The sequence below is a fragment of the Rhinopithecus roxellana genome, chromosome 3, assembly GCF_007565055.1.
Source record: "Rhinopithecus roxellana isolate Shanxi Qingling chromosome 3, ASM756505v1, whole genome shotgun sequence".
In the NCBI taxonomy this organism is placed as follows: Eukaryota; Metazoa; Chordata; class Mammalia; order Primates; family Cercopithecidae; genus Rhinopithecus; species Rhinopithecus roxellana.
Window position 1 is genome coordinate 90,971,793 of NC_044551.1, and position 257,796 is coordinate 91,229,588.

Below are 257,796 nucleotides of genomic sequence, written 5' to 3' on the forward strand. Positions count from 1 at the left end.
AAAGGATGGGGATGGGCCATGAATTGATAAATGTGAGGCTGCATGCTCCTTAGACTATTCTTTCTAATTCTGTAGATATTTGAAAGTGTTTGATACAAGTTTTAAAAGCAACAAAATATAAAACCACTTGTTGAATGAATTACTGAAATACATTGTCTGATTCATCATATTTAGCCTGATAATATAATTCCTTGAGGACAGGGACAAAGTCTATTTTCCTTTCCACTCTGAATGCTTGAGTGCCCGGATGTGAAGGACCTTAAATAAATTTCAATGAATAAAAGAATAAATGAGTGGATATACAGATTAATTATGTAATCCCACCAATCCATAGAGATATGTGGGACATTAAATCAATTCTGCTGCCATGCAATGCTAGATAGAAACAAAGGAGTAAGTTTGTGGCAAGACTAACACTTTGCAGGAAAATGTCATAGTGAAGAATTTTAGGCTTTCCTTAGTTTTGTTGTTATTTTTATGGTCACATTTTTATCCTTTGGTTCAAACACTTAGGAGGTCTGCAGTACCTGTTAAATAAAGGTGAACAGAAACAATGAGATTTTTTACCTTGGTAATCCCTGTCTTAGATCCCTCTTGAGGTAGTGATCAGTTTCCGGATATGAAATTCTAATGATAGAGGTTTTTGTATTTTTACCTTTATTTTAAACTATGTCTAAAACCAGAGTCACTGGATTATACAGCATTTGTGATGCTCTATTATCTTCTATCACTAAATACAGAATGTGCCTTTAGATGACAGCTTTGCATTCAGTGCTTGCTGGTCCCTTACCTTTATAGGAGATGACTGGGTGCTCAGCTCTCTGGCACTGAGTCGTACCCTGGGCCTCTGGGCGAGCGAGTCTCCATAGCCCCAGGCTTGAGAACAGCCATGCTATAACACAGGTTCCCTTCATGGTGGGCAAGGGGCCTCTGACTCTGGGCTCGTGTCTTCTAAACAGAAGCTCTTCTTCCCCTCATGTGTGGAAAGTGCCTAAAACACACAAAAGAGAAGAATCGGATGACCGTGAGTTCATTTTCCGGTGGATGGTCTTCTGGTAAAACTCCCTCACTAACATTAAGGTTACACTTTGTTGAGCTAGAGGAGAGCTTGGAGGGCTCAGACCAGCATATTTTGTCTACGTCATATCCCAGGCTGTATGAATGCATGCGTGAGTGTGTGTATCTCAATACAGACCTCTCATTCTCCCAATAATTGCATGACATAGCCCATTTGTTTTAAACGAGAAATGCTCAAGCTTAAGCTGTACTGTCATCACACTCACTCCGAAGGAATGTAGATTCATAGATGGGATTGGCTGGATTTCCCTTGGCCACCTGTCCTAACCCTTTGTGCAAACACAGATCTATATGTGGAAACCCTACAAATACCTGCCCATCCCTTTTTAACATTTAAAAGACTTATTCTTAAGAAGGCCATGGCCATTGTCTTTTACCAATAAACTGATGAATATTATGCTATGCAACTTTAACAAATCATCACGATTTGCTAAATTCTGTATTTTGTGATGCAGGATAACCTTTTAAAATTGTAGATAATCCGCCTGCAAAATATCTGGCTAGAGATCAAGTGTGAATCAAATAAAATCTATATTGAGCACCTACTGGGTGAAATAAAAGTACTATGCCGGGAAACTTTAAAGATTATGAACAATTTAAATGATTAACAAGCATTAAAGTAATATAAGCCTGTAAAAATAACTATGATCCAAGCTGTTAGCAAATCTTTAAAAGAACAGGAGTGCTGTGGGAGTCAAGGGAGAGTGCGATTGCTACAGAGAAGGATCTATGACGGGTCCATGGAGGGGCTCAAATCTGAGTGTAATGCTGGAGGATAAGGAGGATTTCAACAGATGGAGGTTTCTAGAATGGCATTCCATTCCCAGGGAAGAGAATGAAAAGGCACATTGGAGGGGCAAGAGGAAGAGGTATGCAACATGTTTTAGGAATGGTGTGCCATACTCGATCCAGGAAATTTAAAGGGAAGCATTAGGAAGAGCTTACAGAGTAGGTTAAGATTTGGAAGGCAAACTACACTAAGGTGTGAGGTCTTTATTTTCAGGCAACAAGCTACCATAGTATACTAATGTTAGAAGATCTTATTAATATTAATAAGGCCATTATCACAATAGTGTACCTAGGAAATTAGGCAGATGAGAGCATAGAAATGGAGAAGTCAATTTGAGCCATTACAATTGTTAAGAAGAGAAATAAATGAAGCAGTGACTTTGGTGGTGTCAATGGGAATAAAAAGGCAAACACAGTACACAACGACTGTGGGTAAAGGAAACTATGGCAAATTAAAGATGGCCACAGATCTGGCATTCCTCACACTGAGAGGTGGAGCTATGTTCTCCACCTAGAATCTGGGTTGGTTCAGTGACTGCTCTGCTCATTTCAATACAACAGAAGTCATCTTGTGCTAGTTTCCAAGCCCAGGCCCTAAAAGCCTGGCAATGTGCTACACCCTGCAGCTTAGAACACATTCTTTAAGACACTGAGACACTAGGTCAGAAGTCCAACTACACTGAGATGGCCATGCTAGAGAGAACACGTTTAGGTGCTCCAGTTTTGGGGTCACACATGAGCCCAACTCTCCAGCCATGAGTGAAGTTGAAACCCATTGAGTAATTTCAGTAGATACTATGAGAGCAAAAGAATCTCTCTGTTGAGCACTGCCCAAACTCCTGACCCCACAAATGTAAAATATAATAAAAGAGTAGTTGTTATAATCTGCTAAATTTTGGGAACACAGAGCAGAGACAGCGATGGACTTAAGAGAGATAATGTAAGTGATTTCAAGGATTGTGATGCCATTCATTTTATTTTTTATTTTATTTATTTTTTTTTTTTTTGAGATGGAGTCTCGCTCTGTCGCCCAGGCTGGAGTGCAGTGGCCGGATCTCAGCTCACTGCAAGCTCCGCCTCCTGGGTTTACGCCATTCTCCTGCCTCAGCCTCCCGAGTAGCTGGAACTACAAGCGCCCGCCACTTCGCCCGGCTAGTTTTTTATATTTTTTAGTAGAGACGGGGTTTCACCGGGTTAGCCAGGATGGTCTCGATCTCCTGACCTTGTGATCCGCCTGTCTCGGTCTCCCAAAGTGCTGGGATTACAGGCTTGAGCCACCGCGCCCGGCCCATTCATTTTAATAGGATAATCAACAGAGGGATTTTGTTTAGATGAGATTAGAATTGTATGTGTGTGTGTGTGTGTGTGTGTGTGTGTGTGTGTGTGTGTGTGTGTGTGTGTGTTTGCGCGCGCGCACACGCGCGCGCACATTAAGTTTAAGACACTTGGCCGGGCATGGTGGCTCATGCCTGTAATCCCAGCACTTTGGGAGGCTGAGGCAGGTGGATCACCTGAGGTCAGGAGATCGAGACCAGCCTGGGAAATATAATGAGATTTTGTCTATACAAAAAATAAAAATAAAAATTGGCCAGGCATAGTAGTGTGTGTCTGTAGTCTTAGCTACTTGGGTGGCTGAAGCAGGAGGATTGCATTAGCCCAGAAGCTCAAGGCTGCAGTGAGCTGAGAAGGTGACACTGGACTCCTGCCTAGGCAACAGAGCAAGACTTTGTCTCTAAATAATAATAATAGTAATTGATAAATACACACATAAAAGAGAGAGGAATTGGAAGAAAATCCAGAGAAAACTGAGGTGGAAAGCTATTAGGGTTCCAGTAAAGAAAGTGAAAGAAAGGAAAGAAGCCTTCGTTAAAAAGGAGTGCTTACCACCTGAACAAATGGTGAGATTTCAAGACAAAGAAAACATAGATTTGAGGGTGTATCAAATTTCACAGTCTGTATTTTCTGAGTCAACCAAATGGGGAGGAAGGATAAGACATGATAATTTAAATTTTGAAATTGAAGAGTAGAAAAATTATGGGTTAATTTCATAGAGGTTTGTTCAATATGAATAAACCTGACCAGAAACCTGAAGGTCCAGCTGAGTTTAGAGTCTCTCATTCCCTCAATATTTACTGAGTGACAACTGCATACCCAGCATGTAAGAATTTGCAAAGGAACCAAGCAGCATGAGGTAAGGCCTATTGTATCCATAAGTAGCAACCATGGAGCTGATATAAGGAAGCCAAGTACAGACTCACCAGGACCAAGAACTTCAGAGCAGGCAGGAGGTTGGTGTCCTTAAGAATGGAAGGAATTGTACAACATTTCCATTGACTAAAACATTCAGATTGGGCAGAGAAATAGGTAATGAGACTGCAAATCAAGACAAGGGAAGCGTATAGCTTCTGTAGGAACAAGAGATGCTGAGCATGAAGGTGGAGGATGGGCTAGGGAGGAAAACGGAGAGCCAGAGGCTCATCTATCCACCAGCTCACAATCCCTGCCCAAGCACAGAGCACTGTAATGGACAAAGAATGAGCAAATGCTCATTGACCCTGGGTTATAACACTGAAAGTATGAGTTTCACTTTTGAAAAGGAGTTACAGTGTGCAACACCGGAGTCTGCTTTAGAACTCCAGTCTAAAGGTAACCAGATGAAGTAGCCTATCTTTTCTGAGCCTCCTGACCTGAGACTTAAGATATGAAATTTTATCAAATTACATATTGTAAAATAAACACTTGTTAGAGGTGCTTTAGATGTGATTTCATTCTGTTAAAAGCAAAGAGGTTTGGGGCACCCATACCAGTTCAGATAAATTATCACAGTCACACAGTAACACATCAAAACAGATCAGCAATGATGAAGATAAAAGGAGAAGGATGATGAGGTGGCAATCAACCCTTAAAACATGCTAGCTCTGTAGTAAGCATGGTGCCAAGCACTCACACCCATGCCTGGCACCCAACAGCCACCTAGAGCCATATCACTGATAAGTCCACTCTCACAGAGCAGCAAGCCATCATGGAGATGGATTGGAGCACTGTCCTGCCATTATCTCCAAGAATGAGTGCAAATCAACTAGGGACTAACAGTACATTCTTTTCTTACACACAGTTTTTCAACGTGCACATCTAAGCCAAGATAGATTCCCCTTCTGCTACTGATGAAGGGCATCATCCAGACCTGCTTGTGACTGAAACTGTCCTTTATTTACAATATGCCGCCCACTCTGATCTTAAGACATGTGACGTTAGAAGCCCTAACATCTTTGCCTCCTGAATGAAAGGAAGAGAAAAATAACACAAGGGTCTGAAATGCTCTTTCCTTGGGATTTGGAAAGCGACAATTAGAGAAGAGGGGAAATGACACATACGGAGAACAGCAGCTAAAATGGAACACGTAGTTTGAGGGTGATGAGCTGAAATGACATGTTTGTCATGTTAGGAAAGAACATTTAATGAGAACAGGTAATTTTTTGAGGTTTATAATTTTCAGACTATAACGTATTACCTTTTTTCTTAAACTAAAGGTATTGTAAACTGTCATTATGGTGACAGGAAAGGGCATTTATAGTCTTCATGTAGAGACGTGGGCTTTTTTGAGCAGCTTACCATGGAAAGCTAACTCCTTGAAGAGTCTTTTCCTCTAAATAGACTCAGCTTTAAATAGCAGGTACCTCCTTCCTGGACTCAGCAGGTCCATCTTGTACTGAATCATGGAGCTCTTGCCTCTCAGTGGTGTAGGAGGAACACATTTATACCAGGGCTTTTAGTGCTCAAGCTCAGCACTATTGACATTTTAGTCGTATAATTCTGTGTTCTGGGCTATTCTATGCCTTTAGCAGCATCCCTGGCCTGTACCTACTAGAGCCAGTAACACCTCCCTCCTATGGCCAACTTTGTGCCAACCAAAATTGTCTCCAGACACTGCCAAATTGCCCCTGATTGAGAACCTCTACTACAGATAGGTAGGTAGGTAGGTACATAGATAGATAGATAGATAGATAGATAGATAGATAGATAGATAGATAGATACATACATACATACATACATACATACATATATACATACATACATACATATGCCTACATGCATAGATAACTTCCCTCTTTGGAAGTTAAAAGAGCTGCCATGACTTGAAAGATTATTCAAAATATGCTTATATAAAACACCAAACTAAATTTGTGTTGAGTCATTCAGGCAAAATTTCAAAATATATGAAATTCCTGTAAATTTCAACTATGTGCTACATTTGGGAAATACATTATGAAGGAATTTTCAAAGGATCAAAGTTGTTCTAACATCATCCTACCAACTCTAGAAAAATAAAAATACATGACGTGAGTTAATATGAAACAAATGATTTTGCCAATATGAAGATTTATTCTAGAAAGCCCGTTTGGGCGACAACATATAAGCATTTTTGGTGCCTCTACTTCAAAACCCCTGAAACCCCTAAACTTCCTTTTATTTTCCTGATGTAGGAGGATATCTCTATAAGCTTGATCTAAATAAGTACAACTCTGTATAAAAGTGTTTGTGCAATAAATAACATTTCTCATTCACTCCCACGCTACAACTGAAACTGAATAGGCTTTGGGGACAGAAAATAACTGCTCCTTTTAGGAAAAAAAAAATGCTGTCAGATAAAAAAGAAATCAAAGGAATAAAAGCTTCCATGAGGCGTTTTGCTTAGGGAACAGTGTCTAACCAGTTATTAATACAGATCCAACATAAGCTTAATGTACTTTTCAGAAGAGGCTGGGTTTCTTCTGAGCTATAGGCCTATCATGAAGATGGATATAGCCTAATCTGTTGTTACAGTCCAGAGAGTCCACAAACCCCTCCTGGGCCCATCCCCTACTTGATGGCATTAGAGACTTCCTTTGGCAAGAGGACAAAGTTTGAGTCAGGTGAGGGAGCTGACCCAGTGAGGTGTCCTCAGAGATGTCTCAGGAAGTCCTGCCCCATGCATGCCACAGCAGGACCATCCTTAGTACCAAAAGGCTAAAGCTAATATTAGAGGCGATTGCTGCATGTGTGTCTCTTAATTAGCAATAGTTATGGCTTGTTATAATGTAAAAAACATAACATCCAGGATTTGCAGAGTTGGAACATGTTTTTTGTTTTGTTTTGTTTTTGTTTTTGTTTTTTCTTGAGACATAGTCTAGTTTTGTTGCCCAGGCTGGAGTGCAATGGCACGATCTCAGCTCGCTGCAACCTCCACCTCCTGGGTTCAAGCAATTATCCTGCCTCAGCCTCCTGAGTAGCTGGGATTACAGGCACACACCACCACACCTGGCTAATTTTTGTGTTTTTAGTAGAGACAGGGTTTCACCATGCTGGTCAGGCTGGTCTTGAACTCCTGACCTCGTGATCCTCCCACCTCAGCCTCCCAAAGTGCTGGGATTACAGGCGTGCGCCACCGTGCCCAGCTGGAACATGCTTTTCAAATGTTTGTTTCTGCATTTGTTCTTTCCATTTCTTACCCCTGTTTTAGGGGATCAGATGAACTGCTCACACAGAAACTGGAGTCCCCTCCCAGACTGAATGCAGCAGAACTACTAAAGAATCATTCCAGCAAACCAACCAACCCCGAAGCCATGCCCTACACATCCTGTCAGAGCCAAAGATGGGGTCCAGTGCATGATTGTCAGCTGCTGCCCAGTAAATAGTCCTGCCTATTCAAGAACTCAGGATTCAGCTTCTGCCTTTCAAAAAAAAAATCATGCTTTTCCAGGAATAGCTGAGAATTAGTTTCTTCTTAATCTGTCTCCACTACTCACACTGCAAGACCTTCCGTGTGGTCCCTCTCGCCTCACCAGGGTCCTCAGAGGCAGCCTTGCACACTCAGTAGCCACATCTGCACCCTTGCTGATGCCATGAGCCCCTCATCGGCCTAGTCCTCCCACTGCTCCAGGTACAGACTGTCTTCCATGATCACACCATGGTGGCTGACACCAGCCACAGTAGCAGCTCCTCTCCAGAAACCCAGATTGGACATCAGAGTGCCTGCCACACCACTGCTTCCATGTGAAAGGTTGCCTTGGATAGACCCAGACCTTTTGTGTTTCTAAGTCTTAAGTTTTGCTTCTCTCTTTCATTGTAAACAATCTACACATAGTTCCGATGACAAGTGTATGTGCTTCAACATGCTGAATTGGCTGTCTGAATGAATCCGAGAAAACAGAGCTAGTGTCCTACGGACCATTTATAATCCACCCATCCCCTGCCACTGAGTGAGCCCATTGTGAGGTGGCTTAGGCCCTTGGTACATCTGAGACAAGAAATGACTCAAGGACTCCCAGAATTTGGAAAGTGAACGAGGAAAGAGAAATCACCTAGTCTCTCTTCCCTCTTTGTAGCTCAGAGAGATTAAATAGTGCATGTGAGATCAACGGTGCAGTGACTGGCCACATCAAGACAGGTCCTGCTACCTTCTGGCTATTTATATTCTACAGCCTGAGCTCCCTGCTCAAGCTTCTAAAACCACATACTTGTGGTCACAAGGTCACATGACCTGATCACTCCCAGACCAGGAGCATAGTCTTGTCTCTAGCGAAAATAACTAGGGACGAACCTAAGGCATGAAAACAGGCAGTGTCTCCAGGGTGTCTGTAATCCGTATTAATCCAGCCATATTGAAGGATTTCTTCTGTGGACAAGGTACAGCTTTCTAAGACAGGAGTGAGGATGAAGAGGACGGTAGCCCCAGGACTCCCAGATCACAACTCAGAGTAGTCAAACAAAGAAAAATCTCTTTTTATATTTATGAAATAAAAGTAGCAATAGAAGCACAGTTGTTGGAAACAAAGAAGGAAGAAATCCTCCTGAATGGGGGAATATAGAAACCGCAATTTTAAAGAGGTTCAAGTTAGAGTGTTCAATGAAGCAGGAATAAACAATCCAGGAGAATCACAGCCCCGGTGTGTTTAGGACTAGAAGGAATGTATTACATGAATCTATGCTCTTTTCTTGCTGCTGTATCAGATATTCTAGGTACAGTGCAGGAAATGGAATTAAATGAAGAATCAATAAAACAATAAAGTTAAGTTAATGCAACGTTCAAGTAAATAGATTCTTCTAATCTTTTTCAAAAACAATAACTGAACATTTTATTATTTGGGAAATACAGTGAAATTAAAGGTTTCCTCTTATTACATTGAGCCCATAAGGGGAATCAGGATGTTCCCACAAATATATCACATCTCTTCAATTGTTATAGTGCACTTATCAAGAAACAAGATCTTTTTTATATGATTTTAACCCATGTGTCCTGATTGCCAAGTTTCAGCTGAAAGAAGTTTGTCATAAATGAATCAGGGAAACATCTTTAGGAATGTGTTACTGAAACATGGACCACCCTTAACTCCAGAAACACCACTCACTGCCACCTTCAGGTAATCGAAGAAGTTGGCTTTGTTACTCACAGATTTTCATCACATGTGAACTCAGAGGAGATGGAATTTTATGGCTATATAAAAGGACCTCATGATATAAAATGGAAAAAAGCAAACATTAAACTATTTTATATATTTCAATAATGGTTCGGCTCCAGTGACCTTCTTTTATATCTCTCTTCAAAGGGAATTGTTATTACACATTTGTCTTCTTCCCCTTGTTTAGCTCCAGATCGCCTGGAGGAACGATAAAAATAAATGAAGTCCATTAGATAAAATTATTATTTACACAAAGGCAATATTAATTTTATCTGTCAGCAGGTTTTAAAACTAAGTGAAAGTTCATTCAATCTACTTCTGTGTCAGCTAAACCAACAAAAGCCCTTTCTAAGAAAAAAAGAAAAAAGTACTTAAATAATGGGCTTTCAAGGCAATGTAACTACCTGGGCAATTTCGAAAGAATTTACCTAGAGACGTTTCCTCAGGGCAGGAAATTCACGTGGACACACTAAAATATTCCAGTTATAAATGGCGCTCACCATATGAAGTTACTATTCATAGCTCTCATTCGCTTTTAGCCAAGATGTACAAGAATGGAGCGCCATTTTCTCTCTCGTCCACCGCACGATGTGGAGTCTATGCCCAAACAGAAAAGCAACGCTACCACAGTGGGAAGAAAAGATGATACCCTTCTACTGTCATCAGTCTGGTCGATATCACTGATCACCTCCTGCTTGTGAAATCCAGGGAGCTTATACAACTAGTCATCTCCATGGCCTTTGTGACCACTGACCTTTCCTTGAATATCTCCTGACATCCTCTCTTCCCTGGATTCTGTAACTCCCCAATCTCCCTGCATTTACTTCACATCTAGCATTCTCCTCAAGTGAAAGTACACGCCAATCTCTTCTGAAAGTTCATTGTTTTCTCCATCTACACATTCTCAGAGGCCCTTTTCTTCAGACTCATGTGATTTCACATGGTCTGTAAAAACTGGTGGCTCTCAAATCTAGACCCTCTCCCCAACCTCTGTATACAATCTAGACCCTTACATCAAAATACAGGTATTTACATAAAAAAGCCAGTGTAATTACTCTGAAGCAGACCTCGTTATCTGTCTTCAACAGCTGTCTCCCTTGTGTCTACTTCCTCTCATAACTAACTACACCATCGCTCAGACAGTCAACTCAGAGCTCAAGGGACACCCACCATTCCCTCCTCCTCCATTTTCCCAAAACTCACTCCTCATTTTGTCAGTGTCTTGACAATCCTTCCCTTACCCACTTCTGGAATCCAGGCCCTCCTCTCCATCCTGACCAACATCCTGTAGTTCTTACCTCTGCAATTTCAGCCATTTTTTGTTGTTGTTGTTGAGTTTCCTTGCTGCTAATCCCAACCCTTAAGCATCACCTCTAAGGAGCCTTCTATGAATTTTTTCCCACTTTTCTCTCATCCCTATCTGACCCCACTGTACGTTGATTCTTATTCCTATTACAGCCGTTATCATCCTGAACTACAATTACCTGTGTATCTGCCTCCTTCTAAAACAAGGCTATGAAAGCCTCAGTCTCCAGACAGTACTGGACATAGTGCAGACAAACAATCAACACCTGAAAAGTGGATTGATGGAGAAAAAGAATGCAAATCCACATGTGCCTCTCTACCTTACCTCTGTACCTCTTTACAGTATTAGCACTTCCATTAAAATGCTATCCAAGTTCCCTCTTCTTCTATGACTCTGCCATTCATTGTCACAGATGTTTTATCCCTCTTTTAAAATTCTCTTAACATCTGGTCCAAATACAAAGATTCCCATGGTTTTGAAAAATGTCCTTTCTAAATGTCATAATTTTCCAATTAATGGTCAAAGGTATGAAGGGATTACTATAGCCAGACAGACTAAAAAAAAGGGAGGGTCCCCTGGACCTGGAAACATGAAAGCAGACAGAAGATATAACCAAATGTACGAACCCTGAGGGGGTCAGATAAGTTATTCCAGCACAGATAATTCGCTGGAACCACCTGAAATGTCAAAGGACAAAAAAAGGAGGACATTACAATTCACAGCAGAAAGAAACTTACTGAATTAATAATTTTAGGCTAAGAAATACAAATACCTTAAAATATCAGATAAATTTACAGTAAATAGACTGCTAATATGCTTAGATAAACTAGACTATTTAGCAGAAAGGCCTCTGATGTGATGTTTTCAGATTTTAGTCAGGAATAACATGGTGTATATCTGATGAAACCTCTTAAATCCAATGGACTAGACATGTCAATGTTGATACATTTGAGTTAATTAAAATTTGTCACAATCTTTGGTCTCAAAAAAAAAGTCAGACCTCTAGAGCATTAATTATCATTTTCGGTGAGTATATTAAAAATAAAAATAAGAAATTCATCCTAAAATAAAAATTACCAAGACATATCCTATAAAAATCAAAGATTTCACTAAGTAGACAATAAAAAAGATACAAAAAATGCAAAGTAGGTTATGTACAGTACTCAAACATCTTTTACAGGTTTCCTAAACTAAACCTGTAAGATAAGCATTCTCATTCCTTGCTATTTTACAGACGTAGAGTCAGGACTCAAGGAGGTCCCATTGCCAAATGGAAGAAGTAAAAATTTTAACAGCTAAGTCCCTGGCCCTACAACCCAGGCTCATCTTGCCGTCCCCTCACTTCTGCAAGGATGGTCTATTGCCTAAGGATTGGGACCCATGCTAGACACACAGGTCATCCAGCTGAAGACATTAAGCTGATGATTTATTTCTACCAACTAACTTCTCGTCGAACCTGAAAACGTGTTTTCTTAGAGATGAAAATTTTACTAAGTAACTAGCTGCGGCATCGTTCACTGACTCTGCGACCAGAGACCTCACTGACCAGGATTTAATCCAGCAAATGCCACAATAGCTTTGTCCGTGTCATGTGCCCTCCTCTGTTCGCCATCTATACACCCTTGCTTGAGGCAGGGGTGGAGGGGTGGGGTGGGCCCGTGGCTCATTCAGTCCCATGACTTAAATAATATTTACCAGCTGGTGAATGTAAGTGTACATATCACCTTCAACCTGTGCCTGAAACTGCAACTTCCATCTGCCTCTTCACCTCTACCTGAGACAAAGAATTGTCTCCAAACTAACCAGGACCAAGCAAACCACTGGTGGTCCCCCTTCCCCAACCTGCTTCTTGGCTGAGTCTTCGCCATCACAGCTGGAGTCATTTTGGATTGCTCTAATTCCCCCTCACAACACTCTAAACCATAAGAAAATCCCATCACTACTTCCTCAAAAAACGTATATCGCACCCCTTCTCTCTCGTCTGCTACTGCAATCCCACCTCAAGCACCTTCCTCTCTCACCTGGACTTAGCAGAAGCTATTCTAATTTGCCTTGGTGTTTTTCACTCATGCCCCTCAAAAGTCCATTTTCTGTGTTGCATCCAGATAAATGTTTGTAAAGAGCTCATCTGGTTAAGTAATTTTTCCCTGTTCAAAAATTTCCAATAGATCTCTTTGCAACCTCCCTAAAATGCAAGATCCTGATCCCCACCAACAAACCCTCCTCCATGGCCACCTCCCTATTTCTACATGATCTCCAGCCTTCCTGTTCCCTGTGCTCCCACCACACATACGCACATGCACGCATGTGCATGGAACTGCTTTCTGGTCTTGAAACCCACCAAGCTCATCACCTTGCAGATGGCACTTGCTGGTCCTTAGATCCTAGATCTTTTTCTAGATTGTCCCAAGGTCCCTTCTCACTACTCAGGTTTTACTAAAATGTCACGTCTGCCGGAAAGCCTCCCTGGCCACGCAGGCTAAAGCACCTCCCTTCTACTCCATCATTAGATTCCATTATTATTTTATCTTCTTCATATCACTTAAAAATACTTAAAATTGCTTGACTGATATATTTGTGAGTTTGGGGATTTTTTTTTTATCCTATTATATGAAATTGATTTAAAGGATCTACAATTTTCACAGCTTCTTCTTTTAATGTGCTGTATGTACATCAAAGTATCATGTTGTACATCTTAGGTATATACAAGTAAATAAATAAACAAAAATATTCCATAGGCAAACAGATACAGGTATATTCAGTACCTTCAAACGAGGTAAATTGAGGCTGGGAAGCTTCAGTAATGGGACAGAATAAAATATATTGGCGAGCTCAATGACAGCAAAATAGTCTCCAGAGGCCTTTGTCCTCAGTCATCTCAGTGATATTGGATATGTACGCTTGCATGGGAGGAATAATAGGACTTAGATTATGACAGTCAGTTGATGTCCTTATGTGAGTCCTGTTTAACCCACTGGATACAAGTAACTGGAGGACAGAGATTTTATTTTGTTCTCTCGCTATCCTGAGGACCTAGGACACAGTATGACCCATATAAATATTACCTACTGATGGACTAGGTAGTGGAAAGGCCAGAAACCAAGATAGTCATTGTCCAAGTGATGGATAAACTCACTGTGAAGCCCAAGATACATTCTACTAAATAAAGGCAATGAATCGTCCACTTTATTTTGGCCATTGAGTAGCGATCATGGTAAGGTTCAGGAGCGCTGCTATGGAAAAGTACAAGTTAGTTCACAGTTGGCCTATTAGGCGAAACTTAGGAACACAAAGTCAATACAGAATTAACTTCCCCTAAAGCATCTAATGATTAGCATATAGTGTGATGCTATAAAACCTCACATGCTGTGAACATACGGTATCTCATCCTTCAGTTCATTAGCCTGAAATGTGGAGAGGTCATGGAGGACATTACAGTAAAGGTCTTCACGGTGGAAACCTAACCCCCAAGTGTCTTCACTTCTGTATTTGAAAATATTAAAAGCTATGTGATGGGGAATATGTTAATGAAAATACAAAAATGATCCCATCCTAAATATAAAGCCAGAAAAAGTAATGACAGATGGCACCCATTTGGTAAGCAGTTCCTAAATACTGAAGGGGTTAAATACTGTTGCTAGATGCCTGATTGTCTCCTTTCTCAGTCCAAAAGAGTGAGAACCATCTACGGTGCTCCTCAGCCTACAAAGTCCCAGCGATCCGCCCTGCCTCCAACACTAGTTTAGGAGAGGCAAGCTTGCATAGATAGGAGGAGCACAGACTCTAGATCCAGATTGCCTGGGTTCAAATCTTCGCTCCACCATTAACCTTAGGCTTCAGTTTCCATGTCCTGTAATACGGAGATAAAAAACATAGCTTAAAATTATATGAGTTAATTTGAAAGAACTTAGACCACTTACTGGCAATTAGGAAGCGCTAAAAAATTTTGACAATTATAAACAAATAAAGGCTATTAAAAAAAGAAAAATGCTTTATAAATCTTGTAGGGAAGATATGTCTAACAACCAAATTAGTGTCTTCCTAAAAAAAGACAATAAAATCAGTTCAGTGTTTAATAAGAACTGTGAGAATGTGCTGCCTTAGCCCTAGGAAAATTCAACATCTGCCCAAGAAATCTATAAAAGAATGCTCATAGCAGCATTGTTCATAATAGCAAAAAATTTGAAATAATACAGGTGTCCACTGAGAGAATGCAAATTTTCATGGTCTAATTTATCACAGTGAAAATGGATGGACAACAGCTATATGCAACATAAATATTAGAAATAAGAACATTGAGAGAAAAAAGAATAATATAGTAAATATTTATTGCCAATAAAAAAGCACAATTAAAAATTATTTTGATTTCGATAAAACTAAATGTGCAAGGAAAAGTAAAAGGAAGCTTCACAGTACTGCTACTGTGAATATGAATAAGTGTGGTATGAACAACAGAGGTATTCCCCAGGATCAAGCCCCCAGTGGAATTAGGTCACCCACAGTCCTTCTTAGGCCCCACACTTTCCCACTTCCACCCTTCTGCCTAGAACACATTCCTCCATGTCCATATTAGAACTTTATCCGTTCACTGAGGTCCAAATCCAACACTGGTTCCCCCTAGAGTGGTAACCATTTACCCTGTGAGAAGCAAGGAAGCCTCCAGGAAGCCTGCTAAGGACACACCATTGCCTCCGTGGCCCTCAGCAGGTCCTGCCATGGAGTCTGGATTCCTGTGATGTGGGATATGGTGTCCCTGCTGTACATTAAAGCCACAAGACCAGAGCCTGGCCTGCTTGTTACTAAAGCCACTCACTGCCCACCAAACTTCCTTGCACGTAGAAAGTACCTAATATTTATGGAATGAACATATCAACCAACTGAGCAATAACAAATCGTGGAAAAAAGCCCCAGGTTGATCTGGGAGGAAGTAGGGGAGCAGGCAGGTTTTGGAAGTGTGGGAATCATGTCAATGAAGTGGAAATAGAAAGATCACACTTTTGGCAGAGAAATGAAATAAAGTCTCATGATCGAATGTATCAAGAATGGGGGCAGCAAATGCATTTTTTGTTTGAAAAGACCAAAGTTATAAGTAGTAAGATCAGATAAATTATGGCACATCCATACTATTAAATATTATACAGCTTATACAGCTGTATAAATATATACAGCTTATAAAGCCAATGTAGTAAAACTGAGTGTATAAATCCAATCATGATGTGAGCAGAAAAAAATAAAGCGTAGACATTTATTTATCTATAGATTAAAACTAGAGAACAAAAATTCCAATATTTGACTAAAATAAACTAAGAAAATTGTAGTTACTCCTAAGTCATAGGGAAATTTTAAAGAATATAATTCTATATTGAACTTTCAACAATATGTGTTTATTAATTTGGTAATTTAAAATGAACAAAATATTTACATTTAAAGGAAGGAGATAAGATTAGTTTTATGGGTTAAGCAGTGAGACAGGATTTTGACACACATATTTAGATCCAATTCAGGGTTGACTTGCCAGGTGTAAGACAGCAGAAAACCATGGAGGAAACCATTGCTGTAGTGCAGAAGAGAAAGAACTGGTTCAAAGAACGGGCGGTGTAAAGATATAAACCTTGATAAAGCAGAGGTCTTCTTTCCATAAGTGTTCTCCAAACTGAACATGAAATCTTTGTTATTCTCATGTAAAGTTGGTCCCAAAAAAAGTTACGTTCAGAATGTGTGGCGTACAGGTGTAGCCTGTGAGTCAATGACAGCCATTCCTAAAACTAGAACTTGCTACCTCTTACTTGCTAGTCTCAGTTTACCTGGAAGGAAAAAAGTCACTTGTACCTAAGGAAATGAAACTGGTTTTATCAGCTCCATCAGATAAACTCTACTATCCAAAGCTCTCTGCTTATACCAAGAAGAAATGCTCAGGCACCTAGTCATTGACAAATACTTTCCATTGTGACCTGGCCATACTGTGTTTTGGTCCTCAAAGTGGCCCCCTGTAGCTAGGTAAATAGTACACACCTGTTAATTCTTTACAGGAAAAGTAGCACACATGTTTATTTTCTCTCTAAGCAATAGATTACATTTCTGGTTGAGTGAGTAGATGAAAGTGATGTGCCTTCTCTAACATCATATGTAGGAGGAAAAGTGTTCTGCTTAATCTTACTGTTCAAGAAAATCCCTGCAGTTCTCTTTGATTATGACCACAGTAACATAAGAGACAGTTCATTAACCACAGAGATGAAACTGGAGGTGATGGGGCTGTGCTTTAAGGAACACACACCTCATTCTGGAAGGTCAGATGTTTCCCAAGCACAAATCTCACAGTTTAAGGACACTTCCTTGCAGGGGTATACAGACAGATCTCTAGTTTAGTAACTAATGTCGTGTATCACAATAAATTGACAGGTTGTGGAAGGAAGCTACCCACGTGAGAAGTCTAGAAAAAAGTTAGTTTACAACTTGTAGGATCAGACAGTACTTTAATGACTGTGAGTTTTAAAACACAAACATGAGGCACTTGGTTGGTATGGCTGCTTAACAGAAAGTGCTCTTTTGATTTAATGCACACACACACACACACACACACACACACACACACACACATCCTAACAGCTTAACGTTATTTATCTACTTTGCCTAGTTGGTTTCACCTCTAGGACATTCTCCAAAGGAATTCATCAGATATTTTGTGCTGGGTATATTTTCTTATTTTCTGTATTGTTGATCCTCTGGCATTTGAAGACTTGTTCCTAGAGGGACTGGCCCTCCTAGGGCTAGCATGTTCCTAAAGACAGTACACAACACCCCAGAGTATACCTCTGCATACCTGCCAACCAGCCAAGCCAGAGCCCATACCCTCAACCATCTCCTTTATCAAACTCTCACCCAATGGGCCAATGTTTCCCCTACCTAAAGCACCCCAGAGCCAACTACCACGGCACTAGGGAACACCATATAGCCCAGCACCCAGCAAAAATACTCAAACTCTCAAATACTAAACTGAGTGTACCCACCCTCCCCTGCCCATTCCTTCCCGAGAGAACCCCAATCAAGCCTCTGCAAGCCTCAGTCTTCACTCTTCTTCTGCCTCCCAACCCTCCCTGGTCCTTCCCCACATGGTTCTGTGGAGTGTGGTGAGCCTCTTGTTGACAGAGTCTGTGAACATAAACCTTTTCTTCATGACCATCATGTCGCCTCTGCTGTCTCACCATCCTTGATTAAAACAAATCCCACAGACATTTTTAACACAGATGTCAGCAAAGATTTACACTGAAATATATTCAACCTAGTCTGATTATTATGTATTACAAGCATAGTTTGGAAGCTTCTACTGAGGAAGAGGGAAATAGTTCTATACAAATGGAACAAGAAAGACAAGAAAGAAAAAAGAAAAAAAAAAAAAACACAGGACCAAAGAAGACAAAATAAAATCAGGAAGACAAGACATTGCTTTTAAGATAAATATGCTCAAGTTAGAATATTAAGTGTATTGGCAAGAAACTCTGTGTACAGCACATAAACAAATACACACATAGTCGCACACCCACATATACACATCCACACAACTGCACACATAAATGAGTGCTCATGTGAATGCACATACAAAAACACTTTCATACTGAAATATAAACATACATTTCCATAATTTATAAAACCAGCTGCACCTATCAGTGCCAGGGTGCAAATTCCAGCTCAGTCACTTCCTGGTTGTATGTTCTCTACTTCCATCTTCAAGTGGGGATAATACTAGCGTCTTTCTCAAATGGTTTGTAAGGATTTAATAATTTAATCAACATAAAACACTTACAACAGTGCCAGGCCCACTGCAAGTACTCAATAATGGTTAGACATGACAATGGAGGTCTTTAAGGTTATAATTAACATCTGGAGAAAAACACACCCAATCATTAGAACATCCTGAAATACATGGCTTTGCACATTATTAATACTTTTGGGCAATTGTTTTTGCAAGATTAACGTAAATTAGCTTGTATGATTATTATAATAAAAAAGTCATGTATCCTTTTGCCAAGAAGATGCTGCAGACAAGAATCAAGATGAATTGGGAGCTTAAGCACCCTCTCTAATTCACACCGCCAGAGGATGGCAGTAGCTTTACTAATAAGTCCAGTCCCCATAAATTTGTTTACATGATCATGCTTGAAGGTGGCATCAAGAATATAGAAGACAGTGTCGAAGACAGCACTTAATTATTTCTAAAATTACTAGAATTCGCATACCAAGTTACAGCCAAATCACCATCCAAACAGCCTCATCCTAACTCCACAATACCATGTTGATCACGATTCCCTGGGGCTTGGCATGTGAGTGGTGCTCTCCTGAGAGGAAGAGCTAATCCATGCTATCGTCTTCAGAGAAAAATAAAATAGAGTGCAATGATACGCCCAACTTCTCTACAGGAAATCCAACATGGTCAACTATTTTTTTTTTTTTTTCACAGTAGAAAACTGGAATTTAAATTAGATTTTTTACACAACCAGTACAATGACCAAAGACTGCTGACTGAGATGAAAACAGAAAAACATGTCAAGGAAAACACTATAATATTCAGAAGCCTAGAAAAAATAGGACACCGATATGTGGCACCAAATTCCAGGTCAAATTAAGTGCATTGGTGGTGAGCATCCATAACTTCCTAAATGGAAGTCGGAGCTGAAGTGGTCAAAAACACCAGAGCTGGCATATTCATTTACCTTGAGAGTTTCCCCCACATATCATACTGAAGATAACATACAATGAGATCATAACCCTTCAAAAGCGTAGCTTATTGTGCAATATTTTTCTCCAGTGGCTAATGGTGATTCTCACAGACTGGAACAGAAAAGGTTATAGCAAGGGGCTGGTCTGCAAGCACATTGAGAAAAAACTTTCCTAACAGACAAGAGCCTCAGTAGAGTAGAAAAGACTCCGGCATGGCTGAGGATACTGAAGAACTGCAATTCAGGTAGATCAGGTACCAAGCCCTTCTGCCTTTAAGATGAAACGTCTCCTCCATTTACCAAATTTGCCCACAAAAATATTTCCATTTTCTGTGTGCAATGTCATAAAAAACTTTGAAAAAAACTATGAGAGTTTGAGAACCACAGGCCTAAGCTTAATCCAGAAAAGAAACCATGATTCAGCAAAGTGAACCTTCTAGTGCCAGGTTATCAGCAATCTAGAAAGTGGCTGTGCCAGGACTTGAATTCACATGTGTCTGAATCAGAAACCACTGTGCAAGCCTGTGCTACCAATGGTATAAAGACTGACTGTTTTGAGAATCCTGATAATCTGCAAAAATATTGCACCATCATCACCAAAGAAGATACTATGCTTTTTTAACTTTGAAAAATGTGTGCTTCATTTCAAATGTAAGATACTGTTAAGATAGTTTTCTCCAGCATATAAACAGAACCAAAGACAAGAACCACATGATTGTCTCAATAGATGCAGAAAAGGCTTTTGACAAAATTCAACAGCCCTTCATGCTAAAAACGCTCAATAAATTCGGTATTGATGGAACGTACCTCAAAATAATAAGAGCTATTTATGACAAACCCACAGCTAATATCATACTGAATGGGCAAAAACTGGAAAAATTTCCTTTGAAAACTGGCACAAGACAGGGATGCCCTCTCTCACCACTCCTATTCAACATAGTGTTGGAAGTTCTGGCTAGGGCAATCAGGCAAGAGAAAGAAATCAAGGGTATTCAGTTAGGAAAAGAAGAAGTCAAATTGTCCCTGTTTGCAGATGACATGATTGTATATTTAGAAAACCCCATCGTCTCAGCCCAAAATCTCCTTAAGCTGATAAGCAACTTCAGCAAAGTCTCAGGATACAAAATTAATGTGCAAAAATCACAAGCATTCTTATACACCAGTAACAGACAAGCAGAGAGCCAAATCAGGAATGAACTTCCATTCACAATTGCTTCAAAGAGAATAAAATACCTAGGAATCCAACTTACAAGGGATGTAAAGGACCTCTTCAAGGAGAACTACAAACCACTGCTCAGTGAAATAAAAGAGGACACAAACAAATGGAAGAACATACCATGCTCATGGATAGGAAGAATCAATATCGTGAAAATGGCCATACTCCCCAAGGTTATTTATAGATTCAATGCCATCCCCATCAAGCTACCAATGAGTTTCTTCACAGAATTGGAAAAAACTGCTTTAAAGTTCATATGGAACCAAAAAAGAGCCCGCATTGCCAAGACAATCCTAAGTCAAAAGGACAAAGCTGGAGGCATCACGCTACCTGACTTCAAACTATACTACAAGGCTACAGTCACCAAAACAGCATGGTACTGGTACCAAAACAGAGATATAGACCAATGGAACAGAACAGAGTCCTCAGAAATAATACCGCACATCTACAGCCATCTGATCTTTGACAAACCTGAGAGAAACAAGAAATGGGGAAAGGATTCCCTATTTAATAAATGGTGCTGGGAAAATTGGCTAGCCATAAGTAGAAAGCTGAAACTGGATCCTTTCCTTACCCCTTATACGAAGATTAATTCAAGATGGATTAGAGACTTAAATGTTAGACCTAATACCATCAAAACCCTAGAAGAAAATCTAGGTAGTACCATTCCGGACATAGGCATGGGCAAGGACTTCATGTCTAAAACACCAAAAGCAACGGCAGCAAAAGCCAAAATTGACAAATGGGATCTCATTAAACTAAAGAGCTTTTGCACAGCAAAAGAAACTACCATCAGAGTGAACAGGCAACCTACAGAATGGGAGAAAATTTTTGCAACCTACTCATCTGACAAAGGGCTAATATCCAGAATCTACAAAGAACTCAAACAAATATACGAGAAAAAAACAAACAACCCCATCAAAAAGTGGGGAAAGGATATGAACAGACATTTCTCAAAAGAAGACATTCATACAGCCAACAGACACATGAAAAAATGCTCATCATCACTCGCCATCAGAGAAATGCAAATCAAAACCACAATGAGATACCATCTCACACCAGTTAGAATGGCAATCATTAAGAAGTCAGGAAACAACAGGTGTTGGAGAGGATGTGGAGAAATAGGAACACTTTTACACTGTTGGTGGGATTGTAAACTAGTTCAACCATTATGGAAAACAGTATGGCAATTCCTCAAGGATCTAGAACTAGATGTACCATATGACCCAGCCATCCCACTACTGGGTATATACCCAAAGGATTATAAATTATTCTACTACAAAGACACATGTACACGTATGTTTATTGCGGCACTATTCACAATAGCAAAGACTTGGAATCAACCCAAATGTCCATCAATGACAGACTGGATTAAGAAAATGTGGCACATATACACCATGGAATACTATGCAGCCATAAAAAAGGATGAGTTTGCGTCCTTTGTAGGGACATGGATGCAGCTGGAAACCATCATTCTTAGCAAACTATCACAAGAACAGAAAACCAAACACCGCATGTTCTCACTCATAGGTGGGAACTGAACAATGAGATCACTTGGACTCGGGAAGGGGAACATCACGCACTGGGGCCTATCATGGGGAGGGGGGAGGGGGGAGGAGGGAGGGAGTGCATTGGGGAGTTATACATGATATAAATGATGAATTGATGGGTGCTGACGAGTTGATGGGTGCAGCACACCAACATGGCATAAGTATACATATGTAACAAACCTGCAGGTTATGCACATGTACCCTAGAACTTAAAGTATAATAAAAATAAATAAATAAATAAATAAAAATAAAAAAAAATGAATTTCAATAACCCAGCAATCCCACACCTATGTATATATCTAAGAGAAATAAAACATCTGTTCACATAAAAACTTGTATATGAACATTCATAGCAGCACTATTGATAATAGTCTAAAAAGTGGAAATGATCTGAATGTCCATCAACTAATAAATGGAGAACAGATGAAGAAAATGTGGTAGATCTTATAATAAAGTGTTATTCAGCCAGTAAAAGGAGTAAAGTGCTGACACATGCTATAACGTGGATGCTATAACATGCTATTAGCCTTGAAAACATGCTAAGTGAAAGAAATAAGGCATGAAAGGCTACACATTTTATGATTCCACATATATAAAATATCTAGAATAGACAAATCCATAGAGACAGAATATAGATTAGTGATTGCCAGGGGTTGGTGGGAGGAAGAATGGAGAGTTTCTGCTAATGGATACGGGTGTTCTTTTTGGGGTCATCAGAATATTCTAAAATTAGACAACAGTGGTGGTTACACAGCTCTGTGAATATACGAAAAAATATGAAAAATCTCAAGAGGGTAAATTTTATGTGATTTATATCTTATGTAAAGCTGTTATTAAAAAATAATTTCTAAGTAGCAACGAGGCTACCAGGTTCTTGCGATGATAGTTCCAGCAGGAGCTGGTGATAGAGAAAGAAGTTTAAGGTGTGGCTGATGACCAGAACGGACCTTGTGGGGAACTTCTTAGTCTGGGGTAAGGGGGGCTTCCACAGTGGTGTTTGGTGGTAGCAGTGACTATGCGAGTCCCAAAAGTAAAGGAGAGAGCTCTTTATATATGAAGCTTTCCACAGTCTAGGTTCTCATTAGCTTGACATAGATAGTCAAGGGGGATAACCTACTGGTATACATACTAAGTAAAAGAGCCATATACACCATGGAATACTATGCAGCCAGAAAAAAGGATGACTTCATGATCTTTGCAGGAACATGTATGAAGCTGTAAACCACCATTCTCAGCAAACTAACACAGAAACAGAAAACAGAAAACCAAACACTGCATGTTCTCACTCATAAGTGGGAGTTGAACGAAGAGAACACATGGACACAGGGAGGGGAACATCACACCCCAGGGCCTGTCACAGGGTGGGAGGCAAAGCAAGGGAGAGCATTAAGACAAATACCTAATGCATGCAGGGCTTAATACCTAGATGATGGATTGATAGGTGCAGCAAACCACCATGGCATATGTATACTTATGTAACAAGCCTGCACCTCTGCACATGTATCTCAGAACTTACAGTAAAATTTAAAAAATAAAAGAATTAGGCCAGGCGCAGTGGCTCATGCCTGTAATCCCAGTACTTAGGGAGGCTGAGGTGGGTGGATCACGAGGTCAGGAGATCGAGACCATCCTGGCTAACACAGTGAAACACCGTCTCTACTAAAAATACAAAAAATTAGCCAGGTGTGGTGGTGGGTGCCTGTAGTCCCAGCTAGTCGGGAGGCTGAGGCAGGAGAATGATGTGAACCTGGGAGGCAGAGCGTGCAGTGAAACAAGATCGCACCACTGCACTCCAGCCTGGGCGACAGAGCAAGACTCTGTCTCGAGAAAAATAATAAATAAAATAAAGTAAAAGAAAATAAAAGAATTAAACTCAGACAACTTAAATTAATAAAATAAAATCTTTTTATCGTTGTCAATTCAGAATAATTTGATCAATTTAGATGAATTAAACAATCTGAAGATCTAAAAAAATGTAAAATTGACATTCTTCTTCAGTAGTTTGAACACAATGCACATTTTTTACTGAAATGCACCAGCTTTCCAGATAGCTCATTGCCCTATTAATATTCATGAAGAAATCAACTCTACAATTACTTTAAATACTTTGCATTATATATAATTATAATTTATTATAACTTATATTACCTAGAATTATAAATTACTTCATGCTTTATATTACTTATTTCCATGATTTATTTAATACTTGTGTTGGTGGAGACCTGTCTCTGAGCTCAGGAATTCACTCTCCTCTCCGAAATGCATGCTTTTGTGTACTCTTAGACAACCCTGAGAGACTAGGTACATATTTCTTCACTCAAACACGTTTAATAGAAGTTTCCATTCTTTTCCCAGAATTTTTTCCACTGTTCAAGCAATTAAGGCAAATAGCTAAAGAAAACTTTTTCAGTACTGGTGATTCCCAAAGAGAAGAGCAAGCCGGAAGACCCAGTGAGCATGAAGGTGGATGAGCAGTATCCATAAAAGTCGTGCCACACTGCCTGGACCTATTTCTTCCACTGTGTATGAATCACAAGTGCTTGCATATGTTACTGCACAGTGTGTTAAGTTTCAGTGAAGACAAAGGGTCTAGTGCCATATGTCAGCCAAAGACAATGTTTCCCATGGTGTCCACCCTTAATTATTAAACATGTTCTTCTAGAATCTCAGAACTATCCCAAAGGCCCAAAGGCCATATGTTCCACCTCCTAATGTAAGGCCTCAATCACATGACACCTATGCAATCACAAGGACTCAGCATCCCCCTGTGGTCCTCCTCTCAGCTCCTAAAAGCATCACCCTCATTCCACTGTTCCCACAGCACAGGGTTATAATGTGGGATGTGCTGTCAAAACAGTATTTCAGATCACAAAATAGTTACGTTCCCCAAAATCACAGTTCTATAAATCGTTAGCAAGCATCTTTTTATAAATTAATTCCTTGACCACTAGGCAAGACTCTCGTCCTATGGGGATTTTCTGAGCAAAAATTTTGTCCTATAGGAGTTTTCCTTAAAACATTTAAAGATGAGAATCAGCCCGGGGTTGCTAGCTAAGCTCAACACAGTCCTAATGAGCAGGTGCTGCTTCTCCCAACTGTTACCATTCCTCCATACCAATGTCGCTGAGAAGGTCAGCACACTGTCTTCAGCATGCGCTAATAAACCAAACCCAAGTTTGTCCAAGTCGAATAAGTCCCCATGTATGAATTGCTATACACTTGTCTCCACTGGTCTACAACATAGAAAATTGTGTCCTTATTTGCTGTAACCATCTGTTCACTACAATTAACTCTATACATGTACACACTACATGCTGGACTCAGATGTCTAAACCATACTTCTTTGGCCCATCTATCTCTCTTAATGTCAGTCTATAAAGGAGGATCCACAGAACGTTCACGTAATTCCTACAATTAACAAGGAGATGCAAGTCATGGCCAGGGACTAGTAAGTTCTGCTATAAACACACAATCACAGAGCAAGAAAGGATTTTGGCAGCTTATCGGCTCTTTCATCACCTCTCTGGCTTTTGAAAACTGGAGTGTCTCAATCTCATCTCCAATTTCACAACAGATGCTATGGCTTTACCTATGATTCCTCCATGCAAATGTGACTATTCTATAGGCCCTTTGAATTTTTTCTGGAATCGCACAGATGTGAGTTTGAAATATGCCCCACTTTCCAGCTTTGTGACTTTGAAAGAGTTACTAATCTTTGGTAACTCTCTTTCTTCTAAGAAGAAGTACTATCTACCTGTCAAGTTTTTGAGGACCCAGTAATCTCTAGTACCATCTACCTGTCAAGGTTTTGAGGTTTTGAATGTTAGTGAGGTGAAATAATCTACTGGTACCATCTACCTGTCAAGGTTTTGAAGACCCAATAATCTCATCATGCTTTTAATGTTCCCAATACACAACCAGAACTGTATTAAGGGGCCACAAGATGTTATCTGTTGAATGCCCTTCTCACTCTGCCCCAGCCAGTGTCCTGGTTGAATCATCCCTGGCTCTGTTCTCCTTTTTGTCTCATGCATCCTCAACATGGCTTAACCCCCTCTATCAGAACCTTCTGGACTTGGTCATATGATAGCCCTTGAACATGGCCAGTAAGATGCAACACAAACTCACTCCAAATTCCCCTTCCTGCCTCATGGTCCACTTTGCACCCACAATTCAGCACCCTTGACACCAGCATTTTATGCCTCCAGGCCCCTTGCTCTTTATGCTCCAAATGCCATCTCCAAACTACAATTTACTATCTTCTCCCATTTTATGAAGGTCCACCACAAATGCATCCACAAAAGCTGTTAATGACCCTCTGTCATCACCCATTAGAATGAATTATTGCTTCCACTTCGCATTCAAACCCATTGCATGTATCCCTTATTATTTCACTTATAAAGTCATATAATCGTTTATGAACTTAACTCCCCAATACAAACCAGACCATGAGCAAAGACACTCTTTTAGTACAGTACACATTTTTATCCCAATCGAGCTTAGGTCTGAAACATTGCAGAGACACAGGCAATGTTTGTAATACAAATGAGGAAGTACAAGGAGAGAATAGGAAGCCCAGCTCCTCCACCAGGCACCCTAGTTTAAGTCTCTGTACTGCCCCTTGCTGGCTGGGTGACTTTGGGCAAGTTATTGCACCTCACTAACATTCAGTTGCTTGTTACAACACTAGGATATTGATTGTACTTTCCCCGTGGGTTGCTATGAGGATTGTAATATTGAATTCCCTCCATGCATCATTTCACGCTGCATAGCATACAATGATTAACACATACCTGCTGTCACATTATAATGAAAATTGGAACCTCTAATTTTAAACCATCTCGTACTCTGCTGAATAATGAGCCAGTCCTCTTTGCTGAATACTCCTTGACAGTCCACAGAGGCTTAAGGCTTAGAAGCAAAGAACTTATTAAAATAGAAGGAGAGAATGAGAGAAAAGGGGAACAGTAACTGTTCACAGACAGCTCTCCTCTTCTGCCACTACGGCCGGTCAGAAACATGGCAAAGGTCTGGGTATGAAACTACAGAGCGTTTACATCCAAGTTCTAAGCCTCACCCATTCTCCTACTGTGAATCAGTTTGTTTGTTTGTTTGTTTGTTTGTTTTTTTGAGACAAAGTCTCGCTCTGTTGCCCAGGCTAGAGTGCACTGGCATGATCTTGGCTTACCGCAAACTCTGCCCTCCCCCCTCCCTAGTTCAAGCCATTCTCCTGCCTCAGTCTCCCCAGTAGCTGGGATTACAGGCGCGTGCCACCATGCCAGGCTAATTTTGTATTTTCAGTAGAGATGAGGTTTCACCATGTTGACCAGGCTGGTCTCGAACTCCTGACCTCAGGTGATCCATCTACCTTGGTCTCTCAAAGTGCTGGGATTACAGGTGTGAGCCACTGTGCCTGGCCTGTGAATAGGTTTTAAAAGAATTACATATGATTCCTCTGTTCATTTTCCCATCTATGAAATCTACAGCTGTCATATTTCCCAGAACCATGGGGATACACATTTTCATTAGCTGCCTGCCATGAAGTTAGATTAAGAAGACATCAATGATTTTTTCTAATCAAAGTCATAAAGTCAAGTGGTTTCAAATAACAATCTCCACTATATATATGTTAAAGAGAAAAACAGCACCCATATTGCAGCCTGGGTGCCCATAATCTTCTAATACCAGCAATAAATCTTTCTGCCAAGGCTAAATCATTTATAAACTTGTTAACACAGCTCAAGTCTCTAATGCTATATCACTAGATTTCTTATTTAATCAAATTATTTTAAAATGTGTATTTGCAATACTGAGTGATTCACAGGTTTATCTTATGAAACACTATCCCAGTGTCCCATTGGACACAAATAATTTGAAGGCAATTTCCCCTTGTTAAGGGTAAAAACTCTGATTAGACTAACCTCTGACAGCTAGTTACTGAGATCACAGAAAGAATGCAGCCACTAGCGAATAAACAAGTACTAAGACCTTCCAGGTGGACTGTCTCAGGTGACCTCCAAAGGTTAATTCATGTAGAAAGGATACTGGCGTTACAACCAGAAACCAACAAGTTATGCCCTCCTTTTGAAAAGTATTAGATTCCAGGATGGATTATCCAGTCAACCAAAGAAAGGGTAAATATAAGGTAACCAGCTCTCCAGAGCATGTTCTCTCACCCAGTTTAATGGGAAGCTATGTGGTTTGGAAGCAACTTCTACAGTTACAGAATGTTAAACAAGATATTCATTGTTTTACCCCACCATGAAACAACAAGCCCAAACAGCTAACTCCAGGAACGTTTTCTGAGGCTGTGTGCACATCAAGAAACAAGAAACAAAATAGGGTGCTGAAAACACCCACATGTTACAGCATTTCTGTCCTTCCTGAGGATGGGAATAACATTAGAAATAACTTCCAGAAAAACAGACTCTCCAGAGATCCAAAATTCCCCAGAAATCTCACCATTTGGACTGACATATATACTCTGGAAAAATTGTTCCTATCATCCAGTAGCCATGAATTCTAACTTAGGGTTTTCTAAACTTTCCATTCAAAAGGCAGCACCTTTCTTAATTTTAAGCAATGTTTAAAGTCCAAAGCCCCAGGACAACATTTCTTCTGAGCCTGTGTCAGCTTCAGTCAGCCTCACTGAACTGAATGATGTATAATCAAAGCCAATGGGATTCTGAAGGAGAGAGAAAGTGAGAAGAATACTAGACTCAAACCTGAACAGAGCTGAGTCAATTACAGAAAAGTCCTGGCAAAGTAACTTCAGCCCCATGAGGTGCTGTTTCTCTGGGGGTAAATAAGGATACTGACAGCCCCCTGTCTCTCGGGGCATTTGCAAGGAGTGAATGAGCTAATATGTACAAAGGGTGTTCAGAATGCAGGGTGCACAGCTAATGGTCAATAACATGAATTAATCTCCATGCCCTTTTAAATGGAGGGACTTCAAATAGGCTGGATTCTCTTCCATATCACATATTACTCCTTACCATTGATATTAGCCATACAGAAGGCATATGCAGGTAAACAACGTCTGTAAGAGAGGCCACCAACCCATCCACAGTGAGCAGATGCAGACAGGTGTATCGTATAAGGTCATGAGTGGTCAGCAGAGAAAAGGACTCACAGGCCAGCAGAAACAACAAGACGATGAATATCTAGGACCTGTCTTTACCCATCAGGAATAAAAGAAACTTGGGTTTCCAATTTACCATGAATGATGATGATGGTACTACAGGTCCTCTGCCTTATGTAGTCAGAGAAGTAGACATGGAGGAAAGACTTTGTTAGAAACGAAAGAAAGTGAACATGGTTAAAATGACAACAACAAATTAGCTCTGTCTCAGAGGATTCCACATGCACAAGAGCAGTATTTGTCCAAACACAAACATTTTCCCGGTGGCAATTACTTACTGCTAAGTCCAGCAGAGGCAGTGATACTAATTTATAATGTGTGAAATAAAGAAAAGATAACACAGGCTTTTAAAAGGCTGGCCAGTGGGAATAGTCACATAAAGATCCCAGCCTAGATTTATCAAAAATTACAATAATTAGGCCTAGAAAAGTAGAAAACTAGAATTATTTTCTCAAACATAAAACAGACTGCCCTCGTGTCAGCACTCAAATCCAGTGAGAATTGAATATATTTCTGTTTTGGGAAAAAACCAACACTGATTTTATCTTTAATAAAAGGAGTTATAAATATTGAGAAAATGTTTTGATTTGTATAAGTGCATCAAATATCAAATTTAAGTCTTAAATATTTATTGGATATGTAAAGTATGGATAGCACTGGACATTTTTTTAAATTATTCAAAGAAATTTTAACAGGTATTAAGGAACTCAAAACCAAATTAGAAAAGAAGAAACATATATAGGTTAATGTATACGAACTGATAAAATATCAGGTTTAAAATCATAAAACATCTGTAAGTTTAACACAAATTTGAAACGTTTATATGAAGAGAATGTATGAAAATGATATTAAATGATATTAGCCCAATGCAAGCAGATGGATTTCAAACAGGTCTTTCAGTAAAAGTTAGACAGTTATTACCATGGAATTTGAATAATGGAAAATTAAGAGATTCTAGAATGAGGAATGTATTCTATCAAATTTCTCAGAGAATAAACACTGTTCCAGAGTTTCTTAGCTTCAGCGTGACTGTCGTTTTGGACAGGATACATGTTTGTTGTGGATCTCTCCTGTACAGTGAAGGATGCTCAGCAGTATTGCCTGCTGCTTTTCATGAGATGTCCGTAGCACAAGAAACAGTCTTGACAGTCAAAATGATGTTTCTGAATATTGACAAATGTCCCCTTACAGAGGAGGAGAGGACAGAATTGCTCTCTCTTCCATTAAGGACCACTGCTATATACAAAGATACAACCTAAAAAAAAAAGAGTATGTAAGTAGACTAAACTTTTAAAAAGAGAATATTGTGATTTTAGTTTCCATATTTTGATTTTCTTCTCCACCTACTGTGCTAATATGATCTTACAGAAAGTGCTACACATAGTAATCAAAACTGCATCCTGAATTGGTACAACACAATTTCAACAACACAATTTCAACACAAACATGGGTTTCAAAAATCAGTTATATAACGCGTACCAGATAAATAGGCTTCCGTTTCCACAGTAATAAGGACAGCACAGTTTGGTAAACGAAGTGAACATTGAAATTTAGCCCTCATTTAGCACATTTCCAAAACTTAAACAGGAATCACAAACCTCCAAGAGAAGTGTATTTTGGTCCCATAAGCTACCTGGCTGCATTCACTTTGCTTTGCTCATGACAACAGAATTACCAGCCAAGCACACACCTGTGGAAGAGGGTATATACCTTCACAGGGATCAGCAATAAAGAATAGAGGAAAAAGAACTTCCTCAGTCCCCAGCTATCCTCCCTATCTCTTACCCTCGTGCTGCTAGGTCAACTAACCCATTCCTTATCAGTTGATGCAGTAGCCTGCCAGATTCCTTTAAGCTCTGGATGGTGAGTACCTAGCACAAAAGTCACTTAAGGAAAAAGAAGAGTTTGTAGTCCTGCCTCACCACCATCACCATCATTATCATCACCATCTCTACCACCATCACCACCAGTACCACTACCATGACCACCATCATCATCGTCAACACCACCACTATGACTTTTACCATCACTGCCACCATCACTACCACCACCATCATCACCATCACCATCACTACCAACACCAACACCACAACTACCACATTACCAATACCACCACTATGACCATCACCACTACCATCACAACACACCACAATCACTACCACCATCATCACCACTATCATCACCACCACCATTGTCACCACCATCTTCAACATCATTATCACCACCACCATCACTGCAATCACCAACACCACCACCACCATTACCACCACCACCATTGCCACCATCACCATTACAGCTAGCTAGAAGTCTCACTCTCCACAGCTTGGAATACTATAACCCTGCATTGGGCTCCAGCACAATCAAACTTCTCCTTGAACATAATCCACTAAGGCACTCCAGCTCACACTTCTTAACTCCACTAGACTTTTCTACTTCTGGCACTTTTACAATCCAGAACTTTCTGAAGTCATTATCTTGATCTGGGATATCCTCTACACACAGATTCTTAGGTTACCAACTTATTAAGTCAAATTTGAAACACAATGAATATGCAGTAAATACTGAATTGCTCACAAATTACAGAAATTCCCTCCATGATATGAAACAAGCTTTCCAGTGAATGGGCATCTATTGATTTAACTCCTACATCGTGCTTAGTAGGTGCAGGCATGGTACTATTTTATATTATCAATGTATATATCCTCATAACAGCACAATACAATGGTTACTATTATTATCCTCCTTTTTCATATGAAGAAACTGAGGCAAAGGGACATTAAGAAAGGTGTTCAACTTCACAGAACTGAAATTTGAATCCAGGCAGCAGTCTTGCCATGATCGCTGAACCACTCTATTGTGTAGCCACTCTACACTGAAAACAGTTTCAAAACAAATTTCAAGTTATACATTTTTTAAAAAGTCATAGAGTCTAAGAGATAGCCAGTGATTTTTCTAACAACAGAATCCTATTTTTAAGAGCCTCAAGCCCAGCCTCCCTCTCTTCTGAGAGCACACTGAAGAAAATCTGGAGCCATTTTAAACACAGTTTAAAAATCACTGATTTTACGGCAAATATTTGTTTTTCACAGGCATGGAAACTAAAACCAGAGGAAGGTAGTAGTTTACCCAAGTAACACTGAATTAGTTGGCGGCAGAGTTGGAACTAAAACCCTTGAGTCCTGATGCCAAGTGGATGACTTTCAGTTATCCCTTGGCACCCTGGCTAGCATTAAATAGATTTTCTACAGAAAGGTGCAGTTTCATATCTACCAGGTAAGAAACATGGTTGATGACAGATGAAAATGATTCACTAGAAAAGCCAAAAGATAATCATTCACCCAAACATGCCTCTCAGTAAACCTTCAGAATCTAATATCCCACAGTGCAATTTGGGATTCAGGCTGTACCTCTCATCTAAGGAGTGCAAAGCCCTTCTCAGGCAACCCTGGGCCACTAAGTTACTGGCCAGTTAGCAACAAAGAAACCATGTAACAAAAATTGTACTCATCTGGTAGGCTGAGTTCACGGCCAAGCCAGAACCAAAACTCCACCTCCCTCTGTACATCCACCTGTGATCCGGTGCACGCCCCCGCCCCAGCCCCGGGCTTCCCCTCCCCACCCACACCTGTGAGAGGACCTTTACCTGCCCATGCGGGAAGCTCCTCAGCTGTTTCTCCTCTGTAACTGATTTACTGGCTGACCTTCAGACCCTCTTAAACCTTTGCATGACTAAGTTTCTCCCTGTGCAAAATTACACTTCTCTCTCTGAGGAGGTGTTGAGAATGATTAAATGAAACTGGCCACAGAGTGAGAGCTCCTCAGACACGAGGCATTAGATCTGGGGGGCTGTGTTGTCCGCGGGGTGCTTTCTGGGGATCATTCATGCAGATACCCAAATCAAAGCCTCCAGGTAAAGAAAACAACTTTGGAAAACTCTGTGATTTTAACAAACACATAACAACCCCCTCCCCGTTCTCTGGTTTCATATTAAGATTAAGTAAATCTTTTACTGAGGGCTTTTTCTATATCTAGGCACAATGCAACCCTAATAAAAAAATTTATGTGTCTTCTATGAAAATACCTATAAAAATAATTCGATGGGAGAAAATCTCTTTTAACTCTTGTTTTACCACGAGAATTTCTTTTTTAGAGACTGTTAATTAAAAGGTAACACAAAAGTTTCATTTCTCAGTACCTTTAATTTGTTTTTATTAAATTAAAGAAAGGGTATACATAACAGATAAGCATACACCTACACCTATAATAACTGGGAAAAAAATCATATAATCATGTAGGTCTATTAAGAAAGTTAAAAATTAAATATAACAATGCACTCCAGAAGGATACTGAGATCTTATTAAAAAATAGAGTATGTATGACTAATAAATTTTCATTCTCATTACCATGCTCCAAATAGTTATTTCCTTTCTTAATTCACCTTTTGCAAGCATTTTGTTCCATTTTCCTGGGGCTGTTTTACCGGGTGACTTCCCGGGGCATTCAACAGTCAATCTCTGTAGGATTGGGATTTTCATTTCACTTGTCTTTAATCTTGCAAAGCATTCAGGCTACTCTTTTCACAGATATAAATAAGTAAATACAACAATCTTCAGGTACAGAAAAAAGACATTCTTCAGGGACAAGGATAAAGGTGCAAGCCATCATCCTCAGCAAATACACACAGGAACAGAAAACCAAACACTGCATGTTCTCACTCATAAGTGGCAGTTGAACATTGAAAACACATGGACACAGAGAGGGGCACATTGCACACTGGGGCCTGTTAGGAGGTGGCGGGTGAGGGGAGGAATCTTAGAGGGTAGGTCAATAGTGCAGCAAACCGCCATGGCCCACGTATACCTACATAACAAACCTGCACATTCTGCATAGGTACCCCATTTTTTTTAGAAGAAATGAAGAAAAAGAACATTTTTTAAAAGAATAAAAAGCAGAAAAAAAGACATTCAAGCCACCTACATTTCCACAACAGAGCCTTCTCTATCTACTCACTATATTTATTCCTGAGTTATAGCAAATGACAACTTCCATCTGGACTTTTTTTAAATAAAGGCATTTCTCATTTCATCTTGTGATAATTTGAAAAACTATGTATACTGTGTAACCTAAATAAAATAAGATTATAGCACCCCTCCAAAAATTACTGTCAACTCCCACACATACTAAGCTAGTGGATCTACCCCAGGCAAAAGAAACAGGGTCAGATGCTGCCTAATGGAAGGGTAGAAATCAAATGGCATGTCTTTAGCCTGTTCTTTGCTATGCCACTGGTTATCTGTAGAGTCTCTAGAGTTTAATAAGTCTTCTTAATTGGACACCATTTAGCTCAACCCCGGGGTCAAGTAGACAGATAGGAAGCAAGTTTTCCATGTGTATTCTGTTCCTTATCTGCACAGTGGCTGCCCTCTGAACTCAGCCTCATCAGAGGCTATGTGTTTCAGCCCATATGCAAGCGATGTGCATGCTGCCTGAAGTGGAAGCAAAAGTGTGTTGTTAGTTGCACACCCATAGAGCACACCTGAGCCTCCCTATACAATGCCCAACTAGAATAGGCTGAGCACTTCCCTCCTGTCACTTGTAGACTGATAGTCCAGTCCCGTCATTACCGGGTCTCACCCACTGCCAGAAGGATGGCTCATCCCCAGTCCCATGAACTCAGTTGTGCTCATGAGATACCAATAAGGAAGGGATGAAAGGAGAAAAATAAAAATTAATCTTGTATCCACAAAACATAAAAACTCACATTAAGTATGCCATCATGATTATAAAATATCACCACTTATCACCTATAGGAGGGTAAACTAAGGCTAGTTAAGGGCAAATGATATTGTGACTGTCTGTACTAGGGCATTTGTTTAGAATGAGATAGAAGATCTTAGCTAAATCCATGCAAAGTGTTCCCTGAAATGAACATTCAGTCTCCTCCAGGAAGGTGATTCCCCATCTCAGTAAAACATGGGTAGAAAAATCAGTCTTCTCCTGGGTTACAGAATCCTCTTTCCTTTCTCCCTTCCCCTTCTGCTTGTCCTAATTAAGCCCTAGAAAATTAACTGTATAAAGACAAAATGTAGTCTACCACTTATTAGATTATCCTATACCTAAAAGACTATGCATGAAGATCTTCGGAATTATTTCCTTGATTGACTTACAATATTCTTCAAACTCTCAGATCAGGACTCCATATAAAATAAATTATAAACTATTTTTATTGTTATTCCTCTACTACTTCATTATTTTTTTTACATGGAACAGTCCCCCTGTTTCAGATAAGGCTGAGAAACTCTTATCTGAAACGCGTGGGGCCAGAACCGATTCAGATTTTGCAATTTTGTTTTTTTTTTTTTTGGATTTTGGGATATTGGCATATACATAATTGGCATATACATATTACGTTATCATGGGGATAGAACCCAAAGAGATTTCATCTTGAAATCTCTTTATGTTTAAATATACCTTATACACATAGCCTGAAGGTGATTTATACAATATGTTTAATAATTTTATACATGAAACAATGTTTTGACAGCATTTTGACTACAATCCATCAAACGAGGTCAGGTGTAGAATTTTCCACCTTGTGGTATCATGTTGGCACTCAAAAAGGTTTCAGATTTTGGATCACTTTAGACTTTAGTTTTTTAGATTAGAGATGCTCAACCCGCATTTTCTTGTATAAAGATACTTCATTACCACGGCAAAGCATTCCTGTACCATCCATTAACAATCTCCAGTGTTTCATCCATAAAGTTTACCATTCCATATTTCCCATCCAGTGAAATGTACGCATCACAAGTATTGGCAGGAGATAAAACAAAATCATCACTCCCAGCTATGGGTACAAAGTCAGGTGGCCAGGCATTGGGCTCCTAGCAGTCAAGATTGAAGGAGACATTGGGGACGGTGGGCAGGTCCTCAGGAAAACCGGAAATAAAATTATCCAGTGACACGACAGTGGCCAAAAACATTTCGCAAATTGTCATGCAAATGGTTTACAGAAGGAGAATGGGCATTACTTAAACACAGGCCACTACAACAGCAAACGTAACCATCTACACTAGATATATATGGCACTAATCAGAAATAAGGATGTTAGAAGGAGAAGAATCAGAAATAACACACCTGGATTCTGAGCCTTTGGAAAGATTTTGAAAGTTTAGGCAAAGAGCATCCAAGGCTTCAATGGTATGTACAGAATACTGAGCAAGATGGAACTAGGAGTCACATACATGGGCTGTTACACACTGATATATCGGGCAAAGCCTTCTGGTATATTCCAAGAAGACTACATAACAATAGGACCTTAAGATTTAAAATAGTATTAATTGAAAAGAATAAGGCCGCTGGGGACTAAAAGGGGGTAAAAGAAGACAGGTTTAGAAGAAAGGGAAAGAAAGAATGCTTGAAATCACTGCATAAATTAGTAAGTTTACATATGTGTTTACCCTGTTGAGTATCCACAGTTACAGGATAGGGAAGGCAAGTGATAGCAGATATTATGTGACAATGTTTTTGTTATACATAGACAACAAAACTCCATTTGCTCAATAAAGTCAGATTACAGAGCCATAATAATGTACATATTTCTGAAACATTCCTGTATTTTGAGTTTCCCAAAAAGCCTAGCATTTATAAAGTTTATCACTGGTCCTTTCAACAAATTTCACTGAACGTAAGGCAGGTGTGTATCAAAATAGGTATATAAAATCTCTGTAAAGTAAATAAAAACTCATCAAAGAAGTTGGAACAGAACATTTACTAACTTCTTCAATTGGGGAGGATCTGATTCATAATTGTCATCTGTCTTTCTTGACTAACAAGTGAGAGCTAAAAGGATACCCAACCCTTTTGTCACGGTGAAATAAAAATCTCTTATGTAATTATTTTAGAAAAACACATACTACATGTATAAACAGATGTTATTATAATCATCACATTTCATCTTAATAATATTTGAGGCTTTAAAGAATACCATTGAACAACATTAATTTCCTTTACAATAAATGAAGCATAAGACATGGAAAACTACTTGGCTGCATTCAAGATCTAGCAATTCAACTATAAAGAAAAATTACTTTCATCAAAGATGACAGTTTTCTCTAGCTCTTCCTACTGATGCCTATGCAATAGAGTCTCACTAAATGAGCATAAAATAAAAAGATGTCCATTTGATCTTCGGACAAAGATCAGATTTGATGACACAGATCTACATCCAGTGGTCTGATTGTGGATCCTGCATAAATAGATGGAAATAAGTTCACTTTCAAATATTTAGGCATCATTGGCAGGATTGATGCTTCTGCTTTCTACCAGTCATAACATGAAAACAGCGGCAATGACCTTTGCTAGAAATCTTCATGCAAATGCAACAAGAAACTCACCCAAAACATTAGCAGAACCTACCAGATCTATTCATTAGAAGAAAATATCAACCATAGGTATCGTTCACAACTAAGAGAAGAAAAGCGTTAGTCATTTTTCCTAGTAGCACAGCATGGGCTTTTGAGTTGGCAAAAATGGGAATAAATCCCAGCTTCATGACTCTACCCTGGGAAAGTGACATACTTCTGTGTCTCAGCTTTATCTGTTAAATGGGACTAAGAGCCCATTACCTTGTAGGGTTCACAAGATGACTGATTGAAATAACATATGTAAAATACCTAGGACAGTGCCTGCATATAGTATGTCCACTATAAATATCACTCCCTTTCATAGGTGACTGCTCTAAAAATATTATGCTATTTCATAGATGGGTCTCAATTATGTTGTGATTCATTGCCTCCCAAAGATCAATCTCCCTGACACAAAGGGAAGATCCCGTCACCATGAAACAGAATGGATACTGAAGCATACAGGCATTTGACTCAAAGTAATCAAAACGTTGCATTTTTCACTAAGTCAACTATTACCAAGTGCTTCTCGTGGATAGTTATTTTAAGATGCAGTTTTCCAGAAATACTGCTTTCTTAAAAAAAGTTTCATAACAGAAAGGAAAAAGTCTTTGGCCAATTTAGAAGAAGCTTTGTACCATTCCTGGGAACTGCTCAGCATCTGGGGTTGCTGGATTTTAAGATGGAGTTCTCCTATCTAATAAAGCTGCTATGATCATTGAACACAGACACATGTAAGATGTGTCGGGCCTTGGGGACGTAAAATGATAGCACGAGGAGGGACAGGAATCTAAATGCTCTGTCGCACACACCAGAGTACAAATAATTATCAAAGAATGCTTAGGGGAATTTAATTTAACTCTGCATGTAATGAAAGATGAAAAATCATCTTTTCCATTAACATTAATGGCATTAAAAACAGTATTTTTATAATTTTCTCAACCTATTTTTTTTTCTTTCAACTGGCGAAGTGTCAAAAGGCAATAAAGAGAAAAAAAGTACTTCCAGATGGTTGGTCTAAGCAAATTGCGTGGAATTTTCCTTTAAATAAAATGGAAAATACAGGCAATAGAAGTCCTGCTGAACACCTATCAAATCAAAATGACTACTGTCTGCAGCGCTGTAATTCACTCACTGGTTTAAGGCCTCACTCTATTTCAAAAAGTTTCCCAAATTCGTATAATGTTCTGCAGTGCTAGAGCTGGCATCAGATCTCTGATGTAGCTGAAACATGCAGACCGTGAAATCTTCCATTGTTGGACAACTTTCTTATTTGGGACATAGTTGAGAAAGCTGAGCAGCCAAAAAATAAAATAAAATCAATTGTCCTTTCAAAGGCAGCTTTAAAGCCGCACTCACTCAGCTCAATAAACTCTGTGTTTCAGAGGTAACCTCAAAAAGAAAACACTTTCAATTTGTTGTTCCGAGTGTACATTTTACACTAAACCCTGTGCTACTTGGAGAGATACTGGTCAAAATTATGGCAGTGGGTCATCAGATGAGGAATTCTCTCTCAAAACCCCTCTAGATAAACTGACTCTCCATTTCCCCAACCTTTACTCAAGAGATTGGATTTTATGTGGTCTATCCTTTCACTCTAAAACTCATTAGTACACAAATGAGGAGAAAAAGTGTTGAGAATTGGAGAGGTGGGAGGTCAGGGAAGACAGAGGGTCACTGGTGCAGTGGACTGTCCACTCTAACCCATTTCTGATCACTGGTAACCACAGAATGAACCCCAAAGCCATCGCCCATCAAAAGGCAGGTCCCACACTTCCCAGCAATTAGATCCAGGTGGAGGTGAGCCTCTCTGGGACAAAAAGGGCAGAGCCAGGCAGCCAGGTAGCCAGGGTAGACAGGGCCTGCCTCCCTCACCCCCACCTCAGAGCCTCTCACCTGCAAACGGTACAAGCAGCTGGTGTAAGGGGTCAGGAATATTGTCAAAGGCAACACGAAAATTATAGTGCATCAAGTTCAAGACCTGGACTTCACACATTTATGGCTACATAAATTCACACAAAGTCTTTATGAATTTGTCATTGCTTTTAATTTAGTAAGATACCTTCAAAGCAGGAGTTCAAAACCAGGGACAATTTTACTTCCCCTCCTCAGGAACATTTGGCAACGCCTGGAGACAATTTTGGTTACCACAATGAGGGGACACTACTGGCATCCGTCGACAGAGGCCAGTGATGCTGATAAATTTCTTATAATGTGCTACCCCCACCTCAAGCAGGGATTATCCAACACAAATTATCAATAGTGCCAAGGTTGAAAAACTCTGCTTTACACTGAAAAAAAGAAAGATGCAATTTAAGTAGCATTATGTTCTGTAAGTAGAAAAGAAGTTGGTAAGACCAGAATCTCTTACCACTGAAATGTTTCTCGGCTACTAAAATAGGGAGCCTGGTACAGTCATTGAACAGCTTTCTAATTTGCTTTTATATCCTACACAGATTTTCTCTTTATTCTGCCATGCAAAAAATAAATAAATAAATAAATAAATAAATAAGAGAGGCAATTTATAGCAAGCATTTGAATTCTCTGCTGTATTATTTTAAGATGCTGCTGCTTTTACATTTTGCCCATAAGAAGTTTTACTAGAATAAATAAAACCAGTTGGACACAATCCACAGAAAATTGTTTTCCAAAGAATTTTTTTTAACATTATAAGCTGTAACCCTTAATTAAATATGTGATTCCACTGGATTTTATATGTAGAATATATTTACCATATCTACGTGTGCACATTATCCACTTTACTAACTTTTCAAAAATTTCTCACATAAATCTGGATTTTTAAGCCTTAAATGGGATCCCAGTTTGTACACTTTTCTTCTCAACTATCCATATCTTTTGATAGTGAATAGACCAGTCCTCAGTTATTCCTTAGCACCTCCTATATTTGCAATGCAGGACCCAATGATTACTTCTATTACTACTGGTAGTTCTCAAAGTTACAAGGAAAATGAACGATCATGAAGGTTCAATTCACCTGATTCCATAATCACATTCTTGGCTCTTGAGACATTCGCCCCGTCACTTCTGTGCCTTGTCTTTATCACCACAAATCCTCAGATCGGCACATCCCTTGCCCATCAGCCACTCTGCTTAACAACTCCATTTTTACATTTATTAAATCTTTCCTGTCATAGTCAGTTTGGACTCCTATGATAAATTACCATATACCAAGTGGCTTGAACAAGAGAAATGTATTTCTCACTGTTTAGAAAGCTGGAAAGCTCACGATCACAGCGCCAGCAGATGTATGTCTAAGGGAGCTCCTTTCCTGGTTTGGAGGTGGTGTCACCTTTTGTATCCTCACATGGCAGAGAACAGAGCACAAGAGCAAGCTCTCCAGTGTCTCTTTTTTTTTTTTTTTTTTCTGTGTGAAACTCTAGACACATTTGTTTTTCTTTTCTTTTTTGTTTGAGACGGAGTCTTGCTCTGTCGCCCAGGCTGGAGTGCAGTGGCACGATCTCGGCTCACTGCAAGCTCCGCACCCTGGGTTCACGCCATTCTCCTGCCTCAGCCTCCTGAGTAGCTGGGACTACAGGCACCCACCACCACACCGGCTAATTTTTTGTATTTTTAGTAGAGATGGGGTTTCACCATGTTAGCCAGGATGGTCTCGATCTCCTGACCTCATGATCCGCCCACCTCAGCCTCCCAAAATGCTGGGATTACAGGCGTGAGCCACCACACCCGGCCCAGTGTCTCTCCTTGTAAAGGCACTGATCCCTTGAGAGCTTGTTTGGAGGTTCTAGCAGGGGAGCGCAGCTACTCGTATACCCTTGACCGAAGACCGGTCCTCCTCTAGCGAGGATGGTCGTCCACTTCGACCGAGCGCGCAGCTTCGGGAGGGACGCACATGGAATGGTGAGGGAGGAAGGGGACACCCACCTAGCCAGCCAGATCAGCCGAATCAACCCTGGCGATCAATGGGGTGACAGAAGTCGCAGCCAGATCGCCCTCACATCCATCCCCATCAAGCTACCAATGAGTTTCTTCACAGAATTGGAAAAAGCTGCTTTAAAGTTCATATGGAACCAAAAAAGAGCCCGCATTGCCAAGACAATCCTAAGTCAAAAGGACAAAGCTGGAGGCATCACGCTACCTGACTTCAAACTATACTACAAGGCTACAGTCACCAAAACAGCATGGTACTGGTACCAAAACAGAGATATAGACCAATGGAACAGAACAGAGTCCTCAGAAATCATACCACACATCTACAGCCATCTGATCTTTGACAAACCTGAGAGAAACAAGAAATGGGGAAAGGATTCCCTATTTAATAAAGGGTGTTGGGAAAATTGGCTAGCCATAAGTAGAAAGCTGAAACTGGATCCTTTCCTTACCCCTTATATGAAGATTAATTCAAGATGGATTAGAGACTTAAATGTTAGACCTAATACCATAAAAACCCTAGAAGAAAATCTAGGTAGTACCATTCAGGACATAGGCATGGGCAAGGACTTCCTGTCTAAAACACCAAAAGCAACGGCAGCAAAAGCCAAAATTGACAAATGGGATCTCATTAAACTAAAGAGCTTTTGCACAGCAAAAGAAACTACCATCAGAGTGAACAGGCAACCTACAGAATGGGAGAAAATTTTTGCAACCTACTCATCTGACAAAGGGCTAATATCCAGAATCTACAAAGAACTCAAACAAATATACAAGAAAAAAAAAACAACCCCATCAAAAAGTGGGCAAAGGATATGAACAGACATTTCTCAAAAGAAGACATTCATACAGCCAACAGACACATGAAAAAATGCTCATCATCACTGGCCATCAGAGAAATGCAAATCAAAACCACAATGAGATACCATCTCACACCAGTTAGAATGGCAATCATTAAGAAGTCAGGAAACAACAGGTGTTGGAGAGGATGTGGAGAAATAGGAACACTTTTACACTGTTGGTGGGATTGTAAACTAGTTCAACCATTATGGAAAACAGTATGGCGATTCCTCAAGGATCTAGAACTAGATGTACCATATGACCCAGCCATCCCACTACTGGGTATATACCCAAAGGATTATAAATTATTCTACTACAAAGACACATGCACACGTATGTTTATTGCGGCACTATTCACAATAGCAAAGACTTGGAATCAACCCAAATGTCCATCTGTGACAGATTGGATTAAGAAAATGTGGCACATATACACCATGGAATACTATGCAGCCATAAAAAAGGATGAGTTTGCATCCTTTGTAGGGACATGGATGCAGCTGGAAACCATCATTCTTAGCAAACTATCACAAGAAGAGAAAACCAAACACCACATGTTCTCACTCATAGGTGGGAACTGAACAATGAGATCACTTGGACTCGGGAAGGGGAACATCACACACTGGGGCCTATCATGGGGAGGAGGGAGGGATTGCATTGGGGAGTTATACATGATATAAATGATGAATTGATGGGTGCTGACGAGTTGATGGGTGCAGCACACCAACATGGCATAAGTATACATATGTAACAAATCTTCACGTTATGCACATGTACCCTAGAACTTAAAGTATAATAAAAATAAAAAATAAAAATAAATAAATAAAGGCACTGATCCCATCATGAGTGCTCCACTCTTAAAACCTAATCACGGCCGGGCGCGGTGGCTCAAGCCTGTGATCCCAGCACTTTGGGAGGCGGAGACAAGCGGATTGCGAGCTCAGGAGATCGAGACCATCCTGGCTAACACAGTGAAACCCCGTCTCTACTAAAAACTACAAAAAAAAAAAAAAACTAGCTGGGTGAGGTGGCGGCGCCTGTAGTCCCAGCTACCCGGGAGGCTGAGACAGGAGAATGGCATGAACCCGGGAGGCGGAGCTCGCAGTGAGCTGAGATCCGGCCACAGCACTCCAGCCTGGGTGACAGAGCGAGACTCCTTCTCAAAAAAAAAAAAAAAAAAAAAAAAAAAAAACCTAATCACGTCTCAAAGGTCCACCTTATAATATTATCAAACTGGGTGTTAGGATTTCAACATACTCATCTTAAGAGGACATGAACATTCAGTCCATAATACTTCCTATATGCAAAGTAGAGCAAAATAAGGGCAAATACTACATTTTCAAAGTTATTTGCCTCAGTAGCATCAGCATTTGGTTCCAGCTGTAATCCTCAGCCCCTCTCCCATGATAGTAATCAAAGGTTTGCCATTTGCTGGAAATTCCTGCCCTGCAAAAGGAGTGTTCTTCACCCTCTACATCTGACAACTGCCCTCCACAGTTCACAAATACTGATGGCGCACTAAACCATAAGCTCTGTAGGAACAGGAACTCTGACATATACGTATTTATGCCCCCAGAGAGTAATCAAATTGTACTACGTATACTCCTGGTGCTGATGAGGACCAGTAATGAGATAGATACAATGTATCCAGAGACATCTGTTGGTGCTAAGGAGGGCTCAGGCAGGTAATAGGCATCCTAGCCATTTAGGACAAAGTAAAGGACAAATAGATCTTCTCTAATTTCAGTCATTTATTTTTTTCTGCTAGCTTTCAGGTTGATGTGTTCTTTCTTTCCTATTTCCTTTAGGTACAAAGTTAGATTGTTAATTTGAAACCTTTCTAACTTCTTGATGAAAGTGTCTTGGGGCTATATGCTTTCCTCTTAACACTGCTTTGGCTGCTCCCAGAGATTTTGGTAAGTTGTGTCCTCATTTTTATTGATTTCAAAGAATTTTTTTTTAATTCTGCCTTAATTTCTGTGTTCACCTGGGAGTTATTCAGGAGTAAGTAGTTCAATATCCATGTACTTGCATAGTTTTGGAAGATCTTGGTATTAATTTCTATTTTTATTGCACTGTGGTGTGAGAGTGTCCTTGGTATGATTTCCATGTTTTTGAATTTATTGAGGCTTGCTTTGTGACCAAGCATGTGGTCAATCTTAGAAGACTGTGTGCAGAAGAGAAAAATGTACATTGTGTGGTTGTTGGGTGGAGTGTTCTGCAGATTCTATAGAAAATGTTTCGGCCAGAGTGTGTGCCTCACTTAGAAAGGAAGGGGAAAGATAGAGGAAGGGCAGTGCAAACTCATGTTCAGCGGTCATGGTCAGTGAGGCAAAACTGCATCTCTGAGCTCAGGATCAAAGAGGAAGAGGCAATGATGGTCTAGAATGCTGATTACCCAGTTGTTGCATTTCCTACGTACAGGTTTTAAACATGCACACATCTGTCAACCTCTTCTGATGGTGTGCAAACCTAAGGAGCCACAGATGGGCCCTGATAAAGTCCTGAGATAAAATAGGGGGCTTTATCCTAGGGCCTGCATACACACACAAGTACATGGCAAATTTAACATTTCATAAATGACATCCCAATGACTCCTGTTTATCATCTGGGAGCATTTCATTTTTTTCTCAAGAATCATTGTATGACAAGATATGGCAAAGCTCAAATTAAATCAACACAACTAATAACCAACAAAAACAAGTCAAGTTTCAGAAGGGCAAATTAAGAACAAGTTTTGTTTGTCTGTGGTGTCACACAGAGAAAAGTTATGTCTAGAGTAGATACTCTTTGATGTACATCCCAAAAGCTCTATTAGCACATCTGCAGCCAAACCACTGGTTTCAGGCTGTGTACTGTTGGGCCCCTCGGTGGCCATATTGGTTCCAGATGGAGTTCAAATAACATAAAGGCCTTTGTTCCAGGGCTGAACTATTTCATTTCTCCACTGGTAACTTGCACACAGTGTTCCATCATGAACGATGTGCAATGCACAGGGGTGATTCAAAAAATGCACCAGAGAGACTGCTAAAACTCATGGAAGCCCCCGCTTTTAAGTGATAGCAGCAGCATTTGCCAACAGAGTGGTGCTGGTGGGCTGTATTACATTCCATCTTTGTTTATGCAACACCCCTGGAATAAAAAGTTAGGCATTTACCATTATAATTTACCTTATAGTATTTGTCAATACCTGTAATGCACAAAAGAACTATGGTAGTTGCACTCATAGAAGAGGAAAATGAGACACAGGGTGCCTTTTTGACTTGCACAGGGTTACTCATATGCTGGAGAGAAGGGGAAATATTAAATATCTTACATCAAATACCTAAGGGCAGACTTAAGGATTTCTAATCCACTGCTGCTGACTGCTGGTATTTTAAGAAGGGAACTTTCAAAGAAGAATGAATGTTGTCAGAAACATGATTCCTAACATAAGGAAGCAATGACTGGGGGCTGGGATACAGCCTATATAGCTCTTGTAAGAGTATTTCGAGCCCTTTAGAAAATAGGAAGGCTCTCTGACAATCTTACTTGTAACCAGGCTTCTGCTATGTCCAGAACAACAGGGTTAGAATTCATGGCCTCACCAGGCACGGTGGTTCACGTTTGCAATCCCAATACTTTGGGAGGGCAGAGGCAGGTAGATCACAAGGTCAGGAGTTTGAGACCAGCCTGGCCAATATGGTGAAACCCTGTCTCTACTTAAAAAAATATAAAAAATTAGCCAGGCATGGTGGCTTGCACCTGTAGTCCCAGCTACTTGGGAGGCTGAGGCAGGGGAATCGCTTGAACCCTGGAGGTGGAGGTTGCAGTGAGTTGAGATCATGCCACTGCACTCCAGCCTGGGTGACAGAGCGAGACTTTGTCTCAAAACAAACAAACAAAAAGAATTCATGGCCACATTTCCCAAATCTTCATACTTCTGCAAACTCACTGCCTATTTCAGGGCCATTTCTTTTGAACTTATTTCTTCCCCTACCCACATAATCAATGTTAACAGTTTAGTGTACTGCCATCTGTATCTTCCTCCATATTTCTGCAATAACATACAAACACAGGTATTCAGACATGGGGGATGGAGGTCATTTTACTTTATAATTTGGGATTTTCTCATAATACCATAAAATCTCTCCAAGTTAACCAGGTATGATTTAAATTAATCTTTAATCACATCTGAGACATTCTTACAACCTAACTGACATATAATCTATGCTTGATTACTACACATTCAATATGTGAGATCAATTTTGGGGAGAGAGGAAAGGAAGCAGTAAAAATAGCTTCTATAAACATTCACTATACATGTCCTTATATAGGTATGCTGGTATTTTTATTTTTACAATATATATGCCCAAATATACTGCTGGTTTTCTTTGTATAGTACATATTCCCAGGGGTTGTAATACTGGTGAAATACTGGGTGAAAGAGTTTGTATATTTTTAATTAGGATTATCAAACTGCTTTTCCCAAAAAATGTAAGTAATTCATGTTTCCATCAGTCATGGGTGAGAGTCCCCTTCGTCCGCATCCTTACCTGCAGTGGGTGTTATCATTTTTATCCCTCTCTTTTAGAATGATATCTCATTAGAATTATCCTAATAGCAGTGGATAGAACATTGTTTCATCTACTTACTGGACACGAGGATTTGCTCTTATGTGAATTACCTATTCATATATTTTTCTACTTTCTTATGGGCTGCCTGAAGTTTTCTCATCAATTTATGAGAGCTCTTTGTATATTAGAAATATTAACCTTATGCCTATTGCAGGGATTGCAAATATTATCTCTATCTAATGCTAGACTTTTTAGGTGGTTTATGTCACCTTTTAGCACAGTTTATTTTAATGATAACCAAATTACAGTCTATCCCTTAGGTTGCCAAAAAGAAGGAATTAGCAGAAAATTCTCGTTCTGCAATTACTAAGATAAAACATCCAGTGAAAGATGAACTTGGAAAAGATCCAGTATAAATAAAACTACATGTTCAAGGATGCTTTCTTAACCTTTGGCACAGATGCCACCTTGCCCCTTCCTTGGCTTATGAGAAGCCATCATACACGAAGTCACTAACACAGTTGGTCTCACCCTTCGATGCAGATGTTACTAGGGTGTTGCTCTCTGAATAATTCTCCACCCGGGCAAAGCATTTGAATTGGGAATTTCCAGCTATAATTGTTACTCTGTGCTGCCCATAGGATGGAGCCTTTGACCCGGACATAAATACAGCCCAGAATTCTGAGCCCAAAAACTATCTCTAGCATCCAGAGAAGAAGGCATCATGAAAGGGGAAGAGTGTAGTTGTTTATATACAAACTAAGTTGAATTTGCAAGGAAGAACTGACTCCCTTTCTCTTTAAAAACAGTAGATAGTATTGAAGTTTTTCTCGTCTTTACAGAGAAAAACAAAAGGCTAACGGAAAGCAGTCAACCGAGAACTAGCTTCTTACATTTCCATTGAGGGTTTCTTTCTCCAGATCTGTCATTTCTCAGAATTTTCCAAGTAATAAAGTCATAGGCTTTTTTGTTAGATGGCTGGAAAGAGAAATGTATTTGTCATCCTGTCTGATGTTCCAGAGCATTTTTCAGTGTTGTTTTTGTTGCTGTTATCTTGTTGAATTTTTATCAGACTATTATTGGTATCACCAAGAAAGAGGATATTCAGTGATGTTTCTAATCCCAAAAATAGTGCAAAAAAATTAATCTTAAAAGTATAATGGAATCCACTTTTTTTTTTTCACTGACTCCATCTGCAAGCCAGGATCAACTGTAAAATCATTTTATGAAGAAGCAATATTGCAGGGGATTTGTTCTCTGGGTCTAACAGACTGCTTGCAAGCCAGAGTTAAAGGTCCTGAACAGTTGATGCAAATTCCACCTCTGTATTTCACTGCCCTCAGTGAGCTCAACATCATTCATTGAAGCATGTATTAGCTGATATCTTAATACCACTATGCAGCAGAGAAAGAGAACCACATAATTTTAAAATTCAGGCTGAGGGCTACTCTGGATGTAGAAGGTTGACTTCTGACCACCTGCTTCCACACTAGACTTGTTCTAAACGGCTTTCTTGAGAGGTGATTCACAAGTGCTAAAAAATCATGAATTTTTAAAATGAGATATTTTGGATTACTTACAAACTACTTTCCATAATGGCATTTTACCAATGAAATGATCCACTGGATGAAAATGACTTATTCTCAGTTATCTGTTTTATTCCTGAGCTCATCTATTTTGACAAGTTCTTGATCACTGTGCCTTACAAATTATGCACAGTCTTTTCACAAAGCCTTCGCTATGGACTCTAGGAGCTCACAACCCACCACTTCTTAACACACAGTCATATATTCTGCTTTATGGTAGAATACTTCTGCCTCAGGGAACCCTAATGGCCAGCGCCAAATCTTGTTTTCACTAACTGTGAGAAATGTGAGCCTTATTCTTTATATTAATAGGTCAAATGCATTTCTCTTTGATAGAAAATCAAACTTCTAAGCCGCTGATAAAACTCTGGTGACATCCTGAGTTTCATAGGTTTGATCTTCTTACAAAAGGCGTTAACAATGCAAGTGAGGTTAACAAAAATCCTTGCAGGGAATCACACATTGAGTGGCTCTCTGGGCAGCATCACTAACTGCTGCATTTTATTAACAGCGGGTCAAGGAGTCTCTCACCCAACACATCACAAATGTTGACAGAGATTCAATGAGTCAACAAGTATGCCTACTGCAGCTGGAACTGACACTGAAAATGTTAACTACATCGACAAAAATTCTCAGCAGGCCTCTCAAACACTAAACTTTTCCCTAGCCCAAGGTCTCTGAGGAAAAAACACAACAATTAAAATAGCAGTGTGGAGTGAGAACACAGTACAGCAAATTTTTAATGTCAGAAAGTAGCAATTTGGTAACTAAGAAAACTGGAAAAATCATTATAACCTATGCCTTACTTTGCCCAGCACCTCCCAAGACTCAACTGGAAAGAGCCTGGCTTTGAGAAGAATGAAAGCCTGAACTGTTGATTGTGAGAAAAAAAAAAAAAAAAGCAAAATAAATGCTGAAAGGAACTCACATAAAATATTTCATTGTAAGAGTCTGACCTTATTTCCTACAGCCAGAATGGGATTTTACGATGCAACAGCGGAGAATTTTGCTACTAAGATGTTGAATGAAATCCCTCAAGAGGAGAATGACCTTTGAGATTTTGTCACTTTTAAGATCACTTGTGAAGTATCAAAGCAGTACTATAGCAAGTGAAATCCTATGAGGAGCTTTGCAACAGATGCCAACGCCTTCCCCAAACATGTCTGAGGCACCTCCTAGGTCAGAGGCCCTGGATTTCAAACAGACTGCCAATGGGCCAATGACCCCCAAATACACAGCTCTATTCCCCATCATTCCTTGACAGCCCACACTTGTGTATCTGTCTACTCTCTAGACCCGATGAGAAATGAAAGCCTTCAACTCAAAGTTAACATTTCCCTAGGAGAACTGTTGTTTTACCCTCCAAAACCTACCCCTCCCCAGGGCTTCTCTGTCTCAGTAAGTGGTCCACCATCTACTCACTTACCGAGGTCCAAAACTTCCAATTCATTTTTAATTTATCTTCTCCTCTCCCCAATGCCCAATCCATCAGAGCACCACAGACTCTACCTCTAAATATGTCAAGCCCATCCACTTTTTTCCTACACTAACAACCCCGTAGTCTGTGCCACCATCACAGCTGACCCCATCATCTGTGAGAGCTTCAAGCTGGTCTTCCTGCTTTCCCTCTAGCTACCCTGGAATCCACTCTCCTGACCCAGTGGTGACCCTGATAATTTAAATGACAATTTGGAAATGTAAATAACTCATATCCCACCACTGCTTCTCCAAAGGGTTCCCAATGCTCCTAATAGGCATAGAAGTTTCATATCCCGGCTTACAAAGCCCTACATGTGCTAACTCTTACCCACCTCTGTGGTCTCAATTCACACCACTGTCCCCTTCCCCACTACACACAAACCAATCCACAGTTGTCCCCTATTCACTCTCTGTCACACGAACTCATCTGAATTATTTGCATAGCACTTAACACTGGACAATACTTTTTTTATTTATTGTGAATGCAATTATTGCTTATGGTCTAACTCTTCCATCAAAAATGTATGCTACAGGAGACCCAGGAGCCTATCTGTCTTGTTTACGTGTATATCACCAGCGCCTATAACCAAGGCTCATACACTACATGTGTTCACACACACACAAAAATACCTAGGGAGGAGGGAGAATGCAAGTTATTTCTCATGGTCACTTTGACTACAATTTTCAAGAAAAACAGTCAGTGTGTTACAGCAACAGTAGAAGCACGATTTCCAATCAGACATTAATTGAGATGCTCACTAGCCCTTGATGACCCCATGTACAGGAAGAGATGTTTCAGGGACACCATTTGTTTATACAGATGTCTGTCCTTGAGGGATTTTTGTTTGAGATCAACCACCAATCATGTGTTTTCTGCAAGGAAATGACACAGTGAGGGTGGGTTCCAACCCTCAGAAAATTTGCTAGCTCAGTGAAATAAAACCAAGATTCCATTTGGAGAAACCTATAGCTGCTTCACTTTGCACTAAATTGTAAAATGGGTGGGTTTTGTTGTTTTAGAATTCTTTTCTGTAACAGTCTACCAAGAGGGATCCCTTGGGGCCTTTAGAAAATAAAAGGGGTAAAACACATGCTGGATTAAGAAGTTATATATTATCCACTGGGCTCAGCCATGCAGGAGGCCTCAGCATGACCTTGGCAAGTTTCTTAACCTCGTCACACTTTGTTCGCTCACCTTTAAATGGTGATAATATTAGAACCTGCCTACTTGTTGAGAAGATGAAATGGCATGCATAAAGCAGTGTCTGGGACACAGGAAGTGCTCAGATAATGTAAGCATTATGAATTATCACCAAGTCATTACCAGTGCTTCGAGAAATATTTCAGATTTGGAAATGTTGAAAAATCCACATTATTAAATTTGTATTGTCATTGCTACATTACAAGGAACTGTTTAATGACTTGCTCTGAGCATGTTCAAGTCCTCCTTTGGCTGCAAACACAGATGACTACCTCAGGCCCCTGGAGGTGACCCAGGATTAGCTACACTCTATTCTTTCTATACTTGGAGAACTGGCATGTGCTTGAGAAAAGACAAGAAAAGCTACTCCAAATTAATAAAGTCTTCACAAATCATACACAAGTGATTAGAAGTGTTCATTCTGAGTATATCTGATCATTTAGTATTTGCTCAAGAAAACAATAATTACTTTGTACATGATCTGCCATAAAGACAAAAAATGAGCAAGAAAATAAGAGTCAAAGTCAGAAAACATACAAGACACTTAATATTATAATCAGAGAACTGAGCCACACTGTCATAATTCACTTTTTTATTGTTGCTAATATTATGATGTCCCAGAAGAAAACTTCCAAGACATTTATGTAGACCTTTTTAACACCTGGTTTATAAAATAACATTAAAAGAATATAGTCCAGTACATAAAACAGAAAGTTATTTTAAAAACTGAAATTGGCCAGGTGCGGTGGCTCACGCCTGTAATCCCAGCACTTTGGAAGGCTGAGGCGGGTGGATCATGAGGTCACAAGTTCAAGACCTGCCTGGCTAACCTGGTGAAAACCCAGCTCTACTAAATATATAAACATTAGCCAGGCATGGTGGCAAGCACCTGTAATCCCAGCTACTCGGGAGGGTGAGGCAGGAGAATCTCTTGAACCTGCAAGGCAGAGGTTGCAGTAAGCCGAGATCCCGCCACTGCTCTGCAGCCTGGGTAACAGAGCAAGACTCTGTCTTGGTGGAAAAAAAAAAAAAAAGAATTCAGCTCCTAGAAAATACTACGGCAGAATGATAAAGTTAACATATAACTATATATCAAGCTGAGTCAAGAAGAAAGGAATTTCAGGAAGATACACAAAAATGATAGTGACTCAGGAGAAAAGAATAGACCTGCCTATGGAAACGTATGTTGGTTCTCTGGTGACGTTTCAGCCTGAGCACTAACATAGGAAACATGCTGTCCTTCTCCTGCTTTACTAACATTCTGCCTTCTTGGTTGGTGTATCCCTGTGGCAGGCTGATGAATACATTGCACCTGCTGCTCATGTCTGGGAACACATCCAGCAACAAGGCACAGTTACAGCTTCAGGGAAGTAAGGAAGGTGAGTGACTGTCCATACTGTGTGTGTGCGTACCCACAGTCACACATGTGTACGTAGCACCAAGTTAGTGAAAAGTTCTTATTTAAAAGGTGCTACCTAGGCTAGGCTGTGGTTTTCCTCTAGTAGGTAGATCCTTGAGCAGTCTACCCCTAATTTGCCACAAATTCATAATTAAGTTACATAGCTGGGTGTTAGTATATTGTTCTAGATATAGATTTCAGAGATTTTAACCCTGCCCTAGTGCATCTAATGCAGTAGGGTGCCTCCAATGATAAGGCTATCTATATCTATTTAGCTATCGCTATATTATTTACATACATGCACTAATATAGGTAGGCATTCTATCTTCCTGTTTATTCAACTCTATCTGCATATGTGTGTGTGTGTGTGTGTGTGTGTGTGTATTCAACTATATCTATCTATCTATCCATCCATCCATCCAACTGACCCAGAATTGTGCTCACAGCAAGGCAGATACTCTTAAACATTAGTGCTGTCCCCTGGACATGTACATCCAGATAACTATATTACGGGAACTACAATTTCAGTCTTCTGAGCTTGGCTTACCCCACAACCTGACAGTCATGCTGTGCTGCGCTATTTTTATGTTTAATATGTACTCCTTGAAGACGATACTATGAAATTCCACTGTAACACTGATTGATCGTGTTCAAATGCTCACTTTAAGAAAGGTTAGATGCCAGGAAGGAAGTGATATTGAATCCTACAGTGCAGGAAAGCAGCTACATTGGTTTCGATCTTGATGCTATTTGAATACCTCATCTTTTCTGTTCTCTTCTACAACTTATAGATAACCATTAATAAGAAACGGACTTTAGAAGCCTCTCACAGTCTTTCCTGTCTTTGGTACACTGTAAGTGATGTTCAGTTACACTGGAACACAGTGAAGACTATTTGAGAAAGCAGTAAAATGAATGGCCCCAGCTGGACAATATAGGGACAGTCTATAATGGCTACAGCAAATATAATTATTTAATTATTGTAAAATTAAGCAATAAACTTCTTAAATTAAATATAGCACAATCGGAAGGCTAGAGGAGCACATTTTATCACACTCTTAAGGACCATTAGAGAAGTTATATTTTACAAAATTTCCATCTGAATCACTTCATTAAATAACACATACGTATTCAGTGCTTATTATGTGCCAGAGTGTTAAGTATTGGGAAGATGGATGCAATAATCAAGCCAAGGACTTCACAGCATGAAGAAGGACTATATGTATTTACAAAATACTACAATGAATCCAACTTTAAATTGCCATTGCAGGGATGTGCACAGGAGTGTGGAGACACAGACAGGGTGCAACTTAATTCATCTGGCCACGGAGAAGGAAGAGAAAGGTTCATGGAAAATGAGAAAAGTTAGCTGAGAACTGGTGAACAAGCAAATATCTACCCACTGAACGATGTGGGGGAAATTATGCCAAATGCATGAATCTCTGATTGGGGATAGGGAGGAAGAATCCCATTCCTCTTCTCTTAGCCAAGCTCATAGCCTTCCAGCTCTGTGTCCAAATTAGAAGTAGAATAGTACTCTTGCGATTCAGAAAGTCCCAGAAAAATCCATCCATCAATCCATCTACTCAACAAATGATTATTGACATCTTATTACATCTTAGTCCCTTACCTCACCTAGGAATGGAGCAGTGAATGAACAAAATAAGCAAAACCCTGGCAGGGTAGAGCTTACATGAGAAGGCGGGGGCAGAAGTTATATAAAATAGATAAACAAAATATGTCACGTATCAGACAGTGCTAAGTTCTTTGGAAGAAAAGTAATAAAGCAGAGAAGGAAAATAGATAATAGCAGGGAGACTGTTTCCATTTTAATCATTTGATCAGGAATATCTCCTGAGAAGGTAAGAGTTGAATAAACTTGAAGTAGGCCAAGGAGCGATGTTCAGGGATCTTCAGGTAAAGAGTGCTGCAGGCACAGAAAACAGTCAGAATGAAAACACTGGGCAAGGAAAGTGGCTACTCTGTTCCAGGGAGAGCAAGGAGGCCAGTGAAACTGAAGTTGATGCTTGGGAGAGAAAGAGAAGAGAGAAGATGAGGGCAAAGAAGGGACACGTGGTGCCTGGCGGGCCACGTGAGGAAGCTGGCTTTCCATCTGAATAAGGCAGCAGCTGCTGGAGGATTCTGAGCAGAGAGCCTATCTGGTCATTGTGTGGAGAAAAGACCATGGAGGCCCAAGAGCAGAAGCGGCGAGATGGCCGGAAGACCTGAGCACTCACAGGGACCAAGTTGCTGGGAGCTTAGCTGAGGCAGGGAGCAGTGAAGGTGTTGAGAAGTGGCAAGATTTTGGATATATGTTGAACAAAAAAACAGTAACAATAAGATTTGTTGACAACTGATTATGGGGTGACAGAGAAAGAGAATAATCAAATATTGTTCCAAGTGTTTCAGCCTGAGCAAGCGGAAGACCGGACTTCCCATTAATAAAATGAGGAACTCTACAGAAGGACATGGCTAGGGGATGTGGGGAGAAAAGAGCTCAGTTTGGACATGGTTAATTTGAAGATATAAATTAGACATCCAGTTGTGAGGTTAAATAGGCAGTTGAATATATAAATAATTTTGGAGCTTAGGGATAGGTTTTGGCTGAAGATAGACATGTGGGAGTAATTAGTGTGCAAATGGTACTAAAGCCATGAGACTGGAAGAGATTTCTCAATGGTGAAAATGGTGGGAAAAGAGACAAGGTCCAGGCACTGAACCTTATGGGACTCCAGTGCTTGGATGGCAGGGAGATGACCATTTGAGGCTAAGATGCAAAGCCCAGAGATATGAGATCAGGCCAGGGAAATGGAGCATCCTAAAGCCAAGTAGCGAAAGTATGTCAAGGAGGTGGGAGGGGTTGATGGTATAAAAGCTGCTAACTGTTAAGTATGATGATGACTGAGCCTCAACTGCTGGATTTAGCAACATGGTGATGATGGGTGATCTTGACTAGACAGTGCTGAAGGAATGACTGAGGGATCAGACTGGACTCAAAAAGAAATAAAAAGGCAGAAATGGAGGACAAGTTCAGGCAAACACTTTAAACAAAAGGTTTTTTTTTTGGTTTTTTTGATTTTTTTTTTTTCTTTTAGCAAAGAGGAGAGAAATGTGTTATAACTAAAGAAAAAATTAGAGGCCACAGGTCAAATTTTCTTAAGATGGTAGATCTTTCTATTCCTATTGGGAGAAAAAAAAGAACAACACAGAGGGAAAAATAAAAACTGATTATGTAGGAAAGAAAGGAAAGAACTGCTTAAGTACTGTAGGAGCAAAGAAATGGGAATAGTTTGGCCAAACTAGGGCTAAGAGTTTCCATCAGAATTAATCAGTGTCCATTAGCTGGGATACTGTGATCGGCCCACTTGGGTAGGTACTTCACCTTTAAAACATCACTGTAGTAAGGAGGCGGCCTGCAATGGAGAAAAGAGGAACAGTTCTCAAAAAGTATGTGGCCCCTGAGCTGTGAGAGGGATACCCCAATTTATATGTACTAAAAAAAATCTGAGCTACAGTAAACAACTTAGATCAACCTACCTAATTCCTGAGCACTGGAAATGTAAGTGCACTATTCTTAGATACTGTTATATGAAAATACAGTGGTATTTACTTCCCAGAATCTCCCAACCAACTTCCTAACCTTTCCTTTTTCTGCTTTGGTTTAACCAATAGTGGTTACTGCTCAGGCTTTAGACAAAAACAAATGAAATAAAATGACTCTGATTCCTTTGTGGCCTAGGAGGCTCAAAGAGACACAAACACACACAAAACCCCATGAAAAGCTTCGCTACATAAAGCGTGAACTGATTCAGTTTGCAGCCCTGCAGCTATAGAGGCCTCTCCAATACTCTGATCCGGAAACCACAGAGCAGGAAAATCCCCCAAGTCCCATGAAATCCAAAGATCCAAACATGGGGTCATTTTTATGCCCTTAGGAAAGTTCTGCCAAAAAAAGATCTTACACACAGTGTAATCGAGAGGGCAGTATCCTTATGTGCACATGTAGATCTTCAACTCCAAGCAATTAACCCCACACACATCTGCCTCTCTAATGGGTGTCTGAGAATAAACAGCACACATCAATCCCTTCCAGCCTCACTCAATGACGAAACTAAGGAAAGAAAACGAATTCTGAACTTCACCACACAGCTGTGATTCACAAATATTTATAGTAGCCATAAAGCTGGTGACCTTCAGGAAGATAACACGCTTGGCAGACATTCACCTAAACACAAGAGGGGAAAGGGCCCAAATCTCAAACAGCAGAGAACAGAGAGAGAGGCAAGATTTCCCAAGTTCCATAATGGGGAATTCCAATGCATTCTAATGGGGATAATGGAAGCTGACAATTCTCTTGTCAGTGAACTTTGGTAAGCGGAGTGAAATGCTTGTGACAAAACAGATCAGCCCTGCACGGGCCTTTCTGGATGGCCTCACAGAGATTTTCCATCAGGCTCACTACACAATTGGATGGGACTCAGGAGTACTGTCTACAGCCCTGTATTTCTGACATTATTAAGAACGACAGGTTAAACCTTTATCCCAAATTACAATCACTCAGCATGTTTAAGCAAGTGTGTACCTTGTATCAACAATATACATAGAGATGCACTGAAAATATCACAAAATAAAACTCCTGTCAGGAAAGTGGCACCAAAAGAAACACTGTGAGCAACTTAGCAGGCACTTTTTTTTTCATATTTAGTCTCTTTGTCTAGTTTAAACTCTTCTTTACCTATTATCACACCCAAACCTATGTCTTCTCACTTTCCTTATTTTATAGCCAAGAAATCCAACAAAATCAAGAAAAGTAGACTGAGAGCTGAGTCTTGGCCTGATCTGTCCGCAGTCAGGTGGTTATGAATCTCAGAAAGCGAGATCTAGATTCAGTCTTTTGGAACTCCTGCCCTTAACATTATTGTGTGCACATCAGCACATCACAACAAATTAATATTTTATGTCAGTGCTCGAGACTGCACAAAAGAGGTCATCCACGCGTACATATGTGATTTGACCAGCCTGAACTCGGTCTTCGATACCCGCCATGTAATATTTAATGCAAACACCTTAAGTTACGTACAAGAATGAGCCAAGAAGCAAAGCACTGTGATCATGATTTAATCATCGTTAATACAGTGGGTTAAGTTCTATAAAATTTTAAAAAAAGGAAATATAGTCGTTAAAATGTAGGCATAGGCTGTATAAAATCTTAAAATAGAAAGTTACCTTTTCCCTAACAAAGAAGAATGAATAAAAGAATGAGAAAATTTAAGTTGTCTGGTTCTAAACTAGGTTTCTATTTGTAGAAAGGAGAAGTATGTAGCTGGGATTTTCTCCCACTTGTACAAATATTGTTATTGTCTGAACATCCACAATAAATTAAAATTGCGGATTGATTTTTTTCAGTAAGGACAAAGAAAGGCAGAATAAAACTTTGAGAAGATTTTAGAAAGAAAAACTATATTTTAAATTTAAACTATATTTTAACTATTTAAAAACTATATTTAAAAACTATATTTTAAACTGGTACTGAATTAAACAGTTAAATATTTTTAATAAGATCAGAAGAAAGTAAAGAATCTTGTTAATTTTTTTACTATTATCATTTTATAGATGAAAATGTTTTGTTTAATTCCTCAGCACTGATTAAAATCATTATTAAGAAAAAAACTGACATCACTAAAATAAACTTATTTAAATTTAAAAGGACAAAGCGAACAAGCAAATGAAATAGGGGAAAAAACAGTGACAATAATGAGTTAATATTCTTAATAATTAAGTCTTAAAATCTGTAAGAAAAACACTGAGTCTCTATAGCTAAACAGTTATAAAATCTGGACAAATAATTCTCACACACGTTTGTTTGTCTCTGTCTCTCTCTCTCCCCCCCCCTTCCCCCACTCCTTCCTTCCTCCTTTCTCCCTTTCTCTTGCCTCTTCTCAGAGTAATGGCTAATTATTGCTTGAAAAAAAATTAGCAAAGTAACACAATGAGTAAAAAATAAAACATATAAAGAAAGAATATTACCAAATTGACCAAAATAATTAATAATAATACTCAAAGTTTTTGAGTAATGATACTCAAATTTGTTTTAGCAAAATAAATTCTCCAGCATATAAATCAAGTATAAACATCTACAATACTTTTACAAAGCCAAACTGGCAGATTTTTAAGACTCCCTGGGTTTTATGTAGTAAATCAACTATAGCTCTTCTGAGCTAATGAATTAACCCTTAATTAAAAGAAAGTATTACAATAACAATTGCTATTGGTTTTGAAGCATGTACTTCATGCATCAAATACAGTGACCGGCCCAAAGTGAGAAAGTAAGACTGGAACTCAGGTGTATGAAGTCTACCATCACCCTTGTCATGTGCATTTCAGCATGGTCTATGACTTTTGTGAACTGGAAGCAACGTATGTTCCACAAAAGAGAGCAGGCAATGGCATTACAGTGCCTTTACATGATAGAATATTACGTATACATTAAAATAAGGGTTTTTCCTTCAATTTGCAATAATATGAGAAAGTATGTATAAGTGAAAAAGCAGTCTGCTGAATTTTATGCCTACTATTATCTCAACTCTTTAAACTGCTTATCAAAAATATTCCATAAAAGACTCCATTAAATGCCATCTGTGACTGTCTTCGATAGAGGCATTATAGTTGAATATTCCCCTTCTTTTATATATTTTCAGTAATGAGCATTCACTGCATTAATGCCCTTTAAAATTTTGTTTAATTGTAAAAATAATAATACTCCTGAAAATCTTACTGATCACACGGATGATAAAGTGCAAACACCTGTACTCCAGAGATCATCTCTGTTTAGAGTTTGGTATATATTAATATATATTCTAGTAGACTTTATAACACACATGAACTTGTGTATAGAGATTGTGTGTGTGTGTATTTTTTTTTTATTTTTATTTTTTTTGAGACAGAGTCTCGCTCTGTTGCCCAGGCTGGGGTGCAGTGGCCGGATCTCAGCTCACTGCAAGCTCCGCCTCCCAGGTTTACGCCATTCTCCTGCCTCAGCCTCCCAAGTAACTGGGACTACAGGGGCCCGCCACCTTGCCCGGCTAGTTTTTTGTATTTTTTAGTAGAGACGGAGTTAGCCAGGATGGTCTCGATCTCCTGACCTCGTGATCTGCCCGTCTCGGCCTCCCAAAGTGCTGGGATTACAAGCTTGAGCCACTGCGCCTGGCCATGTGTGTTTATTTTTAAGAGGAATGGGATTATATTAAATATATTATTCTGCAATTTGCTTTTTCAGTTAATAAGTAATCAAAGATAGTTTTCCATTACTTTTATGATCAGAATTTTGTTTTTTATATCATTGCCATTAAGGTGAAGCACACTTTGCCATGGCACATAGAATAAGTACCTAGGGGCCGGTGGCTCCTTGACAAAGGCATGTCTCCAAAACTTCTACTACATTCTCAGGCTCTTGAGTCTGCTGCAATTATAGATTTCTAAGAATGAATGAATGAATACAATAGTTCCTTGCTTAAATTGCTTAAAGAAACACAAATTAATTGGTCTTTCAATTTTCTTTGCCCATCTTTGTAAATGGTATAGTAGAGTCAAATATGCCTTTAAGTGTCAGAAATATCCTTTTGTAATAAAAATGTAAAATTTAAAAAAATCATACCACAATTTATGTGGCAAAGGGTATTGCCATGTTATTTCATGGTTTAACTATGTCAATCCTGTTCAAACTCTGTCTTTGCTCATAATAAAAGAGGGATATTTGAGATCAGAACATTCTTATTCAACATGATTATCAGACAGACCAAGATAATTGCATGTTTACCCTAATATATATAAAAGGCAGCAATATATATATAATATACATAAAAGGCACCTTATATATAAGGGTGCAAACTAACAGTGTCACTCTTAGAAATTACGTAAAAACCAAAGTAGGAAATACCATCTAAACTTATTTCATAAATGAGTTATATATACTAGCTTAACAAAATATCAAGAAAATAATATTTATCAGGCCCTAATTTGAGCAAAGCTGTAATTTAGGTGGGACTTAGACTAATACATTTGGGGCATATAGACTATGTCAAGCAATGGAACATCAAATGCCCTTATTCCAAGGGTAAGGTTTGCAGTTACAATAGACTTCATTAAAATTTGTTGATAATTAAAACCCAAGCATCCAAGATAAATTGCATTGTGGGACTAGCACCTACTGTCCCCCGAAACACTCTCATTCACTATACTATGAGGTCTTCAGCAGTACAAGGATCATGTTAATCATAGCTCAGAAAGCTGCTTAGCCTGGAGGTCAAATCCAGCCCACCGCCTGTCTTTGTAATAAAGTTTTATTGTAACACAGCCATGCCCATTCACTTACATATCTATGACTGCTTTCATACTACAATGGCAGAGTGATGCAACAAAGACTGTATGGCCTGTAAGCACTAAAATGTTTTCTCACACTTTTTAGAAAACGTTCACCAATTCTTGATTTAGATTACTGTTTGAAAAACTGATTTCTTAATATTTGTTCTGAGCTTCTCTGTACGAGTCTGAGTATTTCCAGTAAGGAATAAAAAATAATGTCTGACTGTGCTTATTCCAGGGAGGCATTGTTAGTGCTAAGAGGCAGTTTTGTGTAAAGGTTAAGAAGATAGAATCAAATCCCAGCTCTGCCTCTGACTCACTGCAAATCTCAGACAGTTTACTTAAGCTTTCTGTGCCTCCATTTCCTCATCTTTAAAACAGTGACCATAATAATAGAATCCTGAAATGTTGTTATGAGAATTGAAAACATCTCAGCGCAGGGCCTGGCACACAGTGAGGACTTATATTAGCTAATAACTCTTCCTATCACATATCATGATGACCACTGAGCATCCAAAGCGAGCCAACACAGGCTTCATGTGGTCATTCTTCCAGCTGTCAGGTGCTGTGGTTCTCTATGGAGGAGGGAACGGGAGGTTCCAGTTAAGACACTATGTGAACCTGAATCTACGTGGGCTGGAGAAAGATGCAAAATGCAGACATCTGTTTCTTCTGCAAAATGTAAGGACGACACAGGAGAGCCTCTCATCTCAGCTGAGCACATCTACACATCTATACAGTGGGCCCGGCTCTGAGACCCATCTAGCCTCCTTCCTCATGTAAGAAAACAGGGACTGGGAACTCATAATCCGAGAGCGGGAATGGTCAGCAATGATTCAGAAAATCTCTTGATTATCTAAAATCAGCAAAGCACTTTGTGAATTGGGAAGAAATATAAGCCTGTCCACAATGAGACGGTCATTTAGTTAGGGAGAAAAATAAATAAGTCATTAAACAAAGGCAGTGTCTTTGCAGTGACTAGTATATGGAATGATACCGTCACTTTCCCTCACTTTACTTGTTCCTCCCCTATACCCTCTATCCCCCTTCACCCCTTCCTTTCTTCTAGTCTTCCCAGAAGGTGGCAACACCTAGGTCTCAAGTGCTTAAGAAAGCCTCCAGTAAAGCCAGCATTTATGAGCCAGCCTTTGGAAGATCCAAACAAGCACAGTTGGTGGTGGGAACAGATCACTGGCCCCAGGAAGGAGGAAATTGTGTGGAGGCCTGACCAGGAGGATCCCTGAGAGTATCATGAGAGGTTTAGGGCTTACCCAGCAGGTACAGGGGACCGTAGAATGTCCCAGAACAGGAAGTGAGATGACAGTGGTATGCACTGCAAATAAGTGGGGGGCAGAGCACAGAGGTAACCGCAGGAGACAAAACTGAAACCCGGTAGGCGGTCACACCGGGGCGCAGAAGACTCTAAGAAGCATCTAAGCCTTTTCATGTCTTCAGGTTCCTGAGTGATGTAGCGGTGGCATATGGCCAAAATTGTTTTACTTGAAAGATTTCTCTATCTGAAAGCTTGCTCATTCACTCTTTTTTGTTTATTTATTTATTTATTTATTTATTTTTATGTTTTTGTTTTTTTTTTTTTTTTTTTTTTTTGAGGTGGAGTCCTGCTCTGTCGCTCAGGCTGGAGTGCAGTGGTCAATCTCAGCTCACTGCAAACTCTGCCTCCTGGGTTCAAGCAATTCTTGTGTCTCAGCCTCCCAAGTAGCTGGGATTACAGGCACGTACCACCACGCCAGGCTAATTTTTGTATTTTTAGTAGAGATGGAGTTTCACCATGTTGGCCAGGCTGGAACTCCTGACCTCAGGTGATCCACCCTCCTTGGCCTCCCAAAATGCTGGGATTACAGGCGTGAGCCACCACACCCGGCCTACCTTCGTTTTTAATAACAGAAGTAAAGCTCACAAGCTGTCAAAAATATTTCAGTCTGTAATATTTTTGGTTTCTTCCCTTCTCATTTAGATGTCTCACTTACCAAGGAGAGAGAGGGTGGAGGCCGCGTTTCCTCAATCATGAATCACACTGACTCCACAGCCATGTGGGCACTCTGGCCCACGTCTCACACACCAACACTTCAAAAAAGAAAACAGAGAGATCCAGTCAACCATTTTAAAAGAGGATGTGGTCATTGTTGGTGATGAATTCTATGAAGTTCCATTAAAGCCTGAACAATCAGCACAAGCTGTTTTAGCCACGTAGGATTAGAGCAGTGACGCAGGACAGCGTGGCATCACAATCATGCTACCCCACTCCAGGATCGTGTGCACTAACGGATTCTTTGTCTTCAGAAAAGGAGAAATGAACGTTTAAATGCTGTTAACAGATGAAATAACTCTCATGAAACATCCAAAAGAACCATTATTTCAAACCCATTGAAATTATCTCAAGCAGTCTGAAAATTAAATTAAGATTCATTATATGAATTTATCCATTTCATGATGACTCATTCCATTTTTTGGAACACATGGTACCTTATACAATGCATTTCAAAAACAGGAGATAAAGGCAGTAGCACAAACTCTGCTAGAAATGTGAGTTTATATTTTTATTTCACATTAATTTATTAGGTACACAATTATGAGGCTTTATAGAAACAGAATGATACCTCATGAATAACAAGCCACTTTACCAAAACCAAGTAAACCTGTCCAATGTCCTCATTCAATTTAATATACAAAAATTCTGAAAACTCGATATTGTCGTTGGATGGAAAGATGACCACAAAACGCAAGCCTCCCTAGAAACATGTATGCCAGAAGCTAAAAATACAGGTGACTTTCCATCTATGATCCACATGAGAAATGTTTCATCACCAGTGAAGGATGCCTATGACTTCAAATACTGCATTTCAGGGCTCATGCTTTTTTCTGTTCTCCTCATTCATCTGATTTTGCTCTTCTCTTCCCAGGTGGCAGCTTCTGACTACTATAGATGTGAAACACCCTGACATTCTTCCTCCCCACCCTGATGAAGGGAAAATTGGAGAAAGAACTTCCCAGAACATTCTGGCTGTCCCTCTAGGCAGTGATTCCCACACGGTCAGCTTCAGTCATGATCCAAGGCCATCTGCCTGCAGAAAATGAACTGAACAACAGCAGCTGGAAATTTATAAAATTTTATACCTGCTGAATTGCCATTTCAGAAGCCCTAGGGTTCAGAGGCCAGGGAACAGGACAAGGTGGCACTACCTCTCCATGAGGCTCCCTTCCTCCAGGACGGGCCTTTGGTATGTTCATGGGAAGCAAGGGTGTGACCCAGGGCAATACACTGGAACATGCCTGCCTGAGACGCCCCAGCAGCCCAGGCACCCTCACATCGTGCAGCACGGCCAACCCTCCAGTCCCAGCAGAGTCTTCGAAAGTCCGTGACATCATCCTTTGGACAGGACAAGGTGCAGATGCAAATCCTTGAAGCCAAAAGAGGAGCCAGGGAAGCACACTCAGTCTCAGAAATATTCCTAAGAGCGGCCAATTGCTTTTTCACGACATCACTAATATCACCTTTGGGTGTGGCAACAAAATATGTTAGTTGAAATTTCTTTATTAAATGGCATGTTTGAATACACAAGCTTCCTCTCTCCAGTCCTAAAATCTGTTTTACAACAATTATTACTAAAACATCCTTATAGTTGTTTAGATCTGAGTTGAAATTTAAGTAATAAAGTTTGACAGATCCTCTGGTTACTGCCATGAATAGCTGGCAATTTCTGTAAGTTCCCACGTCTCAGAACTACATTAAAAACAGGGCTAATAGGTCTCCTGCCTCCCTCAGTGAGGTCACAAATGAGCTGATGTGACCCCTCAGCTGGACAGCAAAACCACACCTGCAGAATATGGGTCAGTCTCTTAAATGACAAAGACTGGGGCCAAAAAGAACATTGTAAGAATTCACAATCAGTAACACAACCAGAAAGCAAATACTGCAGGAAGAAGACATCCCTGCTGAATCCAGCACAGACAGCCCACAGCCTGGACTGCCAGACAGTCCTGGTCCAACCAACAGACTCCAAAACCCAGCTTCTTCCTTGTGGAAAAGCAATACCCACAGGACAGAGCTCTCTTGGCTTGGGGGAAAACACAGCTTCCTATAGAATATGATGTCTAAACAGGAAATTGGTCCCAGCAGCAGGATTCGGATTCAATGGTATCCACCCGAAAGGGTTGTTACTGTGCCTGTGTTTACATAAATAGTGAAAAAGATATTTTACCAGCCTGGTGCTTCTCAGCCAAGTGAACAGTATTGGGACTTTCTACTCCTGCGGGTCAGCCCTTGCCTGGGGAAGACAGGGTGCTCACCAGGACACCCACGTGTGCCTGTGAGCGTGCACTCAGGAGCTGAAACAAGTGACAAAGCAGAGACCTTGAGTTGGAGCCAAGCTAGAGGAACAGACAACGATTCTTGTAGGTCCAGAAGCAGAGACCCCCTGTCCTCTCCCAGCAAGGTCATAAATTAGCCAATGCATTAATCATAAATCACTGACATATTTTCTAGAAAACTGAGAAGAAAGTCAAAAGGCAAAGAAACTACATAGCCCCAGAGGCTCACCCCAGACTGGAAGTTGGAAAATTTTTAAGCGACACTTAACTACCCATTTAATAAGAAACTGCTTACTTTTTGTAAACATAGAAATTTCTCTATTTGACTCAATTCCCTATTACCCTTATTCTTTTCTCTTTTAGCTTAGCACTAACCTTGGTACAAACAACCTCTGAAATCCTCTGAGTCATAATTTTCAGAGTTCTGCTTATTAAAAAATGCCACCATGAACATACATGTGCAGAATTATCATGACAACACTTTTGATTTACCAACAGTAACTCTTTCCCAGAAGTTTTGCCCTGTGGCCACCTACGCTCTTCAAATTGTCTCTAAATGGAACTACATGAAGAAGATTTCATATCAATTATAACTCACTAAGTCCTCATCAGCACATGACTTTCTGTGAAAATATGCCACCTTTTCCCTGCCCAGCTTACTCAGAATGATGTAAGATGTAGACTTAAACATTATTTTGGACACGAAAGGTGAGCTGAGTGGTAGCCTTTATCCTGAAGATACATGACAGAAATGTACACGCCAGGCCAGTCTTACAAGCTGAATTTAGAAACTGTACCACAATAAGATTACACTGGAAATAAAAATAGAAAAGACCGCCTGGCATCAGAAAGTTTAGTGGAGTGATGAAAAGAAACCCTAAAAGATACAGGTTCAAGAACCCTAAGAACTGCTGGGCCAGCATTTCCCAAAGGCAAGAATTCCACCAGTGGCCATGGCGTTTAATTGACAGGCTTCTCAACATCAATCCCTCAGTTAATCACCATGCACAGCACAGCCCCATGGCCACACATGGTGGGTGCTTAGAAGACAAAGCAAGAAACTATTACACTCACAGGAGCTCTCTACATGATTTTTCTGCTATGTAGTTCAGTAAATACCATAAATTGGAGGAAAGAAAAGTTACTTACAGGCAGAAGAGTCAAGGAAAAGATTTCTGAAAATGGGAAATGTGATGTGGGCTCCGAGGGATGAGTAGGAGATAAGGAGTCTATTAAAAGAGATGCTGAAGTATGTTTTAGTGGGTGCATTGCAGGTGAAACAAACAGTAGGTGAGGGAGGAACAGCGGAAAGTCATCAGGTATAAGAGCAGAGCCATTTAGGCCAGCACCATGGTGAGTTAAAGCATGAGTTCCTGGTACCGTGGAGTTGAGTGGAAACCCCACCACGGAGTCCACCACAATAAGAGTTTGCAGGAGTGCAAACTGAATGAGATAGGTGAAAAAAAGTGATCCCACAAAGGTAAAAATCTGGACTGCAAAGCCAGGAGAATCACAGACAGAAAGCTGGCCTCATGCTCAAGTCTCTGGAGGAAGACAAGGAAGTAAACAAGAGGGTGGATTCCAGGTGGGAGGCCAAGGAGCAGGGAGGGTGGCATCAGGAGTGTGTGCAGGCGGCCAGCATCGGCTAGCAGGAGCATGTGCCACGATGACTACCTGCAAGCTCACTCACATGCAAGGGCATGGAGGGCTCAAAACAGCCACTCCAGACAGCTAAGAGATAGGAAAAGTAGATGACACACAGATCGTAGGGAATGGTAACGTGAGAAAGAGATGAGACTTCGTCCAAAGGAAGGCAGAGTCACTGAAGGTTCAGTGGAATGTCAAGATGAGCAAACTTTGGGAGGGTGAATATGGCAGCTCTGCAGAAGATGCACAATACAAGAAGGGGAGAAACTGGAGCAAAAAGCTGCCACCAGAGAACTTCAGGTATGAGGAGAATGACAGTAAAGGATGCACCTTGCCCTTGCCAAGCAAAGGACTTGCCGTTGCCAAGTTCCTGGGAAATCACCTCTAAGACCTTAGAATGTCCTGCCTGATGAGAGACTTTGTTTTAGGGGAGCTTTAGGCCATACAGATAGTCTAGGCTAACTATGTGGTTAATGGCTGAGGGCTTGGGCCTCCCTGGATTAGTCTGGCCATGTCTATGTGGTCAATTCTCAGTAAAAACTCAGGACACCAAGGCTCAGGTGAAGGAGCCTGGTTGGCAATACCCCATGCATGTTGCCATACATTCTTGTGGGGGAAGAAGCACTGTCCATGCGTCTCCACCAGAAAGAGACCATCAGAAGCTCCTGGCCAGCCTCTCCCAGACTCCAGCTATGCACCTTTTCCACAGCTGGAGTGTAAAGGGTACTGCTGTACCCTTTGACTGAGATCAACCATAATCACTAATACAACAGGTTTTATACATTCTTAGAGTTCTTCAAGCAAATCATTGATCCTGAGGATGGCCATAAGCCACATGGCAAACATGGTCAGGGGACCCCACATGACTAAGTGTGCAGCCTGGGCCCTAAACATCAACATTTAAAACCCAGGAGCAACAAATGGCATATCACATTGGAATTATTCACCAAGAAAATATATTCCACATTCCCAGAAATATATTAGCCTTCTAAAATAGATTTTAAGATATGCTAAATAAAAAGACAAAACATCACAGTCCATTTTTGCAAGGAATCAAATACATAGAAACATCAGTCTAAAAACTCAGCATGTACTTACTGAGGAATGAACGTTCTTGAATTTAGAGCAATAACCTAAATGACGAAACTCAGAATTTTCTCAGTAGGAATTAAAATACAAAATGAGTAAAGGGCATTATTTCTGGAAGTGCCTTCATCCAGTGCCACTGGTTTGATTGAAAGGAACTATGCAGAGGACTGAGCACTCAGAGGTGGGCTGTGGGATAATGAAATGCCATTCACTCTGGCTGTAAGCACTGCAACCCTTTCTGTTACAGTCCCTAGCCTGGCTGTCCAGGCTTCCATGAGGTCACCTCTGACAGCCTCTGTCACTTGTTCCTCATAGGTGGTCTCCACACAAATGTGCTTAGATAAATCAACACTGGACATTTAGGATAACAATGTCCCTTGAAAGAATGGCAATCTCTGTGGTTGGGGATCCTTGGAAACCCCAGGCACTCAAGAAAACAAAGAATGTGTGACAAGAACAGAGAACAAGCCTTTGAGGCAAAAGTGGTAGGGAGGAAAGCAGAGAGAGGGGAGGGGGAAGGAAGAGCAAGACAAAAGGAAGATGGGGAAGAAAAATACACTACAAGCAGCTACAGGGATAACAGGATGTCCTGAAATGGTGCAGCCTACTGAAAAATATGATATAATCTATCATTATAAAATGGATCTTTATTGTTTCCTTCAACTTTTGTTAAAATAAATTTTATGGAAAATTGAGGTTTACAACATGATGTAATGGTGACATACAGATAGTAAAATGGTTACCATAGTGAAGCAAATTAACATATTTATCATCTCACATAGTCACATTTTTTGAGATAAGAGCAGCTAAAATCTACTTATTTCACAAAAGTTCTAAATACCATATAATTTTATTAGCTATGGTTCTCATGCCTGCATTAGATGTCTTTGAAGGATACAAATAACAGCAATGTCAGCTTCAGGTACGAGGGAGGCAGGCCAGTTCCTGGCCATTCCCTTCCACTGGCAGAACATCTGCTGTCACCTGCCACCACATTTCTGAGCAAATATTCCAGCATTCAAGGAAACAATTTGAAAAGGAAAAGAAAAATGCACAAAAGCTTGAGGTGATGAAGAAATTGTATGATGAAGGCAGCAGCCAGCCCCAGCCACTCTTACCATGGTTCAGGGAGCAGCCGCGTACCCCTCCCCTTCTCTCCTCTACAGGCCAGCACTAGTTGGGGTCAGAGGCTGGTCTGTGGAGCAAGTTCATTGAGACTCCCAAATATAAGATTGCTGGCCACTTTACATTCAAGACAGGGTCAGGACTCAAATGAAAAATGGGGTAATTTTTAAAGATAGATCTCTGGATTTGTTCGATATCACCACTTAATTTTTTTTTAGTTTTTTTAAAAATTTTTTTTTTAATTTCCATAGGTTATTGGGAAACAGGTGGTGTTTGGTTACATGAGTAAGTTCTTTTGTGGTGATTTGTGAGATTTTGGTGCACCCATCACCCGAGCAGTATACACTGTACCCTATTTGTAGTCTTTTATCCCTCACCACCTTCCCACCCTTTCCCTCGAGTCCCCAAAGGCCATTGTGTAAATCTTACGCCTTTGCATCCTCATAACTTAGCTCCCACTTATAAATAAGAACATATGATGTTTGGTTTTCCATTCCTGCATTACTTCACTTAGAATAATATTCTCTAATCTCATCCAGGTCACTGTGAATGCCATTAATTCATTCCTTTTTATAGCTGAGTAGTATTCCACTGTATAGGTATACCACAGTTTCTTTATCCACTTGTTCATTGGTGAGCATTTGGACTGGTTCCACATTTTTGCAACTGTGAATTATGCTCCTATAAACATGCATGTGCAAGTATCTTTTTCATATGGTGACTTATTTTCCTTTGGGTAGATACCCAGTAGTTGCACCACCTAAATTTTGAACAGTATTTGACATTTTGATGTCTAAGTGCTGACAGCAGAGTTAGAAAGAGATAGGATATAGTAGGCCTGGCTCTTAAAGGTTTCTCTTTCTTAATGATGTTCCTTTGCCCCTTGGTTTGCCTGCACCGGCCTGAATACAGAATCTGTGCATGAACCCAGCCAAGCTCTGCACAAGTTCTGAATGAAGTCGTGTCTCTAGCAGGGACAGCATTGATGCAAACACTCGTGGCTTTAGAAAGTTAGAGACCTTACACAAAATGTGGGACAAATGTACAGAGAGAGAACACACACACATATTTATAATCAGATCATTATAGATATAAAATGCAACAATATTGCATTCCAATAAGCAAATAAATAGCCTTACTTTCCACATCAGCTTGTACATCCAATCAGAGACTTTTTCCTGTATCCCAGTTTAGCACACTGGGTGTTATGCTGAATGACATGCATAAGACCACAATGACATGGGAGGTCTCTGCCCTCAAAGAATTCAGCCTTTAGAATCGCTTTTTCCCAAATCACAATCTCATTAGCAACCAGCTGATATTTGATCTAGAAATAATTCCACATATTTATCAAGAACATTTAATAAAGAATCCCTTCAGCAAATATTTCTCATGCCATTAAAAAAAAAAAAAAAAAATGTCAGATGTTGAGATTCCCCTTCACTGAGTCTCTGGCTCCCACAGGGCCAAAGTAAGAACACCTGGCCACCAGTCCCAAAGGTCAAGGCCTCATGGACAGTAAGTCCCCATGTGATGACAGATGACTTCACACCTGGGTCATTTAATCATGCAAACATCTGGCTCGATGACTGGCAGGGGCAAGTGCTACTTTCCTATACAGAAGAGCAGGCACTTCTACAAGTTGTATCCAAAGAGTAAGATGGCATGAAAGAGATACACTCTTCCCACTTGGAGCCTTCATGCCCAGATCCAGCCTGAGACCCCTCTCTCCATCAGACGGTAGTCACTGTGAATGGAATGATCTAGAAATATTGAACATAACTCAGACCTAAAGAAGGATAAACAAAGTAACAGGGGATTTTGTTCCTCAAAGCATTGACTAATCCTAACAACAGTTTGGGAGGAAGAAATCCAATTGTTTTCCATTCTGTCTTCATGCAGATTATCCTTTGGTGAGTATTTAAAGCTAGTAGAAATAGCTGGCCCTCAGTATCGCCTCAGTAACGGAAATAAAGCTGGAGTAAACACTTCCTATTTCATTACTCCCACACGAGACAATGATGTGTTCTGAGCTGCAAAGAGGCATGGGGGCTGAGGAAAAGAAAGAGAGGAGCAAAAATGACTTTTTTATTAAAGCAAACAGGTTGCCAAAAACTAAGCAAGTGCTCAAAATGAGCAATTTCTGTTATGGGCTCTCTAAGGACACCAGGGCCTCAGAATAGTGAATACTTTCTTATTTCAGCCACCATGTGCCAGATTTTCAAAGGGCAGGCTCACTTTTCATGCAGGCAATTTTGAAGCGCTTGCACAACTGGTTAATTTGCATGGACAACCAGCCTCTGGGCTTCCACTCTGACAGCTAAATTGATCAATCCTTTGTAGAGGAAAATCTCAGAGCCTAGGAAAAAAGGGTATCTGAGATCCTTTGAAAAATGTGGTCTCTCAATTCCTACTTATTCAGAACTACACATCCAACAAGACTTACTCTGTAAGCAGTAGTTTGCCCACACAAAGGAGACTCAAGATTTAACTCTAGATCTAAAGTTAAGATTTAATTCTAATACTAAGATTTAACTCTTTAAAAAATTATTTAACTCCTCTTGTTACTTAAACTATCTCTGTTAAAATATTTAAAAAAAAAAAAAAAAAAAAGGGCTGGGTTCTTATATCAACCCTTGGGTCATTACATAGAAGAGCAAAATGCCTGCCACAGATTAAACCACATCTGACACCAAACCTTTCTCAGAGAAAAAGCTGAGTTGAGGCAGACAGGTCTGTTGAGAAATATGAAAACAGAGAGGAGCTCATTTATCCCATAAAAGTTGGCTAACTGAAATTCACAATGAATTACTAGTGAAATGGCAATTGGTAAAATCATTCAGAAAAATATTTTCCTAAAAACAGAATAAGCAGTAGATTTTCAGAAGTTTCCAGCTACAAACTCAGAAAAGAGAAATGAAAGGGGATGTGCTCCTTCGACTCTGTAATGGAAAGAAGATTAGTATAAACCCGTGCAAGCCAATCCAATGTGCATATTGGGCTCTCCGTGACTTCACTTATTTTAGATACTTAAGCCCTAGTGTCACTGTTTTACATGGTATATACAATGATCTGGGCCAAGCCAATTGTGTTTTGCCTTGGAAGACAAACTCTGGTGTTCTATTCTGGCTTAAACCTAGCGAATGCTCTGGAGTCGTTTTAGAATGTTTGCTTCTTCGAACACATGAAAAATAAGACTTTTAAATCCTTCTGAATCAGTCCCAGTGACCTGTTGGGTCTTTCATCATCCAACATGGGCACCAAGGCCTAAAGAAGAAAAAAGCATCTCACTTCCGCAGTACGGCATGCAGGCAAGTTGCTCAGGAATGTGAATCACTCCACCTAAACATTTGCTTCATGTTTTACAGAGGACTTAACACTATATGAATCCCTGAGTGTATTGCATAACCAAAAATCTAATTCTGTTCTATTTGTCATCCTCTCAATATAAATTAGTGATTAAAAATGAGAAATAAGCTACAACACAACAAAACAGATGGTGCCTTACCTTCCTATAAACACTGCTGTGTTTAGAGAGTTTACACATGTGGGGGAATGTCATGACTTATTTTTTTCACATTTGGCAATGAGTCATGTCATCCATTTTAGCACAAACTGTCCTGAAACTTCCTCCCAAATGAAGACATGGAACAGTTTCACTCATATGCAAAAGCACCCATGCCAGCTGCCTTTGATTAGTCATGATGCCTCTCTGCCCACTCTGCAGCCTTCATCTAGGAGAAAACCTGATCCAGTCGGACACCCAAACAGAACCAAAAGGTCAGCATGTCCTGAAGTCAACCTGCTAGGGAAGCAGATGCACTTTTGGAGGGGCCAAGATGCTTCTTCCCTTTGTTTCCCAACACATACCCTTAAAAATTCAACCCAGGAACTTGATTTAACAGTGTCCTCTTTACTTTGGACACTCTCCCCAACCTTGTTGAGCTATCCTGCAGATCTAACATATAGAGCTGGAAGAAAAACCATGAATAATCTCAGGAAAGTTCTAAGTTCACCAATTATTAAAGGAGCCAGAGTCCATCCCAACTGCCAACATTCAATGGAAGTCCACTCTGTGGAACTAAATGGGAAGGAAACAAGACCAGTCTGAAATGCAAACCATGTTTGACAAAACCGTGTTTCATTATTTCACACAGTGCTTAGGGCTATGCCTGACACATGGTAAACCCCTAGCAGGGAGTTAGCCCCGCCCTTTCTGCCTACCCCAGCAATGGAATCGGGTTTATGTTTCCCGTTCATCATCTGTCAAGACAACTCCTCCCCTCCCTCTGTGGCATGAACAGTATTAAACTGACTGCTGGTGTTACTCAGCTTTTTGGTTTTGATTTGCTAAGCCATTGAGATAGTAACACCTCTCCTTGTGGTACCTGTGAAGTTTATTTATGAAACTAAATCCAAATCTCTGTAATTCTTGTTCTTTAGATTTTATCTTACGGGCTTGACTTCATCACTGAAGCTATTCATCCTAACAGCCTTGCCTGCTGGCTCTCTGAAATCCAGGTGGCCCTGATATCCCAGTGTGATGTGGTTGGCTCTCCTCTGTGATGGTGACACTTGATGCTGGCTTTTCTGTTTCTCCCATCACCCTCCATTGTTTACTTCTCTGTCTCCTGGTCAAGGGCCGGCTTCTGTGTTAGTCAGCTGACTTTGCATTCCCAAGGCCATGCCTAAGTAAATGAGCATATTCAAGAACAACAGTTTAGTTGGTGGGAATGTAAATTAATTCAACCATTTGGAAGACAGTGTGGCGATTCCTCAAAGACCTAAAGGCAGAAATACCATTTGACCCAGCAATTTCATTACTGAGTATGTACCCAAAGGAATATAAATCATTCTGTTATAAAGATACATGTACCCGTATGTTCATTGCAGTACTACTCACAATAGCAAAGACATGGAATCAATCTAAATGCCCATCAGTGACAGCCTGGATAAAGAAAATGTGGTACATGTACATCATGGAATACTATGTAGCCGTTAATAGGGACAAGATCATGAACTCTGCAGGGCCATGGATGAGGTTGGAAGCCATTATCCTCAGCAAACTAATGCAGAAACAGAAAACCAAACACCACATGTTCTCACTTACAAGTGGTAGGTGAACGATGAGAACGCATGGATATATGGGGGGGAACAACACACATTGGGACCTGTTGGGAGTATGGGGGAGGGACAGCATCAGGAAGAATAGCTAATGAACGCTGGGCTTAATATCTAGGCGATGGGATGACCTGTGCAACAAACCACCATGACACATGTTTACCTCTTCAATAAACCTGCGCATACATGCACCCTGGAACTTAAAAGTTGAAGAAAGAAAAAAGAAAAAAAAGAACAGTTGGATGAACATTTCTCACTTTTATCTCTGAATGTGTGTAAATATTAACAGGGGCATATCCCTAAAGTTAACTCTAACATCAATCACAATCACCCAAAAATGCAGGAAAAATTAACCCGGGTGGTACCTGGAGATGACCTGAGCCTCACCCAGATCTAGAAGATACCACACACAGAGAAGGTGCCTGGGTAACATTTGGCAGATAGCAGGGTGCAAGAGTCCCTTTCTTACAAGTGATTAGAGAAAACTGCAGCTTCCTCATCCAGAGGCTCTAAGGCTACCTTGATCCCATCTTTCCTCAAAATAAAATTCTCTTTTCAATCCTCCTTAGGAGGTTTTCTAGTCTCAGAAGAACCTTCCATGCTATTCATAGGAGATTAGGTCCCCCTATTTTACCTAACAATGGCTGTCCATCCTGTTCATGCTCATAAAAGCTCAACTTTGCACAGACTCCCCTGTGCAAACATACCGATGTCTCCCCTTCCTGTCCATTAAGCTGAGTCCCCTATACCAGGATCCTTCTACAGACCCCCTTGGGGCAGCTGTCTCGACTGCCCTTGAAAACCACTCTCAGTCTCAGAGACATCTCCAGAGGAGGAGGGCTGCTCATGAACACAGTCAAGCGGGCACAACGAGGCCAACCCAGTGGCCATCAGGGACCAAGAAGGAAAATAGTTTCCCCTTAGAAATATAAACAATATCTTTGTAAATGTCATGCTTATACTGATAATCCCCTTAGTAAGCTCACTTTTCATGGATATCAGGCCAGTTGCTAAGTATAAATTGTTCCAGTGTCTGAAATTAATGATATTTGGTTCAACAGGAGTGTTCCTGTATATAGCAATTCTACAGTCATTGATTAAAACAGTCCTCACTTTTGCTATCTAGACTCCCATTCTCCTTCTATAAGCATCGGCTTCAGGCTCCTTTACCCGCCCAGTGACCTGAAAGCATCTGACCCCTCGCTGCTGCCTGTCACAGCCACACCCCTGTCCACTCACCCAGCTGTCCCCTCTGCCCAGTCAGCCACAGAGAAAAGTTTGAAGGAGCTTTCTTCTCACTGCCCATTTTTCTATTTTACAGAAGGCTTTAGAAAACACATATGTGCTCTGGCTAAAATAAAAATGAAATTATAATGTGATCTACCACATCAAAAAAAAAAAAAACTGAAAATAGTTTTAGTTAATTCAGCATCAGAAAATCAATATGTCCTTAGCAGTATTCTGTGCTTGACTTCAAAATGTGTGTTTTAATCTCGACTTTATTACATGTTGTATTTGGTTAGTTCACACTTAGAGTTCTCATCAACTGCTTTTTAGGTCTGTGGATGGGAAAGTACTCCATAAGAGAAATCAGCCTAATAATTGAATACAGAGCTTTAAAAAGAAAGACTTGTATAACTCTGAAGGGGACAAAACAATGACACAGAAATAAAGTCAGACTACAGCAGTTCAAAGACCTGTCCTTGTTTGTGATTTTTTTTTCTAATATACAGACTCAAGGGTTCAACTAAGAGGCTGTTGTCAGTTATACTTCTCATCCATATCCTCTCTCAGATCAGCAGACATCTAGCCACTCTGCTGCGTGCTAATATAAAATCTGTCTCTGTCTCCTCACACGCCCCGTCAGAGAAACCATCTAATCATGAACCAGCCTATCATTACAGCAGCCACTGTAAACGCTGGGGAAATTAAACAATAAACAAGACTCCTCATTCAAATGGGAAGCTGGCAGCATTGTTGGGGAGATGACAAGACCCATCAGTAGACTGGGAACAAACTGCCTTGCCCTGTGTGCCCTTTACTGCTTCTCTTCTTCAGGGTGTGCTAGAAGAAGGGGCATAGCTATCCATTATTCACTGGCAGTCTCATAAGTCATGCCCCTTTCCTAACTATTGTAAAAGAGCTATAGTCAGAAAAGTGGGGTGAAATGTTGGTGACAGTTGCTTATCTCAAAGACTTCTAAGGTAAACCACCAAACCATAATTTGATGCAATAATATGGTGTTTATTGCTATTCCTTGATCAACTACTCCCAATCCCTGCAAGTTAGATTTCTCCTATTTTTGTATTCTGGAGTACACAGAGTTCTTTCACCAGTATTTAAGAAGATGCAAATTGATCATAACCTCCCTGAAATGAAAACAAGGAGGGTAAGAAATGGCCCACGTTTCTTGATTCCCTCTGCTGTGAACCTGGGACCATGTCACCTTCCCCGTCCTCTTTCCTGCATGGTTGAGGATGGCAGACAGTAACTCTCCTTAGCAGACAAGGCAACCTGCCCAGCATGGAGGAAACAGCAAGTAAGGACTGCAGTTCTACCTGAGCCACCTGGCAGAAGAGGAGGAAAAAATAATGATGAAGGAAATCAGAAAAATTGAAAGGCATTAGCCCTACACTTAATCCACCTGATGTTACATAAAAAAACTGTATCAGTAGAAACAGACTCTCCCTTTCACCCACTTCCTTCACCTTTTCCACCAGATTTCTTCCATTTGTCACCCCTGCAGCTCAGAATTGGCCCTGCCGTGTCTCCTAATGCTGAGGACAGACCATTAAAGAAAGGAAGGGCAGAGAAATTACAATGACATGGCTTTGTTCCCCAAGAACATTCACTCCAGAAGCTGTCACTGCTCAAAAGACATCTTCATTCTGGCTCAAATGGCCAGAGGGAGCTCCCTTCTCCTCAATTCCAATTTGCTTTGACAGACACGTGGCTGTGAAGCAGTGGTTTGCTTCCCGGAGCTGAAGCTGCACTGGAATTCCAAAGTTGCCCTAGCCCTGTCAACAGAAGTCAGCAACTTGAAGAGGAACTGCTATCCAGTCACAGTCAGCATTCCCTGACACCTGATAATACACAGTCTCCCAGGCAAGATGCATCCCATCTCAGATGATTCCAGCCCTGCCTCTAATTGCTCCCACCCGTGCAAAAAGGGTGGTATTCTGTTTTGGAAAGAATTATTAAGGCCATGTTGAAAAGAAAGTCAAGGTTGCATTCTTTAACCCAGACCAAACAAAATTTTCTTTTAGCTTCTAGCCACACTCTCCCAAACAAAACAAAATTTTAAAAGAAAAACTGAGATGCAGTGCTAAATTATATAATGAGAGGAACCCCAGTTTCCTCACCCAGCTTGTTACCGAAGAAACTATTTATTACAAAAGCTCCAGAGTCACTGTTCTCTTCCAGGTCCATGCAGAAGCAATGAAGCCCAAGCACAATAACGCCATCAGAAGGGCAGGCAAAAAGCTCATTTTACAGCTCCCAAAGGGGTCTAATTCATCATCCAGGAAGAAGGACTGTTCTGAGAGGTGCCTCAAAGGGAAAAGCCTGTCAAATGACTCAATGCCACCAAACCCTGATCTGCCACCAGAAATGCTGCAACCACCACAGATACTTACTGTGATAGACAGAAAATCCTGTTTCATTATCCTAAGTCTAAATATGTACTTTATACCTGTGGGATTCAGAGTACAAAAGGTGTCAGATCAGTCTATATGTTATTTATTTTACATAGCAATTGAGATTCATGAAAGAAAAATATAATTGGTCTTCATTATCCACGGATTACATATTTGCAAACTCACCTATTAGCTAAAGTGTATTTGCAACCTCAGAGTAAAAACTTGAGGCACTTCCCAGTCATCCATGGACACAAGCAGTGAAAATTTGAGTTTCCTGACACAGGCATTCCCAGTCAAGGTCAGACAAGGCAATCCTACACGTTCTTGTTTCAGCTCTCATACTGAAAACAAGTGCCACATGCTCTATTTAGTGCCACATTTTTTGCACTTTTGTATTTTTGTTGGTGATTTATCTGTTTAAAATGGCCCCAAGCATAGGGCTGCAGAACTGGCTGGTATTCCTAAATGAAGGCTGTGATGTGCCCTATGAAGAAAATGCATGTGTTAGATAAGCCTTGTTTAGGCATCAACTGTAGTGCTATTGACCATGAGTTCAATGTTAATGAACCAACTGCATATATTAAATAAGTTGTCTTTAACAAAAAATGCACTTGAAACAAGATTATTTATTGATCAGTTGACAAAAATATTGTGACCAGAGGCTCGCAGGAACCTAACCCTGTATTTCCCCTAGGAGCAATGGTTCAGGTTTTGCTAATTCAGTGTTTACAGTGACTTCATAGAGTATAATTACTACATGCTGTCAATGATAAGGAGAATCGACGTAAAATATCAAAGGACATGAGCAACAGATATAATACCCAATCAGTGTTCCCCAGCCTGACACAGGATCACAACAGCCTAACCTGAAGGACTGTGTAAGTAGAGTTTTTTCAGATCACTCAGAAGAATAACCAGCTCCATAGATGGAGATCCAAGGGAAGCTACCTACTCACTCCTGAAAGCAAAGTACTAGCCCTCTTGCTTCAGGGGAGCACAGAACTCATCTTGCTAACCGCAAGCTGGGAGCCACTGGTGCCTGACTGTCTAGCACTAGCCACCCTGGGCAGAGACCTTTCTGAAGTCATCGTACAGTGAAAAATAGACTCCTCAGAAACAGAAATCTGTACCATTGACGGGCATCAGGGACAATAGGCTGGTGGCCAAGGTCACGTGTTGAATGGAGGGAGGAGGCTCTGGCCGTGACTCATGGGACTCTTTACTGCTCTCATTACATAATGTGAACCAGATCCTCATCTTCTCATCAGATAATGTTCTTTGCTCTCCAGACTTAAGGGGTGATTACAATCTGAAGAGTTGATTGTGTCTCATTCCACTTGTGATAATATATTCCTGATGACCAAGGCTAACCGAGGCTATTAACTTGAATCTTCAAATACCAACAGTCATAAGCGGTCCCCCTTTGATATATTCGCATCTGTTATGTGTTGAATTGAAAAAGGTTTTCTTGCTACAAAATGTATAAAGGAGAAAAAGTTAAACTGGTACAGAACAGCCAGTGCTGTTTTTTCCAATCCAGGAAAGCATCTTAATTCAATTGAACAAATTTTAGTACACTGAGATCTTTAACGTAAAAGCAAAACAAGACAAAAAAGCAAAGTGATCCATAAATGTCACAGCATAAAAAGGTCCAAAGCCCTCACTTTATTGCTTCCTGATAGTCTTAAGCACTTCTCCTCTAGCAATGTTTTCCTCTATATTATAATCTTAAGACCTATAACCACTACCTTTTGGAATGGAATTGGCTTCCTTTTAAACCACTTTCCTCTCTTTATGATGAAAAGGAAATTTGAGTATCTTTCTCTACCTCCATTTCTACATGGTCAGTTGTCAAAAGAAAGTGAACAAAAATAAAAGAACTAGACGACACGTGTTCTCAGATTCAGAAGATGTACTAATAAAGGGATGCACATACTATTTTGCAGATCCTAGAAGACTAATGTCTATCACGATCACAAAAAAATTCTAAGTTGGTAGTCTCATAAATGGATTCATGAAGAAAATCAGAATAATTTATGAGTTATAAATCAAACTCAAGAGTTACAAATAGGATTCAGGTACCAGAATTTTCATTCCACCAGCATCAGATGGGGCTGTACCCGACAATGTCCCTGAGGCTGAGTGAACTGCAGACTAACTGCACCTCTGCCCGAGTTCCCTGCTCAGATAGCATATTGCAGTTTATTTTATTTTACTTTATGTATTATTATTGTTATTATTATTATTATTTGAGACGGAAACTCACTCTGTCACCCAGGCTGGAGTGCAGTGGTCTGATCTCGGCTCACTGCAAGCTCCGCCTCCCAGGTTCACGCCATTCTCCTGCCTCAGCCTCCCGAGTAGCTAAGACTACAGGCACCCGCCAACACGCCTGGCTAATTTTTTTGTATTTTTAGTAGAGACAGGGTAGTAGAGACATGTTAGCCAGGATGGTCTCGATCTCCTGACCTTGTGATCTGCCAGCCTCAGCCTCCCAAGTGCTGGGATTACAGGCGTGAACCACCGCACCCAGCCGCATATTGCAGTTTATTTCTAGAGAAAGCATCAGGACTGGGAAGCAGTATGTCAACATGAACGGGTCAGAACAGAGAAGGGTTTGAAACTGTAATCAAGCAATCTTATAATAAGAAATTGTGAGAATTATTTTAAAATGACTATTCCATTTGACTTTTCAGCCAAACCATGCTCTAAAATTCCCCCAATCTCTCAGAATATTAGAAGCTAAAATAAGGATGTGTGTATAAATAAATTAACTGAGAGCTTTAAAGAGATCTGGTGACAACATGAAAGGAAGGCTTAAGACCCACTAAAATTTTGAACTGAGAAGCAGAGAAATGGTTGTTATTTGACTAAAACTTACAGAAGACCCTTCTTCTTCCGGGAAGCAGGAGTGGGTCAGCAGGGGACACAATATGGAAAGCCTCAAATCACAAAGCACTGAGAGGAAAAAGGGATCAAAAGAATTTCAGGACAATCCAGAGGAGGTGCTTAAAAAGAATCAAGTCTCTGCCAAAGACAGAAAGAGCCAGCTCTTTGTTTCAGAGAGGCCTGCAGCTACAGGACTTAGATTGGGGCATAAATTCTAATTAAAGTAAATCTTTCTAGATTCCCTGAAGAATTTCCACTCACCAGCTTCATCTTTCAGTGCGGCTTGAGCTACTTGCTACACAGCTTGACCCAGAGCTGCTCTGTCCCTGGCCATGCCAAGGAGGAAACTGTGTGTGGCAGGCACACTCTCCCTACCTGGGAGGTTTATCCTCTTCTGCAACTGGCTGCTTCTGTAAAGACAAGCGTCAGGCTCTGGGTACAGAAGAGCATCAGGATTTGACCAGGGAAGAGGAAGGAGGTTAGGAAGCAGAGAACAAAACACAACAAAACAAGATAATTAAAAACTCTAACCTTCAAGCGATTTCAAGGAGAAAACAGAGGAAAAAGGACAAGTAGAAAAAAGGCTTCTTTGAGCAGGCAGAGCAAAATTAAGGACACCTGTGATTTTAGGCGCTAACAAAAAACAGATGTCGTGGCCTCAGACTCCCGTCCCTTCAACCCAGTCCTCATGCAGCCTAACTGGACCCCAAACCACAAAGGGGCTGGAGGAGAAAAGGGAGGTCTAAGTCAGCCCAGCTGCAATAACAAAGGCAGAAGTCTGGAACCACAAAAGCTTTTAAAAATAAACATTGTGATTCAAGGCAAGGAGAGGGGAAACAGCACTGGGGGAAACTTCAAGAAGCACTGGCTCTCAGCAGACATCATTTTAAAAGCCATTTGGAAATTGCCATTCAATGAGGTGTTTAAATGACAACAGACAGGCTGTCTTACCTAAGTAGAATAGGATCAAACAGAGAGATCAGAACTACGCTGCCCTGCTCAGACTATTCTACAAAGCAACTAAACTTGCCTTTCATCTCTCCAGGAATACTTTCTCCATCAAAAACTCAAAGCCTCTAAGACACTGCAAGCATATGGAGTTTTCATACTGTTATACCCCCTACACATTCTAGATCGAGCCTAGCAAATTAGCCCAAATATGTATCTATTTCAGAGCTTTTTAGGAAAATAACTGATCTCCCTGTTTGTACTAACCACCCGCTGCTTCTAAATTCAATGTCTGAATGTGCAAACGATGGCCCAGAACTTCCTAAGATAAAGAGGAAACATGTGGTAAACCTACAACACGCGAACTCTCCTTGAAGAGGACTTCTCAAAAGCTCCTCAGAGGAGTAGAAATCACACCATGATCTAAGTTCACACCCTGTCACCAGTTTCTACCTGTGCAGAGTATATATGTATTTCTGGTTTTTTTTGTTTTTTTTTTTACAAAACTCCTCTCAGATTCTTCTTCTGTAAAAGAGAGGTAACAGCAACCAGGTTGCAAGTAAATGTTGAGGTTTCAACAAAATGCATCCCAAGTTCCTCACTCAAAATTGCTCTTAACTCTTCAATATTATTATCATCATAACACATAATTATTTCTGACATCAAAGGCCTGACAGTTAAGAGTGTTGGAATGGTCTACTCTACAAGCCTGCATCCATGACTTTACCCATCTATGCCTCCTTGCTTAATATAAAACTGAGGTATGTTAGATTAATTTCTTTAAGGCCCATTTGAGGACTAACAAGTCTAGTTGTCTGGGAATTTGATTTCTTCTTCTGTATTTTGCAACTATAAGGATTCATCCTATTGCTATTAGGAACATTTTTTTCCTCCAAACAACTTTTCAAAAAAAGAAAAATTAAATACATTAATTTGATGCCTTTGGGGGCAATATGTTTTGAAAGGGTCACAGGACAAGATTTTGATATGAGGTACAAAAGGAAAGAAAATTAATTCTTGAAAAACCAGCATCTCTCCTTTTATTTGAGGATGAGACAAAGCCATTATGTATCACAATGTGTAAAGGCACAAAGAGCTAATGACAAAGGGCCTTTTTTGTTCCCTAGTCATAGCAGTTTTGTTCTAAATCACCAAGTCTGCTACCTTCTAAAAATTGATCTGATGAATCTTTCACTCTTTCTCAAGCTTTCGAAATAATGTAGAATCCATGAACCCTAAACTAAGATGAACATTTGCCAATGACACTCCTTCATCATACTTTAAGCTGCTCCTCCTCATAAGCACATAAGCAATAAGGCAGTTAAGGTGATGCAGACGGCAGGCACTCGCCCATATGCCACCCAGCACACCAAGGTGGCTTTTGGTCAGATTGCCCAGCAAGCCACACAAGATGTTGGCAAACTGCTCTGGGGCTGTGGGAGAGATCCAAACACAGAAGCTCCAAGGGCGAGGGAGGGAAGACTCTGCAGAAAACCAGGGCTCCATGTTCAAAGCTGAGTTTGCTGTAAAATGGGAGCACAGGATCCCTGAATTCCATGAATAGCAGTGCTAGCTCCTTGGAACATGTATGAGCATCAGTTTGGCAGGAACCCAATGACAAACAACAGATACAAGAAGCTGAGAGGCTCCTAGGCAGGGAGTCCCAACGATGTGCACATTTTACAATCAGATTTGTACCATGGACATCCTTTAATGCCCCCAGGGACAACTTTCAGCTTCAGTTAGAATAAGGTAAGTTGTGTTGTAGGAAAACTGATTCAAGTAGTCTTAGAAGACTCAGCCAATAATTTGATCTATTTTTACAAGAAAATATGAACCAGAAAGATTTTTATCAATGCCAGTGGCAATAAATAGTGTACATAATATGCTATACATAGTATATAAGGTTAATAGCTAATATCAAATCTTAACTTTTTTTAAAAAGTCCCATAATTCCACTATTTTCTTTAAAAATTAGAACTATTTCCTGGAAAGCCTTTGATGGATCATGAATTAAACAGCTTTTAAGGCAGCTACCCTGACACCTGCTTCCTCCTGTTCACACTCCTGCATGATCCCTTGAAGGTAGGTGGGACCTGTGACTTGCTTCTACCAATAGAACACAGCAAAGATAATATAGATGCATGATTGTGTGATTATAATATATAAAATTGCAGCACCCATCTTGCCAGCATCCCTTTCTCCCTGGCTAGCTTTTGGATTCAAACAGCAAGGCTGGAGAAATCCATACAACAAGGAAGTGCAGGCAGCCTCTAGAGCTGAAAAAGCCTCCAGCAAGAAAATGAGGCCCTCAGCCCTACAACCACAAGGAAACAAATTCTGCCTACAGCCCGAATGAACCCTGAAGCAGATCCTTCCCCAGTTGAGCATTCAGATGAGATCCCAGCCCCAGTCTACTGTCCTTGATTGCAGCCTTGCAGAAAACTCAACAAAGCTGGATCTAGACTTCCAATCCATAGAAATGGTGACATAATATAATGTATGTTCTTTTAAGTCACTAAGTTTGTTGTAATATTTTTATGAGTTGATATTAGTAGATAACTGATAAAGATCATTAAGTCTCAAGTTGTTAAATACAGAGAAAGATAAATAATTTTATTTAAAATAAATCTATATGATTGTTTATTCAATGGAACTGGTCTATAATAAAATATAAATGTATATTTTAAATGCCTGATTTTATTAAGGTTCTTTTTAATTACAGCACAAAATCAGGCATTGCAGATAACTGATTCCTTTTCCATTTACAATTCTGCTGCGATTCTAAAGAAAGCAAGGTCTTAATCAAATAAGTGAAATAAAATAACATAACATCAAAATATCAGCATTTGATCATTAGTCACCATGGAGAGTTCAGCTTTTAAATTGACCTATGATGATCAGACAGTGCCACATCATCTACTGTCAAGATCTGTTTTCAAATTTTTGGTAGTTCATATAAAACACCTCTGAGTATACTCAGTAGGAGATTTTTATTCTGATTTTATCAATAATATAAATGAAGAATCTGATTGTTGACCAGGCAACAGTAAAGTACTGTATTACTAAATTGTGTAATGATAGGAGTTCATGGGTTAGAAAAACTGTCAGTGAATTTACAGAAATACATTTAATATTGTCATAAATACAGACTTTAAAAATACATAGAACAAAACAATTTTAACAAAACAGAATATATTCAAGCAAAGATGCAAGTCTATTTCAACAGATTAAGTATATCCCCAAAACATGAAACAGCCTATGCAGATACTAAAGTATTTTTAAAAGCATATTTATGAGTTATAATTGGTATAAGTATATTATTTCAATCTGTCTACTATTAAAGATTTAAAAACTAGTAATAAAATATAATATGCTAGATGTTCAAGTAGCAAAATCCTACTCACTCAAAGCAAAATGAATTTTGATTACTTCTTTACTTTTTGGAAAAACAGAGAAAAATGATTTTCAGTCTTGAAATGTTTATCAACTTGAAACTGAAAGAAACATTCCAGATTTCCACTTTTGAACTCCCAAATATTAAGGAATTGTTGTCTCCTAAAATTAATTCTCCCTTTAATGATAGTGTATGACACAATCAAATGAAATTTGTTATATTAAAGCCATGTATTCCCTTACTAAGAAGCAGCTATGAGAACCTTTGTCATTATGTTTTGAAATTTGTCAGCTTATTACCTTAAGACTTAAATATTGTTAAGCCAATATCTATTTTGTTATTTTTATGAAGAATAAGCTGACAATTTTTCCCTCAATTTGCTCTTAGATTTCCCTAAAACTTGCTTAGCAAGTACTCTATCACTTCTCTTGGTCTTAACTCCGAAGATGGATGAGAAAACTTGAGTAAAGACAGGCTCACTGTAATTTACATCATTCATGGAAATGCATCTTTCCTTGGTCATTGGCTTTTCTCAAACATACACTTAGCATAGAGATGACCTAGCACAGAAATGATGGTTAAAAGCTCAGGTGTGAAGATCAGCTAGGAAACTATTTTGGCAAAGTAGGAACATGGAAAAGCTGAATACCAGGTATTATTTCAGATTTGGTTTTGTTCTCCTCAGGTTGTCTTACAGAGAATGCTCACTGAATCTTCCAGGGTATCTTAAAGGCACGGAAGATTATAACTTAGGAAAAAGCAAATATCATGACCAAGAGCTGACACCAAATGGAAATGCTTACAGCAGTAGCAGTCAGCTGCCTGAAAACTTCAGCTTGTCCCTGTTATTACTAATGGCCCAGGTAAGGCAAAGTCCTTAGTTAGAAAGTGAAAAATCAATTATTGGCTGACAAGTACTGGTTGACCTGACAATAAAATGGCATACAGAATAATATTTTTCCAAGTAAAGGCCCATCATCTTCTGTTTTTTTACAGTATGAATCAAATGTGGGGTCAGGAATACCTGTTCAGAAACACCATGGTGGTATCACTCCAGCACACCTTGCTACCTCTCCTCCCTGAAGGATGCATCTGTAAGAAGCGGTGTAATTAGAGATACTTCACTGCACAATCATATGTGGAGGAAACAGCAATAGTATAGTCCTGCAGAGACAACTAAGTAAGAGACAGGCAACGATTTTTTTATTTAAAAAGTTATGAGTATAGTCTAAATAGTTTGGTGTGCTTGCACACACATATGAACATACTCCGCAGATGCTTGGCATTTATCATTGTTACCTAGGATGGGACTTCCACTCTGTCCTATAATCTCTAAGTTAGCCTTTCTAGCCAGAAAAAATCAGGGATCAAAAAGACACTGAAACTGTGGCAACATAAAAGACAAAAACACAAATGTCTTGATCATTGGCCTACATCCATTGCTAGGATGGTGGCGCTGCTATCTACACCTTGGCTTAAAGACCTCAATCCCACGACTTTCTCATACTCAAGTTCTAGAAGTATGTCTACCCCGAACCTAAACAAAATGTTCACCAACTCTTCCCCAAAATTGCCTCTTACATGAGCACACTTTTTAAAAGAAGACATACATGCAGCCAACAAGCACACGAGAAAGATCTCAACATCACTGATCATTGAAGAAATGCAAATCAAAACCACAGTGAGATACCACCTCACACCACTCAGAATGGCTGTTATTAAAAAATCAAAAAATAACAGATGCTGGCGTGGTTACAGAGAAAATCAATGCTTAGACACTGTTGGTGGGAGTGCAAATTAGTTCAGCCATTGTGGAAAGCAGTGTGGTGATTCCCCAAATAGCTAAAAACAGAATTATCATTCAACTCAGCAATCCCATTAATGGATATACATACCCAAAGGAATAGATATCATTCTACCATAAAGACACAGGCATGTGTATGTTCATTGCAGCACTATTCACAATAGCAAAGACATGGAATCAACCTAAATACCCAGCAATTTTAGACTGGATAAAGAAAATGTGGCAGATATATAGCATGGAATATTATGCAGCCATTAAAAAAAAAAAAAAAAAAAAAAAAACAAGATCATGTCCTTTGCAGGAACATGGATGAAGATGGAGGCCATTATCCTTAGCAAACTAACACAGGAACAGAAAACCAAATACCTCATGTTCTCACTTATAAGTGGGAGCTAAATAGTGAGAACCCATGGATACAAAGAGAAGAATAACAGACACTGGGGTCTATCAGAGGGTGCAGAGGGAGAGGAGAGAGGGTATCTGACAAAATAAGGAGTACTAGGCTTGGGCCGGGCGCGGTGGCTCAAGCCTGTAATCCCAGCGCTTTGGGAGGCTGAGATGGGCGGATCACGAGGTCAGGAGATGGAGACCATCCTGGCTAAGACGGTGAAACCCCGTCTCTACTAAAAAATACAAAAAAACTAGCCGGGTGTGGTGGCGGGCGCCTGTAGTCCCAGCTGCTCGGGAGGCTGAGGCAGGAGAATGGTGTGAACCAGGGAGGCGAAGCTTGCAGAGATCCGGCCACTGCACTCCGGCCTGGGTGACAGAGCGAGACTCCGTTTCAAAAAAAAAAGGAGTACTAGGCTTAATACCTGGGCAATGAAATAATCTGTACAATGAACCCCCATGACATAAGTTTAACTATATAAAAACCCACACATGTATCCCTGACCTTAAAATAAAAGTTAAAAAAAATTTTTTTCAAGAATGCCCTGGGACATGAACAATAAAAATGCCTTTTGTGGATGCTTAAAGAAAAAAAAAGAAAAGAACAATAAGGATGCAACTTGCATCCAAGCTCTCATAAAAGACTCATCTTGTGGAAACTCTCTTAATTAATTTCGAGCAAGAAAGTCTTATTGGGGAACCAGAGAGTCTGAAGAAAAGCAGAGAAAGCATTATCAAGTGCGAAGTACGGCTTCTGACCATGAATTCTAAATAAAAGATCATGGGAACAACTAAAGGGAGAGAGGGAGGTTTTGTGATAAACTGCATTTGACAGAGTTCCTTTAGATATAGAAAAAAACAAAACCCTACATACACTTATGGTATCGCCTAAATACTAAAGACTTCTCGAGGGAAGGGCAGGAGGTCAGGACAACATCGTGAACAATTAAGTATTATTTTCCAGGCAAGTTAATTTTTTATTTTTCTAAACTTTGTCAGTGGTAATTATTCTCTAAAGAAAAGGAGCCTTTATCCTGAGCCTGAGTAAACATAGTGAAGTTGCTATAGAAATAAAAAAGCCAAAATCTAAACCATAAAAAAAACTCTGGTGCTAAAAATGGATACTCTCATTTTGCTGCAAAATTATAGGTTCAGCAGGTGCTCCGAGCCACTGAGACCTCTGCTGCCAGCGTGGGGGCTTTCCTCTGTCCCTAAGCAGCTCACTGTCTTCCAAGGAAGCAAAGTCACAGAAATGGCAAGGTGTATTAAATATTCTGGTAGTAGATGCTAGACCACCAAAGTTGTTTCAAATCAACAGCTGTAAGCATCAGACTTAGCCTGGAATGTGTTCTCATCTGGCTCTGTTGGAAAAGTACTCCACACCCCCTGAAGGTGTTTTCACTGTGTCTGTGTTGTGGCTTTGGGGGAACGCTATCTATGTTGTTGTTACTGGTTGATAAGCTACACTCTAAAGGCAAAATCCAAAGGAGTCTTTTAAAATCTGTGATGCTGTATTCAGATTTTCTAAACCTCGACACTGTTGACATCTGGGGCCAGATAATCCTCTGTCATGGGCAGGGCTGGTCTGTGCATGGTGAGATCCTGAGCAGTGTCCCTGGTTTCTACCCACAAGATACCAGCAGCAGCTCTCCCCACCCTGAAAGACAACGCCAAAAATATCATTAGACATTGCCAAATGTCCACTAGGAAACAAAGTCGCCCCTGATTAAAAGCCACTGTGTTAGATCCCTTTAATAGTGTAACTTTCAAATGAGGCCTTGAAAAGTATACGGTTAAATCTATTTGCTTCCCTATTGGGAAGATAAACAGTTACATGAAAAAAGCAGGAGCCAGAACAGTGTCTAAACTCCCATTTCTTACTAAGAGTATGCATACAGACACACGTTTCTATCGGCTTAGAAAACTTCTGGAAAGAACTGTTAAGAAGATGTTAATAGTGCTTGCCTCTGGAGTGTTTTTTTTTTTTTTTTTTTTTTTTTTTTTTGAGACGGAGTCTCGCTCTGTCGCCCGGGCTGGAGTGCAGTGGCCGGATCTCAGCTCACTGCAAGCTCTGCCTCCCGGGTTCACGCCATTCTCCTGCCTCAGCCTCCCGAGTAGCTGGGACTACAGGCGCCCGCCACCTCGCCCGGCTAATTTTTTGTGTTTTTAGTAGAGACGGGGTTTCACCATGTTAGCCAGGATGGTCTCGATCTCCTGACCTCGTGATCCGCCCATCTCGGCCTCCCAAAGTGCTGGGATTACAGGCTTGAGCCACCGCGCCCGGCCGCCTCTGGAGTGTTTTAACCGTTTACTATAAGCGTTTATTTTAACTGCTTACTATAACCTAGTGTTTTAACCGTTTACTGTACTCACATACCCCTTTTCAATCATGTTTTAAGTGATTTTAATAACATATTTTTAAGTCACATTCAATATATATTTTAGAAGGCAGTAGGTGTAGGTGTTGCTTTTCAGGCAAGTTAGAGTTAAAATGGGGGTTTTCAGGCCGGGCGCGGTGGCTCAAGCCTGTAATCCCAGCACTTTGGGAGGCCGAGACGGGCGGATCACGAGGTCAGGAGATCGAGACCATCCTGGCTAACACGGTGAAACCCCGTCTCTACTAAAAAATACAAAAAAAAACTAGCCGGGCGAGGTGGCGGACGCCTGTAGTCCCAGCTACTCGGGAGGCTGAGGCAGGAGAATGGCGGGAACCCGGGAGGCGGAGCTTGCAGTGAGCTGAGATGCGGCCACTGCACTCCAGCCTGGGCCATAGAGCAAGACTCCCTCTCAAATAAAATAAAATAAAATAAAATAAAATAAAATAAAATAAAATAAAAATGGGGGTTTTCCAAGCCATTTGAAATTCCAAAGCCCCCACTGAGGGAGCTGGGTCCCAGGCTTGGATGCCATCTGCCAGCAGCAGCCCCAGCCCCGGCATGGAAGCTTGTAAACTATCACAGCCTCCTTTGAGTGGCAAACAGAATAAAATGGAAGCAAGTGCCACAAATGCCCACAAATGATGTGGTCATCATTCTCTGGAACAAGATCCTTCGTCCTAAAGCACTCGGGTCTCTTTTGGAGCAGATGCCGGTGGCAAGTCCCACAGCGATCTGCAGCCACCATGAAGAGCGGTCTGAGTTCTCCATCCAGCACGATGGTCTGCAAGCGTGTGTGGACCTGTGGCTCGTGTTTCCTAGTAATCCCCCAAAATGCTTCCTTGAAATGCCTCTTTCAGGAGCCCCAACTACAGTCACCTGGAACGAGCTGTAAAACTGTATAACAGGAGGTCATTTCATTCTGGATTCTGGCTCCCCAACAGATACAGTAAGAAAACGTCAAAATGCTGGGCCCCAGGCCTGCTCCTGACTTGCTGAATCAGGACCTCTGGGTATGGGAACACAGTCCCATTGTTAACATGTTAACAGATGTTGCTATGAAACTTTCTGCTTATCTGTGGGTCAGTATTCAAGAGTTTCCTTAATTTTCAAGTTGAAATAAGAATCTTATGTAAAATATAGTGACTCTCCCAAGGGCTGAAATTTACAGATTTTCCCAAAAGAGACTCTATGTCTCAATCTTGAAATGGTTGGGAGAAATTTATGCACGAAAAAGGAGCATTTTAAAGACTTATCATGTGCCAAGATAAATTAATACAGTCAACCCTCCATGTCCATTGGTTCCATGTCTGTGGATTCAACAATCAGGGATGGAAAGTAATTGGGGTAAAGAAATTCCACAAGGGCCATAAGGTAAAACTTGAATCCACCATGTGCCAAATACTATGTTGAATCGAAGCAAATGAAATGATGTATAGGCATTATATTGGATATTATAAGTAATCCAGAGATAATTTAAAGTATACGGGAAGATGCTCACAGGTTACATGGTAACACTACACCATTTTCTGTCAGAGACTTGAGCATCCACAGAGTTTGGTATCCACAGGTTCTTGGAACCAATCCCCCATGGATACAGAGGAGGACTTTATTCTCCATCTATATTCCACTGGGCTGACGGTCATGTAGGTATTTCATTACTTTTTACTGTTTTGGGTCCTTGGGAAAAACAACAAGGCATGCCTAGAATGATAAGGCGACATCTGAATAGGTTCCCCAAACACAAAGAGGAGCATGCATGGCACTGAAGTGAGACAGTGAGAAGAGAACTTCAGAGAGAAGTCCATTGTTGCTAACCACAGAGGACCCAGTGGGGAATTCAGAGAGAAATTACAAGTTAAACCAATGCTAATTGTTGACCAAGAAGGCCTTAACATTTCTTTCTCTTGAGGGTAATGTCAAGCCAGCCAAGGTCTGAGAGTTGGGGGTGCAAGTATCTGAGCAGCTGTACACACAGATACCTGGGGACCAATGTGGAGATCACTGGGAAACAGGATTGGATTAGACCAGTAGGACTAAGAAAAGTCCCCAGGCAGTGAAGGAATAATGCCTCACACTATCAACGTGGTTGAAGAGGATGGAAAAGAAGGGCTATGGAAGGGCTATTGAGCAGTGAAGTTATTTATGAGATAGAATTTTGTGGCTATTAGAGAGGGGGGTTGAAAAAAACAAAAGGGTAAAACTTAGAATGATTCTGAGATTTCTAGTTTGGGAAACTAGATACGTGTATGCATAGACAAAGATAAGGAAATCCAATTACCAAAAAGTCATTAAATGAATACAATCTGCTCTTACATTACTATAAGGTTATTATTTTCCATGTTTATCATAAATATTTCAGAGCTAATTATCTGGGCTTGGTTTCACTTGTGTACTTGGCTGATTTTTCTCATTCCTCCTCTTCCCACTCAGCATTAAATAATTGGCATCCACTCCCAATGAGCATTTCTGAAATACTCTTCAAAGTCATTGCCAAGGGAGAGATTGCCTTTTTGGATTGGTGTGTCTCAGATTTATCACAAGAGTGGGCAGATGTGAGGGAAAAGGAGAATGAGCTTTGGCAGTAACAATGCAGAGAAGAGTTTCATTATTCTTAGTGAGCACCAAAAGGCAGAAAGGCATCCTCATAAATCATTGTCCAAACCAATAGCCTTCCCCACAGACAAAGTTTCGGACCTTCTCATCTTTTGTGCTAAAAGAATCAGATGCCAAGAACCGGGAGATGAGATGCATGAATTGTTCTTTTCTTTGTTTTTTGTTTTTTTTTTTTTTGAGACAGAGTCTCGCTCTGTTGTCCAGGCTGGAGTGCAGTGGTGTGATCTCGGCTCACTGCAATCTCTGCCTCCTGGGTTCAAGGGATTCTCCTGCCTCAGCCTCCTGAATAGTTGGGATTACAGGCACCCACCACTATGCCTGGCTAATTTTTGTATTTTTAGTAGGGACAGTGTTTCACCATTTTGGCCAGGCTTGTCCTGAACTCTTGACCTCGTGATCCACCCACCTAAGCCTCCCAAAGTGCTGGGATTACAGACGTGAGCCACTGCGCCCGGCTGCATGAACTGTTCTGAGGCCTGATGAGCGTTTGCTTATTCCCAGGTTAGAACTCCAGGCACCTTCTACTTCCATGGGTGAGAACTTCAGGGTATCCACTGGAGGACTCCAAAGTTCTCTTTGTCCATGCCATGTTGAGGAACCCCTCGGCTGGCCAAGTGGGTATACCTGGAAAAAGGTCTTTGTTTCCTGGCACAGACTAGAGGACTGTAAGCATGGGTGGCTTTCCAACTGGACAGAATCTGGTAAACAAGCACCAGGAGCCTCTAAGCCAGGATCAAGCTGAGGCAGGTAGCAGCAGCTCTGTGCCTGGAGGTGGGAGCCGGGGTGGGAGGAAGGTCTAGGCAGGCCTAAGCCCGCCCTGGCCCAGCGTGGGTCTGGCGTCCTGCCTGCGGGAGGCTGGTTCCTTGTGCAGAATTACTAAATGCTACAAATAAGGAAACATTGCAGATGAAAGTTTTAAAGGTTTATTAGTAATAATGCCATTCGGGGCACTAAAACTTCAAAGTCCTTTGACTAGCAGAGTCTAACTAATCTTTACAATGCCCCAGTGGGCTAGGTAAGCAAATAAATATTATTAGCCCTATTATGTGGAGCACAGAGAGCTGTAAGAGGCTTTGCTCAGGGCTACAGAAAGATCAGCGTTACTCACATCTTGGTAACTACCAAGTCCAGACTCAGAACAGCAGGCTGCCCCTTGCTCCACTGACTCATGCTGCCACGAAGACGGCAGGGAGGGTCCGGGAAAGAGACTCTCATGATTCGGAACAGAATTTGTGACAGAAGCAGGCATTGTTGGTTTTTTTTCTTATTGCAGCTTTAATAACAGTAAATGACAGTAATTTTGCCCAATTAGAAATGTCTGACTTGAGATGTTAGGCAGACGCCTTCATTACTGGAACATCTACTGTAGGATTTTGACAAATGTCATCCAGAGTGGGACCAGCTTGCCCAGGGCTCCTCCCTAATGGTGGCTCCTACATTCTAAGCCTTTCCAGGTTAACCTAAAAAGTGTAGGTTTGGGAACTAAACAGTCCTTAGTGGGGTCTTTAATCCTTCTTTTAATAAATTACAATATGTTTCTAAATAAACACATTTTGGAAAATATGAAATGGTAAAAAGAAAATGGTAGTGTGTGAACTCTTCCTAGTAGAATAAGTGATTTCTGGTAACACTTGGGGGTGTGTCCTACCGGTAAATGATTATGCATATAAATACATTTATACTATATAAAATTCAGGCTATCTATATTTATTCAAATCCTTGAATACTATTCAAAAATCTGGTTTAAATGGCTACATAGCAACCCATCAATCCATTTACTCAGCCAGTCTCCAGCTACATGATAGTCTGGGGTTTCAAATTACTGGTATCACAACACCAGATAAACATCCTTTTTCATGAATATTTCTATTAATTTCAAAATTTTAGAAGAAGAGCCCCTGAGTAAATGGATTCATACATATTTAAAGCATTTCATACCTACCATCACATTGTTCTCCACAATATTCTATTGCTTTCCACTTTCGTATGTTGTAAGAGGTTCATTTTTCTGAGCCTCCAAAATTTCTATGTTGGTGGGGCTTAAGAGTAGCAATGGGTTTTTTTTGTTTCTGTTTTTTGTTTTGTTGTGTTTTTTTGTTTTTTTTTTTGAGATGAAGTCTCTCTCTGTCACCCAGGCAAGAATGCAGTGGCACCATCTTGGCTCACTGCAACCTCCGCCTCCCAGGTTCAAGTGATTCTCCTGCCTCAGCCTCCTGAGTAGCTAGGACTATAGGCACCCACCACCACTCCTGGCTAACTTTTGCATTTTTAGTAGAGACAGAGTTTTACCATATTGGTCAGGCTGGTCTCTCCTGACCTTGTGATCTGCCCTCCTCGGCCTCCCAAAGTGCTGGGATTACAGGAGTGAGCCACCGCGCCCAGCCAACAATGGGTTTTAATTAATGGATAGTGAATTTAGCATAAGGTCATGCTTAAAGCCTAGATTTTAGTTATATGGAATGTTTATTCGGGGTAGTAAGGGAGGGCTACCAGAGAACAGAGAAAGGTAATATTTACCCACCTCCAAAATAGCCACCACCTTCTATTAAGCAATCATAAAAACAACTCATGTGCAAGATTTTTGTAAGCAAGGTGTCCCCATTTCACATTCGAGAAAAATGAGGCTCACAAAAATTCACTCACTCGCTCCAGGTCATTATTCCTAGGTTTGGAGCCAGGATGCCAGCCTTATGCCATGTGTTCCATCCCACTGGGATATAAATGGAAATCTAAAAGTGCTGGAGACCCTGAGCAGGGTAGACAAGAGAATGTTTTTGTTCATGATTTTTTTTATCTTCTTCTTCCAAATTATAAATGGCAGAAATGTTTTTGATGCTAGCTCCAAAGCAACCTTCATCATGTAATGAACCTCCAGCAGGCTTGTATTAAAAGCACTTTGTAAGAATCTTGGGTATTTGGAGTACTTTTACTTAAATCTTGAGGAACACATGTTTAACAGGGAAAGCTCTGAATCAGACAAATGTGGCTTTTATTCCTGAGTCTGCAGTTTAGGATGTGTACAACTTTGAGCAGGCCCAAAATGGCAAACCCAATCTTCATTTGTGAAATGAAAAAGAGTGAGAATTAAAAGAGACAGTACATGCAGAAGGATAATTCCAACGTCTGGACATGGTAAGTCCCCAAGAAATGGCAACTCTTAAGCTGAACATGTTAGGAGGAGTTCCACTGTTTCAGACAAGGTCATAAAGAGGTAGCATAGGTATTTGATTTACAAAGAGAGAGAAGGTAATCTCAATTCCACAGGCTGGAAACTCTATTCCCTTGATGTTAGGGCACATCCCCAGGTTACACACAGAAGTTTCAGAAGTGGCAATTTCCTTGTTCCTGTAGTGTGTGCTTCAAACAAATTATGTAGCAATACAGTACAATGACTAAGAGATTTGGTTCTGGGGAAATAAACAAAATTAGATTCCACAACCAACTCTATCCAGGAAGTACCATTGTCTCTTGAGTCCTTACCCTCAGTAAGCCGCGTGTGTAAAATAAAGATCATTGTATTCCCCAGCTCATGTGAGAAGTGAATGAGACAATATGACTTATGCAAAGATAAGGGTAACAATGTCCATCACATAAAACAAAAAACTCATACAGGAATTACAGTATCCATGAGCACTGTCCAGTCTTCCCCCAACTTCACCTCTTCGAAGTTGGTCATAGTCCCATGATTTCTCTGGCCAGTGAGATGTAAGTGGAAGGAAACCATGCCTCCTCTGGATGAAAGTCTTCCCAAGGTCAATGGACCATATGCCATGTTCTCTTCTTTCCCCAACAGTGACCAGCAACTCTCAAGATGACAGCTACCCCAGAAATCAGCCTGCCACCCAAAGAGAGACCTCTTAAAAGAGCACCTCCAGCAAGCCCAGATGCACATGAAGCACAAATGAGAAACAAACATTTGTTCTTTGAAGCTGCAGAGATTTAGGGGTCGTGTGTTACAGCAACCTGGCCCATAGAAACTGATGAAGATATTAATATGAGTAGCTTATTAGTTCATTCCGTCGAGCTGGAAAAAGAGATCCTATTGATTTTTTATCAAAACATTAATAATAATTATGATGAGGAGGGCTTTCTCAGATAGAGTAGGTAGCTGAAAAGAAAAACAATGTAATGTTGAAGACAAAACCCTCATTCAAGACCCTCTGAGAACTGACTCTGCTTTCTGCCTTGGAAAAGGTCAGGGCTCACTGAGGTCGAGTCTAATTTAGGAACCAGGAGAACCCAATTCCCATCACATCCATATATCACACACCTAAGTCCACAAGAAGGGGGATATGAGTGTCCTGAGGATGAACGAGTGACAGGGTCTCAACATGTTGGGGCTGATGTCTCAGTTCCTACAGGACCCTTCTTGGGAGTCTCCCTGAAATACTGCCTAACTGGGTATCTGACGAGGAAACAGGTGAAGGAAAGCCACCCAGAGATAGCCTAGAATTGCCTTCCAGAGGTTTCTGTATCACTGAGTGGGTCAATTAAAGAGAGAATGGTGTGGTCCCTTCCTACCAATCCATAATCCAACAGAAACACTGGAAGTTTTTCAGTACTCGCATAAGAATATGAATGCTTGATTTAAGACAAGAAATACACTGGGCACGGTGGCTCATGCCTGCAATCCCAGCACTCTGGGAGGCCGAGGCAGGCAGATCACGAGGTCAGGAGGTCGAGACCATCCTGGATAACATGGTGAAACTCCATCTCTCTAAAAAATACAAAAAAAAATTAGCCGGGCGTGGTGGCGGACGCCTGTAGTCCCATCTACTCGGGAGGCTGAGGCAGGAGAATCACTTGAACCCAGGAGGTGAAGCTTGCCGTGAGGCGAGATGACGCCACTGCACTCCAGCCTGGGTGACAGAGCGAGACTCCGTCTAAAAAAAAAAAGAAAGACTAGAAATAACTTAGGACAATTAAAACAAAGATTTTTACCAAAGTAACTGGTCTGATTAGACACTGGTTTGTTAGAAACAGCAGAGAGAGTTTTTAAACATCCAAAATATGCATCCTAGATAAGTTTTATAAGTCAATGTTTGTTAGGTTGAATAACTGTTGCTATTAACAATCTTTGCAACCAATAAGTCTGCACATACCCCTTTTAACAAGAGTCATTAAATACCTAGCTAAACGATACAGTTACAAGCAAACTCATTCGCTCAAAATTAAACGCTCTGTGGTATGCTTTTATTTCCAATTTTTCTTGAAGGAAGAATGCAGAAAAGTAGAAAAAGTAACAACCTGCTCCTCTTAGAAAAATGATTGAATGCTTTATACAGTGTAAGATCTATAATGCAAAGTATTAAGAATGTGGCTACATTTTTTTAATTTAAAAAAAAGCTATTGACTATCAACTCATTGCTTCTGTCTCTCAAACACATACAACCAATCATGTGTTCTGACAACACTGGTCCTCTGGGAAATATTTCCTCCACTTCTTCTCTAAAACTTGGCAGTGTGAGGTTTTGTTTTAGCTTTTGTTTTTCTTCTCTCTGCCTCATGACACTTTTGAGCATAGGAAAGACATCATCAACTGTCCTGAAGATTCTTTGTTTTGATTCTTGTTCTTTTATAGCACCCTCTGATAGCATTACATGACTTTGGAAATCAATTTTGTGCTGTGAGAATAAGGTTTGACATGAAAAGTTCCTGCCTTGTGTTCAAAGGACAGAGTTAGTTTTATTGAGGCTAGAACGTATTTTTCCCTGTATTGTTCTGTAGACACAGAAATAATCCTTAGCTCAGCCTGGGTCAAAAGCCAAAGAAATTGTCTAAAATGGCAGATCTTGAAGGAGGCTTGAGGGTTGGGAGGTGATGAGGAAGCAGCCAAGAAAACAGTATAATAATACCTTTGTTCACTTCCAGATATTCTCCTAATGTTTTCATAGATCTACTTTTCTTCATTGTGTAAGCTGCATATGTCCACTGTAAAAATTTTAGAAAAATATAACAAAAGGGAAAAAAGCATTCACTATCTGAGCATCTACAGACAATCATCACTATCATTTTGATGCACTTTCCAATCTTTAATCTATTCAAAATTATTAGAAGTATATATAAAAGATAAAAAATACCTATATAGAATTAGTATTTATTGAATAAGTTATGTATACTATATATTTCTATGCATATAAAGTGAAATCCTTTAAAAGCAGAATTTTAACAACTGCACACTATTCATGTTATTTATGTAGCATTATTCATTTCATCATTTCCTTACTCATGGCCATTTCTTTGCCCCGTATTTTAAGTTGTTCATTCTTTTTCCTGTATTTTGTCTATTTCCATAATAAATAAGAATGATAAAAGTCAACAGGGAAAAGAACTACCAAATCACTTTGTCAAGTAAATTATTTACAATAACAAAAGCAAACCTAAAAACTCTACTTGTAACCGTTTTACTGGTGACTAATACTTCTTTAATAAAACCTATTGGCTGCATATGGCAATCAGTGGTTAAAAATAATGATAATAAAAATAAAAATTAAAAAACCACCAACCGAACAATAAGCCCATGGAGACCAGTAAAATAGCAGGGTGCTGTGATCCTGGGTTCTGACTCTAGGAACACCCACCAGAGATCAGGCTGCCAAGACCAAGAAAGAGAGCAGGCAGGGTATGTAGATTTTACCCCAAAATTCTGGCCAAACCTAGGGCTCAATATATTCACTGGGGAGAGGAATAAGGACAGAGAGAAAGGAGGGAAGAAGGAGGGAAGGAGCTGAAGAGGAGGGGCTGGGGAGGAGTAAACAAGAAGAGAAAGAAACAGGCTCAGGGAGACAGGCTTGGGGAACGTGGTATGCCTGGCCCTGGGTGGACTGGCAGAAGGGCTTCTGCAAAAACTCAGCCCTGCACACTGGCAGAGAAGGGCACATATGCGTCAGCACGAGAATACCAGGCATGACCATCCAAGTGCTGGAGAAGTCATGTGCTCTCATGAGCTGGAGGAGGGGAGCAGATGAGCAGCGCAGGAGTCCAAATGCTGGAAGAGCAGAGCTGTGAATCAGTGATCAAAAGACAGGGTGACCACATGGAGTCAAAAGATGCTGGTGAGAAGCAAGACCATACAACAGATAGGAATGGAATGCCCACTCCACAACATATGGGGCATGCAAGATAATCATGGATGTCCACCCACAAAAAACAATGTCAAATGAGGTTTTGTTTTTTTTTTTTTTTAAATATTAGAAAGATGGTGGAGAGTATAATAAAGGAGAGGCTAATAAAAGGCAAGGATGCTGAGAGAAAGAAGGCCTCTCCAAGGTGAAGAATTCCATCTGTCAGGGCTGGGTCCTGACGATCAGATTGATCAATGAGAGAAAGGATCTTACACGCGGTCCGAGCATCCCAAAGAAGGCTGCTCCTGTACACCCAGCTGAGGCCAGGGCCAGGTGCGAATGTGATGTGTGGAGTCGGGGTGTGCCTGAAGTCAAGGCTAACCCAAAACATCTGCTGGCTTAAAGGGATTCTGGCGGAGGGCTCAGACACACATGGGGACACCAGCTGTGAGAGGCATGAATCAAAGGACAGAGGCTTCCCACCAGGAAACAGGAGTCTGGCTTGAAAAAGACCCAAGAGTAAACAGGCACATGTGAGAAGCATGCTTTAAAAAAAAAAAAAAAAAAAAAAATAGGGCATTCTGGTATTTCATCTGAAAGAGTCTACACATGTTTTAAAGATTTATCCATTCACTAAGAAATTAAAAGAGAAACACCCACCACGTGCAAGGCACAGTGGCATGCATCTATTTCTAGCTCAAAGTGAATTGAATGTGCCCATGATTGCAGAATCATTTCCATCAGCAGAGTAGAAATGGCTGCTTCCATTCTGTATGGTGGCAACTCAGTGAAACTTACTGCCACCGACATGGCCCCATGTCATCCAGCTTTACCCACCTCTCCTGCCTCACCCCCTCGCCTAAGACACTCTGGCCATACCAGCTCACACGAGCCAACCCTCAAGGGCCATTGGTTTCTGAAACAGGTGAGCCTTTTCCTGACTCTGGGACTTCACGTGTTGGAACCCACCTCCATTCTTGTACTTTTGGTTCTTTCTTATTCTTCACATCTTTATTTATTTATTTATTTAGAAACCGAGTCTCACTCTGTCACCCAGGCTGGAGTGCAGTGGCATGATCTCGGCTTACTGCAACCTCCACCTTCCAGGTTCTAGTGATTCTCCTGCCTCAGCCTCCCAAGTAGCTGGGATTATAGGCATGTACCACCTATTTTCATATTTTTAGTAGAGACTGGGTTTCGCCATGTTGGCCAGGCTGGTCTCCAACTCCTAACCTCAGGTGATCCACCTGCCTTGGCATCCCAAAGTGCTGGGATTACAGGCATGAGCCACCACGCCTGGCCTACGTCTGTTTTTAAATGTCATGTCCTCACAGAGGCCTTTGTGGCCCACCATGTAAAAATCTTCACCATGCCTTTTCTTCTATTGCCCTTATCTCAAGTTTAATTAAGTACCCAAGTCTTCGTTTTCTTACTTGTTGTCAATATATTGCCTTGGCTAGATTTTCCAAAGAAAGGAGCGTGTCCTTCTTAGTCATGGGTGTCTGCTGAGTAGCAGAGGTTCTGTGAATACATTCTCCAATTTTGAGCAGGTCAAAACAGAACAAACACAGGATAAGTTTTAATGAAAAGGCAGCCTTCATTTAAAGTAACACTGAGTTTCCATTTCATAAAACTTTTCAACTGATTTTACAAATATACAAGTAAAATTCATCTACATAATACCTAAGGCATTATCTATATTATAACCTAATTGTCCTGAGCAACAAAATAACTAAGAACCCCACAATGAAAAATAAAGTTGATTTGGCCAATTGGTATTGTTAAAAGTTTGACTGGAGGCTACTCTATAGCAGGAAAAAAAAAAAAACTCATTCATATTTGTATTATCAGTGCCAAGCAAAGCACCTGGCAATTAATAAGTGCTCCATTCATGTGATTTTGATTAAAGTTTTTGCATTTTAAACTAACATATGGCAGTTATCTTTAAAACTATAGAATGACACAGGTGGAAAGAAAATCTCCCTTCCATTCCCAAACTTCAACTCATTTTACAGAGGTAGCTAATGAGAACAAGTCAATGTATATTCTTTCAAACATATCCATGCATTAATGATCAAAAATACCTATGCAAGGAGACATTAGGCTATGTGTGCTGTTTAATACCTTTCTTCATTCACTCTTCATTCACATATAATAGATGTTTCCATGTTTGCAAAAATAGACACATCATTCTATTTAAAGGCTGTATATTGCTCTGCTTTATTTAATCAGGTCCCTTCTGTGGACATTTAGGGTTTTTTCCACAATTAAAAATAAAAAAGCAATGAACATCTACAATTATGCAACTAGGTGGACATAAATACAAGATAAATCCCCAGAAGTGGAAGTGTCGGATCAATTAATGTTGATAGAAACTTCCTGAAGCACCAAACAGCTATTACAGTTACATCAACCCTTGCACATGTTGGGGATTTACTTTTTTTTTTAATCTTTACCAAGCTAATAGGTGAAAAATAGTTGATAGTTCAAATTTCTTTCATTCTGAGTGAAGCTGAACAGCTTTTCATACTGTTAGCTGCCTTTTTGATTTCTTGATAAAACTTTAAAGAGACTGATGCCTCCAAGCCAGGTACCAGGAAGGATATGGGAATAGCAACAGCCCTCTGAAGATAGGCTGGATGGAGTCAGGATTCCCATCCACACAGAGCTCAAACCACCCTGGGCTCTGCCTCTCCAGCCCAACTGCCTAACTCATCTCTCACCTTACCCATGCTTCTGCACCCTATGCCTTACTATTGTTTCAATGCCTGTTCTTCATTTCAGGTGGCATACTTTTCCATCGTCTTTACCATAACATCTACTAAGGCAAAATAAAAACACCCATTGTCATTAGAAAACAGCAGAACTGTGCCAGATGTGGTGGCTCATACCTGTAATCCCAGCAGTTTGGGAGGCCAAGGCAAGAGGACAGATCACCTGTGGCCAGGAATTTGAGACTAGCCTAGGCAACATAGCAAGACCATGTCTTTACAAAATTAAAAAAAAAAAAAAAAAAAAAAAAAAGCCAGGAATGGTAATATGATTTGGCTCTATATCCCTGCCCAAATCTCATCTCGAAGTTTAATCCCCACATATCAAGGGAGGGAGGAACCTGGTAGGAGATGATTGGATCCTGGGAACCGTTTCCCCATGCTGTTCTCATGATATAATGATTTAAAAGTGTGATTCATGTGGTGGCAGGCGCCTGTAGTCCCAGCTACTCGGGAGGCTGAGGCAGGAGAATGGCGTGAACCTGGGAGGCGGAGCTTGCAGTGAGCCAAGATCGCACCACTACACTCCAGCCTGGGCGACAGAGCAAGACTCCGTCTCAAAAAAAAAAAAAAAAAAAAAAAGTGCAATTCATTCTCATTCTCTTTCTCGCTCGCTCGCTCACTCTCTCACCACAATATAAGACCTACCTCTTTTCCCCTTCACCTTCTGCCGTGATTGTAAGTTTCCTGAGGCCTCACCAGCCATGCAGAACTGTGAGTAAATTAAATCTCTTTTCTTTATAAATTACCAAGTGTCAGATAGTTCTTTATAGCAGTGTGAAAACAATGTAATGCAGGAAATTGGAACCAGGAGTGGGACATTGCTATAAATGTACCTAAAAATGTGGAAGCAACCTTTGAACTGGGTAATGGGCAGAGGTTGGAACAGTTTGGAGGGCTCGGAAGACAGGAAGATGGGGGAAAGTTTGGAACTTCCTAGAGACTTGTTGAATGGTTTTGACCAAAATGCTGATAGTAATGTGGATAATGAAGTCCAGGCTGAGGTGCTCTCAGATGGAGATGAGGAAGTTATTAGGAACTGAAGCAAAGGTCACTCTTGCTATGCTTTAGCAAAGAAACTAGTGGCACCATGCTCCTGTTCTAGGGACCTGGGGAACTTTGAACTTGAGACAGATTATTTAGGGTACCTGTCAGAAGAAAGTTCTAAGCACCAAAGCACTCAAGACATGGCCTGGGTGCTCCTAACAGCATATAGTTACATGTGTTCACAAAGAGATTATCTAAAATTGGAACTTATATTTAAAAGGGAAGCAGAATAAAAAAGATTGGAAAATTTGCAGCCTGACCATGCAGTAGAAAAGAAAAATTCATAGGGAGGAACTCAAACCAGCTGCAGAAATTTGCATAAGCAACAATGGGGCAAATGTCTCCAGGGCATTTCAGAGATCTTCATTGCAGGCCCTCCCATCACAGGCCTGGAGGCCCACGAGGGAAAAATGGTTTCTTGGCCTGGGTCCAGGGCCCCGTGCTCTGTGCAGCCTTGGGACATGATGCTCTGTAACACAGCCACTCCAGCTACAGAAATGACTATAAAGGGCCAAGGTACAGCTTGGGCTATTGCTTCAGAAGGAACAAGCCCCAAGATTTGGCAGCTTCCACGTGGTGTTCAGCCTTCAGGTGCACAGAAAACAAGCACTGCGCTTTGAGAACCTCTGCATGGATTTCAGAGGATGTATGGAAACACTTGGATATTGAGGCATATGTCAGTTACAGGGGCTGAGCCCTCATGGAGAACCTCTACTCAGGTAATGCAGAGGGGCAGTGTGGGGTTGGAGTCCCCACACAGAATCCCCACTGGGGCATTGCCTAGTAGAGCTGTGAGAAGAGGGCCACCATTCTCCAGACCCCAGAATGGTAGATCCAATGACAGCTTGCACTGTGCACCTGGAAAAGCTGCAAGAACTCAATGTCAGCCGGTGAATGCAGCTACAGGGGCTGTACCCTGCAGAGCCATAAGGTCAGAGCTGCCCAAGGGATTGAGAGTCCACCCCTTGCATCAGTGTGCCCTGGATGTGAGACATGGAGTCAAAGGTTACTATTTTGAAGCTGTAAAATTTAATGGCTTTTCCTGCTCAGTTTTGGACTTGCATGGGCCCTGTAGCACTTGGTTTTGGCCAATTTCTCCTTTTTGGAATGGGAGCATTTACTCAATGCCTGTACTCCCACTGTATTTTGGAAGTAACCAAATTGCTTTTGATTTTACAGGCTCATAGGTGGAAAAGACTTGCCTTGTCTCAGATGAGACTTTGGACTTATACTTTTGGGTTAATGCTGCAATGAGTTAAGACTTTGAGGAAAGTCATAATGTGTTTTGAAAAGTGAGAAAGACATGAGATTTAGGAGGGGTGAGGGGTGGGATGATATGGCTTGGTTCTGTGTCCCCACCCAAATCTCATCTTGAATTGTAATCCCCACATGTTGAAGGAGGAACCTGGCAAGAGGGATTGAATCATTGGGGTAGTTTTACCAATGGTGCTCTCATGATAGTGAGTTCTCACAAGATCTGATGGCATAAGTTTGGCACTTCTCTCTCTCTCCTGCTACCTACATGTACAACATGCCTCACTTCCCCTTCACCTTCCACCATGATTTTAAATTGCCTGAGTCCCCCACTGCCGCCAACCATTCAGAACTGTGAGCCAAGTAAACCTCTTTTCTTTATCAATTACCCAGTCTCAGATAGTTTTCTATAGCAGTGTGAAAACAGACTAATCTACCTGGTGACACATGGCTGTATTAGTCTACTCAGGAGGCTGAAGAAGGAGGATCAATTGAGCCTCAGTTTGAGGTCAATGAGCTATGATTGTGCTCTGGCATTCCAGCCTGGGCAACCTAGTGTGACCCTGTCTATGGAAAAAAACAAATCTTAATAAAGAAAATAGCAGAACCTTTCTACAATAAGGAATGGCAGGATGGCAGGCAAAGCAAAGCCATAGACGTGGGCTCTGCAGCTTATGTGTTCCACCTGGAGTGTTGGAGCATCAGGTTCCTCATCTGTAACAACACCTACCCTATAAGAATGTTGTGTGGGTAGAGAGAATGTATGTACAGTGCCCTGGACTTAATACAATCCAGAAATGGAAGTGGTTATTATTGGCAACATGATGTGGGGCGTTTGTGGCAAGGAATAAAATCTTCTTTGGGTATTAATTCTTCCTTCATACCAGGATTTCAGAACAAGGGAAATCTTTGCTCTACTTCCCCATCAAGAATCATGTATACAACCTGTTTGCTGGAGGAACACCTTGGGCTGGGAGGCACCCTGGAGATGGCCACTCCCTCACTAGGGTCACCAGAGGGTGTTGATAAGAGAAGGCTGCAGGGAGAGGAGGTGGATGATCACACACATCACCTCTAAGGTGGTGGAGGTAATGCATTAGTATAACAGGCACTCACAAAATACTTCTTGAAAGAATGAATGAACTACCCACCTAAGAAACCCTCTGATAAATGTTCTTTTTTTTCTCCTCATTTAAACCAAGAGTTCACCACCACAGCATTGCTGACATTTGGGACCAGATAATTCTCTGTTGCTGGGGGCTGCCCTGTGCATTGTAGGGTGTTTATCAGCATCCTTGGCCTCTGCACATTCGACACCAATAGCACACACATAAGGGCAAGTTGTGACAACTAAACCGTCTCTAGACATTGTCAGATGTCCCCTGAGGGCAAAATCACCTCCAGTGAAAACCAATGGTTTAGACTATAGGAAAGCAACAAAATATATTTTTGAGGCTAAAAATAACTTAACTTTTTACAGTGTCCCTGAATCCAAAGCTGTTTTGAAGGCTGAGCAAATAATATAGCTATAACTTAGCATAGCAGGTCCTTAGAACAATTTACAACTGACTGGAGAATATTAACCACCTGAGGCAAATCAGTCCTTAGCTGCTGCTATTCTGGGGGTGGGGAGGGGGACACAGCATTAATAATTCAATAAAGGAAAGGCTGCAGGCAATGAGACCCTAGAGTTATTTATTTAGCCAATTAGATTCATTTTTGGTGGCAACCCTGCTTTTGTGAGTATGAATACACCACGTCTATTCTTCAATTAACCAGGAAAACTGTACATTACAGATCTGCTCTTACTGCCTTTCAGTTGGAGGACATACAGTTCAAGTGGTCCTGGAACCTTCAGAGGAGGGAAACAGGCTTGGAACATTCATCACTTACACATGTGCCTCACACAGAGCAGATCCATGCATTGGGGATGTGTAAATTAGACGTGTCAGCATCAGTCCTCACCGTTTCTGCCCTAACTTTCCAGCCCTAATGCAGGGCAAGACACGGATGAATTATATCATGTAAAATTTAGAGCCATTGACACATAGATATGCTCAGTTTATTACTGTCAGTGATGAACAATCCTACCTTAACCACTAAGAGACCAGACAACGTAGTTTTTTTTTCTTCTTCTTCTTTGTTTTTCTTTTTTGAGACAGAGTCTCACTCTGTTGCCCAGGCTGGAGTGCAGTGGCATGATCCTGGCTCACTGCAACCTCTGCCACCCAGGTTCAAGCGATTCTCCTGCCTCAGCCTCCTGAGTAGCAGGGATTACAGGTGTATAACTATCACGCCCAGCTAATTTTTGTATGTTTAGAAGAGACGGAGTTTCACCATGTTGGCCAGGCTGGTCTTGAACTCCTGACCTCAAGTGATCTGCCCACATTGGCCTCCAAAGTGCTGGGATTATAGGCGTGAACCACCGCACCCAGCCCAAAACATGGTATTAAATATATGTCTGGTGAAGCAAATGCAAGACCTTTCCTGTTTTGACTTTGCTCACAATTTAGGCTGCAGGAACTGCTGGAGGTCCCTGAAGAGGACCTCTTTTGGTGGTTTATTTTGGTCTAGATCACAATGTGGAAGGTGTCCCTGTCACTCTCTTGTGGTCAATGGAAGGTCAACTCAAAGCCCTATAGACTACAGTAGCTAATGGGGATTATTTTTTAAAATCATCGGAAAAAAGAATATCTAAACCAACTTAGTCCTATTCACTGGGACAAACCATTAGAAATTCTAGAGATTTCTCCCAAAGCTGTTAGAGATTTTCTTTTTCCTTAGGCATTTATAACCTTTGCACTTCATTTCTAGTATATATTTTACTTCCTTTTCCCTTTCTTGCTCTCCTTTTTCTTTTTTGGTTCCACTTATTTGTTCAGAGGCCAGATTTTATAATAATTACGGGTGGCTGCAAGCTCTGAGGCTTCACAAAAAGGCAGATACTTAGACTAGGAGATCACAGAAAGGCCACTGACAAGATTCCAATATGCAGATGCCCCTGACCATTGACTTGTCGTTGATAGCTAAACAAAGGCCATGTCCCTACCGCGAGGAGCAAGATTTCTTATGCACACGCACATGTGTCTGTCGCAGGCCTTGGAGACCCAGGATCAGTCAGATCCCCGATGAGACCACAAAATGGAAATCACATCTCCAAACCACTTTTGTTTCACTGAAATCAAACTGATGTTTCCATCAACAAAACATAAAGAGTTTCAGCGCCTCGTGAAATTTCACTGACCCAAAAATTATCTTTGACAACCCAAACACAGCTTTCTTTTCTCGTTTAATGTGATCTCTGTTGTGCTCACCAAGTCCAGTAGAGTACAGAGTGGGATGCCCGTGAATGTGCTGGGAGCTGAGAGCTGAACAGGGACTGACATTTCACCCATTTAAATTACAGACTTTCCCTCCTCCAGAAGATCCAGGACATCTATAGCATGTGTCCAAATGTGGCATGGAAGAAAAATATCTTATTAACTCAGCACAATTACGGGGTCTGAGATCGGAGGAACTGGATGCCTCAAAATGTAGAGCAGCAGCTTACAGGAATGGAACTCAAAGCAAATAAATTTTGATTGAAGAAGGAAGAAAAAGGAAAAACACAAGACATTACCTAGAATGAGCATCTCTAAAGGCCAAGATTCTGGGTGAGCAGGAGGTGGGAAGACAAACAGTCCCTCTCGGGCATACAATAACAGGTGATATGGATGCCGCTCACTGGAAGGGAACTGGGGATGCCCAGTGGTGTACCAGTCAATGTTTAATGACCACCCATCTGGAGAAGCCCTGACCTGTAGTGTGTGCCAATTTCCATGGTGTAAACACTCCTACCATAGCCTACGTTAAGCTACTATCACCATGTCACTGAACACAGAGACAGGGAGACACACACGCAAATGGCTCTCACGAGATAGGAGGAACAGCTCCGGCACAAAGCACCCCTGGCAAAGGAAGTAGAACTGAAAAGAAGCCGGGCAGGGGCCCTGGTGACCCACTTCTTTTGACAGGGGATTTGTGTGGATGGGGCTTCTGTCTTGACACAGCTGGACTTTCCTGATCATTTATTCTCAGAAACTGAATGGAGATTGTTTCCTTTGTCACTCCCAATTCTGCTCTATGGAAATTCTTAGGAATTTAAAAATTCATGATGAGCACATATTAACTTAAATTCAAACATCAAAGGACTGCTCATTTTTTTCTCCTGTTGGGACTTTATTGTGGTAAATATTGCATTAAATTGCCGTGCCAATAACTGAGATTCAGGAGCACTTTAGTTATGAAGAGATTTCCTGTTCATGGCATTTATTGACAAAGATTTTTACCTTCTCACTCCCTATCTCTCTTCACTCTCCCTCTACCACTCCCTCTTTCTCATTTTCTCTCCCACCATGTTATCTCTTTGGGGCTGTCTCCAACCCTTCTCCATTTATCTTTTCACGTATCTCTATATATCTCTTTCTCAACTTCTTTACCCTTACCCCCTCTCCCTCACTCTTCCCTCAACATCTCAGTAAGGGAAAGATTTCTCATCCTATCTGCATAATATATCTGACAATTCCGGGCAGTTTGCTAATCATGCTTAAAAGAGTGACATACCAGAATGCAGAGACAACAGGAAGAGGTAAATTAATGGAAGCACTGAAAAATACCAGGCATAACAAAAGCCTGAACAAGCTCTGCATGCATAAAGAGGTACTATGCATTAGGCATATGGACTTAACTTGAGATTATGTACCATAAACAAGTACAACATGACAAAAAGAACGTACAGACGGAGTAAATTACTAACCACTTAAAGTTGGCTGAAAATCCCGCAATACAGATCCTGTGTTTTATTTCCCTTTTCTTCTCTGGTTCCCCTTACCCTGGTACCTGCCAACCAAGCCTTTGATTTAAACATTTTTATATGTCAAAAGACACAGAAGAAAAAAGTAACTTAGATCTAAACATGGAAACCTCTTACGTTACAAAATGAGTGCAATTAAAAAAAGTAAATACACAAAGTCTTGTGGGGAGGAGAAAAAAACAGCTGAGAAAAGAACAGACAAATAAGAAGCCCACTAAAGATACAGATCATGCCAGGGGGATTCCTTCTTTCTGCCTGACACAGGCTGTGTGGCCAACATATGTATCAACAGACAGGAAGTAACAGAACTCCAAACCAGACAGGCGCTGGGAGCTCATTCCATATTCACAGAATCATATTCAGGAAGGCAGGGTCCCAGGAAGTACTAAATCAAACCCTGTCACTTCACAGTAACAAGGAAAGGATAAAATGAATTTTTGATAGCCACAGATTTTTCAGAGGAAAAAGGAAGAGATTTTCAACTTGAAACCATTACATTTTAGACAAGTTTTTTAAAAGCTTGAATTTCAAGAATTACAGCAAAGCACGTGCTCCGTGTTCCTCTGCTAACTAAAACTGAAGGCTGTGTTCCCAGTTCTTACAGTCATTTGACAAATACATCAACAAGAATTAGCCACCAACATGATTTCTTTGGCCTCCCACAATCAGAATAATATAAAGAAATTCCTTCCATGATCTCTTTATTTTAACACACCGGTTGTTATTTAGTGTGTCATCAGGAGGCTGTAGGCAAATCGCTGGCTGGCTGTCACAGTCAACATCAACACCTTTGAAGTCAATGACGCTAAATGGAAACGCTAGAAGTGTCATTAATGAGCATGTTTTAATAATGCTACTGAAGAAGTCTTTTACATTTCAAGAAAAGTACCAGAAATAACTCTGTAGAGTTTACGGTAGCATGTTTGAAGTGTTGCTAATCATTACATATCGGTTTATTAATCATTACAAATTCCATCACAGTTAAATGTTACTTGGATTCTTCATATACTTAACGTTGAAGGTGTAATTAAGAAATGGCCTGATTGATACCAGGTGAGTCAGTCTCAATTGAACTAGGATTTCCTTGAAGGTAGTCCCCAGGGTGGATGGTATTGAATGGATCCACAGCACTGGGGTTCTAGGGAGGGTCTTGCATCAGCGTCCCAAAAGTTCCGGTCCTTCTCTCCTCCTCCCCACCCTCCATTACACAAGTGCCCCCAGAGTCAGCGTAGTATCTGTGCAACAGACACCGATGAGTGGGGCTGAAGATACAACAAATGAAGGTACTGGATGTGGACATGCATTTGAATTTCAGAGAAACATCAAATTTTATTTAGATTAAATATAAATTTAAGATAAACAGAAGATATATAATTTGTTAATAAACATACAGTTCAGACTTAGACTAACACGATTATTCATTGGTTATCTGAAGTTTAAATTTAACTGAGTGCCCTGTATTTTATCTGGCAACACTACCCAGGGGGAACATGTGTGGAGCCTTTTATGGTCTAGACATCTGCCTCTGGGTGGGACCATGATGGCCATCTGAGCACACGTACCTGTCCTTCTCCCACCCTCAGACCCTGGAAATTGAAGAAAAAAAAAAAAAAAAGACGTGTTTAAAAGAGAAGTTTCACAAAACTGACAGAAGACAAGGAGAAGGTGTCATGTGGGTCAGAAACCTCGAGAAATTCCTGAAAGACAGAAAAAAAACCCAGCTCATCTTAACAGAGGAAATTGCAGCCTCAGAAATGAACTAAAAATGTTGCTGGAAAATGTTGTAGTATGTCTAGGAATGCCCCAAGCTCAGAGGCAACAAATGCAATGAGCAAACAAAACAGAAGCTACAGAGATTAATTGGGGGAGCGTGTTCAGAAATGCTAAACAAGGAGTGCCTGCTGCCCCACCCTGCGTCAAGCAGCAGGAGCATGGTCTGTCTAGACAGAGCCACCAGGGTGACCTCTCGGGCTATAGAGGCAGAGAGGTGCCCCGAATGACTGGTGATAATTGGGTTCACCAGAAAATGAGAGCCTGTTACATACCAACTCCACCATCCTCAATGATCTCCATTTATATGGAAAGCAAAATTGAACCCACAGATAGGAGATCACGGACTCTCAAGATGATCAAAATTCTTAGAAAAACCAACATCAAAATAAAGAGGCATTGAAGAGCAGACACATGAAGAAACGGAGTTAAAATAGCAACTGTCAGGCTTTAAAAGTAGTATAATTAATATCCTTAAAGATTTAAGATATCATCTAATTTAAATGAAAACAAACAGGCTGCAATGGGGAAAGCATATTTTAGAAATAAAAAATAGGATTATTTGCAATTTTAAAAATATAAAACTCCATGGGGACCAACCCAAATGTCCATCAATGACAGATCAGATAAAGAAAATGTGGTACATATACACCATGGAATACTATGCAGCCATAAAAAGGAATGAGATCATGTCCTCTGCAGGGACATGGATGAAACTGAAAGCCATTATCCTCAACAAACAAACACAGGAACAGAAAACCCAACACATGTTCTCACTCTTAAGTGGGAGGTGAACAATGAGAACACATGGACACAGGGAGGGGAACAACACATGCCAGCACCTGTTGGGGGGTGGGTTGTGAGGGGGAGGGAGCATGTCAGGACAAATAGCTAATGCATACAGGGCTTAAAACCTAGATAATGGGTTGATACGTGCAGCAAACAGCCATGGCACATGTATACCTATGTAACAAACCTGCACATTCTGCACATGCATCCTGGAACCTAAAGTAAAATCAAAAATAAATAAATAAAAATAAATAAATAAATAAAACTCCACGGGTTAAATTGCAAAGGTAACACAGCTAAACATCAAATCAATTAGCTGGAAGATGGCATTGAAACAAGGAGACAGTCAGGAGAGATGTGTAAGCTCCAGAACCCGCTGAAAGAAAGTTCTAGAGGGGAAGAACAAAAATCATAGATTGGAGGAAATACTCAAAGAAAAAAAAAAAAAGAAGAAGAAACAGAAATATTAGAATGCATGGAAAAAATGGACTCCTCAGAATATAAGAAGATACACAGAATGCAAGAAGAAACCGTACACATAAAGTGATGAAATTCTGTAACAGATGATGAGAAAATCTGAAAAGCTATCTAAAGACGGGGTCAGAGGTAGAAAATTTTACCTGTGATAATCTGCTTCTCCTCACAGTTCTGACTGGCCACACTGAACGCTAAAAGACAATAGAGTCATCTTTTCAAATTTTCAAATGAAAAAATATTGTGATTTTGAAATTAGCACCCTCTACTCCACAAATTTGTGTTCAGTTGGGAGATTTCTAGATATGCAAGAATTCATAGTTTGCCAACCATAGATCATCTCTGAAAAAAACTAGTAGAAAATACATACAAACAAAACAAAACACTATCACAAGTCATGGGAAGAAAAGTAACATACACTATAAAGTAAGAAAGATACACTGGTAAGTACAAGAACCAATAAAACTTTTATTTAAGCCTAAGTAACTGTTAATTGGAAATCAAAAAATTAATAACAATCTGGAACGAAAACCCCTAGAAAATAAGAAGTTCACATTAATGATGGTCTTACGTGGCAGCAGACATGATTCTAAACTCTTTCTGTGTGTTAGCTCACTTAATCTTCACAACAACCCTAAAAGGCATTCACTACTATTATCATTTTGTAGATCTGGAAACCGAAGGCCAGGGAATTAAAACCTTGGCCAAGGTCACAGAGGTAGGAAGGGAGGGGCTTGAGCAGGACACCGACCATGGGATTTGGCTTCCAGAGACTCCAGGCAACCCATAAGCTCAGGTGTCAAGGCTGAAGGGTGGAGGTTTGGGGGAAAGAGGGAAAGCTGCGAAATGGGGAGAGGAAGGTTCTTGTTTGATTGTGAGTTAGAATTCCAAAATAATTCCATATGTGGAGGAAGAGGATACAGTTCACCCTACATGAAAGAGTTAAGTGAAAGTGTTAAGTGTAATCTCTAACACAGAAATAGAATATACAATTTCCAAAATGATAGGACATCCCTCGACTCACTCCAGTCTTTTTTTATATTGCTTACTAGAATTTTATGTCTTGTCCATAATGGGTGCCACATATTCTTTTAATTTTTAGGTATTTTGTATTGCTGCTGTCATTGTGAATGGATCACATTATGTTGTGACATATGAACCAGCAACTGTTAGTAAATAGAAAATCAACTTTTGCATATTTATTGTGTGGCTCATACCCCTACCGAACTCTTATTTCTTCTAATGCTTATAATTGATCGTATTGTGTTTTGGGGGCCAAAAATGTGGAATAATTTTATGTTTTCCATTTCAACATGCAAAATTTTTCTATCCTCTTTTATCCAGCTGTATTGCTTAGAACTTCTGTACAGCATTAAATCATACTGGGATAGCTGACCTCGTCATTTCACCACCTTTAAGGGGAGGAAGCTGGTTACCCCATAGGGTAGTTTATGTTCTGTGTCTATAGGTATTGAAGGAGCTGTTGAACATTCTACTAAACGCTTGCCTGTAAGGCTATTCAGTCCCCACTTTGGCTTCTTGAGTTTCAGGCTGAATTACTGGCTCTTTCATCCTCTCTTGGACAGATAAAATGGGTCTAGATTGGCATGTTCACCTACACGTGAACCAAGATGAAGTCTCAGAGGAACCACCCTCCTAGATCTCACCACTGGGCATTTTACATCTTGCACAATGTTTAAGAGACACTTATAAGATGACTCCAGATGTAAAATATGCTGCCTTTCACATGCAAGCTTCTTGTGAAATAACTTGGGACATTAATTTTGACCTATCATATTCTAACATCATTCTGTCCTATTATCTGCCTGAAAGCATATTATTCATTACGGCCCTCGGGTCAGGAAAATCAATGACTAATCTCAACTCTGTATCTATTGAACATTGACAGCTGCATGGGGCATATGTCTGACATAAGACTTTGTCCTCAAGTTAATCAATTCCTAAATGGATGTGGCCTATGCTCTCTCATGCAGCCCTTGTGTGTTCCCAGATGACACATATTTATTTATAACATTTAGTTGTTATATTCCAGAATAAAATGTTTCCATTTGGGGTATTTTCTGAAAACAAAAGGGCATTAGGTCTAGGACAAATCCACCATGAGGTTCAAAGATTTTGGAAAGACGACTGTTAGAAATCTATGTACGAAGTTCGTTCTGAATCGAGTATATTTTAATATGGACTATTTTCCTGTGTTCTTTTGCATTTTAAGTCAATACCATCTTCTCAAAAGCATCTTTTGACATGTTCAATGGTTGGTTGGTTTGATTGGTTTCATTTCTGCCTGTTTACTTTGTGGTTACCTCCAGAGAAAAACCACTTAACCTTTTCATGAGTATCAGGCCTCTGAATAACGTGAAATCTGGGGCAGGGCTCATGCACCATTTTCTCAAGGGCTTTCCCAATACTCAGTCAGGGAGGTTGACACATACAACCATCACATCCAAAAAGCATCCTTCAGCTTTGGCCCAACTAAAAGAAACAGAAATGAGCTAACACAGAATTGAGCTAACAATGAGTTCCTTTATTTCGAATGAAAACTGTTCAACAAAGAACCAAATGTTAGCACAAATATATATATATCTCCTGCTCTCAGAATGCTTACTAAATGGCAGGTGCGGTGGTAGGCTTGGGGTACAAGGGTTTCCTTCCATGTAATTAAAATTATGCAAAAGGGAACAAAATGTCAGCCTTTCCATAAAACACATACCTTTGGAATCACTCTTAAGAAACAGGCCCTATGCCAGGCTAGAAATGTAAGGTGGGAAGGAGGGCCAGAGCACCCACAGGAATGGTAGTAAATGTATTTTGCCACAACTAAATTGATTGCGCCAGATGTTGTGGGTTACACAGCCAATATGTCTGATCTATAATATTCACTTTATAAGAAATTTTGAGAAAACCACTCTTCAAATAGCATGATCAAAATGATTCAAATAGAATATTTTTAAGTGAAGTAGGTATTTAACACTTAAGAAACAAAAGTGTTTTTGAAAAAGGGCTTGGAGGCTAGGAGTGGCTCTAAATGGGAATAGCTGCTATAAATTATCAGTGGATAGCTTATTTCTAACATCATCCATTCCAATCACAGTGCAAATTTCTATCTAATAAGTTACTCAAGTGAGTATCTGCTTGAAGTACACTGACTTCAAGTACCACTCAAAATTTCTAATCTTTGGTTATGCGATGTCAAATTTTCTTTGCTACTAAGTGACCCTCACATGCCTGTGGCTCCAAGCTGCTGTCAATGTTTTTCTTCTTGCTATGTGAGCTTGCAGAAGACACGGAAATGAGGCAACACAATTGGCAGGCTAGCTGAAATGAATACTCCAGAAACTCATAATTAGAGAAGGAGGAAATGATTCCCATCTACTCCCCAAACATACTGAATTCCTTGGTGAGACTGTACAGGTAAGATAATAAAAAATACATAAAATGTCTGAGCAAATTTCATCAAAATAAAAGCATTTAACTAATAAGATTGTCAACTTTCTTCTGCTCATTTGACTAAAAATTTAAAAGATAGCAATGTATGCAATTTCAGAATATTAAAACAGGCCCAATATGAATTCACTAAAGGCCTTACATAGCAGAGAAGAAAAACCAAAGGCAAACATAATATATCTTATTTAAACTGACACAAGCTTTGTTTTGACATAGCCTATGGTTACACTGTAGTTTTTGGAGACTGTAAATCAGATGTTTAGGAATGAGAAAGAATAGAAGATCATTTTCTTCTTTCATATGATCCATTATTTTTCTCTGTATTTGAAAACAATTAATAATTTTCACACTAAAATTATGCTTTGGCCATCAGTATTTTATTTCACGAGATACCGGAATCATTCATGAAAGCAGATGTATTATAAAATAATAAATGTCTTCCTCTTTCAGGGCAGTATCCAGTCACTGTACTCAAGTAGGCAGGTGTGAAGGGTCACAGGCAGCTCTTAAAATAACTGGTCTGCAAAGCTCCAACACTAACGCCTAATCCCATATCTTGTCCTGAGTATGTGGCCCTCTTCCCAGGGCTGTGCCCCGTGACTCCTTGGGGGCAAACCTACTTAGAGAGGTCTAAGGAAGCCTGCCCAGGGGAAGAGTGTCCCTGACAATGACCTCACACTTAGGTGAGACTTAAATCTGGCTTCTTTTATTCAAATTATCTCGGAGTTGGTAAGTGGCAATTGGTCAAAGCTCAGGCTGTCCCCACTGTCACATGGGGGCTGGCTTTCCACTGTGTCTTCTTCTAGATATACAAAGTTATTACAGCAGGCACTCCACCTATTGTTTTCTGTCAGCCTCATGGAGTGGCTCTTATGCCACAGAGTTGTCCAAACCCATTGGCAGAAACAGATAAAATGGAAGCCAGGAGTCTCTGCCCACAGAGACAGGGACAAGTTGTTCTCCTTAGATGTCTACAGAAGGTGGCCAGCACATTGTTCGTGATGTCCTCAAGTTCAGTTTTGGACAGAAACAGTCATACTTGTATGACACACACCCATTTGCCTCAGTTTCCCTCACTAGGCCTCCCCTGAGAGCTGGAGTCTGTATTTGCAACTTAGCATCAGCCCCTGCCCCGCCCCCATCAGCCACCCAACCCACATCAGCACTTTGAAGTTATTCCGTATTTACATACGTAGATGGCATACACAACCTGAAGACTTGAATGGATGCAAATGCAGGCAAAACAATAAGGAGGTAACAGTTTATAAACGGCAATAAATATTGGCAAACTTCCTGATTAAAGTTAGGTTTAGATTTCTATCATCAACTTCAGTGTTGTCATTAATCGGATCACCTTTAAATTACCACTGCCAAAATAATGTTAAAGTAAAAAGAAAAAAAAAACACAAAAATAACAATTCTTCAATAATAATAAAATAAAAGATGTTGTATTACCACTACCATTTTACCCATCAGAAAGGAGCATGATGCCCTAATGCCTTGAAGGTAAACCTGGTAGTCCTACAATCATGAGTGGATATTCTTATTCAATATATGCATTGCAAGAGGGAACCACAGATAAAATCAACTGACTTGCCAGCAGTGGTCCTCAATTTACAGACAAACACTACTTGCCACTGTTCTCTCTCTTCCTTGGCAGATCTATGGCCAATCTTCCTGGATTACAGACAGAAGACACGCAACAGCTTTTTAAAAGTCTAACCATTCATTTGGAAAGTTCATTCCTTCACCCAAAAGCTATTTATTAAATGCCTGCTGTGTATGAGACATTCTTCTAGGAACTGAGGACACATCAGCAAACGAATCAGATAAGCACTGGAGCTCATATCGGGATGAGGTGAGAAAGACAACCAACAGCATTCAAAAATAAATGTTATCAGTTGGAAAGTGGTAGGTTCCATAAAAAACTATAATCACTTGTTGATGACTTCTTCTGTGCCAGAAAAACATAAATTACCAATGAAGTGTTATTGCACCTTTTTCCAGAAGAGAGAAGTAAAGCTCAGAAAGATTAAGAACTTTGCTGAAATTCACACAAATAGGAAAGCTAATGCAGGAATTCTATGTCATATTAGAGGGAGTTTTTCTAGTCATTTCACAGTTAGACTCTTGAGCAATCCAGAAACAGACCCCATTAGCTATCTGAATGGAGGAAACCAGGCTCTATGCACACTGCACTCTGAGCAAGAAGTGAACACTTCAGTCCTGGACACCAGACAACCCAACATCCATTTACCTCCCCAAGACCCAAGCTCCTCATTATCATCTCCCTAATGTCTGCAACATCCAATTCTATTTGCTTTCCATTTTTACAGAAATCTTTATTTAGAAGAAAATAGCATACCATGGAATATTAGTCCATGCTAAAAAGACATGAGCTAGCAAGCAATGAAAAGACATCGAGGAACCTTTAATGCATGTTACTACGTGAAAGAAGCCAATCTAAAAAGCCTACATACTATGTGATTCCAACTGTATGACATTCTACAAAGGGTCAAACCACAGAGACAGTAAAAAGATCAGTGGTTGCCAGGGGTTGAGGGGAGGGAGGGATGAAGAGGAGAGCACAGGGGATTTGTAGGGCATGAGACTGGTCTGCATGACATTCTATTGGTGGATGCATGTCATTAGACATTTGTCCAAATTCGTAGAATATACAACACCAAGAGTGAACCCTAATGTAAACTATGAACTCTGGGTGATAATGATGTGCCAGTGTAGGTTGATCGATTGCAACAAAAGGACCACTCTGGTGGGAAATGTTGATAATGGGGGAGGCTGTGAATGTAAGAGGGAGAAGGTGGGATAGGAGAACACTCTATACTTTTTGCCCAGTTTTGCTGTTAACCGAAAACTGCTCTAAAAATAAAGCCAATTAGTTCATAAATATATAAATATATATAAGCCTATTAGTTCATAAATTACATAAATATATATACACGCATATATATGTATGTAGCAGCATCTATCTATATATATATATATAACATTTCAAAGCATACTGTCATTTCATATTAATGTTTATGCAAAAGGTTGCACAATCCTAAACTCATACGTTTTTTCAAAATGGCCTCTATCTTTCCCACACTTGCCTAGTTTGATTACTGTAAGACTCCTCAAGAATGATGCCCTGGTAAAATTAATTATTAATTATTAACTTATTTATTTCTATGGGGAGAACATCAGTACAGTATTTCTATTTATAAAACAGAATTGAAAGCCATGGGGCAATGGAACTAAGAAGAGAAAAATCTAATTAGGGCCTGACAGCCTTTGATAATAGGATTAAAGTTATTTTCCTCCCAACTACTAATATGCGAAGTCAATAGCGTTGTGTTTTCTCTTCTTAGAAATGTGTGATATGCCCCTGCAAGCAACTTTTCCCATGCTATAATGTTCATAACTCACAGAAAGCAAATATGATTTCTCTGATGCACTCTCAGGAAGATGTCAGCAAAACATGAATGAAACACACCAGCAGCCTCTCAGAACTGAGCTTTATAGAAATGGAAACTTTTGAAAGAATATTTTCTAGCAGCAAGTGACAAAGTGTCTGTTGGAATTCATTTCTTAATATGCTCAGGTTCAATGCAACGGACGCAAGGTTACCATAACTTTAACAAGCAGCATCTCTTTCTAGCATGTACTAAATATTGTACCTAGTTTTAGGTAAATTTTAAAAAATATATTTATATAAGTAAACCATATTCTTATCTAGACCTGTACTTCAAAATGGTCTTCATAAAGACTGAGCATAAAAATTCCTGTTTAATCAACCCAAATTAAATCAGCAACTATCCACAGAGCTCTTCTCCCTTGCATAATTAGCCAGGTATTGTGGGCATAATAATAGATAAAATTTAAGACATAATTTAAGGTCCTGGCCTCGAGGTGCCTACCTCTGGAGGCTATAGGAGAGACAAATGGGACACATCAAAATTAATTATCTTTTAGCTCTCAAACTCAAGACAGTCATAGAAATAGAACATCAAGACAGTATAATATCCATTCAAAAATTGACTAGGTATATGGTGACACACATAGATCTCCTTTTCCTTCTGAATATAATCTCTTTGCTTTCCAGATGAACTTCCACAGATGAGGCCTTAATCAGAACAGAGTCTATTCAGGACACATATCGATAACTATCGAGGTCAGTGGCTCCCCAACCCGGCTGCTCATCAGGAGGGCGGATGCTTCCTAATTGACATTGCTCCTAGCCCCCAGGCCCTGATCTTCTCACTTAGTAGGTTATGGATGAGTCAGCTTCTGCCAAATCCCCGTCTTCAATGACGCCCTGAACCAAACTAACATTTGTACAGTACTTTAGAATTTCCACAATGTCCCTTATCCTCCTAATTTTTTAATTCTGTGCAAAATCATTGTTGCCATCTTTTAGATGAAAAGACACAGATTGTATGACGTGTTCCTGTTTTCAGTCAGCAAATAATAAATACCACGGGTTAAATTTAGATATTAGGCAAGAGATGTTTCCAAAACAAGTATTTTGTGCTTTAGACTAGTGTTGATATCAATGGCATCAAATCACGTACAAAAAATTCTGCTTTCCAAAGCACCCAGTTCAAGTATTCAAGGTTCTTCCTAAGAAATAACAAATGCACCCTTTGACATGTTTCTTTTAAAACGTTTTGTTAACTGTCCATTTATATTAAAATATTTATTCTGAAATTACAACTAGAAATTTCAGGAAAAGAATATTTGTGCCTATGTGCACAAAAGTAATCGTAGGATATTCCAAAGTGTTTAAATTCTATTTTTTGTTTCCCCTTTGAGGCTGTCACTATTTTAGGTAAAACAAAAATCTGTGTTCCTTTTAAGCCATGGGACTTTGATATCTTCAGGGATACCTGGAGTCCCTGCTGAATGAGTAATTACCCCGGCAGTGATTAAACCACCAATGCTAGGAGTCAGCAGGCAGGGAGTATCCACAATAGGAGTCTCTGATGACAATGTCGCACAAGAGCAAATTCAAGAGCTACCGTGAAGCCCACTCATGGGAAAGCAAGCAAGTAAACGAGCTGAAACTGGAGGGGAAGGCTGATTGTCACAGGAGTTCTTTTGCCTTTAGCTTTTATACACCCAAGCAAGACAGCTTGGCTCTCTGTTTGCACAAGGACCATGTCTAGAAACAGAATCTGTGCTCCATCATTAAATATATATTTATGGAATCCCTACTAGTGCCAGGCCCTGGAGCAAGCCCTCAAATGTGAAAGAACAAGACTGAACCCCACTGTGAAGGAGTTTACATCATTGAGTAACCAGCCCCTCAACAAGACTATAGTGAGACCAGCACACTCAGTAGGATGCGTCCACAGCAGGATGAAAAGAAAACTGACGGGGCCTCTGGCTCCAAGTAGTTTTTGACAGAGCAAACCCATGTCCTTTACATTTGAAAGTGGACAGTAATTGGTAAATAATAAATCAGACTATTCGTAGTTTATTCTTACTTCTTCCAGTTTAGCAATTTGTCCCTCTTGTTTACTTAAACTCTTAATTCAGTCTGCTTAATTTTTCTTCACAGTATTTGTTTTTACCTTTCCAACTGAATGCTCATTGGTTTACTTATTATCCCTCTGCTCCCCTCTCCCATCCATACACACTAGAATGGAAACTTCATGAGGATCCAGATTTTTGTCACTGTTATATCCCCAGCATGCTGGCTACATAGTGAGAACTCAATATGTATTTTATTTTATTATTATTATTTTTATTTTTTTATTTTTTTTTATTTTATTTTTTGAGACGGAGTCTCGCTCTGTCGCCCAGGCTGGAGTGCAGTGGCCGGATCTCAGCTCACTGCAAGCTCCGCCTCCCGAGTTCAAGGAGTTCTCCTACCTCAGCCTCTCAAGTGTCTGGAATTACAAGCGTGCACCACCACACCTGGCTAACTTTTGTGTTTTTAGTAGAGATGGGGTTTCACCATGTTGGCCAGGCTGGCCTTGAACTCCTGCCCACCTCAGCCTCCCAAAGTACTGGGATTATAAGCATGAGCCACCACGCCCAGTCTCAATATTTCTTAAGTAAACATTTGAATAATGTCAACTAATGAAGAATGTATAATTGCATAGCCTGATAAAATGAATTTCAGATGAAGCTTAGGTGTAATATACTAATTGAAGTTTATTTTGTAGGGAAGCACTAGAAACTTCCACCTGGACAGTCCACAGAGGCCACTGAACTGTAATGAAGTAGCTACCACTAACATCAGAATTACAGGGAATACAGCCAAAAGAAATATTACCATGTTTTTTCAGGTCAGAAAATATGTCTAATTCAACCCAGCTAGGATGCGGCAGGGTCAAAGTTTGAAATTCAGAGTTGTTGGAATTTAAGGTATCAACTCTGTCCGCTCGGTCACCAATCTGCCTGCCAAGTAGTCAAGAAAAAAATGAGCATCCTAGACTGTTCAGTTACCTAAGGAAGGCTGGGTCTCCATAGACACTGCCTTGATTTTTCAGTTTTACAAAATTTTCAGATATACATATCCATAATTTACAGATAAGTCTATGAGGATCTTTTCCAAGCCCATAAAACCACACACACAACCTGCTACCAGCTACCAGGAGTGATAAAGCTCCAAGCAGAGCATTTGAGATAATCACCGTTCATTTGTGTTTTAATATGCATAGAGAGAAAAGGCCTTGAAATAGCCTTGCATATGAATTCAATATTTGTCTTTTAAATTGGCTAATCTGGCACTGTCTTACAAATGCAATGCCTTATTAAAGAGAATATCACATGGTAGCATTTTTCTCTCCCCTGTAGTTGAGCACATTAGATACTTACAGGGACACAGTATTTCTCTCAGAAACACTTGGGAGCTAGTGAAGCCACAAAGCTAAGGAGACAATCAGCTGATGATCAATGATGAGCTCCTAACAGTAAGCAGCCTCTAGTTAGTATCACTGGTTTCTCTGGAAAAGCATCACCATTGTTTATCTTGCTGCAAAATGTATGCACAAGTATCTTTTTATTTAAAAAAAAAAAAAAAAAGCCCTGACTTTTTTTTATGACTGCTGCTTTTCTAAGATATTTTCAAATATACACTCCATCAGGTTCAGACACAATTGACTGGGGACAGAGACGGCTGTAGTGCCGATAATGGAGAAACTAGCCAGAGCTTCAGATACTTGTTTCCTAGCACATCTCAATAATTGGGTACACCTCACAATATGTGAGACTTGATGTTGAGTGGCACAGCATACTCTGGTAGCAGGCACTTGATAAAGACTGTGTTTGCAAATACTTAGCCTGCACTTCAAGATACCAAGCATATAAGCCTGTCACAGATGGTGACAGTTAATCCTCAAAAAACCCTATGCGGAAGTATTATCATTGTCCTCATTTTACAGATGAGGCAAAAGAGACACAGGGATGTTACTTACACAAGTAAGTGATGGAACAGTGGCTCAACTATGAGGCTATTGCTGTTCACCACGAGGTTGATTTGCCTTCATTAATTTCTTCCTAAAACTGCACATTTCACGTTAGTCCCTCTTTTGGTCTGTCGCTTGACTCTTCGCTACTGCTTAGAGGAAGATTCATTCTATTATTTTCTAAGTTAGTAAATTATGTGTAACTCCTTGGGGACATGACACAGGCAAAACTGTATACAGAGATGTATGCAAAGACACCATCCCAAGTTAACCCTAACAGTCTATCTGATCCTGTATGTAAGTGGTTATATTGTAAATAATTTTAAATTTTCTGTATACTGTGATGTTTTGATAGCTTAAAAAAGTTTTCTGGCTGGGAAGAGACAGCCCCTCCCTGAGCTAGTCAGTTCTTAAAGATAACCATGGGCCCAATCTGGAGCTTACCTTTGGTACGCAAATTGACTGATCCGGAGCTACACCTCCTCTGTCTGGGCCATATGGCCCAGGAGGCACTATTCCTCTGTCATAACCATCCCGGGGTCAGGCACTACATTTATGATAATATATTTGAGAGTACCATTATCATAAATAAATATAAGGAGTCTCCATACAGCAATGTCACCATGAGGGGAAAAGGACTTTCATTCACCATCCATCGAATTCTTTGGAGATAATTGCAAACTTTGTAATACTTTATTTCAGTTCAGAAATACAATTTAGAAATTTTAATACAAATTTCTGGAAGTTCTGACATTTTTAAGAGATAAATTTAAACTTGTTATCCTTCAGCTTACTCAGACTACTGTATGGATTCTACATGGAAGGTGCTTGGTCATTGAGGCGCCATCATTATGAAGACATGGGGTCCACAGGGTGCATTTCCCAGCCGAGATAGGGCAGCAGGGAATAAAACAGTGGGAACAGTAGATGAGCCTCATATTGCAAAACCGCGGCACACACCCTGGAGTCGTTTGTTTCCCATGAGCCCGTTGTCTAAGTACTACAATAACCAACTCTGACCCAATAACCTTGTCATGCCCGGGGCCATTATGACTCAAGGCTGCATAGCTGGAATCAAACTTAAACCATGAATACATATGACATATTTAGCACGATTTAGGTTGCGGTTAGGTGTGGAATTGTTAGCATGCGTTTTCGTCTGTATTTGACATATTCTGTGTATATGATTAACAGTTACAGCATTCACTCTATCAAACAGATATATTAGTTACTGCAAGCTATAAGGAACGTCATGAAAATGTACGCATGTTTCAATTATGATAATGCCGCAACTATGTGAGTAAACGCAAAGCAGTGGATGTAAATATAGGCACAGAAAGGTCCTCCTCATACCTTCCATGAGGAGGAGGCTTGTGCTTTTGTGGTGCCACCTGGTGGAACAAGGGAGATGAGAGCAGAGGGTCCTGAAATGGTTAACTGGCCCCTAGAGACACTCTTCACAATAATCCAAGTCCTATGCTCTTAAAACTTCACAAACTTTTATGAAGCACTTGAAGAATTTTTTTTAAGGAAAAACATCAAAGAAGGTAATGTCATGTCCTTATTTTCTTTCTACCTCACCTGACTCAGTTTCCCCACATTAAAAAATGTCATTAAATGCCAAATAAAGAAAAAAGCAGAGAATGGATAAGAACTAGGGGTGTATTGGCTAATGAATGCACTCCAAAACCACAGAAATTAACAATGGTACAAAGCAGCCTAGCTTCCAGTGGAACGTGAAGGATGCCTCATTGACCTAGTTACTTGCATGTTAGTCTTCTTCCTCCATTAAACTGCAAGCTGTCTGAAGACAGAGTAACATTATCAGTCAATGTTACATACAGAGTACACTCTATAAATAAACTAATGTATGAACAGGAAGTTTGACAGGCAGCATCTTTACTTACAGTCCAGAAATGGACAGTTCAGTTCTTTAGTATTTTACTTTTCTTTTATCACTCAAGACAGAGATACTACAGCAATAGCAGATAAATAATAAAACTACAATCATCTACACACAGATATTGTCGTTTCCTTCAAAGTGCCCCAGTGTGGCTGTGTATCATTAACTTTCATCCACTAACAACTAAAACCAAACGTCACATGAAGTACAGAGCACAGAAGTGCTTCCACCACACAGTAATGTAGCAAGAAGAAACTGAAATAAGAAAGCTTGGGAGAAAAAAAAAAAAAAAGGCTGAAGCTGGTGCTGCCCTGAAAAAAAAAAAAAGTTTTATTTTACAGCAATAGGTTCATAAATAGAAAACAATAAGAAAATACATGAGATCTGAAGCTCCATTAGCCAGTATCCATCTGTTACTCATATTTTAATATCTTCTATATCACCCTACAGCACAACATATGCAATTAAGAAGAAATGGCTTTGCAACTTTTTGGAGATAATTTATTGTCAATGGGCCAACCACACAGAGCCAGATGTAAATCGCTAAGTCAATTTAGCACCAGTTTATAAAGTTTTGATTAATCCTCAGCTCATTTTATGTTATTATAATGCATTACTAAATGCAGCACATGGCTTGGACTTGTTCCTTCATAAATTCACTACATATTGATCCTGACGGTGGGGCGGATATCATCCCCATGGGGCCTCTGAAGTGATACTCTTTCCAAATGACAAGAGAGCTTCTGCTCATAAGACACATGTTAAGAAATGTCTGGCAAAACAGCAAACCTTCCAACGGTTTTCATCATGTTAGCTTTTGACGTGGGCATTTGTAATGAAAGTGCATCTTGTAATACCAGCAAGACACTCATTTTCTCCTGACTGATCCAGACATCATTCCACTCCATCCTCAGGGAATCCATTGAGTTGATCCATGCTGATGTCACACAATGGCCCACATTGAGGTTTGCTGAGGATAGGGAACTGGATAAAATACAGGACACCCAGTTCAATTTGCATTTAAGATAAATGATGAATAACATCTTAATATAACTATATTACATGCAGTATATAGGGTATACTTACAATGAAAAATCTGGTAATTCTGGCAACCCCACATGCAGAGTTTCAGGTGTGGTCTGTGCCTGGCTGCGGTCCACACTGTATGTGTTTTAGGAGAGGAATATGTTCACGTTGCAATTCCAAGTACACTTGCTCCCTCCGGAGGCTCTCCCTGCCTTCCTGGAGCTTGCCAACACACCCCTTCTAAGTTGGCATTGACTCTATGAGAATCTTTCATCCATATCTTCAGAAGCTAAACTGTTAATTAAATATCAAGCTGAATTAATACCCTGGTAGAAGAATTAACCATCCCTTTATGAAAAAAAATCTAGATACTGATATAATGGTCCCTGTGTGAGGCTAGAATTTCTTACACCGATTTTCTTGACATTTATGATGATTTAATACAAACACTATGGGAAGAATCAACAATATTCTGAATAAAATGGCTTTTCTACAATTAAAATATACGTGGATAACAAAACACCTCAGTGGTTTCATGCAATTGTGTCAAAATGGTTGCTAACACAATTTAATCTCTGACCTCTATTTAAAACATAGAAAACTAAAGTCTGTGCTTACTTGCATTCTTAAAATGTAGAGGAGAACCTAAATTGCCATTGAATTACCTTTACTCTAAAGATAAATGTCAACGCATTCATATGTCTCTATATGTGTCTGTGTATTTGTGTGTGTGTGTGTATGAAATACTTTATTAAGTACACATACAAAAACATACACACACATCCTTCTGGGTATTTTCCTATGTAGAGAATACAGAAACAGTATTAAGCAGGTAAAGGAAAGCATCCAAAAGCAATGTTCCCAATGGAGGAGTTCAGAAACATGAAGTAGATGCTGATGTTACCATATCCCTTCTCCCTACTCAAGAAGAAGAAGGACCAGCTCCCTTCCCTCCTCCTCCTGGATTCCAGGCTCTGGGCTGCAGGGGCAGCCGCTGTCTTACACCCTTTAAGTACTGACCAAGAAGACAAAAACTACTCACACCAAAGATGACTGAGCAAAAGAGAAAAAAGCCTGGGTTCCAATGGTCACCCCAAGAGCACCCAAGGACTCAGGACACACAACTGTTACATGACAAAACACAGGTCTTGGTTGGCCAATGTGCCATCAATTGAGTCTTCCCATAGGTGCAGCTACTCATTTTCCTGTTACAAAATGGAAAACCCAAAACTTTCCATTCATCCACCCGTGGAAAACATAACTTGATCAGTTTCTAGATTGTTCTACTGTAATTACTAAGCATAAGACGGAATTGAGGTATCTATATTTTTTGTGGCCTAGTCAAAATATTCAAACAGAAACCAAAATGGACAAATATTTAATCATGAGCATTCTGAATCAGCTCTTACTCTTTGTCCCTAAATATCTTTTAAATAACAAATAACACTATTGAGGAAGTCACTGAAGGATCCAGGTTAAGAACTGAGGAAACACAACACATTCCTGTGTTCAGCATGGGTTATTTCTCTTTGAGCGTAGGGTTTATTGCTCTGTAGCAGTTAAGACAGATGATGGGTATAACATGCATAGTTGGAATTTAAATAAAAGCAGAAGCAGTCAACTATTTGCAACATGATGATGTTCCCCTTATATGTAAGGAATTATCCACAGATATATATGAATATCAGAGGCATTATTTGACCCAGGGTAAGAACGCCAGGCTGAGCCAACCATGTTTTAAGCACATGATTTGAAGTAGCTAAGACATTCATGACAAGACTGACAGTATCCCAGCAAAAACATATGCCAGAGATAGCAGAGAGCTGGCCTGGAGTCGCTTTCAGCTGTGGGTATCTCTAAACATCCTGCATCTTGAGCTTACAGAGTTGCATGGGCTTCCTCAAGTGTCAGCCAGCCTAGTCCTGTCCAAGGAAACACGTGCTGAGCTTGTCACTTGGTACTTGGCAGGCTCCCAGAGAAACCAGAGAGTGCAGTCATGGTGGGAGGCCTTTAGCACTGCAGTCCTCAACTTCAAGGAGAGGAGCAAGCCTTTGAAATCCATCAGAGACAAGATGCCTGAGAAAACAGGGGCCACTCTACACCTAAATACCCTTTCCCAAAGGGTTCTAACTGGGGGAAGGACAGAGTAATGGAGAAGGAAGAAGGAAAGGAAAGCAAAGAGAAGAAGAAAAGTGTCAGGGGTCAACAGATTTTGTTTCACTCTCATTTCCTGGATATTTTCCCAAAGGGATGGTAGCACATTAAACCCGGGCTCACCCAGAGCTACAAGTTTTATTTTAGCGAAGGCATTTTCTTGATCATTTTGCACTCTGTCCAAATAATGACAGCAGAGGGAATATATGAATAACTGGGATAAAGCTGTCAGTGAAAGGAAACAGAGCCTCTGGCTTCTCCGGTATTTAAAATAACATAAAATAAAGAGAGAGAGAATTCAAACTACACTGTGAAACCACTCACCCATTTGCAGGATAAGGTACGCATAGCGGGGCACTTCCTCACCCCTCAGGAGGAAGGGACTTGTCTGACTTTCTTCCTTAGGAACACAAACCATGACCTAAGGCAGAACTGTGAGGTTCAGCAGGGAAGAGGAAACCAAAAGAGCCCCCAGGGCTCCAGGCACAGGTAACATCTTGGATGCTCATAGCAGGTTGCTGGGGAGAGCCTGTCTGTATCTAGGAAGTGGTGTCCTAGAGACTATGTATTTCCATGAAAAGCTCCCAGTTAGTTAATTTCAGAGCCAAACACAGGAGCCTGGGATCACAGCAACCATGTTCACTCCATTACCATGTGCTACTGATCAGATTCATCCACGTGCTGGAGCCAACCTTGAATGGTTTGAACTTCACATGGAACCATCTCCGTGTATTTTACATAGTATACTAAAGTTGCATTTAAAATTTTAAAACTAAACACTTCAAATGTTGGACACCTTGTCATGGATGAAGATCTGCACAATAGCACTGCCCTTAAAATGCCATCACTCTTTAAGGATAGAGGAGTTCACTGCCTGCCCACACTGGGCATATTATAAAACAACTTCTTAGGATGAAACTAAGATTAATTTTAAGTCATAGATTTCTTTAAAGCCCAAAGATTTGGCATCATTTAAGTCAATAAATGTCCATAGCAATGCCTGCAACAGACAAAGTGCTCAATAAATGACATCTGGCATTCAGCATTCCCTCTAATTATAATGAAATACATTTCACGGCCAGGCGTGGTGGCTCATGCCTGTAATCCTAGCATTTTGGGAGGCTGAGGTGGGCAGATCACAAGGTCAGGGGTTCGAGACCAGACTGGCCAACATGGTGTCTGTCTCTACTAAAAATACAAAAATTAGCCAGGCATGGTGGCACATGCCTGTAATCCCAGCTACTCGGAAGGCTGAGGCAGGAAAATCTCTTAAACCCAGGAGGCGGAGGCTGCATTGAGCCGAGGTCGCGCCACTCCACTCCAGCCTGGGACAGAGCAAGACTCGGTCTCAAAAAAAAAAAAAAGAAAGAAAGAAAAGAAAAGAAAAGAAATACATTTTACTAGCCTCATATTATATATTGCAATCTGCTTGCTAATGTTATAAAACCAAGAAAAAAATGTTTATTTTTACAAATACAGTTTCCGCAAAAGCTTAAAAAACCTATTTTCATTAATGTATTTAGCAAATATTCAGCTTCTGTTGTTTTCCAGAAACTTCTGCAAGTTCTAGATATGCAGAAATAAGCAGGGCAAAGTCCCCTTTCTCACAGAGCATGGATTCACATAAGGAGACAGGAAATAAACCAATAAGTTCCGGGGTCTTGACTGCAATAGCAGGAAAGCATAAGTGCTATGAAGCGCAGAGCATGCTGAGGGGCAAGGGGAATGCTTCATAGGACTTATACAGAGTGGTCAGTAGAGCTGCCCCTGAAGAGGTGACGTCAGCACAGAACCCTTCCTGAAGAAAAGCAAGTACGTGAGGCTGGAGACAGGTGCAAGGGAGGAATCAGTGAATGAGAGCAAAGAAGGAACTGGGAGCATCCAAAGGGCTTCCATTTTCCTCTCTGTTTTCCTCACCCCTGTGTTTGGTGTAATAGATAGCATCCAATCATCAGAGCAGTCGTGGAACTCATTTTTAACTGAAATTAAAACTTGTTACTTAGTACATAATTTCTCCTGATCAAAAATTCCAGCAAAGTTCAGAACACTGAAGAATTGAAATTCTAATTTAGTTTTACTATTTGTCCTGCATTTGAGCAGAAAAGACAAATTCTAAAACAAACAAAAAAAAAATCTAGAAATATTTAGTATTCCTACAATGGTGATAAGCTGATTTCATATCAAGGGGACCAAGCATGTGAGTCCCAATTTCCTCTCCCTGCCCTGAGTCTAGCACTTATTTCTTAGTTCACAGAAGGCAAAAGGTGAAAGTATTTCACTTTCAATAGAGAGCTCATTTGGGTTTGCTTTATCCTGAGGAAATCCATTTAGTATAATTTTTTAAAAATTAAACTTCACATGCCTATGACTCACACTTTCAAACCACACCCACACTCCATCAGTTATTTTCAATAATTAACAGTGTGTGATCTCAGATACAGCCTGGATGTTTTGGAGAACAGGAAATAGTCTGCTAGATTGTAGCCTCATATTCCCCTTGGAAGGCTTCTTGATTGAATGCTACAAGTTGTCAAATCAGACTGGTTCATTTGACTCCCCCTGAAGCGCTTGCAGGAGAGTTACTCAGTCTCTCTCTTCCAGAAAGGAGAGCAGCCAGAATGCCAGAACCCAAACACAGTCATCCCAGTCCTTGAGAGCTAAGGACTCTGGTGAAGGAGAACCTTGCAGGTGGCTCCCAAAATACCTCTGCTGGCAGCTTTTCCCAAGAGGAAGGCCAAATTGCTGAAGCTAAGAGAATGATTTATTTCTAACTGCTGCTAGGAGTTATGGTGCAGGGTTGTGGATAAGCAGCATGGCTTGTCTTCGTTGTCTTTGACTTTCTGGCTTACAATTTCTGTGATCAATAGGAACAGTCTCAAAGTGAGCAATCAGAAATTTGTCCTGGTAGATTAACTGTCATGTAAGCCACAAAATACAGCCAGATGAAAAATCCAGAAACTAAAACCATACAGAATGAGTTGAGATATCAAGAGAAATAGCACTGGACTACTGGTGGTCCTCAATCTCATGTGAAACTTTCAAGTATAATTAAAGTAACACATTCGCCCAGAGTAATTTACATTATTGATAAAAGAACAGAAAGGACTAGATAATTTAGGCTTCCTTTTAGAATCATTAGAAGATTGATTGAGCAATAGACAAAGGCCAATTTAGTTCCAAAAGTTTAATTTTATTTTAGCTATAATGGGGACACTCTTTTACCTGGCTATGTACATTGCTTTAAATTCAAGCCATTGGTGAAAGTTACTAAAGTTGCTTGATTTCTTAGTTTGTTTATATCTACATTTAGCTGCTATGCAGTGTGTTAATACGTGAAGATCTAATAAGCTATTAAACAGCTCTAATGCTCAGGGTGACTCCCAAATTATTTTAAAAAATAATTAATATAATGGGTCGTATTTGAAACCTTTCACTTTGGGCTGCAAGTAACTATCCAGATAGTCTTACACAGTTCAGTGCTTTGAGAGACTGCCAACAAGAGATCCCATTTAAAGCGGAGGCCATGCTTAATGAACAATGAAATGTGGTCCCATGAGTTAGGGTTGAAAGGAAAGGTCCTAGGTCTCTTGCACGCTCAAGATGAGGTCTAAGATGGCTTATGGGGTACAAAATCTCAGTATGGCTTCCATGCACCCCTTACTAATTGTGGGCAAAAACTGCAAGTGGACACGTTAAGAAGGTGATGAAATTTATCAAAACAAATCATTCGCAAGCCAAGGCCAACAGGGAGCTTCCAGAGCAGCACCCCCAGTTATCAGGTCACAGAACACAACCCCAATTCCCATGGGTTCACTTTCATGCTGAAATCATGCCTCCCCCTCTATGTGCTATCCGAGGATCACCGTGTTTCCTACGGGGAGCTCTTTTCTGTAACCACCCAGATGCATGAGCTTGTGCTGAGATAACTTTTAAAATTAAATACTTACTGAGTATTTATTGAAAGCTGGTTTATTTTAAGTTTGCTATAACCAATAAAAAAATCAAATGGGCATCAATTCCTCATACAGCAATGTTTACTCTTGTTAGAAAGGAGATGCCGTTAGTAAGATAACATAGGTATTATTTTACTAGAAATAAAATAATTTTAATAAATGGCATGGGTGTGTTTCACTGCAATTAGGTTTAATCATGTTTTCTCACTATAATAAAGAAGCACCTGAGTCGACACAGAAGGCGTGATTCAGTTTTCACCATTGCCCTAAAGTAGTGGGTCTGTATCTCCATTATCTTCAAGTCACTTTCAGGTTAAAACCATCCCAGAGTATTTGGTGCAGATTTACATGACAACTAGTTCCTCAGAGAGAGGGGATGTGAGCAGTCTTAAAGAATATACCATCTGGTGCAGTATGACTTCCTGGTAACAGTTTATCTAAATGCCATCATTTTGTTTTTCCCGCACATGCCATAATCACCTTCTTCAGGAATAAATTGGCTGTCTTGTCAAATAGGCTTTTCCATGGTTTCTACACAATACAGCTCTAAATGCTTATTGCCCTTTACAGGATGTACTCCTGAGGTCTTTCCTCATTTCTTGGCTTCCATGTTTGATGCAATCTCCTGTAAAGTCTTTGAGATAAAGTCTCAGTCAGTGTAAGACAGAAGGAAACAGGCACCTGCAAATGCTGAATGGTGACCCAGGCAGAACTTGTGCTCTACCCTAGAAGCGCCCACCCTGTGGAAGGCTGCTCTTCTAGTACAAGGTAAAACTTCAGAAAGATGCCTTGGGGAAGCTTTTCCAGAACGTGATCATAGAATTCTAGCAACCAGGGAAAGATGAGTCACTGTGAGTAGGTTGAGTCTGAAGACACAAAGCTTTGTATTTATCACCCTGCATTCCACAAACAACCAGAACATACACTTTTCTCCACTGTTTCTCATTTTGATCACTAGAGCACCTGTTCTATGGATTGAGCAAGACACCAGGGAATATCATCTCCCTCTTCCTCATGAAGCCTCTGCCACCCCCACCTCCAGTAGTCACGAAATCCTGTACATTGAGCCTCCTAAATATCTGTTAAGTGGACCTATTCCCTCCCACTCCCTGATCACCACTCTAAATGTCACAATTGAAGTGGTCTCCTTGCATCTGATCGCTCCTTGCTACAATCCATTCTCCACACTGCAGAAGGGGTAGTTTGTAAAATTCCCATCAATGCATGCCAGTGACTGTGGAATGGACACATGCAGCATTTTCAGTCCTTCGGCTGCTGCAAACCTTCTTAAGTCACACTCCTTTCAACATGCAGCTCCCTCTGCCTGGAATAGCCTTCCCCTCTGTCCACCTAGGCCTTCTCCCTTCTGCGGGTGTCCAGAGAATGGTCCTCCTTTGTAAGGTCTTCCTTGAAGTCCCCTGCTTACCACTGCCTTGCTCTGTGCTCCAGATCCTCCTCTACTTTCCCTTCCAAAGCCCTCCTGCCACTTCACTGAAGTGACTTCGCAACTACCCATCTTCTTTGGCACGAGGGAAGTTCTGACAGGTTTCATGGCCATGTTTGTCTTCTCCATCACTGTATTCTCAGTACCTATTACAGAGTAAATGCTTAAAAACATAGGATGAAGAAAAAGTGAATCTACAACTAGGGACAAATTTACAATGAGGCAACCCCAAGGATGCTTATCAGAGCTCTGTAGATTCAACAGTGAAAATGGCAGGCAAGATAAATCAATGCCTCAAAAGGAGAAGGGACGTTACATCATCTGCAAGCACTGAGCAATTCTGGCCAAGCAGAGGGAATGGGTGGGTACAAGGTGGTGCCTTCTACGATTCACCAGGACAGTATCACTACAAGGGGAAGGCAGGTGACCATAGGAGCTGAAGAAAGGAGGAACAGGATGAGAGGAAGAACTTAGAAAGTTCACTTTTACATTTCTTCTATGGTCTGCTAAGTACCCATTGCCTGACACTTAGTAGGCATCCAACATAAAATTATTATTATTATTGTTGTTGTTGTTTTGTTGTTGTTGTTGTTGTTGTTATTATTATTATTATTATTATTTTGAGACAGAGTTTCACTCTTGTTGCCCAGGCTGGAGAGCAATGGCACGATCTCGGCTCACTGCAACCTCCGCCTCCTGGGTTCAAGTGATTCACCTGTCTCAGCCTCCCGAGTAACTGGGATTACAGGTGTATGCCACCACACCAGGCTAATTTTTGTATTTTCAGTAGAGAGCGGTTTTCATCATATTGGTCAGGCTGGTCTCGAACCCCTGACCTCAGGTGATCCACCCGCCTCGGCCTCCCAAAGTGCTGGAATTACATGTGTGAGCCACCATGCCCAGCCCCAACATAAAATTATTGAATGAGTGGATATTGGTTCTACCGCCTCAGAGCCCCTGCAATACCATGGTATTAGACTATCCATATGTACCCAAAGTTTATCATTGTAATACTCTGAACTCTGTAAGAAGTCTCAGAATTTCATCTTCAAGTGTAGTTTCTGAGTTAGACCATTGGCAAATCCTCTGCTCTCACTAGGTAGTTTTTCCCCAAACCACTCATTCATTAATTCAAGAAACATGTATTGAGAACCTATCATAGGCCACCCGCTCTTCTAGGAACTGCGGAGACTTTACTGAACAAGACAAGGTGCCTCTAATCATGCACCTTATTGGAGAAGACAGAAAACAAAAAATATATAAACTGGAAAGAATATTATTTTGAGTAATAGGAGGGAGAAAGGAACTAAATGCAGAGGAAAAAGCAACGGATTTTACATGGGGATAGAATGTCTAGGGAAGGACTCTCTGGTGAGGCAACCTCCAAGGGGCCACGATGGTGGAAAAATTAATTTCAGGGAATCTGGAAAGAACATTAAAAGAAACAGCCTTAAGATTGAAAGCCATGCCATTTTAACTCCCATGGCATCTGGCTCAACGCCCAGCCCAGAAGTCTCACCTATTCACTCATTCAATCTTCTGCTCATTTACGACCTCATTCATTCCTTCTACAAAGGGTCAGTGAGGATTCACAGCACACCAAGCACTGTGTTAGACAGTGATAATATAGCAAATGTTTATTGCTTTATTGGGAGAATGAGTGTGTATTTGAACACATTAAAATCTCCAGTATTTGACAGATTTTGACATACAAATGGCAACTTCATGTAATTCATAGATGCTATTTATTTCTAGATTGGTAAGCACAAACTATTGGGAAGTAAATAATACATTTTGGAAACTTGGTTTTTCAAGTTCTTTGTAACAACTCTTTTACATAGCATTGTAAAAGATATTTTACATTGTACTTTTAGTTGCAAAGGAGTTTCATAAATGGGTTATAGCAAACTTTTCAAGGAACTATGTAAGTTCCTTTAAGGAACTATTTGCCAGCCTTATTCCATTTACAGCTAATAGTTGAAACAAATAAAATTGCATTTTCTTAAAACATATTACATTTCTAATCCTTCTCCTGAGTTAAAGCAAATTTAGAAAATTTTCCATGTATTGCTATATATCACAATTCCCTTCATTTACCTCCCAATTAGAATTTCAACCTAAGGCTATCTTTGTAATTTCTCAGTAGAGAAATGTTTTAAAATATAATTTCAGATAATTCAAGGAACTGAGTTAAACAAGTTTGGAGCATATTTCTGGTGACAACTATTAGACATACAAATTGTCACCAACTGAACCATAGTCTATTCGGCCTGCCATGCCAATTCCAGAAGATATCTGAGAAGTCATTGTTGTTTTAGGCCATTCAAATTTTCATCTGCATCTGTGGCTGTGTTTCCTGATACGTAGTGTAACAGAAATTTTCTGAATTTTCCAGTAGTCATTAATGGCTCTTTAATTCATATACTCATCCAAACCCTTATGGAAATCATTTACAGTGAATCATTATGATATATTCTTTAACTCTTGGAGTGATGAATTTTATAGGTATATTTACAACAGTGCTACACAGTCCTTCTACAGCTTGTGAAATGCACATCACATACAAAAGATTTTTTGATGTCATAATATAATGTTCCTCTTATCTCTGTTACTCATTTTGATACAGAATTGGAATATATCCTGTTCCCAGTTTACACTCCCTTAAGTTAAAGAGATATATTCTTTTTACAACAGAGCCTAATGTTTGCATCTGGCTAATTTAGAAGGTAATTCCAATAGTGAAAACTATCTCGAATGGTAATTATTTGGGCGGTATCATTTCATGCTACTCAGAACCCAAGGAAAAGTATCTGATATCCTGGAGACAGCAGTCTTGATTAAGGAGACTGAGACCACTTAGCTCTCTCAGAAGACCTCTCCAACCTGAAATATCATAGTCTGATTTGTGCAGAACCTGTGCCCCAGGTATAATCTAAAAACAAAGTTAACATTCTACCACATGGTGACTACACTACACTAACAACTTATTGTATACTTTAAAATTGTGTTAAAAGTAGGTTTTCTCTGGGAGGCTGAGGCAGGCAGATCACAAGGTCAGGAGATCGAGACCATCCCGGCTAACAAGGTGAAACCCCGTCTCTACTAAAAATACAAAAAATTAGCCGGGCATGGTGGTGGGCGCCTGTAGTCCCAGCTACTTGCGAGGCTGAGGCAGGAGAATGGCGTGAACCCGGGAGGTGGAGCTTGCAGTGAGCCAAGATCGCGCCACTGCACTCCAGCCTGGGCGACAGAGCGAGACTCTGTCTCAAAAAAAAAAAAAAAGAGTAGGTTTTAAGTGATCTCACCACACACAAAAAAAAGAAAGGTAAGTAAATAATGTAATACATATGTTAATTAGCTGGATTTAATCATTCCACAAGATGTACATATATCAAAACAGCATGTTGAACACTATAAATATACATAATTTTTGTTGATTAAAAATAAATTAAATAATAACAAAGCTGAATTCCTGTTAACAACTAGAAAACAAACAATTTGAGGGCAAGTTATGATAAAGAATAGTATGTAACACTAGGGCAGAAAACGTTAATCTGACAAAATGTGATTTGTCTTCTTCTTTACACAGACATCTTGTTCTCTTTTGACCAGAGACAAAAGAAGAAAAGTCTTGGAAACATCCTTCACAGTTTGGGGATGAATGAAGGCAGAGAAGTATTCATCAGTCTTATGCTCCTGGCAACGAAAGTTAAAGGAAGCCAAATTGTGACTTCTAGAAAAGAGAGGAGCTGACATAGCCCCAGCTCCACCTCCCTTGTCTCAAAGCATAAGAGCAGAATTGATTATTCTCAACCTCATCCATACATAAAAAAGCGTGCTAAACATTTACTTTTGTATGACTTTAGCAACAATCAAAATAACTTCATAATTTTGCATTTCCTTTTTATTATATATAACATCATATTTTACTATGTGTTTCCATACACCTAACCCTTAGAGCCTCCTAAGCCCTCCAAATGGGAAGCAAAGTAGATATCATTGCTTTTCAAATGAAGAAGCCGGAGCTCAGTGCACAGCAGGGACTTGTCTAAAGTGATGTGGGTAGGAAGTGGTGAATCCAAAAGCTGAAGTTCTGATCTTCTAACTCATAATCCAGTGTTATTTTCCTTTCTATCTTTTTTTATTCTTTTTTTTAAGATCAGATATTCATAGTAACTGAGCAGTCTCTCAATGCACATGGAGTGGTTTTAAAAGTCAACATTGGCCGGGCGCGGTGGCTCAAGCCTGTAGTCCCAGCACTTTGGGAGGCCGAGACGGGCGGATCACGAGGTCAGGAGATCGAGACCATCCTGGCTAACACGGTGAAACCCCGTCTCTACTAAAAAATACAAAAAACTAGCCGGGCGAGGTGGCGGGCGCCTGTGGTCCCAGCTACTCGGGAGGCTGAGGCAGGAGAATGGCGGGAACCCGGCAGGCGGAGCTTGCAGTGAGCTGAGATGCGGCCACTGCACTCCAGCCCGGGCGACAGAGCGAGACTCGGTCTCAAAAAAAAAAAAAAAAAGAAAGAAAAGTCAACATTAATGTTCAATTCTGCTGCACGGTGTCGAGTATTCTGGAAAGATCTCAATAAGAGCCTGATCCCATGCCAGCAGAAGCTCTGTTATGCATCCTGCTTTTCCTTTTAAGGCATTTTAATTTAAAGGAAGCCTTAGACACCATTTCATTCTGTCCCACTGACAACCAAATCCTTTCAATGAAAGCACCAATTTGGTTTAGCTACAGATTATATTTATCTGTTTTTGAAAGTCACACAAACGTGACCTGAACAAATACACTTCCCTGCATGTTCTTCCTGAATTTCAAAGTTTTTCAGTAATTAAGCATTTTTCCTAGAATGTTGCAAACCAAACAGATTTCTGTGCCAAAGAAAGGAACGCATTAATGAAAATGAAGAATCAAAGGAAACCAAATCCAAGTTGCAAAAAATGCTCTGCCTTTTTCACTAAAATGAGATGCAAATATATATATGCTAGCTGAGGACTAGAGTAAATATAACATGCTGATGTGAATTTTCCTACTAAAATTTTTCAAGAAAATAAATATTCCATCTCAAGATACATTTTTTAAAAAGAATCACACAGTCACATGAATTAAAGGTGTGTCTTGGTAAATTCAGGGACATTAATAATTCATTCCGATAATAGCATTAAACCAGAAAACTTTACTATCTACAGAGTGAAAAAGTAATAATCTAGCAGAGAATCCTATCACTGGATTTCACCCAAAAAGGCATCAAATCCTCTAGATTCCATCAAATTTCTTTAAAAGGAAAACCACTTTTTCTTTTCAGGATGCCTTAGAAGTTTGCATTAAATCAAAAATGTGCAAGGCGTATAGACTGGTTCTTCAGAAAACTTCAGCCACTTGGAACACATGTTTGTGTTTAGGGGAAGACAGAGGGAAAAGAAAGGAAAGGTTGGGAAGAAAGAGATCATAATGTCTTCAACAAAATTTACAACCAGTGATTGTATGATATTGTGGTGGCAGCAACTCCTCACACAAAACAGATGGTACAACACAGAGCTGTGTCTTAAAATGCCAAGAAACTAAATATTCTCTGATTCCATCTACTTCTGAAGCTTTTCCTAACAATCTATGCCCCAGAGTCGACTTCAGAATATTTTTACATTTTAATTCTCCCCTTATTGAATTACTATAACTATCATAGCTTTATACAGGCTCATTATACATTTAAACATTAATTTTATGTTTTTAAACTCAATACTCTTAGGCCAAAAGCTCACTTGTGAGATAGTGGAGTGGAACATTAGTTTCCTATGTAACAAATTACCACTGTAACAAATTCCCATAAACTTGGTGCCTTAAAACAACTCATATTTATTCTCTCGCATTTCTGGAGGTAAGAAATCTAAAACGGGTTTCCTTGGGACAAAACCAAGACCTCAGCGAGGCCCTGCTCTCTCTGGAGGCTCTAAAGGGGAATCTGTTTCCTTCCTTGCCTTTTCCAGCTTCTAGAGCTGCTTGCCTCCCTGGGCTAGGGCTTCCCTTCCATCTACAAGGCCAGCAGCAAGGCATCTCCAATTCTCTCTCTGCTCCATCTTCACATCACCTTCTCCTCTCTATCTGCAGCAAATCTTCCTCTCCTCCCTCTTGTAAGGACTCTCATGATTACATTTAAGACCCACATGGATAATGCAGAATAATCTCTCACCTCAAGACCCAAAACTTAATCACACCCGCATCATTCATTTTGCCATGTCAGGTAACATTCATAACTTCCAGGGATTAGGACAGGGACATTTTGGAGGTCACTATCACACCCTCTGCAGCAGCAGAGGTTAACCTCTTAATGTCAATCATTTAGAACTACAGTCATCCTTCAGTGTACCTGAGGGACTGGTTCCAAGACCCTTTCCCATACCAAAATTCACAGATGCTCATGTACCTGATACGTAATAGTGTAACATTTCCATATAACCTATGCATATCCTCCCATGTACTTTAAATCATCTCTAGGTTACTTACAATACCTAATACAATATAAATGCTAAGTAAATAGCTGTTATACTGCATTGCTTAGGAAATAATGACAAGAAAAAAAGTCCGTACGTGTTCAGTACAGATAGAAACATCATTTTTTTCCAAAATATATTTGATCCACAGGTGGCTGAATCCATAGACGTGGAACCCACAGATATGGAGAGTCAGCTGTTACTTTAAAATCACCTTGCAAATGAAAATATGCTTGCTAAAATTCCTTCAAAACGATCATTCTAAAAAAGAGTTTTAAAGAGGACACAAACAAATGGAAGAACATACCATGCTCATGGATAGGAAGAATCAATATTGTGAAAATGGCCATACTGTCCAAGGTAATTTATAGATTCAATGCCATCACAGAATTGGAAAAAACTGCTTTAAAGTTCATATGGAACCAAAAAAGATCCCACATTGCCAAGACAATCCTAAGCCAAAAGAACAAAACTGAAGGCATCACGCTACCTGACTTCAAACTATACTACAAGGCTACAGTAACTAAAACAGCATGGTACTGGTACCAAAACAGAGATATAGACAAATGGAACAGAACAGAGCCCTCAGAAATAATACCACACATCTACAGCCATCTGATCTTTGACAAACCTGACAAAAACAAGAAATGGGGAAAGGATTCCCTATTTAATAAATGGTGCTGGGAAAATTGGCTAGCTATAAGTAGAAAGCTGAAACTGGATTCTTTCCTTACTCCTTATGCGAAAATTAACTCAAGATGGATTAGAGACTTAAATGTTAGACCTAAAACCATAAAACCCTAGAAGAAAACCTAGGTAATACCATTCAGGACATAGGCATGGGCAAGGACTTCATGTCTAAAACACCAAAAGCAATGGCAACAAAAGCCAAAGTTGACAAATGGGATCTAATTAAACTAAAGAGCTTCTGCACAGCAAAAGAAACTACCATCAGAGTCAACAGGCAACCTACAGAATGGGAGAAAATTTTTGCAATCTACTCATCTGACAAAGGGCTAATATCCAGAACCTATAAAGAACTCAATCAAATGTACAAGAAAAAAACAAACAACCCCATCAAAAAGTGGGCAAAGGATATGAACAGACGTTTCTCCAAATAAGACATTCATACAGCCAACAGACAGATGAAAAAATGCTCATCATCACTGGCCATCAGAGAAATGCAAATCAAAACCATGATGAGATACCATCTCACACCAGTTAGAATGGCAATCATTCGAAAGTCAGGAAACAACAGGTGCTGGAGAGGATGTGGAGAAATAGGAACACTTTTACACTGTTGGTGGGACTGTAAACTAGTTTAACCATTGTGGAAAACAGTGGCGATTCCTCAAGGATCTAGAACTAGAAATACCATTTGACCCAGCCATCCCATTACTGGGGATATACCCAAAGGATTATAAGTCATGCTGCTATAAAGACACATGTACACGTATGTTTATTGTGACACTATGCACAATAGCAAAGACTTGGAATCAACCCAAATATCCATCAGTGACAGACTGGATTAAGAAAATGTGGCACATATACACCATGGAATACTATGCAGCCATGAAAAAGGATGAGTTCGTGTCCTTTGTAGGGACATGGATGCAGCTGGAAACCAGCATTCTCAGCAAACTATCACAAGAACAGAAAACCAAATACCGTATGTTCTCACTCATAGGTGGGAATTGAACAATGAGATCACTTGGACACAGGAAGGGGAACATCACACACCGGGTCCTATTGTGGGGAGGGGGGAGGGGTAGCATTAGGAGATATACCTAATGTAAATGACGAGTTAGTGGGTGCAGCACACCAACATGGCACATGTATACATATGTAACAAACCTGCACGTTGTGCACATGTACCCTAGAACTTAAAGTATAATAAAATAAAAAAAAGAGTTTTGGTTAGTGTAGATTCCACTCAAACTTAGTCCTCAACTCCATGCATCATTAACCTTACGGATAAAAAATTATGGGATGAGATCCTGCAATAGCCTCATTCTGCCAACCTAGAATACTAAAAAGTTTAAAGTCATGTTCCTCTAAATGTTTTTCTCCTACACTCAAATCGTATTTTTATAACAGCATCTAATATACTAAACTACATCATAGCCTAGCCTAGCCTATTCTAAGCATGCTCAAAACACTCCCAGGAGCCTACAGTTGCAAAAATAATTTGGCAACTCAGTCCACTGTACAGTATTGGTCGTTTACCCTTGTGATCGTGTGGCTGACGGAGCTGTGACTGATGGCCACTACCCAGCATGGTAAGAGAGTGTCCACCAGATATCACTAGCCTGAGAGAAGATCAAAATTCAAAATTTAAAGTACAGCTCCTACTGAATGTATATCATGTTAGCACCATCATGAAGTCAAAAACTGTAAGTCCAACCATCTGAAGGCAGGGACCATCTCTAGTTCGTCATGCAACTGAACCTTAGAAACACCTTTAAAAGTTAATATAGGGCAGCTTAATTTGACATTAAGAAATTTTCATTGAGAACCTTGAAATAAGTGTGAAAAATGCATGTATAATATGGTTATGGCAATAGAGAACTTGGCAAAGAACTTGGGAGAACGTGCAATGTTCCCAATTAATTTTAGACCCCCTAAGAATGACACAAACAGAAGAGCTTGCAGCTGCTAACAAACGACAGATATGTTCTGTCACACCCCGGCCAATCCAAAGGGTAATGCAGCTAACCTGATAGTCCCCAGGAATAGCAGCTGTCAGGAAGGTGCTGCTACATGTCAGATCCAGCTCCTTAAGAGCAACTGATAAGAAAGAGATGAAGAAGAAAACAGCTTAATGTCAGTATGAAATCTGAAATTCACTTAATCATGGGATTTTAATTTCTTAACCTCCCCAAAAAATAGTATGCTAAGAACCCAGCTGTGTTCCCTGGGGCCAAGGTGGAGACCCATAGGACAGCTCACTTCTCCATCAACTGCCACCCATGTGGCACCTCATAAATGAAAGTGGGACAGGGACACTTTTATTAAATCATTTTCTCACCTCTGAATATAGTTATTTGACATTTGTGAAATAGTACAAAAACAATCTCTTTTTATTGAACCAAACATAGCCCAGGTACCATGTGTTTAATTCAATTTAATTGAACAAATTTATGGAACACCTACAGTATATAAAGCACTGTGCAAGGCACTGCTGAGTCCAGTGTGAACCCTGCCTTTACAGAGGTGTGCAGACATGCACACACATATACACAGACACACTCACATGACACACATACTGCTGCACACGTATACACCACACAGACACAGATATGCAAACACCATGCAACACATATATATACACACACACCACACACACACCACACACACCCCACACACACATCACACACCACACACACCATACACACCACACATACCACGCACACCACACGCACCACACACGCACCACACACACACCACGCACACATGCACACCACACACACACCACACACACACCGCACACACCACGCACACACCACGCACACCACACGCACCACACATGCACCACCGCACACCACACACACCACACACACACCACACGCACCACACACGCACCACGCACACACCACGCACACCACATGCACACCACACACACACCGCACACACCACGCACACCACACGCACCACACATGCACCACGCACACCACACGCACACCACACGCACACCCCACACACACCGCACACACCACGCACACCACATACACCACACACACACCATGCACACCACACACACACCACATGCACACCTGCCACCCATGGAGAGCAGGAGTTTTGCCCATCACATGGAGAACTGGGAACCTACACATGGCAGGGATTTCGCAGCACCGTTGGAAGCAGCACTAAGAATCTCTAGAAAAAGAGATTTCTCTTATTTACCATTTCCACACTCTCTCACACTGAGCTACCTATATACTCAGCTGTGCAGGTTATAGTGACCACTGGACACATTTTTAAAACTTAGAAAAGTGTCTTCACTTTAGTATGAACAAGAGAATCCTTTGTCATCCCACCCAAGGGAACCAGTGTGAAGAGAGATGATGGTTTGTGTGGAGCAAGGGGTCAACCATTTACAAGGAGTGAGCCATTTCCTAAGACGTTGCTTCATCAGAGCATCTTGGAACCCCAGAAGAGGGAAGAGTATCAAACTGCCTCTGTGTGCAAGAAGGCTGGCTCCCCTCCCCGTGCAACTGGAAGACCAATGAGAGTCAAAAAAGTAGTGACCATGGGCCATCCTGGAGCCACACGGGGGCAGCATCTTCTGGGACACAGGGGAAGCACTGAGAGGCATTTAGGAACCAGGAATCCATGGTCTTTCTTAGTTAAATAACACGCCCATTATTTACATCCTATCCCAATGGTGCCAAAATAAGACCACTGAGCTGCAAAGGATCTCTGCATTCTACCAAATCCTGGTATTCTCACATGGGCTTCTTCAAAAGTACAGAAGGTTGTCAGTGTGAACACAGTGCACTTCATGGCTATCATACCAATCCCTGAGTGTTTACATTCTTCTCAGTGACATTAACACAGGCACATCCATGTCAAGGAAGTACGATCTGTTCTTTTCAAAATAAAACATGTTCAGTCTGGAGTGGGTGGGAGCAAGCCCACCTTGTGGCCACTATTGAACTACCAAAACTCCAACAGAGAAACCAATTCTGTGAAGCCTATGGGGAATGCCACATTGCTTCTAAATAAGGAACCATAAATTAAGTTTAAATTTCGTGTGGCCTGTTCAGTAAATGTCTATGCAGAAGGAAAAGGGAATTGACTCCAAGGATTTCAGTTGCTCTGAAAGTGTGTGGGGGCATCAATACTCGCTTCTCTAAGTGGGGTCCTAGAACCCATGGCATCAGTATCATCTGGAAACAGAAATGCAGACTCTCAGGTTCCACCCCAGCACCCCCGTACTAGGATCTGAATTTCCACAGAATCCCCAGGTTCTCTGTGCCTTTAGGTTGGAGAATCAGTGGAATAAACACCAAGAGTGCAAACAAGATCAAAAAAGTTACCTGTTGTAGTTCACTTTTTCAAATAATTGACTAAAATTAATTTTATAATTAATGAAGCTATTGATGATTTGGAATCCCTTGACTAACAGAAGGGTTTTAATGTAATTAATCTGCAAAATGATCAGTTTTTGTGCATCACTAAACCTATAAAGTTTATAAAGATTATTTTCCTAGCTGGTTATGAAGAAAATACTGTCACAAAAGCATCTAAGGGCTGCGCCTTACCAATGAGCCGACTCCCTCCAATCTGCTTTCTTGTAATCATAGTGACTCAATTTCCAGACTTAGACAGAAAGAAAAAACACAGAAAACTAACATAGAGGATTGTTCTCCCTTCTGGTCATGGTTTATGGTAGCAACAGGTGAAAAAGGCCAACAGAAGCAGTGATTTGCCTCATCACATTAAAAAAAACATTTGCTTTCTCTTCCAAAAGCGTAAGTAGTAACTATGGAAACCAGACAAAAACGTTGAAAATGACTTGCAATTCACAAAGAGCAGAACAACTCTATTTCACCCACAAAAAAAAAAAAGAAAAGAAAAAACAACTATGAAAAAATCCACCGAAACCTTCCCCAGGAAGAGCTGGATCTGCAGAAGACATAATGTGAGTGCTTTGCTCAGGCACCATCATAAATTGTTTGATTTGCTATGGAATTGTTAAATTATGGTTTTACAAATGGGTTATTTAGCTGTGACTCCATTTAAATCTACAATTTTATGTATCCTGATGATAAAACGGGCCCTTAGCTGAGCCAGCTAATTCCTCAGGTAAAAGGCATATTCTTTTGGCAGTAAATTAACTTCAGAAGGTCAGTAGGTGGCCTATCACCAATTTTAGAGATTTAAGAAATGCATGTATTGTCGAAAATACTTAATTTACACCTAAGGAAGCTGAATGACTGATCTCAAAAATTCCAGCTATTATCTGTTTACTAAGTTGGTCCTCTGGATATCCTATTTAAAGGTTGATATAAATGTACACATTATTTATGGAGAGAAAATAAAGCAGGGAAACTTCACCCAATGATGCCAACCTACTCACTGCGCAGAAATTTCCATCCAATTCCACTGCCATAAGCAACTTCTCTGTGTGTTCTCCCATTTATCTGTTTGATGTTCCTGTATCCCTCCCCCACTTTCAGATCAAATGTTACTTCCTTTTCAGACGAGCTTGTGCTGCTTAATCTTAATGGAACCCCATAAGGAGAAAATGACCGCTTTATTTTAAAAAACAGAGGAGATGCTGACTCACAACAGAAGGGAGTAAGGAACTTCCTTAAAAATATGAATCTCAGTGATACTTTTATAGCCCAGAATGACATGTTTATCTTTCACCTATTTTTTTTTCATTCCATGCAAGAGCAGAAAATATTTTTTTAAGCTTGATAAGCAAAGACTCATTTGGGGATACTTGCTACCTGAATTACCACTATCAGGGTTAAATTAATCACTATGGCATATTATAAAGCCATAAATATAATTTTGAGCTCCACTCTTCCCAGCATATTTATGTGAGTTTTTGTCTCATTTTGTGTGTTTGTGTTGGGTTTTCTTCCTTTCTCTGTAAAACACGGAGCTGCTAAGCATCACTCTGTCATTGTACACTGATGAAGTGTGGAAATAAACGCCAATATCATTTGCGGAGCCATCCTACTTGTGACTTTTTTTAAGTGAGTATCCCACTTTCAACTAAAACCTAAAAAAGAATTCTAAAATCTTTTTCCCCAATTAAACGTTGGCACTCATAACACATTGTTGATGGATTGACCAAATTAAAAAAAAAAAAAAAAATCTTAAGTTTAATACTGTTTTCTTCAGATGGCATTAACAGTGAAGTATGTCCCTAAACTTTCCATTGTTCAATGCTGGGTTGGCAAGCAAGAAAAATCTTTTTATCGCCAAAATGCAAAAACAATCTGAACTAGCTGCTGTGTCCATTCCAGCTTTGTTTTAATTTGGTGCTAATTCTCTAATTTGCTCATTTATGTTCTCTGGCCACGTAATTAATGCTGAAGGAAGTCTTTTACAGCTTGCCACTGAGCCCTCCATGTCTAAATTCCTTAGGTATGTTTCCCGTCACCATGCATGTGCTGAGGCCAAGAACTAGAAAACCATAACTATGAAGTATTACAAAATCTACACAATTAAGTGCTAAAACCAGCCTGGGCCAAAACCGCTCTGAGACCCAGCTCAGACCAAGCCAGCCTGCCCTTTCCAGTCTGTACATCGGATCGCGGTCCAGTCCTTTCTCTTACATCATCAGCCTTCCTTTTTCCTTTTGCTGTAATGGTATGTTTTCAATGAACTCTGACGCATTTCCCTGACTGAAAACCATTTTAATACTCCTAGACGGTGCGCTTCTGAAACACTGTCACAACACATACAATAACCAAAAGTTTAGACCTGTGTAAAGCAAAGTGAAAAATGGAGTGTCATTGAACCCCACAATTCTTGAAATGTAAGTTTGTGGGAAAAGCCAAAGAGAGCCAAGTGAGATGGTTTCCAGCCATGGCACCTCAGGAAGGCCCCTCACCTGGCCTAGCAGCAGCCATTTCCACCCCCAAATTGTAACCTCAGAGGTACAGAACTGTTCTCTAAGTGTTGTGACCTTTCCTCCTACAAATCATTCATCCGTCCAACATTTCCTGAGCACCTACTCCAGGCCAGGCACTGCTGTCACGACTGGACATATAGTGAAGGAAGCAAAATCTCTACCCTCATGGGGTCCGCACTCCACAGGAGAAGGTAAACCACCAAATACAAGAGTAAACCTACGGAGGATGCTGGAGAAGAGAAGAGAGGAATGGGAATGACGGGAATAGGGCGGGGAAGGAGTCGTTGCAATGGAGTGAGGGGAATGTGAGCCTCTTGAAGGACAGGACACTGGGGCAGAGTCAGAGGGGCTTGGGGGGTAAGGGTGGGTAGGGGGAGGATGGGAGCTCAGAGCAGGGAGGTGGGAGAGCAGGCACTGCTCACCAGCACCTGGGCCTATCTGAAGATGTGGGATTAGTCTGTTATTACACATTTTATACTGTCTCAGCCAGGTGATCAAAGTCAGAGGCATCACTGATAAGTCCTGTCCATAGCACTCGTCCTTGATAACATGATGATGGTGCTTTACTTCTGTATGTCCCTCCAGAAAATCCTAGCTCCAGGCAAGTCATGAGAAAAACCTCAGACACAGCCAAACTAAGGACATTTGACAAACTACCTGATCAGTCCTCCTGAAAACCGTCAAGGTCATCCAAAACAAGGAAAGTCTGAGAAACTGTCACAGTCAAGAGAAGCCTAAGGAGACAGGACAGCTAAATGCAACGAAAGGTCCTGCACAGGATCCTGACGCAGACAATGGACAAGAGGGAAAAAGTGAGCAAGTTAGAACAGAGCGTGGCCTTCAGTGAGTAATGATGCATCAGCGTCGTGCATTAGCTGTGGCCAATGTACACACAAGTGCAAGGCGTTAGCAATAGGGTAACCTGGGCACAGAGTGCACAGAAACTCTCCGAACTGACTTCGCAACTTTTCTGTGCATCTAAGACTATTCTAGAAGGTTTTTAGGCCAGGCCCGGTGGCTCACGTCTGTAATCCCAGCACTCTGGGAGGCTGAGGCAGGCAGATCACTTGAGGTCAGGAGTTCGAGACCAGCCTGGCCAACATGGCGAAACCCTGTCTCTACTAAAAATACAAAAATTAGCCAGGCATGGTGGTGCACGCTGCCTGTAACCCCAGCTGCTCAGGAAGCTGAGGCAGGAGAATCATTTGAACCCAGGAGGTAGAGGTTGCAGTGAGCAGAGATCACGCCACTGCATTCCAGCCTGGGCAACAGAGTGAGATACTGTCTTAAAAAAGTAAAAAATAAAAATAAAATAAAATATCTTTAAAAGTTTATCTTGTTAAAAAAAAAAAAGATTCAAATGTTCTCTGTCTAGAAATAACGATTCTAGAATAAAAACGGCAACAAACGAAAAAGGTGGATGTGAAACAACTGTACAGGTAAATGAGTCAGGATTTAACACCGCTTGGTCTATTCCTGCTGAGCGGTTTATGAAATCTACTGGAGCCCTCACAGCTGGCCATTCCATTTATTTGAAGTTCTGAATAATTATGCTTTCCCTATTGGTCCCAGCTATTTCTTCCAGGGCCACACACTACAAGGAAAACCTTCTTTCCTGTCAGCAGTGCCTCAAGTCCTTGGAGAGAGCTTTTCTAATAAAGCATGCTCTCCCTGCAGCCGTGTTCTGAGCCTCCCTTCACCCCCATAAGCAGTGCCTGATCTGACTCCAAGGATGTGGCCTAGACACCTTCCAGGGAAGAGAGGTAGAGGGGACAGTACCTGCTCAGTTCAGGCTGCCCTGCCTGTCACACCTGTCCTCAGGATCCTCCCTCCCTGTCTTTAGGGGTCCAGGGAGCCACTGAGAGGCTCCACCTATTTTCTGAGGTCCAAGACTGTCCTGGGCTCTGGAAGAGGGTCTCAGACAGCCTCTGTGTTGAATAGCCTTCGCCTGCATGGATTGAACTTAGCAGCCCTTTCTTCTTCCCTCCTCTGTTACCTCCACAGCCTGACACCATGGTGACACCCACAGATGACTCAAGAAAGGATGTTGACAACTTCCATGTAGAAAGGCAAGATCAGACTAATGTAATAAAAAATATCATACCTTGGAAGCAGTCAGCCTGCACATACGAGACAGAGAAAATGAGGGAGAGACAAAGAGCGCAACTGCAAATAAAAGGAGAGGTAGGAGGGGAACGGTGGCTCACACATGTAATCTCAGCACTTTGGGAGGCCAAGATGGGCAGATCACCTGAGGTCAGGAGTTCAAGAACAGCCTGGACAACATGGTGAAACCTCCTTTCTACTAAAAATACAAACATTTGCTGGGCATGGTACTGTATGCCTCTAATCTCAGCTACTCAGGAGGCTGAGGCAGTAGAATCGCTTGGGAGGCGGAGGTTGCAGTGAGCTGAGATTGCGCCATTGTGCCACTGCACTCCAGCCTGAGCAACAAAAGCAAAACTCCATCTCAAAAAAAAAAAAAAAAAAAAAAGGAGAGGTAAAGAGTATGTCTCCTCACTCGCCTGAATGTGTTTAACTCGATGCCCTCCAAAATGAATGATTTTAACCTGGAAAGTTAAACCAAACCTTTGAGGTCCACCATAACTATGGAACTAACAATATTTAAAGGAAGTTAAAATTTCCCAAATTTGGTCTCCAGTGACAAGTATGATTCTGCATCTCCTGTTGACTTGGAACATTTCAGTTCACAAGAGAACTGGTCCTCAACTGAAATTGAATGCCCACAGCCTTTTATGCACTGAGATGGACATGGCTTCCCTTCTCACAGCTCTTCATAACGTTATTTAAACAGTTTCTCTGGGGCCATTTTTACTTTTCTAAATGACGATGCGCATGCATATTTTGAGTATCTGTGGTCTCTTTTCTTAACAAGATAAAACAAGTAGTAAGTGATAAAGGTGATTTCATGTACACAGCTAATAAGAGTGTTTAAAACCTAGTATCAGCTGAAGAAATCTGTTCCTTATTTACATAAAATGGGAAGTAACTCATCCAGTCAAGAGGAAAATGAAATCAACAAATGAAACATACACAAGAGAACTGAAATAATTGCCAAATTCAGCTCTGCAGAGAACAACTGGATTCCAGCAGAACACAGCACCTGGGCAATGGCAGAATGTGTGCATCGTTGCTTCCTTTTCCAGAGCCTTATCTTATCACATCCCTGTTAGAGATGTAAGCTCCTGGTCTCTCCTTGAAGGGGTGGCTTCAGTATCTCAAATGATAATCTTAATTAGGTTCATGAATCCCATAAAAATGCAGGAATTGTAAATATTTCAAGTGAAAATCCTTCCTGGGATGTCTCATATCTTAGCTAGAATTGCAACCACTCCATATTGTACACAATTGTTCACAAAAATTTTAAAAAGCCGAACAATTAAACATATTCTAAGTGTTTCTCAATTGCCATACAAATCTCTAGCGAGGGACAAAGGGAAAGTGACATGACTCAGAGTCTCAGCAGTGAGTCATCAATCATGGCAAAATAATCACCCTCCAGGGTGAACTCTCTTTGTCAAGAGTTGGTCTGGAGGAGGAGGCACACAGGCACACAAAAATCAGCAAGTTCTTAAAAGCACTCAAAAACTTAACTCTCTGGACAAGGTCCAATTCAAATAAGTTGTGATGATCCCCAGGAGCAGAAAACAGTTCTGTCAACAAGGTGCCACCTCCAGGTCAGCCTCTGTGCTCTGCTCCCTTACAGATGGTGTACAGGGTCAATTAGTGTCTGTCTGCTCCCCAAAAGTTCATGTCCACTTAGAATCTCAGTGTTATTGTTACTTTATAGAGTTTTTGCAAATAGAGTTAAATTAAGATAAGGTCTAATATGGTTTAGGCTCTGTGTCCTCACCCAAATCTCATGTCAATTTATAATCCCCACATGTTGAAGGAGGGGCCTGGTAGGAGGTAATTGGATCATGGGGGTGGTTTCTAATGGTTTACCATCATCTCCCTAGTGCTGTGTTGTGATGGAGTTCTCACGAAATCTGGTTGTTGAAAAGTGTAGTGCTTCTCCCTTTGAGCTCTCTGTCTCTCCTGCCTCCATGTGGAAAAGAGTGCTTGCTTCCCTTTCGCCTTCTGCCATGATTGTCAGTTTCCTGAGGCCTCCCCAGCCGTGTAGAACTGTGAGTCAACAAAACCTCTTTTCTTTATGAATTACCCAGTCTCAGGCAGTTCTTTAAAGCAATGTGAGAACAGACTAATACAAGATCATACTGGATTAGAGTGAGCCCTAATGCAATGATGGGGGTCCTCATAAAAAGACCACGTGAAGGCAGAAACACACAGGGAGCACTCCACATGACTACTGACATAGACACTCCACACTGGAATGATGCCTCTACAAGCCAAGAAATGTCAAGAACTGCCAGCAATTACTGGAAGCTGAAGATAGACCTGGAATAGACTGTCGCTCAGAGCCTTTTTATAAGAAACCAACCTGCCAACACCTTGATTTCAGACTTCTGGTCTCCAGAACTTCAAGAGAATAAATTTCCGTTGCTTTAAGTCACAAAGTGTGTGCTAATTTGTTATAGTAGCCCTAAGAAGCCAATACAGATGGTAACCATGACCACAAAAATAATAATGAAAATCCCTTTGGTCGCAATATCAGTACTTAATTTTCAACCATTATTAATGCAAAACAAATATATACATAAACACTTTTTTAGGATGGCTTGACAAATATTTAATGAACTATAAGTTTTCTTCCCATGAAGGGATTTGAGTGAGGGTCCTGCCTCACAGTCATATACTAAACATATATCTATTGAATGCCCAAAATTTGACACTTTGGCTTAGATACCATGGCAGGCTAAAATCAAGCTAACAAAAAAGAGGGGGGAGAAAGAGATTTGAGAGGATACTAATTTTACAACAAAGTTTACAACCTATTGTTTGAATCATATGAAATTGCCAATAGTTGACCTTTCTTGAACTACAAAAATAGCTATTTCATATGGTTTAGGCCAAGGTTGAAAACTATGGCCATAAGCCAAATCTGGCCCACTGCTTGTTTATGTAAATAAAGTTTTATTGGAACACAGTCATGCCATATGTTTGCATAGTCTCAACTGCTGTTTTCACACTACAACAGCAGAACTGAGTAGTCATGACAGAGACCATACAACCCTAGAAGTCTAACATACTTATTATTTCAACCTTTTACAAGAAAACTTTGCTGATCCCTGATTTAACCTAAAATGACTGGCAGCAACGGTAAAGGCACCAGGATTTCAGAAGCAGTCAAGATCCATGCAAAAGGAATCCTTACTAGTGTGTCCATCTGAGACTCAAGACATAAACTGGGACTTGAGAAAGAAACTGAATTCTGATGGAGAACAAGAGGCTCTCAAAACAACAGTTCAAGCCAAGGACAGAAGAGACAAGGACCCAAGGGATGGCGAGGATGATACTGGCTGTACTGGCCTTTGGGACCCAAATACCAGGAGCATCCCCAATCATTGGGACACCTCAAAATGCCCCCATTAGGTTCTAGACCCTGTCCCTGCTTAAAAACCTCACATAAAGTAGGACTAGAATGAGAAAACTTTGATAAGGTTTCAGAGATCAAAATTCTTTGAACACCAGACTGAGAAAATGTATATTTTTTTTCTTTAAGCATGAATCAATAGAAGGATATGTAAACAGTATGATAGAAGAGTTACATTAGGAAAATTAATTTATAATAGAAGTGAAATAATTGAGTCTAGAGCACAAACTGTATTATTCAGAATATCTATTTCCGTGGCCCTTTTTAGGGTTGTATGATAAAGAATAATTACTCTAATGATTGCAGTAATTATATTTTAAAGATTTATAAAGAGTTCTAGAGTTGGGAATCCCTTTGGGATTATTATCAAATAGAAAAGTAATCAAAAGGAGCCTTTTCTTCTTCATTAATAGGCCACACATTACAGTCAAAACATAATCTGCTATAAAGCTTGCATTGTACATCGAGCTGCAAAGTCTTACTACCAAATGTTTCCCAGGGATTTATAAATATTGAAAGGTAGAGAAGAATTTGCTTGAATGAGGAAAGTTCTCCTCTTTTCCATTTACTTCAATTATCCAAAAGCATTTTAAAAACATTTAACATTAAGCTAGAAAGCCAAGTGGGATGTGTGTGTAAGTAACTAATAGCTAAATAGATATGTGCATGTTTATCAACCTGACATTAAATGTATCTTAAACCACATATATAAGAGCTGTCACAGGGTCATACAGTTTATTGATGTTATCAAAACTAATTCACAGGTGCCTTTAATTATGCAAATCAGCTGTTCACTGCCCAGTCAAGACTTCAGCTTGCAAAGACAGAATTATATACTTAGAGAGACTGACCTAGAACACAGTTGCTCCCAATTTTTTTATAATTATTATACTTTAAGTTCTAGGGTACATGTGCACAACGTACAGGTTTGTTACATATGTATACATGTGCCATGTTGGTCTGCTGCACCCATTAACTCGTTATTTACATTAGGTATATCTCCTAATGCTATCCCTCCCCCTTCCCCCTACCCCACAACAGGCCCCGGTGTGTGATGTTCCCCTTCCTGTGTCCGGATCTCATTGTTCAGTTCCCACCTATGAGTGAGAATATGCGGTGTTTGGTTTTCTGTTCTTGTGATGGTTTGCTGAGAATGCTGGTTTCCAGCTGCATCCATGTCCCTACAAAGGACACGAACTCATCCTTTTTTTATGGCTGCATAGTATTCCATGGTGTATATGTGCCACATTTTCTTAATCCAGTCTGTCATTGATGGACATTTGGATCAACCATTGTGGAAGACAGTGTGGCAATTCCTCAAGGATCTAGAACTAGAAATACCATTTGACCCAGCCATCCCATTACTGGGTATATACCCAAAGGATTATAAATCATGCTGCTATAAAGACACATGCACACATATGTTTATTGCACCACTATTCACAATAGCAAAGACTTGCTCCAAATTTTTTAAAGTAAATGGTGCTGGCCCTTAATTACACTGCAGCAATTTCTTCTCATGAACTTTTTAGCTATGAGCCCTTGAGCCATCAGCAACTGAAGGTCTGGAGAAGCCCTGGAGCAGCTTGGTTTCAGCTGTACTTCAGGTCCCCTAGTTCACTCTTTGCTGTGGCCAGAGAGACAGGGCCTGTGGGCAATGCTCAGAGGGCCAGGATTCTGGAAGTTGCTTCAGCACTCATGGGCTTTAGGTGACTATTCAAGTACTGGGAAAACTACCCACCCTACTGGGCTGTCAGTGACTTCACAAGACAATGCATCTACATAGCTCTTGACATACTTAGTAAAAGATGCTGGAGTTTTTAACTTCTCAAGCTGTTCTCTTTTGCAATCAGAAAACCAACTGAAAATTGATGTTAATGGTCATTATCTTGGTGGCAGACATTTGCCAGTGTCTCAGAAGGGTTGTATAGCAAACTCCACCTGGGTGTGGTAAGGGGAGTGTAAGATGGAAAGTGTTGACAGAGGCCAGGGAAACACAAGGCATAGTGCAGGGACAGGGCTGGTCACAGTGGGCTCAGCTATCACCTTGAATCCTGGCAGGGTGGGAGAAGTGAGCACTTACCAGGTCCCGAGGGTGCTGAGGCCTTGTGTGGAAGGATACAGCCAGACCTGGGAGACCCCCCAGAGCACAAGCCTTTCTACCTCCCATCTTCTCCATGTCCCCCATGGGAAGAAGCCAACCAGAAGCAGAGGGCTAGCAAGACTTCAGTGCAGTCCAGAGCCTGGAGAGGGCTCTGGAGGATCTGGAAGGACAAGCAGAAGATGCCCAGCACACTTCTCTTTCTTTTTTCCTACCATCAAGAGATGTTTGCTCTTATGCAAAGTCAAGCAACAATTCCAAGCCCTGGTTTTATTTTTAGCAAATTCCAATTTTTCCTCTCACCTTCCTTCCTGCTCTCTGTGTGGGAGTCCCTGTGCAGGTGACCAAACAGAGGCGGCGACTCAACTGCATTTTGCAAAGTGCTTTTAACTGACCAAAGACATTAAACCACACTTCAGCTTGTAACAAGAATATCTATTTCTTGAATCATCACAACAGTAAAACTTGCTAACATTATGGCGTGCTCACTATGGAACAGGCAATTTACATGCATTAACAATTTCTAATGCTGGCAAAACCCCTATGAGGTAGGAACTATTGCTATCATTTTAGAATTGGACAAAGTGGGCCACGGAGAGATTGAGCATGTTCCTCAGGTCCTCACAGCTAGCAAGGGGCAGGGCTGAGCTTCAAAACCCGCAACCCGGATCCAAAATCTGCTCACCTAACCACTACATTTATACCGCCTCATAATTATAGTGAAAAGACTTAGAAGATCTTGATATTTAAAGAAATCCTGCAACTAATCTTCTTCATAGAATAAAAATATCTATTTTTATGAAAAAATCACCCATTTTGTAATTTGTAAATTTGACATTTGCATGTTGCATTTCCTTATGTGCCCATGTGTCAGTTTCCAAACACTGTCTTTATATAAATGAAATAGAATATGATCAACTTAGGCAAGTTCCCACTGCCTAGCAAAGACTTCAGCTTGCAAAATATGAATATCTACTTAGAGAGACTGACCTAGAACACAGTTCCTCCCAATTTTCTAAAGAAAATGGTGCCAGCCCTCAGTTACACTGTAGCAATTTCTTCCCATGGTCTTTTTAGCAAAGAACCCTCAAGTCATCAGCAACCAAAGGTCCCCAAGAAGTCCTAGGGCAGCCTGGCTTCAGGCTACAAGTTCAGGTCCCTGATTACACATTTATTTTCTGGGTTCCTAGTCACTAAACATGAGAAATGGGGTGGGAGATGGCGTTTTTCATGATGGCCTCAGCACAGTCTCCCCACCCACAAATTCTTCTGCAGTGTGATTTGCCACTTGCCCATCCATGGGCACTCTTTCTCCAACCCCATGAATCTGAGCCCTAGGACTGCTTTGACCAGTAGAATACAGTGGAAGTGGTCCTATGCCTGGCCTGGACACAGTCTTTAAAGGGTCTAGAAACGTCCACTTCCAGTCTCAAAGCCCATGCCATCCCATAAGGAGAGAGAGGCCCTGTGGAAGGATACCAGCTGACTACTACTGCATGAGGCCCAAGGAGAACCGCTCAGCTGAGCTCAGTCCACCCAAGGAATTGTGAAACATAATAACAAATTGCAGGTTTAAGTCATTAAATGATGGGATAATTTTTTTGGATAGCAATAGGTCTCCAGAACAAATGAGTTTACCAATCTAATGCATTTTATTTTGGGAAGAGGGAAAAAGATAAGAGAACTACATTGTTTGCTCACATTCCCAGGTAGAAGTTTCACCTGGGAGCCGGGAGTCTCTAGATTTCAGGAGAACCTGGCTCCAGAGACCAGGCAGGCCTATTAGGGATAGCTGGTTCTTAGGTCATGGTGATTTTATTTGTAGGACTTGGTACTTATGGGAAATCCATAGAGCTAGACAGAAGAGCTGCATTTTCTATTCTGAGCCCATGGTAGCACTGTATCCAGATGGTTCTGGTTATGACCACACGTCACTCCTTCCAGTTTTGAAAGCACAATCAGCTGTCAACTCCATCAAGGTCTGAGGAACTGCCACCCACCCGTGGCTGTGTACTCTATGGATGGTGGCCAAGCCTCGGGTGAAAGGGCTACCCACCTCCACCTGCCAGCTTTGCTTCTCACCATTTCTGCCTTGCACGGCTGAAGCAGAAGTCCCCACAGCCTCCTCCCCAGCTGCCAGACTTGTCGACACCTTTCCTAGAGGTCAGGATCCTACTTGGCCAGCCCTTGTGGGCAGCCTGCCCCTGCCTGGGAAGCCAAGAGTGTGACCTGCCCTGCCTGGACACCCACCAGATGCACAGCTCCTCCCAGTAGCTTCTGGGTATGGAACTGTGGCCTTTATGGTATGCTGAGCTACAGAGCTGAAATTGCTACTAATATATTTCAATTAAAACAAAACAAAACGTGTAATCTTCTTATGCCAGGAATATTTCAGACATTGACCTATAGGCCTCTGCCAGCAGTATTAAGACATCTACTAAACTGGAGCCAGAATTTTTTTTCTTCACATTATAAACTAGTAACATGCTTTCAAATACCAGACTCCTCCTAGTTTAAACCCTTATAATATCCCATGGGTATATTTGAAAGTAACTATGAACTTAGCTTCCTATTATTCATTCACTCTGCTTGAAGCTCCTCAGGAAGAGGGTGGGGGTAGGAAGTGTGGAATAAAAATCCTTCTTGGCAACCTGAGCTATTACATTTTCTCTCCATACTTAGAAGACCCAGATCCTCCCCTCTTTCATCCTCCCTTGTATTGCTAGACCTGTAGCCCTAGGCATAGTTCCCTGAAACCCAAGTACCATTAGATCTGAAAGGTGTCACGTGGAAATAGCCTCAATAGCTGGTGTTCGACAAGGCTCAGCAGCCAGTGCAGGCTCCGAAGAGTGGGCAAAGGCAAGGCGGAGGCTGGGAAGCCCCAGGGAGGTGTGCGGGCCACGTTAGGATGGACATTTGTGCATAACTCTTTTGCTGCCCTGGCTCTCTGCCGCCTCTGGCCATGTTAGATGCGACCATTTCCACAGATGCATTCCACAAGCAAAGCCGGCAACTGTTTGCTGTGTTGAGTTATACCATGAAGGGACAGATCATGTGTTAAAAAGAAAAAAAAAAAATGTGCTTACACATGGTGCTGGTGATATCAGCTGAGTTCAGAGATTTCCATCTTGTATGACATTCACATTTTTATATGTAGTCTTTTGAGATTGCACATAATTTGATGGATAATTACAGCATAAATACATTTATCCAAATTAAACATCCAAAAAGAAACTACATACATAATTTATAAACTCTTCCAGTCTCAACCAACACACTGACCAAAAAAATAATAAAATGTTCTCTTTTTTACTTTAAAGTTATTTGCCAAAATATATCCCCAAACCAGGTGCTTCTCTTTCAGGTTTACATAAAAGGACAAAAGGAAGAAAACAGAAGAGAAGTTAATTATTCTGGTTCACAAGCCCTTATGTAAAGAGAAATGATTAATCGATTGCATTTGCCCACATCTTGAGAAATGCATAGTCTTTGGCATTCTGACCACTCAACTCAGACCTCAGCGGCACTCAGGATGCATCTATAGTGGGCAGTAGAAGCGAGGAGATCCTTCTCCAGAGCTCAGAGGTTAATCAAGGAATCTTGACCTGCACAATGGAATCACCTGGAAAAGGAGCTTTCCAGGAAACCCCAACTCCATGCTAAGGAGCTACGAAATCGGAGGGAGACAGGAGAGAATGTGCTGCCAGTCAGCAGGGAAGCCTCCTTGGAAGTGAGTTCTAAGCAGCTTCGTTACCTGAGTGCTCTAGCTCCAAGTACCCTCTTCACATCTTGAGGCTCTTCCGTTCCCAGAAAGGTCAGCCTCCCCTTCCTTATCCTGACTGCAAAGTGTTTTCAACACTGGAAAAGGTCATCTTGCAACGAAGATGAATAATGTGGGTTTTGTCCCTAAAAAACCTCCAGGAAGCATATTGCGTGGGAGTCCTTGTGAGACCTCGAGCACATCAGATATTAAGGTCTCTGCATCAAGCACTCTGACCAGAAACAGCCCCCAGAGCAAGGTCCTAGAGAGGTGGCCAGCTCCAAACTTCTCTATGATCCTGAAAAGGAAGACTGTAAATAGTTGTATCTTTTCTTGGGCACTCTTGAGGCCATTTCTGATCTGCAGGCCACCTACATTCGTAGGGAACTATATCTGCAGACCCCATATCCCGGCTTTGTGTGGTCTGATGGATGTGGCTGTGTGCCCTGAGCTGGAGGCTCCTCTCAGAGCCCTGGGCAAGTACCAACAGTGTATCCCCGCCACATGGGCATGTACCTTAGAAGCTCCCTTCAGCCCCTGCAAGTGAGGAAGTTCCATCAGGGCATGCAGACACACAGGACTCTTTCTATCATTCGCTGTCCCACACCCCACTCTTCCTCCCTCCTGCCGTCACTGCAATTCTGCCCTGAGGTTCCTAGGAAAGCCTCGGGGTTTGATTGAATTGAACCTGCAGCATTGGTTCAGGTCCTTGAAGCACGCTGGCAAAAAATGGTATCTGTGCCAGTACAAGGGACACGCAACTGGAAAATAGATACTGAAAGAGCAAAAACCATCTCGAGTCTCTGCACACTGTCTTCCCAGGGCAGAGCCTAGGGTGTGTCCCAGAGAAAGTTTCTAGTACGTATCCTGCTTCATAGACCAAATGCTACCATTTACCCTAGTATCCTTGCTGGAGCAAGACACATTAAAAGCAAACAAGTGATCCAAGTTATAATGGGACGCCATCATAAGCCCCTCTCTAAGAAGATAATAGATGACTGTCTCTCTATGCAGTTTAGAAAAAGACCTACCTGTGGACAAAGAGATAAATTGGAAAACCTCAGCTGTGTCTTCCAGGTTCTAGAAATCTATAGAATGTTTTTGTCAACCTGGAGGCAGTCAATATTCAATGAATAAGGCACGATAATTCACCAAATCCATACCCCTTTCTTTGACTCAAATCTATCCCATCTGCCATATCAGTTTAGGACAACAGAAAGTGTTTGTCAGAATAAAGACATTAAATATCCCCCCATCCTTTTATCAACTATGGACTACTTTACAAGTGAACAAAAAACCTTACGGAAAAACAATAATCAATGAACTTTTTTTTTTTTTTTTTTTTTTGAGACAGTCTTGCTCTGTGGCCCAGGCTGGAGTACAATAGTGTGATCTCGGCTCACTGCAACCTCCACTTCCCGGGTTCAAGCATTTATCTTGCCTCAGCCTCCCAAGTAGCTGGGATTACAGGTTCCTGCCACCATGCCCAGCTAATTTTTTTTTTTCCTTTTTGTATTTTTATTAGAGATGAGGTTTCGCCATGTTGGCCAGCCTGGTCTCGAACTCCTGACCTCACGTGGTCCACCTGCCTCGGCCTCCCAAAGTGCTGGGATTACAGGTGTGAACCACTGTGCCCGACCTGCATGTACATTTAATAAGAAGGCATTTCTCTAGACATGGGGAAATGTAAATATAATTCTTTCAAAGAGAAATGGTCATTTGTCTCTCCAATGATTGGGGACAAGTGTTATCACAGATCTTTTCACAGAGGGCAACTGTATCTTCCTTTTATTTTCCATAGATAAAAGACTGCCATGATAGCCAAGCCCTTTCTCCACCAGGCTTCTCCTTTGACCCTGTTTTTCATGTAAACAAAAGAGAAGAGTGAGGGAGAAAAACCTCAGCTGTTCTCCTTCATGCTCCCTGCCAATACAATAAGCATGTCCCTGGTAGGTATTAACGGTCCTTCCACCAAGAGACTGTCATCTTCTAACAGCCTGCAACTCCTCCCAATTTCATGCAGTGCTCACTTTGTCAAGCACCTAATTCCAAAGCTTCCGACCCCCATGCTCATAATTAGAGGTTATTCTTTTGTTTTCTCCAAAGAATGAAGCATTGTTTGGCCAAAGCCATCAATCCGAGTGTTAGATTTACGTTGACAATTGGAAGATGTTGAAAATGCCAATTCGTCTGCTTCCACAATACTGTGGTGTCCAAGATACTGTCACTAATTTTGGATCATTGGAAATATTCCACCGCAGGATACATTTGAACTTGTTAAAAATAGCCCAGCTACCCTTCTGAACATTTCAACTTACTGTGGCATCAACAGAGACGTGCTCCTAGTTACAGCATTGGCTTGCTCCTCTGGAATGCAGGAAAGGAGTCGAATTTCATGATACAGAATTTTCGAGGTTGTCCATAAGATTTTTAAAATAGACCTTTCACTTCAGTGTAAAAGGTTACACACACAGTAAAAGATTATAAATATAGAATTCAATGTCTTCTCTTCAAGTATAAGCAGACTATATTGTATATTTTAGGTATAAAATGTTCATCTAAAATATTCAATAAGAACAATTGATACTATTTTCAGAATACTCCCTGTGCCTCCACTCTACTTAACTATAGAGCATTTAATTAAGCAAATCCAATTAATCATGTGAAAGTTAATGTGGGAAAAGGAAACAACTAATAAACTCCCAATGGCTCAGAAAAGCAAAGCATTTCAAACACGCAGACTTTAGAAGTTTCCTATGTGCCTCTAATTATGTCTTTATACAAATTCCTTTAGCCTTCTCCCAATTCTGAAGAGTCTAAGGTCAAATTCTTTTCTATAAATATATCTACAAAAACTTTTTCTTCCCACACATAGGCAAGACACAAAAGATCGAGTGAGCTGGAACCCGTGGCCCCCTTCCTCATGGGTTTTTAAAACATCGGACACAAACTGCAACATATTTGGGCCACTGCAATCATCAAGCAAAACACCAAACCAGCAGAAGTCAAAGTCAACCCCAACAGCTGTGTTGAAAAAGATACACCAGCACTCACCCGAAGAGGAACAAAGATAAAAGCGAGTGACCCTATAAACTTTCAAGAAAGCAGCTTCCCTAACCTGCTTTTGATTTGTGTTCATATTAGCCCTGCAGGCTTAATTAAACCCAGTAGCCAACTGTGTGTCCACTTAAAAGTGCAATTAAAGAAGAATCCACAAAGGCCACTGGGCCCTGAGGGCCTCCCACAGGAGGCCCCACTATGAGTAATTCACTAATTGCACCCTCTGTCCCCACTCTGAATGACGACTCTGCCATGCCCCCAGTCAAGATGCTTATTCTCCCCACTTAGGGCCAGCTCCAAAAACCTCAAGGCAGGAAGTGTGGGCCCAAAAGCCTGTTCTGCAGAGAACATACACTTTTAATTAAACAACAACAAATTAAAGGCTCATTGAAAAACACTGAGCAACGAATCCAAAACTGCACTAAGGTCCCTGTGTTACTACCACTAATTAAAAGGACTCTTGATTATAGATCCCTGGGTGTGATCTTGCCCCAGGACTTATTAAGGGCCACGATGGAGCCCACTCTGAGGAGCAGGCCAGCCAGTGTTGTATCCTCATGGAACATTGTGGTACCAGGAAGCGGTCCCGATCCAGACCCCAAGAGAGAGTTCTTAGACCTCGTGCAAGAAAGAATTCAAGGCGAGTCCATAAAGTGAAAGCAAGTTTATTAAAAGCAAAGAAAATAGAAGAATGGCTACTCTGCAGGCAGAGAAGTGGCAATGGCCTGGGCAGCATGGGGCGGGGTTGTTTAGAATTTTATGTGGGGTTTACATTGGGCAAGTCAGCCTTCTCCTCTAGCCATAGTCCAAGTTCAAAATATTGATTTCCTTCAGCCTACCTCAACAGACAATTCCTCAATAGATACTCCCTTTAAAAATGTCTTTCAGGATTTCAATGGATAGGGCCCATGACCGCAGTGAAGCCTGACTCTTGTCCTGACTTGTGTATGACTTCAGGAACTAAAGTCCAAGCACCTGCATTGACTCCTAGAAGTTCTAGAGAGCAACCTGACTGCACAAAGTCTTGGGTCAGGGCTGAATGAGGTGTGAGCCCCAGGAAAGCCCTTCTGCTCTTCCCACCTCCCAGCTTCATCCTGAAGATCCTTGCTGTGAATCCTTAAGGGCTTTCCTCTGCACCAAGACAAACCTCAGGGAGCTGGAAACTCTGCAGGTGGGCCTGGAAACACTGTTCAAAGTTAAATAACATTTGCAGGCGTAAGCTTTCAAGTGAATGAATCTTTGCGATTCTTACTTGCCAGCTTGCAGTTTCCTGAATGATTTCTTTTCGCAAGCTGGTGATAGAACCTAGGAATTCCATCACTGCTGGCAGATGGAAAGTAAATTTGGCTCCAGGCCTGACTTTCGGAGTCAGCGTGGAAAGCTGCAACAGCCAAGATGTGCTGCCTGGACGTGCTGAGATGCTCTCTCTATACGGGGCCCCTCCTTCCCAACTCTCACCTCCACTCTCCCAACCCACCCATGACTGCTGCACAATAGACATTCAGTGTGACATTCTTAGGTGAAGAAAGCTTTAGAAAAAATACTAGTTTAAAGTATGCATTGTTAAAATATATATATATATATAGGGGAGGAGTGGATCGGCAGAGTGGGAATACTTTCAACTCAACCACTGGGTTGGGTTCAGGTCTTTCCACTTGCTCAGCACCACCTTTGAGGTGTAAGCAGGCGAAGGAAGTGAGAGTGCTTCAATGGTGGAGAATAGGGGGTCCTTTAAGGGGGGCTTTAAGAGTCTCTTAAATCTTTAAGAGACTCCAGATTTTTCCCACCAGGAACCAGGACTGAAGAAGGGAGGGAATCTCTACCGCCGTGCAGCAAGCCAGGAGAGAGTTACCCCATGGGCAGATGCTGGCTCTTCCCAAGCTCGAGAGCACCATCCAATGTGACGCAGACGTCGGGATGTAACTGAATAGCCATACATGCCTGTCATACGCAGAACTGACTTAGATGTGGTCCCGTCTGTAGGCGCCAATATGAAATCACCCAGGAACAAGACTAGGAGAAAAAGGACATGTGCTCCTGCTCCCATCATAGTAGCAGCAGGCTGAATCCCACAGCAGAGCAGCCAGATGCTTAGAGATACCTGATAATATCAGATACAGGGCACAAAACCTGGTGCACCCACTTTGACACGGGTTTGGGGGAGGACGGCTTGGCTCAAAACTTTCTGGTGAACAAGGAGCATAATAATCAAAATTATTTTGGTTTAGCAGAGAAATTAACCAGAGGAGGACAATGATAAGGAGGGGGAAAAGGAAAATTCCTCTGATAGATGGGGGAAAGTCACTAAAGGGTATCTGAAGAGCAACCCTGTGCAAGAAGACAGGAGGCGCGGCACAGTGGCTGATGCCTGCACTTTGGGAGGCCAAGGTAGGTGGATCACTTGAGCTCAGGAGTCGGAGACCAGCCTGACCGACATGGTGAAACACTGTCTCTACTAAAAATACAAAAATTAGCTAGGCATGATGGTGCATGCTTGTAGTCTCAGCTACTTGGGAGGCTGAGGCAGAAGAATCACTCGAACCCAGGAGGCAGAGGTTATAGTGAGCCGAGATCGCACCACTGCACTCCAGCCTGGGCAACAGAGCAAGACTCCGTCTGAAAACAAAACAAAGAAACAAACAAACAAAAGACAGGAAACTGCAGTCCAGGATTCCCCTTTCCAGTTTAGATCATCCAGACACCGTGTCCTGGGCAAAGGCTCAATAATATCTGACAATGGACCCCTGCTCTGTAAAACACCATTTTTCTTTTATATTTACAGCCTGGAAATACTACACTTAAATACAATGTCTATCTTTAACTCCTAGGCTCAAGCTTCAATAAGGTTTCCCTTCACTGACACACTGGCAAAGATATTCTGATTTTAAACTTCGAAACAGTGACAGGAGGACAGGAGGTGCTGCAGACACCCTGCCAGGCTGTGAAGTGAACATTCCAGGCCCTTCCCTCGCTTCTCGCCTGCCAGAATAAAGTTAAAATCCCATACATCTTAGAGTGTCCAAAATCAATATTGGAGGCTAACATTTGGATGCTTTTCAGAAAAGAAAATGCTTAGAAAAAGTAAAAATCATTTTTAAAAAAATGGTCTAATACATTTTATCCACTTAGGATAATGTCTTCACATAATTCTGTACATAACACTATTAGCTGCTTTAATTATGATCAACTGAAGCTACCAGAACCACTACAAATCTATGATTAAAGGAGATTTTAAAACAAGAGAAAACTACCTTGCTTTCTTAATCCTTCTGTTTCAAAACTAAATATCTGCCCTGCTAACACAGACATTTTTGCAATCTTGTAACCAGCCAGTCTGTTTAACTGAATGGCTAATTAATTATCCTTGAAATCTAGAGAACATTAGCTTGTTGAAAATGAAAGAAAACAAAACCAAACCACAAAAAGTACCTACCTAAACAGTATTTTATCAACTAACCAAAACCATCCAAAGTGGTATGAAAGATGAAAATGTCACCCACCCCACTGCCATCTAATCAGCGGAAGGAAATATTAGTGCATCCTCATAAATAACTCTTTACTGCTGATGACAGGTAATAATTTAGGACTGGTAATACAAAAACATGGTCGTTCTGTAAATGTTACTCTTAATTTGCTTGTAAGCTAGGCTTCATGTTTGGGAAGAGGCAAGTTCAAAGTGAGCTGGTCAGAAATGACCCTGGCAAAAGGTAAATCAAGCTCTTGCACTAGGACTTAAAACGCTGTTGATCTCCATTTTTGTGAACAAGTAACTAGAAAGACTGAAGAAATTAGGAGCTATGAAAATGCTTGCCTGAAGCATCACAGGACTGGATAAAAAAATACTCTATTACCAATGGAGAAATGCATATGAGTGCTAAAGGCCAGCTAGCCTGGACCACATCCCAAAAGCCACGCTGGGTGTATCTGGACCGTGGACCACCTGTGCCAGAGTAAACACTCCCACGGAAAGCCACTACGTGGAAACCAACTGGTGTGGGGAAAGCAAGGTGCCCACAAGATAACTGAGGAAGCCTGTGGCAGGAGGCAGAGAGGATTTTAACACACTAAACAGATGGAAGGTGCAGTAAACAAGGTGGGAGAGCTAAAGACACTCACTTCTACCCAGAGAAAACAGTGGAAGAGCAAGGAAATGAGAGGCAATTCGTATGTATCTCTACCCAAAACCTACATTCAGCTTTGCATTTTAACTGCAAAATGTGCCAAAGCAGAATCAGAAGAGCTAGAAGCAATTATTTGATTCTTCTCTTTCTAAGGTTGGGGGACGGGGGCGGAAACACTCACCTTTAAATACTCAGGCTCTGGGCATTTAAAAATCTGCATTCTGCCACTGGTTCTGGATGTCAGAAGTTACCTGCCTCTCCAGCTGAAGCGAAGGTCTAGCTAAGAGAGTGTACAAGGACACAGAAGCAGGCATCGGGAGCTTCTCCCCCATCAAAGGACAGCAACCTCGTTTGTTGAACAGAATGATGCTAGGAGTCCCAGACTCTGCAGCTCTAACGAGACCACGATATTCTGTGTTGTCAAAGATGTTCCCCCTGAGCTATGCACATGAAATGATAAAAATGGCCAGAGGTATACTGTAAACAATGACTGGGAATTGGGGTACACCCAACATTCAGCATCAAGGCTGGCTGATGAGTTTAACTGATTTAATCTGGTTATATTGTCTCACCTGGAAACAGCCTAAATTTGCTTGTTTTCATAATAGAGATCACAGCTCAGATAGACTTCCCAGGAAGAAAGTGCCTCCGTATCACAGAAATGTGCTCATCCCAGCACCCACTAGCCCTGGCGCTAAGCTTTGTAAAAGTAATGGAAACACAGAATACATTTCCCAGTAGACGCAGCAGGACTTGTATTTAGGCCACTGGCAGTTTAATTTACTCTAATTTTAGGGATGATGTCCAGAATTTTCTTTTTTAAAACCAGTTTTATTGAGGTATATGTTACATGCCGTAAAATGTACTCATTGTAAGTGTACAATTTAATGATTTTTAGTACATGTACGGAGTTGTACGACAATCTCCACAATCCAGTTTCTTACCATTTCCATCAGGCCCAAAAGGCCTGGGCTGCCCATCTGCTGTCACGCCCAGTTCCCACTGCTAGCCCCAGGCAACCGCTAACCTGCCTGCCATCTTTATGGGTTTGCCTTTTCTGGGCATCTCTATAAATGGAAATACATGGTGTGTGGTCTTCAGTAATCGGCTTCCTTCACTTGGCGTAAGGTTTTGAGGTTCACACATATTGCAGCACATATCAAGAGTTCATTTGTTTTATAGCTGAATGGTAGCCCATTGTGGGAATAGGCCACATTTTGTTTACCCATTCTTCTGTTTCAACTTATTAAATCTATAAATCCAACTACATGACTAGGCTTATTAGCCTGATCTTGGAAATATAATAAAAAGGCTGCCATATTTTAAAAATATTCTAGGATGTCTAAAATCTCCGTAATGTGTAAACATACGTAATAAGGATCCAGTATGTTCCCTGGAATGTGTGTGCTTGGAGGGGAGGGTGCTGTTTTAAATAAGAACATCCCTGAATTTCAATTTTTCTATATTTTAATACAGGTTAAGTATCCCTTACCCAAAATGCTTGGGACCAGAAGTATTTCAGATTTGGGATTTTTCTCAGATTTTGGAATATTTGCATTATATATATATCAGCATTTTTAGGGTCATGTTGGTGCTCAGAAAGTTTCAGATTTTGAAGTGTTGTGGAACTGCGATTTTTTGATTAGGAATATTCACTTTGTACACAGAAATTATATTTATGCTAATCTCCATGTCATGCAAGGTCATCAATTCATTTCACAAGCACTGACTTACTGTGCAAATCGTCGTGTATTAGGAAATAGGAAACATACAGTCCCTGTCCCACCCCTGCACCTGCCAGTTTACAAAGACATTTGTATTTCAAGACTGTGCTAATATATCAGTTTGGAGGCATTTGGAACATTTTTCTCCAAATAAAGAATATAAGTAGTTTTAGAGTTCATGGTGAGCCCCCAAAAGTCTTGTTTAAGCCTCAGTCCTTTCTGTCAGTAGACTCTATTGCCGTTGACACTATATACATAGTAACTAAGGGTATTTGTTGATTCAGCCACTCACCCAAGATGGCCCAAGAGCCTTCTGCATGCCAGGCACTGTTCTAGGCACCATTGACAACACAGCTAATGAACAGAACAGTCTCATGGTCTCCTAAGCTGACATTCTGTATCAGTGAAAGACTTTAAGAAATAAAGGCAGTGTGTGGAGTTGTGCAAAATGATATGGAGAGAATGCTGGGCGCGGTGGCTCACGCCTGTAATCCCAGCACTTTGGGAGGCCGAGGTGGGCGGATCACGAGTCCGGAGATCGAGACCATCCTGGCTAACATGGTGAAACCCCATCTCTACTAAAAATACAAAAAAAAAAAAACAAAAAACAAAAAACAATTAGCCAGGCATGGTGGCAGGCGCCTGTAGTCCCAGCTACTCGGGAGGCCGAGGCAGGAGAATGGCATGAACCCAGGAGATGGAGGTTGCAGTGAGCTGAGATCACGCCACTGCACTCCAGCCTGGGCGACAGAGCGAGACTCCGTCTCAAAAAAAAAAAAAAAAAAAAAAAAAAAAAAAAAAAAAAAAAAAAAAAAAAGACACGGAGAGAAAAAGAAGAGTCTAAAGGAAGAGAGAAAATAGGGGACAGGGCTATTTTCCATGCTATTTGGAGCACCTTTCTGAAGGGGGGATGCTTGAACAAAGATCTCAAGGCAGCAGGACTTGGTAGCAGTGAGCCTCCCGGGAAAGTGGTCAGAAAGCATTCCAAGTAGGAGAGGACAGGCAAAGGGCAGGAGGCTAGCTGCAAGGTGGATGGGGCTGGAGGCAGAAAGGAGGGACTGTGGCAGCAGTGAAGGCTGGTCCCAGAGCCAGGATCACACAGGACTCTCCCTAGTTCCCAGCCTCGGGTGCATATCCCTCCTGCAACTGAAGATTTACCCCCACAGCAGGTCTCAGGCACACAGACCCATCTGAAGGCGAGCAGCACCAATGCCAGAAGCTGCAGACCCTGACTTAGCAGGCATGGTCTGTCACTGCATGCAAATTCCCGGGCATCTGTCTTCTTCCCTCAGATGGTTCTCCAGATCCTCGTTCAGGCAGTGTGTTTTAAATGACCATTTTCAGGCCCTTCCTTTGTAATCGAGCATATTACTGGCCATTCTTGAAGAGAAATCCTCCCTCCTTACTGTCTTCACCTCCGCTTTTCCTCATCTTGAAGACAGGGCTCAGTGAGCAGCCATTGAGCTGACACGGATGTGGGATTCTGACCCACCCCTGGCCGTTGGTCATCTTCAAGGCCATCTGGATGGTCCAACCGCTGTGTCCAGGGTCCTCACAGAGCTTTTGCCCAATTCCACAGTCACAAAGGTACGGTTACACTCTGTCAACCACTCCCACCCACACCACCCATTCTCTGGCCATGAATCCGTCCACCACTGCTGGCATCTCTCCAGCAGAGCAGGAGAGTCGTCCCCTCAGGATCCCCCACTGTCAGTGAGTACCTAATCCAACGAGGAGGCTTCTCCCACAGCCCTGCCCAACCAGGCAAGCATCTTTATTAAACCATGGGCTTCTGCTCCTCATTCCACCCAGCTCTCCTACAATACTAACTTTCTTCTAAAGTCAAGTCCAGAGTTAGGAATTTATGTGCAAACATACTTAGTTTATACTCACTCGTCAACTCATATGAACAATGGCTTCATTATAATATCTGCTACACAAAGAAGTTTAGCATCCTGAGCAATTATTTTTCCTTTATGCCGCCATTTACAAACAGTGTTCTTAACTTGAAAATCAGGCCGGGCACAGTGGCTCACGCCTGTAGTCCCAGCACTCTGGGAGGCCAAGGAGGGTGGATCACTTGAGGTCAGGAGTTTCTACCAAAAATATAAAAAATTAGTCGGGTGTGGTGACATGTACCTGTAATCCCAGCTACTGGCGAGGATGAGGCATAAGGATTGCTTAAACCTAAGAGGCAGAGGTTGCAGTGAGCCGAGATCATGCCACAGCACCCCAGCCAGGGTGACAGAGCAAGACTCTGTCTCCAAAAAAAGAAGAAAAAAAAAAAATCAGTAGTTTTACAACAAACCTAAATCTCAGTCCTGTAAAAGGAGTCACAGAAGCCAGTTGTGATTCTAAAATCCATTTGGTTACAGGATGCCTAACCACAAATGTCCCTGGCCTCCGACGTGTTCTCTTTCCACAGCAGGTCTGGGGGCACCGGCAGGAGTCAGCTGCCTTGGTGGCTGGCTCAGAACAGCTTTGGGGGCCTTCTGCAAGATGTGTCACATCTCCAGTTTTGTTTTGTTGTTTTGTTTTGTTTTTACAGAAAGAAAAGCTCTTTGTGTGGAATTTTATTTGAAGTCGGTTTGCGAGGAATGCCATCTCTCCTGTGATTCAGGAGAATAGAAGTTTCGGTTTTATGATTTTGCAGACAGATCACAGGAAACTGCTTAGCAACTTTTTTTTTCTTAGTTGCTTTCCTTGACTGTTTTTCTTTCCATGGGTACATCATACATCGTTGTCAAACACTGGGTGGATTTGAACTGATTGAAAGAGGCTCGATTTTCTGTGAACTATTTGTCCTTGTGCTATCCTGATTGTCACTCGCCTATAACTTAATTTCACATCTCAGCAAATACAGCATTATTTCTCCAATAGAGTTGGCTTCTGATAGAATCACTCTACTGGTTATTTATCATACATATCTGTCATTGAATTACCTATTGCAGTAGTATGATTTACTCTCAATTGTACATAAAAATGTAACATAAAATAACATTTTTCCAGTGTATACTCCTTCATTATTCTACATGACCCCTAGGTTAGTCAATTCTACAGAAATCCAGTGACAAATAATGGGTGGAAGATGGTAAGATAAAAGATTAGTGGGCTCGTGACCTTTCGATAATAAAATAAATTCATCCTCTAAAAAAATTATTCTCTTTTAAAATAGTTTTTTTTTTTTTTCCCAAGTGTTAATCAGGAAACCAATTCTAGGAAACCAATAAGGAAAAGAAGAGTTTAAAAATAGAATGATTTTATTTTTTCCAAATACAACAATACTATGTCAGTACATTTTAAAATGTAGGAAAGGGAAATAAAGTGTGCTTGTCTTTGCTCTTGTCAAACAACCATTAATCTTGGACCAAAAAAGAAGGAGAAGAAAGAAGATGACAACAGCAATTCCTTTGGGAAAACTTTGTGTTCTTGAGCCCACTGTTGGGTTACTCCTTTATTTTACATTTCACGCACAACGTGAAATATGACTTGCTTTTGAAGTTGCCTGGCTTCAAAATACTCTGTGAAATGGACAGCCAGGTTTTCTTAGCTATACAGTCTTTTAGATGGCAAAGATTGTGTCAATACTAGTATGTTGAAATAAATTACCTATGATCCAATACCTTCTCTTGGATCAAGTTATCATTTGTTTTGTTCTATTTGGCTTCAATTTTGAATCAAAGCAAGTTTTGAGTAGGCTCATTTATATTGAAAAGTTTGTCTATGTATATTCTAGCTTACTTTAATTTTGCTTTTTCTTCTTTTCTCCCTATCAGAAATTGATTTTGTATATCTGGATAACCAATTCTTTAAAAGTTCATCTGAAAAATATGCTGTATATTTACCAAGCATACCCACATCTGTTTCTTCAAAGTGCTTCCCAGCAACCACATCTCACCCGCTGAATTTATCCCCAAGTTGCTCCCAATCTATACAGGAATTAGAAACAGGAGATTGCCCCCTATCTATAACAGATCATCTCTGCAGGGCAGCAGAGTGATAGAAACCTAATTTTCAACCAAACTTCTGCATCTCAATTTTAAAAGGTTGCTGAGAACATATGTGAAATTATCTATGTTGTCAACTGTACTCAAGACAACTGAAAGCACTTATAGATGCTCATTTTATGATTCAAGAAAACAGTTAGCTTTCTTGATATAAATTTGCAAGTAGATGCAGGTGAGCAGAAATGTACAAGGTTTCACTTTAGACACTTTGTACTGAGTTGTAACTCAATTTGTTAGACACCATAATTTACATTTTAAATATTATTTAACACATAAAAACTTGTCACCTTGGTATAATTATACCCCAAGCAGTTTGTCTGGGTAACTATAGCAACAATTGCAGAAACAGTTTAAAATACAAAATTGGTATAATTTTAGAATCGAGAATTATGGAGGATTTATTGCAGGATGTAGGGCTGCTGTACTCAAATAGTTGTACATATACTACTATAAAAATGGATTCCTTGACTGGGATATATTATAAACTCATTTGTTCTATCTTGCACACCATCTGCTTTGTAACTCAAACCTCTTCACTGGGATGAGTTTTTGATGCTAGTTAATTGTAGAGTTCATGATTACTTGTCTACATAATACAATGCCTTTATACTTTTGGCTGGACATTTAGCAAAGGTTTTCTACTCCTCATCCACATCTTCTTGTATCAAAAGAAAAGACTCAGTTTCAATGACTTTATGACCAAAAAAGAAATCACTGGAAACTCTTAAAACTCATCACCAAGTTAAGTAAAACTGTGTCACGATTCAGATACGCAGCTCTCTCTAACATCAGGAGCATCTGACATCGTCCCCAAAGAGCTGGCATCTGTTATTTTGGGCCCCTAGCACACAGCACAGAGAAAGCCTTGTTGGTTGTAACATTTGTCCTTCAGCAAGAGGCTAACATGACTCTGGAACTAAATTTCTTGCTGCAAATCCACAGATGGGGCTTCAGAAGGTCCCTGACTCTCTAAAATTTATGCAGACGTTTGTATAAATGTGTTTGTATTTATTTTGGTCTCGTGGTCAATACATTTTAACAGCCTCGGTGCTATAAGTTTCTGTGTTTCATTCTCGCAAGACACGTGATGAAATCATTGTAAAGGGAAACGGCAGTGAAGAACACAGGCTTATTTTAACCAAATTCTGAACATCTCAAAAATTTCTTTCGGACAGAGACAAGCTCTACCACCCAGGAGACCAAAGCGTTTGCTCGCAGCAGGGATCTCACAGCTGTTTGACATTACAACAACCAAATGAGTTAGTGCAATTCACAAAAAACATCAAATGATTAGCATCATCTGTCTTCTCCCTGTTAATAAAAGTACATATTGGCTAAAAGCACATAAAAATCGATGTCAGTTTGTCACCCCCACACTTCAATGTGTATACAAATGCTTAGCGTGACCTCACGGAGCAATGTGGATGAGCAAGCTTCTATAACCCAAGTTTTTAAAAGAAAGAAACTGAAGGAAAAAAAAATCTGTGTTTCAAGTGAACCAAACAATTACACTTAGGGCTGTTTTTTCATGAAAAACAAACATAGAAAAATAAATCTTTTGGAAGAGAAAAAAAATCCATGTTTCTTTTGGTATAAATACAGGCACAGACAAGAAAGTTATTTCAGTTATACATAACTTAAAGGTATTATCCGCCTTACCTGAAGTTGTATAAAGTGGTCAGGATAAACATTACACTCTCTAAAATAATGAAACTGGCATTAATTAGCAACAAATTTAGCAACCCTAATTAGGTATTGAGAAATCTTTCTTATTAAAGTCTGGTTTTGTGTTTCTGTCTCCTTATGAACAGACTACCTCTATAATTAATAACATATCTGCTGATTCCAAACTCAGGCATTATGACAGAGCTCTTCTGGGTAAGCGAGATGTAAAACTTGTCTTTCTTCAAAACGAACTAGATCATTTGTGACTCCTGATGTGTTAACTAAAGTACCCCTAAAAAACAGAACGGTATGAAACAAAGCTCACGCTATCTTCCCTCAATTTCGATTTCTTTCTGAGTAAATGCAACAGTCACAAGGAAGACAGATGTCCAGACAAGGAAGAGTTTATAGGGATCTTTTTCTCTGGAAGAGACCTTTCTAGTTAGAGCACTTAAGTCTGGCCGCCACCTTTCCTGTCCCCTCTTCTAGCAAGGCTGACAGCTCTCTATAGCCACCGGATCAGCTCCCCCAATCTCCGGCCCCAAAATGAAATTACTGCAAGATCTGCCTGGTTCTGCTGTTTGTTGCCTGGGACTCCCGCCCACTCGCCCAGGACCCAGCAACTGCCTGTGGCTCCTAGTCCTCGGAGCGCTCGCTCGCAGCGCCCCCTGCCGGGAATCCCGAGGACGCCGCAGGCGCAGGAAAGTTAAATCCCAACTCTGGCCGTGGCGTCCAGGTACAAAGCAAGCAAAGGGCTAGGAGGTGAACGCGCTTCCCGCCAAAGCCCAGAGAACCAGGCTGTGACCGCGCCGAGCCAGGCACCGGGCGCCGCGGGAAGCGAGCCGCGGGAATCACTCCTCCACGACTGTTCCCACGCACATCTTGGGAAAAACCGTTCCCTCTGGGGCCCAAAACCCTGAGCCAGGGTTTGTAAAATCCGTGGAGCAGCAGAGGGATACCTAGGGAAAGGCGCTTGCCTAGCTGCAGCCCACCTGGCTGATGGCTCCCCAGGCCTCTGCATCCCCGCCTTAGTGTCTTTCATTAACCAAGGCGCTTGGCGGAGTTGAGCCCAAGTCCCACTGCCTCCCGGTTCCCCTGTAAGGAAAGCAGGAAAACCTGCCCAAGCCGGCGAGGCTGCGAGGTGGCGGCTCACGGACCGCCAAGTCCCGACCTCCGTGTCCCCCGCCCCTGGCTCCCGGCAGGGCGAGCCTGGAGGCGCGCCGGTGCGGACACAGACCAGTGTGCGCACCTTTCCGGGTGTTGGGCAGGGGTCACGTCTCGCCCACCGCGACGCTCCGGCTCCTTACCTCTCCATGCTCAGACCTCGGCACAGGCGGGTACACAAACTTCCAACCTGTGCACTAGCTCAACTGTGGGCGCCCCCGGACTGACGGTGGTCCTAATCCTGTAAGCGGAACCCCCGCCCAGGTGCTTGCTGATGGATCCCACCCGAGATCGGCACCACCCACCAGCCGACGGCTGCAGTCTCCCGGTACCGGCCAGCGGCGCGGCGCGGTCAGGGGCTCCGGCCAAGGCTACGCAGGGATCGGGCGGGGGTCGCTCACCAGGTGCGGGGCGCGCTGGTGCCAGTCATCCAGTGCCTGGGGGCCAGAGCGGCTCCGAGGATCCTCTTCAGCACCTGGCTAGGGAAGTGGAAGCAGCAGCTGCAGCCGCCCCCTGCCACTTCCCCAGAGCCGCCCCCTACTCGCTGCGCTCCAGAATGAGGGCACCCGCTTGGGGGCCACAAGAACAGTCCCCGAGCGCGTAGCCAACCGGTGGGTGGGCAGGTTCGCGCCCAGCAGTGACGACCCGCGAAGTGGCAAAGTTAGGTTTCCGAGACAGCTCCGCGGGGCAGTCGCGGATGGGAGAGGGGAGCGCCCCGGGATGAGTCACACTGGCCGGGCCTCCCCTGCAAAGGGAAGGTGGAGGGCCGGGGCTGCAGCGGGCCAGGAGCTGCGAAGCCCACCCGCGGCGGGAAAGCAGCGCTCAGGAGCGGGCGCAGCGAGAGCAGCCGCCACCGGCGCCGCCTTCCCGGCTAGTAGATCCGCGCGGGGCGAGCGGGCGCGGTGAGCGCGGGGCGGGGAGCGCGGGGCCGCCTGGGCCCGCCCCCGCCCCGCCCCCGCCCCGCCCCCGCCGCCGCGCCTCCTCCTCCTCCTCCCTGCCGGGGTGAAACTCCAGCGCCCCACCCGCGCCTGACCTCCCCGAGCCCCGCCCCTTCCCGGTACGGGACCCCCACCTTCGCTCCCGGGAGCCACGCTGCACCCCGGAGTTCCATTCCTGCTTCCCCAGTGCGAGTGCGGCCGAGCGCTGACTTTTGGGGGCTCCCTTCCCGGTCTCACTGGGTCCCTCAGCGGCTCCCCAGCCCGCTGTCCCGCCTCAGACGTGGCTGCACCCCGGAGCGGGGCGCCGGCCGAGACCTGAGACGTGGCGATGCCGCTCTGCCGGCCTCGACTCCAGGTACGTGCTCTTCCCTCGGCTGAATCTGGCCCTGGGGTTGGGGGGCAGGGGCCGTCTGGTCCTCCGGAACTCGAACTTTGTGATTTTGTTCTTTCTGTGTGACACCCTCATCCGTTCTGAGAGGGAAACTCCTTAAAGAAGGCGAGAGAGTCCGTCGTTGCGGGTTCTTGGAGGAGCCCTTTGGGGGTGAGCCTCCCGGCTAGTTTGGGTCGATTTCAGCGGGATGAAATCCAGGAAATGAACAAATCTGACGAATCAGGGAGGCAGGTGAAAGGGTCCCCAGGTAGCCACGCTGAGCGTTAAGAGAGAAGTCCCGTATGGTCAAAGTCATTCGTCCAATTCTGAGCCAAATATTCCTTGGTGCACTTTTGCAGGATCTTTGGGCCTTGCTAAGTACTCAGGTGAAAAGTTTATAATTGGAAAGCAAGTGAAGTACCTTTGAAGACGTGTATAATTGGATACTTTGTTGCAGGTTTTCAGCTTCTGAAGCAGGCGGTGGAGGAGAGAGGGAAGGGGGCAGCCTCGCGAAAAGAGCAAATGGTAAAGTTCTAGGAGTATAAGGTATAAAACTTGGGTGCGGAGTCCTGACTGGCCTTGAGTGGCCCTTTGCCGCTGGATGGGGGTGCGGGACAGTATCTCTGGGCCCTTTTTTCTCCATCTGCACCTCAGAGGGAGGCTTGAAGGTCCCTGCATGAGGAAACTCGTGAATTGCCCTCTCCTAACCACAGTGAGGTAGGGACCCGGTAAGGACCCGTGTTCACACCAGCGCCCTTGCAGCCAGTGGTGGGTTATGGATGGGCCTCGCTAGTCCTGGGCATGGTCCTGGTCCGGCGCGTCCATAAGGGTTCCATTGAGCTCATCAATAAAACAAAGAAGCTATTGCAGGCTGTCGGGTGTCATAGCTCGCACAGTAGCCATGCAGACCTGAGAGGACAATGGAAATACAAATTGCCATCGATGTGTCTTTATTTTCTAGAACTTTATTTTTTTAGTAAAAGAATTAAGTGAAAGCAGTTCCGAAGGTTTTATGAAAGTCCAGACCATCCCCAGATGCTCAGTTTCTGGCACGTGTGATCTGGCTGTCTTGGGTACTCAGCACTTACTGGGATTTCCTTTAAGGCCTCTGGGAGGGAGTGTCAGTAGCCGGCAGGCCTCCTTGGCAAGCATTTCTCCCTGGATTGTGGCGGGGCTCCTGGCCTGCTGTGTGGCAGCTGCAGGCTCCTGGGGACCTGAACGAAAAGCTTAACTGTTCTCCCTTCCCTTGCTTGGCACTTAGGACACTAGTTCCATTCCAGACTTTCCGATTCTCTTGCCTACGTGGCACAGAGGCCTAGGAGCCTCCCTGGGAGGAAGAGGCAGGCCAAGGTCTTGCCTGGCTGCTTCTAGGGGGGAAGATGTAGAGAGGAAGCTGCCTTCTGCTTGGATTCTGCAGCCTTTGCATGGACCTGTGGAGCCTATGTGGCCAGGGTGAAGAAGACAGAAATTAGAACCCAATGTATTCAGCTAATCCTCTTCTTGCCTCTGAACATTGCAGTTAATACTTTAAAAGAAAAAAAAAAAGAAAAAAATTCTTGGCATATAGAGTGAAGCAGTGGGAAGAAGATGGCTTTCTACACCATAACCCAATAGGTCTGATAACATAACACTTAACTGGATAAATTATGTAATTTTGTATGTATGTAGGGGAAGAGTTGAATTCAGTTTTGCTGTTTACAGGCTGCACCAATGCACTGTTAAAAGATGTATATTTTAGTGATAATTACAAAATAATTGCTAGTAAGCAGGTAAATCAAATTATAATTTAGAGTGCATCCTTTGTTTAAAGTGAAATGGATCTAAATTGAGGATATAATTTTGAATTTTAACCTGGCGAAAGTTCTTTTTATTTATTTATTTTTTTGAGACGGAGTCTTGCTCTGTCACCCAGACTGGAGTGCAGTGGCGGGATCTTGGCTCACTGCAAGCTCCGCCTTCCAGGTTCACGCCATTCTCCTGCCTCAGCCTCCTGAATAGCTGGGACTACAGGCACCCACCACCACCACGCCCGGCTATTTTTTTTTTTTTTTTTGTATTTTTAGTAGGGACAGGGTTTCACCATGTTGGCCAGGGTGGTCTGGATCTCCTGACCTCGTGACCTGCCCGCCTCAGCCTCCTAAAGTGCTGGGATAACAGGCATGAGCCACCGCGCCCAGCCAACATGGGGAAAGTTCTTTACCTTTTCTGAGCTACAGTCTCTTCACCAGGAGCTTAAACACACCAGCCTGGCAGGGGTATGTCAGTTGTCTGCTTGAAAGGAGAAAGACAGTAATCTGTGTAAAATACTCACCCAGCCCCCAATATATAAGCAGACTTTCCATAAACCTGAAGTATATACAGGTATATACAGGTATACACAGGTATATACCTGAAGTATATACAGGTATTTCTTTTTTCTAACAAAATTTTTCTTTTCTTTTTTTTCTTTGTAAAGGTCTTGCTTGCTAGAAAGCTATCTGCATTACGCTGCTTCTCATCACATAAAACTAAGGATGATCATTTTTAAACAAACAAACAAAAATATTTAGTTCTCTTCTTTTCAAAATATAGCTTTCCCTAAACTGTTTGAGGTGAGCCATGCACACAATGTGAAAGAATGAGGAAACCAACAAAATACTCGGTGAAAATGATGAATTCTGGGGCGCTGATTCATGTGACTTGAAAAACGCCATCCATTTCCTGATTCACCTCACTTCTGTTCAGAACTATGAAAGATCACTTATGTTTCTGTACTAATTGACCAATTTTGTCTTGTCTTTACTTCCCTTCCTAGTGCTTGAATTTCAGCCACATCTCTAAGCTGCCATCTCAGACCAGAGGAACAGGGAGGGGGGCTTTCTGGAAAGAACATCACCTGGAAGAAATCAGGACGTGACTGTGGGCCATGAGTGACCTTCAAGGAAAGCCAGCTATCTGTGGTATTTAAGATGTGGTAAGATTGTATTAAAATTATAGAAAAAAACCTCAATCCAGAAATCGTGACCTCTTGACATTTACATCTTAACTGGATTTTCCTGCCAGTGAGACACATTACAATCATCCTCCATGAGTGTTCTCTTTTTACCCCGTCTTCATTCTTTTAGATCCGTGACATTTAAGAACTGAAGAAACGAAAAGATCGTCTGATCAGTCCCATCCGTCTTTTTCCTAATGCTAAACATTGGTACAAAGATGTGAAGTTTGATGTCTCACTAAGACTGCCTAGTGCTGCTTTATTGCTCACCTACTTCAAAGTATTGGGAAAACATGATTATGGGTACAGGTGAGGCTGGGTTGCACCCAAACAGGTTTCTTTTGTTAGATTCTTTTGATGGATCAGGAATCTACAAGTGGGGAGACTTAAGGGAAATAGCCCCTACACTTGCGTTTTCTTTACGTCTTTAGAGTTCTCTTACCCCAAGAAACACACATTCCTCTTTAGTGTAGCAGCCCACTCTATTGGCAAAGTTAAGCAGACTAGTTTTATTTAAAAAGAGCCACCCAGAACCTTAGACAGACAGATGAGAGTGAGCACAAATGTGCATAGCACGTGCAGTTTCCTGGCCCTTAAACTGAAGGGTCACATCAGTCTGCTCCTCCAGGCACAGCCTGGGACCCCATAATGTGCCCCGCTTTGCAGTCTGAGCTTCCACTCAAGTCCACCAGGGCCTGCCTCACACAACCCATGTCTGGTCAGAGGGTTGCACTTTGCCACTGCCATATGTTCCCAGAGGTTGGCACAGCATGACCTGGACCTCACCTAACCCAGGCAAACTCAGCTCATCTTTGAGCTCTGTGGAACCCATTTCTCAAGGAAGAACCACATTTGCACCTCACAGCCACGTTCAAGGAAGCAGCCTGGGTAAAGCAATGACTCAAGGATACAACAAGCAGACCACACAATTAACAAGATGTGCTGACTCGCAGGAGCAGCTGGGGGAGGGTAGGTGTCATTTTCCCTGTTTATTTTTTTCTTAAGAAGAGTTTACTGATTCTTCTTTCAGTACGGGCCTTTTAATAAGATATTGTGCTTTACTTCAGCTACGTGTGCAGAAAATTAAAGGATTCTAGAAGTCTGAAAATGTTTTGCCCTGTCCTCTTGGTTAAATTTCTGGATATATTGTCTGGCAACTCAATTTGCTTAAACAAAATTGATGTGTCGAAAAAGCCCAAGTCATCTTTTATAAGTGTGGTCTGGGGAGAAGAAAAAGAAAATGCTAAGTTTGAAAGATTTTTGGAATATCTGAGGAAAATACAGATAGCTTGTGGCATGGAGATAAAGCCTCTGGATAGTTTCCAGGCTGTTATTTTCTGACATTGAGTCTTGTATATATCTTGAATGTCTATGAGCAAAGAATGGCTATACTTTTTTAAAAAAAAAGATACGTTTTATCCTTATTAATCAATGTCCTCTCTGTTCCTCTGCCTTTGAAAATAGAGCTTTGGGGAAAAATAAATACCTTTGGAAATATGTTTTCAAAAATAATATTCATCCTGCTTAGATTTAGAAGCACAGATTACTCTGCCTTAGTTTATTTCATTATTTACCAGAGAGATTAACTCAAAATAACCTTGAGTTCATGAAAAGATGATTTATTAAGTGAAATTAAAGCCAAAAGTAAAATGTCTCCTAAAGCAATTCAGTAGAAAGAAGAGCCATCGAGGATCCAGTGGGCCCTCCATCAAGTGCTGGTTCAGACCCTCCTTTCCATTCCATTCTCGTTGCCACAATTCACAGTGTCAGCGTCTCTCACCCAAAATACCAACACCTCCTCTTACTGTCTCCCTGACTCCAGTTCCTGTGATCATTCCCCAATCAGCAGCATCACACCCACCCCTCACACACATCGTCATCATCATTACCCTTAATAACACAGACCTGATTTTATTTGAATTGGAAACCACTTGACTTTAAAAAAAAATCTCCCTTGCAGCTAGGTGAGGCCACAGAACTCAGCCGTAACCCATAAGATGTAAGTGGAGTAGGATTCTAAGACAGGCTTTGTAAAAGGGGGCAGGCAACTAAATGGGCATGGTCTTTCCTGTCCTCTCCTAGTTCTGGATTCCCACCTGGAAGTTGATTGTGATGGTGGAAATACCAGGCACTTGGGTGCGATGGCTCATGCCTGTAATCCCAGCACTTTGGGAGGTCGAGGTGGGTAGATCACCTGAGGTCAGAAGTTTGGGACCAGCCTGACTAACATGGTGAAGCCCCATCTCTACTAAAAATACAAAAATTAGCCGGGCATGGTGACACGCACCTGTAGTCCTAGCTACTCAGGAGGCTGAGGCAGGAGAATCTCTTGAACTGGGGAGGAGGAGGTTGCAATGAGCCAAGATCATGCCACTGCACTCCAGCCTGGGTGACAGAGTGAGACTCTGTCCCAAAACAAACAAAAAATGAAATGCCAGGCACCAGTTTAGACTCTTAAGGATATAAGTTATGAGCCAAGGATAATGGTGTAAAAAGTAGCCTAAATCCCTTGTGACTCCATGGAGCCCCTGCCTCAGCCCTGAATTACCTAACCCCAGACTTCATGACCTGAGAAAGAAAGAACTTTCTGTTTTGCTTTAGCCATCGTTTCTGTTCTGTTTTTAGCAGGAGAATGTGATTCCTTACTGATGGAGGGGATTCAGTTCCTCCAGGTCTGGCAGCCCTGCAGCTTCATCCCTCAACATTGCAGCCTATGCAGCCAGTGCCCCTCCCCCTTTCTCCCACCCGGCTTTCCCATCTGCAACCAAGCTTGTTGCACACCATGTGCCAGACACACGGCTGCACATTCAAAATAGAATGAAAAGACATATAGAGGCGATCCCTGCCCTTTCAGAAGTTACAGCTTACCGAGTTACAGCTTACTGAGTTATGGAACCCACAAGTATGTAATTCTAAACCCTGATACATGCTATGAAGGACAAATACATGGGTGTCTGGTTTAGTCTGGGGAATGGGAGAGGCATCACTGAAAAAGTAGCATTTGAGATGAGATTTGAAGGATGAGTAGAGACCAGCAAGAAAGTGGGAAAGATAAAGGATAAGAGTAAGACTCCAGAAAAGGGTGGAAATGGTGATTAACTTTGGAATTTAATTCAAACACATTTGTTCAAGTATCAAGGATAGTAATAGTAATTGCAAATGAAAAGCAATAGATGCTGTCGTAGTCCATTTCAGGCTGCTATAACAAAAAGCCTTAATTCTCAGTAACATCTAAACAATAGAAATTTATTTATCACAGTTCTGGAGGCTGGAAAGTTCACGATCAAGGCACCAGCAGGTGAAGGCACAGTCTCTGCTTCCAAGATGGTGCCTTGTTTCTGCATCCTCTGGAGAAGAGGAACACTGTGTCCACACATGGCTGAAGAGCTAGATGGAGCAAAGGGCCCAGCTAATTCCCTCCAGCCCTTTTACAAGCCGCTAATCCCACTTAAGAGATCACAGCCCTTACAGCCTAATCACCTCCAAAAGGCCCCACCTCTTAATACTGTTGGATTGAGAATTAACTTTCAACATGAATTTTTGGGAGGATACAGTCAAACCATAGCATTCTTCCCCTGCCCCCTCAAAATTTATGTCCTCATATACAAAATTCATCCCAAAATTGGTAACTTATTGCCAAAATTCTTAACGTGTTCCAGCATTAACTTTAAAGTCCAAGTCCAAGGTCTCATTTAAACATGATCTATATCAGATACAGCTGAGACTGAAGGTACACTTCATCCTAAGGCAAACTCCTCCAGCTCTGAGCCTATGAAATCAAACAAGTGATGTGCTTCCAAAATACGATAGTGGTATAGGCATAGGATATACATTCCCATTCAGGAAGGGAGAAATGGGCGAGAAGAAGGTGTCACAGGCCCCATGGAAGTCCAAAACTCAACAAGGCAAACTGTTAAATCTTGAGGTTTGAGAATGGTCTTCTTTGAGTCCATGTTCATCCTTCCGTACACACTGGGGCAAGGGTTGGACATCCAAGGGTCCAACCAGCCCTACCCCCATGGCTTTGCTGGGCACAGCCCATGCTGTAGCTCTCACAAGTTAGAGTCTAGTGCTTGTGGCTCTCCTAGGCTGGCATTGCATGCTGGTGGCTCTATCAGTTTGGGATCTCGGGGGCAACCCTGACCCCACAGCTCTGCTGGTCATTACCCTAGTAGGCACCCTCTGTACCTATCTCACCTTTGGGACAGTTCTCTGTCTGGGCTTTGAGCTCTCCAAGACATCTTTTGAAATCTACGTGGAGATAGCCATGCCTCCACAGCTCATACACTCTATATAAATGCAGAGTTGGCACTTCAAGAATGTCATCAAGGCTTATTACTTGTACCTTTCAGAAGGGTGGCCCAAGCCACATCTGAGCCCACTTGAGCCCCAGCTGGAGCAGCTAAAAAGCACTGTGTTAGAATGCGGGGAACAAATATCTGAGGAGGCCCCAGACAGTGAGCCCTGAGGGCCACAGGTGCCCTGGGCCCCTCCCTCAAAACCTTTCTGACTTGAAGGCCCTGGTACTCTGGGATCATGATGGGAGCGGCAGCCTCAAACATTGAAATGCCTTTGGAATCATTATTCTATTGTCTGGATAAATAGCGTCTGGCTTCCTTATAGCCACACTAATATCATATCAAAAGTTACATTTGCTTAGCCATGCCCTTGGTATTCTCTGAATATTCATTTGCAATTACTATTCAAAGGGCTGAACATGCCCTTTGAACTTTTACAACCTGGAAAGACTGAAAATGTTCCATATCTTTAAGTTCTACTTCCCTTTTTATTGTAAATTCATTTTTAATTCATTTCTCTTCTCTTGCATTTTATGATAAACAGTCAAGAAAAGCCATGTAGTACCTTGAACACTTTGCTTAGAGATTTCTTTCACCAAATATCCTAGTATATCACTCTTAAATTCCGCCCTCCACAGAGCACTAGAATGCAGACACAATTCAGCCAAGTTCTTTACCACTTTATAATAAAGATAGCCTTTCCTCCAGTTTCCAGAACATTTTCATCTGACATCTCATCAAAATGACCTTTAGCATCCATATTTCTACCAACATTTTGATTACAATCTTTTTACATAATCTCCAAGAAGACTGAGGCTCTGTCTATAACTCTTCTTATGAGCCTTTACCTTTGACAGTCCATTTATGGCAATCTAGGCTTTTTCTAGCCTACTTTGCCAAACTGAGCCTCTACCCATTACCGAGTTCCAAAGTTGCTCCCACATTTTCAGGTATTCACTACAGCAGCACCCCACTACTCATTACCAATTTCTGTTTTAGTTCATTCCAGGTTGCTATAACAACCTTAAGCTGGTTACTTTATAAACAATAGAAATATATTTCTCATGGTTCTGAAGACTGAGAAGTCCAAATCACCAGTAGGTTCAGTATCTGGTCATTGCTTCAAGGCAAAATTAATCCTTATTTTATTATCAGCATTCCAGTGAATAGAAGAATCATAGGCCAAATACTAACAAATTCAAGGATGTTTTATCATTAGAAAATACGCTAATATAAATCACCTTGTCAACAAATTTTTAAAAAACCACATGATTATTTCAATAGCTGCAGAATATGTTTTGATAAACATGTGTTTGTCATTCAAAAAAAAAAAACTCTTAGCTAACTAGTAATAGAAGGTAATTTACCTAAATTGACAGACTATCTACCAAAAAAAAAACAACAAAAAACTTGTTATTTAGTGGTGAAAAGTCTTAGGCATTCAATTGAAAGAGAAGATCAAGACAACCTATACTTTCAATCACTGTTGTTGAAGAGAAATATCTGCAAGGACAAATCAAATCTCCTTATGGATATTTCTCTTCAACATCTAAACAGTGATTGAAAAGGGAAAAATTAACTTTTAATTTCAGATAATAAAATTGTATCTAATAAAAACACTTAGGAACATCTGCATATCAACAATTAGAATAAAGAGAAAATTCTATTAAGTTCTGAAAGACTTTTGTGAAAAAATTATAAAGCTAAATTTAAATCCTAAAGAAGACCAAAATAAATGTATGCTATTCCACATTGATGTATTGGAAGATTCAGTATATAACGCCTTGAACATAAACATACAGAAATATCCATGCTACCCAAATTTATCCTTCAATACAATGTACATCTCATCAAAATCTCAACTGGCTTTTTATGAAACCAAACATCCTAAAGTTTACAAGCAAAGCAAACACAAATTTCCATGAGTGATTAAGGAATGTCTATAGATTAGCAACAAGGTTGATAAGCATCATATCAATATTGTTCATAGGGCTATAGAAATTAAGACATGGAGATACTGACCCAGGGACAGACATAGAGAACAATAAACAAAGCCTATAAACAGACCCACATAGACCCCCTCTTGAGTGACATATGACAAAAGAGGTATGGTGGCTCACTGGGGAAAAAAGGTACTCAATAGATAGGCCTAAGACAATTGACTACTCATATGTAAAAACAGTGAATTAGAACCCCCCTCCTTATGCTATTTATAGAACAACTTTGAATTAGTTTAAAGCAAAGTAAGAAACAAAACATTACTTATGAAAACCTACAAGACACTATCCGTATGACTGCAGGATGGGGAAGCAGTTCTTTAAACAAGATATAAAGACTAGCCATAAAGAAAAAAAAATCAATACAGTAAACAACATTAAAGTTTAGAACTTCCATATGATGATATACAACTTAAAAACAAGCCATAGCCTAGGGGAATTTTCAGCGCATACAAATGACAAAAGATGGTAGGCAAAACATATTTTCAAAGTCCCACCAATCCATTGGAAAAGGACAAAGCAAAAACTGTACAAATGAAACAGGAAGCTCAATGGCCAATAAGTATAACAACACAAGCTCCCCAGTAATCATGGAAAGTCAGTTAAAACCAGGATGCATCATTTCATACCAATCAGAGTAGCAATAATGAAAAAAATCTGACAATACCAGCTGTTATCAGATGTTGGCAAGGGAACCTTTAGAGGTGTAAGTTGGTACAATCACTTGGGAAGGCATTGTGGCCACTCTTGCAATGTCTAAAATGTACATTCCATGCAGTGCAGTTGACAAGGTTGCAGAAGGGACATGTAGTATACTGCCAGTTTATATAAAGTATGTAAACCAAAAAATCAGATCTATATTTTATGGATACATGCACAGTAGTAAAATAGCACAGAAATGATAAATAATAAATTCAGTAATATGGCAAGGGAGGGAACAGGGAGATTGTGCAAAGATAATCAAAGGCCACCAACTTTATCTTTGATTCTGTTTTCCACTAAAATGAAAAAAAAAATGCAGCAAATAATGAAAAATGTTAAGATCAGACAGAGATGCTTTGGTGGGTGTTCATTAGATTATTATCCTTTTCTGTATGCTCAGAAGATTTCATAATTCAATAGAGAGGGTTAATAGGAAGGAAGAAAGTGCAGACAGGAGGTGGAAACTCATTGGAGCAGTTTTGTCCTGAAGAGAAACAAATAAACTGGTAGCAGGTGGACCTCTGCACAGAGGGTTATATTCCACAGTGGGTCATTGGAAGCATGTTTATATGTTGCTTGAGATAACTCCATGTACAGTGAGAAAGTGTCTACATAATAGAGAAATAAGATAACTCCAGGAACGAAGGCTTTGGAAAGGTAAGAGTTCATAGGAGTTCGTTTGGAGACAGTAGAGCCCCCGCCTTGAATGGTCATTGGAGTAGGAACCAGGGAGACCAGGTAGAGGCAGCAATGGATTCTTCAGTGGTGCAAATTGTTTGAGGGCTTGCTGCCCTGGAGGCTTATGTTTTAGTAATGAAGTATGAGACTAGATTTGGGTGGGGAGTAGGGAAGAGACATGAATGTTAGAAAAGAGAAGAGAAACTATGAAATCAACATCTTGGAAATCAGGCAAACAAACTTACTGGGAACGTGTACTGGAATGTCCATGCAGTGTTGGATGACCAGCCAAGGCTCATGGTAATCACCCTAAAGTGAACCCCATCGGCATATTTGTGGGATTTTCTCAAGGAACATTCAGTAGCTCAGGCACTGGTGTGGATAACATGGATGATTGATTCCAGCCAGGAGGTGGTTTCCCCACACAAACCAGAGAGAGGAACAGAAAAGTCGAGGACATCTGCAGGGAGGCGTCTTTAAGGATGGTCACACAATGTAAGCTAACAAGGAGGACACAGGGAGAAAAAGGATCATGGTTTCAACAGACTGAAGGACTAGATGAGGTCCAGAATCCGAATGTTTACTTGTGGTCCAAGATGTGTTCATGATAATAGGGGCTGCAGTGGAATTACTGTTGTTAGAGGAGAGGACAGATGGCCAGCATCCTAGAGGTGTGATCAGTATGGATGTTTAAGTCAGCAAAAGGAAACTTCAGTGAACAAAGCAATGTGACACAGGATGTTCAACAGACAACAGCCACAAGCAAAATCATTTTATAGATGTTGAAAATGTGGTCCAGAGAATGAATCTCTACAAAGTAAATCCCAAACTAATAACCGAAAGAGCCGGTGAGTATTTGACTCCAAGCTCCCTTCTCTTTCCAGTACCAAACTGCTTATACAAGTTTCAACACACTAAACTTTAACAGTTATACAATGGAATTTTATCTGAGTCTCCAATAACTCCCCTCAAAGGAGCTGAGGATGACTCTTAACCCTTAACCAGTATGACTAATCAGAAATATCTGGGGAATTTTTTCAACATACACAAGCCAAGGCTAACGCTATATGTAGTGAATCAGAGTCTCCAAGGGGTAGGGCCCAGGCCTGTGGTTTCAGAAACGTTTCCCAGGTACATCTGATGCACAGGCTGTTCAAGAACCAGTGGACTTCAGATTATTTTCAGTACCAAACCTCCCCTGTTTTTAAAGCACAGATCATTCCGATAGTCCTGAGAAACAACTGGACCAAGAGAACAAAGACTTTAGTGCCCAGTTGTGTTTATCTGGCCATCTCTAAGGTTCTAGAATTATTGTTTTGCATGCACTATATAGCAACTCATTCCATCCTGGACTGTATTGAGAAACATGTTTTCTATTCCGTATCTTATGTAATCACAAAAGAGTCTTAGTGTTTGCTTATTGTGCTCAAAGATTCACTTTTATCAATTTATTGATGAAATATCCACTTTTACCAATTTATTTCTATAAAGTGTTTTGCTTATCAGTAATGTCCTCTGCGAAATTCTCATTGCCAGATGTATTACTTTAGGGACTACGTAAATTATGGTGGTCTCTCACTCACACACACACACCTTTTCTCTTCTGCTAGGATCAGCTTTCACAGTTGTGTGCATGGGGGAAGGGGCCTCTCTGGGATATGAACTGAGGAAGGATGCCCCATTGACCTTTGTTTCCTCTCTCCTACCCCAACTTCCCAGCTCAATCAGCACAGACATGATTATGTAATCATGCCAATATAAGAGCTACGATTATGTTTACTTCATCCTTCCCCTACCTCTAGGAGATAATATCATTTCAGCTCACCCAGGGAAATATATCAGAATTTTGGCCAACTGCAGAAATGGCCTATATAAATACACTGCTCCCAGAAAATTCTGCCACACCTTCCAGCCTCCGCCAACTCAATCACCAAGTGAGCTGGATTGCCTTCTATTTCATCCCCTGGAGCGTCATGGGGTGGAGTGTGTGGCCATAATGTCAGATTCATCCCTATGCGTGACAGCATCAATGAAGTTATAAATATCTAAGGCTTGTGGCATTCCCTAGCGAAGTGTCTCACAATATGCCTTTCATATATCAATAACTAACAGGTTTTGGGGATTTCCTGCTTGCTCGGCTCTAGTCTAAGAGGTTTAAAATATTAACTTATTGAACTCTCAAATTAACTGTGCTAGGGAATGTTATTACCCCCACTTTATGGATAAGAACACTGAGGCACAGAGAGGTTGAGTAACCTCCCCTGTGATGAAGCAGCTAGGAGGCATAATTGGGAGTCAGACGGTGGCATTGCTGACTTCAGAGACTTGCTCTTCCCCAACACCTCCATGGTGCACGAGAGCCAGGGTTGGCAAACTTTTCCCGTAAAAGGTCAGAGAGCAAATGTGTTAGGCTTTGTGAGCCATACAGTTTCTGTTGCAACTCTAGACAATATGTTAGTGAATTGTGTTCCAATAACAATTTATTTACAAAAACAGACCGGATTTGGCCTCCACGTCATAGTTTGCTGATCCCTGCTCTAGCCCAGTGGTTCTCAAATTTGAGCATGCTTTAAAATCATCAGAAGGGCTTTCTAAAATCAGACCGGTGCCCAGCAACATCCTGAGTTTCTGATTCAGTGGGCTTTGGATGGGGCCCACACTTTTGTTTTGCATCTTTAGCGGTTCCCAAGTGATGCTAATGCTATGGGTCTAGGAACCACCCTTTGAGAACCACTGCCTAAAGGAACTTTAACAAACACAGCCTGCAGGTTATCTTCTGAAAGCACGTCAACGTTCATGTAAAATCTTACCATTCCTCTAAGTCGTGATGACTTAGAGACTCCTTTGTCTTGCAGTCTCTGGACAAAGACCATGTTTTATCTTCTTGGTATTCACAGTGTCTGAGATGGTGACTTCTGTGTCCTAGGTACTCAAAAATGGTTGCTTGTGGAATGAAACTTAGAGGAATAACTGTAATGCTATGTTAGGTTGTTCCCGTTAATTTTAAAATGTGGGCTGGACGCGGTGGCTCAAGCCTGTAATCCCAGCACTTTGGGAGGCCCAGATGGGTGAATCATGAGGTCAGGAGATCGAGACCATCCTGGCTAACACAGTGAAACCCCGTCTCTACTAAAAAGAATACAAAAAACTAGCCGGGCGAGGTGGCGGGCACCTGTAGTCCCAACTACTCGGGAGGCTGAGGCAGGAGAATGGTGTGAACCCGGGAGGCGGAGCTTGCAGTGAGCCCAGATCGCGCCACTGCACTCCAGCCTGGGCGACAGAGCGAGACTCCATCTCAAAAAAGAAAAAAAAAAAAAAAAATTTAAATGTGACGAAAATACTCAGGATTGGAGTAAATCGCTTTAACTCAGAGAATGACATTACCTAAGATAGGCAACTTGTTTCTATGGTACAGAAAGTCATTTTTCCCAGTTCACTCATTTAAAGAAAATATACACCTTAAGATAGTCCTGAGTTTTGCCCAAGTCACATTAAATGTAGCCTGCCCCAAGTTATGATCCTACGTAAGAAGCAGCTCTTGCTTGTCAAGATATTGTTCCTTAGGGATGAAGGACAAAAGAAGTTGTAGGTTATGGGATTTTGCAGAAGGCATTACCAGTCCCGGCAAAACCAGTTCTTAAAAAACGATTGGGATCAGGCTGACTGGACACACCTAGATATAACTTGAGCAGAGGATACCTGCCAGGACTGATTTCCCCCTTGGGTAAACAGCCAGATGCAAGGCAATGTGCAGGCCATTTAAACTCTCAGTGCTGTGACCAAACCAGAGCCTCGTGATTCACTTTATTTAGAAAAACAGGTGGGAAATTAGAAATCCTCCAAACTATTTTGAATTGGAAAAAGAAAACCTCATTTGGTTTCAAAGCATTTTTTTTTTTTTACTTTTCCTAACTCTGAGAAAATGTGAACACTGTAGCAGGGTAAAAAGACTGCTCACTGCCTTCCATATACACAAATCAGGGCTTTCCTGCATCCAAATGTTAATTTGAACTGACAAAACACTCTCGGCACTTTAATTTTATTTCATAACGAAAAGGCGAACTTAACTTCTAAGCATTTTTATTCCAAGTTTAATGGCTTACATTCCCAGGGTCAGCAAGCAGATGGAGTTGGAGACGAGAATGTATAATTGCAGATTATGAAACAGCAAAATTAATATTACTTTGTTAATGTCAAGATAGGATTTGAGAGCTAGAAGGGATTTTCAAGATCATTGATCCTAAACCTCATCATACAGATGAAGACACTGAGGCTGAAGTGATTATGTGTCCTTCACATAACTGGCTTTGCAGAGCCAGTTGGGGATGGAGCTGCATCTGCTGCCTGGTCTCCTAGCAATTAGGCCAGTCCTCCCACTGCAGTACACCACTATCCTCATCAATTCCTTACAAGAAAGAGGCTCTTATTTATCCTTCACTGCTTTACCTTTCAGTGTAGAAGTTTGTGTGTGTGTGTGTGTGTGTGTGTGTGTGTGTGAAATAAATGAGAAGGAGGAGAGGGAGGGGAGGGGGAGGAGGGGGAGGAGGAGGAGGAGGAGAAGGAAGAAGGAGAAGGAAAAGCAAAGAGCCAGAACTGTTGGAGTGCAACCATTTGCAAATTTCCCAGGGACCTACCTCCTTCCATCTGTGACTCTGCCATTCTCAGTGGGCTACCCACATCGTCATGGTCCATGGTTAACCATCACCTTGAAAATTCCAGCCAGGAGGGAGGAGAGAAAGAAGTGGAGTGCATCCTCTTCCCCATACAAATGTGCCTTGGATGGCACACATGCATTTCCTTGGCCAGAACTTACTTGCATGGACAGACCTAGATTGTGGGTCACCATGTGCCCAGCTAAACATAGTATATAGTATTATATCCAAAAGAAACAATTGTCACTGAGGGCTATCTAGAGGTTTCTTAGTTGACTCGCTGGCTATCCAATATCTGTGCTTACCTTTCATCTCACATAAAGAACACATGTATCCTCGACCTAATGGAGGCAATCTGTATATGTCTTATTGCTGCTGCTTTCACCTTCAAGTTCATGATCTGTACCTGACACACAGTGTTATCCACTAAGTCCAGGCTTCCTCCTCTCAGTTGAACAACTGTAAACTAAAAGACAAGTTTTCTGTGCACCCATTGGATCCAATATAGAATGGTAGAGTAGGAACAGAAACTTCAGTGGCAGACAAATGGCAGTGGTGGATCCCTGCTAATGAATGCATGCTTCCCAAGAGCCACTGCTGTGAGACTGAAGTCACTCCATCTGATGTCCCCTGGGAAACTCTCTGGAAGGAGATCACTAGGAGCGTGTGGGAGGGGGTATTAGTCCATTTTCACACTCTGTAAAGATACTACCTGAGACTGGGAAATTTATAAACAAAAGAGGTTTAATTGACTCACAGTTCCTCATGGCTGGGGAGGCCTCAGGAAACTTACAATCATGGTGGAAAGCAAAAGCAAAGCAAAACACGTCTTACATGACAGCAGGAGAAAGAGCACATGCAGGGCAAACTGCCAGACACAACCGGATCTCATGAGGACTCCCTCACTATCATCAGAACAGCATGGAGGAAACTGCCCCCATGAGCCAATCACGTTCCACCAGGTCCCTCCCTCAACACATGGGGATTACAATTCTCGATGAGATTTGAATGAGCACAGAGAGCCAAGTCATATCAGAGTGCATTGCTCTGGTTCAGCTGGGGCACACACAGCCTTTGCCACTCACCCCCAGCAGGGTGGCCTGAGTCACCAATCAAGCTTGTCTGGTGGCTTCTTTGGCAACACAATTTCCTCAAAAACTTAGCAGGCAACTGTCATTTAAACCTAAAGATTTAGCATCTTTATTTCCTGGACTCTGTGTACTGCCAAAAGTCCTCTCGAGTTAATGGTGTCTACCTTGGGAGTGTCAGGAACATAGTCCTTGTGGGAAGGAAATTCCTCTATTCTGGTCTCTCACTTTTTGGCAGAAAAGTCCGTATGTGAGAAGAGTTAGCAAAATAGGATCACACAGTTCTATCTCCTCCCCTTGCAGTCCATTTGGAGCCACCTCTTATCACTGTTTCAGTTTTGGATAAGGTTTGGCTTTATCAAACTTGCAAAGTCCCAAGAGAACTCATATTCACTTCAAGTTGACTATGTGGGCCATGAGGATGTTCCCGTCATGAGAGGATCTAACTTAGCAGAGCTCTGGTTCTCTTTCATTTTTGCTTGATGTGCAGCCACCTCTAGCCTAAATTTGCCTCTCTCATGAGGACTTCTCTCAAAGTGTCGAGTGTCAACAAGAAAACATCAACATTCTGAATTTTCTGATCATTTCCCCTACTGTTGGTCATGCCATGTGTTCTTCATCCCAAGATGCTGCAGAGACCATGTCATTAGATGCTTTGTCACTGCATAACAAGGGTCACCAGCTTTCTACCCACCAAAATCTGCGCTTTTGCTGTCCACTATCCAGATGCTTTCTCTAAGCCAATGACATCAGATTGGCCAGCTGGATTCTAACAAATGCCACGCACAACATTCTCTTCCAAGTACCAAATTCTGCCATATACATTCAGCTGTGTATGAGAATGATCCAAATTTGCAGTGACCTAAACACAAAATGAGTTTATTGCTTTCTCCCATAAACATCTAATGTGGTAACTGTGCTCCACAAGGTCATGGGGCACTCAGGTTCCTTCTCCTTGTCATTTTACCTTGCCGTGGTAATGTTGTGGTTTCGATGGCCCAATATTTCTCACCACCATATCTGCTTTTCAGCCAATAGGAAGGGAATGAAATGGTTGGTATTATCTTGCCTGCTAAGTAAGGCACAATTTGGAGATTTCACACATCACTCATTCAATCCCATTATTAGGAATTTAATCTCAGGAATAAACTTCCTTTTTAGGATGTCAGAGTCCTCAGACAAGGGTTTTTATTGCTAAAGAAGTAAAGGAAGTTTGTATTGCAGAACATGAACAGTCTCTGCTGCATTATGTACGTCTTTTTAATATTCAGCATAAATATCTAGAACACAACCTGTAATTAAAGATGTAATTCAGCATGGATATGCTGTTTACCTCTAAATCTCCTTATCTAGAATATTAGTGAACCTATCAACCAGGAATTCTTGGGAAATTTCTTATCCAAACCTTTTGGGCTATCTGATCTTTTGCTGTCATTTGATTTTCCTCTAACTCTTCCAAAATGGGCATCCACACAGAATTATGTCAGACCAGCATTTGATATCCAAAATGATATTAATTTGGTGAGTAAGTCTTTATGTAACTGTTCAGACTCCACATTTTGGATGTATCTGGTTTAACTCACTATTTTGACTTGCCCATTAAGCTTTTATTTTCAATGAACATAATTTTTATTACTAGAATTTACATAATCTTTTGGCTATTGAACTTATTTTCTGTTTTCTGTTGTGTCATTAGTATCTCAAGCATGCTAATTTTTTAGTCATTATCCTATTATTCTTGTATCTGAATCTCCTGTTTGTGTTTTCTGCTAATTTTCGCACATGGTAGCCTGTTCTTTTTGTGATTTTTAAATGTAGGTTGTGAGTTTGTTTGCTCTGTGGGGCTTTATGAAAATTCGGAATGTCCTGGATTAAAAGTTTCCCTCTTTTAGAAGGTTCTGGGCATGCAGGAGTGGTACCAGGCAGGGATAAATTTTTGTTGTTACTTTCCTCCTTTGGGGGCTCCCAAGTATAGTCACATCAAACTAAAACCTTATGAGAAAAATACTGTTATTATTTTAAGGAAAGAGTTTTTCCCACCAAGATCCCAGAAGACAACCTCTTTGTTAACTATTTGCCGGTGAGTGGATGTTTTACATGCCTGTTCAATAGGGCTGACTATACTGGGATGGGATTTTACCACATCATCACGCATGCCCCAAGGACTTATTTGCTTTGACCCCTAAAATCCATGCCTATGGTCGTTGGTTACCAAGAAAGGCACGCCCTGTTTCCCCCTGCTCCCCGCCTCCAACTCACCCAACACAACTGAGTAAATATCTATTTTCTATTCTGTGGCCTTGAGAATTTCCTTACTTTCTTTTGAGCTTAGCTATGTATTTCAAAGAAGTTTAGTTTATTTTTATGTAGCCTTTGTAAGTGTTCTGTAGTAGTATAGTTTCATCGTACTTAACTGTTTCCATAACGAGAAGTCAGCTCCCTAATTTCATTCATGAAGATGCAAACTGTTACTTACTTCAACCTAATAAATCGCAATGGAAGCAACTAAAAGACAATATTTACAACATTTGTGAGGGACAAGTGGTCAGTATGCTTGTATGACGTGGCATATCTGGCTATCTAAGCTGGGTTCCAGAGGCTCTTCAGTACAAACTCCACCTCTCCTTCCCCAGCAACTCACTCTGTCGCGCAAATCTCAGTAAGAGTTTACACTCTCTGCTATGCCCAGTAGTAGGGAAGGCAACATGGATGGGAGGCATGAAAAAGGCAAAGATCAAAGAAGGAAGTCTGAATTTGTGCTCCTGTATTTTAGGCGAGACCAGAAGCTTTGGGGGGACTCATGACTTTAAAAGTTCATGAGAAACTTTTTGAGACTCACAAGCACTAGGAGAAATGCTTTTAAGTTCAGGAAATCAGATGTAGTGTAAAATTATAAAAAAGAGCACATTTCCTGTTTCTGGATTTTTTTTTTTTTTTTTTTTTTTTTTTTTTTTTTTTTGTTACGGGGTCTCGCTGTCTTACCCAGACGGAAATGCAGTGGTATTTCATGACTCACCACAGCCTCAGCTGCCTGGGCTCAAGCAATTCTCCCACCTCAGCCTTTCGAGTATATAGGACCACAGGCATGGACCGCCACACCCAGCCAATTTTTAAAATTATTTGTAGAGATGAGGCTGGTCTCAAATTCCTGGGCTCAAGTGATCCTCCCACCTCAGCCTCCCAAAGTGCTGGGATTACAGATGTGAGTCACCGCACACAGCATGGAAAATTCTTGCAACGTTAGAACAGGCATGGCAGAGTTTATGGGATTGGCACCACTCTTTTTCCACTCAAGAGAAGATAATTTTTCTATTGACACCCTCAGGGTACTCTTGGCTCTTGGTGGCAGCAGTGTGGCTTCCCAATACTCTGTCTTGACAGTAGACATGGGCAAGTGGGAGCCAGAGCTGGACACACAGAGGAAAGCAGACAGCAGGTGGTATGGGTGCTCACCACCTGGGCTTGTTGGCTTGTGTGAGGCACTCCTTTGGGGACTCCCGAAGTAACTCAGAGAAAATGCTTTGTAGGGAGCTAATTTTTAGCAATCAGGCTAGGAGTCACTGAGCTCCCATAATTGATTAAGTCTCTAAAGTTAAGGAGACTTTATACTGGCAAGATATGGGTAGACCATCTGAGTGCTGCTAAACATACAAAGAGTGTTCAAGTGATGGGCATTTAGGTTGATTCCATAAAGAAAACGTGGCATATATACATCATGGAATACTATACAGCCATAAAAAAGAATGAGACCATGTCCTTTGCAGGAACACGGATGGAGCTGGAGGCCATTATCCTTAGTAAACTAACTCAGGAACAGAAAACCAAATACCACATATTCTCGTTTGTAAGTGGGAGCTAAATGATGAGAACACATGGACACATAGAGGGGAGCAACACACACTGGGTCCTATCAGAGGGTGGGGGATGGGAGGAGGGAGAGGATCAGGAAAAATAACTAATGGATACTAGGCTTACTACCTGGGTGACAAAATAATCTGTACAACAAACCCCCATGACACAAGTTTGCCTGTATAGCAGACCTGCATATGTACCCCTGAACTTAAAAGTAAAAATATAAAAAAGAGCGCTTAAGAAAAAGACAGTCTCAAACAAAAGATGAATGAAAGACAACTCATAAAAAGAGAAATGAAACAGATTTCACACATAAAAAATAATTTTACTAAAAAATTTAAAAATGAAATAACAAGATTATTTCCATCTACCAAACTGACAAAGATAATTATGCATTTGCCCTCTTATTTATCTGACTGATGGGCATGTAAACTTGTATAATTGTGACAAATAATTTTTTATAGCTATAATGAAGCCTCCTGAATCTTATGGCCCTTTCAATGCCTATTTCAACACATGGAAAATTGTTTATGAGATACTCATAAAAATTTGTATAATGTAACTATATTATGACATAGGTGAGTAGCATAGGTTGTAAAACAATATGCATGGAATATAATCCTAATTGTATATATTTATACAAATATGCATTAAAAAACAACTGGAAGTTTGTACAGTCATCCCTCATTATCCATGGAGGATTGGTTCTGGGACTCCTTGTGGATACCAAAATCCATGCAGACTCAAGTCCCTTATTAAAATGTAGCACTTGCATGTAATCTACACATATCCTACTATATATTTTAAATTATCTCTAGATTACTTGTAATACCTAATACAATGTCAATGCTACATAAACAGTTGTTATACTGTGTTGTTAAGGGAATAATGACAAGAAAAATTCTGTGACTGTTCAGTACAGATACAACTCTCCATTTTTTAAAAAACATTTTTGACCCATGGTTGGTTGAATCCATAGGTGCAGAACCCACAGGTATGGAGGACCGACAGCACACAGATAAGTGGTTATCACATTCTTCATTCTGAATTTCTCAATTACATTTTTTTCACAATAAGCACGAGGTCTCTCTATATTCAGCAAAAAGAGAATAAATGCTATTGTTGTGATCATATTATCTTCATCAATTGGCTTTTCGTGGCCTTAGATTTTTACTCCCATTGTTTCTGATGCACAGATCTGGAGAGAAGCTCCAGAGAAGGAAGGCTCCCTCTTCCCACTCTGGGCTCCTATGACCAGGGCTGGCCCCTCACAGCTGCTGCCAGAGACCCAGTTGGCTTTTGCTGGGAGGACCCCACTCATGGTTGGGACATTCCCTTAGTTAACTGTTCCCCTTCACTGAGGACTCATGTTTCGCATTCTTGTTTGTTTTTCTTTTTGCTTTGTTTGGAAAAATCACTTTCTGGATTATTCTGCTGGTTATCAATTTCATCACTCAATCTTTCATACTGAGTTGCCTGTGCATATTGGGTTAAACCAGAGAAAAGTGTTTTCTATGAAAGTTAAAAAAAAAGGTAAGTAATAGCACTTTGATCTAATTTAACCTATTTCTATGATACCTAAGTTATCCCATCAAGTGGAAAAAATTTCATTTTTCTGATTGATTAGAAATTCTGGTTAACTGGGTACCCCACACGGGTAGTGGTGCCAGACAGAGCTACAAGGGCCCTGAGCAATACTTTCACATTAGTGGAAATTGGTTTATTTTTTACTTCAGTATTTTTTGAATATAGTTTTCTCACTAACCTAAGCCATCAATTTGGAGGATCAGGTTAGAGTATTGACATTGAAATAAGATTCATACATATAAAAAAAGAACGAATTCCTCCTGGATTCAATTTAAAGGAATAAGCATGAAAAGAAAAAATAGATAACTCTCACAAAATTTAATACATTGATTGGATTTGTGAGATATTTTTAAATGAAATTTAATTCGGGGGGCGGAGCAAGATGGCCGAATAGGAACAGCTCCAGTCTCCAACTCCCAGCGTGAGCGACACAGAAGACCGGTGATTTCTGCATTTTCAACTGAGGTACTGGGGTCATCTCACTAGGGAGTGCCGGACAATCGGTGCTGGTCAGCTGCTGCAGCCTGACCAGCGAGAGCTGAAGCAGGGCGAGGCATCGCCTCACCTGGAAGCCCAAGGGGGAAGGGAATCCCTTTTCCTAGCCAGGGGAACTGAGACACACAACACCTGGAAAATCGGGTAACTCCCACCCCAATACTGCGCTGTAAGCATACAGGCACACCAGGAGAATATATCCCACGCCTGGCCGGGAGGGTCCCATGCCCACAGAGCCTCCCTCACTGCTAACACAGCAGTCTGCCGCGATCTATCCGCAAGGTAGCAGCAAGGCTGGGGGAGGGGCGCCCGCCATTGCTGAGGCTTAAGTAGGTAAACAAAGCTGCTGGGAAGCTCGAACTGGGTGGAGCTCACAGCAGCTCAAGGAAGCCTGCCTGTCTCTGTAGTCTCCACCTCTGGGGACAGCGCACAGCTGAAGACCAACAGGGGAAGTAGCGGGAGCCGGTGCAGACGCGAACGACTCTGTCTGACAGCTTTGGGGAGAGCCGTGGATCTCCCAACGCGGAGGTTGAGATCTGAGAACGGACAGACTGCCTGCTCAGGTGTGTCCCTGACCCCTGAGTAGCCTAGCTGGGAGAAATCCCCCACTAGGGGCAGTCTGACACCCCACACCTCACAGGGTGGAGTACACCCCTGAGAGGAAACTTCCAAAGGAAGAATCAGACAGGTACACTCGCTGTTCAGCAATATTCTATCTTCGGCAACCTCTGCTGCTGATACCCAGGCAAACAGGGTCTGAAGTGGACCTCAAGCAATCTCCAACAGACCAACAGACAGTCCTTCTGACTGTCAGAAGGAAAACTATCAAATAGGAAGGACACCTATACCAAAACCCCATCAGTACGTCACCACCATCAAAGACCAGAGACAGATAAAACCACAAAGATGGGGAAGAAGCAGGGCAGAAAGGCTGGAAATTCAAAAAATAAGAGCGCATCTCCCCCTGCAAAGGAGCGCAGCCCATCGCCAGCAACGGATCAAAGCTGGTCAGAGAATGACTTGGACGAGAGGAGAGAAGAAGGCTTCAGTCCATCAAACTTATCAGAGCTAAAGGAGGAATTACGTACCCAGCGCAAAGAAACTAAAAATCTTGAAAAAAGAGTGGAAGAATTGACAGCTAGACTAATTAATGCAGAGAAGATCATAAACGAAATGACAGAGATGAAAACCATGACACGAGAAATACGTGACAAATGCACAAGCTTCAGTAACCGACTCAATCAACTGGAAGAAAGAGTATCAGCGATTGAAGATCAAATGAATGAAATGAAGCGAGAAGAGAAACCAAAAGAAAAAAGAAGAAAAAGAAATGAGCAAAGCCTGCAAGAAGTATGGGATTACGTAAAAAGACCAAATCTACGTCTGATTGGGGTGCCTGAAAGTGAGGGGGAAAATGGAACCAAGTTGGAAAACACTCTTCAGGATATCATCCAGGAGAACTTCCCCAACCTAGTAGGGCAGGACAACATTCAAATTCAGGAAATACAGAGAATGCCACAAAGATACTCCTCCAGAAGAGCAACTCCAAGACACATCATTGCCAGATTCACCAAAGTTGAAATGAAGGAAAAAATCTTAAGGGCAGCCAGAGAGAAAGGTCGGGTTACCCACAAAGGGAAGCCCATCAGACTAACAGCAGATCTCTCGGCAGAAACTCTACAAGCCAGAAGAGAGTGGGGGCCAATATTCAACGTTCTTAAAGAAAAGAATTTTCAACCCAGAATTTCATATCCAGCCAAACTAAGTTTCATAAGTGAAGGAGAAATAAAATCCTTTACAGATAAGCAAATGCTTAGAGATTTTGTCACCACCAGGCCTGCCTTACAAGAGACCCTGAAGGAAGCCCTAAACATGGAAAGGAACAACCGGTACCAGCCATCGCAAAAACATGCCAAAATGTAAAGACCATCGAGCCTAGGAAGAAACTGCATCAACTAACGAGCAAAATAACCAGTTAATATCATAATGGCAGGATCAAGTTCACACATAACAATATTAACCTTAAATGTTAATGGACTAAATGCTCCAATTAAAAGACACAGACTGGCAAACTGGATAAAGAGTCAAGACCCATCAGTCTGCTGTATTCAGGAGACCCATCTCACATGCAGAGACATACATAGGCTCAAAATAAAGGGATGGAGGAAGATCTACCAAGCAAATGGAGAACAAAAAAAAGCAGGGGTTGCAATCCTAGTCTCTGATAAAACAGACTTTAAACCATCAAAGATCAAAAGAGACAAAGAAGGCCATTACATAATGGTAAAGGGATCAATTCAACAGGAAGAGCTAACTCTCCTAAATATATATGCACCCAATACAGGAGCACCCAGATTCATAAAGCAAGTCCTTAGAGACTTGCAAAGAGACTTAGACTCCCATACAATAATAATGGGAGACTTCAACACTCCGCTGTCAACATTAGACAGATCAATGAGACAGAAAGTTAACAAGGATATCCAGGAATTGAACTCATCTCTGCACCAAGCGGACCTAATAGACATCTATAGAACTCTCCACCCCAAATCAACAGAATATACATTCTTCTCAGCACCACATCGCACTTATTCCAAAATTGACCACATAATTGGAAGTAAAGCACTCCTCAGCAAATGTACAAGAACAGAAATTATAACAAACTGTCTCTCAGACCACAGTGCAATCAAACTAGAACTCAGGACTAAGAAACTCAATCAAAACCGCTCAACTACATGGAAACTGAACAACCTGCTCCTCAATGACTACTGGGTACATAACGAAATGAAAGCGGAAATAAAGATGTTCTTTGAAACCAATGAGAACAAAGATACAACATACCAGAATCTCTGGGACACATTTAAAGCAGTGTGTAGAGGGAAATTTATAGCACTAAATGCCCACAAGAGAAAGCAGGAAAGATCTAAAATTGACACTCTAACATCACAATTAAAAGAACTAGAGAGGCAAGAGCAAACACATTCAAAAGCTAGCAGAAGGCAAGAAATAACTAAGATCAGAGCAGAACTGAAGGAGATAGAGACACAAAAAACCCTCCAAAAAATCAATGAATCCAGGAGTTGGTTTTTTGAAAAGATCAACAAAATTGACAGACCGCTAGCAAGGCTAATAAAGAAGAAAAGAGAGAGGAATCAAATAGATGCAATAAAAAATGATAAAGGGGATATCACCACTGACCCCACAGAAATACAAACTACCATCAGAGAATACTATAAACGCCTCTACGCAAATCAACTAGAAAATCTAGAAGAAATGGATAATTTCCTGGACACTTACACTCTCCCAAGGCTAAACCAGGAAGAAGTTGAATCCCTGAATAGACCAATAGCAGGCTCTGAAATTGAGGCAACAATTAATAGCCTACCCACCAAAAAAAGTCCAGGACCAGATGGATTCACAGCTGAATTCTACCAGAGGTACAAGGAGGAGCTGGTACCATTCCTTCTGAAACTATTCCAATCAATAGAAAAAGAGGGAATCCTCCCTAACTCATTTTATGAGGCCAACATCATCCTGATACCAAAGCCTGGCAGAGACACAACAAAAAAAGAGAATTTTAGACCAATATCCCTGATGAACATTGATGCAAAAATTCTCAATAAAATACTGGCAAACCGGATTCAGCAGCACATCAAAAAGCTTATCCACCATGATCAAGTGGGCTTCATCCCTGGGATGCAAGGCTGGTTCAACATTCGCAAATCAATAAACGTAATCCAGCATATAAACAGAACCAAAGACAAGAACCACATGATTGTCTCAATAGATGCAGAAAAGGCTTTTGACAAAATTCAACAGCCCTTCATGCTAAAAACGCTCAATAAATTCGGTATTGATGGAACGTACCTCAAAATAATAAGAGCTATTTATGACAAACCCACAGCTAAAATCATACTGAATGGGCAAAAACTGGAAAAATTCCCTTTGAAAACTGGCACAAGACAGGGATGCCCTCTCTCACCACTCCTATTCAACACAGTGTTGGAAGTTCTGTCTAGGGCAATCAGGCAAGAGAAAGAAATCAAGGGTATCCAGTTAGGAAAAGAAGAAGTCAAATTGTCCCTGTTTGCAGATGACATGATTGTATATTTAGAAAACCCCATCGTCTCAGCCCAAAATCTCCTTAAGCTGATAAGCAACTTCAGCAAAGGCTCAGGATACAAAATTAATGTGCAAAAATCACAAGCATTCTTATACACCAGTAACAGACAAGCAGAGAGCCAAATCAGGAATGAACTTCCATTCACAATTGCTTCAAAGAGAATAAAATACCTAGGAATCCAGCTTACAAGGGATGTAAAGGACCTCTTCAAGGAGAACTACAAACCACTGCTCAGTGAAATCAAAGAGGACACAAACAAATGGAAGAACATACCATGCTCATGGATAGGAAGAATCAATATCGTGAAAATGGCCATACTCCCCAAGGTTATTTATAGATTCAATGCCATCCCCATCAAGCTACCAATGAGTTTCTTCACAGAATTGGAAAAAACTGCTTTAAAGTTCATATGGAACCAAAAAAGAGCCCGCATTGCCAAGACAATCCTAAGTCAAAAGGACAAAGCTGGAGGCGCCACGCTACCTGACTTCAAACTATACTACAAGGCTACAGTAACCAAAACAGCATGGTACTGGTACCAAAACAGAGATATAGATCAATGGAACAGAACAGAGTCCTCAGAAATAATACCACACATCTACAGCCATCTGATCTTTGACAAACCTGAGAGAAACAAGAAATGGGGAAAGGATTCCCTATTTAATAAATGGTGCTGGGAAAATTGGCTAGCCATAAGTAGAAAGCTGAAACTGGATCCTTTCCTTACCCCTTATACGAAGATTAATTCAAGATGGATTAGAGACTTAAATGTTAGACCTAATACCATAAAAACCCTAGAAGAAAATCTAGGTAGTACCATTCAGGACATAGGCATGGGCAAGGACTTCATGTCTAAAACACCAAAAGCAACGGCAGCAAAAGCAAAAATTGACAAATGGGATCTAATTAAACTAAAGAGCTTTTGCACAGCAAAAGAAACTACCATCAGAGTGAACAGGCAACCTACAGAATGGGAGAAAATTTTTGCAACCTACTCATCTGACAAAGGGCTAATATCCAGAATCTACAAAGAACTCAAACAAATATACGAGAAAAAAACAAACAACCCCATCAAAAAGTGGGGAAAGGATATGAACAGACATTTCTCAAAAGAAGATATTCATACAGCCAACAGACACATGAAAAAATGCTCATCATCACTCGCCATCAGAGAAATGCAAATCAAAACCACAATGAGATACCATCTCACACCAGTTAGAATGGCAATCATTAAGAAGTCAGGAAACAACAGGTGTTGGAGAGGATGTGGAGAAATAGGAACACTTTTACACTGTTGGTGGGATTGTAAACTAGTTCAACCATTATGGAAAACAGTATGGCAATTCCTCAAGGATCTAGAACTAGATGTACCATATGACCCAGCCATCCCACTACTGGGTATATACCCAAAGGATTATAAATTATTCTACTACAAAGACACATGTACACGTATGTTTATTGCGGCACTATTCACAATAGCAAAGACTTGGAATCAACCCAAATGTCCATCAATGACAGACTGGATTAAGAAAATGTGGCACATATACACCATGGAATACTATGCAGCCATAAAAAAGGATGAGTTTGCGTCCTTTGTAGGGACATGGATGCAGCTGGAAACCATCATTCTTAGCAAACTATCACAAGAACAGAAAACCAAACACCGCATGTTCTCACTCATAGGTGGGAACTGAACAATGAGATCACTTGGACTCGGGAAGGGGAACATCACGCACTGGGGCCTATCATGGGGAGGGGGGAGGGGGGAGGAGGGAGGGATTGCATTGGGGAGTTATACATGATATAAATGATGAATTGATGGGTGCTGACGAGTTGATGGGTGCAGCACACCAACATGGCATAAGTACACATATGTAACAAACCTGCACGTTATGCACATGTACCCTAGAACTTAAACTATAATAAAAAAAAAAAAAAAGAAATTTAATTCAAAATGTTGAAAGCTACAGATGACTGGAAATAACGTAAAAATAGAAAATCCAATTTTAAAATACGTATTTCATGTTGGAGTAGAAGAAACATGCACCTCAGATTATCCCTAAAGTTCTCAAAGTAGAAGAATAAAATAAAATTTAATCTAGAAATAAAAGTAGAAACCTTTCAGCAGCTCTTGGGCAATAATTAGTAAATGGATCAAGTAATTACTATTGAATGTAATTGTCATTTTCTTTATAATAGTTTATTGCCTTTAACCTTGGTTTAAGAAATGAGATTCTGTTGGTATGAAAGTGATGATATGAGTATTCCTCAGGCAGGTAGTTGGATGCACATATCTGAAATTCAAGAGAGGGATATGGGAGTCCTCCATTCACAGATGATGAGTCTGGATGAGAATTTAGAGTGCGAAGAACCAAGTGCAAGAATTGAGTTCCTGAGCTCAGAATTCAGGGAACAAGGAGTAACCAGCAAGGAATCCATGAGCGCCCAATGAGACAGGAGGAAAACTAAGAAAGCTCAGTGCAGGGAAGCCAGGAGCAGGAATATGTCCAGGAAGAGGCAGAAATCAACCCCATTAATGCTGACGAAAAGGCAGCTACAGAGAGAATTGCCCATTGGATCTAACTGTGCCAAGGTCACTGGGAACCTTAACAAGGGCAGCTTTTGGGGAGTCGTGAGTCTGAGACAAGGTGAGACAGTCATGAGTCTGAGAGTTGAATCCTAACATTTCAGATCAAACCAAGAGCAGAATGAGGACCACTTATCTAAATATTTAAAATGTAAGTGAAACTAACAAGTTGTTTCAGAAAAGATGCTCTATCTTCATACCTTGGGAAAAGATACTTTTGATGTAAGATGTTTCCATAGGCAGAAAGTGGGGGAAAAGTATATGGGATCTCTATGAAGATTTTCTTACAACTGCATGTGAATCTACAGTTGCTCAAAATGTATCTCAAAAGTTATCATTATGATTATCTCAAAAGTTAAAAACTGTTAGCTTTGTTAATAACCTGGAAGGACAGGCTTGAGTTTAGACATTAGAATTCCTCAGAGTTCTGCTTCAGAACCTGGAGAAAGGACTACCTGTAGAATTTTCAGGGCCCAGTGAAATGAAAGTGTGGGGCCCCTGGTTCAAAAGTGATGAAGCATTTCAAGATGTTAATAGCAAGACATTAAACCAAATGTGGAGACCATGTGAACACAGGACCCCGTCTGACTGCACAGGATGCATGATCTCCTGCTAGCAGTTGTTTCGACGTGTGTGGTTTGAACTCCCTGGCACCATCATCTTGCCCGCCTGTGAGGCAGAAAGGGAGGAAGGTGTAATTTGAAAGCTGTCACAGGTCAAACATCAAAAATAGAGACAGATTCTTGATGACACACTTGCATCCTTCAAGTCTTTGTTCATAAACCGCTGTCTCCGTGACACCTACTTGATTAGCTGATGTAAGATTTCACCCCCTCTCCTCACATGCCCATTACTGATCTGTATTTTTTTTTTTCCAGAGCATGTATCACCTTCTAACACAATGCATACTTTATTTTATTGTGATTATTGTTGATCTCCTCTCACTACTAAGTTAACACCGTAAGGACAGGGATTTTGTCTTTTTTATACTGAAAACCATGCTAAGCCCATATTTAGCACCCAATAATATATCAAATAAATGTATGGTTGGAGAAACTTAGGGTCTAATAAATCAACCTTAATGTGAGGGCTCCCTGGGAAAAATTCCCCAGCTACAGAATATCTGTCTCCTCTTGAATGTGAGTCCCAGATGACACAGTGGCACATTCTTGTTTCCTCTTTAAAATGGAAACATTGCAAAGGCTTCACATCATGGAACCCTAGGGTTGAGTTCACCTTTTATTGCTTTTGGACATAAGACCACAGACCAAAGCAAGAATACTGGAGATGTCACCTCTAAAATACAAAACTGAAAACAGCGAAAGTTAGAGAGTGACTGAGTAGAAGAATAGGCAACATTTTAAAATTGATTTTACAAAGGCAGTCATCAGACAGCACTGTGTCATTTTAACTCAAGATTCTCAAGTGGCTCTCATGCTGATGGTTAAAGCAAGAGAATGATTGGCCCTAAGATGATGTACTCCTCCCAAGAATCTGAAATTCATAGATCATCTGGAAGGACCAGAGTGCTTGTGGAGTGATGGGGGATGGGGTAGATTATTATGGGAAAGAAGAGGGCTCCTCAAAGGAAAAAATGCAAAAAGGAGACTCTAAGAGAGAGGCATCAAAAGCAGATTTTATCACTTCCCAGGGCTCCTGAGTGCCAGAGAGGATTGTCTGAGTCTAATTAAGAAGTATGGACTTGGATCTCATTTCAGGTTATGGATAAAATCAGTCTCATATCAAGTCATCTTGCTTCTGGTGCCTGTGTTTATTAAGCTTCAGGAACAGAGGAAAACCCGAAAGGCTCCTTCCAGGAGACCTGCATTTTGTGTTATCTGTACTGTTTATGATCAACCTGAGGAAGCGCTACGTACACGTCCACAGCACTTAACCATGTTTCTTTGATTATTTGGATTCCAAACCAAGATTGTGTCTCACTTTTGGGCCTTCTCATGGCTGTCTGCTGGAGTCAGATAATAAAGTAAAAAGAAGTTGGACAAAAGAAAAGAAATAAATAAATAAAGTTTACCTGTTTTAGTCCTACACTTTCCAGTACTCTATGGAAAATTCCATCTCTTCATTTTATGGTCTTGATTCTAGAATTCAAATGTTGCCCGATCACTTTTCCCCAGCTTGCCACTCACTCTGGATGTGGGATGTGGCTGAATCTCAATGATTACACAAAATGGAAATGGAGGCACATCAGAGATTTATTGTTTCAACCTTGGAGACTGAAATATATTAAAATAAGTGGCAAAAATCATGAATCATTGCTTGAAAATGCTCGTGAGTTTTCACCTTGGGAATTCAAGGTTACATAACTAGATAATTATGCTTTGCATAATATGTCAATCTTTGGGCTTCCATATCAGTCACAATATTAGCAAGAGAAGAAAATCTTCAGCAGTCTATACCCAGCTGCTACCGTGGAAACATCCCAAAGTCTAATTAAGAGTTTGAAAAAATAGTCGTAATACTCCCTGAAGAACTCATCTACATTCCAACAACACTGGGAAGAGCGATAATAGAATTCTACCATGTAGTTAATATTAGTAATTCCAGGAAAGTATTAAAGAACAAACATTTTGACCACAGCATAGGGAGACCTGGCAATTTTTGCCCAGAAGGACTGATGTGACAGCCGTGTGCAGCTCCTCCCATTCTTCACCTGTACAAATGGAAGAGTTTATTGTGTCACTGTTCTTCAAAGATAACTTTCATTATTGTTGTTTGCTTTTGTTGTTGTTCATAAGTCTTCAGATCAAGGAGTGTCTGATGGAGAGACTACAGAAAACACTGACCTTTGATTGACAGTGATTAGGCGGTGTTTTCCTCTACTAGAGCATGAGATGCGTCACATGGAGGGTGAGAAATGAAGATGTATGGCCAAGGGGGTGCATTGGGATAACTTGTTTTGTCGACTCTTGGCTCTCTCTTCCTGGAAGAAGATTCTCCCTCCCCTTCTTCACATGGTCAGACTGGACAAGGAGACTTGCTTTGGCTAGCAGTGTGAGCTGACAGGGTATGTACGCTGCATCTGAGCAGATGCTTTAAGAACTTTGGTGTGGACTGGGCACGGTGGCTAACACCTGTAATTCTAACATTTGGGGAGGCTGAGGTGGGCAGATCATGAGGTCGGGAAATCAGGACCATCCTGGCTAACGTGGTGAAACCCCGACTCTACTAAAAATACAAAAATTAGCCAGGCGTCGCTATATAGAGAGAACTTTGGTGTGTTTGTCTCACTTCTGAGGCTCCTTTCCTTTGGCCATGAGCAGAACATGTCTCAAGTAGGGGCTGCTCCTTCAGCTTTTATCCTGGAATAAAGTTACATGAAGCCAACCCACAGGGAATGTAAAATGTGAATGAGAAATAAACCAGAGATTTGAGGGTTGTTTGGAACTGTAGCAAAATAAATATAGTGAAAACTGATAGATTCTGGAATTACCTATTTAGTTGAGTACCCATACAAGAGTAAAGCAATGCTGTGCCCACAAAGCATCAGGTCAATATGGCCAAAGGTTTTTTTGTCAAAATTTAAAAAATCTGGAAGGCCAGATGATGTGGCTCATGCCTGTAATCCCAGCACTTTGGGAGGCCAAGGTGGGAGGATCACTTGAGGCCAAGAGTTTGAGACTAGCTTGGGTAATATGAGACTCCATTTCTAGAAAAATTAAAAATCAGTTGGTCATGGTTGTGCACACCTGTAATCCTAGCTACTGGAGAGGCTGAGGCCAGAGGATCACTTGAGGCCAGGAGTTTGAGGTTACAGTGAGCTATGATTGCACCACTGCACTCCAGCCACGGCAACCTAGTGAGACCCTGTCTCAAAAAAAAAAAAAGAAAAAGAAGTTGGAGAAACAAAGGGTTGGCAGCATATAAACAAAACACCTAGACTAGCTTGGGTAGTCTACACTGAAACTTAGACTGAAATGATGATGTGGCTTGCCCTACTCTTCAACTGTAATCACCATGCCAAAAGAATTCGTATGCTTTTGAATTTAGGACAATCCTGGCAAGTAGAACTTACCTGCACTATACATAACTATACTGTGTGCTGGATATGATTTTCTCAGGGAGTAATCAAAACAGATTTCTGTACAGATGAAGCAAAGTTCAGAGGTTTTGTTACCTGAATATCTGTACATTTAGAATGGAATGTCTAAGCATAACTGATTCAAAGATTATTTGATTTCTCTCCTGCTTTATGTAAGTTAGTTTTAGATGGGGGTTGACAGATTGCTATTCTCTGTTTCATTCCTCTTGTTATCTCCAAACAAAATATTAAGGCCTCAACATTCCTTTTAAAAAAATCAACATTAAAGCTCACACATTCAAAGTCATTTGTATAAATTACATGGGAAGCTGTTGCCCTCCCGCGATCTGTGGGCTCTGAACAGAAGTCTGACACAGCTTGTCAGTGTTCTTGTTGGGGCATCAATAACCTTGGCCTTTGGGAAGGAGGGCTAGATGAAGACGGATGGGTGGTGGACTCCGCCAGTCAGGTCTCTCCACTGCCAATCATGGACACCAACGCACTCACTAGAGGCAGAGCTACTTAAATGAAGTTACCAGACGCTGCTGCCAGAACAACTGTTCCTCATCTCACTCGGAACCATTGCTCTGGCTTTGCTGCTACCTATTAATCATTTTAATAATGTGACATGCTGCTTTTTCTTTGTTTGGTATATGCTGGAGTGATGATATTTTCCAAAGAATGATTCACAATGTGTTAGAATTCATAGTTTACATGTGCCTGTCAACCATTTGTAATGCAGGTGTTTAGAAAGTTAGCATATTTGGAGCAAGATGGCCGAATAGGAACAGCTCCAGTCTCCAACTCCCAGCGTGAGCGACACAGAAGACCGGTGATTTCTGCATTTTCAACTGAGGTACTGGGGTCATCTCACTAGGGAGTGCTGGACAATCGGTGCTGGTCAGCTGCTGCAGCCTGACCAGCGAGAGCTGAAGCAAGGCGAGGCACCGCCTCACCTGGGAAGTGCAAGGGGGAAGGGAATCCCTTTTCCTAGCCAGGGGAACTGAGACACACAACACCTGGAAAATCGGGTAACTCCCACCCCAATACCACGCTTTAAGCAAACGGGCACACCAGAAGAATATATCCCTCACCTGGCTGGGAGGGTCCCACGCCCACGGAGCCTCCCTCATTGTTAACAAGGCAGTCTGCCGCGATCTAACCGCAAGGCAGCAGCGAGGCTGGGGGAGGGGCGCCCGCCATTGCTGAGGCTTAAGTAGGTAAACAAAGCCGCTGGGAAGCTCGAACTGGGTGGAGCTCACAGCAGCTCAAGGAAACCTGCCTGTCTCTATAGACTCCACCTCTGGGGGCAGGGCTCAGCTAAAAACAACAGGGGAAGTAGCAGAGGCCTGAGCAGACATGAACGACACTGTCTGACAGCTTTGAAGAGAGCAGTGGATCTCCCAACACGGAGGCTGAGATCTGAGAACGGACAGACTGCCTGCTCAAGTGGGTCACTGACCCCTGAGTAGCCTAACTGGGAGACATCCCCCACTAGGGGCAGTCTGACACCCCACACCTCACAGGATGGAGTACACCCCTGAGAGGAAGCTTCCAAAGTAAGAATCAGACAGGTACACTCGCTGTTCAGCAATATTCTATCTTCTGCAACCTCTGCTGCTGATACCCAGGCAAACAGCGTCTGGAGTGGACCTCAAGCAATCTCCAACAGACCTATAGCTGAGGGTCCTGACTGTCAGAAGGAAAACTATCAAACAGGAAGGACACCTTTACCAAAACCCCATCAGTACATCACCATCATCAAAGGCCAGAGACAGATAAAACCACAAAGATGGGGAAAAAGCAGGGCAGAAAAGCTGGAAATTCAAAAAATAAGAGCGCATCTCCCCCTACAAAGGAGCGCAGCCCATCGCCAGCAACGGATCGAAGCTGGTCAGAGAATGACTTTGACGAGATGAGAGAAGAAGGCTTCAGTCCATCAAACTTCTCAGAGCTAAAGGAGGAATTACGTACCCAGCGCAAAGAAACTAAAAATCTTGAAAAAAGGGTGGAAGAATTGACAGCTAGACTAATTAATGCAGAGAAGGTCATAAACGAAATGACAGAGATGAAAACCATGACACGAGAAATACGTGACAAATGCACAAGCTTCAGTAACCAACTCGATCAACTGGAAGAAAGAGTATCAGAGATTGAGGATCAAATGAATGAAATGAAGCGAGAAGAGAAACCAAAAGAAAAAAGAAGAAAAAGAAATGAACAAAGCCTGCAAGAAGTATGGGATTATGTAAAAAGACCAAATCTACGTCTGATTGGGGTGCCTGAAAGTGAGGGGGAAAATGGAACCAAGTTGGAAAACACTCCTCAGGATATCATCCAGGAGAACTTCCCCAACCTAGTAGGGCAGGCCAACATTCAAATTCAGGAAATACAGAGAATGCCACAAAGATACTCCTCCAGAAGAGCAACTCCAAGACACATCATTGCCAGATTCACCAAAGTTGAAATGAAGGAAAAAATCTTAAGGGCAGCCAGAGAGAAAGGTCGGGTTACCCACAAAGGGAAGCCCATCAGACTAACAGCAGATCTCTCGGCAGAAACTCTACAAGCCAGAAGAGAGTGGGGGCCAATATTCAACGTTCTTAAAGAAAAGAATTTTCAACCCAGAATTTCATATCCAGCCAAACTAAGTTTCATAAGTGAAGGAGAAATAAAATCCTTTACAGATAAGCAAATGCTTAGAGATTTTGTCACCACCAGGCCTGCCTTACAAGAGACCCTGAAGGAAGCCCTAAACATGGAAAGGAACAACCGGTACCAGCCATTGCAAAAACATGCCAAAATGTAAAGACCATCAAGGCTAGGAAGAAACTGCATCAAATAACGAGCAAAATAACCAGTTAATATCATAATGGCAGGATCAAGTTCACACATAACAATATTAACCTTAAATGTAAATGGACTAAATGCTCCAATTAAAAGACACAGACTGGCAAACTGGATAAAGAGTCAAGACCCATCAGTCTGCTGTATTCAGGAGACCCATCTCACATGCAGAGACATACATAGGCTCAAAATAAAGGGATGGAGGAAGATCTACCAAGCAAATGGAGAACAAAAAAAAGCAAGGGTTGCAATCCTAGTCTCTGATAAAACAGACTTTAAACCATCAAAGATCAAAAGAGACAAAGAAGGCCATTACATAATGGTAAAGGGATCAATTCAACAGGAAGAGCTAACTCTCCTAAATATATATGCACCCAATACAGGAGCACCCAGATTCATAAAGCAAGTCCTTAGAGACTTGCAAAGAGACTTAGACTCCCATACAATAATAATGGGAGACTTCAACACTCCACTGTCAACATTAGACAGATCAACGAGACAGAAAGTTAACAAGGATATCCAGGAATTGAACTCATCTCTGCACCAAGCGGACCTAATAGACATCTATAGAACTCTCCACCCCAAATCAACAGAATATACATTCTTCTCAGCACCACATCGCACTTATTCCAAAATTGACCACATAATTGGAAGTAAAGCACTCCTCAGCAAATGTACAAGAACAGAAATTATAACAAACTGTCTCTCAGACCACAGTGCAATCAAACTAGAACTCAGGACTAAGAAACTCAATCAAAACCGCTCAACTACATGGAAACTGAACAACCTGCTCCTCAATGACTACTGGGTACATAACGAAATGAAAGCGGAAATAAAGATGTTCTTTGAAACCAATGAGAACAAAGATACAACATACCAGAATCTCTGGGACACATTTAAAGCAGTGTGTAGAGGGAAATTTATAGCATTAAATGCCCACAAGAGAAAGCAGGAAAGATCTAAAATTGACACTTTAACATCACAATTAGAAGAACTAGAGAGGCAAGAGCAAACACATTCAAAAGCTAGCAGAAGGCAAGAAATAACTAAGATCAGAGCAGAACTGAAGGAGATAGAGACACAAAAAACCCTCCAAAAAATCAATGAATCCAGGAGTTGGTTTTTTGAAAAGATCAACAAAATTGACAGACCGCTAGCAAGACTAATAAGAAGAAAAGAGAGAGGAATCAAATAGATGCAATAAAAAATGATAAAGGGGATATCACCACCAACCCCACAGAAATACAAACTACCATCAGAGAATACTATAAACACCTCTACGCAAATCAACTAGAAAATCTAGAAGAAATGGATAATTTCCTGGACACTTACACTCTCCCAAGACTAAACCAGGAAGAAGTTGAATCCCTGAATAGACCAATAGCAGGCTCTGAAATTGAGGCAACAATTAATAGCCTACCCACCAAAAAAAGTCCAGGACCAGATGGATTCACAGCTGAATTCTACCAGAGGTACAAGGAGGAGCTGGTACCATTCCTTCTGAAACTATTCCAATCAATAGAAAAAGAGGGAATCCTCCCTAACTCATTTTATGAGGCCAACATCATCCTGATACCAAAGCCTGGCAGAGACACAACAAAAAAAGAGAATTTTAGACCAATATCCCTGATGAACATCGATGCAAAAATCCTCAATAAAATACTGGCAAACCGGATTCAGCAGCACATCAAAAAGCTTATCCACCATGATCAAGTGGGCTTCATCCCTGGGATGCAAGGCTCGTTCAACATTCGCAAATCAATAAACATAATCCAGCATATAAACAGAACCAAAGTCAAGAACCACATGATTATCTCAACAGATGCAGAAAAGGCTTTTGACAAAATTCAACAGCCCTTCATGCTAAAAACGCTCAATAAATTCGGTATTGATGGAACGTACCTCAAAATAATAAGAGCTATTTATGACAAACCCACAGCCAATATTATACTGAATGGGCAAAAACTGGAAAAATTCCCTTTGAAAACTGGTACAAGACAGGGATGCCCTCTCTCACCACTCCTATTCAATATAGTGTTGGAAGTTCTGGCTAGGGCAATCAGGCAAGAGAAGGAAATCAAGGGTATTCAGTTAGGAAAAGAAGAAGTCAAATTGTCCCTGTTTGCTGATGACATGATTGTATATTTAGAAAACCCCATCGTCTCAGCCCAAAATCTCCTTAAGCTGATAAGCAACTTCAGCAAAGTCTCAGGATACAAAATTAATGTGCAAAAATCACAAGCATTCTTATACACCAGTAACAGACAAGCAGAGAGCCAAATCAGGAATGAACTTCCATTCACAATTGCTTCAAAGAGAATAAAATACCTAGGAATCCAACTTACAAGGGATGTCAAGAACCTCTTCAAGGAGAACTACAAACCACTGCTCAGTGAAATCAAAGAGGACACAAACAAATGGAAGAACATACCATGCTCATGGATAGGAAGAATCAATATCGTGAAAATGGCCATACTGCCCAAGGTTATTTATACATTCAATGCCATCCCCATCAAGCTACCAATGAATTTCTTCACAGAATTGGAAAAAACTGCTTTAAAGTTCATATGGAACCAAAAAAGAGCCCGCATTGCCAAGACAATCCTAAGTCAAAAGGACAAAGCTGGAGGCGTCACGCTACCTGACTTCAAACTATACTACAAGGCTACAGTCACCAAAACAGCATGGTACTGGTACCAAAACAGAGATATAGACCAATGGAACAGAACAGAGTCCTCAGAAATAATACCACACATCTACAGCCATCTGATCTTTGACAAACCTGAGAGAAACAAGAAATGGGGAAAGGATTCCCTATTTAATAAATGGTGCTGGGAAAATTGGCTAGCCATAAGTAGAAAGCTGAAACTGGATCCTTTCCTTACTCCTTATACGAAGATTAATTCAAGATGGATTAGAGACTTAAATGTTAGACCTAATACCATAAAAACCCTAGAAGAAAATCTAGGTAGTACCATTCAGGACATAGGCATAGGCAAGGACTTCATGTCTAAAACACCAAAAGCAATGGCAACAAAAGCCAAAATTGACAAATGGGATCTAATTAAACTAAAGAGCTTCTGCACAGCAAAAGAAACTACCATCAGAGTGAACAGGCAACCTACAGAATGGGAGAAAATTTTTGCAACCTACTCATCTGACAAAGGGCTAATATCCAGAATCTACAAAGAACTCAAACAAATATACAAGAAAAAAACAAACAACCCCATCAAAAATTGGGCAAAGGATACGAACAGACATTTCTCAAAAGAAGACATTCATACAGCCAACAGACACATGAAAAAATGCTCATCATCACTCGCCATCAGAGAAATGCAAATCAAAACCACAATGAGATACCATCTCACACCAGTTAGAATGGCAATCATTAAAAAATCAGGAAACAACAGTTGTTGGAGAGGATGTGGAGAAATAGGAACACTTTTACACTGTTGGTGGGATTGTAAACTAGTTCAACCATTATGGAAAACAGTATGGCAATTCCTCAAGGATCTAGAACTAGATGTACCATATGACCCAGCCATCCCACTACTGGGTATATACCCAAAGGATTATAAATTATTCTACTACAAAGACACATGCACACGTGTGTTTATTGCAGCACTATTCACAATAGCAAAGACTTGGAATCAACCCACATGTCCATCTGTGACAGACTGGATTAAGAAAATGTGGCACATATACACCATGGAATACTATGCAGCCATAAAAAAGGATGAGTTTGCATCCTTTGTAGGGACATGGATGCAGCTGGAAACCATCATTCTTAGCAAACTATCACAAGAACAGAAAACCAAACACCGCATGTTCTCACTCATAGGTGGGAACTGAACAATGAGATCACTTGGACTCGGGAAGGGGAACATCACACACTGGGGCCTATCATGGGGAGGGGGGAGGGGGGAGGGATTGCACTGGGGAGTTATACATGATATAAATGATGAATTGATGGGTGCTGACGAGTTGATGGGTGCAGCACACCAACATGGCACAAATATACATATGTAACAAACCTGCACGTTATGCACATGTACCCTAGAACTTAAAGTATAATAAAAAAAAAAAAAAAGAAAGCATATTTGAGTAGAGCACTGATAGTGAAGGAAGCATGTTTGAATTTACCTAAAGTCAGTAGGAAAAATTTAGGCATACATATGCCTTAGCTTTCCTTAAATAATTTATATTCCCTTAAATAAAATATAAACCTACCATACATTAATTTATTTAAGTGGTTTCTGCTCTCTATATATTTTCAACTTATACTTCTGCTTTATTACGACAATGCTAGCTGCTGTAACAAACAAGTCCAACACTTTGGTTGTTGAATATAATGCAATGTTTTGTTGTTGTTGTTCATGGTTCATGTAACAGTCCAGTGAGAAATTCCTGGAAAGTATTCCGTTTTCCTTTAACCCATGACTCAGAGATCCTAAAGCCTTCCATCTTGTGGCTCCACATGCCCTGGGTGCTAGAGTAGACCCTCAAAGTCATCTTCCTCTAACCAGCAGAAGGACAAAAAGACAGTTAAAAAAAAAAAAAAAAAAAGCATATCTGCTTCTTAAATGCCCCAGCTCAGAGGTGACACACATATCACTCCCACTCATATCACATTGAAGACAATTGGATATGGCCAGACTTAAACTTAAAGTTGAGGGGAAAATGTTGTCCTAATTTGGGCAACCATCTACCAAAACCATCTCTATATTATGGAAGAAAGAGTACCATTTTTGTTGGCTAGTTCTCTTTCTCTGCCACAATCACCTTGTGAGATCATAAGTTTTTGCTCATATATTTTAAAACACAGGACTTCTTTTTATGTCAATCAATGTTATGTCAGTTCTATTTCAAAATTCAAGGGGTAACTTTTACATACATCACTGGATGATTAACCTTCTGGCTCCATCTTTCTATACAAACAATTTGTATTCTAGTTCTCAAAGCATTGTTGTGTAATGCTTGCTAACTAATATTCACTTAAATTGGGTTCACATAGGGAGTTTCATATCCATGATTTGGGGTTGAGGACAAACATAGCAACATGTACATCACACACTCCTTCTCTTACATACCATAAAGCCATTAGTACTATGACCCCAGAGACTTACTCCCCAGAAAGAATCCAAATAATTTCTAATTATCCCCCATTATTCATTTACTCATTCAGAAATACTCATTATTTTCCTGCTAGATGCCAGGCATGAAGTCTCATTTTACATTCTTCAACCAGTGTAAAATATTTCATGTAATTACCTATAGTTTTTAATGTAAATTCATTAAGAACTTTCCAAAGGGAAATGCATTGTATTAACTGATTCTGCACCTCCTCCCTGTAACATGTCCACCTGCTTCTTCTTTTTTTCAAAATGCTCTGGCTCCTTACTGCTCAGCCGGGAATCCATTCTCCCACAGTGCTTATGTACTAAAGTGTAAATGCTGAGCTGCTTTTACTGGTGTGGAGAAGTGGCTCACAGTTTCGGAGACCATACTCTTCACCTTCCTTCCCCAACTCCTTCTTGTGCCTTCTCCTCACCTGGGGAATCCATCAGCCCTTTAGCTCTTTAGGGGAAACACCCACTTTGTTGAACAAAAGTCTGTCTCTCACCACTCCTTGATCATCCCATGAGGTCCCATCCCAGAGAGGCTCACTTTGAGAAATGGGGAAAGAAGTCAGTACTAATGACTTCGTAATAAAGTTAGATTGGTTTTCAATTTTGTTTTGTTCTATTTTATTTTCAACCAAAATGAAGGAGAACTCATTGAATTGTCAGCTGATAGATCATTAAAAGCAATTTTTGATAAAATGTGGTATGATTTCTGGAGTATAGTTTGGAAAGTATTCAAGGAATTGAGTGGCATTGTTATAACAGTCTTACTCTATTTCCATCTATTTATGTGGATGAATTTTCTAAGTAGTTGAACTTTGAAAACTGAGAAATAGGAATAGAATTGATGTTAAATCTTTGTTTCACTTTAGCAATAAGTAATATTCATATGGGAACATATGAACTAAAAGAAAAAAAGAATAAAAAGGAAAAGGAAGAAAATAGAGGAAAAACTCCCTCTTGCAAAGGATGCATTTGTCAATAAAATGTTATGTTCTTTCATATAATTATAAAAATTCGTGAGACATTTTCGTTTTTGTTTCATTGTACCACGGTAATTATTGCAATGATAACTAAATCCACAGTTATTCAAAATGTAGAGCAGAGTATTTAAAATATCACATATTTTAGAAAATTAAATATAAATACATACTCATTTATATTGTAGAGAAGTATAATGGAAATGCAGATTTAATGACTGAAACAAATTATGTAAAACTTCTCCTGTGAAAGAGTTCGTTCAGGTAGTTTAAAAATAGGGAATGGTAGATATCAAATTACTTTGGAATTTAGATTTTATTGGATATATTTACAGAAGAAAACATAAAGGTTTTACTTAAAATTTCCAGTGTTTGTAAGACATGAAAATTTATATCCTTGTAATTATTTAAATTTGTGATTAGACATTTTGGATATTAACCTAAAATGTGAGAAGGTATATATAGTTTTTCAACATCTTTTTGGGAAAAATATTTGAAGATTTCTATCATGGTATTAGTGTACATCCACATTTGCATGCACCGGATTGAACTAGAAGCAGACAGTATGCTGACATCCAGGTCTTCTCCCTCTTCCCTGAACACCTTGGGGCTGGAGACATATCTAACTTCACAAAGGTAATGTGATGCCTATACCATACAGTACATAAAGCCCTGTGGTGGGTTAAAAATGACCACAAATCCTTTGCTACTTCTCCTTTTGAGAGGTGGGGTCTATTCTCCTTGACCTGAAGTCTGGGCTGGACTGTGACTTATTTTGGCCACTAGACGGTGATGGAAGTGACATTGTAACCTTTGAGTCCGGGCCTTACGAAAGCTGCAGCTTTACTTCAATCTTCTTGGAGTTCAACCTCTTAAAATCCAATAGCCTTGCTGAAGAAGTCCAAATGAGTTACACAGGCTCGCGGAAAACAACTGACATAGTCAAAGGCCCAGCTCAGTCCCACCTGATAGGCAGCACTAACTGCCAGTCATGTGAGTGAGCTGAGCTACCTCTGACATCCCCAGCTCAAAGGAACCTCCAGCTGACTGCAACCCCCAGCTGATACCAGAAGGAACAGAATAACTGCCCAGCTAAGCCCATCAACCCTTAGAATCACAAGATAATAAATGGTTGTTGTTAGTTTAAGCTGTACGATTTGGTGTAGCTCATTATATAGCAATAGCTAACTGGCATTTTCTACCAATGGGGTCTAGGACAGCATTATGAATTTGAATCTGAACCTTAAGACCCAGATGAAATCTGTTCTCCAGAATGCAGTCACTAATAATACCCATCCGAGGTTCCCTGTAACCTTCTAGCCATCACTGCACACTCAGAGGCACCTTTCACTGTGTTTTTGTATTTTTCTTGTTGCCGCATTAGCTCATAAGCTCCCCAAAGGCAGGGAAATATTCTTCTTCTCTATCTTTCTGGAAGTCCCAACCTTTGGGCTTTGCACCCAAACACACCTACAAGGTGAAAACTTTCCATCCTCAAGTGTTCTTCTGTGTCATCTTAGTGTACTACATATGTCTACAATTACCCCTCTTTTGTAGATATGGACACTGATGCCCAGAGATGTCAAGCATGTTTGTCAAAGTCGCATAGCTAATAAACGGAAATGCTTGAATTTGAACATTGGTAGGTAGGCTTTGGAGCACTACAAATGCTGTCTATATTTTGAATAACCATCACTTGAGCTGCCTAATTCAGCCAGCTCTCAGGTGACAGGAGGTTATATATAAACTGGTGCCTTTTTACCTACAAAATTTGATACATTTTGCAAATTTTTATAGACCAGCAAAATACTGTATTAGTTACCCAAAGTGATACAAATATGAATGACTATCCATGGAAATCACTCAGAAGTCAGATATACAGATATAAAAATATATACTGCTCACACAATTTGCAATTGCAAAAATGTGGAACCAGCCCAAATGCCCATCAATCAACAAGTGGTTAAAGAAACTGTGGTATGTGTATATATATATGTGTATACACACACACACACACACACACACACACACACACACGCATGATGGAATACTACTCAGCCATTAAAAGGAATGAATTAACGGCATTAGCAGCAACCTGGATGGGATTGGAGATTATTATTCTAAGTTAAGTAACTCAGGAATGGAAAACCAAACATCTTATGTTCTCACTCATAAGTGGAAGCTAAGCTATGAGGATACAATGGCATAAGAAGGATACAATGGACTTTGGGGACTCAGAAGAAAGGGGGTGAGAGAGAAAAGACTACAAATTGAGTTCAGTGTATACTGCTCGGGTGATGGGTGCACCCAAAATCTCACAAATCACCACCTCACATACACACAGTACATATATATATATATACTCTCATAGCTTAGCTTCCACTTATGAGTGAGAACATAAGATGTTTGGTTTTCCATTCCTGAGTTACTTAACTTAGAATAATAATCTCCAATCCCATCCAGGTTGCTGCTAATGCCGTTAATTCATTCCTTTTAATGGCTGAGTAGTATTCCATCATGCGTGTGTGTGTGTGTGTGTGTGTGTGTGTGTGTGTGTGTGTATACACATATATATATATACACATACCACAGTTTCTTTAACCACTTGTTGATTGATGGGCATTTGGGCTGGTTCCACATTTTTGCAAATATATATATATATATATATATATATATTTATATATATAAATATATATATAAATATAAAGGGCAAATATATATATAAATATATATATATATATATATCAACTAATTTTGTTGAATCAGTGAATTAATAAACTACTAGTTCAATCTCCCTTGCTCATCTGTCAAGAAGCTTACAATCTCCTTTATTAAGAAAAGAAAACACGTATTCATTAAAGTAGGTGCTCTTACAAAAAGAAGCACAGCCAAATGAGACCACAAAGTAAAAGAAATACAAGCTTTAATAACAATCACTTTATGTCCAAATGATGCTTACCAGATACAAGCTTTACTTAAATTATTTTTCCCCTTTTTTACTTAACTGTTGTGGACACCTCAGACCTTCTCAACAGTCCTCTTGCTTCCAGGGCCAAGTCCTTCCACACTCCAAGCCCCTCACATTTCTAGGGTTCCTCCCTGCCCCTCTTCATTCTTCCTGCTATTTATGTGTTTGCTTCACCAAAAGTCTTCATCCTGCACTGGTCATTGGCCCTGTATCCTCCTCTTCTTTGAAATGTACTGATTTTAAAATTTACCCCCTTGGTGACAAGTTTTCTATTTTATAGCCCTGCCTTTTCCAGGAGCCAGATGCTTTTTCTCCTGAATTTTTGTAAGTAAGTCTGCCAAAATAACCAAATTCATTTAAAGTGACACCTGAGAGGATGAATTCCTGAAAGTTGCATTTAATCAAGGGTAACCAGTTTGCCATGCCCTGAAATTATGACATGTCACGTTAGAAAGATGTACAATTTGGCAACATTTTCAAAGTCTGTAGATTTTGAACCTACAATAAACCATTGACCTCCGTATTGTAGGAGCAAACACTTTTGAAGAGAATCTGCATTCCACTTGCTAAATCATGTAAAACAAGGTAGAAGAGGAAAAGGATTCAATTAAACATCACTTGGGGATTTCAAAGAAAAGATATTAATCTGTCTCCTCATAAAACTCTTCACCCACAATTGTGATGAATTTGAATGATTAGTAATAATCTCTCAGGCTTAAAAAAACATCTTGATCATTGAATTTGAACAATAATTCTTTACTCTTTACATAGAAATTGTTAGAGCCTGAGATTTTAGGTTTATGGTTTTACAGTAATAAAATTATTTATTTCTAATTAGCCAGGTGTGGTAGTTGTGCACATTTAGCCCCAGCTACTCAGGAAACTGAGGCTGGATGATTGCTTAAGCCCAACAGTTCAAGGTTGTAGTGAGCTATGATTACATCACTCAGCTTGGATAACAGAGTAAGACTCTGTCTCTAAAAATAATAAAATAAGGCCAGATGTGGTGACTTATGCCTGTAATCCCAGCACTTTGGGGGGCCAAGGCGGGTGGATCACTTGAGATCAAGAGAGCAAGACCGTCCTGGCCAACATGGTGAAACCCTGTCTCTACTAAAAATACAAAAATTAGCTGGGCGTGGTGGCACGTGCCTGTAGTCCCAGCTACTCGGGAGGCTGAGGCAGGAGAATCGCTTGAACCTGGGAGGCGGAGGTTGCAGTGAGCAGAGATTGTGCCACTGCACTCCAGCCTGGTAACAGAACGAGACTCTGTCTCAAAATAATAATAATAATAATAATAATAATAATAATAATAATAATAAATATAAATAAACAAGGTTAATATTTGTATTTACAACATAGAATTATATATAAATACCCAGTTTGCCATTTAAATAGTTAACATCTAGGGCACTGTAGAATATAAATGCATATTTAGGTTCATACAGAGGCTATGTATTTAGGTAGTATTGCTGATAAAATATCAACAATATTGCCCTAAAAGACTGCTTCTGAAATAAGAAAAGTTTCACATTTTAAAAGAAATGTAAATATTTGTCTATTTGCTGCTCACTTTCACTGTATCACAAAACACCTGAAGGGCTACTTGCCTTCAGATTTTCTTATCTTAATTGTAAACAGTGTTGATGATGAAAATCACACAGCACTTTGTTGCAAATCTGAGATTTTGTGTGTAGTGGATAAATGGCACATCTGTGCCCAGTGCTGTGAATTGCTCCTCTGAGATCATGATTCAAAGAGGGCCTGGAAAGATGAATAGCTGTCCACTCCTGTACAATCATCTCCACCGCTGCTCTGAGGTCAGGTAACAGCAGGGGCCTTACGTCTTCTCACTTGCTTAGGGACATGAAGTCCATCCCTGCAACATAGTTTCCCTGACAAAGCTTCCCAGGAAATTAAGGTCTCTTTGTTACTTGTTATCTATCAGAGGTAACTGTCTGCATTTCTGAAAACTGATCAGCTCCTAAGGGCCAAAGAGCGTAGCCACTTGCCCTTTGCTCTTGGCCCCCACTGACACCATTCTGAGGGTGTAGGCTAAACTTAAGTGGACCTTGATAAGGCAAGCACGAAATGCATCAGGCTTGTGCACACAGGATGTGGCCCACTCACATTAGGTGGCCCATTCTGTGGTTGTTCTAAACTCAGGGTCAGTAATGATCATAAATAAATTGCACCAAAGTGCCGGGGGATGAAGGACAAGATTGCTTCACAGGCTGGAGATTACAGCTATTGTAGCTTGATGAAGTAGCCCGTGGTCCCCACACTTCCTGGACAGCTAGCTTATTAGGAATAAGTCTTTGTCATCAAATTGCAGAGAAGACTGCAAACTCCTCTTACTGGTTTCATGAGTAACTGTCCCCAAGGGAGGCTGGCATGACTGTCTGGTAAACTCTAGGCTGGGAACTGTTTGTCAATATGGTTGCAGAGGATTTCAGTGTGAATAAGACCAGGTGCCTTTAAAACTAGATTTAATAGAATGATACAACCAATAATATTACCATTTTACATGTTGTATCAGTTAGGCAGTTGCATGGAAGAGAATGCCCAAACTAGCAGTGCTTTATCCAAAATAGAAATGTATTTGTTGCACCTGTAAAAGCAGTCCCAAGGCAGGCATCGAGCGTGTGTGTGTGGGCCTGCTTTCCTAAGTCTGCAGGACACAGGATTTGTCCAGCTCATGTTGCTTCTGTGCCCAGAATGTGTCTCATGACCTCAGTATCCTGGCAGGATACCAGAGCTCCAGGCATCACAGCCATGGTCCAGGGAGGAAGAAGGTGGCCCTCTTCCATTCAGAGACACTTTCTGGGAATTGCACAAAGCACTTCTACTTATATTTCATGGGGCGAAACACATGGTCACATCTAGGTTCAAGAGACATGTGCAAGCAGTCATTTGACTTGATGTCAAAGAGACTAGAAAAAAAGAACTGGGGTCTTATTACTAAGAAAAAGTAGGAAAGTGCATACTGGGAGGTGGGGGCAAGAAGGAGCTTCTGCTACATGTAATTATAGCCTCTGACCATGTAAAGGACTTTCCATGAGGGGCTACTTTTCTAAAACAAAATCTTCTCTTTTAAAGCTGTCACATTATTTAAACCTAGAAACAAAATAAATGAAGAATGCTTGCCTGCTCATGATGATGACGTAGAGAATTCTATTCTGGCTAGAAATTACTTGAAATCCAATAAACTGTACTGACCATATATTGACTCATCAAGTTCCTAAAGAACTTTGATATGGTAAAGTGACCACAGAATTAAAATAAAATTCTCACTAAGCTAGATTGAGATGTTTTTTTATTAATGAAATTTACTCTAGTAAAAATAAAATAAAATAACAGCACAAAGTCTGTAAGGGAAGATTGTATTCATCAGTCCGGAAGTTCTAAAACTAAAATCACCAAAGCTTTTTAAAGCGTTAGGATTCTAGTCATAGAATTAAACTATTTATTATTTTGAAAAAGGGATTACAATGACCTCTCCAGTGTCCTCCCCTCAAGACACACACACACACACGTTAAAATTTATATTCTGAATTCTAAATCTGGTTGCTATGACAACTACAAAAACGACACTCACTTTCATTGGGGCCTGCTGGTTCCATTTGTTTTTAAAGAAAAGGGTGTATTTTGGTCCCTGTGAGACAGGAATGATGGATAGAGTCTGAGACTAAAGGTCAGAAGACTGGTTTCTATTCTCAGCTTCCAGCATTGATTTGTGTGGCCGCAGCCTGGTTACTTAAAGTCTTTGGTTTTATATCCACTATCTACAAAACTTACTTTCCTTTGATATGTGCTCTTCATAAGTGGCAGGTGTTAATGGGGGAATTGACCAGGAAAACCCTTGAGATTCTCCCATTCTGGTACTGCCCAACCTAATTGCCCTGCACAGGTAATTCTTCTGCATTACACAACCAAGTGTACTCCGTGTAGCCAATACTGTTGGAATGCTGTGTTCTTGGCATGCCTTTGCGTCCAGACGCCTGGGGAACTGCAGATTCAGCAGCTTCAAAACTTCCAGAAATTGTTTGGATTCAGATGTACCTCAATGATAAGAAACCCATTTATAACCCATTTGCAGGCAGGGCCTGGGGAAGCAGGTTTCTCTAAACGCTTTGCATAAAATTAGAGAAGATGAAGAGAGTTTAGACAGAGCTCAGGCTGGTTCCATTTCAAATCTCAGATCCCGTGGACATGTGAATGAACACCTGGGATGATGTGTTTCTGGCACAGACCAGGCCATTTCACCTGCCACACGGCTGTGCCTAATGAATGTTTTCTTCTCACATTGAATGGATCTTCTGCCACATCTAAACACACGGTGTCATTGCCAATTGTTCTGTTACCATAAAGTTCTGAGACAAAACTTCCCATGTCAAAATAAATCAGGCTGCTAAGAATTTTTTGGTTCATCTGGAAACCTTGGGACGGTCTATATTTCCAGGACTATTTACAAATATTTTAAAAGGTCTGTCAAAAAATGGCAATATATGAAGAATCAGCATGATAACTAGTTTGAACAGGTTGCTTATGAAGCAAACCATAGAATGCGTCACAGAGTTAATCAAAATGTAAGTCCTCAGAACTCTTTGTGATATGTGAGACTAACATTGGCTTCACTTTAAATCACAGACTTTCGAGTCAGGCAGACCTAGGTACACATCTTCTATTTGCCTTTCACTAGTTGTGAGATTTTTGGCAAATGACTTAACCTCTCTGAACCTCAGTTTTCTCATCTGTGAAATGGAAATGTCTGCTTCACAGGGTTATGGGGGTTAAACAACGAAACCGTGAAGAATGCAACCAGCCTTCAACATCAGGCACTCCCAAGGTTCTTTCCTTTCTCTTTAGAAGTCACCTCTGTGGAAAAAGAAGGCAGATCCTACACAGCTGATGGGATTTTATGCTCAACCTGGACAGCTTTCAATCCCTCCTTCGTATTTGTGTGCAAGTAATAAAATAAAAAGAGCTTGAGTTCCAGAATCAACACAAAACCTCACAAAGCCCAGACTGAGCCATTTTGTTTCATTCTTTGTATTCTTTCTTTCTGCTCATTAAAGGGAACATCTGGCCGGGCGCGGTGACTCAAGCCTGTAATCCCAGCACTTTGGGAGGCTGAGATGGGTGGATCATGAGGTCAGGAGATCGAGACCATCCTGGCAAACATGGTGAAACCGCGTCTCTACTAAAAATACAAAAAACTAGCTGGGCGAGGTGGCAGGTGCCTGTAGTCCCAGCTACTCCGGAGGCTGAGGCAGGAGAATGGTGTAAACCCGGGAGGCGGAGCTTGCAGTGAGCTGAGATCTGGCCACTGTACTCCAGCCTGGGCAACAGAGCGAGACTCCCTCTCAAAAAAAAAAAAAAAAAAAGGAAACATCATCTAGCAGACACTTAAAGAAAATGTAAGGCAACCATGGCTAGTGTGGGGACACAGGACTCTGTAAAGGTGGAGGAAAGTTTCCAGGGGTGCTGTTAGCCTAGTTCTGCCCCTTCAGTAAAACAGTGTCAACAACCCTTGCATTCCTTTAGCTTCAGGACAGCATCCCATGCTCAAAAGGTTCCCTGGACTTCCTGTCCTCCCAAGCAAGTTGCAGCTTTTGTCTTTGTTCATCAGCGTTAGTGAGTGTAAAGTCTAAGGAAGGTAGCATGTTAACTGCCTTTGCTTTCTTTCTCCATCCCTTGGTATCCTGAGGAGCATAAGGATTTAAGAGTTGCTGAGCGCGGTGGCTCATGCCTGTAATCTCAGCACTTTGGGAGACTGAGGTGGGTGGATCACCTGAGGTCAGGAGTTTGAGACCAGCCAGGCCAACATGGCAAAACCCTGTCTCTACTAAAAATACAAAAATTAGCTGGGTGTGGTGGCGAGCGGCTGTAATCCCAGCTATTCAGGAGGCTGAGGCAGGAGAATCACTTGAACCTGGGAAGCAGAGGTTGCAGTGAGCCGAGATCGTGCCACTGAACTCCACCCTGGTGACAGAGCAAGACTCCGTCTCCAAGGGGAAAAAAAAAAGTCAATGAACACAGTTCTGGGAGCTCCATGACACTGATTTTAAGTAGAGGAGCCCATTGTAGCCTACTCCAAGCACAGCGTTTTATTTCCAAATAATGTTCTTCCAGATCTAGAAGCCACACTTTCTATATTTTAAGCTACCCGTCACACTCCTCTTCTACAACAAACATTAATTTTGCTGAGGAAAATATACAAATGCATGGCAATGACATAATGAAGCCACTGCTGGGGGAAGAGGGCACCATGCATCTGCTCATCTCCTGCCACCTCACCCTTCTCCTGCTCAGTGCAGCTCAAAGCAATGCACACATGTCAAAGACCACAGAGAAAGCTGCAGACTTCTTTTGCCAACATTTCTTTCAGAACCCTGGCAAAGATCTCACATGTCAGTGTGTAAGGTATGACAGATAAAGATTTGTGAGTGCATGTGTGAGAGAGAAAGAATATGTACGCTCAATGAAGATGCCGTTGTACACATGGCCTTGGAGTCTCTGTGAGGGCAACACACCCTCAACCCTCTAGGTCAGCCTCCGGTCCTCCCATATAAATACTATCCCTTGATTCCTACCAGGGTCATCCGACACTGGCCTCAAGCCAACTCCTCCTAGGAGTCTTTTTGACTCTCATGGTCATCACACAGCTGTTCTTTGAACACATTCTAAAGTTCCTCTGCAGACTGGCCACCCACATCTCTCTCTTCACCTCCATATGAGGAATAGCAGTTTAATCATGCATAAGTTAATATTTTTCTGAATCTGTGCTCCTTAGACTCCCGGATGCTTTGCAGTGTGTATCAATGCAAAGGGCATCATCACCATCACTCTTTCTTGGCTGGAGGTGGAGTAGGGGGTAGGGTAAAATATGTAGGGCTCCTGTAGCCAGGGAGAAGCCTGATGAATTGTCATTCCTCCTGATAAGGGCACGTAGATCAAAGCTATGATGGCAATAGGAGGGAATAAGACACCTAAGCTCATAAAGAGAAAGCAGTCCCACCTATCCTGTAATCAAAGAATAGCAAATTAATACAACAGTATGTGCATCTCTCACACTTACTACCTGGCTGGCTTGAATGAGCCTGGTAACCCTCCAGAGACTAGTTTGTCAACATGGGAAATAAAGAACGTAAAACCAGGCATACAGACCTGCCCAGAGAATTGTTCATGTAATACCTGGCATATCATGGAGGAAATGGTGCTGTAATGTCCCTGGTCATGGGGTACATCATCTGCTGCAATTCTTTTTTTTTTTTTTTTTTTTTTTTGAGACAGGGTCTCACTCTGTCACCCAGGCTGGAGTGCAGTGGCAGGACAGGATCACGGCTCAGTGCAACCTCCACTTCCTAGGCTCAGGCTATCCTCCTTCCTCAGCCTCCTGAGTATCTAGGATTACAGGTGCATGCCAGCACGCCTGGCTATTTTTTTTTTTTTTTTTTTGAGATGGAGTTTCACTCTGTCACCCAGGCTGGAGTGCAGTGGCGCGATCTCAGCTCACTACAGCCTCTGCCTCAGCCTCCCAAGTAGCTGGGACTACAGGCACGTGCTGCCATGCCCTACTAATTTTTGTATTTTTAGTAGAGACGGGGTTTCACCACGTTGGCCAGGATGGTCTTGATCTCCTGAACTCATGATCCGTCCACCTCAGCCTCCCCAAATGCTGGGATTACAGGTGTGAGCCACCACACCTGGCCTGTATTTTTTTGTAGAGATAGGGTTTGGCAATGTTGCTGAGGCTGATCTCAAACTCCAGGGCTCTAGTGATCCGCCCACCTCTGCCTCCCAAAGTGTCAGGATTACAGGCGTAAGCCACCACACCTGGCTTTGCAATTTTTAAAAAATTAATAAAACTGAAAGTTGGCCAAATTGAGGGCAAACAAGTAAAATAATAATTATGTGCACTGTTATAGAATATGTAATCCTTTAAGGGCATTGGATCATACATGCTCAGAATTCCCTAAATATGATCCATATAATTTGTTACATTAATTATATTGATTATATTCTGATGAATTTGTGATAAGAAAACAATTTTAAAATGCCCTATGTGTCATGATTATAAAATTATAAAAATGAAGACAATGCCTGGTTATATGACTAAGATCAAAGTGTAAAAATGGGAAGTCTAGTCACAAAGCCCACATATATGCAGTCACCTGAAAAAGTGGCAGTGCCACACAGAAGAAGAAACGGTCTGTTTGGCTGATGCTAAGCCAAGTGATAGGCCAACTGGATATCCATTAGAAAAGATGATTCTGACCCCAACTTCACACCAAACACAAAAATCGATGACAGATGGAGTGCAGATCTAAATGCAAATGGCCGAACAATAAATCTTTTAGAAGAAAATATAGGAGAACATATTCGTGACCATGGAGTAGGCACAGATTTCTTAAACAAGATCCATAAGATGTTAATTATAAAGGAAAAATCGATCAATTAGAACCACATTAAAATCAGGAACTTCTGTATATCAAGACACCATTTGGATTGAGAAGAAAACTCAATGAATGAGATTTTTGAAAAATATGTATCTGAAAAAAAAACTTGTATCCAGAATATATAAAGAACTATAAATCATCAAGAAAAAGGGAAGACTACCCACTGTGCATATGGCAAAAGACTGGAGCAGGCACTTCATGAAAAAGGGCACTCCAAAGAACAAATAGACATATGAAAATATGCCCAACAAGGCTGGGGAGAAATAGGAACACTTTTACACTGTTGGTGGGAGTGTAAATTAGTTCAGCCATTGCGGAAGACAGTGTGACGATTCCTGAAGGATCTAGAACCAGAAATACCATTTGACCCAGCAATCCCATTACTGGGTATATACCCAAAGGATCATAAATCATTCTACGATAAAGACACAAGCACATGTATGTTTACTGGAGCACTATTTACAATAGCAAGGACTTGGAACCAACCCAAATGCCCATCAATGATAGACTGGATAAAGAAAATGTGGCACATATACACCATGGAATACTATGCAACCATAAAAAAGAATGAGTTCATGTTCTTTGCTGGGGCATGGATGAAGCTGGAAGCCATCATTCTCAGCAATCTAACACAGGAAAAGAAAACCAAACACTGCATGTTCTCACTCCTAAGTGGGATTTGAACAATGAGAACACATGGACACAGGGAGGGGAACATCACACACTGGGGCCTGTCAGCGGGTGGGAGGCAAGGGGAGGGAGAGCATTAGGACAAATACCTAATGCATGCAGGGTTTAAAACCTAGATGTTGGGTTGATAGGTGCAGCAAACCACCATGGCACATGTATACCTATGTAACAAACCTGCACATTCTACATGTGTATCCCAGAATTTAAAGTGAAAAAAAAAAAAAAAAATATATATATATATATATACCCACGAGGCAAGAGACAAATGTGCTTAAGACCACAGGAAGGTATCAGCACACAGTCACTAGAATGGCTAAAGTGCCAACGATGAAAAGTATGGACGTGGAACCAATGAAAACTTCTTACACTGCTGAACACACCATATGCCTATGGCCCAGGGTTTAGAGCAATAGAATCAGACAAGTGTGTTCATAAAAGACATGTGTAAAAATGTTCATAGTGGCACTATTTGTATAGACCCAAACTGGAAACTACTTAAATGCCCATCCACAGTAGAATGGATAAAAAAGTTGTAGTGTATAGTCACACATCGAATGCTATGCAGCTGTGATAATGAATGAGCTACAATTACACGCAACAACACAGACGAATGCCACACACAACAGTGAGGAAAGGCAACCAGACATAGCAGGCAAAGGTCATCTGCTTTAGAAGTCAGTAGTTACTCTCAAGCAGGGGAAAGGACATGTCAGGGGATCCTCTGGTGCTGGTCATGCTGTGTTTCTTCTGGTTGCAAGGTGTGTTCAGTTTGTGAAAACTCCTTGAGCCATATCCTTATGATTTGTAGCATTTGTGAATCCTTATGGTTTGTGTGCATTTCTGGGTGTACGTTATGCCTCAATAAAAAGTTACCCCCCAAATTACAATACATATGGAGACACACACACACACACATATATATATATACACACACAAACACATCCAAGCTCGCTAACACCAGATTGGAGAAGCAGTCTCAATGTCTCAGTCCTACCCTGTAACTCCTGCAGTCCTTCTAGCTGCTAACCCACAGAATACTTCATTTTCGACACATTCTGCCCCAATGTATCTTGCATCTGAATTTCCTTATTGTCTTATCAAATGAAAGATATATCAAACCTTATAATTAGAGTTTGTTTCCCATAAAATCCACTGCTCCATTCCAGGTCTGGACTTAAGACGCTGATTGGTGGGATTGCCAGCTGAGCAGATCTCAGACACTCCTGCTCCTCTTTTGGTGGAATCAGTAGGTCATGAATAGTAATTGACACCAACTGAGCTCAAAATCATTGCTGTCATTACCAGTCCACGGAATCCAAAGAGACAGAGTCATCCACATTTCCCGTTGCGATTGGTGAGGCATTAGAAAGGATAGATTTCCACAGGGCGAGGCTGTGGAAATGACTTGAAAAATCTCAGTGGCTAACTGATAAAAAGGTATGTCTTCCTTGCATCACAGGCTCTGCTCATCTTCACTATCCAAGAACTCAGGTGGCCCAGGTTTCCCTGTTTCCATCATCAAGATGGGAAAGCAGCAGGTGCTGGTTCTTAAAGCTTCTATCCAGAACACTCATATCTCATTGGCAAAGACAAGCCCAAGATTCTCCTCAAGGATGTGCCATCCTCCATGGGAGGGGCACTGCATACTGTGGATTCCGGTGCCTCCCACTGCAGGGGCAGCTAGCGGGTATCAGCAACACAGGACGCTGACAAAATCATGTTGATTTTCTTCCCAGGTGTGGTTTGGAGAGAGGAGCACTTTGGGTAATGAGGGAAAGGAGGCACAGCCAGCCAGCCAGTCAGCAGGATCAACCCTGGTCTTTAGTGGGTAATATTCCATCCAGTCAATTTTATATATATACACATATATACATACCTACATATATAAACTCTTATTAAGGAACAAAAGTTGGGCTGGGCATGGCTCATGCCTGTAATCCCAACACTTTGAGAAGTTGAGGCAGGAGGATCACGTGAGCCCAGGACTTTGAGACCAGTCTGGGCAACAAAGAGAGACCCTATCTCTAAAAAAAATTAAAAATGATAAAAACAGCTGGCCATGGTGGCACACACCTGTAGTCCTAGCTACTCAGAGGCTGAGGTGGGCAGATAGCTTGGACCTGAGAGTTTGAGGCTGCAGTGAGCCATGATTACACTTACTGCACTCCAGCCTGGGTGAAAAAGCAAAACCTTGTCTCTAAAACATATTCAAAAAGAAGAAAAGTTATGTAATGATATTTGCTATCACTGCTAAAACCTGGTAAGAAAGACTTTCTTCAGGATCATCTTGACAGGCACAGGGACTACTGCAATGGGATTTTGCAGTCTGGGAGAGAGATTGGGCTCAACTCTGAATACAACCTGGACAAGTGGGACTTTCTAGCCCAGGAGCATGGTGGGGGTCAGTTGATGGAAAATTACCAGGAAGAAACATCAAGGGTAAGGGAAATTCTGGCCAAGCCGACCTAATGGGATTCTTACTGAAGACAGGCCAGGGTGATCAGACTGTATCTGTGGAATGGTGGAGGTGGAAGATCTGGATCAGACATAGACGAGATATTGAGGGTGAGGAGTTCCTGCTAAACTGACTTGGCTGGGATCTTGCTAAACTGAACTTTACAAGGAAGTGCACAGATGGGCCCAGGAGAAGGTTCAGGAGCCTGACTAAAGTTTAATCCAAAAAGAATCTTTGTCATTCTGCAAGCTCAGAGGGGCTCCTGGGTGATCAATAATAATTTAGCTCCATTTTTTTTTTTTTTTGTTTGTCCAATGTTGTACTTTAAAGAACACCTAAAGAAAAAATAAAATACAATCAAAATTTGGAGAAATAATTTCTCCATAAAGATGTGAGGGGCTCTGTATTTTTTTAACTTAAAGATAAGGAATAGAGTCAACAGCCATTAAGTAAGTGACTTGATAATACATAAACACATTTCCTCATTCCTCTTAGAGATGAGACAAAAAGAAATTATTGATTTAATAGCAGAGCCATCTTAGGCTAAACACTAGGAAGAGCTGACTTTGCATTTTGTTCTCTAGGGAGATTGTGAGGTGTTAACACGCCCCTGAATATAGTATCATTGAATTAATTTGGGGATTCCCTCCCACCCCCCATCAAATTTACAAACATTTATTGAGGCTTTGCTCGTTATATAGTAAAGTTAACCTCCTCTTTATAAGAGAAGTGTACTGAACATATGCATAGTATTTGCAGTTCTATAAAGTTTCAAAGAAAACAAAATAAAAACGAAGTTTATACCACAGGTGACAGGGGCTCAATATAAGTTGTTAATTTTATTGGGTGAATTATTTTACCATAAAAGTAAGTTTCAGCATTTTCTAGAAACCCTCATTTTGTCTGAGGATCTGACAGAGCTGCTCTCAATACCTACATGGCTCATCTGGCAAAGGGAGAACAAAATGATTGTAAATAGCTTTGCTTTTCCTCACTCAAAGCCTTTTTAGGCTTCGAAGCCTCTAATGAAGGGAGAAGACACTAGCTGCACACTCCAGGTACAGACCTGTTTGTGATAAGATGAAAAGGATGTTTTTCTTACCAGATATCATTCTCTTCAAAAGTCATGTTTCCTACACAAAGCGATTGCATGCCAAATGTGCAATTTATCTCTCCAGAGCACAGTGACTGGCTTCTTAGTTCCTGATATAATGGTTAGCTCTGGATTTTTTTTTTTTTTTTTTTTGGTAATTTCTGTATCTCTGTTTTCCTCTCAACTATAACATTCCTGCATCAGAAGACGAACTCAGAAGTTGTGGTTCTGTGAATGAAATTAGTTTCCACTGTGAATTTTATTTTCTTATCAAATCGTACTAAAATAACTATTCACAACAGTGTTTCACCAAATTGTTCTCAAATTTGGTGAAATTTCATTTCATTCTTCCCGTTGATTTAAAACATAAGGTATATTGGATGCCTAATTATTGCTGCAATTATGTTCTGAAATACATAATATAATATTGACCAACCGTATTCTCTATGGTGGTAAAACATAGATAATGCACAGTGACCATTTTTAACCTTTCCAAGGTGTACTATCAAGCTGTGGTTATCTTTGGCAGATGACACCATCCTACAGCAGGAGACCATCTCCCCGGTTCACACCAGGACTCCAGAAGGGATACCCCAGGGTATCCTACTGTGGAGAACATAACTGGATGCTAAAGAAGAGGTCTGCATTCACTGACTGCCCAGCAGCTCCTTCCCCAGCTGAGCTCATTGCCATCTAATCCATTGCAAACATACAGGAGCGTGCCTTGGCTGTCTCTTTTGGAGTGGAGAAGCTTGACATTTGGACACGATCGGTTGCAGAAGTTAAGAACTAAGTTTCACTTCTTTATTTAACCTGAAAGTTCTCTTAATTCCCTGCATCATTGTGCCAATAATTCGGCCTTCTGTGACTTTGCTGGATGAAGAAGACATCTGGATTTGATTTTAGAGAAAGAAAAAGCCAAGACAATAAATAAGTGTGTTTGTAAATGTAACTTTTAGGTCCGTTACATGGTTTTGTCCTGTTTCTTCCCACCCCACTCCCAATTCCCCTTCCTGTTAAAACCTCAAGTCAAATCTCAAACCTATCTGGCTGCTTTCAAATGTAAAAGAAGACTTTACGTCAAAAATACAGACTTCTCTAATGGTCCAAACTACAACTTTAAAACTTAAATCGTTCCTATGGATGCAAATGCTAAAGAAATCGGTCGTAAAATAATCTCTCTTTAAAATATAAACCCTAGCATTTTATAATGACAACAAACCATGTTTCTCATTGGCAAAAGCACTGTTTCCAAGTCGCTCATCTCACAAGAATGAGAGCCTCACTGGTCTCCCCCCAGCACCTAGAGCAGGACCTGGCAAAGAGCTGGCCCTCCTTCAATATCTGCATAATGAATAACTCTCCATGGAAACCAGGGCCACTATGGTCAGTGACAACATGCTGTAACTTACTCCAAAGACAGCAGGGGCAGGGGTGACACCGGGAGCTCAGGCAGTTTGCACCAGGCTCTCTCTGGGTCTTTATGCCCCTTCCCCTCCCTCCTCCTCTGTCACTGGCCTCTCCATAGGAAGTCGCTCCTTTTCTTCCCCTCCTCATCATGGCCTTTGAACCTTTTCTTCTCCTTCCCCTTAATTTCCACTTTCTCCCTTTGAGCTTTCTCTTCCCTTCCTCTCATTTTCCATTGTTCTTCTCCCCTTTCCACCTTCTCCTTTATTTAGTAAAAACATGGATCTGACATGTATTTTAAATTGGCATTTTAATATCCTATAGCTTCCATTCCTCATTTTTCTCATGGAGCATATGAATTGTATAGGTGTTTACCTGCCAACAACTATTTTTTGCTTGTTTGTGGCAAAACAAAACAAACAAACAAAAACTGCCACGATGACAAGTGCCTCTTGCCAAGTCAGATGTGCAGGTGCGGAGTCACACCCAGCTGCCCTCAAGGTCCACACATGGCCCAGTCATCTGCAGCTTTCTCTCTATCCCAAGCATCCTAGTGCCTGCGATGAGGGGACTAAGTAACCCTATTGCGATGAGGGGAATAAGTAACTCTATTGCCACCACTCACAGCTTATGAAGCACACAGAACACAGAGCTCAAGGGAAAAGAGAATTCTTTTGCAGACAAAAGATAATTCTGTACTTTTAATCTGGATCCCTGAGGTCATGTCCTCCCCCCAATGACCATCCCCCATCTTTACTGAAGTACAATTGACTCATACAAATTGTATATAGTTTCGGTGGACAATGTGATGTTTTGGCCTGTGAGTACACTGTGATATGATCACTCTAATCAAATTCGTCAGCATAACCATCGCCTCACATAGTTGCCTTTTTTTGCCTGTGTATGGTGAGAACATTTAAGATCTACTCGCTTAGCAATTTTCAAGCATACAATGCAGTGTTGTGCCCTTAGTTAAAAGACTTGGTGGCTTGGTGAGGTCTGAATCCTATTGATTATCCAGTGCCTGCCTTTTCTCCCTTCCAGTTTTTCTGTTCAGTTAATGTTGGTGCCACATACATTAAATTGAGTATGTGGACAGCAGAGTGTAGTTCCTGAATTAAGAGAATAAAGAGAATATGAATATCTATGATTCATTTCTTAACAGGAATAAGTGTGAAGCTTATTTCTGATACTTTCTATAGGACAATCAATACCTGCTTAATTAAGAGCAATAGCTGACAAAAGTTAATTAGCAACGTCAACATGACCCTATCACTTTGCCCTGCTCTGACTTCAAAGAAAATTTAGATAAAGTTAAAGGATTAGAAAAGAATAACAGAAAGTCCAGCATGCCTACTTTAAAACACCTGAGTTTTCAAGTTCTCCAGATATGTTATATATAACTTTTTATTATGTAACATATAATCTGAGAAAAACCTTCTTTCTTCTTGCTAATATCACACACATTCGTACTGTTTCTTTTAAAAAAACTTGTAGAAAACTTGGAGGGGAAAGCATGTCTAGCGTGTCCTGTTGGTCAGTGGATTAATTTGCTTCCAGTAAGTGTCTCTGTGGCTTACATTCAGCTTATACCTTCTCTGGCATGAAGCTTTCCCTTCCTGGATGCTCAGGACATGTGATTTGAGGATGTGCAGGTGCGGAGTCACACCCAGCTGCCCTCAAGGTCCACACATGGCCCAGTCATCTGCAGCTTTCTCTCTATCCCAAGCATCCTAGTGCCTGCGATGAGGGGACTAAGTAACCCTATTGCGATGAGGGGAATAAGTTTACCTCGGCTTTTCAGGTGTCTTTGTTTCCTTCTGTTCATTCCAAAGCTTTTGCTAGTAACAGGGAAGCTGACATATCAGCAGGTGAGGATCCTTCAATAGTGTGGAGGGTGAGGGAAGGTTGAATAGCTAGAAAATACAAAGGGAAGAAAATAACATACTTTGCCATTTCTATAACCTTAAGACAGTTTTAATAAAATTTTTCTTTGGAGGCTACAAATTCATTTCTTTAAATAAGAAGCTTTGTTGAGCAAAAATAGTCTTACAATTGCCATTAAGTGCACCATTTTGTTCAAGATGAATCCATTAAACATTTTCTTTATCATAATTAAGCCCAATATACCAAATGCCAAAGATTAGCTATCAGCTTCGTACGAGCCAGGAAGCTGAAGAATAGCTGTATGTTCAGTAAGCCCCAAAGAGTTTGTCTCTGTTTTGTTTTGATGCTAAGGAAAGGCAGGTGGCTCAAACCCAGAGCAGTGTCTTTGTCTCTGCAGGATAAGCCTATTTAACTCAGCTTAGTTCATATCTTCAGATCCAATCCTTGCCAGACCAGCGACCTCGGGGAACCCTAAAGCCAGACAGACCACCTGCAGAGGAGAGCAGAGGATCAGAGGAAGGTCACAGGTGGCATGAGTGGTGGGCTCTGACAGGAATAAGCCCCATTAATGGGCTGTTATGTAAAGAAAGCTGGTCACCTGGCCTCCCACCCCTGGCCAGGAAAACCTGGACTGCAGTTTCAATCCCATTGCACGGCATTTAGATGTTTGTCTGCTGTGCTATCTGTAGGGTTCTTGAACTTGTGACTTTTAAAGACAATGCAAGGATAGACTGGTAATGACTGACATTTAGTTGAATGAAAATTACCCAAAAGTTTACTAAGCTATAAACTTCAGTCTAACTAGATACCCAATAAACTGTATACAATATGCAAATGCAGAACTGACTGAGAACATTAATTATTTTCCTGTGGTCCAATTATGAAAGGAAAACAAGCTTTTTTTCTTTTCTCTTACCAAATGCAAAGTGGTTATTGGGAGAAAAAAAGGTGGGATTCTTGCAAGCGAAGCAGTAAAAAGAAGGGGTAGGTAAAGGAGAGTGGACGGATCTGCTCAGAGAAGGATTCACTGGGCTGAGGAGTGGTAATGATGGGGGTTCTGCTGGACTGGAGACCTGGACTCCTAGCTAGCACCCTACTTGTGGGTCACCTATGAAGGTAGCTTGTGGTGACTTGAAGGCTTATCTCTAGGAGCTGTGACCTTTGAGGCTGCATCAAAGACCCAAATTATCAAATTAGTCACAAGAGAGTAGATGCTGTGAAGAGCAGGTTGTCTACCGTCGGGTGGGCTATGGAAAAGTCAGCAAACATGGCTGATGGTCCAAATCCGGTCAGCCTCCTGTTTGTGTAAATAAAGTTTTATTGGCACATAGCCACACCCATTTGTACACTTATGATCTATGGCTCTTTTCATACTTCAAAAACAGAGTTGAGTAGTTATGACACAGAGCCTATACATAGTCTGCAAAGCCCAGATTATTTACTAGCTGACTCTCTACCGAAAAAAATGCTCTGACCTCGGGACAGTTAGCATGGACTGTGGGCTGAGAGGAGATCGCACCCGCTGTTCTCCTCTTAGCCTGGAGTCAGGAGATCCTTTGCAAATTTTTTGGATCCCTTGAGCCCTCCAGGATACTCCAGTGATCCGAGGCCAATGAACGATGACTCATCTCCTCATCTTCCCAATCCTTGCCAGCTTAGTTCCAGACTTAAGTATGAGATGATATTTTATACTTATATTACAAGCACTGTGACACAAATGTATACCTCCTAGGTGCGACATTGGTTTCCTATTGTTGCTGTAACAAATTGCCACAAAATTAGTGACTTAAAAACAACACAAGTTGATTACCTTACATTTTGCAGGTCAGAAGTCCAAAATCACTCTGTGAACTAAAAATCAAACGGTCAGCTGGGCATTGCTCCTTTGGAGGCTCTGAGGGGAGATTCAGGTCCTTACCTTTTAGAAGCCTCCTCTAGTCCTCAGCTTGTGGCCCTGTCCTCCATCTCCAAAGCCATCATGATAGCATCTTCTCTCCTCTCTGACCTCTGCTTCCATTGTCACATCCTCTTAGACTCTGATCCCCATGCGTCTCTCTTATGAGGATTCTTGTGATTACGTTCAACCCACCTGGATAATCTCTCTGTCTTAGATCTTTAATGTAATCATACCTGCAAAGCCCCTTGTGTCATGTAAAGTCACATTCCCAGGTGCTAGGGATTAGAACCTGGAAGTCTTTGAGGGGCATCATTCAGCCAGTCACACATAGAGAACTTTGAAGCTTTGATACTAACTTTGGCTTCATAAAGAATTGCTGAGAAGCCATGGATGTCTAGGGGGAATGGGACTCTTCTGGTCCTGTCTAGAGTGTCTACTTTCTATTCACTCTCAACTCTCATTCAGGAAAGGGATGGGTGGGAAACAGCACAGGCAGTCACTGGTTCATAGCTCTCATTAGCACTGCCTGCCAGGCGAGAATGGCCAGGGACCCAGGCGTGGCAATGGAGTGGGCACTTGGACAACCTTATTTAGTAAACTTGGAGGACTCCTCTTGTCCTCTACAGCCCTGACTCATATTTCCACTCCCTGGGAGGGGCTTCCTTGTCCACATCATGTTCACCCATGGCCATACCTTAGATGGATGTCAGGGAGAATGCCCTTTCTAGGGGAAGCAGGTGTAGCTTTTGCAGTGCAGTACTTGTTGCAGGTTTAGGGATCAGGACACTGCCGTGAGGGGTCAAATACTCAGAGATCATTTGTGACCAGATTCCAACTAGCTTTACAGTTTTCCTTAAAAAAAAAAAAAAAAAAAAGAAAGAAAGAAAGAAAGAAAAAAGCTTCTGATTTGTTATGGGCTGAAATGTGTTCCTAATTCCTAGTATCTCAAAATGTGACTCTATTTGGAGGTAAGCTCTTTAAAGGGTAGTTATGTCAAAATGAGGTTGGATGAGTGGGCTGTCATCCAACATGCTGGTGTCCTTATAAGAAGAGGAGATTGGCCGGGCACGGTGGCTCACGCCTGTAATCCCAGTACTTTGGGAGGCTGAGGCGGGTGGATGACCTGAGATCAAGAGTTCAAGACCAACGTGGCCAACATGGTGAAACCCTGTCTCTACAAAAATGCAAAAATTAGCTGGGCATGATGGCAGGTGCCTGTAATCCCAGCTACTCGGGAGGCTGAGGTGGGAGAATCCCTTGAACCTGGGAGGCTGAAGTTGTAGTGAGCCAAAATTACGCCATTGCACTCCAGCCTGGGCAACAGAGTGAGACTCCATTTCGAAAAAAAAAAAAAGAAGAAGAGGAGATTAAGACACCAATACATGCAGAGAGATGACCATGTGAGGAGGACATCAGAAGAAGATTGTCACCTACAAACAAGGAGGGAGGCCTCAGAAGAAACCAACCCTGCTGGCACCTTGCTCTCAGATTTCCAGCCTCCAGAACCATGAGAAAATAAATTTCTGTTGCTTAAGCTGCTGAATGTGTGGTGCTTTATAGTGGCAGCCTGAGCAGACTGACACAGATTCTAAGCAATGGGAGCTCTGTCAGGTGTGTGCATTGGGGGAGACATTAGAGAACTGTTAGTAGCTGACACTCACAGCGGCTGCGGGCACTGGCCCAGGAAAGGGCTTCTGGGCAGCCACCAAAACAGCATCTAGCCCAGCGGGCAAGTCCCCAGTCACAAAAAGGCAGTGCAGATGCTGGAGAATCAAACAGAATAAGAGCTTTTGACTGCTGTAAGCTATGAAACACAAAAATTGGGACACCATCAGGACCTTTTGAAGTTGGAGCTTGAAGTCTCTTTGTAGGCAGAATATGTTTTGCCTTAAAAATAGCACCCAATGATAAACCTTATCAACACCCATTCTGCAGATAACAGGCCTCCCTCAGGGACCATATAGGTGCCATTCTCCCCTAAAGTCAACTGTAGCCTCAAAGAGCCATTGAATTCATAAAGCAGCATGGAGATACAGGTCATGTTTTCTCCTCTCTAAACCTAGAAGCTTGTAAGGCTACATGCTCTCTGGACCCAAAATACCGTATTTCCTTTGCATCTTAATCCACTCCACTCTGGTTGCAGTCATCTTCTTCTTATTCACTCCATACCAGATAGATGAATTTCCATGATTTTTTAGTTTCCATTCTGGTTCTCCTGTTCCTGGTAGGGATAACAGAGAACACTATCTTTCTCTTTCTTCAAAGATTCTGTCCCGTGAGAATGTTCATCTCCAGTGATCTAGTATAAACTGCACCATCCAGCACTACTCACGATTTCGCTGACCAGATTGTTTGTGACATAGATTCTTATTTCTCATTTCTCCTGTGATGTTATACCCTGTGTCAAGCACAGAAGAAATAATGGAAACTACATTCACCTTTATTTTCCATGCTTGATAGAACTATAGTGATGTATAGCAGTTGGCATCAAAAGATGAAGGTACAGTGAGACATTTGGTTTAGTAATCAAAGAGGTGAATGAAATAAGATGGAATGCCAAGTTTTAGACTAATATTTACACAGTGGTATAACCCAATGGTGAGTTGGACATGTTTTTTTAAAAGCCTACACATTTTCTTCTGCATAGGACACCAGACAATGAAATACAAACATGTAGAGTTTTTCTGTTGTTGTTGTTACAATCAAAGCTAGAAAGGTTTAGAGTGTTTTCTTAGTAAACAGTCTTCATATGGTTAGGGAGAGGTCTTCAGGCAAATGTACCATTTCTCTATAGGAGAAATTGCTCTTTCTTCTAACAACTGTTGAATTTAGTTTTCAGATATTAAATGTGTGGAAACCGAATGGACGTCCATCAAAAGGACTGAATTGGTGCAAAAATGAGTGACTTCTGGACCTCTCTTTATGGTTGCTTTGAGAACTACTGCATCTAAAACTGGACTACAATAGAAGGTATAGATCCAGCAAAGGAACATACTGGGGACTAAGGGGGCAATTTTAAGCATGTAGGTGATCTCAAGGAGGCTGATCTCAAGTAGGCAGACCACAAAGGATCTAAAGCCACCAACAATGTTGCACAAAGATGTCAAGAGACACTTACATGGGTCCTGCATGGATGATCATCCTTGCAGGTCTATGAGTGGGGTAGGGCTATGGGAGGCTCCCAGTTCAATAAAGAGAGGCAAGTACAGAGAAGAGGGCCTCTGTTATTCACAGGACCAATACTGAAATCAGTTTCAGATACGTTTGAGGAATGATAGTTCAACAAGAGATGGATTCCATGGGAAAGAAACTTGCGAAAGACTAAGAAGGGAAGCAAGTCTATAAATACGCAATCAGGACTGTATCCCACAAAGGAATGCTATAGTTCATCTCTTCTTTCAGGACTTACTGAGGATTTGCTACGTGCATTCACCAGGTCAGCACTCGGCATCAATGCAGCAGTATCCCTTCAGCAGTATCCCTGAAGCTAACATTTCAGTGGGAGAGCACGTGGTGACCCTTCTGTAAAGCAGGTGAGGGGCTGAAGAATGGAGAGGAAGGGGGTGGAGTTTTCTATAGTGTGTTCATGGAAGGCTTCGCTGAGTGATACAGTGAAAGGAAATGAGTCATGCAGAGATCTTGGGGTGAGATGGGAGGAAGAGGGAATATTCCAGGCAAAGAGACTGTGACCGTTAAATTTTGGTGTCCACTTCACTGAATTAAGGAATGCCTAAAAGCTAGGAAAGTATTGCTTTTGGGTGCATATGGGGGTGTTTCCAGAGGAGATTGGCATGTGAGTTGGTGGACTGAGTGGGGAAGGGCCACCCTCAATGCAGGTGGGCACCATCCAATCAGCTGGAGGCCTGATAGAAGACAAAGGCGAAGGAAAGGTGAATTCACTGCCTCTCCTGGAGCTGGGACACCCTTCTTCTCCTGCCCTTGGACATCAGAATTATAGGCTCTCTGGCCTGTGGACTCCAGGACTTGCACCAGTGACCTCCTTGGATTCTCAGGCCTTTGGCCTCGAACAGGGAGTCACACCACTGACTTCCATGGTCCTCAGGTCTTTGGACCTGGACTGAACTTCTCTAGTTCTTCAGCTTGCGTATGGGCTTATTTTGAGAATTCTCTACTTCCATAATCTCCTGAGGCACTTCCTTTAATAAATCCCATCTGTCTGTTTATCTATCTAGCTAATCATCATCTATTTTTATTGTATTGATTCTTTCTGGAGGACACGGACTAATACAAAGAGTAAGTGCAAAAATCCTGACTTGACAGTCAGATTTGCAAGTTCCAGCAACAAGAACATTGATGAATCTGGGACAGGGGTATTGAAGGAGATGATGTCAAAGAAACAGACGGTGGCCGGACATGTGCAACTCTGTAAGGGACTCCCACCATTCAGGTGATGGAATTCCACCCTTCAGTGTGGGTTTTGTAAAGGGAAGTGATGCCATTTGATTTCTCTATTAAGAAGGTGGCTACAGCTGCTAATAAAATCCATTCTGAGATCACCAAGTGTAAAACCCCGTGCATTTCATGAAGCGTTTTACTTGATGCTCACGGCAACCTCATGGGAGCTCACTTATTACATTCTTGCCTAGAGTCACACAGACAGAAAATGACTGAATTTGGAGTCAAACCAAGACTTGTAACAGTAGAATAGCCACAGTACAGCACTGCATCCCAAAGGAGTATGGGTGAAAAGGCGAGAGTAACTCAGCACAGAGACAATTAGAAAGAAGTGAGGTGCAAGGGTTGGTTGCAGCTGCCATCACCAGACAGCACTGCAATGGGGATTGGGACCTGAAACCCTGGAATGGGCTCTAGTTCCATTAGCTCGTACTAGTTTGCTGGCTGAGATAAGCCATTTAAATCAATCTGGACCTGCTGCTTCACAAATAAGGTTGCTGAACTCCAAGACCCCAAGTTACATTTTGCTCTCAGTGATCCATATACTATATAAATGAAGTATTACATTATCAAAATATTTTATATTGAATTTTATTATGGTTTATTAGGCTTTATAGAATTAAAAATTATAGGAGTAGAAAGGTCTTGATCAGCTCATTTTATTTATTTTTAGCTTTGTGGACGAAAAATAATGAAAACCACAAATAAATAAAAATAACATCTTTGCAGCCAGGCGTGGTGGCTCATGTCTGTAATCCCAGCACTTTGGGAGGCTGAGGTGGGTGGATCATCTGAGGTCAGGGGTTCAAGACCACCCTGTCCAACATGGTGAAACCCCATCTCTACTAAGAATACAAAAATTAGCTGAGCATGGTGGCACACGTCTGTAGTCCCAGCTACTTGGGAGGCTGAAGCAGGAGAATCTCTTGAACCCGGGAGACGGAGGTTGCAGTGAGCTGAGATCGTGCCATTGCACTCCAGCCTAGGTGACAGAGTGAGACTCCATCTCAAAAAAAAAAAAAAAAAAAAAAATCATTGCAAATATGTATTAATATACATTGCATACACAGACATGTTTCATGTACAGACACACTTGTACACCCAAACATGCACTCCCCCAGCCACCAATACTTCTGTGTCATAAACTCAACTCCAGTGTGACTGGTGCTTCCTGGAGCTCCACCAAAGAGTTCCTGCCACAGCAACCCCTGATTTTACCCTCCGGAGACAATCACTGTCTAAATAGGTTGGCTCTATCTCTTGTGGACACTAACCATGTTTTACTGGCTTCTCAGCACCTTCGAACACCCTTGGGTATGTCTGGGGAATTTCTAGCCTTGTGAGTCCCACCTTCCCAAAGCAGACCCCAAAGGACTGAGAGTTGCAAATTTGACAGCTGGGTCCCAGGAGTTTCCAGGCTCCACCAAGCTGATCCTCACTCCCCAGACTCTCCTTGAGGAAGGATCAGCCTGAGGAAGGAGGCTCCACTGGAATCTACCTTTGGTGGGGGCGTCTGACTCCTGGAGGTGACAGCCTGCCGTTCTAGCCACTGGAGCAGATGCAGCATGAGACGCAGGGCAGCAGCAGCTATGTCCAAGTTTGACAGCAGGGCAAACTGTAGCATCCCAGGCTTGGGGGTAGCGGGTGGGGGTGGGAGGACTCTCACTGTCAGGCTGGGAGGACTCTCACTGTCAGGCCAATTCCTGGAAGCAGAGAGCCTATTTCTCTAGGCCTCTTAAGGATGTCGTGGACTCCCCAGTCTACTCTTTTTCGCTGAATCCACCATAATGAACTATTTTTCACTTGTAACTAATAAAACAGTGTGATCCTGACTGCCCAATGCTTGTTGAAACGTGTCTCCAGAGCCGATACACATTTAAGCAACATGTATTTTTATACTTAACAATGGAACTCAGCTGTACATCCTGGAAAGCTTAGACCCATTCTTTCTTTCTGACTGCCCCATGGTATTCGATGGTATTGTATTGGTGCACCATACTTTGCTTAACAAGCCCCCTATTGCTTTACATTTAAGAGATTTTTCTTATTTTACTGTTCTATACAATGTAGCCTGACACACATTGGTTGTTTTCAACTCACTCTGTGGCTTTTGTATAGATTACTAACAGTAAGTTTGCTGAAAGATTATATATGCACAGAAAAATTTTTAACATATAAAAACAAATTTTATTTTCAAAGGTTATTCTAATTTATACCTGCACTGAAGATTTATGAAGACACCGATTTTTCCCCATACTCGCTAATACTTCATGTTATTAGTCCTTTGAAAATACTGCCATTTTGAAAGACAAAACTCCACCTCATTTTAATTTACATTTTAAAAATTATTAGTAATTTTGAGCACATTTTTACATATTTACTGGCCATTTGTATTTTTCTTCTGTTTTGCCTATTTATATTTGCCCATTTTCTATTTTTTTACTGATAGAGATCACATTATATGTCACACATAATATATAACACATATTGCAAGTAATTTATGTATATTCTGTTGCAAATATTTTCCCTAAGTCTCTCATTTATCCTTTAATTTTATTTAGGGTATTTTCTACTACACAAAAGTTCTATTTAGCACTTGTTGGAACGATTCAACTTTAGAGAATTTAACAATATAATTAAGTAAACTAATCAATAATTTGAGTAAAAAAAATCACATCAAATCCAAAGGAAAAAATAATGATTGAATTGAGACAAAATTGATCATTAAAAACTTTAAGTAAAATAAAATGTTTGATTAAATACTTCAGGTAAAACTTTAAAAAAACTTCTTAAGATGAGTTTTGAATGCTATCAGAAGTCATTATGAAAACACTACACTAAATTGTAAAATCCTAAATGCATTCTGACTGAAGTTGGAAGCATGACAAAGTGTAGGGTATCTCCTTACTATAACTCAATTGTGTTTGGGAGGTTTTAGCTAATGCAATCAGATATAATTAAGTGACTGACGTAAACTGAAAAAGAGTTAAAAGCAGTATCACTCTTTGCAGATAATATGATTTTACTCCTAGAAAATGCAGGAGGTAAAATGAAAAGAAAACCTTTTAGAACTAATTTTCCTTTAAAAAAATTCACAGGAAGGTGTCACTGTGTTAAGTAGTGACTTTGAAACCCTCCACAGCTTTCCTTTATGCTAGTAGTAACTATTTGGAAATTAAAATGGTAAAAGTTTCTATTCATGACAGCTACTAAAAGTACAAATGGCCAAAAATAAATTTATCAAGAAAAATACAAGAGTAGAATGTATACTTCAATATTAACATTTTATTGAAGACAGAAAGACTCCAGTAAGTGGAGACATGTTATATTCCTGTATGGGAAGACTCCACATCATAAAAGCTTCTCAAATCAATACATACATTTAATGCAATTCTAATCAGAATTCTAATGGATTGTTTATATATTATGGTCCTGCCTTTGAAACTGGATAAATTGATTGTAAATTTCATACGGATGAATTACCTTGATAATTTCTGAGAATGTTTTGGGAAATTATTTTTCAGATATTTAAGTGTATGTTAGAGCTACTCTAGTCAAAACGATGTGTTATTAGTATAGGAATAGACAAATTGATGACCAAAACAGAACATAGAATCCATTAACCAATCCCAAAATACTTGTTTTTTTATGGTAAATGGTACTTGAACAAATAGCTAATAGTTTAGAAGAAAAAATACGCATTTATACTAAATTACAAAATAATTTTTAGCTAGATTAAAGATCTAATGAAAAGATAAAATCCATGTAATGTAATAGTAAAATATAGGAGTTATGTTTTTGTTGTTTAGCCAAGTCGGGGTGGTAATTCTCACTAAGTCTGATAACCTGGAAGACATGCAAAAAAAAAAAAAAAAGAAAAGAAAAAAAAACTCACCTGATCTCTTTGATTATATGTTAACCCCACCATATTATAGGTTAGGATATAAGACCTATAAGTGGAAATAAGTAACTCATGCAAGATCACTCAACTTGGCAGAGAGAGAAAATTAAGGGCTAATCAGATGGTCAGAATGTTTAAGTGGTATGAGTTACACACTTTTCTCTTTCCCAGTCGTTCATAAACTTTAATGAACACTAAAAACCACCTGGAGTGCTCATTAAAATTTACCTGACTCCCATTTCCAGTTTCTAATTTAATAGATCAGATTAGGGACTGAAAATCTGTATTTTTAATAAGCTCACAGGTAATGTCAGTGCTGCAGAGTGTAGCCTCACTTGGAGTAATAATTTGCTAAGCAACTTCCTTCAACAAAAAATCATGCTGTATATATGTATAAGCTTGGATGTAATCAAAGAGCATACATTTTATTCCAAGTTATTTTAGGGGTACATCCATGTTATGGGCTAGTGAAAACTTAGGCTGGAGGGGTAAACAGGTGCGAAGAGTCAACATCAAACTCCATCAGGGACAGAAGTATCAGGTCAGGTTGAGGTTACAGAAAAGCAACATAATTAAGATATTTTGTTTATCAAAAGAAAGTTATATGATATTAGTGAATATGGCAGTGCAATGACATCCAAAAATCTGTTCTCCATAAAAGTGATGAGAAAACTGGTAAAAGTTGTCAGAATCAAATTTTTCTGAACTCTGGAAATTAACCAAGGTTTGGAGTAACATGGAGAGGGTTCATTCAAGAATTAATGGCTGAATTTCAGGAAGGCCAGTGAGCTTAGGGCATTTAACAGTCTCATTCCCTGCTCTCCAGGTGCACAGTAATCTTGTAAAATAAAACTCTGCATTCCCATTGCAGCCTGGCAGAACCCCCAGAGGTAACAGAATGAAGTTGGAGATCTTACAAAGCTCCACTTCCAAATAATTGCTCTTTAGAAAGAAACCTATTTCATGGTTTCCTGGAATGTTCCCACTTGCAAGGCTGTCTGTATCTGACCTCACTTAGAGACTGCCCAATACAGAAAGCCTTCTCCCCAAGGAACATTTGTTGAGGACAATTAACAGGCACATATTTTAACTTTGTAGCTGCTTGAGGTGGTGAATAGCATTTGAAACAACCAATAGGCTAGCCAAAAAAAGCTGTAAAAAGAAAAGCTGGGGCATGAGACAGTCCTAGGAACTTAGAAAATCCTGACCTATTCCTGGGAATCTAGAAGGTCATGTGTATGTCAGTATTGGCCACATGGTCCAGGCTGTGTGCATGCTGAGGAAAGACCTGAGAAGGCCCTGTGCTCTCACCTCTGGCTGACCTTGAGGCTCTGTGCAAGCAGAAAGGGAAAGCTAGGCAGTATCATCAACTGCCTGACTGAGTGTTGAAGAAGTGTTCTAACACACGAATATATCTCCTTGGCAGAAACAGGAAGATTTATTTGTTCCAGACATTTGAGGAAACCTCTATCTAATCATTAGCTGTAGAGACTTTAGTAGCTACACACGGAAAAGAATACAGATTTTGCAGAATTAGTTTAGAAAAATCCCTAAATAAACAAAAATAACTAACAACTACAAGCAGCAATAGCTATAAAGCTGGAGTGGGGAGGGTCTAATTTTCATGGCTGTCAAATTATATTATTTTAAATGTCTAGTTTCCAACAAAAATTGTGAGACATGCAAAGATACAAGAAAGCATGGTTTACATGCAGTTGGAAAAACAAGCAATCAGTAGAAATTGTCTCTGAAGAACCCCAAATGTTGTGTTTACTAAAGAAATATTTTAAATAAGCTGTTTTGTTCAAGAGCTAAAAGAGAAAATGTGTCTTTGCTTGAACATTTTTGAATATGTTCAAAGAGCAAAAAGAGACAATGTCTAAAGAACTAAGGAAAAGTATGATGTGTCAGCAAATAGAGAATATTAATAAAGAAATAGGACTTTTATTTGGAAAAATCAAATAGAAATTCTGCAGTTAAAAAGTACAATTAATGATAAGAAAAATTCACTAGAGGGCTCAATAGCAGAGGTGAGCAGGCAGAGGGCTCAATAGCAGAGATGAGCAGGCAGAAGATAGAATAACAGGACTTGAATATAGCCAATAGAGATTATGAAGAATGAAGAACAGAAAGAAAAAAGAACAAAGAAACATGAACACAGCCTCAGAGATCTGTAGAACACCATTAAGATTACCAACAACGTGTAAATAATGGGAAACTCACAAGAATTGGAGAGAAATAATGGCAGAAAGAACATTTGAAGAATTAATGGCTGAAAACTTCTCCAATTTGTTAGAAAACATTTAGCTACACAGACAAGTAGCTCAATGAATTGCAAGTAAGATAAACTCAAAGAGATCCACAGGTATACATCATAATCAACCTGCCAGAACCCAAATACAAAGAGATAATCTTGAAAGCATCAAGAGAGAAGCAATTGACCATGTACAAGGGATTCTCATTTAGATTACAGCTGATTTCTAATCAGAAACCACAGAGACCAGAAGGTAATAGGATGACATATTCAAGGTGCTGAGAGAGAAAAAGAATGTCAACTAAGAATTCTATATATGGCAAAGCTATGCTTCAAAGATAAGGAGAAATTAATATTTTTCCGTCTTTAGGAAAACTTTGTGTAGCCACCATGTCTCTGATCTCATCTTGAATTGTACTCTCATAATTCCCACGTGTTGTGGGAGGGACCCGGTGGGAGATAATTGAATCATGAGGGTGGTTTCCCCTACACTGTTCTCATGGTAGTGAATAAGTCTCACAAGATCTGATGGTTTTATCAGGGGTTTCCACTTTTGTGTCTTTCTCATTCTCTCTTTGCCTGCTGCCATCCATGTAAGATGGAACTTGCTCCTCCTTCTCTTCTACCATGATTGTGAGGATTCCCTACCCATGTGGGACTATAAGTCCATTTAAGCCTCTTTTGTAAATTGCCCAGTCTTTGGTATGTTTTTATCAGCAGCATGAAAACAGACTAATACAGGCTCACACCTGTAATCTCATCACTTTAGGAAGCCAAGGTGGGAGGATCACTTGAGGCCAGGAGTTTGAGACCAGCCTGGGCAACATAACGAGACCTTATTTCTATAAAAAATTTAGAAATAGCTGGGCATGGTGTTATGTTCCTGTAGTCCAAGCTACTTGGGAGGCTGAGGCAGGAGGATCACTTGAGCCCAGGAGGTCGAGGCTGCAGTGAGCCATAATCAGGCCACTGCACTCCAGCCTGGGCAACAGAGTGAGACCCTATCTCTAAAAAATAAATACATACATACAGAAATAAAACTTAAAAAACAAGATAATTTGTCACTAGCAGACTTATCTTACTAGAAATACTAGAGGGAGTGCTTCAGGCAGAAATGAAAAAACGCTAGACAGTAACTTGGATTCATGTGAAGAAACAAAAGAACAACAGTCAAGGTGATAACACAGGTAAATATAAAAGACATGATCATTGTAAGTTTTATTTGTAACTCTTTTTGTTTTCTAATTTAAATGACAACTGAATAAACAATTATAAATTTGTTGATGTATAAACAACGGATAAGGATGTCACTTGTGATAACAACAGCACAGAAAAGGTGGAGAGAATGAAGAGCAAAGTTTTGTGCACTGTTGAAATGAAATTGGTATGAATCTGAACTAGTTTGTTATAAATTAAGATGTGACTTGTAATCCCCAGAACAATTTATATGAAAATCACTATAAATATATGGTAAAATACATGAAAAGAAAAGTAAATGATACACTAGAGTATATTTAACAAAAGAAGGCAGGAGTAGAGGAACAAAAAGACGTGAACATATAGAAAAAATAATGAAATGTCAGACTTAAAGACAAGGTGAACATTCTTGTCTGTGGTACAAGGATTGAGATGGATTGATGCAAACAACAGATTGCCAATACCAGGAGATCCATAGGGGTAAGGAAGGAGCAGGAGAGAAATACTCCTAGAAGGAAATCCATGGTGGTAAATCCTGTACCCTCAACCCCACCAGGTAGTCCCATTTGTCCCCTCTGCAGGCTCTTGAGCTGTTCCTACCTGCTCCAAGGTTGGCTCCCACTCAGTAGTGGGTTTACCGTAACAAGATTGAAGCTTACAGTAGGAGACTTCCTTCAGAGATTCGGGGATGTGGCAGATTCAGGCACTGGCCAGGTACATGGAGCACTGCCCCAGCCCAGGAGTCAGTCACCATTACACCTTGCTGGTGAGAGGCTACAGGAAAAGCCAGAGCACTGGCAGCATTGCCTTGCATCTTGCAGCCTCAGTGACAGTCTGCCCCTTTTGGACTGATGGAGCATCCCGAGCTGGTAATTTACTTTGTAGAGATGGATCTGAAGGATGCTGCTCTTCTCCCTGCTTGGGGTGGACCAGTCCTACAAGAACAGGAAGTTTAGGGCAAGGGTGTGGGAAACTGGATGGTCACATCATGAGAGATTGGGAAATTAAAGGCCCAAGTTGTCTGAGGGCTTGGCCTAATTCTCCATCTCCCACAACCCGTGAGAGCCTCTGCTCCCACTAGAGGCTCTGAGGGCTTCCTTTGACTCTGCACCCCTCCTTAGTCCTCAAAGAAGAACCCGCTGAGCAAGAAACTGCACCAAAAGTCACCATTGTGCATTAACCAATTATGAGACATAAAACTGAAAGAAGCTTTTCTAAACAATCAATAATAACAAAAATTCTGTCAACCCTGCTAGAGGAAAGATGGAATTAGCTTTCTATTCTCTCTGCAGAAAATGATATTACAAAACTGTTGTCCTAGGAAGAGGCAATAAAAGAATATGCAGGAAAAAAAAGATCACAGAGTAATGAGTATTACCGAAGTGTGTCAGGCAGTCAATGACAACTGCTAACAATTTCATGTTATTTTTCTGGATTTAAGATGTTTGTGACATTTGGTAGCTTTTTAGTATTTAAATTTGCATGATTTTTTTTCTTGTTCATTATCTAATTCTGTATTCTTTTTTTTTTCTAAAGTGGCTTACAAATTGCATAAGCTTTAGACCACAAACACCTCCAGCTGGGCCTCTTCCCACTGCTTATGGAAGATCCTCCAATGGCCCACAGGGAAAAGCAGGCCTCTCGTTTCAGCAGAATCTCCCAATTTCTTGTTATTTCGTTGGTCAGTGTAGTCACTTATAATTTAAAAAACATTTTACCTTATCTGTTTTGTCTCCTTTGTAGTCACTCGTATAATTTGTTTTTGTCTTCTTCTTCTTTATTTAATAAGCTATGTCAGAAGATTGTTTATTTTATGAGATTTTCTTTTAAAAAGGTTTTGCTTTTGTAGATTTTGTTTCCTTGTTATCTAATTCAATTTCTACTATTATCCTCTTTTACTCTTTCTGCCAAAAAATACAGACCAGATTTTAAAAATCGAAACAAAAAGCTATGGCTACAGCAAGGATGAAGGCAAAGTCTTCACTCCCATGGAAATTTTCTTCCAGCTAAGGTGAGGTAAAAAAACAAATTAATAGCTGAATGTATAATTTATTCTTCTAGCTAACGTGAAGTTAAAAAACAAATTAATAACTGAATGTAGAATTTATTGTCAGGTGGTGATTGGTACTGTGAAGAAAAATACATGTAAGTAAGTGGATATGGAATGATGGAGGTGGCATCTGCTTTAGATGGGATGGTCAGGGAAGGACTTTTCAAGAAAGTGATATCTGAGCAGAGACCTGAGTAGGTGAGGAAGAGAGCAAGACGGTGTGTGTTCCGGGCAAAGGGAGAGCAAGTGCAAAGGCCCTGCAGTAGAAATGGGATTGGAATGTCCTAGGACTCACAAGAAGGCTACCGTGTGCCATGCAGATTAAGTAAGGAAAGCAGAGAGAGAGGTTCCAGAGCTCAGATCTTATGTAACCCTACGAACTATAGGGAGAGTACAATTTTTATTCTAAATAAAAAAGCAAGACAACAGAGAGTGTGGGGCTGGAGAGCGCTGAGGCAGACAGACGTATAAATCTACAACAACCGCTGGTAGGAAAACCTCCCTTGCATTTGATTCTGCTTCTCAGAACTTGCTTGTTGGTGCTAGAAGCACAAAGGAGCTGGGTCGCACCAGGAACAGCTGGGCAGCAGTGAATGCTGGAAAATGAGAAAGGAAGAGACAGATGGATGAGGATTAGAGGAATCCTCCAACGGGTCCAGCTTTGAATGTGAGGCAGAAAGTGGGAAGGTGAATGGAGAGTCACTGACACAGGGACAAGTTCTAAGACTCGGAATAGGGGGCAGAAAACACTCAGCAGAAGTTAGAAGGAGTCTCTCTTTTGCTGTTATTATTCATTTCTCCCACAAGTAACACACGTCATTTGTAAACATATTAGAAAATGCAGATAAAGAAGAAAAAAGTCATTTTAAATTGCAAATCTAAAGGTTGTTAAATTGCAAACCTAAAGATTGTTAGATTTGCAATATAATTGTTAATATTTTGGTCTGTACAGTTCCATCTTTCCTACATATTTACGTATATATAAATGTGTATATATACACATATATACATATATAAAATGTATGATTTTTACACAAAATCCTATTTGTATTATAATCTAATTTTTGCATTAAATATTTTATAAACATCCTCATGTCAATAAAGGTAGGTTACTCTTAACCTTTTTAATAAGTACAGGAAGATTGCTCTGTATATTTTTACTATAGTTTATCTAAATACTTCCCTGGTCATTTAGGTTTTTTTTCACATTTTGCCTTCATAAACAGCCACGTAACAGAGCTCTCTAAATTTAGATCCTGGGCACTTGTTGTTTCTTGATACTAAATACCTAGATAGGCTCTCGCTAGGTTAAAGAAGTAAAGATTTCAAACCTCTAGATATATCGGCAAACAGTTCTCAAAAAGTATTGACTTAAAAACTCCCCCAACATGGTGTTCCTACTACCGCCACACCATCACCAGTACTAGCTACTTCACTATTTTGCATTTTTGTTATCATCAGGTCAACTGTGACACTACTTAATTGTTGTATTAGTTTTTACTTTTGTTACTAATTTTCATGTACTTATTCGTCTTTCTGGAACTGCCTAGTTCATATCTTTTGCCTACTCTGTTGAGCAGGCTTGTCTTTTTCTCATTGTTTTTGAGAGTTCATAGTATGTTTATAGTAATTCTATTACATATGTTATGATGGATTCCCAATTTTTTTTTTTATTTTTTTATACAGAGTCTCACTCTGTTGCCCAGCCTGGAGTGCAATGGCACGATCTTGGCTCACTGCAACCTCCACCTTCCAGGTTCAAGTGATTCCCCTACCTCAGCCTCCCAAGTAGCTGGGACTACAGGCGCCTGCCACCATATCCGGCTAATTTTTGTATTTTTAGTAGAGACGAGTTTAGCAGCGATGAGTCACCATGTTGGATAAGCTGTTCTCGAACTCCTGACCTTGTGATCTTCCCACCTCAACCTCCCAAAGTGCTGAGATTACATGCATGAGCCACCGTGCCCGGCCCCAATGTTCTATTACCATGGTGAGATTTTATTTTCCTGTAGAGATAGTTTTAAATTTTTATGTAATTAGACCGATGAAGTTTCTGATTGTAACGTCCAGGTTGGAAAGACTTCCCCTGCCCCAAAGGTCTATCAATACTCATTTTATATTTCTCCTGGTAAAGATTTATATTTACATTTTAACTCAACTGGCTACCGTAGTCCTACTAGCATTACAGTGAGAAACAATTTAAAAACAAAGTCACCCAGTTCCACCAACATCCCTCCTTACACCAGCATTCCCCGTCCCACCAGCCTCCCTCCTTACACCGGCATTCCCCGTTCCACCAGCCTCCCTCCTTACACCAGCATTCCCTGTCCCACCAACATCCCTCCATACACCAGCATTCCCCGTCCCACCAGCCTCCCTCCTTACATCGGCATTCCCTGTTCCACTAGCACTCCTTGCACGCAAGCTCTCTTCCTGACTCTGTCTTTTTCTCGTAGGTTATAGAGTGTCCTGAAAGTAATTAATCTCTAGCTCTGACCACAGTGAGGCTCAGCAGGCTCCAGTCATATAAGGCACAGTCCCTAAGGCTTGCTTCTATCTTTCCTCAGGGGAGGGCTGTCCCCAGCTCCTAGAGTGGCCCCTTGTGTCTTCTCACACACACAGGGAGGAAGGAGATGAAGGAATGACACCTCTTAGATAGCCTGCCTATTTGACTTGACCTTTCCCTACATCTGTCTAAAGTCATGATGGATGGCCATACTGGAGTCACTGTTAGACTCTCCTCAGAAGACTGTCTGGACCACCAGTGACCCTTAACACAGACAAGTATGTGCTGTGGAAGAGTAGCTTCTAGACTTTTCTTCTTCCTCTGCAGTCACCCCCATTTAGTATATGCCCCCAGAAGGCAATCAGGGTATCACATCATTCTGTTTGAGCTTTAAAAACAGAGCTTTTAAAAACAATGAATACAAGGAAGAGGTAAACTTCTTATCCCCACAGCCTGTTGATCTTCTCTTGAGATTTCTGTTCAAATGTCACTGTGAATTTTCTACTCCCTAAATTTATTAAACCAACAGCATTCCCAGAGCACATGTACATACTTGGTATTATTGAAATGCTGTCACTTTGAGGATAGAGCAGCTGTTTCTTAGAGGCAGTAAACAATGGTTTTCAACAGGAAGCAGGAGAAAACATGTCTGGAGAAAACTTTCTGTGAGAAAAACAAACATTGACTAAGTTTGATTCTGGTCAAATGACACAGTTTTGCTTTATCTAGAAAGTGATATCACAGAAACTCCATGTTCTAATATTTAATTATATGATTAATACAATGATCACAGATTACTTCATTATAAATTTGTTACTCTACATATATACTGGTCTGTTTGCAAAGTAAAACACATGAGTTCCTCTATCAGTGTTGTTCTTGAAGGCAGGGGTAGGGTGGGGTGGTGGGAGCGATTTTGCCTGCCAATGACAAAATTTGACAATGTCTGGAGGCATTTTTTTAATTGTGACAACTGGGAGGGGTGCTACTGGCATCTAGTGGCTAGAGACCAGGGATGTTGCTCAGCATACTACAATGCTCAGGACAGCCCCTGCCGCTGCTCCCATCAAAGCAAAGAACGACTAGCTCCAAATGTAAATAGTATCGAGAGAAAAGCGATGGAGAGCAATTAGGAAAGCCATCTCCTACACATTCTCTCTGATTTTCTCGCAGTTTAATGCAGGAAGAAAAACATTGACCTGTGCCCAGAGGGACACTAGTGATGCAGGAAAAGTGGAACCCTAGGAGGCAGGAATCATTGCCTGCTGATGCGAAGGTCCTGGGAACATGGAGTATTAGAACTATGTTTATGGGGGCCTAGTCCAGTCCCTCACCCCGGGTCTTGTTCCCTCCATGTCACGACTTCAGTGCCCTCCACACTGTAAAAGTCACCAGTGAATGGCGTGTGAAACTTTCCAGGCTTTCTTTGGGTGGGAGCATGGTCGCATGTCCCAAGTGTTGTTGAACCCTGGTCTCCGGTCGGCTCAGCTCAAGCTGCTGTTACCACAGCTCCGTCTTCAGCTCCTTATCATGCTCTTCCTCTCCACTTCCTTTCTTCTTTTCTTCTCCTGGTTAAGGTTAAGAACTTGCAGTCCCATCCACCCCTGCTCCAGGAAAACCTCAGCAACACTTCTCTGGTCCACTCAATCCCTTCTTTCCTAGGGGCTCTTTCTCTTTATCTCTGATCTCCCAGGAAGCGAAGTTTCCCTTGAACCCATCTACCGTCCTCTCCCCAAGGCTCCAACTCACCTTCTTGCAAACATGGTTTCAGCTATCTCCTCTGTCATTGATAATAATGTGTGCCATGCACTGTGCTAAGAATTTGACCCTCAATTCCCTAAGGAGGTCAACATTGCTATTCAGCCCACTGTAGAGATGAGTTTGAAAACCTGGGTTCAAACTGTGGCTGCGGCAGTCACTCAGCCTCTGAGTCTCAGATTCCCTATTTGTAATGGGACCAATAACATCTTCCTTGGGACTCAGGTTTTTAAAATATAGGATCAAGTGAATTAAAGCACATTATCATCATCATCACCATGAGTGCTTTAATGTATTGTTGATTCGATATTAATTTCTAAAGAAACCAAATAAGGAGACAAGGTAAAATCATGTAACATATTCCTGACTTTCTATCTGTGTCAAGTCTGAAGAAATCACACACAGGGTCTGTTTCCCTATGCCCAACCCATCAATGACAAGCCCTCAGAGCAGGGACTGTGCAATCCAATCACCTGAGCCAGAATCCTCGTGGCTAAGTGATTGCAGGCAAATTATACCTTCCAGTAATCCTATTTTCTTATCTAGAACCTGAGGATGAAAATAAGGATGCCTTCCGTGCTGTTGGGAAATTCATTCAATTAATCGTT

The 257,796-nt window shown here is 41.0% G+C and overlaps 2 long non-coding RNA genes and 1 other non-coding gene across 3 annotated transcripts; 2 read left to right on the top strand and 1 right to left on the bottom strand.

Annotated features, from left to right (window-relative positions):
- Positions 1 to 917: 917 nt before the first annotated feature.
- Positions 918 to 175,705, bottom strand: LOC115896535. The gene is made up of 3 exons (XR_004056444.1): positions 175,322 to 175,705; positions 62,955 to 63,051; positions 918 to 991 (listed from the first exon to the last, which is right to left on the bottom strand). It is a non-coding gene; the product is annotated as an uncharacterized LOC115896535 (long non-coding RNA).
- LOC115896536 lies at positions 136,364 to 145,767 on the top strand. Its single transcript, XR_004056445.1, has 3 exons — positions 136,364 to 136,441; positions 137,305 to 137,390; positions 144,252 to 145,767. It is a non-coding gene; the product is annotated as an uncharacterized LOC115896536 (long non-coding RNA).
- Positions 175,706 to 178,868: 3,163 nt separating the features above from the next.
- Positions 178,869 to 178,938, top strand: LOC115896707. Its single transcript, XR_004056608.1, has one exon. It is a non-coding gene; the product is annotated as a small nucleolar RNA SNORD123 (small nucleolar RNA).
- Positions 178,939 to 257,796: the final 78,858 nt, after the last annotated feature.